This window comes from Balaenoptera borealis (genome assembly GCF_965194805.1).
Source record: "Balaenoptera borealis genome assembly, chromosome: 20".
Lineage (NCBI taxonomy): Eukaryota > Metazoa > Chordata > Mammalia > Artiodactyla > Balaenopteridae > Balaenoptera > Balaenoptera borealis.
The window spans coordinates 19053869-19289830 of NC_138879.1; the positions used below are offsets into that span (position 1 = coordinate 19053869).

The 235962-nt window shown below is 48.2% G+C and overlaps 8 protein-coding genes, 3 long non-coding RNA genes and 1 pseudogene across 42 annotated transcripts; 7 read left to right on the plus strand and 5 right to left on the minus strand.

The window, feature by feature from the left end:
- Nucleotides 1-5257: 5257 nt before the first annotated feature.
- Nucleotides 5258-12242, minus strand: LOC309618958 (large ribosomal subunit protein uL22 pseudogene; annotated as a pseudogene). 2 transcript variants are annotated; one of them, XR_014249843.1, is made up of 3 exons: nucleotides 12105-12236; nucleotides 8416-8635; nucleotides 5258-6206 (listed from the first exon to the last, which is right to left on the minus strand). The product of XR_014249843.1 is annotated as a large ribosomal subunit protein uL22 pseudogene (transcript). The 2 variants fall into 2 exon arrangements; XR_014249844.1 differs by lacking the exon at nucleotides 5258-6206 and adding an exon at nucleotides 6233-7164 and having other exon boundaries at nucleotides 12105-12242.
- A 378-nt stretch (nucleotides 12243-12620) lies between these two features.
- Nucleotides 12621-25096, plus strand: MSL1 (MSL complex subunit 1). Of its 3 annotated transcripts, none has more exons than XM_082373491.1 (9): nucleotides 12621-13710; nucleotides 16230-16453; nucleotides 17506-17888; nucleotides 19790-19837; nucleotides 20290-20354; nucleotides 21001-21068; nucleotides 21471-21595; nucleotides 21737-21809; nucleotides 22530-25096. In XM_082373491.1, exons 1-9 carry the CDS (start codon nucleotides 12943-12945, stop codon nucleotides 22618-22620), a joined length of 1845 nt encoding a protein of 614 aa, XP_082229617.1. In that variant the 5' UTR covers nucleotides 12621-12942; the 3' UTR covers nucleotides 22621-25096. The 3 variants fall into 3 exon arrangements, with proteins under 3 accessions (XP_082229617.1, XP_082229618.1, XP_082229619.1); XM_082373493.1 differs by lacking the exon at nucleotides 12621-13710 and adding an exon at nucleotides 14495-14964; XM_082373492.1 differs by lacking the exon at nucleotides 19790-19837.
- A 2860-nt stretch (nucleotides 25097-27956) lies between these two features.
- Nucleotides 27957-48134, plus strand: CASC3 (CASC3 exon junction complex subunit). Of its 2 annotated transcripts, XM_082373466.1 has the most exons (14): nucleotides 27982-28256; nucleotides 28622-28649; nucleotides 28998-29035; nucleotides 40365-40523; nucleotides 40613-40764; nucleotides 41322-41498; nucleotides 41666-42351; nucleotides 43696-43760; nucleotides 44059-44173; nucleotides 44415-44513; nucleotides 44767-44981; nucleotides 45592-45714; nucleotides 45894-45957; nucleotides 46430-48134. In XM_082373466.1, exons 1-13 carry the CDS (start codon nucleotides 28026-28028, stop codon nucleotides 45915-45917), a joined length of 2112 nt encoding a protein of 703 aa, XP_082229592.1. In that variant the 5' UTR covers nucleotides 27982-28025; the 3' UTR covers nucleotides 45918-45957; nucleotides 46430-48134. The 2 variants fall into 2 exon arrangements, with proteins under 2 accessions (XP_082229593.1, XP_082229592.1); XM_082373467.1 differs by lacking the exon at nucleotides 44415-44513 and having other exon boundaries at nucleotides 27957-28256.
- A 1108-nt stretch (nucleotides 48135-49242) lies between these two features.
- Nucleotides 49243-65015, plus strand: RAPGEFL1 (Rap guanine nucleotide exchange factor like 1). Of its 9 annotated transcripts, XM_082373474.1 has the most exons (16): nucleotides 49243-51020; nucleotides 51903-52226; nucleotides 55008-55086; nucleotides 56013-56148; nucleotides 56373-56470; nucleotides 58552-58664; nucleotides 58914-59081; nucleotides 59823-59920; nucleotides 60018-60140; nucleotides 60679-60857; nucleotides 60936-61026; nucleotides 61606-61656; nucleotides 62001-62088; nucleotides 62282-62346; nucleotides 62706-62784; nucleotides 63037-65015. In XM_082373474.1, exons 1-16 carry the CDS (start codon nucleotides 50942-50944, stop codon nucleotides 63159-63161), a joined length of 1896 nt encoding a protein of 631 aa, XP_082229600.1. In that variant the 5' UTR covers nucleotides 49243-50941; the 3' UTR covers nucleotides 63162-65015. The 9 variants fall into 9 exon arrangements, with proteins under 9 accessions (XP_082229600.1, XP_082229601.1, XP_082229602.1 ...); XM_082373475.1 differs by lacking the exon at nucleotides 49243-51020 and having other exon boundaries at nucleotides 51294-52226; nucleotides 62706-62818; nucleotides 64693-65015; XM_082373476.1 differs by lacking the exon at nucleotides 49243-51020 and having other exon boundaries at nucleotides 51294-52226; nucleotides 62706-62818; nucleotides 64755-64809.
- An 11447-nt stretch (nucleotides 65016-76462) lies between these two features.
- Nucleotides 76463-115733, plus strand: WIPF2 (WAS/WASL interacting protein family member 2). 6 transcript variants are annotated; one of them, XM_082371777.1, is made up of 9 exons: nucleotides 76463-76641; nucleotides 94056-94169; nucleotides 99577-99708; nucleotides 103598-103730; nucleotides 104444-104560; nucleotides 104916-105572; nucleotides 113486-113695; nucleotides 115058-115159; nucleotides 115402-115733. In XM_082371777.1, exons 3-9 carry the CDS (start codon nucleotides 99646-99648, stop codon nucleotides 115440-115442), a joined length of 1323 nt encoding a protein of 440 aa, XP_082227903.1. In that variant the 5' UTR covers nucleotides 76463-76641; nucleotides 94056-94169; nucleotides 99577-99645; the 3' UTR covers nucleotides 115443-115733. The 6 variants fall into 6 exon arrangements, with proteins under 6 accessions (XP_082227903.1, XP_082227906.1, XP_082227902.1 ...); XM_082371780.1 differs by having other exon boundaries at nucleotides 94056-94164; XM_082371779.1 differs by lacking the exon at nucleotides 76463-76641 and adding an exon at nucleotides 76872-78511.
- On the minus strand, nucleotides 83665-86930 carry LOC309618287. Its single transcript, XR_014238399.1, has 2 exons — nucleotides 84035-86930; nucleotides 83665-84000 (listed from the first exon to the last, which is right to left on the minus strand). It is a non-coding gene; the product is annotated as an uncharacterized lncRNA (long non-coding RNA).
- Nucleotides 115734-115939: 206 nt separating the features above from the next.
- Nucleotides 115940-133876, plus strand: CDC6 (cell division cycle 6). Of its 6 annotated transcripts, XM_082371766.1 has the most exons (13): nucleotides 115940-116632; nucleotides 122516-122580; nucleotides 123864-124054; nucleotides 124905-125186; nucleotides 125311-125510; nucleotides 125756-125931; nucleotides 126343-126449; nucleotides 127220-127359; nucleotides 128207-128307; nucleotides 129477-129541; nucleotides 132096-132298; nucleotides 132736-132876; nucleotides 133186-133876. In XM_082371766.1, exons 3-13 carry the CDS (start codon nucleotides 123877-123879, stop codon nucleotides 133273-133275), a joined length of 1683 nt encoding a protein of 560 aa, XP_082227892.1. In that variant the 5' UTR covers nucleotides 115940-116632; nucleotides 122516-122580; nucleotides 123864-123876; the 3' UTR covers nucleotides 133276-133876. The 6 variants fall into 6 exon arrangements, with proteins under 6 accessions (XP_082227892.1, XP_082227893.1, XP_082227889.1 ...); XM_082371767.1 differs by lacking the exon at nucleotides 122516-122580; XM_082371763.1 differs by lacking the exons at nucleotides 115940-116632; nucleotides 122516-122580 and adding an exon at nucleotides 122930-123089.
- A 901-nt stretch (nucleotides 133877-134777) lies between these two features.
- LOC309618286 lies at nucleotides 134778-146582 on the minus strand. Of its 3 annotated transcripts, XR_014238397.1 has the most exons (4): nucleotides 139273-146582; nucleotides 138935-139091; nucleotides 136362-136497; nucleotides 134778-135813 (listed from the first exon to the last, which is right to left on the minus strand). It is a non-coding gene; the product is annotated as an uncharacterized lncRNA (long non-coding RNA). The 3 variants fall into 3 exon arrangements; XR_014238396.1 differs by having other exon boundaries at nucleotides 134778-136497; nucleotides 139426-146582; XR_014238398.1 differs by having other exon boundaries at nucleotides 134778-136497.
- RARA (retinoic acid receptor alpha) lies at nucleotides 138807-182336 on the plus strand. Of its 7 annotated transcripts, none has more exons than XM_082371770.1 (9): nucleotides 138807-138942; nucleotides 159161-159688; nucleotides 173537-173685; nucleotides 174969-175110; nucleotides 177128-177288; nucleotides 177524-177700; nucleotides 178958-179162; nucleotides 179984-180142; nucleotides 180789-182336. In XM_082371770.1, the coding sequence occupies exons 2-9, from the start codon at nucleotides 159511-159513 to the stop codon at nucleotides 181004-181006; spliced, it is 1389 nt and encodes a 462-aa protein (XP_082227896.1). In that variant the 5' UTR covers nucleotides 138807-138942; nucleotides 159161-159510; the 3' UTR covers nucleotides 181007-182336. The 7 variants fall into 7 exon arrangements, with proteins under 7 accessions (XP_082227896.1, XP_082227895.1, XP_082227897.1 ...); XM_082371769.1 differs by lacking the exon at nucleotides 138807-138942 and adding an exon at nucleotides 147045-147925; XM_082371771.1 differs by lacking the exon at nucleotides 138807-138942 and adding an exon at nucleotides 158895-158914.
- A 5670-nt stretch (nucleotides 182337-188006) lies between these two features.
- GJD3 (gap junction protein delta 3) lies at nucleotides 188007-189833 on the minus strand. The gene is made up of 2 exons (XM_082371782.1): nucleotides 189783-189833; nucleotides 188007-189112 (listed from the first exon to the last, which is right to left on the minus strand). Exon 2 carries the CDS (start codon nucleotides 188980-188982, stop codon nucleotides 188107-188109), a length of 876 nt encoding a protein of 291 aa, XP_082227908.1. The 5' UTR covers nucleotides 188983-189112; nucleotides 189783-189833; the 3' UTR covers nucleotides 188007-188106.
- Nucleotides 189834-191263: 1430 nt separating this feature from the next.
- On the plus strand, nucleotides 191264-198930 carry LOC309618288. Its single transcript, XR_014238400.1, has 2 exons — nucleotides 191264-191372; nucleotides 198697-198930. It is a non-coding gene; the product is annotated as an uncharacterized lncRNA (long non-coding RNA).
- A 978-nt stretch (nucleotides 198931-199908) lies between these two features.
- Nucleotides 199909-225667, minus strand: TOP2A (DNA topoisomerase II alpha). The gene is made up of 35 exons (XM_082371762.1): nucleotides 225508-225667; nucleotides 224468-224623; nucleotides 224161-224251; nucleotides 223611-223674; nucleotides 222292-222437; nucleotides 222001-222098; nucleotides 221531-221743; nucleotides 221012-221185; nucleotides 220721-220822; nucleotides 220474-220611; nucleotides 218967-219105; nucleotides 217794-217951; nucleotides 217367-217492; nucleotides 216613-216723; nucleotides 216362-216467; nucleotides 216161-216270; nucleotides 215816-215908; nucleotides 215293-215407; nucleotides 215081-215202; nucleotides 213710-213858; nucleotides 211731-211962; nucleotides 211404-211538; nucleotides 211079-211279; nucleotides 210705-210900; nucleotides 208541-208632; nucleotides 208273-208437; nucleotides 208065-208148; nucleotides 207122-207304; nucleotides 206710-206800; nucleotides 203413-203565; nucleotides 203046-203169; nucleotides 202882-202925; nucleotides 202337-202477; nucleotides 201698-201897; nucleotides 199909-201020 (listed from the first exon to the last, which is right to left on the minus strand). The coding sequence occupies exons 1-35, from the start codon at nucleotides 225526-225528 to the stop codon at nucleotides 200892-200894; spliced, it is 4602 nt and encodes a 1533-aa protein (XP_082227888.1). The 5' UTR covers nucleotides 225529-225667; the 3' UTR covers nucleotides 199909-200891.
- Nucleotides 225668-235962: the final 10295 nt, after the last annotated feature.

Consider the following 235962-nt stretch of genomic DNA (forward strand, 5'->3'; position numbering starts at 1 on the left):
TCCCTATCCCCGGTTGGCAGAGGGATTTTGCCCTTCCTGCCCACTAACCCCACAGACCACTGCTGCAGAAAGAATCCTTGGTTCCAGTCCCTGACCCCACAAATCCCTGAACACTCCCGGTTCTGATCCTGGACTGGGCACTCACTGCATCTCTGTGTGGCATCCTCCTTCCTAGAAAGAGGGGACCAGGCGGCCAGATTTGGGGAGCCCAGGCTGCGGGGAAACCAAGTCTTGGCTCTGGGCTGACATTAGCACATCAGTTGGAGGACTGGGGCTGGCATTCTGCGCTCTTGGCTTGGGGAGGCCCTTTGTTCACTTGGGGCCTAGGGCTCTGGGTAGTGTAAATGCCAAGGGGCTGCCTGGGAGGAGAATATGCCTGGGGAAACCATGTTCCTTTCCTGGGTGTTTCCTCCCCTGGTGGCTTGGGAGAGACAGAGGAGACAGAAGCAGGATAAAAAGCCAGGAGACAGGGGGAAGGGAGCCCAGTGCCCTTTCACTCCTTCCCCATCTTTCCTCCTTTTTCTCCAGCCGGTGGAGGACAGGGCCGAGTGTGTCTGTGCCGGCTCGAGGCTCACGCGGGCTGCTGGGGTCACATGGCCGGGGCATGTGCAGCCTGCTCCATTTCTACCACAACAACTCGCTCATAAACAGCCCGGCTGCTGCGGCGGTGGCGGCGCAGACATGTGCAAGCGAGGGGGTGGGGCACGTGGCCCTGCCCGAGCCAAGGGAAGGCGCTCGCTCAGCACGGCCTCTCCCCTCCCCATGCTGGCGCTGCCTCGCCACAGGAAATTCCTAGTGCTCCGTTGCCGCTGCAAAACATGTTTTGGGAAGTGACTTTCAATAAGGATGGAGTCGATGGACTATTTAAAAAGAGAACGTCTAATCAATCGGAGACCGACTTCTGCTCACCCTTGCCCTATCTTTCTGGGATCCCTGTAGGCGTTGGGGTGGAGGACTGAGCAGGAGTCACGTGTTCCCAATTCTCACCTGTTTCTTCCTCCTAAACTGTATGACATTGGAACGAACCAGCTCCCCATGGTGAGCACTGGGGTGAGGGGCTGTGGTTCCCTAAGACAGTGATTTTCAGGATCCACTGGTGGTCCCAGGATTAGTGGAGGGGTCAGCATCACCCAGGCACCTGTTAGAAATGCAAATTTTCAGGCTCCATCCCAGACCCATTGAATGAGAAACTCTGGCGGTAGAGCCCAGCAATCTGAGTTTCACCCAGCTCTGCAGGCGATTCTGATGCAGGAGAACCACTGCTCTGGGTCTCTGTTCCCTAGCAATCAGTCCTGTAGGAGAATCTAGCCCAGGATCTGAATAGGGTCCACCTTCTCCTTTTGTGCTTTTTCATCTCAAAGTTTAGCCAGAGAGCATAACCGGATTCAGTTTGACTCAGTGTAAAAAGCATTTATTGAGTGCCTACTGTGTGCAGGGATTCTGGGAATGAGAGCAAACGAGTAGTGAGAGGATAAGAGGATAAGTAGCTGAGCTGTGAAAGGGGAGGGTAAGGTTTGAGGGGAAGAATGAGGGGAAGAGAATGCTAAGACTGATTATTTATCCTTTCTCCATCTTCCCTACTTTTCTTCCTGTCCTGAGACTCCTACAGAACAATTGATTGTGGTTTAAATTGTTTTGAGTCTGGAGGTAGAAATTGGTCCCTTGTCTATTTTTCCTGGCCATGAGGACCCCAAGCTTGCTACAGCCATAGGTCCTTGACACCCCATGCAAAACCAAGACAGTATGAGTACCACGCATGCACACAAAAACACACACTCCTTGGGATCTTGGGGGATAGGGGTAGGGAGAGCAAAGAAAAGAAATGAGGTCCCAGAGGGTTGGAAGTACCCTGGGCAAAATGAGTTTAACAGATAACAAGCAGGAAGAGTCTTTCAATGGGGCGGGTGGGGACAACCCTGGCCTACTCTAGCTTCCTGAGACACAGAAACTGTGACCAGAGGAAGCAGAGGGTCTCTGAGGCAAGTCACAAAGGCCCCAGAAAATGAAATCTAAGCCTTGAAAGCAAGGCGACTGGAGAATGGGGGATGGACAGTAGATCAGAAGGGTTCCCTTACACAGGCAAACAGAGCAAGGGTGGGGCATGGGAGGGAAAGCCAGGGAGGGGGCCATGCTCAGCCCCTCTCCTCTCCCTTTCCCTCCTCCATCACATGCAGCCTCTTAGGAGCAAAGCTCCCATCGCTGTCTCAGGTGCGACCAGTTGACTCCTGGCCTCTCCATGCTTCATTTTTTGAGGAGTGCTTTCCTCTGTTTCTCACAGAGCCCTTTCTCTCACTTTTCTGCAAGGTTTCCTCTCTGTGCCTGAAAGGCTCTGCGCTCAAGGAGCAGAGAGCCCTGCAGGCTCAGCTGCAGTGACCTACATCGGCTCTCCTCTAGGCCCTGGCTGTGGGGGGCTGAGATTTCAAGATAGGAACTTGGGAATCTGGCACAGGTTACAGATGATGACTTCAGGGAGACAGTCTGCGAAATCTGCACCAAGGGACCGCGAGGCAGGGGATGCCACAGGACTGAGTTCTCACTTTGTCATTTGTGGACAATATCAGAAGACTCTCCAACCCCCGCAATGCAAAAACATTTCTGAGCAGTGACCCCTTGGAGAGGAGGCAGAGGCCTCTGACAGGCCTGGTCTCTATTCATTAGATTTGGGAGTAGTTTCTGCCCGTTCCCCATTCTTGCTGAACCCATCCCAGTCGGCTACAGCTGGGTGGAAAGATTTCCTTGGCCTTGATGTAGACCAACAAGTTCAGATTTCAGCTGATTTATTTCAGGAACATGGAGGGTGAGTAGAGGTAGTCAGATATGCAGAAATTCACTCCCAAGCTTTACTACAGAGAGACGTACTTCCTTAGACCCAAGGGTTCTGAGGAGGATCCAGAAGGAGCCCCAGGGCCAAATGACCATTTACAAAACCCTTACCTTCAGGACCCTGGCAGCTGAACCTCTCCTTCCAGCTACATGCCTTCTGGAACAGGGAAGGCAGGTTCTGTAATAGATTTTTTCCCCCTCTCTCACTATAAACCAGTGTTTAGGATGCCCACCGTCTCCATATTGTGGATGTTTTGCCCTGGCAAGGAAATCCTATTGTGGGGGTAGGAAATTAGGTGATGGTGACAGAGAATGATAGATGAGCCTTTTGCTTGGGGTGCGGGGTGGGGGGTGGAGAGAGAGAGGGAGGGAGAGAGAGACACGGAGAGAGCGCGCGAAAGCAGGCTATGCAGGATTGGGTGGCTCTCCTGTCCAAAGGGCTTCCCCTTGGCCAAGCCCCACCCCAAAGCCCAGGAAGTCCAGAGCTTGGCACCCAGCCAGGGTGAGAGCATTCCTCAGGACTCTGACGGGCTGTGGGGGATGGTGGTGGTGTTCCTACCACAAGGATGGGGGAGGGGAAGGAAACGCGCAGGGGAGGAAATGACCTCGGAGGGTAAGAGGTGGGGAACTAGTCCCAGTCCCACGAGAGAAGGGCTGAGGCTGGATGTCTTCCCAACGGCCATGCGAAGGGTCTGCAGCTTCAGAGCAAATGACCCCTAAGTCACCTCTCTGCTCAGGGTCACCACTGACGTCCCAAACTGTCCTCTGGAGGCTCTCTCTCTCCCCGCCCCCATCCCCCGCCCCCGTCCCCGTCCCCGTCCCCTTCCAACTCTGGGACTGTGGTTGAGCTCGGGAGCCCCCGAGTGGCGAGAATCTAGAACTGCAGCTGGGCTGGGGGAGGAGCCCATCGGGTCTCCCTCTGTCTCTCCACCAAGGCCCCTCCCTTTTCCTCCACTAGACCCAGGACTCTGGAAATAGCACCTGGTAATGGGAGCGCTGACAGATGCTGAGTTATAGGAGAGCAAGTGTCCCTAGTCCTTAACGGTCTAGCTTGATTGCTTTGGAGCTGTTTCCCTTGAAAATAGGTACCTTAGGACTCCTCCCATTCCCTTTGACACATCTCTCTTTAACATGCCCCTGGGTAGTGTGCTTCTTGGCTACAATGCAAGTCCCCTTGTTTGTGCCCCAAGATTTGTACTTCTTGGGCTATCTACTATTCATGACCTCTGTGACTTTGGAGGGGCAAATGGCACCCAACTATTCTGATTTTAAATTTACCCTTCCCTACCCTTCCTTCTCTGATCACTACCTGATGTACAACCCTTTCTCCTAGTCAGCCTCCAACTACGTAACTTCTGTCACCCCAGTTCCCTACCCAATCTCTCAACACCACATCTCATGTGGGGAAAAGGAGTGGGGCGGAAAATGGACAAAGCCCCGGTCAGAATTTTTCCCAAGGAAAACAGTTCCTCTGTTTAGCTTCACTTAACCTATTTTCTAGCTTTTCCTCTTTAGTCCCCTTGCTCTGCATCAAGCCTTCCCACTGGACTAATTTTTGCTGTCCTGCCCTCTCCCCCTTCCTCCACCATTGATCTCCCAGGGCTCTTCCCATCCAGGACAAATGTTCCCGACGTTGAGAGAGGAGTATTCTCCATTCTAGAAGTAATTTGTAGCTTGAGGAAACTGAGTCCAGAGAGGAAGAACTGTTTCCAGTGTCGTTGGGGAAGGGGAGGTGATGGAGGAGGCAAGAAGCAGAACGCTCACCCTAGGAGAGGCCACGTTCCCATTATCCCGCCCGTAATTAAAGAACTCAGGTGGTATTCGGGGATCTCAGAGAGCTCTGCCAGCATCATGAAGAACTCTAGGGGAAATGGAGTAGAGGCAACCAACTTTGCAGCTAGGGGTTAAAACTCTACCCAACTCCACCTCCAAAGCAGTTTTCTTTTTTTTCTAATTAATTAAATTAAATTAAATAATTTATTTATTTTTGGGTGTGTTGGGTCTTCATTGCTGCGCGGGGGCTTTCTCTAGTTGGGGTGAGCGGGGGTTACTCTTTGTTGCAGTGCACGGGCTTCTCACCGTGGTGGCTTCTCTTTTTGCAGAGCACGGGCTCTAGGCACACGGGCTTCAGTAGTTGTGGCACGCAGGCTCAGTGGTTGTGGCGCACAGGCTTAGTTGCTCTGCGGCATGTGGGATCTTCCTGGATCAAGGCTCGAACCCGTGTCCCCTGCATTGGCAGGTGGATTCTTAACCACTGAGCCACAAGGGAAGCCCCCAAAGCAGTTTTTTTAAATGATATCCTTCCTCTTGAATTTGCCTCATCTTTTTTTTTTTTTTTTTTTTTTGCAAAACAGCATGTTTATGAAAACTCATTTGATCCATTTTGTGATGACGCTTGAAATAGATTTACTAATTAAGACAACCAACACTCTGCTTTTACTTTTATTTGCATTTATTTTTTGCAGCATTTATTCCCGGGCCATAAGTTTTTGTTTTTTCAATTTCTTCTGGGATATCTTTTTCTTCTGGGCAACCTCCTCTTCTGGTTTAGGAGCAATCTGTTCTTCTTCAGTAAGGATCATCTCAATGTGGCAGGGAGAGCTCATGTATGGGTTGATCCGACCATGAGCTCTGTAAGTCCTGCGCCGCATCTTGGGGGCTTTGTTCACCTGGATATGCTCAATGACCAGGGAATCTACATCTAAGCCCTTAAGTTCAGCATTACTCTCTGCATTTTTGAGCATGTGCAGTAAAAATTCAGCACTCTTTTTGGGCCACCGACCCCGCGTCCAGCCCCACTGTTTGGCCTGGGCACACCTACCAACTCCACCATTGTAAGGACGGAATGGCACACATTGCTTCTTTAAAGTGACATCCTTCAGATACTTGGTGGCTTTTCGGATATGCATACCCTTAATGGCCTGGGCAGTTTCACGAGTGTTCTTAAAGTGAACACGAAGATTTGAACCTCTTGACTTGCATGATTTTGTGGGGTTTTCTGGGTCAAGTAAATAGCGAACCATTTTTAGAGGTCACCTCAGGCCGCTTACCGCAAAAGCTGCCTCATCTTTTAATTGTATTATCCTTAAAGTTATTAACCAGGGAGTTACGGTTTTGAAATCATTTTAAGCAGAGGCAGTCACGTTCCCCTATTGTACTCCAGTCCTCAGTCAACTTTCCTCTCCTCCCCAGGCTGCGGCTCCACATTCACCCTGAAGGGGGCACTTTTGTTCAGTCGTTAGTTGGTGCCAGCGAAAAAGGACCCCAAGAAGGAAATATAACAATTGGTCACGTGTTGGGGGTGGGGTCCTCGCAGAGGTTGCTGGGCCAGGGAAGGGAGGTCCACGTGGAGTGGGCGGAACTCGCTGAAAGTTTTGGCGGGGCTGGCAAAACGAGAAAAATAGCCGAATTTGAGTTGTGATTTTATTAAAAAAAAAAGAAAGAAAGGCAGCAGGGAGGGTGTGTCCTGCGGAGAGGCCCCCGCGGAGGGGAGAAGGGGAGCGGCACATGAGCATCCTGCTCGCGGAGGCCTGGAACGCAGAACAGGGTTTTTGCCAGAAAGCTCTGAGCCGGGGCAGGGCTTCAGAGCCGGAAACCTTTGTGGCTCCATGCTGGTTCCCCATCCCACATCCTCCCAAAAAAGGGAAAGGTGGCCTCTCCACCCGTGGTCTCATTTTGGTGCCATGTGGAGCTGGGTTAATGCCAGCCACGCAACCCGTCTTTATTTACCTTTCCAAGAGCCTCAGGAAGCCTCCCAGATGAGTACTCTGTCTCCGGGAAGAAGCCAAAACAAGTCTCTTTTTACTATACCTAGTTCGGCCCCACTCTTAATAGGAAAACACAGCTTCATACGGTCTTAAAGATGATCTATTTCAATTTTCTTTTTGGTCTGGGGAAACCAAGACCCAGACTGTTAAAAGGGCTTGCTACATGCTCTTTCCACACTATAGGCATTCCCTTCAAAGAATGTAGGTCATAGAAACAGAATTCTGTCATTCCAAAAAGTCTTAGAGGAATGGTGAAAGTGTTGGCTTCAACTACATCCATACACTTAGCCAGAGGGCAAATGGGAATGGTCATTATCCCATTAGGGATGAAATAGAGATTTGATTAGGGACTTGATTTATGGGTCCTATGGTTTTCCTAAGGCTCCTTCTCAGCCAGTAGGTCCACTTTCTCCCTCTTGTCCTTTACTCTTTGATATCTCACGTCCTTAGATATGTCCTAGTTCAGGGATTATCACAGTTTAGAACCTAATGGTTTGGAAGCAAGAATTCTCTTCCCTTTTTAGAGAGCTTCTCTTCCCAGGTTTCAGTTTTCTGGTGGTCTATCCACCTCATCCTGTGAATTGAGATCAAGAAGATCAGACCTCAAATCAAAAATTCCAGCCTTTTCGCTTTGGGGGAGAAAAGCATGTTTACTTAGCCTGGAGCAGTGAAATCCTAGACTTTGGATTTCAGAACTGTAAAGTTTTCAGGAAAAAAAATTGTGGGGGACTGATGTAAGCTTTTTATTTTGCCAAGTAAGGACATTAAAAAACTACCCACCACCGATTGCTGTGTACTATCACTATCATTTCACGAAAGTACATTTTAACATACACAAAATAGGAAGTATGTGATCTCTGAGTAAATGACAGTATTAAGCCACCCTGCATTAATTTACATGGGTGCATTTATTTGTAGACTTTTAAATGATGGCCATTCTTGGACTTCCCTGGTGGCGCAGTGGTTGAGAATCCGCCTGCCAATGCAGGGGACACGGGTTCGAGCCCTGGTTCGGGAAGATCCCACATACTGCGGAGCAACTAAGCCCGTGAGCTAAGCTACTGAGCCTGCGTGACACAACTACTGAAGCCCGCGCGCCTAGAGCCCGAGCTCTGCAACAAGAGAAGCCACCACAATGAGAAGCCTGCGCGCCGCAACGAAGAGTAGCCCCCGCTCTCAGCAACTAGAGAAAGCCCGCGTGCAGCAACGAAGACCCAGCAATGAAGACCCAATGCAGCCAAAAAAAAAAAAAGAAAAATGATGGCCATTCTGACTGGTGTGAGGTGGTACCTCATTGTAGTTTTGATTTGCATTTCTCTATTAAGCTAAGCTAAGTTTGTGTGTGTGTGTGTGTGTGTGTGTGTTGTTTTTTATTTATTTATTTATTTTTGGCCACGCCCAGAGGCATGAGGGATCTCAGTTCCCTGACCAGGGATTGAATCCTTCCCCCCTGCATTGGAAGCGCGGAGTCTTAACCATTGGACCGCCAGGGAAGTCCCACTAAGTATTTTTAAATAGTTGAAAATCTAAAATAATATTTCATGAAACATGAGAACATATGAAATTTAAACTTCAGTGTTCCTAAATAAAATTTTATAAAATGGTGGGAATGTGATCGCTGGTTGCAGCCTCACCCCAGAGCCTTTGCTTTCAAACAATGAGTCTGCCACCTGTCATTCCCTCTAAATCCCCGTACCACTGGTACCTTAGATTAACCACTCATCATCAGCCACCACTCATTCATTTACACATTGTCTTTTGTGCTACGGTGGCAGAGTTGAATAATGCAAGAGACTCCACGGCTGTCAAAGCCTAAAATACTTACTATGTGGCTCTTGAAGAATAGGTCCTGGTATAGACTCCAGAGCAGTGTTTTTCAAATTTGAGGTGCATCAGAATCATCTGGAGGGCTTGTTAAAACACAGACTGCTTGAGTCCCACTGCAGAGTTTCTGATTCATTAGGTCTAGAGCGGGGCCTGAGAATGTGCATTTCTAACAAGTTCCCAGCTGATGCTGGTGATGCCAGTCCAGGACCACACTTTGTCTAGTGAGGAAGAAAACATATGCAATTTGTTCATGGAATTGCCATCTGCCTGACCTTAGAAATCTTGACCACAAAGTCCTCCTTCTCCCTCACCCCCTCCTCACACTTTCTGTCGATCAAGAAATTCTGCAAATTACTAATAATGTGATAACTACACTCTCAAGCCTTAGATTAACCATTCATCATCTCTCACCTGGACTAACAGCCTGCAAGCTGGCCTCCTGCCTTCGGTGCAAAGATATACTGAAGTTAGCTTTCAAAAACACAAATCTGATCATTCCACACTTTGGTGGAAATCCTTCGATGTTTCACCTTGGCTGATAAATTAGTTGTCCCTCAGTATCCGAGGGGGATTGGTTCCAAGACCCTGCTCAGGATACCAAAGTCCTCAAATGCTCAAGTCCCTTACATAAAATGGCGTATATTTGCATATAGCTGACGCACATCCTCTAAATCATCTCTAGTTTACTTATAGTAACTAACACAATGTAAATGCTATGTAAATCATTGTCGGGCTTGCGGCAAATTCAAGTTTTCCTTCTTGGAACTTTCTAGAATTTTTTTTCCTGACTATTTTCTTTTTTTTTTAATGGTCAGCTTTTTAAATTAAATTAATTAATTTATTTATTTTTGGCTGCGTTGGGTCTTCGTTGCTGCACGCAGGCTTTCTCTAGTTGCGGCGAGCGGGGGCTACTCTTTGTTGCGGTGCGCAGTCTTCTCATTGCGGTGGCTTCTCTTGTGGCAGAGCATGGGCTCTAGGTGCACGGGCTTCAGTAGTTGTGGCACGCGGGCTCAGTAGTTGTGGCTCGTGGGCTTCGTTGCTCCGTGGCGTGTGGGATCTTCCCGGACCAGGGTTCGAACCTGTGTCCCCTGCATTGGCAGGCGGATTCTTAACCACTGCGCCACCAGGGAAGTCCCTTCCTGAATATTTTCAATTTGCAGTTGGTTGAATCTGCAGATGTGGAACCTGCGCATATGGAGGGTCGACTGTATCCATTTCTTAACTGGGCCTTCAGACCTTAACAATCTGGTCTCAACACACCTTGCTTGCTTTATCCCCTGTACTTCCCAGTATCCAAGCTAAAGTCCAGCCAACTTCTCCTATTTACTCCAACACATCCTTTTATCCCATGCCTAGGCAATGTTCTCACCTCTGTCTGAAATGTCCTCCTATGGCCTCAAACTTTAAGACCCACTTCAGTTGTCACTTCCTCAATTCCCTCCAGAGAGTATGTTCTATCTTCTCTGTGCTTCTAGACAACTTTATTTTCCCCTAGGTTTCACTAATTTTTACACTCTATTAATGTTATAAGACTGTCATTCTCAACCAAGCTAAAGGTCAAGGGTACATGCTTTCTCTTAATATAAACAGCTCATTTACTCATTCAGTGAATATTTATTAACTGCCTACTCTGTGCCAGGTATCGTTCTAGGGGCTAAGGATACAGCAGTGAACAAAACACAAAGCTCACATTCTAGTGTGAGAGGACAATAAACAAGGTCAATTACATCTTAGATGGTAATAAGTATATGAAAAATATAAAGCAGGAAAGGCAAGGGAGGGTATTTGGAAGAGGTTGTGCGTTTACACAGGGTAGCCAGAGAAGAAGGCATGATGAAAAGATGATATTTAGTAAAGAGCTGAAGGAAATGAGAGAGGAAGGTACGTGACTATCTGAAGAAAGAGTGACCCAGGTGGAGGGAACAGCAAGTGAAAGGACCTGAGCAGACACATGTTGGGTGTGTTTGAAGGACAGCAAAGAGGCAAGTGTGGCAGGAGGGGAGTGAGTAAGGGGGAGAGTAGTAGGAGCCAAAGTCAGAGAGCAGTCCCGGGGGCCAGATCCAACAAGCCACAATGACGATTTTGCTTTTACTCCAAGTAAGATGGGAAGTCATGAGAGGGTTCTGAGCAGAGAAAGAACATGTTCTGCCTCATATCTTATCAGAATCACTATGGCTGCTGTGTTGAGAACAGACTTAAGTGGGGGAAAGTAAAGCTTGAAACTGAGGGACTAATTACAAGGTTACTGCAATAAAAAAGTGAGATACGATTATGGCACAGATTATGACTCAAGGTGCAAGTTGTGGAGATGTTGCAAAGGTGTGTGATTTTGGATATATATATATTGAAGGGCAATGGGATTGAAGACTGATTGGATGTGGAGTGAGAGAGAAAGAGAGAAAGGCTGTAGAAGAAGCAGGATTTGGGTGAGGGAAATTCAGGAGTGTGATTTTAGAGGTACGTTTGAAATGCCTGTTACACATCCAAGTGGATATGTCTCCTAGGCAGCTGAATATATGATTTTGGAGTGAGGGGATGATCCCAGAAGATATAAATTTAGGAGTTGCCAGTGTAGAGATGGTATTGAAAGTCTCGACACTGAAAAAGATCACCACTATTCTATATGCCTCCTGCCACACACCTCCTTCGCTGGTATCCCTAACTCCAGTACTCCCCTTGCAGATCTGAGGCCATACAGTCTGGCAGAAGAGGGCTGGGGCTCCCTTGGCTTCTTAGCATATTCGCACCCATTTATTTAAAATTTCCAGTGCTCTGTGTTTTGGGGAGGTTTTCACATTAGGCCAAAGAATGTTAGTCATCTCCATCTCCACACAGACTGGAAAAAAAAAATCCCACCTCAACACAAAAGAAAAACAATCAATTAAAACTATTTAAAAGTTTTTCCAGGAGAAATTCTGTGAGGACTTGTTAGCTAAAGTTGCCTGTAAGTTAAGACAGACAGACACACAAAATGAACACTGAAGAGAGAGGACAAAGTGCTCAGCATAGGAGAATACCCTAACGTATTCCTATTCCCGGTAAAGGTAAAGGTCCCTTCCGAGACTTCCTTTGCCTCAATCCTTCATGAACCCCCAGAAGATGCTAGAAGCGACTTAAGAAGGCTGGGGAGATGGCCGTTGGGAAAGAACTGTCGGTAGTAGGCAATACTTCATTCCAGGGAGGTGGTGGCAACAACTCCCTAGGCAGCAGACATCATGGATTTTCCTCCCTCGGGGAACCAGAGGTCCCCTCCGTTTCTGGCCTGGATCCCTTAGAGACAAAGAACTGCATTCTCTCCCATACCAGTGTGGGGCTGCTGGGGAGTGCTGGGGGTGGAGGGTTAGGATTCTATGCCCAGGAAACACCCGTAGGCTCAAACAGGAGCCTGCATCCTGACTGGTCCAGGAGGCGTGCGGGGCCGCTGGGCCCCTCCGGCGAGGGCCAGGCCGGTTGCCAAGGTGCCCGGGGAAGGGGTAGTCCAGCGCAGGCAGGGTACGTGGACCGCTCGGTACACTTCCACGGAGGGCGCCTCAGCCTCCCGAAGACCCCTTCCTTCCTTTCAACTCCATTCTCTCACGCTCCTCTCTCCCGAGGAGCCTCCGCATTCGCCTTCTACCCGTCATGGCCCCAGCCCTTTCTTCACTCCTCCTGACCCTCCCCCGGCTCGCCCCTCCTCCGGCAGCCCACCTTCACCCCGCCGCTCCTCGGGCTTCTCGGTCCTCGCCCCTCATCCCCGGCCTCCCCTCGCCGGCCCCCCGCGCCCGGGGCCCCCGCGGCCCCTTGCCCGCCCTCCTAGAGGCGGCGGCGGCCCCTTTCACAATAGCGCGGCCCGCCTCCCTCCTCTCAGCTCCCGGTTCGCTCCCGCCCGCTTCCCTCCCGGCGCATGCGCCCTCCGGTCGGCGGCGGCTGCGGCTGTGGCGGCTCCGAGCGACTCCGTTTTTTTTAAAGGGAAACGCTGAGGCGCCGGGGGTGACTGTGGGGGAGGGGGACCCCGAGCCCGGAGACCCCCGGGGGAGGCGACAGACCCCCTCCCGGAGTAGGAGGGCTTTGGGCGGACCCATCCCTCCCACCCCCTCCTGAGGAGGAGGGGGGGGAAAATGGAGGCTCGGGGCGGCTGAGGAGAGCTCCGGGGCGGGGGGCCGGGGCGGGGAAGGGGGGGTGTGGGGTGGGGAGACGAGGCGGGCCCGGCCGGGCCAGGGGGGGCCGAAGCGAGCTCCGGGGATGAGCTCGGGGGCGGCTGGGTGCGAACTCCTGCCTCTGAGGCGAAGGCGGCGGCGGCGGCAGCAGAGGCGGCGGCGAGGCCCCCATGGGCCGGCGGCGGGCCTCAGCCGCGGCCTCCACTTCTCCGCACGCCGGCGGGATGGCGCCCGGGCCCCGGAGGAGCCGCGCTAGCCAAGGCCTGCTGCCGCGCTGCTGAGGCGAGCCCGCCAAACTCCCCTCCCCCTCCTCCGTCCTCGACCCCCCGCACCTCACCCCTTCCCCACCCCCTCCTCCGTTTCGGTCCCCGGCGCTGCTCCGGACCACTATGACCATGAGATCCGCAGTGTTCAAGGCGGCCGCGGCCCCTGCCGGCGGCAACCCTGAGCAGCGACTGGACTACGAGCGAGCTGCGGCGCTGGGCGGGCCCGAGGACGAGCCCGGGGCGGCCGAAGCCCACTTCCTCCCCCGGCACCGTAAGCTCAAGGAGCCGGGGCCTCCGCTGGCCTCCTCCCAGGGCGGGAGCCCTGCGCCCTCCCCGGCCGGCTGCGGCGGCAAGGGCCGGGGCTTGTTACTCCCGGCCGGGGCGGCCCCCGGGCAGCAGGAAGAGAGCTGGGGCGGCTCGGTGCCCTTGCCCTGTCCGCCCCCGGCCACCAAACAAGCTGGCATTGGGGGGGAGCCAGCGGCAGCCGGAGCCGGCTGCAGTCCCCGACCCAAGTATCAGGCGGTGCTGCCCATTCAGACGGGCTCTCTCGTGGCGGCGGCCAAAGAGCCTACGCCCTGGGCTGGGGACAAGGGTGGGGCGGCTCCCCCAGGTGCCACCGCCTCGGACCCGGCGGGACCCCCACCACTACCTCTGCCCGGGCCGCCACCCCTCGCGCCCACCGCCGCCGCCGGGACCCTGGCGGCCAGCGAGGGCCGATGGAAGAGTACGAGGAAGAGCCCTCTCGGGGGTGGCGGCGGCTCGGGAGCCTCCAGTCAGGCCGCCTGCCTCAAACAGATCCTTCTGCTGCAATTGGACCTCATCGAACAGCAGCAGCAGCAGCTGCAGGCCAAGGAGAAGGAGATCGAGGAGCTGAAGTCAGAGAGAGACACGGTACGGGAGGGGTTAATCTGCGTTCGGGACGAGGAGCGAGTTGTGCGCATGCTCGGGGGAAGGGGGCTGTAGGAGGTTAAGGTATCCCTGGGTTAGGGGTAAGGAGGTTGGCCACCGGCGAAGGAGTCTTCTCAGTTGCCGGGTCCTTGGGAGCCAGGCCCACAGACACGTTGGGTTGGAGGGAGGGGTTAAAGGGCAACCTCCCGGGGGAGGGGGAGGGGAGGTTTCAGGTGCCAAAGGGTTAATTTAAAATGACAGCCCCAGACGTGTGGGAAAGACGTTTAGAGTGGGAAAAGACCTGATTTGTGAGGGGTTGAAAAATGAAAAGGTGGGATACATATGTGGTGGCTTTTTGGAAGGGGTTAACTTAAAGAGCTTTGCGTTAGAAATGCATTCTGGAGGAGAGGGCCATAGCAGCTGTTGCTCTAAGCACTGCTGTAGCATCTTTAGACAGAGTAGTAGGTCTTTTAATGGGCAGAGGGGTCGAGGTGATTCACAGTGGAACCCTATTACAGCTTTTTAAAATGAGATTAAGAGAATCATCACCTTTGATTTCAGACAGTTTTTAATATGAATCTGAGTTATAAAACATGACCTGCTAACCAGCTCCCTTGTATAAGCATGGTGTTTAGAGGCTGGAAGGTTTTTAAGGCATCAGGGGAAATTAAGCTTATTAAATGTATTAAGTAGACCAAAATTTTTTCCCCTGTATTAGAATCTTAAGGTAGTAGGGAAGTCATTTATTATTTCTTTGTACTTCTGAGGAGCACGACTATATAGGGTTGTTTTTACGGCAGCAGTAGCTAAGGGCACCTTATGTGTTAAAACGTATTCCTCCAGATATCAGGAAGGCTGTGGTGGTGGGATATTACTGTGCTAGCATACCTTACAGCTGCCTAAAAATAAACATGGTTTCTACAATTGTTGTGTTCAGGCTGCAGCAGTCTCTCTCTCTCTTCCTCTCTCTCTCTCTCTCCCCCTCTCCCTCTCTCTCTCCCCCTCTCCCTCTCCCTCTCCCTCTCTGGCGTTGTGTGCGCCAAGGGCTGAGCAGGAGAGCAGAGGGCTGTTCATTTTGTTTGCTTTCCAAATGAATCTCTCCAGGCAGCGACTGTTTTATTGGAGAATGCATTCTGCAAGGTGGAATGGGAGCTGGGGCCGGTCTCATTAAATTATCTCATGGTGTTGATTTGTGGAAGTTACTCAACATGGAGGTGGCACTGCTCAGCTACTGTACTGCAGTCTAGGGGTGTGATGGTACTGTAATTACAACACATCGTGTCCTTATTTGGGGGCGGGGGGAGGCGGGAAGAGAACGACCAGTGAAGGAGAAGAAGTCAAGGAAATGTCACCCACAAACCGTGTTTAAGTAATGTTAAGGCTGTGAATCAAAACAGAAGGAGATGAAATGAGAATGTGGCTGACAGGGGGGCTCTCTGCTGATTGTGGAGGTTTCTGTTCAGTTCCTGAGGTAATGGCCCCTTTGCAGACTTTCCTAGGCAGGAAAAGCGGGGTGAGTTAAGGATAGAGTGTCAGTCTGAACTTGGCATTCATTGCCTCTGTTGTGTATTGCAGTCTTAGTGATGCTTAAGCTTGTTTCTCTTATTCCAGTTGTTGTTTGGCCTCTCATGAAATCTATGCAGCTAAGTGGATGTAATGAAGTCAACATTAATATCACTGTCTAACCCAAATAAAATTGTTATTATAGAGTATAAGTAGCACATTTGGCATCTTTTCTCAGAACATTTTAAAGTGAACTTTTCAATGATAATAGACTTACATTTTCTGTTTGATTATGTGTTCCTCCCTTTAACTAGAATTAAAAGACTTTGTTTTCAATATTCAGACAAATAGGTATAATTTTTTTGTTATCTCAAATGCAAAGCAATATGTATATTTGATGATTGATGGGATTTATGGGTACTGGTTCTTTTATAATTCTTCCAAATTGAGTGTTCATTGTTTAGGTGGCACCTCCCCACCCCCACCCCACCCGCCTTCAAATAACACTGCAATCCCTAGTGGCACTGTGATTGTGTGAGCTTTTAATTCCTTCTCAATGTACTGTGTGGACTTTGTCCTTGTGTATAGTGTTTTGGAGTGGAAGTAGAGAGGATAGTGTTTGGAGAAACTTAGGGCCTCCTAAAAGAACATTAAGGTTAATTCTGGAAACTCCCAAACTGACTTGGAGCCACATGGTTAGCAGTAGCAGAGACCATGCCATTTAAAAGGCATGTTGTGGCCCCTCCCAGTGAAGAGGATTTTCTTTCAGAAGAATGAACTACAAATTCCCCCATGCCCCTCCCCAACTAGGTTAGCCCCTAAAATTAAGCAGTGTACCTTGTCTTCTCTATTGTGTTTAAGAAAATCTATTCAGATTAATGTCTGCCTGTTAAAAATAAGTTGAATTGCTATGGTTCATGGAAAGAGGCAGAAGACCATACTGATTCACAAATGGGGCTAAGCACCTGTGTTTAATTTTTTTGTTTTTTAAGTCTGCATTTTGCCACTGTCTCTTTTAGCTCCTTGCTCGGATTGAACGTATGGAAAGGCGGATGCAGCTGGTAAAGAAGGATAACGAGAAGGAAAGGCACAAGCTGTTTCAGGGCTATGAAACTGAAGAGAGAGAGGAAACGGAGCTATCTGAGAAAATTAAACTGGAGTGCCAGCCGGAGCTTTCCGAGACATCCCAGACTCTGCCTCCCAAGCCTTTCTCCTGTGGGCGGAGTGGAAAGGGACACAAAAGGTGTGCTGATAACTTTGTTACACTGTCTGGACATGAGGTTACTTGTTTCCGGTGACTGAGAGTAAGGGATTAGGACTTATGAATTTGTTTTAATAGAACTATGTCTTGAATCATGAGGTCTTCTGTGCTGAGAAACTGTCTTGAAACATTCTTGCGCAGACTATGTAAGTCTGTTAGGAACATTTTGGTCACAGTAGTAACTACAGAATGCAGAGTACATCATAAAGAGAGTGGGCAACAAATGTGACAGCTGAGTTTCTTAAAGAAAACTATAGCCCTTCACTTCAAGTTAGGAAGTGTTAAATTCCTTCATTGCATCAGGCACTGGTAGACATTAAAATGTAAGCTCTAAGTGTCCTTGGACTCAAAGAGATTAGTCTAGCTATAAGGATGGCATAAGTTTTGAAAACTCAGAATTCAACTGCAATAAAATATGCAGATAGACAACAGTGATACAAACTATTCAGAGATTAAAGATTATTGTGCGTTAGAATAGTGAAACTTTAAGGAGGAGATGGATCTTGAAAAAGAAGTGTAGAATTTAGATTGGTAAAAAGGAGAGGAGTTGGCATTCTACAAGTGTGTGTGTGTGTGTGTGTGTGTAGACTGGTGGGAGAAAGAGAGTCAGAAGATAGCAAAAAAAAAAGAAATAGAGATTGTAATTAACATGGTATAGGATTGGGGGGGTAGGAGTAAGAGACTGGTCTCTGGTTGACAGGAATGAAACAGGCCACAAAGTAGAGGCCTCTAATGTTAGCTAAAGGATCTTGAATAAAATAGGAACCTTTTTAGATTTAGTAGGCAGTAGGATACTAGTAGAGGTTTTAAGCATGGAAGCTCACTTGTTCAACAAACATTTACTAAGGGCCTATTATATATACTGTTAAGTGTGAGGCTGTTCCTGCTCATGACAGCCAAATGAACCCAGATATTTAGATACTTGAATACTGATTATTTTGAAGCAAGCTAGTTCTCTTGCCCCAAAATGTAATCAAATCAGATTTTATTCAAGAGTCAATAAATTCTATAATGTTTTCTTCCCTATCTAATAGGAAATCCCCATTTGGAAGTACAGAAAGAAAGATTCCTGTTAAAAAGCTGGCTCCTGAATTTTCAAAAGTCAAAACAAAAACTCCTAAGCACTCTCCTGTTAAAGAGGAACCCTGTGGTTCCTTATCTGAAACTGTTTGTAAACGTGAATTGAGGAGCCAAGAAACTCCAGAAAAGCCCCGGTCTTCAGTGGACACCCCGCCAAGACTCTCGACTCCCCAGAAGGGACCCAGCACCCATCCCAAGGAGAAAGCCTTCTCAAGTGAGATAGAAGATTTGCCGTACCTTTCCACCACAGAAATGTATTTGTGTCGTTGGCACCAGCCTCCCCCATCACCGTTACCATTACGGGAATCCTCTCCAAAGAAGGAGGAGACTGTAGCAAGTAAGGCATAGAGAACACTTGCTCTTATACCCTAGTGGTGGCGGTCAAGCTAACAAGTGTGAAAATGCCTTTGGCATTTTTAAAAAAGTGCAATCAATAAAGCAGAGTTCTGTCAAGAATGAGTAAGTTAACAGCCAGAGACAGACACTGTGCAGGCATTGCAAATAGATGGAATTACAGCAAAATGTGCTCAATGTATTTGCCTGCTTACAACACTGGGAGATGTGTTTGCCAGTAAGTTGCTCATCACAAGAGCACCAGACTTGGGGGTGTAATCTCCGGCAACTTGCATGCCCTCTGAAAGAAGGGTTTTCTGTGCTGTGAAGTGCATAGAACTTATACTTTGCCATGCACGACTGTTCCTGCAATTGATATTGTGTGAAACCTGGGAGGGTGGTCTTTGGGTGTTCTCAGGGGCCAATGGTAATTTTTGGGTTGGGGAGCCAGCTTGGGGTGGGGAATTTCACCTGGGCCTCCGCTCTTTAACTATATAAACATTTATCTGTATCTCTATGTCCCGGTCTGGGGGGCAGGAGGAATCTGCCAAAGACCAACAGTCTTACTTTATCTTACGATACTTCACAAAGGTTCTAAATGTGAAGAGTTTACTTGGATTGCAGTAGCCCATTGGTTGTTCATATATTTAAATAAAATGGTCTACAAACTATTTTTCAAACAATAAGGACTATCTTGGGATATCTGAGCTGCTTGGGATGGGTGTGGGGTATGGGACCTTGGTCTTCATTCCCTTTTTTTTCTTCATGGCTTCCACACAGAGATGCTCCCCTATCTCCTACATCAACCAGTAACTGGAATGTGCCTTCAATCGTGTAATGTTAGTCTGTGACAGTCACAGCAGGTGCTCCGGGGTGATGGTGGGGAAGCCTTGGATAGAGTCACAGCCCTGAGTTTCTAACGCTGTGTCTTGCCCTAGTAGGGATGGGGATGGGAATCCATTCCAGTAAGACAAGAGCATTCTCCAGGCTTTGTTTGGCTGTTCTGGTGACAAAATTAAGTGGGGAAGATAGATTACTCTTCTTAATTATCTAAAATTCATTAGTCCTTACACTTGAGTACATGAGATAGACCAGGACCCTGATCTAGGTTCAGGTTTTTTGTTGGTTCAGTCAGTTGAACAGGTTCATCCTTAATGGTTAACCTTCTTGCTGCCATGGCAATGCTGTGTAACAAGAGAAACCGTGAAGCAATTTCCCATCCGGGATTGGGAAATGGCTTAGTCCGGAGCTGTTCTGTGTGACTGGCTGTTTTTGAAAACCCTTTCTGCCCTAGTACAGAAAATTCCGAACACCTCTAATATTGTGGGCCTAGCAGTACAGAAAGAGTCTGATGGGGGGAATCCCAGTCCTTTGAGGACCCTGAGTTGTGAATAAACGTGTGAATCCTTATTCTTGACGCCCCTATCTCAAGAGGAAGTCTCAATGGCTTGTTTTAAGGAAGCCAAAGTCTTTGTGCATGTTGTTCAGGCTGGACCAGCAAGGTAGTTTGTTTGGAGGGAGGAGGGAGCTGTTTAAGAAGACTACATATGTAAGTTTTGAGAACACTGATCTTTTATTTGAAAACTAGGGTCAACTTTTACTCACCTGCCATGTTCTGAGTTTAAGGTTTGATATCCTTGGCCATCAACTGTTGCAGGGAAACCACCCTAAATAATGAAGAAAAGAAGTCGTCTCAGTGTAAAAAAAAAAGTGGTGGGCTTATTTTCTTTTCTTTTGTCTGTTGTTCCCTCTTCCCCTCCCCCAGAGAGAAATTCTCAAAAGAACAACTCAAAAAACCAAAATGGCTTCCTAGTGAGAACTTCAGTGATGATCCTTTCCTCCATTTTGGGTATGGGCTTTTTTTCTTTTTACACTGAGGTGATTCTTCTTTCCTGCATTATTTAGGGTGTCTGATGCCATCAAGTGTTGCAGGAGAAACTTCAGTCTTGGCTGGTGAGTAGAATAGGAATTGTGCTGGCTGGGCCTGGGGTGGGGGTTGGTGGGATGGTGGATGGTTGGGAGCTGCATTCCCCATCAGTTGGATGGGGGAGAGTGAGATTCCTTGGTGTATGATTACACTATAGACTTCAAAATGACTACCAATTTCAGTTGTTTTTCAGGAACTGCAATAGCATCCATTATGTGAATTGTCAGGTATTGGTTTAGGGTTTTTTGTGATCCTGTGTTTGGCAGACTGCAATGGCATTTTAGGTTCTTTTAATACCATAGCAAGGACACTGAATATGGCTTCAGGTGAGGCCATAGAATGGATTCCTATCACTTGGTAACTTTGTCTTATCTGGGAGAGATCTCTTGTCCTAGTGAATAGTAGGTTGTGTGACCTTGGATTTAAGGGTGGTTCCACCCCTCCTCCCTTTCTTTTTCTTTTTCTTTTTTCTTTCCAGTTCCTTCTTGGAGGGACCACTCAGTAGAGCCTCTAAGGGACCCAAATCCTTCAGACCTTTTGGAGGTAGGTACCTAAGACCTGTCAGTAGAAGGGAGTGAGAGACAGATAGAAATGGGGCTGTTACTTGAATATGTCATCGTAACTGTATGGATGGGTTAAATAGAACTTTGAAGCAAGAAGGTAACTTGAGAGATTATCTAGTCCAACTCCTTTGTTGTATAGATGAGAAAACTGAGGTCCAGAGTGGCTAAGTGATTTATTAAAAAATAAATAACTAGGGAATGTTCAAAACAAAGCTAGATTTCATGCTAAGTAGAAAAGTTAGCGTGTACCACTCAGCAACAGAATTATATATTCCAACCTCATTTGACTGTTAAAAGTTTGATACTTACTTTAAACTCAGACTCTTATAAAGTATAGAGGTAGGGAGGGTTTGTGGCAGTCTCAAGGGTTGTTTCAGTTTGATGTGACTTTCACCTTGGAAAATTATAGCAATGATTTTGGAATATGGAGATTCTACAGGGTAGGGGTGGGGAAAGGAGTATGTGTTTTGTTGATTTTGTTACCAGGAGGTTCCTATGATATCCATAGAACTCACAGACTCAGGTGGGACCTGAAGGTGAAAGATTTTACATTCCTGGAAGCTGGAAATGAGTATACACGTGTCACACGGTGATAAGTAGCTTATCAGCTGCTATTCTTTACACAGAACCTGGATGACAGTGTGTTTTCGAAGCGGCATGCAAAACTGGAGCTGGATGAGAAGAGAAGGAAAAGGTGAGGCTAGAGATGTCCATTCTGGGGACAACTGAGCCCTTATAGGACCCTGACCTCTCTTATCTATGCTGAGGGGAGCTCTGGAGCTCTTAATACTTTTAAATTACTGGCTTCCCAATTGGTTGAGTATCAGAGTTTGAAGTGGTGGTTGTTACACACGTTTGGCCTCTTTTTCTTCTGGGGAACACCAACGCATGATCTAGACTGCCAGACCTACACAGCTCTTCCCTAACCAAGCAAGCAGTTCTCTTTACCCCCCTACCCCGCCCCACCCCCCATCCCCCATCTAGAAGACTCAGCAAAGATCTCCCTAGCATCTGGATTGTGTGAGTTGCCTTTATAGAGCTGGTTTTCAGTAATGTTGGGTTTGTTTGTTTTGTTTGTCTGGTTTGTTTTTCCCAGATGGGATATTCAGAGGATCAGGGAACAAAGAATTTTACAGCGACTGCAGCTCAGAATGTATAAAAAGAAAGGAATTCAGGAATCTGAGCCTGAGGTTACCTCATTTTTCCCTGAGCCAGATGATGGTAAGTTTTGTTTATCTAAAAGAGTACAAGGCTCCAGGATACAACTTGCTCTGAATGAATGCAGTATTTTGGAACAGGTATAGTTGCTAGACATTTTCCATCTGTGTCACTAACAAGGTTCCATTTGGCTTTCTTCCGTAGTTGAAAGTTTGATGATTACCCCCTTCTTGCCTGTTGTAGCATTTGGACGACCATTACCAAAACTAACTCCACAGTAAGTATAAAGTTTTTTTCCCCTCATCTCTCAGGTAGTCTGCGCTTCACCTCCCTTCCAGACTTCATGAAAGCCTAGATATAAGGTGGGATAGCTGGCTTAGGGATAGCCATGGCTCTTTGACAGAAGTGAGGCTGCCTGGGCCACTAGTTTTTGCAGTGATAAGATTCCCAAGCCAGGAATTAGGAGGATTGCTTTTTGAATTAGAAATAGATTATTCAATCACTTTTTTTTTTTTTTTAATTAATTAATTAATTTATTTTATTTTTTTTGGCTGTGTTGGGTCTTCGTTTCCGTGCGAGGGCTTTCTCTAGTTGTGGCAAGTGGGGGCAGCTCTTCATCGCGGTGCGCGGGCCTCTCACTATCGTGGCCTCTCTTGTTGCGGAGCACAGGCTCCAGACGCGCAGGCTCAGTAGTTGTGGCTCACGGGCCTAGTAGCTCCGCGGCATGTGGGATCTTCCCAGACCAGGGCTCGAACCCGTGTCCCCTGCATTAGCAGGCAGATTCTCAACCACTGTGCCACCAGGGAAGCCCATATTCAATCACTTTAATAGCACACCGTTGCTCTGGCTTTGAGGCAGGAAAGACACTCTAAACTTGGGACTTGGGAGTCATGGCTAGGAGTGGTAAAGGGCATAGTGTCTTTTTTTGAGTTAGTCTCATGTCCATACTGAGTTTCTTCTAGTCTTGCAGGTTGATTTCCGTATCCTTTTTTGCCAGGAATTTTGAGCTGCCCTGGTTGGATGAGCGTAGCCGATGCAGGTTGGAGATCCAGAAGAAGCAAACACCTCATCGGACATGTAGGAAATAGCTGTGCTGGCAAGAACCTTCTGTCTTCAGATAGTTGTAGCATGCCATTCCCAGAGAGTGGCAGAGACCTGTATATGTGACCGATGTCCTCATGTATGTTATCATTCGTTGGTAATGCCCTTCCATACTCCCCTGATCTTGGTTTTGTTTTCATCACTCTGATTTCACAAATACTCTTTCACTGGGCTAATTGTGAATTATGGAGGGTGATTGGGATTTCTTTTCCCTTTTTGGGGAAATGAACTCTCAAGCTAAATCTATAGGATGGCAGATTTGGAAGCTTCAGGGGTCTGCTTCTCTACATTTGCCTATGTTAAAAGGGTAAAAGGGCTCTCTTCATTAGACTTTTGGAAGATGAAGCAACCCCTGCCTTTAGAGCTGTGCCTGCATGGCACTCGTCTTGCCCTGGTATACCCTTCCTTATAGTGTGAGTATAATGGTTTTTACCCCAAAACAAAACAAAACAAAAAACCTCACCATGAGCTTAAGGACCAGATGAGGAATAACAAGTGACGTGATGAAGCAAGTCATCTTCACAGGGTAGAAAAGAGATTGGAGAGTTGGTAGATAAATATCTGAAAAGACAGTTCTCTTAAAACTATCCTGTGATATAGCCATGTGGGAAGGGATGTTTGGCTGTGATTATTTTCTTAGTTAATGGGTAACTGAATTTCTTCTCCCACCCCTCAAAGAATAAAATCTTCTGAAAAGAGACTGAGGATGGTAAGTTTGGGACCAGTTATGGCTCTAAACAAAAGCCGTTGGTGTCTGGGGATGGCATGCCAGATCCTGTATAGATGTCTTTGTGTCACATCACTTCTCCAGTATTCCTTAGTTGGGTTTTATCCTTTTAGCTGAGCTCTTGGTGGTGGGATAGAGATTTAGGGAGGGTGGGGGTGTGTGTGGAAATATGTGCTTCCTTTGGCTGGCAAATGTCTACATCTTGAAACAAACAGATGTACCTAATGAGCTTCTCCGTTCATTTTGTAAAAATAGATTTGTATGTGTACCATCTTAGTTCCCCCCTCCCCCCCACCCCCCACCCCACCCCCATTTTGTTAAAAGAATTTCAGGACAGCACTCCAGGCCACTTTGGTCTCAGTGTAAGATCCCTGTAACTATCTGGAAGGAAAATAGAGCCAAGACCTCTGGTCTTAAATATATAGGAATTGCCTTTCTTTAGTCTTCAGGACTATTGTATGAAAACAAGTAGGGGTCTAATCTCCTAGAAGGTAGGGGCTTTTATCCTTGAAGAGAATATGTCCCCAGATTATTAGCACTTTTAGAGGAGAAGCCAAGGTATGTAGGGTGTGTGGCCGGCCCATCAGTGGAGCATGAGAGAATGGGATACCACTGTGGGAAGGGAAGAAAAAAGTTCCTCAGGGGCCTCCCACTGCTAAAGCTTTTTGTGAGATGTTGATCTGTGCTCCCCGAGTTTGACTTTTAAAGGAATTACTCCGGCAGCACATGTAGTATTCTTGGATGATCTTGCTGCTCTTATTTCTCCTTTGTGTGTGTGTGTGTGTGTGTGTGTGACTATGGGTTTTCATTTGTAACTCCATCTGCTTAGGAGAGTGGGCTCTCCACAAGGGAACCTGCTGTGAACTTCATTGCAGCAAGAATGTAGAGAGAAATAGGACTTATTCCACTAGGGGCTCTCATCTCACACCTTAAGGAGAGGAAGGAGATTTCTAGAAAAACTGGGCCAGATTTTCTTCGTTCTCCATCATTTTAATATGGCAAGCTGTTTGGCTTTCCTACTCTGACCTATGTTATGTTCCTTTATAATGTGCCCAAGAAGAAAAAGACCAGTCAGTATCTCTTTTATTCCTTGATTCCTCTCAGTTTCTTCTTGATTTTCAGCATTTGTCAGATTCCTAATTTGGATATGCATTAGCAAATTTAGCCTTTATGTTTGTGCCTATCCAGCAGACTCCCCAGATTTTGAACTTGAGTTAGACTAAGAGGAATCCATGGGTGCTATCTGGCCAGACTTAAGTGGATTCTATTTCCTTGGTTCTCCCTCTACCTAGGACCTCTTATTTTATTGTCCCCTCTTCTAGATCAGTTCTCCTTTGATTTGGATATGTTGAAGTTTTGTTGAGAAGGAGGTTGGAGAGTAGATTAGCAAAGTTCCAAGAGCAAAATTACAGTGTGTTGAAGTGTGGGGGGAAAATTAGTCTTATTTTTTCCCTACATGGGATACAACACTGTGAAATTCAATCTTCAACTGAAGGACCTGCAATTCTCCTAAAACACAGTTCTTTGTTTCTTTCCTTAACAAAGTTTAAGCTAGTGTTAATAAATTAAAAAGAGAAATTGCTTGTCTGTCCACTTCAGCTTTGTTTTATGCCCATTTCATATTGTTGTCTGTGTTGTAATTCATACTTTTGATACCATTTCTGATGTGTAAAATTGGTTGTCTTGTAAATATCTTATAAAGAGTTCAATTGTAAATAAACTATTGTGGCTGTTAATTTTGAACTTCTGCTTCAATTTATTAGATTTATTGGGAAGCATTAAACAATTCTGCTTGTATATTTTAAAAGACTAGGAAAAGAAATCCATTTTCACAAAATAGAAAAACACCATTTTCCCTTTTATATGAGATATCAACTTCCATTTGTGTATGAACACAATGTATGTTTCATCCCTCTTTGTCCTGTGTTCTTCCTTACACATAATTGGCAACTTTAAAAACAAGAAATGATAGGATACCTGGTGCCTGGTGTCTAAATTAGTAAAACCTCAGTTGGAAAGACCTTAGAGGTCTTCTAGTCTGACTCCAATACATGATTTCCCTTTGACAACATTCCAGACAAATGAAGTCCAGCTTCTCCTTTTTTTTTTTTTTAATTTTATTTATTTATTTATTTATTTATTTATGGCTGTGTTGGGTCTTCGTTTCTGTGTGAGGGCTTTCTCTAGTTGCGGCAAGTGGGGGCCACTCTTCATCGTGGTGCGCGGGCCTCTCACTATCGTGGCCTCTCCCGTTGCGGAGCACAGGCTCCAGACGCGCAGGCTCAGTACTTGTGGCTCACGGGTCTAGTTGCTTCGCGGCATGTGGGATCTTCCCAGAACAGGGCTCGAACCCATGTCCCCTGCATTGGCGGGCAGATTCTCAACCACTGCGCCACTAGGGAAGCCCCAGCTTCTCCTTTAACACTTTGTTTTCTCCTATACATTTTTTTCTAAATGTTAGAAAATTCTTCCTCGTTGACAAAATCTAACTTCTTGTAACTCGAGCCCACTGGTTCTTACTTTGCCTTCCAGGGTTATGAAAAAATATCAATTCCTCCTTTCCTCATAGTCCCTCAAATAGTTAAAGTTTGCTGTGGCAATCCCAATCTTCATGGTTAACATTCAGAGATTTTACAATTGTTCCTCAAAAGAAAGGATCTTGAATGTTTCAGTTCTCTGGATGAGAGAACAATTTGCTCATGTCCATTTAAAAATTGAATCCAGGGCTTCCCTGGTGGCGCAGCGGTTGAGAATCTGCCTGCCAATGCAGGGGACACGGGTTCGAGCCCTGGTCTGGGAAGATCCCACATGCCGCGGAGCAAGTGGGCCCGTGAGCCACAACCACTGAGCCTGCGCGTCTGGAGCTTGTGCTCCGCAACAAAGAGAGGCCGCGACAGTGAGAGGGCCCACGCACCGTGATGAGGAGTGGCCCCCGCTTGCCGCAACTGGAGAAAGCCCTTGCACAGAAACGAAGACCCAACACAGACAAAAATATATATATAAATAAAAAAAAAAAAAAATTGAATCCAGGGGCTTCCCTGGTGGTGCAGTGGTTAAGAATCTGCCTGCCAACGCAGGGGACACGGGTTCGAGCCCTGGTCCGGGAAGATCCCACATGCCACGGAGCAACTAAGCCCGTGCGCCACAAATACTGAGCCTGCGCCCTAGAGCCGGCGAGCCACAACTACTGAGCCCGCGCACCTAGAGCCCGTGCTCCACAACAAGAAAAGCCACCGCAATGAAAAGCCCGCAAACCGCAATGAAGAGTAGACCCCGCTCGCCGCAACTAGAGAAAGCCCACGCACAGCAACAAAGACCCAACGCAGCCAAAAATAAATAAATAAATTTATTTAAAAAAAAAAAAAATTGAATCCAGATCAAACAACTGAAAGGCAAAGTGGCAGACTATCACTTTCCTTATTTAGACACTAAACTTGGCAGCTTTACTATATCAATTTACTTTGAGATAGGATCCTCTGGGTCTTTTTTTTTTTCTTTCTGTTAACTTATTAAATCACACATCCTCCATTTTGAACTCGGGCAGTTGGTTTCTGGAGCTGTATTTACAAGTTGTCACATTTGACCACTTGTTTAACCAGTTGAGATCTGTTTGGATCCTGATTATATCTCTGAAGGCATTCAGAATACCTTCTAGTTTCATATTGTCTATAAATTTGATAAACATCAGTATCAAACATAGCATTTGTAAAAGCATTACACAGGACAGAATCCTGTGCTATGATAGTGACCTTTCTCTGGTGTGTATTATTAAAATGTGTACTCCCGTAGGTGCACTAATAGCTTACGCTTCTTATATGTTTTTATTATGGTACAAAACAAACATACCGATTTTTTTCATTGCTGAAAAATGTGTTGCCAAAATCTCAGCATTCCCTCATTTACCCGTCTGGCATGCCCTTAACAAGAAGGAAATCATGTCAGGTTATTGAACCAAATGCCCGTTCCTATGATTATCTTTTTTTAAATCGGTTCTAAATCTTGGTAAGATTACCATCATACCAGCCTGCACTTTGGGAGAGGTGATGGCTGGGGTGGGAAGACACGTGAAGGGGGAAGAGGAAATGAGAATACAGGGAAAACACTGTAGTGCTGCAACACTAAATCCTCGGGCTTCACTACGAACAACTGGTTCCTCCTCCGCCCTTTAGCTTAAAATGGGCTGGTGTTAACAAATCTGATGCAGCACAACGGCTTCAGAGGTTTCCCTTGATTCGTGATTTTACCAAGCAAACGAATTCAGTCAAACGATCTGCTTCAAACATAGGTAGAAACGAAAAAGAAAATCATGAAACAACTCCAATGCCGCAGTGAAGCTGTGACAGGTCAAAGATATCCACTCGGAAAGCCCAAGATGGCCGAGCGTGGAGCCGAAGGAGGCTGCCCGAATGCAACTCCCCTCGCCCGGTGCCCTACCGGGGGAAGTCAGGGGCCGCGCCACGCCCCCTACGCCACCGCTTTACGCAATCCCGCTCGCCCGCAAACTTGCCGCAGCGCGCCAGCCCCGCCCCCAGCGCCTCCCCCTGAAGAGCAGGGCAACCAGCGCCGCAAGTGAAGCATGCTGGGACCAGGTCTCGAGCCTCCCGGCAGCCCCTGCGACGGGCGGGGTACGTCAGGAGGCGGCCGGCGGCGGCCGTTCTCCGTAAGATGGCGGATCGGCGGCGGCAGCGCGCTTCGCAGGACACCGAGGACGAAGAATCTGGTGCTTCCGGCTCAGACAGCGGCGGTTCCCCGGCGCGGGGCGGCGGGAGCTGCAGCGGTAGCGCTGGAGGCGGCGGCAGTGGCTCTGTGCTTTCCCAGCGCGGAGGCCGAGCCGGGGCCCTTCATCTGCGGCGGGTGGAGAGCGGGGGCGCCAAGAGCGCTGAGGAGTCGGAGTGTGTGAGTGCGCGCGGGCGGGGCGGGCCGGGGGGCGGGCGGGGTGTAGGTGAAGATGGGAGGCTGGGAGTTAACGGTAGATGCTGAGGCGTAACTTGTTCGAGGAGAGAGCTATCCCAGTGCGGTTTGCCTCCGGAGCCCCAAGCGAGGAGGAGCGGTTTGTGGGGGGAGGGCAGAGCTGCTGCGGATGGGAAGTGGATGTTTATTCAGAAACTGGGACTGGAGGTGAATAGACGGGACCTCCCTCGGATGCTACTTGTTAAAGATGTACCTTTCCTCGTCTCCCTTTCCAACCATTTTGTGTTCAGTTTTCAGCTCTCACCCTCTGGAAGTCACAGAACTAACCCATGTCTTTTCCTTTCCTTCAGGAGAGTGAAGATGGCATCGAGGGCGATGGTGAGTAGCATCCTGACAGAGTTGTTTGCCCATAAACTCAGGTCAGCCGTTTCCAGCAATTGACATCCTCTCAGACTGTTAAGGATTTGGGGGAGGGTGCCACAAAGTGGCTCTTTGTAGCATAGAGCTTAAAAGCATACGTTTTAGCAGTATGATCCTGGGAAAGTCGAAGTCACTCTTTGAACCTGTTTTCAATCTGTATATGGGGACTGTAATTTTATCTTCCTCATAGGTTGAAGTCAGAATTAAATGAGAGCTTTAGCTTGATCCGCAACAGGCAGTCAGGAGATGTAATTATAATAATTTGTGTTGAATTTTTTTTCTTTACATGTTTCTGTTTTCTTTCAGCTGTTCTCTCGGATTATGAAAGTGCAGAAGACTCAGAAGTGAGTGTGATAGTTTCTTTTTCCTATGGTGTAGGTTGGAAAATGTATTTTAAAAACTGTACACACCTGTGGTTCAAAAGTACCATCACCTACTTGTTACTCCTCTTGTGCATTCTTCATTTGTGCTTCTGAAAAACTATTATAAAGGGTCTTGTTCAGTTATAGGGAGGGAAGCTTGGTGTAAGCCTCTTCAGGCCACATGTGTTACACTGTTAATAGCTGGCTTTTCACCCTGTCTAAAGGAAATAAGGTTCTAAATAAGAGAATGAGAACATTCTGAAGCCCTTTACAGGTTGTTTGACACTCCATTTCATGATGCCTAGGTAGTGAAGCCAGCCAGTTGGATATTTTTTCTGAGTATATCTGAAGACCTTAAAAGGGTAGGATTCTGAGTGGTTTGTGTCAGAAACATTTCTCAGTTTATGGATAAGGTTTTCTGTCTTTAGCAGAAAGTTTCCCTAAGCCAAACGTTTGTGAACTTCCTTGTTTTGATTGAATAAACTACTAGAGACGCTATCAGAATGGCTATTTGTTTCCTGGAGTTGTTGAACAGAGCCCTGAGATATAAGGAGGAATTGGATTGTGGATCAAAGGTTCATTCTATAAATTTTATAGAACTGTTGCTACATATTAGACTTTCCATTAAGCCCTGGAGATGCAACAGTGAACACTGTAACAAAGTTCCTATCTTTAGGAATCTTACAACTTAGTAAGGAAGTCAGACAAACATTGAGGCAATAATAGGACTTGGTGACAACTGCTCGGGGATAGGGTTAAGTAGGGTGTTAATGGCCCGGTACTGAGTCCGTCTTAGGCAGTCAGAGGAGAGCGAATTGGAGTTAGCCAGGCAAACCATGTGCTAGGCAGAGGGAACAACCGCTACAAAAGCCCAGAGACAGGAGAGAAGGTTAAATATTTGGAAACTTGAAAGTAGTTTGGTGTGGCTGGAACATTGTTGGGACAGGATGGATACAAGAAATAAGGGCATATTAGTGAGTAGGGGCCAGATCATGCGGGGATTACTTGTTCCTTCTCTTTATTAAGTGCCTGCTCAGTGCCAGGAGCTGTACTAGGCACTGGAATAAAAGACAGGCATGGTTCTGCCCTCATGGAATTTAGCAGTACATTCCAGGTCAGAGGGGGAAAATATAGACAGTTAACTAAGTAATTACAATAATGTTTGGTAAATACCATGGTATTGGAAAGATAAGGTGCTTTGGGAGCACATAGCAGGGGCAACTAACTGGGTTTAGGGTGTTTGGAAATGTTTACAGGAGCGAATGTTCAAATAGAGACCTGAAGGGTGAATAGGAGTTAGCCAGGTAGAATTTTCTAAGCAGAGGGAACAGTGTGGAAAGAAGGTCTAGAAGGGATGGACTGCATGGTGAGTTGGAGGATATGAAGAGTTTAGTACAACTGGTGGTAAGGATGAATCTCAGTCCAAATTTTAAAGTACTTTATAAGCCAGGCTGAAAACTATTTGGATTTTATTCTAAGGAAGTAAAAAAGTGTACCAGGGTTTTAAACAAGAGTGTGATACAGGTTATGAATAAGACTTAAATTTTAAAGCAGTGTTTGTCAGATCCAGGGAACACCTACATGAAAAAATCCTACTGAAACAATCTTGCAGAGGGAGTGAAGATTCAGACATTTGTATGTTAACAAGATCCCAGGTTGAGTCACAGTAATATTTTAGAATTATTATTTTTATAACCATCATTTTGTGTGCAGTGGGGAGAGTTGATCTGAAGGGAGCAAGATTAGAGACAGAAAAGCTAGTTAAGAAAGCTACTGTGGAAGTCTAGGAAAGTAGTAAGTGTGGCATGGAGTGGAGTGGTGGCAGTGAAAATAGAAGTGGACAGCACTGACAGTTATTTAGGCTATGGAATTGACAGAATGTGGTGATTGATGAGATGATTTATTTTCTTTGAAGTCAATGGTAAAGTTATCTGCAAAGAGTAAGAAGGAGATAAGAGGTTTTGGAGTGAGGAATGTTTGCTGTAGTCACTAGAGAACAGAAACATCAGAAAGACTGCCAGGCAGTATGGAGTGTTCAGTGAGGTTTGGTGATTGTGACTTTATAGGAGTGTACCATTCTGTGTATAAATGAGTTTGGATGTTACTCTAACAGCAAAGAAAGAAAGGCTGTTGGAGGCTTAAGTGTGGAGGATGAATTGTGGATGAGGCAAGACTGGAGACAGAGCTGTTAAAAAGGTTATTAGGATAGTCCAAGGAGCGTGATGGTGCCCTAAAGAAAGGACATGGCAGTGGCACTGGCAAGACATAGATTTGAGAGATATTTCGGTGATACTAATAGAACTTCTTGATTGATTGAATGTGGAGCCTGAATTAAGGAGGAGTCAAAGGGATGCCCAGGTTGATGAATGGTGTTATTCACTAAGAAACGGACCACAGGGGGAGGAGATTTTAGGAAGGACAGTGTTTGGGTTAAGTTTTGGATGTTTTGAGATTGAGGAACATGTGGGACTTTGATGTGGCAATATCTAGTATATATTGTCTGAAATTTAAGAGAGAGGTGTAGTTCTGTTCTGTCAGATAGGGTAGTCACCAGCCAAATGTGGCTATTTAAATTAATTAAACTTAAAGTTTCAGCTCCTCAGTTGCAGTAACTACATTTTAAGTACTCAGTAGCCACATGTGCATAGATAAAAACATTTCCATCATCCCAGAAAGATCTGTTGGACAGCACTTGTCTAGATTAGAGAAGTAGACTTGACATCTTGCCTTTCATTGTAATCTGTTACTTGCTTGAATTTCTTGTTGATCACTAACTGTATATACCTAGATGCCACACTTTAGTCTTGCCTATTTCTTAAATTTTGATCTATCTCTTAGTCTACAGTTTAGTTTTTCATCCCTTTGTTTTCTTTACAGTGTATCCATTGAAAAGATTTTGATGGTCACTCATTCATAGTACAATTTAGCATGCTCTCTCTGTCCTTTGTATTTCTTGCAAATTGTCTTTCCATGATATCCTTGGAAAAATACCAGTGTGACCCAAAGCTTTTATCTTGCACGGAACTGACTAATGAACACCTGATTTTCTTTCCCTTATAAGGCACTTGCTATTTTTGTCTAGGTATTCCCAGTATATTTTCTTTAGGGTCCAGTAAATTTATTAGAATTTGTCCTGGAGTTGGTCATTCTGGATCAGTGTTCATAGGTATGAGATGTGCTCTACAGTATGTCATGGAACTTCTATCCCAATATTCTTTTCCTGTCTTCAGTGTTTGACCCTTTCTCTGTAATCCTTTATGTCTGTTTCTTCATTTTCTGTTGATTTTTAAATATTTTCTTCCTTTTCACTTTTAATTTCTCATAAGGCATTATTGTTGTGTTTATCCACGCTTGTTTGTGTTCCTTCTAGTTTTAGACTTTGTATTTGAAATGAATTTTTTTTTTTAATTTCTGATATCTTCCTTTGAATGAATGAGTTCTTTCATGTCATTTTTGGATTTTTCTAATTCTGACTGATGTTCTTTCATGCCTTATATAATATTAATGTCTTTTTTTTTTTTACTCATTTTGAAATAGAAGTTACAATTTTGATATGATATGCATGTCTTTTTGGCATGCTTTCATTGTAGGAATGCTATTCTACTTATTTTTTTTTCTCATAGCAAGTTTATGTGGGATTTGATCTCTGTATTTTTCCTTTGTTGATTTTAAAAATTAGTTTTCCTGATCTTTTCGAAGGAAGTGCGGCTCAGAGTAACTTTTTCTAACTTCATAGAGCTCCCTCTTCAGTTGTTTTTCTGTAGTGTTAAAAAAAAATATATGGTGGCTTGCCTTCTGAGATTTCCTGCTTTTGTTCCCTTCTCTAATGTGTTTTGGACCTTCTCTTTCCTTCATTCCTTTTATCCCTCTTCTGCTGAATTTGATTCTCTTCTCAACAGTTTTATCTTCAGTGTGTTACTCTCCTAGAGGGGGCCCTGGCAGCCAGATTGGTTTTAAGATTTCAAAAGGGTTACACTGCTCTAACCCTTTCAGACCTTCTTACTGCAGGACCCTTAAACTCACATTCTATTGGAGACAGTAAAACCCCTTCTGGTTTCAACTGTTATTCTCAGTTTTGCTTTCTTTTGACTACCTATTGACTAGTTCAGGGTTCTCCTGTTTTCAGGTCCATTTAGTGCTCTCTGCTTTTTCCAACACTGATACCAATCTGATGCAGGTCTTGTGGCTGTTGATGCTTTGCTCTTATGTGCTTATATTTTGGGTCCTGGGGGATAGCTTGCAGCCTAGTTTTGTTGTAAATGTTATCCAGAGGGTTTTGATCTTGCTCCCATTTCATGTGGAGATTTGAAGAGATCAAAAACTATGCTGCTGCCATTTTCCCAGAATCCTCCAAGAAAATTTTTTAAAGAAATTAGCCTATGAAGGGGAGGCTAGAGAGCTGGTAGCTGGAAAGAAGGCTCTAACGTCAAGAGAGGGTTTGGTGTTATTTTTTAAGTTGGAGAACAAAGTATGGCTAAAGGTTGAAGAAATCAGTAGAAAGGGAGAGAACAGGGAGGGGATAGGTAATGCGTGTATTGGTGTCCTTGACTGAGTACATGAGAAGAAATAGGAAACAGGCAAGAAAAACGTCTTCCATTGTAATTATAGAGAAGTGGGAAGGAAAGGTATATGGGGAGGAAGCTGGTGTGCCCTTCGTTTTGTTTTCCTTGTGAAATAGAAGGAAAAACGTAAAGAATGGTTGTTGGTGGAAGGGCAGTGTAGGAATTGTGAGACTAAAGGAAGTTTGAGTAGTTGAGGTTGGAGGTGGCACTGATGGGTGAAGTTGTATGATTTTTTTTTTTTTTTAAACTCCCTTTAGTGATGATCAGAAGTCTGGTTGTAAGCTTAGAAAAAGCAGACAGTTAGTTGATCCAGTCTTGGGCACATGGGAGTAGGGGACTTGAGGGAATTACTAGTAGTGATTGAAATGAAGGGGTCACAGAGTTGAGAGGAAAGTGAATGTGGGAAAGGACTGATCTGTAGGGAAAAGGTAGAAATGTCAAGGGAGTGGATGTCTTAAGAAATTGGAGACTAGAGGGGAGTTTGGGTAAAAAAAAAAAAAAAAAGAAATTGGAGACTAGAGAGTAAAGGAGTAACTGAGAAAGAACAGGAATAACAGGGTTTTTTGTTTTTGTTTTTGTTTTTTAACAGCTTTATTGAGATATAATTTATGTGCCATTCAACTTACTCCTTTAAAGTGTACAGTTCTATAGTTTTTAGTATATACAGGTATGTGTGACCATTACCACAGTCAGTTTCAGAACATTTTCATCACTTCAAAAGGAAATTCTGGGGACTTCCCTGGTGGTGCAGTGGTTAAGAATCCGTCTACCAATGCAGGGGACATGGGTTCGATCCCTGGTCCGGGAAGATCCCACGTGCCACGGAGCAGCTAAGCCCGTGTGCCACAACTGCTGAGCCTGCGCGCCTCAACTACTGAAGCCCATGCACCTAGAGCCTGTGCTGACCAAGAGAAGCCACCACAATGAGAAGCCCATGCACCGCAATGAAGAGTAGCCCCTGCTCGCCGCAAACAGAGAAAGCCCACGTGAAGCAACAAAGACCCAACACAGCCAAAAAATAAATAAACAAAATTTAAAAAAAAAAAAAAAAGGTCCACATCAAAAAAATCTTAAAAAAAAAAAAAAAAAGAAATTCTGTACCCTTTAGCTGTCACTTGCCCCCCACAGTTCCTCCATCCTCATTCGCTCCAGCCCTAAGCAACCACAAATCTACTTTCTGTGTCTAGAGATTTCCCTATTCTGGCCTTCTATATGAATGGAATCATATATTATATGGCAACATAATATAATATGACTGGCTTCTTTCACTTAGCATAATGTTTCCAAGGTTTTCATCCAAGTTGTAGCATGTATCAGTACTTCATTCCTTTTTTTTTTTTTTTTTTTTTTTTTGGCTGCTAGTTGCGTCATGCGGGGTCTCCGTTGAGGCATGTGGGATTTTTCTTTGCGGTGTGTGGGCTTCTCTCTAGTTGTGGTGTGCGGATTTTCTCTCTAGTTGTGGCATGTGGGCTCCGTAGTTGTGGCACGCAGGTGCTCTTGTTGAGGTGCATGAGCTCAGTAGTTGTGGCGTGCCGGCTTAGTTGCCCTGTGGTATGTGGGATCTTAGTTCCCTGACCAGGGATCAAACCCATGTCCCCTGCATTGGAAGTCAGATTCTTTACCACTGGACCACCAGGGAAGTCCCCTGTACTTCATTCCTTTTTATGACTGAATAATACTACATTGTATGGATATACGACATTTTGTTTATCCATTCATCCATTGATGGACCCTTGAGTTTCTGTTTTTTTATTATGAATAATGCTGCTGTAAACATTAGTGTACAAGTTTTTGTGTGGTTGTATGTTTTCATTTCTCTTGGTTATGTACCTAGGAATGGAGTTGCTGAGTCATGTGGTAACTGTTTAATTGTTTGAGGAATTGTCAAACTGTTTTCCAAAGCAGCTGCACCATTTTACATTCTCAGCAGCAATGTATGGGAATTCCAGTTTCTCCACATTCTCAATAGCACTTATTACTGTCTTGATTTTTTGATTCCAGCCATCCTAGTAGGTATGAAATGGTATCTCATTTTGATTTGTATTTCCCTGATGAGTAATGATGTTGAGCATTATTTCTTGTGTTTATTGGCTATTCGTGTATCTTCCTAGAAGAAGTGGCTATTCAGATACCTTGTCCTTTTTTTAATTGGGTTTTTTTTTTATCATTGAGTTGTAAGAGTTCTTTATATATTCTAGGTGTAAGTTTCTTCTCAGATATATGATTTACAAATACTTTTTCCCATTCTGTGTGTTGTCTTTCCACTTTCTTGATGGTGTAAGGTTTCAGTGTTGATGAAGTCCAATATATCTGTTTTTTCTCTTGTTGCTGTGTGTTTGGTGTCATATCAAAGAAGCTTTTGCTGAATCCATGCCAAATGCAAAGTCATGTTTTCTTCTAAGAATTTTATAGTTTTGGCTCTTATATTTTAGGTCTTTGATCCATTTTGAGTTAATTTTTTATAAGGGGTGAGGTGAGGGTGAGGAGTCTAACTTCATTCTTTTCCATGTGGCTTTTTTTTTTTTTAATAAATTTATTTATTTATATATATATTTTTGGCTGCGTTGGGTGTTTGTTGTTGCCCGCGGGCTTTCTCTAGTTGCGGCGAGCGGGGGCTACTCTTCATTGCGGTGCAGTGCTTCTCATTGTGGTGGCTTCTCTTGTTGCGGAGCACGGGCTCTAGGCGCACGGGCTTCAGTAGTTGTGGCTCGTGGGCTCAGTGGTTGTGGCTCGCGGGCTCTAGAGTGCAGGCTCAGTAGTTGTGGCGCACGGGCTTAGTTGCTCCAGGGCATGTGGGATCTTCCCAGACCAGGGCTCGAACCCGTGCCCGCTGCATTGGCAGGCAGATGCTTAACCACTGCGCCACCAAGGAAGTCCCCCATGTGGCAGTTTTGATCAAAGTCTGGGGTGTTTAAATTTAAGATTTTTAAAAGATCAGGTTTACTTAAAAAAAAAAAAATGTATATAGCAGTTCCAGGTAAGACTGGTCTGAAGTGTGTACATGGAAGTGGATGACTAAAATGGAGGTGAAAACTGTGAGCTCCTTGCCATAGTCTTCAAATTAACGACAAGGTGGACCCAGGCAGAGGCATAGAGGTACAGGTTTCCCCCTTGGTCTGATAGAGCGTCCCTGTGAAACCTTTCGTAAGCTGAAATGGCTTAAAGCAAAGAAGCAATTACCTTAGGACACATCTTGCCAAGGGATGCAGAAAATAAATAGACATAAAGCGTGGATGCTCACAGACACAGTTCAAAGCTGTGGCAGCTTGATGCTGAGAGGCCAAGTGTAGTTCCCAGGGCAGGAGCTTGGTGGTGCCACTCTTTCTGCTTGGGGTGTGGAGCTGCCAATATGACAGCTCACTGCAAAACAAAACACTGAGTACAATTTTCACTTTTGCCTTTTTTCTTAAAACAAAAATTCTCTTGAAGCTTCTTTCAGTTTGTGAAAACAAGTGCTACTGTAGGTCTTTCATAAAAGTGAAGTGATGTAATCTGAACTTTCGAGAAGCAGGGTATAGCTAGGTGATAGGAGCCTCAGAGAAGCAGCAGTTTAAAATGAGGTGGAGTTGGGATTAGCAGATACAAACTGGTATATATAGAATGGATTAACAAGATCTTACTGTATAGCACAGGGAACTATATTCAGTATCCTGTGATAAACCATAATGGAAAAGAATAGGAAAAAGAATGTTTATATATGTATAACTGAGTCCCTTCGCTGTACAGCAGTAATTAGCACATTATAATTCAACTATTCTTCAATAAGTAATAAAAACAATAAAAATTAAAAATTTTTTAAAATGAGGCAGAGGAGTTAGATCTGGAAGAGACATTGAGAATGAGGAAGATACCAGCTCGACCTCTTCCTCTGAAATATGTGGGGAATGGAAAAATGAGCTAAAACGTTTGCATGAGAATTCTGCCAGGGAAGCAGTTGCTTCAGTGGAGAGCTAGGCTTTAGGGTTTGGAAGGGTGTTCACTGAATGGGAGAGTCAGCACTAGGGGAAAGGGTTTTGATGTCAGCCCATAGCTGAAGAAGCTTGACTCTAGGGTAGCACCTTGGCTTCCGTTATACCAGACTTTGATGCTAATTTGGAGTCTCCTCAGCACTGTGCTATTTGTATCTTTCTGTCCTGCCCTGGAAACAAAATTAGTTTCTCATTTGGAATAAAAGAGTTGCCTCATTTGACATTCCACCACAGACTAAGAGGGGATAGAGCATAAAACAAAGTTCTCTCATTAATCATGCTGATACTATTTTAAGGTGTTTGAATTCAGTCATTGTTGGGGTGGGGGGGAGTAGTGAATTAAGGTCACACACACCAAGCAAGACTTTTTTTTTTAAAGATGAAATCTTTATTATTATTATTATTTTTTGAATATTTATTTATTTGCTGCGCCAGGTCTTAGTTGTGGCATGTGGCATCTAGTTCCCTGACCAGGACTCGAACCTGGGTCCCCTGCATTGGGAATGTGGAGTCTTAGCCACTGGACCACCAGGGAGGTCCCCCAAGCAAGATTCTTGCAATTTCTGCTACAGAACCTGAAGGGAACATAGGACCAAGGAAAGAACTGAATGATTACCACCCACCTATTCCCAACTCAAGAGGAGAGAAAACTTCTTGTGATTGAGGGGAAATGGGAAGAATCAAGGGTACTTGGTTGTTAAAAAGCTGTAGGTAAAGGCGTCGTTCTCATAGCGTGGGTGTGGTCAAGCAGTCTCCCTGAACTCTGTGGTTTCATAGCAGTGTCACCTTTCTGGGACTCCTAACCCAAAACACTTAGAGGCCGAAATACCCTGATGCTGAGCAGGGAATAAAGGGGAAAGGGAATTAATTGACTTGTCTGGGCCAGTCAGGCAATCGCAGCCCTATCTGAAAAAAGGTCAGAGACTTAGAGCTTGAGAGCTTCTTGTTTCGTCAGGAATCTCAGTGAGTATCTTTGATCAGATTCCTGAGGCCATCCTGGACCTGGAGTCAGGAGAGGGTCTGGTACAGACTGAGTGTCAGACCCAGTAGGAGAATAAGAGACCAGTGTACACGAATCTACCAGGGGGGCAGAGGTATATTGGTACCCTTACATGTTAACCCAGCAGTGGGGACTAAACCACCTTCCCTTGAATCCATTTCTTTGTGTCCTCATAGGTCTCTAAACCTACCTCCCCTGACCTATAGCCCTGCCTCCTTAGGTCCAAATCTTGGAAGGACAAGGATATGAGAGTAACTTTAGTCTAAAGCCAGCCCCTGTAGCAGGAGCCTTAGCTGCTCCCTTTCCCTACCTAGAACTAGCTACACCTCTATTGCCTAACCCTTTCTAGTGGCCCCTATTTAAAGGATGGCCTAAGGGACCCTTCTTTGTATGGACAGACCTAACACTTCCTATGTCACAAGCAGGATTATCCGGTTGTTTTTTGTTTGTTTGTTTGTTTGTTTTAATTGAAGTATAATTGATTGGATTATCCAATCTTGCTGTGCTAAGAGAGGGAAGAAAGTGGAGAGGAGAGAGAGCATTTGGGCTTTAATTTTTTTCATTTCTCAGGTGCAGTGATTGTACAAGTTCTTCTAAAGTTTTCCAAGTCAAAATTTTATAATTTTATCATTCTGGACAGAGTTGTTGGCTAAGGGGCTCTCATGCTACAGAAAATTTAGTATTTATATCATAGACATAAAAAATGTAAGCCACTGTTTCCCAACTTGAGAGTAATAGTGCCTTGGGAAATCATGGAGTTATTATAAAGGGCTGCAAATTCACTAGCTGTGTTCTCATTATCTGTACACCAAATCAACATCTCCCACCTTTATGTACTACTATTATTGAATATATATATGAGTTAATAAAATATTAATGTATTTAAAAGTATTATTGAATGTATAGCAGTTGTTTGTCATTACATGTTTTCTCAATTTGTGGATACTATACTGAGCTATTGTCTCATGGGGACCCATGAAAATTTTAGATCCTAAAAAGGGGTTCACATAATCTAAAAGGTTGGGAATCTCTGTTCTAAGCCATTTTGAGATGAGAGAATTAACAACTTGAGTTAGAGTGTAGTTATTAGGCACTGCATGTTTAAGAGACAGTTCATTGAGAGGGAGAGAAATTATCAACAAAGATAAAGCTCCTTCTGTGTGCTAGACACTTAGAGCCTCCCATCCATATCCCCTGGGCTTCTTCCCCAGAGGCTGCCACTGTTTTTGGTTTTTGTTGTTTTTTTCTCCCAGTTTTATTAAGGTATAATTGACATATAGCACTGTGTAAGTTTAAGGTGTACAGCATAATGATTTGACATACATCATGAAATGATTATCACAATAAGCTTAGTGAATGAAAGAGGCTGCTGCTGTTAACAGTTCCTTGCATTTCTTCCTGGAAAACTTACAGGAATCTATATAAACATATATATATATTTTGGCCACACTGCACCGCTTGTGGGATCTCAGTTCCCTGACCAGGGATTGAACCCAGGCCCTTGGCAGTGAAGGCATGAGCATGGAGTCCTAACCACTGGACCGCCGGGGAATTCCCTGTATATATATTTTTTTAATGTGCTTTTAATTTGTTTAACAATGTTTCTGTTCTCTAGAAATTTTAGTAAGAATATTGATGTGTTTGCTTTTAATTCTTACATTACAGTAAAATTTGTTAGAAAATGTTTTCCTAAAGAACGGAAAATTTTAAAAAAAAATAGAAAATTTTAAAATACACCATTCAGATCTTATCTCCACAGCTGACAGGGAAACTTTTTTCAGGGTGATGAAGGGGAGTACAGTGAAGAGGAAAACTCCAAAGTGGAGCTGAAATCAGAAGCCAATGATGCTGCTAATTCTTCAGCAAAAGACGAGAAGGGAGAAGAAAAGCCTGACACCAAAGGCACTGTGACTGGAGAGAGGCAAAGTGGGGATGGACAGGTTAGTACCCACCAAAGGCCTCCATTTGGGTTCTGGAATAGGAGCTCTTAACCTTGGAGTGAGTAAGGAGTCCTTTATCTGTCCGATAGGAGAGCACAGAGCCTGTGGAGAACAAAGTTGGTAAAAAAGGCCCTAAGCATTTGGATGATGATGAAGATCGGAAGAACCCAGCATACATACCCCGGAAAGGGCTCTTTTTTGAGCATGATCTTCGAGGGCAGACTCAGGAGGAGGAAGTCAGGTAACAGCCACTTGCTACTGCTCTGTAGGATGTTAGTATGTATTTAGTGCTTACTACTGAAATATATGCCAGGCACTTTGCTAAGTGTTTTACTTGTATTATCTCATTTACTATTCACAACATTTTAAGGTAAGTACTGTGATTATCCCTCTTGTACAAATGAGGAAAGTAAGGCTTAGAATATTTAGTAACTCTTGGTGGAAGAGCTGGGATCCAGACCCACACTTCCACTGCCTTCTTTAATCTGAGGCTCAGAACCTCTGGGATTTGAAATACTTGCATAGGTGGCCTTATAGGAGAGAGATGTTTCCAGAGTGCTGAGTAGTTTGAAGTGAAGTCTCTCCTCATTTCTATTCCTGTTACATTTGAGCCCAGCAGGCCCTGAGGTGCTGTGATTCACTCTTGCCTTTGGAAGGCCTGTTTTGTATAGCCTGTCGGGGAAGATGGAGAGAATACCTGAGTTCCTACTGTTTCCCTGCCCAACCCTGTTTATTTCATGAACATCTTTACTTGGCAGAATCTGCCAACCTAAGACACTTTTCCCTGGTTTCAACCAGACCCAAGGGACGTCAGCGAAAGCTGTGGAAGGATGAGGGTCGCTGGGAGCATGACAAGTTTCGGGAAGATGAACAGGCTCCAAAGTCCCGACAGGAGCTCATTGCTCTTTATGGCTATGACATCCGCTCAGCTCACAATCCTGATGACATCAAACCCCGAAGAATCCGGAAACCTAGGTGAGGAAATTTTGGAGCCTACACTGTTGATATTTACAGGAGAAAAACTCTGCTTTTTAAAATGCTATTCTGGCCCGTAATTGGGTGAGGAATATGGGAAGTCTCCCTGACCCTCAGTTTATGTCTCTAGTGGTCCCTTTTGTTATTTCTCTGTTCCGTTTGTTCAGGTTTGGGAGTCCTCCACAAAGAGATCCAAACTGGATTGGTGAGCGGCCAAATAAGTCCCATCGCCACCAGGGTCCTGGGGGCACCTTACCACCAAGGACATTTATCAACAGGAATGCTGCAGGTACTGGCCGCATGTCTGCTGCCAGGAATTACTCTCGATCTGGAGGCTTCAAGGAAGGTTGTGCTGGTTTTAGGCCTGTGGAAGCTGGTGGGCAGCATGCTGGCCGGTCTGGTGAGACTGTTAAACATGAGACTAGTTACCGGTCACGGCGCCTGGAGCAGACTCCAGTAAGGGATCCATCTCCAGAAGCAGATGCTCAAGTGCTTGGCAGTCCTGAGAAGGAGGAGGCGGCCTCAGAGATACCAAATCCTGCTCCTGACACTGCACCACCAGCTCCTGACAGGCCTATTGAGAAGAAATCCTATTCCCGGGCAAGAAGAACCAGGGTCAAAGCTGGAGATGCAGTCAAGGTTGCAGAGGAGGTGCCCCCTCCACCTGAAGGGCTGACCCCAGCACCTCCAGTCCCAGAAACTACGCCTCCTCCGCCTGCTAAGACTGGGAACTGGGAGGCTCCAGTGGATTCTACCACGGGTGGACTTGAACAAGATGTGGCACAACTAAATATAACAGAACAGAATTGGAGCCCAGGGCAGCCTTCATTCCTGCAATCACGTGAGCTTCGGGGTAGGTACCTTAGGGATAGTGACTCGCTTTTTCCCCTTTATATCATTGGACTTAGGGGCATGGGACTTATGTCTCTCAGGGATGTGGTGTCTGACAGTATCTTCATTAACTGCAAGGAACAGATGGATTCATAGGTATATTCATCCAAAAACCTCAGAGCAGTTTTATTTATTGCACAAGACTACCCCACTACTTTGCTTACTATTAACTGATCAGTCATCAATACTGAGCTCCTGAGTACAGAATCCGTTACCAGTCGCTGTAGAAAAAGTGGAAGAAGGCAGTGTTCTTATTATTTGAGCTAATGGTTAAATGTTTCAAGGCAGAAACTGCATTTGAATTTGGATGAGTATCTCCTAATCTTCTTGAAAGGAAAGCCTCTCTAATTTCCTCAGTCTTCTAGAGCCAGGCTGCCCAGTAGAACTTTCTGTACTGATGGTGCTTTTGAATACTTGTGATATGGCCAGAGTGACTGAGAAGCTGAAGTTTTAATTTTAATTAATTGAAATTTAAATAACTACATGTGGCTAGTGGATATCCTGTTGGACAGCATAGTGCTAGTGACTAGGACCTGTCTACCACCCCTCTCCCCCATCCTTTTTTTCTTCCTCCAGTCAGATAGATCAGAGGATCTTTTCCTTAGTTTCTGAAATCTAATTCGAGCTCAAAGATTGGAAATCCTCATTTGGACTGGCAATTTCTGCATTCTTATCTGGTGTGTGTAATTTTTGAACACCGAAAACCAGGGTAGCCTAAACTGGACCTGGGGTTGATCTTTGGTTAGAGGAGTACACTCTCCTACCAATGCCTTATTACCATTGGAAGACAGTCTCTAGAACATTCCCTTTTGTCCTGAGTCATCTTCAGCCAGAGGGGAATCTCTTCCCATACTTCTAGCCCAGACCTCTGTGGCCAGGAATAATCAGGTAGATTTAGAACATCCTCCCCTCTCTAGTTGTTGCTCAGAGACTTCAGGGCTGAGATTTTTCAATATGTTTGATAATGTAATATGCTAATTATAACCTCCCAGGGATTCTGTGCAGGGAAATACTTGATTGGAAGATTTTGAACTTGGCATTTTCTGAATTGCATTGCTGAAGTTTTTTTTTTTTTTTTCATGTTCAAAGGTTTTATTGCTATATTAAGGTGGCAGGCGGTGGGGGCAAATTTCCAAATGCTGGAGTTGACAGGAAGCAGAGATAGTTTAAAAGGAATTTTGTTAGTTTAAAGGAAGAAAGCCATTCCCCATGTTGGGATTCTTCAGGCTGTCACTTTCTTGATGGTATCTTGAGTCCCATTCACATCTGTCTGCTCTGCAGCAGTGACTTTTTTGGTGTATTACAGGTATGCCCAACCACATACACATGGGAGCAGGACCTCCACCTCAGTTTAACCGGATGGAAGAAATGGTACAGAAGGGGGAAAGGGGCACATGTTGGGGGTTGCATGTCACAGCTTGTTCACTGTTTAAACTAAGTCAGTTTTCGCATGTTTCCCTTTTAATTTGGGTCTCCCGAAATGTAGGGTACAGGGTTTGGGTTTAGATCTTGATGCTTTTCATTGGTTTTTCAATTCTTTTTGCAAATACTTTTTTTAACACCGCCATGTACCAGGTAAGTGTTTTGCAGTACCTAAAGGAGGGTGGGACATGATACGAGAGTCAGCCTTTTGGAAGTCTTCTTGCTCAGACCTCTTTCTTTATTTCAGGGTGTCCAGGGTGGGCGAGCCAAACGCTATTCATCTCAACGGCAAAGACCTGTGCCGGAGCCCCCTGCCCCTCCTGTGCACATCAGTATCATGGAGGGACATTACTATGATCCATGTGAGTTTATTTTTATTGTTGGAGTATCTTTCTTGGCAGGGTGAAGTGAACTAAGAGACCAGCCTCCTGCCTCCTGAATTTCCCTTCTGACCTCTCCTTGTGGTTAACAAACATTCTCTGGTTGCTGTTTTCTTCACATGGAAATGAGAACATCTTTTCAAAGGGCTTGGGGGACAAGGAGACTTGTCCATGTGATGTGAAGAGTGAGGGTTTATGAGAGTCCCAATGTGATATCTTACAGTGCAGTTCCAGGGACCAATCTATACCCATGGTGACAGCCCTGCCCCACTGCCTCCTCAGGGCATGATTGTGCAGCCAGAAATGCACCTTCCCCACCCAGGTAAGCTTTGTGCCTCTGCTTGTATGCTTCCAGTACGTGAGGATATGTGTTGGGGGCTTCACAAACCCCATCCTCCTGAGCTCTGTGCTGCTTGCTAATGAAGCTGGCCACTTTGGCTGCTTGGGCAACAAACTCCTCTTGGGTCCATCCTGAGGACTTCCACCCTGAGCAGTTTGTGGTGAGCAGTCCAGCCAGGCCATCCCATGGAAATGGTGTTACCTTTTATTTCAGTTTTTGTTTTCTTCTTGTCCAGGTTTACATCCCCACCAGACACCGGCGCCTCTGCCCAATCCAGGCCTCTATCCCCCACCAGTGTCCATGTCTCCAGGACAGCCACCGCCTCAGCAGTTGCTTGCTCCTACCTACTTTTCTGCTCCAGGCGTCATGAACTTTGGTAATCCCAGTTACCCTTATGCGCCAGGGGCACTGCCTCCCCCACCACCGCCTCATCTATATCCTAACACGCAGGTGAGATGGCTAATGAGATTTTCCTAAGTACACATCCTTTAAATCAGACAGGAATATAGTATGAGGAGAATGCTCAAAGAATTGGAGACAACATTTCAATGCCACTGATTTGCATGTGGTGTCAGGACGCCTCTTGGTGGTCAGGAGCTAGAAATGCAGCTTATGTGATGCCCATCATCTGTTTATTCTCTTCCATTTCTTTAATGATGTTTTTCATTCAAGTGTTTTAGTATGTCTTAGGTTGGCATGTCTGCTATTTATTCAACTGCATAATGAAGCTGTATTCTACTTACCAGCCCTACCCCTCCCTGTACTGTTTAACTCCCAGAAGGTTGACACCATGTGGTATCTGGAGTGTCACCACTGAGCTCAGTCTCTTCCATTTGTCAGCTAATGGTAGGAATTAGAGAAAGCTGGGTAGTACTTTGAAGAAGTAAGAACCATATTAGGACATATTAAGGCAGAAATGAATAATTATTTTAAAGGGGGGCAGCTTAGAGATTTATAAATTCCCCGATACTCTTATTTTTGTGCCTGAATAATGTTTCCTGTTTATCATAGTTTGGATGAATTAATTCCTTTTTCTTCTCCTTGTTTATTGGGGTCCCAGGCCCCATCGCAGGTATATGGAGGGGTGACCTACTATAACCCCGCCCAGCAGCAGGTGCAGCCAAAGCCCTCCCCACCCCGGAGGACTCCCCAGCCAGTCACCATCAAGCCCCCACCACCTGAGGTATGAGAGCTCCTAGGGAAGGAGCTCTAAACAAGGGATGTTTAGGGCACATCCGACCTCAGTGGGCTTTCCTTTTCTTCAGATTTCCCTCCTTTTCTGGGTGTGTTTCTATGGAAAATGGTCTTTTTTTTTTTTTTTAAATAATAATGACCTGATAACAAATTCCAACTTTATTTCAGGTTGTAAGCAGGGGTTCCAGTTAATATGAATTTCTGAATATTTTAAATCTAACATCGTATAAAAGTAAGTGTACAACTTAATATGACTCAGAACATTCTTAAAACTAATGCTAATGCTTACTTGCTTAACAGTCACCTAATTAATGCTCTAAGTTGTAATCATGGGATATCTCAGGGGGAGGCTTAGAGGAGTCCCAAAATTTGCCAGTTTCTTTGTTTTATGAATGCACTGAGCAGGGTTGAGTAGAAACCACTGTTAATTTGGTAGCATTTTATTTGGGAAGCTGGAAGGAAAAAATGCAGGAGGGCATTCCTTATTAAGGAAAGGGGAAATCTAAATTTGAGGTGTTACAGCAGAGCCAATTCTAAAGGTCGTGGAGGAGAAAGACCATGGGGGTTTTGTTGTTTTGTTTTGTTTTAGGGATATTACTTTAATATACATTATTTAGAAATGTGGTTTTCTGAAAATAGCTTGTAAATGCCCAAAAGGTCCACTAACACTTTGGTGGTTCTTCCCTTTTTCTCACCCCTGTCAGGACAGCAGAGGTGAGAACCCAGGATAGAAAACAACCGGCTGTCTACTACCAGGAGGGCTTCGAAGATAGAGGGTGGCTCCTACCAGCAAGCAGCTGAATGGGGGGACCCCTGCCTTCCTCAGAGGATAGGCTCTGTTGGAGAAAGGGAGAAACAAGTGGACTTCCTCCCGTTTTCAGTCTTTCTTTGAGTTGGCTGTGCTCAGAGGAGCAGAGATCCAGACAGCCGAGGCTTCTGAGTCTACATCTAGGAGCCCACATCTTTTGCTCTTCTTCACTTTCTCCTGGGAAATTCAAGCATCTGCTGCTCCCAGGGAAGCTCCATCCTGTTTTGTTTTCTAAGATGTTCGTTTTTAAAGCCTGGTTTGCTATTCTTAAATTAATATTCCTTTAAACCCCGCCCCCGCCCCTTTTCTCTCTCTCTGCCTTTAAATGAAACAAGTTCATTCTCTGGTTTGCTAGCTTCTCTGGGTTCCCTTTTGGCTCTTCCCTGCATCCCAGATAATTGAGACCTTACCAGCCAGTCTTCCCCCACCAAGTCTACAAAGAGCTGACCTTTCATTTTTGGTTGGCCTTTGTTATTGTATACTTGGACTCTCTTAACTCTTCTAACCCTATGGAAACATAGCTGTCTGCACAGAGTGTCCCGTTGTGAAGATCTCAAAGTGTGTGGTAGGAGTCCTTCTTCTTGACTTCAGTTTTTAGAATTCTGGGCCTCCATCAGTCTCTGTACTCTGGTAGACTTCAGTTCTCTACTAAGGGCAAAGTCTCAACAGTGGGGAGAGATGGCAAAACTAGATGCTTTAGTGAGAAAGGGAGGGTGGAGTGAGACTCTTTGCACCTTAGGGGTATGTCTTCACACAGTCCTCAAGGCTCAGTCTTTGAGGTAAGTGGAATTAGAGGGCTCTGCTTTTCTTTACATCCTTTCTACCACACCCCTTCCAGTTGCTATGGACCAATGCATCTCTCTAGAGGCAGATATTACCCAGCCAGCGGTCTTCCCTGTCCTTTGCAATTGCTCTTCTCCATGTCTTTCCTGCTACAAGTGTTTTAGATGTTACTACCTTGTTTTTCCTAAGTTTTACTCCTGTCCTTGCAGACAGAGGATACCACACCTGGGCCTAAAGCCTAAGGAAACCAGTCACTTCAGGGCAAGGGCTCCTCCCTCCTTTCCTTCTTATCTGTGGCCCTGAACCACTCCCCTGCTGCCTCTTTGGAAGAGATTCCTGTTACTGCAGCACTTGTGACTGCCAGGGGTAACTTGGCCATTGTCCCTGTCCTTCTACAGAACCTGAGGGAGAAGGTGGCAGCTGTGTCTCTCCCCAAGTAATGTCACCAATTCTGTTCCTTCTCTTCAACAGCTGGCTTAACCACTCTGAGTCACAGGGGTGGGAGGGGAAAGAGGCACTCAAGCTGTAACCCCCAAGGAGGAAACAACTAAGAGATTCTTCCAGGGGTGGCTGATGGTTGTGCCTTTTGTAGGCTGTTCCCTTTGCCTTAAACCTGAAGATGTCTCCTCAAGCCAGTGGGCCACATGCCCAGATTCCCAGACCTTAAGACACTGTGACAGTTGTCTCTGTTGGTCCACTGTGTTTTGTTGCAAGAGTTTCTATATGTGTATTGTTCTTGTTTGTTACTGTTTTAAAGGGTGCACATATGTGATTGGCATTGTGACTTGGAGAAAATAAAATTTAGACATGTAAACTTGGCTCATTTGCCAGTGTTTTGCATGAGTCTTGATTTGGGAGGGAGGGAGGGAAGGGGACCCCCTGATTCCCTAGAGTCACAGTCCCAGCTTGAGCCAACTCAGAATTGTGAAATGGAAGCCCAGAGAGGTGAGGACCCCCTATGAGGCCACAAATGACTGTACTCCCCATTAATTTTCTTAACCCCATTGCCACATAGACACCAGGATATGCAGTCTCTTAGATTGGAAGTGCAAGGGACAGAAAAACTAGTGAGATGTTGCTTACCCACATGAACAGCTAGTAACCCTCATGCCTGCCTTTGTGCTTGGCAAGTAAGTTTCCCAGGGTGACGCCCCACATGTCAATACAGCTGTACCAGGTCTTGGATGAGGGGAAGGTGCAAATAGCTAGCTGTCCTCTTGAAAAGGAAAATTTGCACTGGCACTGAAGTATCAAGGACCACAGTCTAAGAGAGAGGCTCCTATCAGTCTTAGTACAAGTAAAGAAGAGGGGCAATTGAAAGACCAGCTCTGGCTCGTGGTCCCAGTTACCTAGGCCACTTGGTAGCTAGCTTTGAGTTGACTATTTCCTCCTCCAGATCCTCCAGATCCTCGGTGGTGTGGAAGTTTACTACAAAGGCTATCCCTGGTGTGGGGAAGCAGTTGAATTCAGTGTGGAGCTGGCAGCATCTGTCCTTGGGTCCCACAAGTCTTTGTACACTGGGGGCCTGGGCATCATGGTGCACCTTAAAATGACAGTTGGGACTCCCTCCTTTGGTGCTGCTGCCACAGCCAGAGAACCATTGACTCTTCTGACCCTCAGCCCTAATTCCTCTTTGATTAAAGTCAGTTTACTTACCTTCTCCCCTGCAGAGTGATGGGTAACTATGGGCCTGATCTCTTGGGGTCATCCAAAGAATGCCAGCCAGCCTTGGGGGTGCATTGCTGGCAGGAGGAATGAGCATGATATTTCCCCCTCACCCCTGCCTCTGGATTCTCCAGTCCTGCAGTTAGATCCCATTGCTCTCTCTGTTGCCCTGGTAACCAGCTCAGCAAGAAGAAACTCAAGCTCAGCAAAGCCCCCAGGTTCTCTGCCCTCCCAGCCTGCCTCTCAGTGGGCAGAAAGAAGGCGAGTGTTAAGGGGCAAATGGATCAGCCTTAGGTAGCCCTGCCCTATCCCCTTCCGGAAGTCCATGGGCTGGGCTCTCACAGTTTTTTGCTTCCATTTCCTCACAGGTGTTAATCATACCACCCTCTCTCCCTCTATTTCTTCATGGAGTGTAGATGCCCTGCCAACAATCCTCCCCACAAGGTCGGCGCACAGGCTTTGTGGGAGACTCAGAAGAGCCAAGGACTTAGAATCCCCAAGTTGTCTCCCAGCATCTGCAGCCCACTTAGGTTGGGTTGTCCCTCTAGAGCAGTGATTTTCAACCCTGGCTATATGAATCACTTGGGGATCTTTTAAAAAATACCGTAAACGTTGGCCCTACCTCAGAGATCTGATTTAATTGATTTGAGGTGTGGCCTAGGGAACAATATTTTTGAAAAGTTCCCTGGATTACAGTGTGCAATTGGGGTGAGAACCACTGCTGTTCTAGGAGGACCATAACTCGATGCTGGTTTTCCTCTCTGATTCAAGGTCTTGAACTTAGTCTATGCCTGACATCCTTGAGTAGTTGGAGGGTGCTGAGGTCTTGTTTCCCCACATTCCAGTTTCCAGAAGTCTCTTTGACCCTTTTATTTGCAGCCCCTACACCCTCCACACTGCCCAATTCTTCCCCCTTCCTAGCCGACAATCCCAAATCCTGCCCAGAGAGGACGTTACCAAGGCAACCAGTTTAATCTGGTAACTGTGGCATGTGCTGGGAGTGGAGCCCTCCCCTCTCCTTACTTGGTTCATAAAATGCCTGGGGAGCTCCAAGCCACTCCAGCCAGTTTCTCCTCTTAACCCCAGGGATATTAGGGTATCCAATAAAGTGGGTCCAGGAAACTGATACTTTGATCTTTATTCTAGCTTCTTAGCCAAAATTGTGCTCTCTCCTTTTTTATTACTGTTCCTTATTGCAAATCCACAAACAGATGGGTATGCAAAGCTTTATTTCTGTAAACACATGCTCTTGTACACATAGGACCAGATAAGCACACACAGTAACACATGTGTAATACACACCCTATTCAGTTCTACCACCACTCCCAGCCTTTAGCATTCCTGTCCCTGCCTGGTCTGTGCACAGTAAACAGAGGTGGGGCACTGTCCAAGGAGCCTCGACCCATCTGTTGCCTGGTGCCACTCTCCCACCTTGTTACCTTAACCTTGATGTGCTTATACTGTGCGTGTCTCTATACACCCCTCCTCCTGGGACAGTGTACCCTTAGGGACAGAATGCTCTGGGCATAGGATCAGGAATAAGGATTATTTGGAGTGCAAATTTGGTACCACTTTCCCCACTCCATGGTTATGTCACCTCTGGAGGGGATCTCTATGCCTGATGGTGTTGGTTGGCAGTTCTAGAGCTTGTCACCCATCTCCAGGGCTCTGCTTCCTCCTGCTGCCAGTAGGCTCAGGTGCCCTTGTGCCCCTGGTCTCCTCCTCCACCTGCCTACCGTCTCTTCTCTTCATCCTAATTAGACCTGCCACAACCTGCTGCTCCCTGCCTGGCTCCTACCTGCCTGCCAGTACCTGCCTCTCACAGGCCAGGCCCTCGCCACCTATGGTGCCCTACCAGAAAGGGCAGATGGGTACCGCCCCCAGTTCCAATGCCAATCCACCCGAGGCCTTCCCATCCCTTCTTACAGAAGCAAGATAAAGACCACATATTCCAGTGAGTATGGCAACAGAGCACACAGTCGAGATCGAGAGTGATGGACACCCAATCAGCAATTTTCGTAGGCCTCACCTGAATACAGGTAGGTGAGTCAAGGTTCATCCTGGTTCTTTGCAATGATACCAGGAGTCCTCGTAAGCCTCGAGCCAGGAAGCCCCTCTCCATTGGTAAATTACTCCCTCACCCTTGTCCTTAATGTCTGCGTCTGCTCTGAACCCAATGCCGGTCAGCCCTTACTGTTTCCCTCGCGGTCAGCCCCAAGTTGAAGCCTGGCGCGGCCCAGGGGGCGGGTCCATTTAGGGTAGGGGAGGGGACTGGGCGGGGACTGGAGGAGGGGGCGCGGTCTCAGTTCTGCCACCTTCCTCCCGGCCGGGAGCGCAGCCGCCGCCGCCGCCGCCGCCGCCGCCGCCGCCGCCGCGTCCTCTCAGCCTTGCGCTCCGCCCGCTGCCTCTGCCGCCGCAGCCCGGCCCAGGAGCGCAGAGCCTTGGGCACCGGCCCCACAGCCTAACCACCCTTCGGGCCGCGTGCGCTGCAGCCGGCATGGGGGGCCACTAAGAGCGGGCACTCCTTCCCTCTGGTACCTCCCCCGGTCCCTGGCCACTGGACTCCGGCCAGCGAACCTCGGGCACCTCTGGCCCCCAGTCCGGCGCCTGGCACGGCCCTCTGCTCTGACCCTCCGGCTCTGAGCACCGTGTCCCCACCCCCCCCGCCCGTGCCTGGGACACCTGGGTCCCCCGGCGGCCCCGAGCAGAGGGGCGGGGGGGGGGCATGAAGCCGCTGGAGAAATTTCTGAAGAAGCAGACGTCGCAGCTGGCGGGACGAACGGTGGCGGGAGGTCCCGGCGGGGGTCCGGGGAGCTGCGGCGGGCCTGGAGGGGGTGGGGGACCTGGCGGGGGCGGCGGTCTAGCCGGGGGACCGCGGCCGCTGCAGCGGCGTCAGAGCGTGTCTCGCCTGCTGCTCCCAGCTTTCCTCCGGGAGCCCCTCGCCGAGCCGGGTCTGGAGCCGCCCCCAGAGGAGGACGGAGGAGAGCCGGCGGGGGTCGCGGAGGATCTCGGCAGCGGGGGGCCCTGTTGGCTGCAGCTGGAGGAGGTGCCGGGGCCCGGGCCTCTCGGGGGAGGGGGGCCCCTGCGCTCCCCTTCCTCATACTCCTCAGACGAGCTGTCCCCGGGCGAGCCTCTGACTTCCCCACCCTGGGCCCCCCTGGGCGCCCCCGAGCGGCCGGAGCATCTTCTGAACCGGGTTCTGGAGCGGCTGGCCGGAGGGGCCACCAGGGACAGCGCCGCCTCAGGTAAGGGGCGGCTGGCTCATCTATCCCGGAGTAGGGGGTTGCCACCTGGTTCCTCTTCCTTTGCCCTTGGACGGTGGGTGGGGGTTGCCCTATGCCGAGCCTCGGCGTGGGGGGGGGGTGTTGAGTGGTCAGCTGGGGGCCTATGGGAGGAACAGACCTTTCTGCAGCAGAGAAGTGGCAGTGCCACCTTCCTTCCTGTAGCGGCCTCACCCACGGCTGCAGAAGAAGCTGAACCCCTTTCTCTCCTTAAGCCACCCTTCCTCTCACCTGGACATTTCATCTAGACCCTCATGGGTCCCTGATGCTGACTACCTCCTTCTGTGGCCCAAAATTAGGGCCTGACACACTAAGATGGAAGCTGCCCAGACCAGTCAGTGCAGCCCCCTAGAGATGGCCAAGCCCCAAAAGACCTTCCGGGAGTCCCCGATTCCGTTTAGAAGCCCCAGAGCAGAGGGCTGGCCCACTCAGTGGGGCAGTGCCAGACAGGCATACAGCCCAAGCTGCCTTTTGGGCTCTGGCAAAGGGATGCATTGTCCTTAGCAGCTTGGGGGGAGGGAGGTATTCTAGTTGGGGGCTGACTCAGAAGATATTTGTTGGGGGAGAGGCAGCTAGGCAGACATCAGGGCCCTGCAGCATCCCGGGGGGTCTGAAGCTCTCCGACTCCCACCCTTCCGGTGGCAGGCCTCAGCACATGGCCTCTTTAAAAAATAACCACACCCTGAGAAGCTTATTCCCTGAATGATGATGCTATTTTGCCACTCCCCACCAGCACCCCTACTAAGGGGATTTTGAGGAAACTGAGGCCTCAGATTGCTGGTTAGTGGCTGAGGTAGAAGACCGGAGGGTCTTTAGGGCTAGCTCTGGGCATTTCACTAAGCCCAGCAGGGTCTGAGGATTGGGAGCCCTGGTTGAGGGCCTAAAGATGGGGTTTCATGCTTTGCTCCCAGACCTTTGCAGGGAGTCCTAACCCAGATGTGTGGAATGGGGCTCCACTCCCCTAGATTTTTCTCAGCACCCAGGTACTCTCCTTGGCTCAGGTTGTAGTTGCCCTGGGGAGCTGACACCTTTTGGATTTAATTAGAAAAATATCAGACACACACAGCTCTCTTAACCATAACTTCCCGCCTACACCACACACCCTATGTCTCTATGACACATTCCCTGGGGAGGCTGTACATTGGACCAGAGCCTGCCTTGGAAGAGACAGACGCCAAACTGTAGCCCCCATAACAGCATCTCCCCCACTCTGCCCCCACGTTCCTCTTCCTTTGCTCTGTTTAGCTCTCCTGTGAGATAAAGTGTAGAGGAAAGATTTTGGGCATCCCTATTCCTCGTCCCCATCCCTGGAGCTGAGGGTCAGGGCTGGGGGGCTCAGACTCACTTTAAAAACTGGGCAGAGAGGAAAAGGGAAAAACTGTCTTTCCCCTTCCGCAGGGGCCTGGTGCCACAGACGCTGCTCAGTCTCCCCTGGGGAAGGACTCTTGAACTGATTGTCACCATATTATCTGGACTGGCAGGCTGGATCCCCAGAGTAACTGCTTTGGGGAACCCCAAACCAGTCCCAGAGTGAATGAGAATCAGCTTAACCTGCCACTCTGATATTCTCCAATATAACCAATGTTCTTAAGCCATCTCGGTTCCCTCCCAGGGCGTGTGGGAGGAGGGGACTTAGAGAAGGTACCCGAAACTAGCCAAAGGCTCTCAAAAGTCTAAGCAGCCCCACCTGCCCACTGTACTCTGACGCTCTGCTCGCCTCAGGCATGGTGAGAAAAGAACACAGACTCAGGAGTCTGGGTTCTTACTCCAGCTCCAGGCAAGTCCCTCCCAGCTCTGGGCCTCAGTTTCTCATTTGTGAAATGAAGTAGTTGAAGTAGAGGATCTTGTGTTGATTCTCCTGCTCCACCTTCATGGCTGGAATTGGAGGCCAGGGGATGGTGACCCGGGGGCCATCAGAAGCCTTGGTTTTGCCCTGGGGCAGTACCTGGGGACCTGGCCCTAACCTGTCCTGGTGAGGACACCTGGGTCCCTCCCTGAACCCTGCCTGTCTGTGTGTGCCAGGCTGCCCTGCCCCACCCCAGGGCTGGCTGCAAGTCAGGGCGACCTTGTACCTGGCTGACTGGCTGAGCCAGGCCCAGATGGGGGTGTGGAGGGGGAAAGGGTGGTGTGAGGAACCACTCCCCTCCACCCTTCCATCATTAACTCTTCCATCCCTGGGCATCCGGAGGACACAGGCTTTCTATTTCAAGGCTTTGGGATCAAAGAGATGGCAGTCGCTCCCTCTCCCTTTGAATGGGGCTGGTTCTCACCTGCCTAGTTGGAACTCAAATCTGTTAGGTAGGGAGTGAGGAGGGGCGGAGGGACACACACACACGCACACACACACGCTGACCCTAACCTCTGTGCTTAAAAGTTCTCTTTGTCTAGAGACACTTCTGGGGGCTACCTCTTCCTCTTTTTTTCAGGCAGATCTCAAGCTTGGTGTATTAACTGACCAGCTTCCCACACACACTGGAGAGAAGTGGGCGTGGCCATGCAAGCGCGCCCCCTCCTTCTCTCCAGCCGCCTTGGCAGCTGCCAACCCCACCCCCGCAGCGGCTGCCCAGAACCTTCACATGTGTGTGTGTGCGCGCGTGTGTGTGCGGAGCGTGACTGGGCAGGTGGCTGGGGCTCCAGCCTGGCTAAAGAGAATTTGCCCTCAGAGGCAAGAGAGGGGGTGGTGAGTGTCAAACTGGGCCCTGGAGGTGCCCTCCCGACATCAGTGGTGGCAATTGCTCTCTACAGATATCCTGCTGGATGACATCGTCCTCACCCATTCTCTCTTCCTTCCCACGGAGAAGTTTCTGCAGGAGCTACACCAGTAATATCCTTTTGTGGAGCTTGCAAAAGGGGTCAGGAGGGAGCCACCCCGCCTCACCCCACATGTGATGTGAGGGTCTAAGCTCTTCCCTAGGAAACACACCTGGGTTTCAATTCCAGGTTTTTCACTCACCAGCTGTGTGACCTTGGGCAGCTCACCTAACCTCCTGGGGCCTCAGTTTCCTCTTCTGTAAAATGGGGGTAAATAGCACCTGCCCTGCCTCTCTATGGGGCTGCTGTGGAGACCATTCTGACAGCAGATGTGGGAGTGCTCTGGAGACTGCAGAGCCCTGTATGGATGCAAGGTGTTATTACTCTACTAAGAGTGCCTCTCTCCCCACTGAATTATTGCTCCAAACATCTGGTTGCCCAGTGAGTTATTACAGGGTCTGATGTAAACATCAGGTCATGGCCGTGCTTTTAGTAGGGTCTACTAGAGACAAGCCACTGGCTGGGCTATTCATAGGGCCTCTCACCAAGTTATTCTAGGACCTAATTGTCAATGTCAGGCCAGTGAGTAGAATATCATAGGCTCTCTTAGAAACACCAGGCCTTACACTGAAGTATGGTCAGGCTTGTGGTTAGCACTATTGGCCTTTATCAGCCTGCTGTAAGCTCCAGGCTGTGGGCTGATCAGGGGTTGGGTGGGTCCAGGCAGAGTAGCTTCTAGTGAATTTTCTCAGGTGAAATTCAAACAGGCAGGAGCAGGAGCTGGATGTGGTCAAGTGGGTGCCATCCCTACCTACTCTGGCAAAAACCTGAGCTGGGGCATGAGGTGGTCTTGGTTCCAAGGGCCCTTGGAGCCCCTTTCTCCATGGCCCCAAACCTAGAGAATTTTTAGGGGTAGCCTAGCCTCCCATTGCCTCCCACACCCCTTCCCAGTGTCCTCAGGTCTGCCTGCCCAGGGCTTTTTCTTAACTTAGGGGTCAGCTTTGTTTGGGCAGGAGGCATGGAGGGCCCCGAGGGGCTTGGCCGGAAGCAGGCCTGTCTAGCCATGCTCCTTCATTTCTTGGACACCTACCAGGGGCTGCTGCAGGAGGAAGAGGGGGCTGGCCGCATCATCAAGGTGGGCCTGGGATGAGAAGGTGGGTGAGCAGACTGTGTGCTCTGGAAGGGGGCCCCTTTGAAGGAACCATACTTCTCAAGCTGGGTACCTGGAAGGAAATGATGCCAGTGAGCCTTAGCATGTACGGTTCTTCTGTGCTTGAAGGCATGGAGACCCTGCCCCGCCCTTGCAGAGAGTGATGCTTGAGACCCCTGCCCTCACCTTCTCTCTCCTCATCTCTGCAGGATCTGTACCTGCTGATTATGAAGGATGAGTCCCTTTACCAGGACCTCCGAGAGGACACACTGAGGCTGCACCAGCTTGTGGAAACAGTGGAGCTAAAGTGAGGGGAATAGGCTGGGGGAGGGGACAGGAAAGAAGTCCCCCTTGTTCCTCTATTACAGGGCTGGGTGCCTCTAGTCTTTGGGCTCAAGATGCTTTTATTTCATTCCCTTTCTCTTACTGGAGAGTAGCACAAAGCACTGTCTCCAGTCATTTTTGGGGTCCATTCTCCCATCCATTTATTTGTCAATCCAATGGTGTACTGATAAATATTGAACAGCCAGCACGTCAGGAAAAAGAGCCCTGGTTTATAGCTTTTGCTGATTCCCATGGTGTAAATTCTCTCACTGTGGTTGATTCCAAGCTACCAGTATGACATCACTGAATGTGAAGTTGGGAAGAGATGTGCAGTAGCAGGCCATTAGGTACTATCTTCACCATATAAATCCAACAGACGTAACTAACCTGAAGAGCATAGATAAGAGTAAAAGGTAGTGAAACAATTAGGAAACTACTTTTTTGGTAATAATTTGGCTTTAAGTTTATAAAACATATATATATGTGTATATATATATATATATATATATACACATATATATGTTTATATATAATTATATATTTTATATATATGTAAGTTTACATATATATGTATAATTAATTTTTGAATGGCTATGTTTAAAACCAGTTGGCAAAACTCCCCAAAATTTAACAATCTGCTCTCATGAACCAATGTGAGCTGGCTTCAGGACACTACTGCATCCATCCCTCCATCTTTTCAGCCCTTTCAGTTTCTCTCTGCTCCATCCCACCATCGTAACCCTCATTTAGGCGTCATTTTCTCTCACCTGGATTATCACCACAGCCTCCCATCCAGGGCTTCAGTTTATGGCTTTGTGTCTTTCTTATGCTGACCCCAGAGAGATCTTTCAAACTTGACAACATTGTGCTTCTGTTCCAAAAATATCCACGGCCCACCATTGCCTGTAAGATGAAGTTGCAACATCCTAGACCCTCTTTCTGCCTTCTGGTCATCCTTCCCATCTCATCTCCCACATCCCCCTTCACCCGTGACACTCCCTATACACCCCACCATTCCATGAACACCTTTGTGTTCCCAGCTTCCTGCTGTCACTTATGTGGTTCACCCCAGCGTGCCCTCCTCCCACCCCCTTCTCTTCCTGTTGTCCTTCAAGGTCCAGGTCAAATGCCATCCTCTCAGTGAAGGCATCTTTTAGCAGTAGCTGTCCCTCCCCTATACCAACATAACTCTTCTCGTACCTTTATTATATCACCTAACACCTCCTGCCTCGTGTTAGATGTAGCTGTATGCCCGTCTGTCTCCCTCCCAGACTGTGAAGTTCTTTTTTTTTTTTAATTTATTTTATTTTCGGCTGCGTTGGGTCTTTGTTGCTGCGCGCAGGCTTTCTCTAGTTGCAGCGAGCGGGGGCTGCTCTTCCTTGCGGTGCGTGGGCCTCTCATTGCAGTGGCTTCTCTCGTTGCGGAGCATAGGCTCTAGGCGTGTGGGCTTCCGTAGTTGTGGCACACGGGCTCAGTAGTTGTGGCTCGTAGGCTCTAGAGCGCAGCCTCAGTAGTTGTGGAGCACAGGCTTAGTTGCTCTGTGGCATGTGAGATCTTCCCGGACCAGGGCTTGAACCGTGTCCCCTGCACTGGCAGGCGGATTCTTAACCACTGCACCACTGGGGAAGTCCCCCAGACTGTGAAGTTCTTGTTGGCAAAATTCAGCAAACAGCTGATGACCTACACCTACCATGTGCCAGGCAGTGTGCTAGACCTGTAGGATGAAAATAAAATTCAGTCAGCTCTCAATCTTGTAAAAGAGATTAAGACATGAACATAAACAAATATTAGCCCAATGTCCTACAGCTATTAAGACGAAATGGTGACCTCTCCTGGTGGGTGGGATGGATAGAGAAGGATTCATGGAAGAGGTGGCATTTGATTTGGGTCATTCAGACAGTTGTCCCATGCTGGCCGTTGTCCTCTCTTCTTACCCCCTTCACCACTCTCTGAACCTGATGCCGGGGCATCCCTGACCAGTTCTGATATCCCTGATTGATGTTGCCTGCCTTGCATGCAGTATGCCTGGCAGGGCTTCCTGATGCCCAGCTGTGTCCACACCAGGATCCCGGACGAGAGCCAGCTGCCCAGCAAGCAGGTGAAGCCACTCTTCCGCCACTTCCGTCGGATAGACTCCTGTCTGCAGACCCGCGTGGCCTTCCGGGGTTCCGATGAGAGTGAGTGTGGACCGTAGGAGGGGTAGGGCTTCCTTAGTGGCTCCGGGGGCCCTGAGGGGTCTCCGGGTCTCGGGCACCCTCTGTGGAGTCTCCTTGTGTCATAGCACCAGTCCTTTTCACAGCATCTTTTTCAGAGGCCAACCAATTTCCGGTTGGGGTGGGGTGGGCAACAGAGGTGCCCAGGAGGGAACTGTGCTGATGCTGCCGTTCTGCCCACGGGTGACAAGCCACCTCCCGGTCTCTATCCAGTCTTCTGCCGGGTCTACATGCCTGACCACTCCTACGTGACCATACGCAGCCGCCTCTCAGCATCTGTGCAGGACATTCTGGGCTCTGTGACGGAGAAATTGCAGTATTCAGAGGAGCCTGCGGGGCGTGAGGATTCCCTCATCCTGGTAGCTGTGGCCTCCTCAGGAGGTGAGGGTCAGAAAGAGCTGGGCTGGTGGCAGGGCGGGGGGGGAGCACAAGAAAAGAAACTCACAAGCCCAGTGCCTTGGGGCAGGAGTAAAGGCTGAATTCTAGGCCCTGGCTGCTACTCCAAGTGTGGTCCTGGGACCCAGACACATGAGCATCACCTGGGAGCTTGCTAAAAATGCAGTATCTCAGGCCCCACTCCAGACCTGCAGAATCAGAATGTGCGTTTTAACAAGATCCCCGGGTGATTCCTATGCACGTTAAAGTTGGGGAAGCAGTGGTCCAGGCCACTTGGATGCTGCTCTGGGTGCCTGCCTCTTACTCACATTGGGATCTTGTCCTTTAACTTCCATGAGCATCTAAGGATGCTACGTCTTTGAGGCCAAAGACACAGGGTGGGCCTCCAATCCCGGTAGGAAGGCAAAAACCCTGCAATGTAGTCATAGCCTTATTTTCCTCTAATTCAGAAAAAAAAATTCCTGCTTTCCCAGTGTCACAGGGATGATAGACTAAGAGAAGAGCTATAAAGAAGGTTGGGAGCCAAAGGAGGTTATAAATGCAAGAGAACTCATTTTTTGAAAAATGTCAGATAAATATGGCATAAACTGGTGATGATATGAGTCCTGTTAGTCTAGAACATGTCTGTGCGGGATGAGGAGTTTCTGGAGGGGACGGCGGTGGTGGCTGGGGTGTGTGAGGGCTCAGGGGCCGGGGGCTGAGGCAGGGCAGCTCGTTCTCCTGCAGAGAAGGTCCTTCTCCAGCCGACCGAAGACTGTGTCTTCACCACGCTGGGCATCAACAGCCACCTGTTTGCCTGTACCCGAGACAGCTATGAGGCCCTGGTAAGAACTCCTTCACAAGCCTTGGCTGAGAGGGAAGGCTGAGAGGGACCGGGAGCAGAAATTGAGAAGCCCAGCCCATGTCCCTGCCTGCCACCAGGTGCCCCTCCCCGAGGAGATCCAGGTCTCCCCTGGAGACACAGAGATCCACCGAGGGGAGCCTGAGGACGTCGCCAACAACCTTACTGCCTTCCACTGGGAGCTGTTCCGCTGTGTGCACGAGGTGGGGATTGAGGCTGCAGCTGGGCTGGGGGTCTGGAGGGAGGCAGCGTCTGGGCTGAAAGTTCTGGTGAGGACACGCCCTTGCAGCAGCCCTGGGGCAGTGTGCCGCCAGAACCTCTCTAAGCCTTTGTTCCCTTTATCTTAAAAAAAAAAAAGCAAAGAGAGAGGAAACACCCCGTCCTACCCGCCCCCCTCCCGGGGTGGTTCAGGATCCGTGTGCTGCTGACACAGAACCCGACCCACGGTTAGAATTTGTAAAATATTCACTATTAAAGAAAATAAGGCAAGAACAATAATGTCGATCAGATGGTTCAAGCGCCTGGCACCGGGTAAGTGTTCAGTAGATGGTAGAGCATTATTAATGTTGGTTGTCTTTTCTCCCCCCTCTCTGTTGCATCCTGTCCTGTCCCGGTTTTTTTCTATTTTCCACCCCTCCCGCCCCCGCCCTCCTGCCTTACCCTGCTCACCGCCTCGCACTGCCCTCTTCCCACCCGCACTCCCCACGCCCTGGCGGCCCCTCCTTGCCACCGCGGGTGCAGCTGGAGTTCGTGGACTACGTGTTCCACGGGGAGCGCGGCCGCCGGGAAACGGCCAACCTGGAGCTGCTGCTGCAGCGCTGCAGCGAGGTCACGCACTGGGTGGCCACCGAGGTGCTGCTCTGCGAGGCCCCCGGCAAGCGCGCGCAGCTGCTCAAGAAGTTCATCAAGATCGCGGCCATGTGAGTGCGGCGGCCGCGGAGGGGGGAGGCCACGGCCGCCCGCCCCCCCCCCGCTGACCCCGCCTCCCGCCCCCGCAGCTGCAAGCAGAACCAGGACCTGCTGTCCTTCTTCGCCGTGGTCATGGGGCTGGACAACGCCGCGGTCAGCCGCCTGAGGCTCACCTGGGAGGTGATGAGACCTCTTCCCTTTCCTCTCCTCCCACCTGTGCTGGCCCACCTCGGGGGTCTTGGCCTCCACCCTCAGCCTTGACATTCCGGGCTCACCCCAAAGCGGCCTCCCGGGACCGCTGCTCGCCTCTAGGGAGCTTTTGTGCCGATCGGAAGGAGGCGCCCTCTTCTGGCAGATACAGCCCCGGAGCACACAGCAGGGCTGAGGGACCCGGTCCCAGGGCAGATTAGCAGAGGCGGATACCCCGGGGGGTGGGGGTGGGGGTGGGGGGGAGAGGGAGCAGTCCCGGCCAGGTCGCGGCCGTGGCTCTTGGATTTCAGACAGCACCCAGTGAGGCCTTGTACGTGGCACGTGCATCTGCAGAGGCCTCCATTTCCCCAGAATAACTCATTCCTCTGGGCTGCTTCAAGCTCCCCAGACCTAGCCCAAGGCTGGTTTTACTTTACCGCCGGCCAGCTTCCCAGCCTCCTGGGAGACACTCGGGCCCTTTCCCCCACTAACACCTGGGGATTAGTCAGGAGATCCCATGAAACCCAAGGAGCTCCAGACTCTGACATCTCTTCTTCCTTCAAACTGCAGAAGCTGCCAGGGAAATTCAAGAACTTGTTCCGCAAATTTGAGAACCTGACAGTGAGTGGGTTTGGCTCTTTTATCTGCCCCTGGACTGGCACCCCAGAGAATTTCTGTGCCCATAAACCTTCTACCTCAAGCTTCCCTTTCAAGGTTTTTTAGTGCCTGGGTCCCCCCACACCTACCCGCCCTTGCCCACCACGCTGGGAGGGAAGATGGGAGGATTGCTGCTCTGTTATCCCTGGAGGAGAGGGGAGAGCAGTTGAGCCCCAAACAAGACACCCAAACACGCCCCTATCTGATTGGAGATATTTCTAGGGTAGGGGCTGAGGGAGGGAGTGGGGGATGACTTTGGGGTACACTGGGCCTGTCTGTCCCTTCATCCCTCTTCTGTGGAATGCTAGGACCCCTGCAGGAACCACAAAAGCTACCGAGAAGTGATCTCCAAGATGAAACCCCCTGTGATTCCTTTCGTGCCTCTGATCCTCAAAGGTGAGAGTCACTTCCAAGCTATGTTCTTCTCTCCTCACTCTCCATGCCCCATTCTGACCCTCCATCCCCTCTGAACTCAGCTCTGTGTGTGCCCAACTAGAGAGGAGCGCCCCCAGATTGAGTGCGGTCGGGGGGAGGGGAGGGGCCCTTTGGACCTCCTCTCTTACCCATTTGCTTCTCTCCCCATCCCTAGACCTGACTTTCCTGCACGAGGGGAGTAAGACCCTTGTAGATGGTTTGGTGAACATTGAGAAGCTGGTGAGTGGCACTGCCAACCTCAGTCCCATGAGTGGGGGAGGGCTGGCATCCTCGCCCTCTCCTGGCATCCCCCCTAAAGGCGACAGCCTTCCTCATGGCTCCCAGCTTGCCTGAAAGACTCCTGACTGTCTCCCTGGGGGTGTCACTGTGACAACCTGCCCACGGGTGGCGAAACTGACAGGCAGCTCGGGGTGGGGGGGCAACTCTGCCTCCCCCTCACCTGGCACCCTATTGTACCCCTTCTTTGGTCCTTTAGAGACCCTCCAGAGCTGGGGACTGGAGGGAGTTAAACCAAGAGAGTTGGAGATTGGAGGAGGGAGAGCATTAGAAGGGGGAGCATCTTTCTGTGCCCTTTTCAGGACTCATTCCTTGTCATCTCCCAGCATTCAGTGGCCGAAAAAGTGAGGACCGTCCGCAAATACCGGAGCCGGCCCCTTTGTGAGTAACCCACGGCGTTTTGAGAGCGTTGCAGGTGGAGCTTTGACTGAGCCGGGAGGGTTCCTGGGAGAAGTCCCCACTTGAATGTTTATTTCCTTAAATGTGTCATTTCTCCATTCTCTCCTTGGCCTGCCCGGGGGCCCTCCTGCCCAACATCTGTCCCAATCCACACCCTTCTCCTCTGGCTGGTATGTGTGTAGGGGAAGAAGGGTGGCCAGCACCCTGACCGCCTCCCTGTCCTCACACCCCCAGGCCTTGATATGGAGGCCTCCCCACATCACCTGCAGACCAAGGCCTACGTGCGCCAGTTCCAGGTCATCGACAACCAGAACCTCCTTTTCGAGCTCTCCTACAAGCTGGAGGCCAATAGTCAGTGAGAACGGAGGCTCTGGCTGGCCCTTCACCAGGGACCTCGGGCACCTGGCACTCAAGCACTTTGCACGACGTCCCAACCCACATCTGACCTCTTTCCCCGGGAGCAGGAAAGAGTTGGGTGGACTTAGCCCTGGACTCATAAGCCTGTTCATCCTGCTGAAGTCCTCTCCGCCTTGCTCCTTCAAGCCCAAACCACACTCTGCTGGTGCCTGCCCTCCCAGGGAAAGGGGGGGGAGAGCTCCTTCCCCAGCCCCTCCCATAGAGGTCTATTCCGGAGATGGAGCGCCCAGCCTCCTCTTCCCAAGCAGACAGGAAAGCTGCCCCCCTTCCCATCTCGCAGAGCGGAGTTACGGGAGGGATTGGTGTCCTTCCTCTCCACCACCTGCCAGGCTTCTCCATGGCCAGGGCTGGGACCCCTAGATGGACCCCCGAATATTATATTTACCTTGTGTCTGTGCGGGTGTACGCGTGCGGGTGTGTGCGCCCCCTTTGAAGGAGCAGGAGAGCATCTGGTAGTTGAGGGAGGGTGTTGTGTGTGCCGGGGAGGGGGTCCTTCTGTTTGGTGCTACCCTTGTCTACTCTGCCCCTGGGACGGTGTGGGGTGCTTTCCCCGCCCCACCGCTCCCTGCCCAGCTCCTCTGCTGCCCTGCATGTCCAGGCCTTTGGGTAAAGCTGCTCGGGAGGGCAAGGCGCAGCAGCAGACGGGAGGGTTACCCGTCAGCCCTTAGGATTTCCCCACCTCAGGCCTCCCAAAGGTCCCTGGGTGGGCTCCCATGAGAGGGTAGAAGATGCTCAGGGAAACACCGGCCTAAGCTGCCTATTGGACCCTCCGTCTGCATTGCATGGGGGTGAGGTGTGGCAGTGTCAGGGTTGGGGTGCCTGCTGTCCATACTCCTGCTGTTGGGGTGTCTCACTGCTGAGCAGGGAGTTGTCACCTCCCTTCTGGCTCTCCTGTGGGATACCAACACACGGTCTCATCCTCCTCCCTGTCTTGACTCCCCCTTGGTCCTTCCCATCCGAGCTGGGGTGGGGTGGACCCCTGTACCTGGGGCAGGCAGCCCCCCAGCGTGGGGAAGGAAACGACAGAGACTGGAAAGGCAAAACTGGGCTCTGGCGATGCCTTTATTACCTCTCTGTCTCCCCTCCGTCTCCCATCACGGGCCTCCAGGGCTGAGGGGTGCAGGGCTCCCGGCAGCTACGGTGTGAGGTTTCCTGGTGCAGCCTCACCCTCCTTTCTGGCACCACCTCTTTCCCTTCCGAAGAGGCAGCAGCCAAAGCAGCCAAAGCAGCTGCCGTTCCTATTCTGAGAGTGTATATATTTTTTACCAAAAGCTCGGGAATTGTAAATTTATTTTTTAAAACTCAAAGAGGGAAAGAGCCTTGTATCATATGTAAACAGTGTATCATAGCTTATGTTGTACAGTCCCTTTTATACAGCGGTCTGTCTTGCTCCTGCCCCAAAAAAATGTCTGTAGACTCCCCACCCCCAGCACATTCACAGGTGCTGTGTCCCACCCCCTCCTTCCCTTACAGACAAGGACCTCTGTCTATCTACTCCTCCCTGTTCCTGCTGATGTGCCCTCCTCTCCCTGCAGCCGTGCTTCCTCCCGACCCCTCTCAGCAGCCTTGTCACTCCAGCTCTCACCATCCTCCCCAAACCCTGGGGCCCACTGGTCCAGTCTCGGCTGCTGCCCGCCCCTAGCCTTGACGCCTGCCCTGCTGCCGCCCAGGGACCTCCCGGACGCCTTCCTGTGCCCCACAGCTTTACCAGAGTGAAACGTGTGTACTGTACAGGCTCGGTTGTCATTGCAGAAACCTCCCGGTGGAGTAAAAGCTGATAAAAGTCTATGAATCAACCCACCTGCTGTTCTCCATTCTGTTTCTTTGAGCCTGGGGAAGGAAAGGCCGAGGGAGGAGAGAGGGAACCACCTCTCGGGGCTCTGGGCCACCTCAACCAGGCTGTTCTGGCGTGACTTTGAAAATGTGGGTGAGAGGAAAAGGTGCTAACCTTGGGAGAAATGCCACCTAGTGCCTGGGACTTGCAAGAGTGAATGTTTTCGTTCTTCCACGTTCCAGGTGCCATGGATATGTGATCTTGTTTAATTCTAACACTGTGAGGTGGAAGCTGGAAGCTGGGCAGTCCCAGCATAATGTCCAAGTTACAGGGCGAGCGAGGGGGCAGAACGGAGCCCCTAACCCAGATCTGTCTGCTAGAGACAGCATGCACGTTTTCTAGCCCAGGGGTCTCCAACCCCCAGGCGGTGGACCGGTAGTGGTCCGCGGCCTGTTAGGAACTGGGCCACACAGCAAGACATGAGTGGCAGGCGAGCGAGCAAAGCTTCATCTGCCGCTCCCCGTCACTTGCATTACCACCTGAACCATACCGCCCCCCTTCCGTGGAAAAATTGTCTTCCACGAAACCGGTCCCGGGTGCCAAATAGGTTGGGGACCGCTGCTCTAGGCACTACCCAGACAGCATGCACTCTGCACACAACCAGTACCTACCAGTTATGCTAAGATGTGGAGAATCTAGAGCCTCGTGTTAGGCTCTAATGAGAGCCTGAGCTCCAGGAGACATCATATACTCAAAGAGCTACATGTGAGCCCTTGACCTTCCCTCATCCTGCATCAGTTATTCCCTCAGTCTTCTGCATCTCAGAAAATGGTCCTCTCATCCACCCAAGTTTTCCAGGCAAGAATCTAAGACTCACCCTCGATGCCTTTCCCCCTCATCCCTCACTCATCTCATCGGCCCGGCCCGGCGGCTACAATTCCAGAACACAACCTGATCAGTCCACTTCTCTACGATTTCTCTATTACCACCCAGTCCAGACACTTTCATGTCTTCCCTGGACGACTGCACTAGCCTCCTACCTGGTCTCTCGGCTTCCTCTGTCCAACCTGCTCTTAACCTCACCAGTTGGGTCTCCACACTGCAGCCAGGGTGCTCTTTTACAAACCTAAATCAGATCATGTATGGCTCAACTTAAAGGGCAGCGATACCAGGTGTCAGTGAGGATGCGGAGTAACCGGCACTTTTATACATTGCTGGCAGGAGTCTAAATTGGTACAACCAGTTTGGAAAACTGTTTGGTCGTATCTACTAAAACTAAATGTACACCGTACCTGTGACCTAGCATTTCCATTCCTAGGTGTATACCCAAGAGAAATTAGTGCTTATGTCACCAAAAGACATGTACAATGGTGATCATAGCAGTTTTATTCATGATAAAGAAGTTGGAAAAAACCCAAGTATCCTTCAACAGGTGAATGGACAAATCAATTGTAGTATATTCTTATAATGGAATATTACATAGCAATGAAAAGGAACAAATGACTACTACCTGTGTAAATGAATCTCATAGACATAATATTGAGTAAACAAAGCCAGACATATAGACTACACACTGTATAAGTCTGTTTAGAGAAGTTAAAAAACAGGCAAAATTATGGGGATTGGAGTGAAAATAATGGTTACTCATGGGGTGGGAGAGAGTATTGAAGGGGTGTGAAGAAGCCCTCTGTGGTGATAATAATGTTCTGTATCAGGGACTTCCCTGTGGTCCAGTGGTTAAGAATCCACCTTCCAATGCAGGGGATGAGGGTTCGATCCCTGGTCAGGGAACTAAGATCCCACCTATGCTGTGGAGCAACTAAGCCCTCGTGCCACAACTAGAGAGCCCGCATGCCACAACTAAGACCCGACGCAGCCAAATAAATTAATTAACTAATTTTAAAAAATATGCCCTGGGGAATTCCCTAGTCTAAAAAAAAGTTCTGTATCTTTTTTTTTTTATTGAAGTATAGTTGATTTACAATGTTGTGTTTAGTTCCAGGTGTACAGCAAAGTGATTCAGTTATATATATATATACACATACATATATACATATGTATATGTACATATACATATGTATATATGTATGTGTATATATATATATTCTTTTCCATTACAGATATTGAATATAGTTCCTTGTGCTATACCGTAGGTCCTTGTTGTTTATCTATTTTATATATAGTAGTGTATATCTGTTAATCCCAAACTCCTACTTTATTCCTCCCCCACTTTCCCCCTTGGTAGCCATAAGTTTGTTTTCTATGTCTGTGAGTCTATTTTTGTTTTGTAAATAAGTTGCTTTGTATCATTTTTTTAGATTCCACATATAAGTGATATCATATGATATTTGTCTTTCTCTGTCTAACTTACTTCACTTAGTATGATAATCTCAGGTCCATCCATGTTGCTGCAAATGGCAATATTTCATTCTTTTTTTATGGCTGAGTAATATTCCATTGTATATATGTACCACATCTTCTTTATCCATTCATCCGTTGATGGACATTTAGGTTGCTTCTATGTCTTTGCTATTGCAAATAGTGCTGCTATGAACATAATGTTCTGTATCTTGACCTGGATGTGGTTACATGTGTGTGTGTGTGTGTGTCCATTGAGATTTATATATTTCACTGTAATGCTACAGTTCAACTAAAACAATTCTGATTATTATAACGCTCCTGTGTTTTTGATAACACTTAGATGAAAAATCAAAATTCTCTCTCTCTGACCTCACCTCCTCTCCCTTCTCTCACTCATCCCACTCCAGCCACGCTGACTGCCTTACTGTTCCCAAAACACATAACACTCATTCTTGTCTCAGGGATTTTACCTTTGCGCTTCCCTGAGCCTTTCCTGACTACTCTGATCCCACCCCCGCACACCCCCCGACTCTCTCTCCCCTAATCCTCCTGTGTTTTCTTCAGGGCTCTCATCACTACCTGACATCATCTACTCTTCTTTGTGTATTTGCTCCTCCAGCCCCCAGAATGTTAGCTCCATGAGTCTCTCTTGTTCACTCTTCAGAACCTAGAACAGTACTTGGCACCAAGAAGACCCTCGATACATATTTGCTGAATGAGTAAATTAGGTTGTTTGAAATAGGAGCCGTAAGAGGGGGACAAGACACAGGATGATAAATGCTCTAGGAGTTAAACCAAGGAGATTCATTACTCGTCTGGGGATAGGGGGGTGGGGGACAATAAGAGAAAACTCCTTGGGGGACTTCCCTGGCGGTCCAGTGGTTAAGACTCTGTGCTTCCAGGGACTTCCCTGGTGGCGCAGTGGTTAAGAATCCGCCAGCCAATTCAGGGGACACGGGTTCGAGCCCTGGTCCGGGAAGATCCCACATGCCGCAGAGCAACTAAGCCCGTGCGCCACAGCTACTGAGCCTGCGCTCTAGAGCCCGTGAGCCACAATTACTGAAGCCTGCGTGCCTAGAGCTCGTGCTCCACAACAAGAGAAGCCACCGCGATGAGAAGCCCGCGCACCGCAATGAAGAGTAGCCCCCGCTCACTGCAACTAGAGAAAGCTCGCGCACAGCAACAAAGACCCAATGCAACCAAAATAAAAAAAAGACTCCGTGCTTCCAATGCAGGGGGTGCGGGTTCAATCCCTGGTCTGGGCACTAAGATCCCACATGCTGTGGGGTGTGGCCAAAAAGTACACACACACACACACACACACACACACACACAGAGAGAGAAAACTTCTTGGAAGAGATGACCCAGTCCTTGAATCAGGCAAAGGGTTTGATGGGCAAAGTGTGGACGTGGGAGCATTGCTCAGCACTGAGAGCTGCCCCTCAGGACACGAGGTGGTCAGAGAGCCCTGTGGGCTGTATGGGGAGAGGATGAGCTTACTTAATAATGTTTCACCTCCTAGGCTGGCTTAGCAGTGAAAAAAAGGTGGAAATAATTTGGTGTGTAATAAATAAAATGTAATAAGATGCTCTCTGGATCTGGTGTACAGTGAAGAATTTAAGCAGTGCCCTTTGAATCCACTAGGTGTCGCCACCAAGATTACTTCTTACCACACTTGGGAATAGGGAGGAGGCCTGGGACGGGGAGAGCGGGGTAGAATCTTGAAACTCTCAGAGGGTCTATCTCCAGGCATGAGAAATTTGACCAGAATAACTCATATCTTTCATTCTCTGCCTTTCTACTGGCTCTTTCCCATTAACCGTTTAAACCCCTCTCAACTCTCCATTTTTACAAACTTTTTTTTTTGTGTGTGTAATCTCAGTTCCCTGACCAGGGATTGGATTTAGGCCACGGCAGTGAAAGTCCAGAATCCTAACCACTAGGCCACCAGGGAACTCCCTATAAACGCTTTCCTTCACCCGACATACCCGCTCTAGCTTCTGTACCCCCTCACTTCCAGTTCTAGGCCAAACTTCCTGAAAGGGTTGTCTCTACCTCCTCATGTCCCATTCATTGCTTTTTTACTTTGCCTTGTTTCCCCAACTTTTCATCATGAAAGATTTCAAACACAGAAAAGTTGAAAGATTAGTACAATGAATACTTAGATCTTTTTAGACTCTATAATTAACATTTTGCTAAATTTGCTTTTGTTCTCTCTGTCCACACACACACACACACACACACACACACACACTTTTTCTTTTGCCAAGCTACTTGAAAGTAAGTTGCAAACGTTAATATCATTTCATTCCTAAAAGCCTCAGCAGAAATCTCCTAAGAATAAGGACGTTCCCTTACATGTCTACCACAACATTATCACACCTAAGAAAATCAACAGTTGTCCCATGATATCAGCTAATATTCAGTCTATATTTAATTTTCCCAGGTTGTCTCAAAAATGTCTTTAAGAAAACTTAAAAAAAATCCGGATCTAATCAAGGTCCATGTGTTGCATTCGGCTGTTATTATCTCTTTAGCCTCTTAATCGAGAACAGCTTCTTTTCTTTTCAATGGCATTGACTTTTCAAAGTCTAGGACAGATGTCTTGTAAATTCTTGACTTGTCTGATTGTTTCCCCATGCTCTTGTTTACTTGCATCTCCGTCCCCTCTATAGAGTATAAGCTATTAGTTCTGTCTAGAGAGGAGTGTCCAATACAAATATAATGTGAGCCATATCTGTAATTAAAATTTTTCTAGTAGTCACATTAAAGAAGTAAGAAGAAACAAGTTAATTTAATACTTTATTTAACTCAATATATCCAAAATAATATCATTTCAACATGTAATCAATATAAAAATATTGAGACATTTTACATTCTTTTTTTTGTATTAAGTCATTGAAATCTGGTATGCATGTTATACCCACAGCATATGTCAATTCAGACTAATCACTTTTTTAAAATTTATTTTTTGGGCTTCCCTGGTGGCGCAGTGGTTGAGAGTCTGCCTGCCAATGCAGGGGACACGGGTTCGAGCCCTGGTCTGGGAAGATCCCACATGCCACGGAGCAACTAGGCCCGTGAGCCACAACTACTGAGCCTGCGCATCTGGAGCCTGTGCTCCGCAACAAGAGAGGCCGCGATAGTGAGAGGCCCGCCCACCGCGATGAAGAGTGGCGCCCGCTTGCCGCAACTAAAGAAAGCCCTCGCACAGAAACGACGACCCAACACAGCCAAAAATAAATAAAATAAACTAATTTTAAAAAAGAAAAAAATTATTAAAAAAGAAATTTTATTTTTTATTGACATATAGTTGATTTACAATGTTGTGTTAATTTCTGCTGTGCAGCAAAGTAACTCAGTTATACACATATATACGTTCTTTTTAAAATAAATTTATATATTTATTTATTTTCTTTTTTGGTTGCATTGGGTCTTCGTTGCTGCGCGGGCTCTCTCCAGTTTCGGCGAGCGGGGGCTACTCTTCGTTGCGGTGCGCGGGCTTCTCATTGAGGTGGCTTCTCTTGTTGCAGAGCACGGGCTCTAGGCGCGTGGGCTTCAGTAGTTGTGGCTCTCAGGCTCAGTAGTTGTGGCGCATGGGCTTACTTGCTCCGCAGCATGTGGGATCTTCCTGGACCAGGGCTCGAACCCGTGTTTGCCTAACTAGATGAATTTGAGCTTTTTCCAGGTCTTGTGGGAAAAGAAAACACCCCAGGACCTCCTCAACAGGGGAGTTTAACAGGACATTCTCCTTCATAAAGATGGGACCCCAAAGGACTACATACTCATGGTTAGGGTGAACCAGAAATAAACCTGTCCCCTCCTCCCTTGGATGTAGGGTTAATGGAGATAGATTCTAGGCTCAGATGATAATAGATTTTTCACACAGAATGTTCAGTAAGACAGTGAAAGTCATGTGGATAATTCTTGGTTGTGCAGAATGGTCCCTTCCATTGCCAAAATCTAGCATCCCTAACTCCTGCCTACCAAATGCCAGTAGCACGAACTTATCATTGTGATAAACAAAAAAACCACCACAGGGAATTCCCTGGCGGTCCGATGGTTAGGACTCCATGCTCTCACTGCTGAGGGCCCAGGTTCAATCCCTGGTCAGGGAACTAAGATCCCACAAGCCTTGCAGTGGGGCCAAAAAAAAAAAAAAAAGCCACCATGAATTTCCAACATGCCCCCATGGAGAACCACTGCCCCATGCTACACTGTCAAGTTGCCAGGGGCCAATTTGTGAAGGACTTTATTATCTCTCGTGAAAAGTTAGATTTTATCTCTAGGGCAAGAGGGAAACCAAGTTAGGCAAGTGTCCTCAGAGCAAAAGCCTGCTTCAGTGTTCCACTCATCTCTCTTTATGTCCCCTGCCTTCACTTACTTTGTTTGCCCTGAAAATTCCTCAATTTTCCATCAAAGCATTTAAGAGTTAAAAAAAAAAAATAGGGACTTGCCTGGTGGTCCAGTGGCTAAGACGCCGTGCTCCCAATGCAGGGGGCCCAGCTTCAATCCCTGGTCAGGGAACTAGATCCCACATGCCCCAACTAAGAGTTTGCATGCCACAACTAAACATCCCACATGCTGCCGCAAAGATCCTGCGTGCTGCAACTAAAAAAAAGATCCTGCATACTGCAAGGTAGATCCCACACGTGGCAACGAGGATCCCACAACGAAAACCCGGTGTAGCCAAATAAATAAATAAATATTAAAAAAAATTTTTATCTAGGATTTTTAGTTGTTAGGGAGAAGGTCGCCAAGGTACTTAGTCTGTCATATGGTCAGAATAGGAAAATAGAAATATACAATATTTTTGCACATATTTAATACAATCCGCCTTTTCTAAGAATACAACTACTCTGTTGTTCTGTGTTGTTCAGAACTTTAACAAGAACTGTTCACCATTTGGGAAAATCGAATCACAAATGACAACATTGCCCAACATAATACCCTTAGGTCAGTCTGCATTTGTCCCTGTCACATTCTTAGTGATTCTAGGTATGAGTGCTAGTGAAACCGCGCACCTCAGACTGGGACTTGAACCCCCGTGCCAGGACTCGAACCCAGCCTAAACCCAGATTGGGACTTGAACCCACGTGGCTAGGACTCGAACCCGGCCAAAACCCACAGTCTTCCAACTGAGATCACACACCTAGTTTCAGGACTTAATGAAACTCAGGTTCTTGATGTCTCATGGCAGAAAGAATTCGGTGAGAGACAAAGTGATAGGTAGGAAGGATTTATTTAGAGAGAAGCACACTCCATAGACAAGAGTGTGGGCCATCTCAGAAGGCGAGAAAGGTCCCAGGGTATGGGGTTGTCAGTTTTTATAGGGATGGGTAATTTCATAGGCTAATGAGTGGGAGGAATATTTCAGGTATCTCAGGAAGGGGCGGGGATTTCCAGGAACTGGGCCACTGCCCACTTCTTGATCCTTGTGGTCGGTCTTGAAACTGTCATTGCACCTGTGGGTGTGTCATTTAGCTTGCTGATGTGTTACAGTGAGCGTATACTGAGGCTCAAGGCCTAATGGAAGTCGACTTGTCTGCCATCTTGGACCCACTTGGCTCTAATCAGTTTATGTCATGTCCTTGGGCTATGTCATTCCTTCAAAGGTTGTGCCCTGTCCCCTTCCCTCCTGTTTCACAAGCATCTGAATACTTCACTATACATCTTCCAGCGTAGTGATACCTGAGCATTGACATATTGAAATGCCTTCCTCTTATTTGTCTTTTTTATAGTGAGAGCATTACATTGATATATTTTCTGAAATCATGTTTTTTAAAAAAAATTCAGAAAGGTTAAATTAGGTTAATTTCACTTGGGGATAGTAAAGTTGAGTTATAGTTGTTATAATAAAGGGATGCTGGGGTCTGGTAGGGTGCAGGGTCATTTGGTATGCACAGGCTCTGCAGATAGTTCTGCTACTTTGTAGGTACGTGTCTTTTTTTTTTTTTAAACTACGCTATTATATTTATTTTATTTTATTTTATTATTTTTATTTTGGTTGCCCTGGGTCTTTGTTGCGGCACGTGGGCTTCTCTAGTTGTGGTGCACGGGCTCAGTAGTTGTGGTGCATGGGCTTAGTTGCCCCGCGGCATGTGGGATCTTAGTTCCCTGACCAGGGATCAAACCTGTGTTCCCTGCATTGGAAGATGGATTCTTAACCGCTGGACCACCAGGGAAGTCCCTGTATGTATGTGCCTTTGGACAAGATGGTTAACTTTCCTGTGTCTCAGTTTCTTTATCTGTAAAATGGAGGTAACAATACCTACCTCAGAAAGTTATCGTGAGGATAAATGAGTTATGACATGTGAAGTTATGACAGTGCCTGGCACATGGCAAGTATTTTTAAAATTAATTAATTTATTTATTATTCATTTTTGGCTGCGTTGAGTCTTTGCTGCTGTGTGTGGGCTTTCTCTAGTTGTGGCGAGCGGAGGTTACTCTTCGATGCGGTGCATGGGCTTCTCATTGCAGTGGCTTCTCTTGCTGTGGAGCACGGGCTCTAGGTGCGCGGGCCTCTGTAGTTGTGGCACTTGGGCTCAGTGGTTGTGGTGCACTGGCTTAGTTGCTCCGCAGCCTGTGGGATCTTCCCAGACCAGGGCTCGAACCTGTGACCCCTGCATTGGCAGGCGGATTCTTAACCACTGAGCCACCAGGGAAGTCCCTGCATGTATGTGCCTTTGGACAAGATGGTTAACTTTCCTGTGTCTCGTTTCTTCATCTGTAAAATGGAGGTAACAATACCTACCTCAGAAAGTTATCGTGAGGATAAGTGAGTTATGATATGTGAAGTTATGACAGTGCCTGGCACATGGCAAGTATTGATAAATGTCAGATGTTATGATTAATTCTTCGATCAAATTTCTTGCCTCTCCCATAAGTTCCTGCTCTAACTACATCAAAATGCTTTCAGTTTTTGGAATGGGGCATGATTCCTCTTGTTTTGTTCGTATTCTCCCTCTGCCCTGGAATGCTTTTCCTTACCCTCTGTGCCTGGCCAATTCCTATTTACCCATCAGGTCTCACTTAGATACTACTTTCTTTATGAAGCCTACACCTATTTCTCCCAGTCTAGGTGAGGTGTTCCTGTATTGCACCCTAGTGGTTGCTCTTATCATGGAGTAATGTGATAAAAAATGGAGGGCTTACATTAGCTATGGTGGGCAAGGAATGCCCTCTGAGGAGGGGACATTTGAGCTAAAGCCTGAAAAATGAGGAAGAGGCAGAGCGCAACCAATACAAAGGCCTTGAGGAACCACTTGGTGCATTGCAGCACTAGAAAGCGGGTCTGGGGACTTCCCTGTTGGTGCAATGGATAAGAATCCACCTGCCAATGCAGGGGACACGGGTTTGAGCCCTGGTCCGGGAAAATCCCGCATGTCGCGGAGCAACTGGGCCTGTGAGCCACAACTACTGAACCTGCGTGCCACAACTACTGAAGCCCTCGCGCCTAGAGCTCGTGCTCCCCAACAAGAGAAGCCCCCGCTCGCCGCAACTAGAGAAAGCCCATGTGCAGCAACAAAGATCCAACACAGCCAAAAATAAATAAATTAATTAATTAAAAAGAAAAAAGATGTGGGTCTGCACAGTGTATAGTGAGCGAGGAGGGGACAGAATGGTGATGAGGTTGAAGAGCTGGGAGTTTAAATCTACCGTGTCCCTGGTCCAATCACCCCACCTTCAGGCATATAGGACTACATACCTGAAAATCTTTATCTCTGCACCTACTGATCCCTATGCCTGGAATATGTTCCCCGCCTTCTCTGATTAGCAATAAAATTCTACTGCTCCTTCAAGGCTGAGTTCAAACCGTTTACGAAATCTTCTCCCATTCTTTAGCAGAAAATAATCACTCCCTTGTCTGAGGTCCCACAGCCCAGATGTCCCCATGGCACTAATCACATGCTGACTTGTATCTCAGCCAGATGTTTACATGCCAGTCTGCCCACCACCCAGTGAGTTCCGAGGGCAGAGGCTCTGTCTTCGTCACCTCTGTAGCCATCTTCTGATGCCTAGCCCAGTGCCTGGCCCACAGCAGGTACTCAGTGAATGTTGTGACATTTACTTGACTAGTGGGTGGTGCAGAACAGAAGGAAAACAAAAATAATAATGACGTATGGTTTATCACGTGCTTTCCTATTCATTACCTCATTTGAGCCTTCCAACAACCCTATGAAACAGTTGGGACAGGCACTATTATGTAGACCCATTTTACAGATAGGGTAGCAGAGGCCCAAGGGCACGCAGTAAATAGTGAGAACTAAGTCCCAATTCTGTCCCCTTACTTCGGATTCAGCGTAAATAAGGATGATAGAGAGACCCAAAGGACATTGTGAAGATATAAGACAGTGGGGTTGACTGCAACGGAAAAGCATTTTTGTGGGTGGACTAGGGAGGGATCCTTAGTCAGCTGGGACTGAGTTAACAGCAGCCCCACCAGGGAGGGCACAGGATTCCTTTCCCTGACCCAAGCAGCTGGAAGTCCGCAGCACCAACCCCCAGCTCTGGAAACTGAGGAAGCCCAGGCCCGGCAAAGAGGAGACGGATGTTCACAGGTGTTCGAGTCAGGCAGCTAAGATGACGTTAAGGATAACTTGTTAACAAGGCCTGCCTCTGTTGCCGTGACAACCGGAGCTTGACTACTGAGCCCTTGCAAGGTTGACAGGGTCGGGTTCTTCGTTAACTCGAAATTAGGAAAGGACATTTATGGTGTGTGTGTGTGTGTGTGTGTCCGCGCGCGCGCGCCAAAAAGATGAAAAAGATATTCAAAAAGATGTTCAGCTTAGTGATTCTCCACCTCCGCAACATGTTAGAATCACTTTCGCAATTTTAAAAGTTCCGATGCCTACCCACACACAAGACCAATTAAATCAGAATCTCTGGGGATGGAACTCAGGTATCACTATTTATTCAAGTCTTCCCAGGTGATTCTAATCGCAGCCAAAGTTGCGATCCCTGCTTTTAGCCGCTAAACCAAATTCCTGTGACCTTCTCCAGATGGCGGCCACCCGCCCACTTCCGCCTTTACGTGCGCTGGCAGGGGGAGGGCTTTCCAGGGGCGCATGCGTGTAGCAACTCTTCGCGCTCTGCTCCCTCCTCCTTTTTCCCCCTCCTCCATTTTGTTCGCGGACGCTGGGGACGGTGGGAGCAGATCTATTTCCGGGTTGGCAAAAGGGGCGGCGGCGGCGAGAAAGGGAGCTTGCTGGTGGGGGGGCGAGCAGGACGGGACGGAGCCGGAGCGGAGGTGGCGGAGGATTCGCTCCCGGAGCCGCTGTGCCTAGGTCGGGAAGAGGCCGGGGAGGGTGGGTCCGTCGCTGAAATGACCTGAGGACCTGAATGGGAGGGAGAGCCGGGGGAGGGGCGATTGGGGCGGAGCTTGAGGAGAGAGGGGGACTTTGGAGGAGGGGCCTGTGGGAGAGAGGGGTCCTGGGGGCGGGACCTGAGGGGAGGGGGAGTGGGGGCTGGGTCTGAATAACCTGGAGAAGAGGGGCCATGGGGAATCTAAGTAGGGAGGAGTGGTCGGGAATTGGTGTGGGCCGAGCGCTGACTGTGAAATGGGGAGGAAGGTTATTGAGAGACGGGAAATAAGGGATCCTGAAGGGTTGGGTGAGTAAGACGGCAACTCAGGGTGAGGAACGAGGTAACCGTGCGCAAAAAGGGAGATGGGGAGGGAGGACCTGTTGGGAACAGGTAATTAACAGGATGCTCCGGGTGAGGAGGCCGCCGTGACATTTTGGGAGTTGATGAGTGAAAACCAATGGTTGAAGGGATAACTGAGGAAATTGCTTACACTAGAGGGAATCTGGAGAACATTGGTTGAGAAGGAATCAGATTTGAGTCAAAGGCTGGATTGAGAAACGTTGGGGTTCGCATGGGAGCGACCTGCAGTTGAGGGTTCAGGTTGGAGTGATGTGAAGTCTTAGTTCTGGGCACCTCCAGGATCCACCTCCCTTTTCATGGTGTTATTTTTGCCCTGTGTTTGTTTCTGAATGACTTATGGCATGTTTTGGGTGACTTTTTTCTCCTTTTACAAACCAGAACAGAATCTCAGGGAACAAGGACTCTTAAGGATTTACTGAGTAACTTTGAGGCAAATCATTAAAGTGTCTCATTTTTTTCACTTGGAAATGTAGGTTTGATCCCTCTCTGCTTCTAAAAGATTGTGTTAACCAAGTAGGATCTTTAAAGTGGTTGCAAAGAAGTGATCCCCGAAAACTGGATTGAGCTACTGATATTTAGAAGACATGTCTTTCCCAGTTTCTTCCTCTCAGCCTTGCACCTTTTGTGTGTGTGTGTGTGTGTGTGTGTGTGTGTGTGCGCGCGCCAGGGAGGAGTTGGTTTTGATTTGAAACATGCCCAATTTTTAAACTTTTCTCAGTGTCAACTTTTAGTAGCCAAAAATTTCATATTGTTGTGTTACATTGTATTGGCTGCCATCAAGACCGAGATGGGGAAGTTAGAATTGGGAATAAATAAGGTTGGTTGATGGAGAATGTGGAAGAATGCAGTATTTTATTTTCTATTTTATTGTCTTTGAGAATTCACTGAAAAATAGTGTTGTAGACAGTTGAGCCTTTTCCTTTGGCCCAGTCACTTTGGCCCTTTTTGCCAGTTGTTGGGGAACCAGTGTGCTCGTGGACAATTTTAGCTTCTTTATTCTTAATCCTTTAACATCTTGACTGTTCTAGCTTTTTCTTTGGGCATAATACTCTATAAACACTTTGCCCTTAGGTGAATTTGTTTAGCTTGGCAGTGTTCCTGAAGGTCTTGGCATTTCTGAAGTCTGTTGTGGATTTGCTTAAGAAGGGGCAGATTCTAACTCACACTTGATATCAGAGTAGTGTTTACCTTAGTTGGTACTGATTAGTTAGGTGATGTCAGCACAAAGGTGAAATGCAGAGGAAAGTGGAAGGTGTTGAGAGCTGTGCAGTTTTCTGGTTTTACTGATGGCTTTTAAGAAGGGAAGGGACGAGTCCTATTTCTTTCGAAGAGAAAATTGTCAGATGTTCTTTCTTGACTTCTTGGGCTCTTTGATTGGGAGAGTAACCTGGTGGACTTGAACCTGTGTTCCTGTTGTTCTGAAGTAATTCTGAAAACCGGGGGCTGCTGGTTCAGCCTGTTTCAGCAACCCAACCCCAGGAAGAACTGCAGGTATGAAGTGTATACAGGTGGTCCCTGACTTACCGTGGTTCGATTAAAGATTTTTCAACTTCACAATGGTGTGTGAGTGATATGCATTCAGTGGAAGCTGTACTACGAATTTTTGATTTTGATCGTTCCCTGATTTGGCACCGTACTCTCTTGTGATGCTGAGCAGAGGCAGACAGCCTCAGCTCCCAGTCAGCCGCACCAGCTGATACACTTACAACCATTCTGTGCCCATACAACCATTCTGTCTTTCACTTTCAGTACAGTATTCAGTAAATGACGTGCGATATTCAACACTTTATTATAAAATAGGCTTTGTGTTAGATGATTTTGCCCAACTGTAGGCTATTGTAAGTGTTCTGAGGACATTTAAGGTAGGCTAGGCTAAGCTATGATGTTCCGTAGGTCAGGTGTATTAAATGTCTTTTCGACTTAACAGTATTTTCAATTTACAATAGGTTTATCAGGATGTAACCCATCTGTACACTGATTTGGGGGTAAAAACTTGCTTAATATTTTGCCGTCATTTCAACCTACAGTGTGTCTTTTTGGTTTGTTTTTAAGGTATTGAAATAAGTTGTGGAGGCTCAGAGCTCTGGGCAGACTTTGGGTATAGCCTGCTTCTTTCACATAATGGTTTTCCATTTTTCCTATCCTGTCATGTGTTTCCATTGCTCTACTGGAGCCAGTCCCAAGTGGAAAACGGCAAATTGCACATATTTTTCCTCCTTTTCAGTCTCTGGTGGACATCTTGTCTGTGTCACAGTTTGATACCACCAAATTGAAAGGATTTTTGACTGCTTCAAATGGGGAGGGTGGACAGAAGCTGAGCTGGGTTTGCTGGGCCAGAGAATGGACTCTGTCAAAGCAAAGAATAGTTGCAGAAACACAAACCAGGACCTTGAAGCTGTGACTAACATTTTGGCAACATGCTTCCCTTTGCCAAATAACTTCTTTTCTTCTTGAGTGTGATTGTTGATCTCCTTCTCAAAGTAGGCTCTTGTTGCTGCTGTTCTTTACACAGCTCCCGAGCAGAAGTTGGCAGAGTTCCGGTTGACTGTCTCTTGAGGGATGTGGCCTGGATTAGAGTGGATGGGGTGTTTCATGTCAAAGTGAGGTTCATTGGCAGATCCTGAGAGCTGCTCTGCAAGGAAATGGAGGCGGTACTCTTTACTGAATGTTCTTACACGCCTTTATGTTTCTCCTAAATTCAAATCTGTTACTTATTCATCTGGTGATTAAATGCAGAATCATTGCCTTTGCCTAGCTTTGAAAGTCCAAGGCACTGAGGAAGAGAGAAAGAGTGTTTCCAACTTTTTTTTCTCCTCACTCTCAGTCCCAAGCCTTTTAGCCTGGGGAGCCACGGGCTAAACTCACGAGCACTTCTTGCTATTATTATCGAGGGGTATTTTAAAATGCTGAATAGAACTTTATGGAGAAAAACAATGTTAGTAGGGAACGAAGGTGATACATTTGCTAATGTCTGTGTCAGTCTTAGATCTCTTAATATTTTGACTTACCATGCCTGTGGAGGCAAATAGGTTATCAAATAGGGGAGCCAGGAATTGGCTTCTAACTTGCCATTTAGGCTTGGCAAAGTTATAACAATTTAGTATGGCTGTACTAAATACTTAATGCTACTTAGTAAATACCCTTTTCAGTGTGTTCTACTTAGTGAATACCCCCTTTTTTAAAAAAATATTTATTTATTTATTTGGTTGTTCCGGGTCTTAGTTGCTGCATGTGGGCTCCTTAGTTGTGGCGTGCGAACTGTTAGTTGCTCCACGGCATGTGGGATCTAGTTCCCTGGCCAGGGATCGAACCCGGGCCCCCTGCATTGGGAGCGCGGAATCTTAGCCACGGCGCCACCAGGGAAGTCCCTACCCTTTTGTTTTTCAGGGGATAATTATTTGAAGATAACTGTGTCTCCATTAGGTCTTGGAATGGATTATGAAGATCATTTCTTGCAGTGTGTGACAGTGGCCCTTGTAACATTGGAGATAACCCCAAAACAAATCCTCTTCTTGGTGGCCCTGGATTCACCTTTCTCTTGCCATCGTTAGTCCAGAGTATTCTGTTCCTGATATGCAGGTTCAGATCCAAAGGTTTTGACTCTGGTCCAGGGCTTTGATTGTGGTAACAAATATGATTATTGGAGTTGTGTTCAGCCTAGTCTCAGTTCTTTCTTTCCTGAAGAGTGTCTTGAAGTTTGGCACATCTGTATATCCAAGGAACGTGTGTAGATGTCCTCCCCATTTTAATAATTGGTTTTCAAGAAATTTTTAGTTTCTTAAACTTCATGGATTCATATTAAGCTCCATTTAGATTGAGGCCCCTGAGTGAAAGTAATTTGTTTTTAGTTGGTATTTATGATAATTCTTCAGTACAAATTCATCAGCCGGCTTTCTGTGCTTATAGAAATGCTGAATCCAATAATCCCTTTTTTTCCTCCCAATAATCCCTCTGACTGTGAAACATTCTGCATAAGTCCAGATTGGAACAATTGGTTGTTTAAAAAAGAAAAAAAGACATTTTCTAAAGTGGTGCAGTCTACTATGGGACAAGTTGTCTGAGATTTGTGGATAGTGAGTTTTCCTTCTTTCCACTTCTACCTTCCCTGTGCTCAGATGTAGGCAGGGTGTTTGTCATCAAAGATCCAGTTATGAGATTAATTTAAACTCTTGCTATCACTGTCTTATAAGGACAGGGCTGTCTTTAACAAATATTGTTGTTGTTTTTTTAAAATATTTAATTAATTTATTTATTTGGCTGTGCCAGGTCTTCATTGCAGCACACTGGATCTTCGTTGCTGCGTGCGGTCTCTTTAGTTGTGGCATTCGAACTGTTGGTTGTGGCATGCATGTTGGATCTAGTTCCCTGACCAGGGATTGAACCTGGGTCCCCTGCATTGGGAGCATGGAGTCTTAGCCACTGGACCACCAGGGAAGTCCTGACAAATATTATTCTTTTAAATAGATAATACACTCACGTGGCCCAAAATTTGAAAGATAAAAAAAATGGTATACAGTGAATAGTCTGCCCTCCACCCTTGTCTACTTTTCATTGCAGTTCGTCTTCCCAGAGCCAGCTAATATTATCAGTTTCTTGAGATCCTTTCCAGAGATACTGTGTACATGTAAAGCAAATACATACATTTCTTGCATTTTTTTAAACAAGTGTAGCACACTGCTAATTCTATCTGCAGTTTTTAAGAAACTTATTTTGACCATCATTCCGCATGAGCAGTAAAGAGAGTTGGCACCTGCCCTATACTGGTAGATATTTAATGTTTCTAGTCTTTTAGATATATAATGTTTCCAGTCTTTTGCTGTTACAAACTATGCTCCAGTGAATAACTATATATATTTGGCCCTTTGCATGTGTGACTATGTCTGTAGGGTAAATTATAAGTAGAATTGCTGAAACTGCTTGTTTTGGGCCCTGTCATTCACTTATGTGACAATTTTTGAGCTCCTGCTGTGTGCCAGGCACTGTGGTAGGTGCTGGAGATACAGCAGTGAACAAAACTGACTCAGACCTTGCACTCATGCGGTTATGGTCTAGTGGGGAAAACATCCATTAAACAAATAATTAATTACTCTCGCTATAAGTGCTGTGGAGAGAGCTAATGTGAAGCCTAACCCTGGTTCATTGGGAAGGCGGGCAGTCAGGTAAGGTCCCTGAGGAATTGACTTCTAAGGCTGAAACCTAAAGGATGAGGGGAGGAAATGGCATAGATGAAGGTCCTGAGGAGGGAAAGAACTTGGCTATTTTGAAGAATTGAAGGAAGTTCCAGTGTGTCTGGAGCTTAGGGAGTGAGAAGCAGAGAGATAGGAGGCAAGGCTTCAGAGTGTGAGCTCTCCAAAGATACAGATAAATGGCATAGTGAATTTTGAGCTCAACCTTTACAATAGACATTTTTTCCTGCCACTTCTTTCCACATGTAGTAGTTTACCAGTGTTGATGCTGAAACTATCAGTATCATAAAGGAGTATGATGCCTGTAGAGTGGAACATGTTTTCTAAAAACTTTCCTGGGTAAAGCCTATTCTTTTATCTTGATTTCTTTTAGGTCCTGCAAATTAAACTTGCGTGGCTGGATTAGGACTTAAAATTTTGGGCTCTCGAGAACTGGTTTGGAGATTGTTGGGGAGCAGTTCTTATATGGGGGATGATGGGATTGTTAGTTTGCCAGACCTGCTTATTTAGGAAACAGAAAACCTCTTCACTTCTGGGGACTATTGACTGTTTTTTTTGTAAGCCTCATGGGGCTAGAGAGAGAACACAGATGTTCTTATTGTGAACTACTGAATATAATTTGTCATACCCATCATCTAGGACATATATCTTAACATGATGCCTACGACTTATTGGACATGCAAATGAATCAGTAGCTCAAGGGCCATTATAACTCTGAATATATGAAAACATTTTTATCTGCGGTATATATATTTTTTTAATTAATTAATTAATTAACTTATGGCTGTGTTGGGTCTTCGTTTCTGTGCGAGGGCTTTCTCTAGTTGTGGCAAGCGGGGGCCACTCTTCATCATGGTGTGCGGGCCTCTCACTATCGCGGCCTCTCTTGTTGCAGAGCACAGGTTCCAGACGCGCAGGCTCAGTAATTGTGGCTCACGGGCTTAGCTGCTCCGCGGCATGTGGGATCTTCCCAGACCAGGGCTCGAACCCATGTCCCCTGCATTGGCAGGCAAATTCTCAACCACTGCGCCACCAGGGAAGCCCTATCTGCTGTATATTTTATATTGACGTTTGTTCAGGAATCACAGTACTCTTCCCCAAAGCCCAGATGGTCCTGTTTGATTTAGTACCTTTCTTGTGTAATTGGATCAGCTTGCCCTATTTTCATAGCTCAAAGTAGACTCTTGGTTTAGCAGACCGTCACTAGTGATCAAGGAATGAAAATGTGCAAATTTTTCTAGCATTTCAGCAAGGAGCATATGTGTATCTGATGGCTTAAGGGTGTTAGAGTGAGAGAAGAGACTCTTCAATGAAAGTCATAGCTTTGTTATTATCTGTGGTGAGTTGGGACTTAATATATTATCTTTGAAATGAGGCATGACACTTCTCTCCATGTGGAGTCTGGATCAACATTTTATGGAGCATCTTCTTAAATTTTCTTTCAGGTCTTTTTTAAAAAAATTAATTTATTTTTGGCTGCGTTGGGTCTTCGTTGCTGCATGCAGGCTTTCTCTAGTTGTGGTGAGTTGGGGCTACTCTGTCGTGTGCAGGCTTCTCATTATGGTGGCTTCTCTTGTTGCGGAGCACAGCCTCTAGGCACGCGGGCTTCAGTAGTTGCGGTACGTGGGCTCAGTAGTTGTGGCTCACGAGCTCTAGAGCACAGGCTCAGTAGTTGTGGTGCACGGGCTTCGTTGCTCCACGGCATGTGGGATCTTCCCGGACCAGGGCTCAAACCCGTGTCGCCTGCATTGGCAGGCGGATTCTTAACCACTGCGCCACCAGGGAAGCCCAGACCTTTTCTTTTTTTTTTTTTTTTTTTTTTCCAGACCTTTTCTTAATGGAGACTGTCATCACTGATTTTCCTTACTTCTGACTGTTCTCTGTATAAGCTTTCTACTTTTATATTTGGGGTGTGCAAATGAAGGAAGGCACGTAGAAGCCGAGGGCTAGTACTGTGAGATGGCCAACCTAGAGTGAGAAGAGCTGCTTTTTGTCATCAGTGACTAGGTTTCAGCCTACCTGGTAACAGTCTTTTAATCTCATTAACAGTGTCTTAGAACTTCTAAAGATATTTTGACAACAGATGGTTATTTTTGCTTTTCAATTAGTTGCATTAAATTGAGGAGAAGACCTTTTAAAAAGGGGGGTAAGTTAATTGATTTTAAGATTTATCCCTCTATTTTTGTGCTTACCTTTGCAGTTAAATTTTGGTCACGATTTCTCATAGTGGCCTGGAAGTTCCTCCCATATTTGACCTGTGGTGGAGTGAGCTCTGGGGTGGTGAACACTGGTTGCACCCAGGCTGTGCCAGAGATTCAGGTTGCATTAGGCAGCCTGCTTCCATTACAGTTGAGTGAGACACGGGTTATTTTGGTTTGTTTGGGATTTTCTACTCTCTTTAACTGCATTGGTAGCAGATCCAGTACTGACCTCATTTTTTTGAAATTTTGGTCAGTCTGAAGAAGCTTGGTTTTGCTTATACGGTGTTAGATTTTTTTAATTTTTAGTAATTAAATTAAAAAAATCAATACAGTAAGAATACATCGTTTAAAGAGTCAAATAGTACTATAAGTCTTACAATTTAAAAAGCTGCTCCATTTCTCCTTATTTGTCCTCAATCACTTTGAATACTTCTGGTATTTTTTCCTGATGTATATTACCTTCATGTTTCTACATAGTATACTCACACTATTATGTCTTGGTTTTTCCATTCTTAGATATCTATTTAATTTCTACTGTGGACACTGAATTTTGCATTCTTATGCTGCTTTTAACGCTCAACCCTTCCTGCTATCTGCCTAATAGAGATATATCACAATCTTGATTAAATCAATAATTTGTATGTTTTTGTGTTATATATCAGGATTCAAATAGAAAAACCAACCATTCTTGATATTTCACAGATTACCAAATCATTGGAAGGCCAGGGGAGCATAGGTCAGGGAAAGCCACTTGCAGGGATTGTAAGAAACTGCAACCATTAATAATCTTGGCTGCCTTAAACACCAAAGCAGGCAATTTACAGAATATTGAAAACTGCCGCAAACCACATGTCTGTCATCTGTTGGAGGCCACACACCTGCTCATTGCTCCTGGAAGGTCAGTAATAGCATCTACGTGCCTTCCATCTTCCAGATCTTGAGTGAATGAGTTGTGTCGGTGGAATTTAAACCACAGCCCCATTGACAGGGGATTCTAGGAAAAGTAGTTCCCAGACCTCCAGCCTCCCTCCTCTCCCATGAGTCCAGAAGGGAGTAGAGGTGAGTGTTATTAAAAGAAGAAAAAAAAAAAAAATCCAGTATATTGACTGTGTACTATGATTATATTTCCTTCTTTATACTTTTTTCCCCTAAGTACAATAATTGCCTTTTTTCTTTTTTTCTTTTTTTTTTTTGCTTGATTTTCTGAGTGTCAATCATTAATTCATCCCTAAACTCGGATGAAAGTTTCTCTTTTCAGTACACTCGAACACATTAGTGGAGTCTCTTCCAGAGGCTTTATGAAAAAAGGTCTTTAGGAGGGGGTGCATTTTTTGAGGTCTTGCATGTCTGAATCATCTCTTTTCTACCCTCACGCTGGTTGGTAGTATGATTAGATATAAAATATTATGTTGGGGATCATATTTCTTTGGAAATTTTAAGCCTTTGTGGTTTTCTAACTTTCAAAAATCATATTGTGAAGTTTGATGCTATTCCAATTCTAGATTCTTTGTGTGGGATCTGTTTTTCCTCTGAGAGATTTTAGGGTCTTGTCGTTACCTGCACCCCTGGAAGACTCTGCAGTGGAAGCGCAGAGTCTTAATCACTGGGCTACCAGGGAAGTCCCATTTAGGGTCTTGTCTTTATCCCTGGTATTCTGAAATGCAATGATGTGCCTTGGGATGGTTATTAGAATTCATCATGCTTGGGAATTCCCTAGTGGTCCAGTGGTTAGGACTCCACGCTTCCACTGCTGGGGGCCCAGGTTTGATCCCTGGCCAGGGAACTAAGATCCCACAAGCCCGGTGGTGCGGCCAAAAAAAAAAAAAATCATCATGGTTGACCTTCAGTGGGCGTTTTCAGTCTGCAACTTATTTCCATCTGTCTTGGGAAGTTTTCTTGTATTAACATCTTTTATAATATATTCTCTCTCTGATAACTACTATTTCTCTCTTCTCTCTTTCTGGGAACCCCTTTCTGGGAATCCAGATGGTGAAACTCCTAGAATGGCCCCCTAATTTCTTTTCCCTTGTGAATTTCTGTTTTTCTCCCTTGTGAATTTCTTTTTTTCTCATTCAATTTTCAGATAGCCTTAGCTTTTTCTTCCAACTCTTCTATTGTATTTTTAATATTTGCTATCAATTTAAAAAAAATAAATTTATTTATTTATTGGCTGCATTGGGTCTTTGTTGCTGCATGCGGGCTTTCTCTAGTTGGGGTGGCGAGCGGGGGCTACTCTTGGTTGTGGTGTGCGGGCTTCTCATTGTGGTGGCTTCTCTTGTTGTGAAGCACGGGCTCTAGGCGCACGGGCTTCAGTAGTTGTAGCACATGGACTCAGTAGTTGTGGCTCGCAGGCTCAGTAGTTGTGGCACGTGGGCTTAGTTGGTCCACAACATGTGGGATCTTCCTGGACCAGGGCTCAAACCCGTATCCCCTGCATTGGCAGGTGGATTCTTAACCACTGCACCACCAGGGAGTCCTTGCTATCAGTTTTTTTAATTTCCAGGAAATTTTTTTGGAATTTTTTTTTTTAAGTATTTATTTATTTATTTATGGCTGTGTTGGGTCTTCGTTTCTGTGCGAGGGCTTTCGCTAGTTGAGGCGGGGGCCACTCTTCATCGCGGTGCGCTGGCCTCTCACTGTTGCGGCCTCTCTTGTTGCGGAGCACAGGCTCCAGACGCGCAGGCTCAGTAATTGTGGCTCACGGGCCCAGCTGCTCCGCGGCACGTGGGATCTTCCCAGACCAGGGCTCGAGCCCGTGTCCCCTGCATTGGCAGGCAGACTCTCAACCACTGCGCCACCAGGGAAGCCCTGGAATTTTATGTATAAATATTTTTGCATGTTGTCAGGAATTGTGTTTTGTTTGCCTTGATTCCTGTCTTTCATGTTAGAGGTTTTCTTGAAATGTCTGATAATTCTTGGCTATGTCTGTTCATTTTTAAGGATGAGGCACTAAAAAGCTGAGTGTGGAGCCCTGGCTCATCAAGTGGTGGGCACCATTTTAGGGTGAATTGGCACTGGTCACTTTCCTCAGAGAAGGCTGCTCCAGTCTTCTGCCTAGAGAGTATAAGCCCAGCAGCAGGTGTTTTGGAGCCAAGTGGGAGAAGAGAGCTGGGGATGGGGGAAGAGGTCTCATTGTTGAGTACAAGTTAGACTTTCACTTGATCCCTCTGTTTTCATTATGGCTCTGCTGCCCTTAGCTATGACTGGTCCCTTGGTTCAAGAGGCCCTCTGGTTGAACTTCTCTCATCTTCTGCCAGGCATCATGGGGGAGGGGACAGAGAGGATGGAAGAATCTTATTTCTTATACAGATTTTCAGCCAATTCTGTTTTAGCCCCTCCTACACTCCTTTATCCAGAGGTATTAGGTGCCTCCAATTTCTGAGCCTTTTCTGAGATTCTGTGGTAGGAACCTGCTTGCTTCTTACTGCTGCAAGCATTTAGCTTTTTCCTTTCTGTGAAGTTATTTATCACTAGTGCATCTGCTTTCCAGCTTCCAAAATTTTGTTGACGTCTCTCTTTATGTTGTTGTCTCCTTCCCCGTTTTTTTTTCTTTTTTGAAGTTTATGCCTTAAAAAATCCCTTTGCTGTAATTTTGATGGTGTTTATGTGTGATAAATGCACGGACATATTCATGTTTAACCAACGTATTCATCACCTTTTCTTTACTGAAACCCATTCAGATAGCAGTTGATTGCTAATGCTCCTTTAGAACACTGTTTTCCAGACTTCCCTAACACCAAGAATACTTAAGGTGCTCATTGAAAATACAGATTCTCAGATCTCTCTCCTGCGAAATTTCTGATTTTAGTAGGTCTGGATTAGGGCCCAGCAATCTTTTTTGTGTTTGATTTTTAAACAAATGCCCTAGGATGTGTCTTATCTTCAGACAAGTTTGGAAGCTGTGTTTTAGAAGGATCTTCTAAACCATTTATTGCTATCCTAAGTTGCTTTTGTATTCCGACTGTGTTTTAGTCTGTCGAGCTTTGGTCTGGATTTCTGAATTAGAATGTGTCCTTCATCTGATTAACTCCTCTCTTCTGTAGTTAAATGCTGGCTAATGGTAATAACTTTGGCCTTGTATGACTCCATTTTTTTAGCCAACATTTGTAAACCCACTGGTTCCTGGGATGTGTGGGTGGGGAGGAAATATTAGTTATGAACATTGAGCTACTCTGCATTATTTCACTGTCCAAATCCAGGATTCTGTTTTTTGTTTTTGAAATGGAAAATTGACTCAGGCTTTAAAAACAAATCTGCTAATTATCTGCCTTAGATTTATGCAGCATCATTTTTGGAGATGTTAAAGCACTGTGATTTGAAGTTTGTTTTTAACTTTGACAATATGAGAGGGCACATTCTCTTCTTTTTGTGTTGTAGATCCCTAGGCCTTGGAAGGAAAAACAGTTGTATCTTTTACTGTTGGTATGTAAAACACCTGGAAATGAGGTGTTTGCCGCTGCTCCTTGGTTGCTGTGAGTCGCTTGGAGATCAGGAGCTAAATAGTACCTGTCTTAGCTATGTTGTAGAGGCCAAGTGTAGTACCCTAGTACTCAGGTGTTGGAAGTCTTGCTGTTATTAGCTAAAATGCAGCCTGAGGAAGCCATGTCGGCTCTGACATAGATTTACATTCTAAGATGAACAGCTCTATCAAAACAGCTCTAGTAGAATTTTACAGGTTTCATTGAAACAGATTTGCTGAATGAAGTCACAAAAACAGTGCTAAATCTAAAGTGTTATTGTCTTGGGAGTTCCCTGCTGGCTTAGTGGTTAGGACTCGGTGCTTTCACTGCCATGGCCCGGGTTCAATCCCTGCTCGGGGAACTGAGATCTCGCAAGCCGCACGGCCAAAAAATAAAAATAAAGTGTTATTGTCTCATTGACTGTGAATCACTGGCTATGTTTTGAAGCACTACAGCACTCTGAACTATTACTGATTTACTGCAGTTGACTATTTTCTATAGATGTTCCCCCACCTTCCCAATACTTCAGTGCTTTCAGGATAGTAGGATTTTCTCTTTGCTTTGAGGGGTGTGGTAGGGGCTGGGGATGTTTGGTGAGGTCATTCCCTGATCTCTGTGTGGGACGATTTTCAGGTATTATGTTTACAGTTGCTCTTGCATTAGTTATCTCTAGCCGTCTTTTTAATGAAGCCATTTTTCACAGATGCGGTTATTTTATTGCACACAAGAGTAGACTTCTCATTGATTTGTGATCATTTTAGATGAGAGGACTTGGCTGCTGGGTTGCCCTGTAACTGGGAATCATAACCTGTGGTACCTAATATTTACCACATCAAGTTGTCTATGAATATGTAGGCTTCTGAGTTTATGTTTTTCGGGCTTTTGAAAAATAATCTGAGACAAGAGGAAAGAGTCATATTAGGGGGAAAAGCTGCATTTTGGGATGTATACTTATGCTTTTATTAGGAAAATTATATTTGAAAGGATTTCATCATATAGTTACATATCTTTCTTTTGCCTTTATCCTTTTCTAGGGTTGTGTTCTGCTTGTAACAGTGAAAAATCATTGAGGTAAAGAGTAAAACATCCAGGTTTAGTTGTAGAAGTCTAGGATTTTCAGTTTAAATTATCATGGTGTACGTGTGATTTTTTAAAAAATTAGTTTACTTACTATTTATTTTTGGCTGCGTTGGGTCTTTATTGCTGTGTGTGGGCTTTCTCTAGTTGCGGCGAGTGGAGGCCACTCTTCGTTGCGGTGCGCGGGCTTCTTATTGCGGTGGCTTCTCATTGTGGAGCATGGGCTCTAGGCGTGCAAGCTTCAATAGTTGTGGCACAAGGGCTCAGTAGTTGTGACACGCGGGCTCTAGAGCGCAGGCTCAGTAGTTGTGGCTCACAGGTCCAGTTGCTCCGCAACATGTGGGATCTTCCCGGACCAGGGCTCGAACCCGTGTCCCCTGCATTGGCAGGCGGATTCTTAACCACTGTGCCACCAGGGCAGTCCCTTTGTGATTTTTTTAAAAATTACTTGTTGGATCAATCAGATTTGCTGCAGAGTTGAATTTCCATGATGGAATATGCGTGCAGTTGGAAAAGTGTTTTTTTTCCCTTCATGGAGTAACCTTGGAATTTTAATTAATTCCATTTCTACATATGATAGAAATCTGTTTCACCAGAGGTTTGACTGAATTGAATTTCAAGGGGGAGGGAGCACCTTTTCCATTGAGAAACGAGGGCTGTAGATTATTTTCAGACTATATAAAGCTTTTTGCGGCGGGGGGGAGGGTGGTAAAATATGAATAACAAGAATGTTACTCTAGTCTGTTTCCTTGTATTTTAGAGAAACCAAAAATGCTTTAGTGGAAACTCTCTGCTGTATTCTGTCCTAGAACACATGGAGGCGTGTTCATAGTTCTATGTTGACATCAGTTCCTCCGTAATTATAGGAACCTGTTTGGCTCCTGCTGTTCGTTCGTCTCCTGCAGTGGCATGTGAATACTCTTAGGCAGTAGCTCCTGGCTGTTCTCCCATGTGGGGTTCTGTGGCTTAGGAACTGGATGCCATTGTGCCACTGTGGCAATGAGCTCCTGCTTCCCCATACTGTACTGCTTTTCAGGAGCAAGGCTGAAGGGCAGGTGGACAGGTGGGCAGACTGCCATCAGGGGACTTTTAACCCTGGAAGGCTTCCAGTTAGTACCTAGGTCCCTAGCTGTACTCAAGCCAACGAGAGATGAGGCGCAGTCTGTGGGATTAGTGAACGAGATAACTGATGGAACTTGTTTACTTTGGGTGTGAAGCTGTTGGTTTGTTTAGACTTCTTTAGTATAATAAGCATATTGGATGGAGAAGGATACTACTTTTGGATTTGGAGGATGGCCTACAGAGGCTCAGATTTCGTCTCCTCTCACTCTTCACCTCACCCTGTTCTTGTTGCTCTGGCTTTTTCACTAGTTCTCTAACACATCAAGCGCATTACTATCTCAGGGGGTTTTCCCTTTGATGTTTGTGAATTCTTTTTGGAATGCTCTTTCCCCAGATGTTTCTAGGGCGTGGCTGTTCATGGAGAGACTTCTTTGGAGAGTCAGCCCCCCAGCCCCCGCCCCTCTCCTCATCTAAAAGAACACTATACCCTACTCCTGCACTCTCCCTTTATGATTCTCTTTTTTTTCATTCTTTTTGTTAGTAATGGAAATGTTGAGATTATATTTGTTTCCTTGTTTATCTCTTCCTCTAGAATATAGGCCCCAAGATTGTAAAAAATTGTCTAGTTCAACCTCTAGAACAGGGTTTATCAACCTCAGCATTATTGACATTGTTGGACGGGAGAATTCTTTGTTGTGGGAGGTTGCCCTGTGCACTGTAGAGCCTTCAGCAGCATCCTTGTTTTCTATCTACTAGATGCCAGTAGCACCCACTAGTCATGACAGTCAAAAATGTCTCCAGACATTGCCAACTGTCTCCTGGGGGACAAAATCACCCCGCTTGGGAACCATTGTTATAGAACAATGCTTTGGCACCTAGTGGGTGCTCAATAAATGTTTATTGTATGATAGATGAATTAATGAATGAATAAATTCAGCAAGTTAAGCAAGTTAAGATTTTTTGGAACACTGAACTACACATGTGTATATAGCCTTGTGTTTCTTCCTTACCTCTTTTCTTGTCTTTTCCATTTCCGGCACATTGATCCATCCTTCACTGCTTTTTTCCCTCAACTCAGACTTGCTTGCTCTTTCAGACAATGCTACTTTAAAATTTGGTTCGGTTCAACAAGTGACAGTTGAGCCCCTACTCTGTGCTGTAAAATAATAGGAAAGAACTATAGAAGGATATGGTGCTGTCTGTGCTTAAGAGCTCATTGGGTAAAATGGACACAGATACATGAAATGTTCCTCTAAAGTTTCTTAGTTCAGGGTAATGTCTAAACTGGTACCAGGGCCATTATAGGGTTATTTGAGGAATAGTTGTTAAATGAAATGCTTATCAGAATGGGGTGATTGCTGTTGAATTTGGAATCCAGTTTTAACAAAAACCTACCCATTCAGGGAATTCCTTGGTGGTCCAGTGGACTCTCACTTCCAAGGGCCTGGCTTCGATCCCTGGTCGGGGAACTAAGATCCTGCATGCCGCACGGTGTGGCCAAAAAAAACCTACCCAATCATTTTCTACTTATTTTCATTGTTGCAGTTACCCTTGGTTTCTTGCTATTGAGTCTGTCAGTAACATGGTTGAGAAATATGCAAAGTGGGCTTGCTCATTTTGCACTTGTTTGATGGGAATGTTTCTAGGGTTGGTTATTTTATTGAATGGTCGTGAACAGCTGATTCATCAATGGTTCTTTTTTTTTTTAATATCCGTAAAACCTTTTTTAAAAAAAATTTATTTATTTACTTATTTATATTTATTTTGGCTGTGCCGGGTCTTAGTTGCAGCACATGGGATCTTCGTTGCGGCATGTGGACTTCTTTAGTTGCGGCATGCGGACTCCTAGTTGCGGCATGCATATGGGATCTAGTTCCCCGACCAGGGATTGAACCCAGGCCCCCTGCATTGGGAGCTTGGAGTCTTACGCACTGGACCACCAGGGAAGTCCCATCAGTGAGTTTTTAACGTCCTTGCTTGGAAAATCTTGCCACCTCTATCCACCTGGTATGAAAATACACCAAACAAAAACCCCATTGTCTGTTATGTGACTTTTCTTTGTCCTAGAGCAACTGATTTTTCTCTTTCTGCTGAATATTTATGTTCCATCTGTCATACTGTTAGAGAGGTGTTTTGTTTTGTTTTTTTTGAACTATGGGATCAGAAGAATTCCATTGGGGGAACATTTGGAACCTTTTCCTCTTGAAGACACAACTGTCTTCTCTTTAGATTATCTGGAGACAAAGTAGACAGAGCTAAATGGTCTTTCAGTGAGAATCTTGAAATGTCTCTTTTAGCTGTCTCTCTGTTTCTTTATATTACGAAGTGGTTTAGTAGGATATTAAAGAATTGAACATGTATTTAACAAAGGAGAGATAATTTTCTTGTTGAAATCCCAAATTCCTATCCATATGACTGAGTCTTGTAAGGTAGAACTAAGGCCCTTGAGACTTTGCTGAGGGAGACAGCCTACGTAAAAATGTTCAAGGTCAGGTGTTTTTTTTTGTTTTTTTTTTTCCCCTGTGGGATTTTGTTGGGTACTTTGGTACAAAAACTGTAATTTACTCTGTAATCAAAGCTGAGATCAAAGGAGAGTGCTGTTACCTAAGGTCGCTCAGCATGAAAGTGGATGTCATTAAGATTTAGATTTAAAATAAAAATTTTTTTCTTTGTAAAATAACTTGGTATTGAAACCTGAGTTTTATAACAGCAGAATACCATTTGAGTAAAGCCCTCAAATTGTAGTGATGACTGGAATACCTCTTAGATCTTTTAAAATATATGATAAAAAGCAACAACTAAATTGGATTCTTCATTTATCAAATGTAAAAGGAAGTAGTTTCTGTCTTTGTCCTCAGGAGGTTTCCTGCTCCTAAAGTGTATGAATATTTGAAAATTGAATAGAAAAATAGGTTTTGTCTTTTGAGAAATAGAAGAAAGCACTTTTTAAAAGTGCATTGCTTGAGTTTTATGGAGACTTATCTCTGAATTCTGTGATAAATTTGACATTAAGAAGACTTGAAATAATGCTCTCTGATCTTTATTTCAGAGAAACTGACTCCTGAGGATGTGAAAAGCTATCATGGTTTTTAAGTGGAAAGGCTTAAGAAGGGAATGAGAATTTTTCTGAAAATCAGGGACTCTGAAGAACACAGATGGTAAGGTTTGTAGTTCTAATTTAATAGATGAGAAAGGAAAGACTTAATTCTGTGATGAACCCTCTTTTTTCCTTTTTTTAGTTTAATCTCAGGTTTAACTTCAGGAATGTTAGATTCTTTAATTAAAAAATAAATTTATGTTATTTATTTTTATATTTATTTTTATTTTTGGCTGTGTTGGGTCTTCGTTGCTGCGCATGGGCTTCTTGTAGTTGCGGCGATCGGGGGCTACTCTTCGTTGCGGTGCGCGGGCTTCTCGTTGTGGTGGCTTCTCTTGTTGCAGAGCATGGGCTCTAGGTGCGTGGGCTTCAGTAGTTGTGGCACGTGGGCTCAGTAGTTGTGGCTCGCGGGCTCAGTAGTTGTGGCTCGCGGGCTCTAGAGCGCAGGCTCAGTAGTTGTGGCGCACAGGCTTAGTTGCTCTGTGACATGTGGGATCTTCCCGGACCAGGGCTGGAACCCGTGTCCCCTGCATTGACAGGTGGATTCTTAACTACTGCGCCACCAAGGAAACCCGCTTCATTTGTTCTTAACTGAAAGCAGTTCTCAAAGCAGACCCTCTGCATTGGGTTAGTGCTTGTAGTGTCGATCCTGAATTGGTTTGAATAAAGCTTCCTTAGGGAATCTTCAGGGCAAGGAAAGTTGTGTTCATTTAAATTTATATAAATTGGTTTGCTCTTGGAAAATATAGAGATCTGTTTGTATTCCATCACTAAGATAGGAATTTGGAGTGGGTTAAGTTTTCATTTAGGATAAATAGTAGAAAATTGCTAAACCCAACCAACTTGCAGTGGAGAGTTTTTTCATTGGTGAAATAGAAAGGGATCAGGAGACCTGAGTTTGAGTCCTAACTCTGCAGTTTACTCCTGAGTGATCTGGGGGGTCGCGCTTAGCTCAGTCAGTCTGCCTCTCTCCCTAGTGTGCATACACGTAACCCCACTCCTCGAGCTTCAGGGTCCTCACCTGTAAAATGGGAGTGATAATACTCTACTGTAGTGTATCATTGTTTGCTCAGTGTCCTTGGTAGGAGGGTGTCATGCCTGCAGTCTTTGTGGAGACAGAAGAAAAGTTGAGAGCCACTGCTTGTAGTCAACCATGGTGCTGGTAGTGATTTTTTTTTTTTTTTTTTGGCCGCGCTACATGGCTTGCAGGATCTCAGTTCCCTGATCAGGGATTGAACCCGGGCCACAGCAGTGAAAGCCCAGAATATCCTAATCACTAGGACACCAGGGAACTCCCAAAAGTGATTTTTTTTTTTTGATGGGTCTACTTTGAAATTGGAGTTTGAATTGAGCCTATTTTAAGAAGGCATCTTTAACTGCGTAATGTATTAGTGGTCTTCTGCAGTGGGTGACTTTAAAAAAAGATTTGCCTTGCTAGAGAACTACTGCTTTGCCTAATAAATGGCTCTCACTGTCAGACTTAAGTTTGTCCCTTTAGGTCATTTCTTACTCCATAGCATGTAGATTGGATCAACTGTGGATCTGGAAAGAACTAGGGACTTGTCTGAATCTCTTTTCCGGGTCATTCTAGGAGACCATTTCAACTGTGGCAATGGCCAAAGTAGGTAGAACTGGAAGCCCAGAAAAGGTGGGGACTGAGGTGACTGGAATTAGTTGAAAATGTTTGTTTCTGAATAAATTACTATTTTCCTTATTCTTGGGCTGCTAGCTTTAAGACTGCTATGGGGACTTGAGTAGAATGGTCATAGTGAACCCAGAGAATTTTTTATTTTTATTTTTAAAATAAATTTATTTATTTATTTTTGGCTGCATTGGGTCCCCGCCACTGCGTGTGGGCCCTCACCAGTTGCAGCGAGCGGGGGCTACTCCTTGCTGCGGCGGCCTCTCTTGTTGCAGAGCGTGGGATCTAGGCGCACGGGCCTCAGCAGTTGCAGCACGCGGGCCCAGCAGTTGTGGCAGATGGGCTCCAGAGCGCAGGCTCAGTAGTTGTGGCACACAAGCCTAGCTGCTCCGCAGCATGTGGGATCTTACCAGACGAGGGCTCGAACCCATGTCCCCTGCATTGGCAGGCAGACTCCCAACCACTGCGCCACCAGGGAAGTCCCCCAGAGAATTTAATAGAAGAAAGTTTTTTTCTTCTTCTCCACGTGTTTCTTTCACTTTAACATCCCCCACGCCTCGAGATAGATGTTCTGCTTATGAGGATTTACTATTTTGATCAGTTTTTCAAGCCTAGTATGTTAGATTCCTGGCAAAGAAAGACTAGACTTAATTTTGAAACCAGAAATGAGAAGGTATTTCCCTTAGAGGGGCGTCAGCTGCTCGTTCCTTGAAGTGAGATCAGATATCATTCCCTGTGGGAACCACCTAGCCAGAGTGCTGTCCAGTGCTTTGTGACTGGAGGAAAAAGCTCTGTTGGGCAGCCAGCCTAGAGTGGCATTCCACTGGAAGGAGGTGGGATTTTGAAGATGTTCACGGTCATGTTTTTGATCAAATTTACTACCTACAAAGGTTCTTGGTTTTGTAGAACCTTTGGAATATTTGCCCTTTTATCATTCTCAGGGCATTGAGAGAAGTGTTTAAGTGGTTACTTCTTTATTCACAGAGAGATTTTGATCACCCATGTAAAGAGTTTAGAACCAAACCTCTGCAGTTATTTGGCTTTGACTTTTGAGGGTTCAAGAAGTGGGATTTCCTTGGGGTGACTTTTGGGGGGTATTGTTCTTGAGTTTTAGTTTTATCTTTGCCCCCTACTTCAATGTCTTACGAAGACTAAAGTTCCCTGGCTTTAGTCTCATTTGTGAAATGAGGATCACTTACAGACTGTAATAAGGAGACAACTGTATACTTTTTGAAGTCCCGGTTTTTACATTTTTAAAATATAAAAACCAAGGGAATGAGAACACAAGCCACAGAGTAAGAGAAAATATTTACAAAAGATACATCTGATAAAGGACTGTTATCTAAAGTGTACAAACAACTCTTAAAACTCAACAATAAGAAAACAAACGGGCTTCCCTGGTGGCGCAGTGGTTAAGAATCCGCCTGCCAATGCAGGGGACACGGGTTCAAGCCCTGGTCCCGGAAGATCCCACATGCCGCGGAACAGCTGGGCCCGTGAGCCACAATTACTGAGCCTGCGCATCTGGAGCCTGTGCTCCGCAACAAGAGAGGCCGCGATACTGAGAGGCCTGCGCACTGCGATGAAGAGTGGCCCCCACTTGCCACAGCTGGAGAAAGCCCTCGCACAGAAACGAAGACTCAAACACAGCCATAAATAAAAATAAATAAATTAAAAAAAAAAAAAGAAAAGAAAACAAACAACCCGATTAAAAAGTGGGCAAAAGACCTGAACATGAACCTCGCCAAAGAAGATATATAGGGGTTTCCTTGGTGGTCCAGTGGTTAAGACTCTGCACTCCCAATGCAGAGGGCTCGGGTTCGATCCCTGTTCGGGGAATTAAGATCCCACATGCTGCAACTAAGCCTGCATGCCTCAGTGCAGCCAAAATAAATAAATTAATTAATTAATTTCAGGGCTTCCCTGGTGGCGCAGTGGTTGAGAATCCGCCTGCCAATGCAGGGGACACGGGTTCGATCCCTGGTCCGGGAAGATCCCACGTGCCGCGGAGCAACTAAGCTCGTGTGCCACAACTACTGAGCCTGTGCTCTAGAGCCCGTGAGCCACAACTACTGAGCCCGCATGCCGCAACTACTGAAGCCCGCGCGCCTAGAGCCCGTGCTCCGCAGTGAGAGAAACCACTGCAATGAGGAAGCCCGCGCACCGCAACGAAGAGTAGCCCCGCTCGCCGCAACTAGAGAAAGCCCGCGCGCAGCAACGAAGACCCAACACAGCCAAAAATAAATAAATAAATAAAATTAATTAATTAATTTCAAAAAAAGAAGATAGGGCTTCCCTGGTGGCGCAGTGGTTGAGAATCTGCCTGCCAATGCAGGGGACGCGGGTTCGAGCCCTGGTCTGGGAAGATCCCACATGCCGCGGAGCAACTGGGCCCGTGAGCCACAACTACTGAGCCTGTGCGTCTGGAGCCTGTGCTCTGCAATAAGAGAGGCCCACGCACTGCAATGAAGAGTGGCCCCCCCAAAAAAAAAAAAAAAAAAAAAAGAGTGGCCCCCGCTCGCCGCAACTAGAGAAAGCCCTCGCACAGAAACGAAGACCCAACACAGCCAAAAATAAATAAATAAATAAATAAAGATAAATAAATTAAAAAAAAAATCCTGGAAAAAAAAGGAGATATACAGATGGCAAGTTAGCATATGAAAATATTCCAACATCATATGTCATTTAGGAATTGCAAATTAAAACAACCGGATACTACTACACACCTATTAGAATGACCAAAATCCAAAATGCTGGCAGGGGTGTGGAGCAATAGGAACTCTCATTCATTGCTGGTGAGAATGCGAATTGGTACAGCCATTGCGGAAGGTATTTTGGTAGTTTATTACAGAACATACTCTTACCATATGATCCATCAGTCATGCTCCTTGATGTTTACCCAAATGAGTCAAAAACTTATGTCCTCACAAAAACCTGCACAAGGATGTTTATATCAGCGTTATTCGTAATTGCTAAAACTTGGAAGCATCCCAGATGTCCTTCAGGAGGTGAATGGATAAACAAACTGTGGTACATCCAGACAGTGGAATGTTATTCAGTGCTAAAAAGAAATGAGCTATCAAGCCATGAAAAGACATGGAGGAAACTTAAATGCATATTACCAAGTGAAAGAAGCCAATCAGAAAAGGGTACTGTATGATTCCAACTATACAACATTCTGGAAAAGGCAAAACTATGGAGACATTAAAAAGCTCAGTGGTTGCCAGGGGTTCAGGGGTGGGGGGCAGGGAGGGATGAATAGATACAGCATAAGAGATTTTTAGGACAGTGAAACGATTCTATATGATACAACATTGGTGGAGAGTTGTCATTCTACATTTGTCCAAACCCATGGAACGTACAACACCAAGAGTGAACCCTAATGTAAACTATGGATTTCGGGTGATAACGAGGTGTCAGTGTAAGTTCATCAATTGTGACAAATGTATCACTGCAGGGTGTAGATAGTGGGGGACTCTGTGTGTGTGGGGGGGCACAGGGGCTTTAGGGGAACTCTGTACTTTCTGCTCAGTTTTGCTGTGCACCTAAAACTGCTCTAAGAAATAAAGTTTATTAATTTAAAAGGTTGCCAAAACAAAACAAAAGAATAATGTGTGACAGAGACCATATGTGGTTTACAAAGCCTAAAGTATTTTTTTATCTGGCATTTTACAGAAGAGATTTACCGAGCCCTGGACTATATCACAGTGCGACTAGGAGATGAGTGCCTAGTTTCTCTCTGGTGTCATGCTCAGTCCTCTGGTTCTCCTGGTACTCAGTGTCTCTCATGGCAAAGTTGTTCTCATGAATTTATTTCTGTTTCACTTGCAGGTATATGAGTGACCTAAAGCTGCAGATTAAAAAGGAAAGAGAGCAGTGCCAACTGCAAACAGGGCAAGGATGCCAATTCCTCCTCCCCCTCCACCACCCCCCGGTCCTCCTCCACCTCCCACTTCTAATCAGGTAGGTAGTCCATCCACCTGGCTATCTCAAGACCTGAATGGATACTTAGGGCTTCCTGGTATAAGACATAGTGTACTCAAAGACATGTGGCGTAGGAAGATGGAGAATAAATAAGTAAAGTCTGTCTTCCTCAATTCGTTCTGATTCCTGAGAAGTCCTCTTAGGACCATAATGGCTTGTCTTGGTTTTTTTATCCTGGTTCAGCCTAAATGGAGATTTGGGCAGGTGGCATCAGAGTAGGAACTAGTGTGTCTTCCCTAAAACTATTGTAATATAAAGGTCAATGTGTCCTTTCCCTGCATCTTTGAGAAAAGGGATGGCAATTCCTAGTTGTTGTTTCTTGCTGCCATTTATTTCCTTCTCTTCTACTCCAAATCAGTTCACTTTAAAGTCAAGTCCATGAGGTCTAAATGCCCCCGCGCCCCATATCAAGAAAGAAAGGAGTTAATGGAATTAGGAAGAAGACTAAAGGTTCAGTAATGGGAAGAAAAAAAAGCAATGTGGCTTCTGAACCAAGGAGACAGCCACTTTTACTATATCTGAGTTGTGATACCTGGAGTCACATGAGAAAGAAGGAAGGAACCTGGGTGCTTCATCTCTGTGTGTGTGTGTGTGTGTGTGTGTGTGTGTGTGTGTGTGTGTGTGTGTGTGTGTGTGTGTGTGTGTGTGTGTGTTGGGTGTGTTGGGTGTTTAACAGATGAGAAATTGTGCCCTAAAAGAGGAAAGGTGACTTAACCTAGCTAATTTGTTTCAGAACTAGGACTAGAGTTCAGGTCTGCCAACTTCTGGTTTTTTTCCTGTAATTTTTGGGGTGTGGTGGGAGCTGAGGCTGGAGGTGTAGGTGGGGGGTTTGGAGTTTTCTCTTGGTCATGATGGGGAGATGCTGAAGTCTCTTCAGCAGCAGGAGGAAGCTGCTTGGGTTTATATTAGGAAAGTTACTCTTCACAGTGTGGATGGTAGGTTGGGAGTTGAGACTACAGACAGGGAGGTTGAGACTGGAGACAGAAGCCTGTGGCAGTTGAAAATGAGAGTCTGGACTAAAGCAGTGAGGATGGAGAGTGGAGACGAGACAATGACAAAGTAAAATCTTAAGAGTCTGATGACAGATGGAAGAGTGAAGAAGAGGAAGGAGATTTGAATGACTCTAGTTGGGGGATTGATTGAATGCTGGTGCTATTTACAAGAGAAACAGGTTTGTGGAGGAGGATATGAGCTCAATTTTGGACATGCTTAGTAATATTTTTCTCTTTACAAAAGTAATATGTTCAAGAAATTTATGAACTGTGGTTAAGCAAAAAGGAGCAGTTACCCGTAATCCAACCATTCATAACGGTTTTGTGTCTAGCCTTCCCCTCCCTCCTTCCTCTTTTTGTATCTGTCTACCTTTTTTAAAATAATTAATTTATTAATTTATTTATTAATTTATTTATTTTTGGCTGCATTTTGTTGCTGCACACGGGCTTTCTCTAGTTGCAGTGAGCGGGGGCTACTCTTCATTGAGGTGCGCATGCTTCTCATTTTGGTGGCTTCTCTTGTTGTGGAGCATGGGCTCTAGGCACGTGGGCTTCAGTAGTTGTGGCGCATGAGCTCAGTAGTTGTGGCTCGCGGGCTCTAGAATGCAGACTCAGTAGTGTGGCGCATGGGCTTAGTTGCTCCGCGGCATGTGGGATCTTCCCAGACCAGGACTCAAACCCGTGACCCTTGCATTGGCAGGCGGATTCCTGACCACTGCGCCACCAGGGAAGCCCGTCTACCTTTTTTTTTAAAAAAAGGCTGTGCTTTATATACATACTGATTTCTGATCGGCTCTTCTTCCTCATTAATACATCATGAATGGCTTGTCATATCATTAAATGTTTAGTGATATCATTAAAAAATTTTTTACTGTACTAAAAATCCAGAAAAAATTAGAGAACACCAATAAACATAGAAAATGTTAATCTATAATTAACCTTTGTTAACATTCTGTATGTTTATTGTAGGAAAACTAGAAAATACAGATAAACATAAATAATTATTACCCCAAGTTAACTTTTGCTAGTATCAGTGTATATCCTTCTAGAAATTTTCTGTATGTGTGTACCTTTTTTTTCTTCACAATATAAGCTAGCTACTACTTATTGAACTCTTACTATACACCAGGCACTGTGCTAAGCTCTTAAAAAGTGTTATCATTTAATTCTCAAAACTACCCTATGAGATAGGTCCTGTTATTATTCCTGTAGAAAACTGGAATCATGCTATATGTATTGTTCTATAATATTTTTTGCTTGATTGTGTCAGATATTTATTTCCGTGAAAAGATGCTTACTTCTACATCTTTAAGAGCTTAACTGGCATCCCACTGTATGATTATACCATTGTTCTTTTCGGTTGAACTTTTAGATTACTTCAGCTTTATGCTGTTATAAACTGTTTTTTGCTATTATTATTGTCTTTGTGCACGTCTCCAATTATTTTCTTAAAGTTAATTTCTGGAAGTAGAATTCTTGTGCTAGACTTTTAAAAGGTGTTTGATACATAAATTACTTTCTAGAAAAATCATACCAATTTATCCTACCACAGGTAATAGGAAAGAGTACCTGTTTTCCTGGATCCTTATGATCACCGTAGGGCAGTTTTTTATTCTATACATTGTTTTGAACATCTTCAGTGTGCCAGGCACTGTACAGGCAGTGGTCCCTGCCTTCACAAAGCTAGCAGTTTCTGTAATTTTAACCTTTACCAGTATCATAGGTAGATAATGATAGTTTTACACTACATTTTTTTTTATTATAGTTGATTTTTTTTCATATTTGTAGGCTCTTTTGACTTCGTTTATGCAGTGTTGTTCATATCTTTTGCTTATTATCCTGCTGATTTCTAAGTCATCTTTATATGTTAATGCTCTATAGATTTAGGCCACTACCTTTGTTTCTATCATACGTTACATTTGTCACCGACAGTTTTTTTTCCAGTGTGTCATCTGCATATTTACTTATATTCCTTAGTAAATAATTTGTAATAAGCAAATCTGTCGATCTTTTCCTGTATTTTGGTTGTCTTGATTAGAAAGTCCTTCCCGTTACCTATTTTTTTCCATATAGTACTTCTGTGGTTTTATTTTTTTACACTTAAATTTTATAATTCAGCTAGAATTTATTTGAGAGTAAAGTGCTAAGGTAAGTATTTAACTTTATTATTTTTTTCTAAAAATTAACCACTTGTCAGACTTCCCTGGCAGTCCAGTGGTTAAGACTCCACGCTTCCACTGCAGGGGGTGTGTGTTCGATCCCTGGTTGGGGAACTAAGATCCTACATGCCGCCTGGCATGGCCAAAAAAATTAACCACTTGTTATTAACACCTTGTATTTAATAATCTATCCTTTCTGCACTGAAGAAATATACTTTTATTATTTCTATGTAGACCTGGGCCTGCTTTATGGACTTTCTGTTCTGTTCCATTTATCTAGCTGTCTGTCCCTATGCTCCTGTTGTTGTTGGTCATAGGAATATTTCAGGATTTAAACAAGATAATGAAAGTAATGTGCTTATTATTAGCACAATGCCTGGGATATAGTGGGGGCTCAATAAACGTTTGCCTTGGTGGTGATGATACAAATAAAGTGTCCGACGCACAAGCCTAGCACGTAGGTGCTCAGTAAGTATTGGTGCAGGCCTCCTGTCAGAAGCTTCTGAACAGGAGGAAGACCTGTACCCTTCACAGAAGGTACAGCATGAGAGAAAGGTCTAAGGAGGAGGATAATGGACATTGATACTGTCGTTTGGCACATGTGTCTTATTAGGTTAGACAGGCATCTCGTGGAATCCAGTTTGGCTTAAGGCATTTATCCCGAGCTTGTGATGAAGGGGATATGGAGGGTGAACTTATGTTTCCCTCTTCCTTCAGGCCAACACTGAGCTGCCCAAGCTGAGTAGAGATGAGCAGCGGGGTCGAGGTGCTCTCTTACAGGACATCTGCAAAGGGACCAAGCTGAAGAAGGTGACCAACATGAATGATCGGAGTGCTCCCGTCCTCGAGAGTGAGTCTAAGCTTCATCTCCTGATGAACCACTGGGATCCCAGGATTGACTCGGAGACTAGGCTTGGCTGTCATTTTTATTGTTGGGTCGTGAGTGGGAGAGTTTTGTCTTGGGATATTCTTTGGCTGTCTTCTCATCTGTTCATTTGGATACCTTAGAAATTTCTTTTTGACCTTTGAGAAGCATTCTCGGGGTCTTAAGCCTCCCATCTCCTACTATAACTAGTGCTTGTTAGGGCATATCCTTGGCTCTTCTCTGAGAAGACCACCACAGTCCTAAAAACCTGTAAGCTGAAGCCAACGATGATTTTATAATTGCTACAAGTGTTCATTCTGAAAGGCCTCTGGGGATTTTCTCACACCTGGGTCCCTGAGCTATTAAGCCCCCTCACCATCTGGGACTTGGAGAGGAAAGCCTAGAGAACTCTGTTGAACAGGTCTTCATCCTGGTTACCGCTCTGCCCCAAATAAAGGAAGATTGGCTCCTCGTTCCTTTTGTTTTCTCTCTTCCATCACAGCACAGAGTTTCATCCCCACACCTACATGAAGCTGTGGAGCAGAGAAGCCCAGCTTTCTATTTCAGTGGAAAGGCAAAAGCAATATCGGTTTGTTTGCAAATTAAAGCCCAGGTAGAGGAGGGGTTTCTCCTCAGGATTGACTTGGTCACCAGCCTCAGAGCATATGAAATGAAAATCCTAATGGTGTGCTTTCCAGAACCCAAAGGAAGCAGTGGTGGTTATGGCTCTGGAGCAGCTGCCCTGCAGCCCAAGGGAGGTCTCTTCCAAGGAGGAGTGCCAAAGCTCCGCCCTGTGGGAGCCAAGGACGGTTCAGGTATGTGATAAGTACTTTCTTAGGATATTTCCCAAGCGCATTCATTTCTGACTGGTCCCAGGTGGGCCGTCTGGGGTTGAGGAGTGTGGGAGAGATGGGAAGAAGGAGGGGTGGGAGCAGGGGAGGAGTTATAAAGTAGAATAAAGCAAAAGCTGAGGGTAAATAAGAATGCATTCAGCTTGCATCAGTAGTATTTGTTAATGGGCCCTGAGCCTGAAACCAGGTTAAAACCCAGAATCGTACAGCTATTTGCCCTGCTGCCATGCAGGTTGCACTAAGGAGGCGGGGTGACGTGGAGATACTCAGCAACATAGGTCCAGCTCTGTTGACCCAGTGTTGTCTGGTGTATTTGTAGAGAACGTAGCTGGTAAGCCAGCCCTACAAGTCCCTGGTTCTCGAGCTGCTGCCCCAAGGCCTCCAGGGTGTACAACCAGCGGGCGCCCTCAGGATGATACAGACAGCAGCCGAGCCTCACTCCCAGACCTGCCCCGGACGCAGAGACCCTCGTTACCGGACCTCTCTCGGCCTAATACTGCCAGCAGTGCGGGCATGAAGCACAGCTCCTCCGCCCCTCCTCCGCCTCCCCCGGGGCGGCGTGCCAACGCGCCCCCTACACCTCTGCCTGTGCACAGCAGCAAAGCCACAGCCTACAACAGAGAGAAGCCCCTGCCACCCACACCTGGACAGAGGCTTCACCTTGGTCGAGAGGGACCTCCTGCTCCACCCCCAGTCAAGCCGCCTCCTTCCCCTGTGAATGTCAGAACAGGACCAAGTGGCCAGTCTCTAGCTCCTCCGCCGCCGCCTTACCGCCAGCCGCCTGGGGTCCCCAATGGGCCCTCCAGTCCCACTAACGAGTCAGCCCCTGAGCTGCCACAGAGACACAATTCTTTGCATAGGAAGACACCAGGGCCTGTCAGAGGCGTAGCGCCTCCTCCACCCACCTCAGCCTCCCCTTCTTTACAGAGTAATAGGCCACCTCCCCCAGCCCGAGACCCTCCCAGTCGGGGAGCAGGTAAGTGCCTGGAAGCACCTTATTTTTCCTACTGTACTGAGATGGAGTTCATCCTTCCTCTTCACCCTTTTCCCCAAAGCTCTCCTTCAGTGATTGAAGTGAGTACTCATTCAACAGGTTCGTTGAGTGCCTTTTTACGTGTCAGACTCTGTTGTTAGGAAAACAGCAGTAAATAAAAAAGACAAAAAATCCTGTTCTCCTGGACAGTTAACAAATAAATTAGTAAAAAAAAAAAAAATATATATATATATATATATATATATAAATACATAGTATATAGATGCTTTAGAGAAATACAAAGCAGAGAAAGGGAATGGGATATACTGGAGTGGGGATGAGGTAATATTTTAAATTACAGGGGTGAGGGTAGGGGTGGGGTCAGGGAAGGCCTTACTGATAAAGTGACAGTTCGGCAAATACCTGAAGAAAGTGAGGGAATACGCTACGCAGGCATTGAGGGCAGCAAATGCAGAGACCCTGAGACTGGGGACAGCAAGGAGACCATTGTGGCAAGACCAGGATGCGTGAGGGGAAGAGCGGCAGGACGTGAAGGTCAGAAAGCCAGATGCCGCGGGAGAACATTGGAGGACTTTGTGAAGACTTTGGGTTTTACTCTGTGTGAGATGGGGAGCCACTGGCGGGGGGCGGGGGGCGGGGGGCGGGGGGTTGGAACACAGAAGTAGCTTTGATTTACCTTTTGAAAAGGCAACTGGCTCTGTTGTTGAGAACCCACTGCAGGAGAACAAAGGGGCCAAAGGAGACCATGTAGGGGGCTAGTGCAATAATCTGAGTAGATGGATAGGATCACAGCAGGTTTGGGGGAAGGTGGGTGTTCAGTTTTGGATGTCAAGTTTGAGGTGCCTGTTAGACATCCAAGAGGAAATAACCAATTGTCGATTGACTCTCAGACTCTGAAGTTCAGGAGAGTGGTCTGGGCTAGAGAGAGAAATTTGAAGGATATTGAGAACCACATGCTGGGGTGAGATCACCTGGGGAGTGAGTATAGAGAAGAGGAGAGGTCCCCGGCCTGAGGCCTTGCTACATGACAGGTGAGAGTGATAAGAGTACTAAGCAGAGGAAACTGAGAAAGGGCCTCTAGTGAGGAAGAAAGGAGGAATGCCAAGAGAGTAATGGAGAAAGTCCAGGATAGAGTGAGTGAGCAGCTGTGGCCTGTGCTGCAGGTGGGTCAGGGAAGTTGAAGACTGAGAATGACATTGGTCTCAGCAATGTGGGAGTCATTTTGGGGACCCCAAACTACCCTTCTAAGTAGTTTCAGTGGAGTGCTGGAGGAAGCATGAGGGTGAAAGTCTAATTGGGGTGGGTTCAAGCATGCAGGAATAGGAGAGGACTTGATGAAGGTAGCAGTAGAGAAACTCAAGGGAGTTTGCTGTAAAGGGGAGTGGGGGGTACAGGTATGTGGAATGATTGCTGGAGGAGGATGAGAGATTGAGGGTTGGTTCCCCCCGCCCCACCCCACCCAAGACGGGAGATATTTCAGCATCTGTTTGTACGCTGATGGAATGATCCAGTAGAGAGGAGGAAATTGCCTGGATAGTGTCCTTGGGGAGGCAAGAAGGAATGGAACCTGATCCACAGGTCAAGGGTTGGCCTTAGATAAGAACACAGTTCTTTGTGGTAACAGGAGTGAAGGCAGAGCAGATAGGCAAAGAAGCAAGTAGGTAGGTGGGTGTAGTGGTAGGAGCATGTGGGAAGTTTCTTCTAAATTTTTTTTTTAAATAAATAAATAAATAAATAAATTTATTTATTTATTTATGGCTGTGTTGGGTTTTCGTTGCTGCGCGCGGGCTTTCTCTAGTTGCATGGAGCGGGGTCTACTCTTCCTTGCGGTGCGTGGGCTTCTCATTGCGGTGGCTTCTCTTGTTGAGGAGCACGGGCTCTAGGCACGTGGGCTTCAGTAGTTGTGGCACACAGGCTCAGTAGTTGTGGCTCGCGGGCTCTAGAGCGCAGGCTCAGTAGTTGTGGCGCATGGGCTTAGTTGCTCCGCAGCATGTGGAATCTTCCCGGCCCAGGGCTCGAACTCGTGTCCCCTGCATTGGCAGGCAGATTCTTAACCACTGTGCCACTAGGGAAGCCCTTTTTTTTTTTTTTTTGCTTCTATATTCTGGGTGAAATTGAAAGCAAGGACATATGCTGTGAATGAGGGTAAGGAAATAGAGGGAGATTTGAGGAGAGAGGAAAGAGGGCACAAAATGGCCATCTGGGCATGCAGGAGAATGAGTGGAGGAGAGAAGTGTGTTAGGATGACCAGCATCACGGAAGGCCCGCTCGAGCTTAGGGGCCACACATTTCAAGTGAGATTCATCAGCTCCGTGTGTGTTCAGCTGTGCCTCTGCAGGTACGGAGTTGGAGCAGAGTTGTATTTAACCAGCTTAGCGTGTTTTAGGCATGTGCGGCTGTAATGGAGAGCAGGGCAAGGGAGTTAAGGGTGTGTGTAAGGGAGTGCTTGTAACAAGGAACCATGGTCCTGAACTGGGTAAGGAGGGGATTAAGGCACCTTCAGAAAGGTGGGAGAGGTTGTGTCATCTTACAAAATAGCCTGACTGAAAGCGGAGAGTGAACGAAACCGTGCTGGGGCCTTCTCAGACCCAGGAATTTTGGCTCCTGTATTCTCTTGTTTCATTGTGCTTTGAGCCGCAGCCTCCACAGATGGCTTTTGAGCTTTGATTTTAAACAGTCCCTGCAGGTATAGATGAGATCATCGATTAAGCAGGTATGTCATCAGGAAGCATGTATTAAAGGCCCATTAACTGGTACCGCTGCTTCATTAGGTACAGAGACTTGTATTCTAGGAGCTGGCAGTAGCATCAGGCGGTCACACAGGAACCTGGTACGTGGCCGACCCTGTATCTCCCTGGCTTTACCCATAAGGATATAGTCCTAACGTGACCTTTGACTCTACAAAGTTTAGGTTAAAAAAAAAAATTATTTTTTTTAACTTAGGGATTTTTTTTAAATGACCCTTTATCTGAGCAGAGCCCATATCTTTCTGAAGCCAACCAGGAATAGAAGCGGAGAAAAATGTAATTTCTGTGGGTTGAACTGAGTTGTTTTAAATGTCTGCAGACTTCTTGCTTCCCACTTCTCAGTTCTTTTTTTGTGATTTCTTTAGAAAAATGTGAAGTTATGAGGCTTGTTCTTCTGTCTACTAGCCATCACCAACTTCGAGGCCTGACATAGGCCTCAGCCTGCTTTCTGTATCAGTAACCAGAGCAGCAGTTCTTAAGAGTGACACTCTGAAAAAAAATTGAGATATTTTAGTCAGAGATCTTTCGAGTATTGGCTCCACTTGTTTTGTGACATTGGGCAGATCACTCTGATTCTCTGAGTTTGTTTTCTCATCCGTAAAATGGTGTTCACAGGACTTTTCAGAGGTGGTTATAAATAAAGGAATGTGTAAAAGTGCTTTGTAAACTGTGGTGTGCTGATGAATTTAGTGGTTTTATGCAAAGGACTTCTAGGCAGTTTTCATGGACTTATCTCTATGAATAAATCATATGGTGTGATAACATGGGATAATTTACTTTTGTTTCTTTATGAATTATTTACATTTGAATGAGTATGTAGTCTTTTGCCTTCCCTGGGGTGCTCAGAGACCAAAAAGTCCCTTATTATTGGTCCATAGGGTTTGTTTTCTGAATTTTTCCTTTGCAGAGTAAAACACTATTTTTAAAAAAAATATATATTTATTTATTTATTTTATTTTGGCTGTGCCGGGTCTTAGTTGCGGCATGAGGGATCTAGTTCCCTGACCAGGGATAGAATCTGAGCCCCCTGCATTGGGAGCATGGAGTCTTAACCACTGGACCACCAGGGAAGTCCCTGTTTAAAACACTATTTTTTTAAGGGAATTTTTTTCTTTTTAAAAGAATCGAGGATGGAGTGGGAGGTTGGGTTTAGCAGATGTAAGTGATTATATATAGAATGAATAAACAACAAGGTCCTACTGTATAGCACAGTGAACTATATTCAATATTCTATGATAAACCATAATGGAAAACAATATAAAAAAAGAATATGTATAACTGAATCACTTTGCTGTACAGCAGAAAGTAACACAACATTGTAAATCAACTATACTTCAGTTAAAAAAAAGATAACATCATGCTTTCTTTCATACGGGTTTATCTTGGATTACAAAAGTCAGTCTTCCTACCCCAAGGTTTCTTTTGCACACTGCTTGTTTCTTGGGGTCCTTGGGTTCTGGCTCTGTCACTTGAAAGTCTTAAAACTGGATATGACAAAGAGCTCAGAAACTTCTTAGAGATGACAGAATCTGGTCAGGATGACCGGCCCTGAGGGAGGGTGCTGAGGGAGCCAAGCAGGTAGCTCTTGGTCCTGCTCCGTTTTGCCCATCCAGGTTGGCCCTCATCACTGCCTCCTGCTCAGAGTCTAGCTGGTGTCCTTTTGAGCTTGACCGACCCTCTACCTTACTCCCCCTGGCCCCGCCCTTGCAGTAGATGCAGACTCTCAGGGCCCTGAGAAATCTGAGTCTTAGGGAAGTATTTTGAGGATGACCTGAAAGAGCTTCGGTTTGGGCAGATTTGGAATGAAAACAGGGTTTGGAGATCTGCTGGGAGGAGTTAAGGAGATTTCTCTTTAATTATGGCCTCTAATGGCCCCGTCCATACTTACACAGACCTTGGAGAGTGAGGGAGAGTTGACATTCTGAGTGTGTTTTATGGGAAGCTAAAACTAACATTTACTGGGCCTACAGTGCCGGACTTCTTGTCTATAAGCATCATCCCAGGGACTTCCCTGGTGGTCCAGCGGTTAAGACTCCGCGCTCCCAGTGCAGGGGGCTCAGATTCTATCCCTGGTCAGGGAACTAGATCCCGCATGCCGCAACTATAAGATCCCACACGCCACAACGAAGATCCCTCGTGCCGCAACTAAAGACCCGGCGCAGCCAAATAAATATTTTAAAAAAACAAAAACAAAAACAAAACCATCCCATTACTGTTTCATTCTTAACTACGGTTACTCTATAGAAATTCTGACAGTAATTCAGGGGGAATGATATATACTCTTATCACTAAGACAGTGTTGTCTGTTAAGCCGAGTAGTCTCCATGTACTGTTTGGTAACATGGCCCAGGTACCAAAAGACACATTTCCATCTCACTGGGTTATACATTTGTTCGGGAGATATTTAATACTTGAGGTTGTTGTGAAAAGCATTGTGTAGCAGTTTTCTTACTATGGAAGAGCAGACGTATGCTGGGTCTATTAGATCTGTGACCTTAGACAAATAGCCTGAGTCCCAGTTTCCTCATTTGTGAACTGGGGATAATGCCTCATACTTGTGCAGGGGTGGCTACAAGAATTTTTAAAGATTTAATGCATATAAAGTGCCCAGGACAGTGCCTGGAACATGATGGATATCAAATAAATGGTAGCTGCTATTATTGTTAGTGCAAAGCATAGAAATAATCTAACTTAAACACATTCGAACCTATTCCAGTGATGTCCAACATGCTTTTTATTTATTTATTTATTTATTGGCTGCATTGGGTCTTCGTTGCTGCGCGCGGGCTTTCTCTTAGTTACGGCGAGCAGCGGCTACTCTTCGTTGTGGTGCTCGGGCTTCTCACTGCAGTGGCTTCTCTTGTTGTGGAGCACAGGCTCTAGGCGTGCGGACTTCAGTAGTTGTGGCACGTGAGCTCAGTAGTTGTGGCTCGCGGGCTCTAGAGCACAGGCTCAGTAGTTGTGGCACACGGGCTTAGTTGCTCCGCAGCATGTGGGATCTTCCTGGACGAGGGATTGAACCTGTGTCTCCTGCATTGGCAGGTGGATTCTTAACCACTGAGCCACCAGGGACGTCCCCCAACGTGCTTTTTTTTTTTTTTTTAATTTATTTATTTTTGGCGGCATTGGGTCTTCGTTGCTGCATGCGGGCTTTCTCTAGTTGCAGCGAGCGAGGGCTACTCTTCGTTGCGGTGCACGGGCTTCTCATCGCAGTGGCTTCCCTTGTTGTGGAGCACAGGCTCTAGGCGTGCAGACTTCAGTAGTTTTGGCACGTGAGCTCAGTAGTTGTGGCTCGCAGGCTCTAGAGCGCAGGCTCATAGCTGTGGCACCCGGGCTTAGTTGCTCTGCGGCATGTGGGATCTCTCCCCGGACCAGGGCTCGAACCTGTGTCCCCTGCATTGGCAGGCAGATTCTTAACCACTGAGCCACCAGGGAAGTCCCCCCAACATGCTTTTTATTTGTTTGTTTGTTTTTATTTTTGACTGTGTTGTGTCGTCATTGCTGTGCGCGGGCCTTCTCTAGTTGCAGCGAGCAGGGGCTACTGTCAGTTGTGGTGCGTGGGCTTCTCATTGCGGTGCCTCCTCTTGTTGCAGAGCGTGGGCTCTAGGCACACAGGCTTCAGTAGTTGTGGCACGTGGGCTCAGTAGTTGTGGCTCACGGGCTCTAGAGCTCAGGCTCAGTAGTTGTGGCGCAGGGGCTTAGTTGCTCCGCAGCATGTGGGATCTTCCCGGACCAGGGCTCGAACCCGTGTCCCCTGCATTGGCAGGCAGATTCTTAACCAGTGCGCCACCAGAGAAGCCCCCCCAACATGCTTTTGACATTACCTTATGCTTGGTGGCATTTTGTCTTTTTTTTTTTTTTTTTGCAAATTTTGTCTTTTAAGAGTTAATTTGATTTTCGAAAATGGCCAAAAATCAGAGTCAGATGTAGGTATGAATTTTTTTATTGGTGGTGCAACCTCAGAAATGACAAGTGACCATCATATGACAATATTTATGGATCTGTCTGACAACCTGGATTTGGAGGCAATTCCAAAAGAGGTGTTCCCAATTTTTTTTGAGCAATGAGCCTATCATTGGAAATATGTAACTTCTGCAGATGAAATTATTATACATAATTTGAAAATCACTCATTTTAGTCTGTACTACTAAGTGTTAGAATAAGTGACATAGCCTGTAAATGCTGTGGGAGAGCAAAGGAGGGAATCAGATTAGAGTGGATTGCTTTGGAAAAGCCTTGAGAAGATGGGACTTGAGTTGAACCTTAAAGAAAAGTAGGATTTGATAGTAAGGGATGAGGGGTGGTATTTCTCAGTATTGTGGGGGAGTCACAAGAGCAAAGCATATGTAATTTGGTTTATTTAGCACGTATTGATTGAAGACCTACCATGTGCTGAGCTTGGGAACTCAGATGAATGGACACTGCTCTGACTTTAAGAAATATACAGTACACTCGGGAAGAAGCACGTGTAATACAACATAGTAGTGGTAGAGAGAGAGAGAGTCGACAGAGGCAGTACAGAAGAGTGGTACCTAATCCAGTGTAGGAATCAAGGAAGAAAAGAAGGTGCGATCAGGCTGACTGATGTGGTGGGTTACTGTGTAAGAGAGGAAAATGATTGGGTGAGACCCAGTCAGTGTGGAAGCTAAGGATTTGAAACTTTACGATATGGGAAATGCAAAGCCCTTGGAAAAGTTTGAGCTGGTATTTTGGGGAGATTAGTGAGTTGGTGGTATGCAGAATGGATTGAAAGGCTAAGAGATTAGAAGCAAGGAAAACATTTGAGAGGCTTTTAGCAGTAGAACAAGATAAAAACGAGAAAGCCCTGACTTAGAATTGTGGAGGAAGGCATGCAAAAGCAGAGAAAAAAATCATCAAGGATAAGTGGAATTCTTGACTGACTTGTCATGGGAAATGAAAAAGGGTCATAAATTTATTCTGAACTTTGGTATCGAGAAGAATGGTGATGTTGTTAAAGAAATAGGGATGAGGGGAGGGTGAATATGATATTTAACATGCTGCCCAGTGGTTCACAGGGTCTGGTTCTTTGGGAAAGCACCGAGCACTCTTTTGGCCCATGTCTCTCAAATCCCTCTGCCCATCACCGTCTCTACATCCAAACCTAACTGCTTTGAACTTTAATTGCAGCTCCTCCCCCCCCGCCACCCATGATCCGAAATGGTGCCAGGGATGCCCCCCCGCCCCCCCCACCGTACCGAATGCACGGGTCAGAGCCCCTGAGCCGAGGAAGGCCCCCACCTCCGCCCTCAAGGACGCCAGCTGGGCCCCCGCCGCCGCCTCCACCACCCCTGAGGAATGGCCACAGAGATTCTATTACCACTGTCCGATCTTTCTTGGGTGAGTAGCTAGCTGTTTTAGTCTCATAGTTCCTGTGGTGACTTCACTAATTCCAGTGGCCGCTGCAGAGTGGGAGTGGTCGCTTGGTGTCCTCTGTTCACTGCAGTTCCTCTCCTGACCTTCCCTCAGACTTCTGGGTCCCATCCATGGACATCCCTTTCCTTAGGCAAATTCTAGGCACGATTCTTTTGGAATAGATGGAAGTAAAATCAGCAGGTGTTGTGCTAACGCTAAAGCCAATCTCTTGTTCCCCAAGGCTCATTATTTGTGGTTAGCTTTTAGGTCAGAGGCTGTACCCTCTTCAGTATTATTGAGACAGGAATTACGTATCCTCCTAGGAAGAAGAGCTCCTTTCTGGACCTTTGAAAACAAAACAACACTGTGTACACAACTTTTATCTAGTAATCCAAAGCCACTGACTAGTTGTGTTACTTTGAAGAAGTCACTTCATTTTTTTGGACCTCACTTCCCTTATCTGTGAAACAAGGAGACTGACTAGCTCAAGAGTGTATCGGATTAACTTTTCCAAGGTTATAAATGAATCTTAGACCCCACCTAAGAGATTCTAATTCATTAGGTCTGGGATGGAGCACCAAGTAAAGATTGTCCAGCAGGTATTGTTAGACCCTCTGTTGAGGAAGTCTGGAAGGATCTGCACAGTCCCTTTTAGCCTGAACGCTGTAGATTCTTTAATGGTTGACTCTTCTCTGGCCCTGCTCTAGTCTGTTCCTGTTAAGTGGACCAGTATTTTTGCTTGGAGGATATGCCCTTTGGAATGTGATCGAGCCACACCCATAGAACATTTGAGCCTTCTTGTAGAGGGGTCATGGAAAGTGGGAGCGGGAGCCACGACATGGCCATCCCGACTGTGTTGCAGAGCTCAATGAGGGGAGCCCGGGCCAAAAGGGAATTTTCTGGTCAGATTGTTCACTAGCTGGTGGCATATAGTCCCATTTTAGATTAATTTCTACCAATTTGTGGATTCAGTTCAGTTGGTTTCCCATGGTGATAGTCTCTAACATGACTATGTTACCGAAACACAGAACTATATTTCCTTCTCCTGCCATGCAAACAGCTGGGCTCCTTTCCTGGTATGTGCCTGGTTTGGGGTGGAAACATTTAAAGAACCAGTTCAAAGACTCATTCCTTAACGTAAAGAGCCTTTGAACACACTCTGTGCATACAAGGCACAGAGAGTAATGCTGTTGCTGCCCTCACGAACCTTGCTTTAGTGGGCAAGGCAGGCCCTCATGGTACATCAGGAAGCCTGGGAGACTAGTATGGGGAGGGTCAGAAGTGGCAGAGGTGTGTGTGGGAGCACGAGGAAGGGTGATATGAATTAATATTCTGTTCCTTTTGCAGATGATTTTGAGTCAAAGTATTCTTTCCATCCAGTAGAAGACTTTCCTGCTCCAGAAGAATATAAACACTTTCAGAGAATATATCCCAGCAAAACAAACCGAGGTGAGAGAAGAGAATCATGGAAGGTCTTCCATAATTGCATAGGCTGTAGAATTGGTGTGTGCTTTTCTTAGCTTAAAATTTGCTTCTCCTTGTCTGCATTTTCTTAAAAAGACAACGAAGCCTTGTCCCAAATTTTAAAGGTTAGCTTGAAGAGCCTGTCTGTCTCTCATTTTAGGAATGTTTGGGTTATTCAGGGTCTGGTGGGTGACCTTGCGTATGTGGCTTTTATTTATTTTTTTCAGCTGCCCGTGGAGCCCCACCTCTGCCACCCATTCTCAGGTGAAGCCTGGCTTGGTCCTGTTCCTCAGGAAAAGGATGGACCCTCTCCTCTTCTCAGATGGTCCCTTCCATTCTCCCTGAAACCTGCATGACAGCTCCTAACGTGTTTCTCCAGTGCAGCCAACCTCGAGACTCCAGGCGTCCTCCCAGCCACCTCCATCTATGCATCTCGTCTCTGGACTTGGTGACCGGACTCTTTATATTGACAGTAGGGTCTCAAACCCTGCATCCATCCCTCCTCTTGCAAGCCCTGCTGGCCAGATGAGGAAAAAGATTCCATGTCTCCTGCTTTCCTCTGGGGAAAGGTGCCTTGTTGTGATGAATGAACTCATTGTCAGGGCAGGGTGGAGAATGGTACTCCTACCTTCTCCTACCCACTGTGGGGGGAGCTTGGTGGGTATATTATATTTCATCATTTTAGGAGGCTGGCATGGCCAGGACTTCTGGGGGTGGGCATTTTTAGTGAAATGGGAAAGGAGTTTGCAGAGAAGTGATCTGTTTTAAAGGTCAGGTTTAGAGCATGGGCAAGGAAGTGGGTCTGCTTTATTTTTAGGGGTATTTTGGTTTTGCCCTCACCCCACTCCACGCTCATACCCAGAAGTAGGTTGGATATAAATACTAAATACTAATCAGTTGAACTAAACATCTGATAAAAAGAGAGGGTGAAGTAAACTGGGGGTCCTTTTAGAGCTAGTCAGTTCCTCTGCGGCACAGGGACCAGGAGCCATGTGAGCCCTCTGGGGCTCCCTGCTCCATTTCTTCAGGTGCTGAGGCTGAGGGATGTTTTTCCTCCTCTCACCACCTATCCCCTCAAGAGAAAAGTCCCTTTCATTCATTCATTATGGATTCAGAAACCCCCAAAACCTCTAGTGAGATATAGGAAGATAGGACCTTGGCCTTGGCCTTAACCTTGACCTTGAGGCTGCCTCAGTCTTCTCTGCTTGGCCCTGAAGGCCATTGGCCCTGTCAGTCCTGTTCAGAAACTTCAGCCCCTGATGGGTGCTCCAGGATGATGAAGAAGGGAAGGGTGAAGCACCTTGCGGAAGGGATCAGCTCTGCGGGCTGTGAATGACTTTAACTAAGGCCCGCTCGTTGTGAAGTTCATAGACCATCTGAGTGAGCAGGCTCTTCCTGTTCCCTTCTGCACCGCTCAACCCCAAGACTGCAGGGGTTAACACAGCAGAGTGGAGAAGGGTGAGTAAGCTTATGGGGGTAGTCAAAGATTCCTCTGCCAAAAGCACAAGGACTTTGGTGCGGTGTGCCTCAGTCCAGTTGATCTTCCCTGGCAGCCAGCAGTATGTTGTTTCGTCTTCCAGGTCCTAGTTAAAGAGCACAGAGAAAATGGAGGTTCCCAATCTAGGTAGGAACTGAGCTTGGATCATGGTACAGGGACTTCCCCTTCTCCAACAGCACGATGGAGCTCCTGGGCTCCACATCCAGCTGGTTTGGTTTGCTAAAGCTATTGTCAAGTGCAGAGGCTGCTCAAAGCTTGAAGTGAGAGCAAAGGAGCTTTCATCAGATACATCACAGGCTTAAACTGCCCTAGGGACCTTTCCTATCTGTTGGATCACAGACGAAGGATCTGTACATGGTGCCCAGTGAAACCCAAGTCTTCCCAGTGCTAGATGAGAGAGCTCTCAACTTGGGTTATTTATCTGGGGTCTGCGATCCTTTGCCATCCCCTGGACCATATTGACTGTTGGGGCAAACCATGATTAAGTCTGTGACCACGCTTTTTCTAATCATTCTTTATTTATCATTCTTATTTTCAAATCTGTTAGCAGTTACCTCCCAGCAGTATCCCCCCAGCATCCTGAAGCCAGTGGAGCTTAGAGAGAGGATGCTAGTGGAGGGAAAAGGAGAAAGTACAAGACTTGATACCGCAACAGAGTTCCAGGGTAGATGCTGACCCCAGTTACTGAACTTGGACTGTGAAGTCTTCCCATTTATTTTTGAAATGGGAGTTGATGCCTTTTGTACGATGTTATCAAAGCGTATCTCTTTTCCCCTCACTACTCAAACATAGAGCATCGAAATGAGCATCACACATAAAAGCCAAACCCCAGCTTTTCAGTGGGGCTACTGTCTTCCTCCTGTATGACCTGATGCCCCTCATGTTCCCCAGCATTTGGACTGTGTCACGTGGGTATTGAATGTACTTTCATTTTCTTGGCCTCATGGAAAGAGGCCTGGGACTAGATCTAGTCCGATGGATTTTCTTCTTCAGAGCATGTTGATGACACAGTACCTATTTAAATGTCTTTGCCTTATACCTTATTTGGTCCCTGTGTTAATAACAGATTTATTATCATGTATATTTACTATTGATGAATGGGAATGTGAGCCTCATAGTTATTGATCTATTTTGTATGCTGTAAAAAGCTTGTAATACAGGTTTGAGGTGGGCTGGCTACAAGAGCACTAAAACTTCTCACCTTTTAAACTGCTCTTTTTATCTGCTTGTGGGAATGTCATCTCTTCAGTGGAAGATTGGGTGGTCTCACGTTGAGGCTGTTGCCCAGTCCCATTAACCCCCTTATCCCTTCCCAGAAGGAAGAGACATTGCCCAACTAGGCATCAGGAAGCTGTGTTAAAAGCCCTTGTGTGGGTTTGGTTTTATGATGTTTTTCTCGGGTGGGAAAAACTTCATAGTTGTTTCTTACTGCCCTTTCTGGGAAGCAGGCCAGTGGTCTGCAGGTTTTTAAATGAGCTAGATGCCCCTCTCCCCCTCTCCTCTGGTCCCCAAACCTGGATCGTAGCGCTGTGGTGCTCCAGGTGTGGTTTGCTCTTTCGGGGGGGGTTTCCTCCAGCTGCAGAGGCCCAGCGTTTTCCCAGCTGGGCCCGCAGAGTGAGAGCACCTAGGGCTATCCCACCCAACGGACATGAGGCTTCTGTCTCCAGAGTTCATCCCAGCCCTCCGAACTGGCAAAGGCAAGGAGACTAGCCACTGGCCATTGCCCTGGGGGCATCCCCTCACCCCATAGCTTCTCCTCTTGAAACCTAAATTTACCTCCAGGGAGAGGTGAGATAAAATTGTAAATAGACTTGCTACAGAGCAACTCAGGGTTGGGGTGTGTTTTAATTCTCCTGATCACTTGAAATAATCTGTAGGCTGAGTGCTTATGGGAGTGGGGGTGAAGTGTGACTCCAGGGTCCTTCCCTTCTGCAAAGCTCTGGGGGTGGAGTAGAGGGCATCTGAGGCCCTTTGATGGCACTACACTGAGCTGTCTGTTCTTCTGGAAACCCAACCTACAATCAACTGCAAATCAGATTCCTCACATTCCAGCTGTAGTCTTTCTTTCCCTGTTGGATCTCAGTCCCTGGCTGTACGTGGTCAAGGTGGCTTTCTGTGAGCCACCCTAATTTAGGGAATGGGAGGCATTACAACTCTGCCTTCAAGACTCGTCTCTTAAAAGCAAAATGAAGCAAAACTACAACCACCTTCAAAACACATACAAAAAAAAAAAAAAAGGATAATTTTAACCGAAGGAAGGGTTTGGTTCCATTCAACTCCACATTCATTGTGCCTTTACTTGTGTTAGATTTCTGTGCTTTCTTCCTCTCTCCCTCTTTGAAGCAATTAAAATCTTCCTTGATAACTGCTGTTTCCTTCTTTCTACTCTTGTCTGACAACTTAGTGGGTTCCCTCTCTAATTGTCTTAGATCTCATTCCACTGGTGGCAGAGGGGCCGAGCCTTCTTTTCTCACGTCTAACCCTTGTCCTTTTCCACGGCGACCAGCATGGGAGCCATCGTCAACACTGAATAAAAGACGAGAGTGACGTGTGTGAAGAGTGTATGTATGTATGTGTGCGTCCATCTTTGTCTGCATGTGGATTGGTTTCTTTTCTTCTAAAAAATAATTTATTGTATGATTTATTTTGGAGTTGTTTCTGATTACAGTACTCCCTCTCCCAATTAGCATTGATTTCTTTACCCCCTTCTACAATGTATAATCCGGTCTCAGGTTGGATTCTTTGGTACATTTCTTTCTTCTGGATGCCGTGCAGTTTAATTAAACCTTGCTTAAAAACAAAAGCAAAAAACCTGAAAACTGTGTAGTCTTGTCTGGAATACCACCACAAGTGGTGGCATAGAGGGGAGAAAATCTGTTGCCTCCGGTTAGGGTAGTGGTTTGATTCCAGATCCTCTGAGAAAGTAGAAATACTAACTTGGGCAGAAGCATCTGCAGCTTCCTGAGAGTTTTCTCTCCTCCCCTCCTGCTGTGTTTTGAAAATCACAGTTCCAGTTAGCCAGGCTGACTGAGTGATTCTGATAGAGTTGGTCATTATTTATATTTGCCACCTAACTCCCCTTTGCCCATGATTCCAGGGAACTCAGGAGACCCCCTGGCCTTGTGTCCTTTCCTTATATCCCTAATGCTTCTTTCCACCTGTGTGTGTGTGGTAGATTCTCACACTGTAGTGTGAAGAAAAGGTGAGGGCAGAACACACAGACTGTGTCTGTTTTTATGTGGGTGTTGCCTTTTTTTCTTCACTGCTTAAGTTGAAATCTTAGCTGGCTTTCTTGAACTTTGACTATAGGTGTCAGAATTGAACCAGACATTCTCTGCTTACTGTGGTCAGCTGACATACTCACCACTAAGATTTAATGAGCTTAACCTACACTTTCATCACTAGCAAAGGTCTTGAAATTATTTCCCATACTGGTTCATAATAAGTGTGTGTATGAGTCACTCTCACGGTTTGATATAAAAACCTATGAGGGTGCGGGAGCGAGGGGAAAAAAGGGCCTCCTTTCATTTTCATCCATATTTGCCAGGTTGGCTGAATTCCTGATTCTTTGACCCATCATTGTTATTAATATGATTAATAAACTACCTATTTATTGATTTAATTGTTCCTCCTGTGACTTTGAATAGCCCTCAAATAGAGCTTGCCTAAATGACCCTCAACTTCCTAACCCTGTAAGCTTTCTCTGTCCTATTGGGATGGTATTGCTCGTCTGTGTATGTGTGCACATGCCCAGACACACATAAGGATGCCGGACAGGTTCTTCCTGTGTCATTTGGTTCCTTCCCCCATGACACTGTGTATGGATTAGCAAGTGATAAGGACACTAGTTTGCCCACTTTAATTATTACCAAGACATAGCCGCTTATGGTGAATGTGCCTCTTAAGTGTTTTCTGGCCCAGCCCAGCCACTAACTGCAACTTACTGCAAGGAAGCTACCTGTCTCTGACTTCCTATTACTCTGCAGACAGAGGTAAGAGAACTAAAATGTCAACCTCAGGATCCTAACCACCCCAGAGGATAACTATGGGGAAATGCTTCGTCTTTGACATCACTGGAGCCCAGTCTGGATTGTTTTTACACATAATTGAATTCATTCTCCACTCCTAGGTTTAGGGGTGTGAGATCTAAAGGACTGTATGCTGTCTGACCACAAAAAATGTTCAAGCAAAAGATGGATATCCACTTGGCAGGAATGTCCTTTCCATTCATTCAGCAAGCGTTGATTGCATATTTTACTCTGTGCCAGACACTGACAATATGAAGACGAATAGGACATGGTCTTTGCCTCCAAGGAGCTCAGAGTCTAGCAGAAGACTTCAGGACAGCCACCAAGGGAAACCTATGCGGGGCATTAAAGGCTTTATGGTAATTAGCCAGGGCGGAAGGATGGTGACTGGCATTCCAGACATAGGAAACAGCAAGGCCAAGGCACAGAAGCGAGAAACAGTATGATGGTATGCTCATGTTACTGGAGTAGTGAAAAGAGAAAACTTCAATTAGGTAACCTTTTAGAGAACTTTCAATCTGGACATCCCGTGATTCTCTGCCTGCTTCCACAATAGTCACTTATTCTTGTAGGCTTTTCTTGGACCGGCGCTATATTTCCTGGTGAATGCTTTCATAGGCTCCAATATGCACGTTAAGTACTCATGGCTTCCTCTGCCCCCTCTGTCCCACTGTAACTGAGGTAGTTGTTCACCACCATCCCTTAAAAGCTGGCTGGGCACTTGTTACCATTTCTGGTTATGAAGGACAAGTTTTAGGTGCCCAGGTTATAAAAATAAATATAAACAGTGAAAGTTGCTTCTTTCTAGGTTCTATTCCCCTGTTAAGAGATCAGACATACCAGCTGGTAAAAAAGTCTCCATTCTGTGGTAACACTTTCTCCATTCATGGCAGCCTACGCTCTTCACTCTTGTAGTTTTCAGCTCCTAGAAAGCCATCTCTCCCTCCAAAACCTGCATCTGTCTATTCCCCCTCGGTATGTTTAAGTGGTCAGGAGTTTGATCTCCTGTCAGACTCCCTGAGTTTGAATTCCAGTTCTTCCACTTACTAGTTGTGTGACCTTGGGCAGATTTACTCAACCTCTCTATTTCAGTCTTCTCATTTGTGAAATGGAAATAATTCCAACTTCATGGGGGTGCCTGTGAGAATTAATAAGGTGATATAGTTAAAATACCAGAGCTCAGTGTCTGGCACACACACAAGCACTCAGTACTGGCTTTTATCTCCTATATGAATGAACTACAATTAAGTTGATTGTAATATTGTTTTCCTATTTCTCGGCTTGCTCTATTTCATTTGATATTGAAGGATGACAGATAAATGCTTACCATCACCTAGAACTGGGTTTGGGTTTTTAGTGGAACCTGGGTTATTAGCATTGGAAGCTGGCCTGTAAATTACTGCTCTAATTTATATTTTTCATTAAAAGCTCAGATTGCCACTCCTTCTGTAGTGGTCTTCTCTGGCCCTGAAACCCTTGTATTTAGCCATAAAAAAATATATTTTAAAATTAAGGGGCCATAATTCTCTCCACTCCCCACATTTGTGGATTAATGGGATTAATGATAGGAAGGTACACAGAATACCGTATTCTTATCTTTAACAAAATAAAAGCAAAGGCCTGGCCCTTTTTCTCACCCTTGAAACACAAATCAGGGAGATACTGTGAGGAAGTGCAGTGTATTTATGTTATGTATGTAGAACTTTACAAAGAAACATTGCTTTTGGTGTCAGGAAATGGTCCTAGGCCCTTCGAGGCCACCAAAATTCTGTGACCTCTAACTAACCCTCGGCACATTTGCTTTGTGTCTTGCAGTGTTGAGCATTAGATATGTAAAGCGCCTAGCATCATACCTCGCACCCAGAACCGCCCAAATAATGGTAGGTATTATGTAGTAACTCTCTGAAAATCTAGCCCATTAGGGTAAGGAAAAAATGGGTACGTGCAGCAGTGAGAAGGGGTACTGAAGGTAGGGCGTGGGAATACAGTCGCTAGCTGCAAAGACTACAGCTCCCGCCGGGCCTCACTCAGTCGGCCCCGGCGCAAGCGCGCGTCTTTCCGCCGAGGCCCCGGATGTAGACTGCCCCCACGGCTCGGTGGGCGCGGCCTCACAGTGGCGCTGAGGCCTGAGGCTCTCTTATTGGTTGTGCGCCTTCCCGCTTGATTGGTTGTGAAGGAGGGGGCTGGGGCCAAGGCGCGCGGCGCTCCGGCGACACCCAATCAGAAACGTGGCCGGGCTTTGGCGGGAGGCGGGAAAGCTGCTGCTGTGCAGATTTGGCGCGAGTGCGTCTGGGCTTTCCGGCTGACGGTGTGGGGGTTTGTCCAGGATCCTGTCGTGCACAGTCCCTTTAGTTTTGTGCGGGAGAAGTGAGAAGGCGCCGGCACTGAGGTGACGCAGCACTGTGAGGTGGAAAGGAGAGGAGGCCCAGGTCCTGGGGGGCGGCGGAGTTGGGTGAGGGGCTAGGGCGAGGACCGCGGGTTCTGTAAGAGGAGGAGAGCTCAGGTCGCGGGAGGGTGAGAAGGTCGGGGTAGGGAAGGGAGACGTGCGCTCTCGGAGTGCTCTGGCAGTTGTGCTGAGTGCGGCAGGAGGGAGACGTTCCCCGAACATCTGGGGCTATGTGGGGCCGAGAGTTGGGTAGAGCGGGGATTGAGTGCGGGGTGAGGGCTTGGGGAAGCCTGTAAATGTGGGAGGCTGCTGGGCTAAGCTGGTGTTAACGATGTACCCCGTGCCTGGAGCCAGGGGAGTAGAAGTACTATGGACGCCAATTAAGATCAACTTGCTATTGCACGTCTCGAGTGGTTAAAAATTTGGGCTCTGGAGCCAGAATGCCTGGTCTTATATCCTGCTTTGCTGTGACGTTGGGCCTCTCTGCCTCTGTTTTTTCATCAGTAAGATAAGGATAATAGTACCTACCTCTAAGGTGGTTGTAAAACTTAAAGGAGTTAATACCTAAAATGTCTATGACAGCCTTTTACTCGTAGTAGGTGGTGTTCGCTATTGTTGCATAGATTCGGATATGAAGCAGAATTAAATGCTAAAATATTGTTATAACATAATCTACTTCTGAAATGAATTTTGATCTTCGGTATAAGTTACATGTTAGTTGTTTTTTCTTCACTTTTACATATTGACTGGCTGTCCTGTTCTCTTTTTTGTACACAGCTGTGTTGCCATCATGCCTCAAACCCGCTCCCAGTCACAGGCTACAATCAGTTTTCCAAAAAAGAAACAGCCTCGGACATTGGACAAAGCTAAAAACTCCAGTGACACCAAACTAGAACTGACAAATGTCCAGGCCATACCCCGTTCTCCTTGTGCAAAAATTCTGCCTCTTAGCCCCAGAAAACGTCTGGGTAAGCTATCCATTATTTGAGTACAACTTTTTGACTGGTAGCTCTCGACCTCTCTTTCTCAATAATAAGATGCCTTTGAAACAGCTTTCTGAGTTCAGTTAAGACCACTCTGTTCCCTTTGGTTATTTTCAGAATGGTTGCTAAGTGCTTACTGAACTTCAGAATTAAGCTACTTATTGAGATTACTTTCCGAACTACTTAATAGGTCTGATCTTCAGTTCCTTAATACTGAATTTGGTTCTGTCAGTGTTTTAAACGACCTTGCAGTTAGTTATATAGTATTTTGAGACTTGCCTCGATAGTTGTGAAATTAAGAAAAACAGGTGACAATTCTTGTTTTAGAACAGTGGTTGGTAATCCTTTCTTTTTCTTTCCTTTTTTTTTAAAATTATTTTTTGTTTGGTTTTGTTTTTTCCTTTCTTGTTTTAGATCATCTGTTTTTAATGAGGGGTGATTTGGTAGGATCTGGAGACATTTTTAGTTGTCATAACTGAGGGGGTGATACTGACAATAAAGGCTGGGAATGCTGCTCAATATTCTACAGTGCACAGGACAGTCCCCCACAATGAAAAATTATTTGGTCCAAGATATCAATGGTGCCAAGGTTGGGAACCCCTGTTTTAGAGCAATCCTAGAATTTCATCCCATTAAAACCTCTATCAAATAGTAAGACTCAGTGGTGCCATCTGGTGGCCACTAGTTGCTTCTGGATGAGAGGCATTTTATTTTGGTGGTTCTGACCATGATAGAAATTCATCCCCCTTTTCTGTGGGGGGGGATGCAGAGATCTTTCCAAGTCCTTTTACTATCCACTGCTATGAATGACCACATTTTGATTTTAATGTTTCAGGTGACGACAACCTGTGTAACACTCCCCGTTTACCTCCCTGTTCTCCACCAAAGCAAAGCAAGAAAGAAAATGGTCCCCCTCGCTCACGTACATCTAAGGGGCGCAGATTGGTATTTGACAATCAGCTGACAACTGAGTCTCCTAGCAAAAGAGAACAAGCCAGAGTTCACCAAAACAAAATACGTTCCTCAGGTCCAAAAGGTCAAGACATCGCAACAAATTCTGAGCAGAGACGTCCACTGGAGAAAGAATCTGCATGTTTGAGACTTCTCAAGCAAGAAGGTTGGTTCTTACATGGCAGCTGATAGTGCAGCCTCGTAAACAAGGCTGGTGATTCCAAGTGAAACCTGGTGGGTCTTCTCAGTCACCTCTGTTGTGTCTAATTGTCCTTTCATGTCTGGCACAGGCACTTGCTACCAGCAAGCAAAGCAGCTTCTGACGACAGCTGTCCCAGATCAGCTGCCTGCCAGGGAAAAGGAGATGGATGTCATCAGGAATTTCCTGAGGGAGCACATCTGTGGGAAGAAAGCTGGAAGTCTTTATCTTTCTGGTGCTCCTGGAACTGGAAAAACTGCCTGCTTAAGCCGAATTCTGCAAGACCTCAAGGTACATTGAGAGTCTGAATGCTCTTGCCAAAATGATACTTGGTTATCAAGGGTTAAGAAAAAGTAGAAGTGCTTAGGGGACTGCAGTTTTCCCCAAAATAAGACATTTTTAATTACACTGTCTAAATCTTTCCAAATGAAAGTGGACCTTATTCTCTTGTATGCTGTTAACTCTTCAAAGACACTTCAGGTTCCATCAAACCTTTATCTGAGGCCAAAATAACTCGCATGTTTGCATTTTTCTAGAAGGAACTGAAAGGCTTTAAAACTATCATGCTGAATTGCATGTCCTTGAGGAGTGCCCAGGCTGTATTCCCAGCCATTGCTCAGGAGATTTGTCAGGAAGAAGTATCCAGGCCAGCTGGGAAGGACATAATGAGGAAACTGGAAAACCATATGACTGCGGAGAAGGGCCCCATGATGTAAGCATTGCTCTGCTGCATGTTGCTCTGTGAAAATCTGCAGGATCCATTGCCCACAAACTCACATTCTCATCTCTTGAATTTAGCAGTTTGCTCATAAAAAGAACATTTCCTATATTTTCTCTCTGAGGGGTAGTTACATAAGCTTAAAAGGAAAGAAGAAAAGAAAAAACAAAAACCTTCTAATTTTAAATTGGGGGGAAATGTTTTTAAACTAATTACTTGAAAAACCTGTATGTTATTTTCTGGTGATGATGGGGGTATCATCATAACAGTGACTGGAGGTGGGACAGATTATGATCTTCAAACTGGTCTTAGCTGTAGGAATGTGACCTAGCGTCAGCCCAGATCAAACAGATTGGAGAGTTAAGAAGGTGAACATGGGTACTAATTGTTTCTCTTTTTTTGTAGTGTGTTGGTGTTGGACGAGATGGACCAGCTGGACAGCAGAGGGCAGGATGTATTGTACACGCTGTTTGAATGGCCATGGCTAAGCACTTCTCGGTTGGTGCTGATTGGTTAGTGCTCTGTTGTTGATGTTACGTGGTGGTTCTAAAGACCTTTTTTTAAATCTCTTCAGTTTATTCATCACATATTTTGTTTTGTTTTGTTTTTTGGCTGTGCCATGCAGCTTGCGGGATCTTAGTTCCCCGACCAGGGATTGAACCCGGGCCCCAGCAGTGAAAATGCCAAGTCCTAACCACTGGACCACCAGGGAATTCCCTTACCAACTATTATTTGATCTTACACCAGCTTTCTGCTTTCTTACCAAAATAAGAAAGTTACTATAAAATAATAAGAACCTTAATCTAAGTCAAATCAACTTTGTTAACTCTGGATAGAAATGACATAATGCTGCATTTCAGAGACAATTGATTTTGGGAGTATCTGATCCTGCTTATAATTGAACAATTCTAATCCTAACTCGAAAAGAGCATTCTTCGATGATTATGTACATCTTATCTAATGGATATTCAGGGTGGAGGGTGGGGGAAAGTGGGAAACAACAGTTGGAATGCCGGATTATAACTGGAAATTTTATTCAGTTTTTTGGTGGGTGTTTTTTTGTTTTTTTAATATTTATTTATTTGGCTGCGCTGGGTCTTAGTTGTGGCGTGCGGGATCTAGTTCCCTGACCAGGGATTGAACCCGGGCCCCCTGCATTGGGAGCGTGGAGTCTTAACCACTGGACCACCAGGGAAGTCCCTTATTCAGCTTTCAGAGGGTTTAGTTTTCCTTTTATGATGATTTGACCAATGATGCTTAGTGTTATTTATCTCCTTCTCAGGTATTGCTAATACCCTGGATCTCACAGACAGAATTCTGCCGAGGCTTCAAGCTAGAGAAAAATGTAAGCCACGGCTGTTGAACTTCCCACCTTATACCAAAAATCAGATAGCCACTATCCTGCAGGATCGACTTAATCAGGTGAGTGCCAAGCATTGTACCAAGCTGAGTGTTCCTTGTATCACCTGTGAAGATGGTTCAAAAATATTTTGCTTTGATTGCATTACTAAACAGGGAGTTCCTATAGCCCATTCATTTTTATATGAATTTCTACTCTTGGCTCCATTTTAGATGCCTTAGTGTTGGAATAAAAAGAGTTAGAGGAGTCATCCAAATGCTTCTCTAATGGCCTTTTAAAATAGGACCTGTGGGGACCTCCCTGGTGGCGCAGTGGTTAAGAATCCGCCTGCCAATGCAGGGAACACGGGTTCGAGCCCTGGTCTGGGAAGATCCCACATGCTGCGGAGCAGCTAAGCCCGTGCGCCACAACTACTGAGCCTGCGCTCTAGAGCCTGCGAGCCACAACTACTGAGCCCACGTGCTGCAACTACTGAAGCCTGAGCGCCTAGATCCTGTGCTCCACAACAAGAGAATCCACCGCAGTGAGAAGCCCGCCTACCACAACGAAGAGTAGCCCCTGCTCACCGCAACTAGAGAAAGCCTGCGAGCAGCAATGAGGACCCAACACAGCCAAAAATAAATAAATAAATTTATAAAATAGGACCTATGAAAACACTTTCTCTATTGAAAATGGCCAAATAGATTTTAGTTTAGTTTAGTTTTGCTAATTTAAGTTTCAACTGCTTTTTTTTCCCTTTGTGAACCTCTACCACATTCCTACAAAATGCTTAAATGTATGAAATCTCCATTTACTTCTAAGCAGAAAAGGCATCTTAGACCCTGAAGGTTGGTCAATCAAGTCTAGGACCTAAATTGCAGAGGGGAAGTCTTATAGTTCAAACTGTCATCTTCTATGTGTTGTTCAAAGGCATCTAAAGATCAGGTCCTGGACAATGCTGCCATTCAGTTCTGTGCCCGCAAAGTCTCTGCTGTTTCGGGAGATGTTCGCAAAGCGCTAGATGTTTGCAGGTGAGTTATGGCACTGTTGGCTGCTTTTATTAAAAAAAAAGAAATGCTGTTAATTGTCTCATGTAACTCAAGTGAATGTGGCTTAAGAGGCTCCATTCTGCCACATTTTACACTCAGAAAGGAGGACTTGTTTCTCAGTGGGGAGCTCTGCATTTCCACCCTGTTAATGTCTGAAACATTATCAGTCCATTACCTACAGAGGGAGAAACAAATGAGATGTTGCTGGCACTCCCTGTGGTGATTATAGATTGGTTAATTACATTTGTATTAAAAAAGACTCCAGTTTACTTTTCCATTAGCTGGTCTCAAGCAGGTTTATTTATGGACCTGAACCATCTTTGCCTTTAGACTCTTTTTCCCTTCCTTTGCTTTTGTGAGCACCCCTTCCTCCAGTTGGTAGTCCCCCACAGTTGTACTCCAGACCTCTCTCTCCCTTCCCATCCCCCGGCCCCTCCTGCTGGGGAAAGCCTCTGTGCTGACTGATGAAATTTCTTCCTTCCCAGTAGGGACACTTGGTCCATTAAAATGATACTTGCTGCGTTGGCCCGCTGGTCCAACTTCCCCCTACTGCCATGCAGAAGATCCAAGTCTGGCTTATGGCTTCCTGTGGGCAAAGTACTTTGGAGAGAGCAGTGGGAGAGTAAGCTCTTCCTGTTGCTAGATGGTGTGATCCTGGATTTGAGTTTCCCCTAGTCAGCAAACTACTTGGGTAGAGACTGCAACTATGAGCAAGAGTCAAGTAGGCCAGTGTGGTCTTAGCCTACACATATCCTGTGTATAGATAACTGAGGACTCTCCTCTTAGGTCTGGTGTGTATGGGTGGTACTGGCTCTCTTTAGTCAATCACCCACACTACGTATCCTCTCTCCTGTCCATGACGGGTTTTCCTCCTCCAAAATGTTATCATTGGCTCAGTGTACGATGACTTACTCGGCCTCTGTAATAGGAAACCATGTAGTGTTGAAGTTTCTCAGATTCCCTGGTCCATGAATTATTTCAAGGCAATTAAGTCTCCTGGAGCTGAGACATAACCCAATTTTGTCTGGGGGCTTTAAAATTATAAAACATGTTGCTTTTTGTTAATGTGCCTGTTTTTGAGCTTGGTGGTTTGGTGTGGTGTTTGGTTTGGCTCAGCCTAAATTAATTTTAGAAATATTTTTTTTTTACAGGAGAGCTATTGAAATTGTAGAGTCGGATGTCAAAAGCCAGACTATCCTCAAACCACTGTCTGAATGTGAGTAGTTTATCTCCTTTCTGTCTTCCTTTATAATTGGAAGCTTAACTTCTCTGAGGAAAGAGATAGAGAGCTGAAATGAGCATAGTTAAATCCACACTCACCCATTTGTGTATGGGTGTCGTGTTTTTCATCAATTTCATCCACTTTATTTCCATCTTGCCTGCCAGTGCTATAATCCATGCGTTACTGGAAATGAGTTCTCCAGGGTGTTACATGAATGGTTGGGACAGAGTCAGTTTTCTTTCCAAGCTCTAGGAATGAAAACTAGACAGTAAGGTTGGATCAGCTTCTCTCTGGGTACTTATGTTGAGTGCACTTTAGGTCTCAACATAGGTGGAAGCAAAGCTTGGGAAGTAAGAGAGTCAGACGGGAAAGAATTGAGTTCAACTTGAGATATCGCAAACCTTTAAACAAGTCTAGGAGGGTGGAGGTACAAAGATAGTATTGCTACATTAAACTGCAGGCTTTTACAAAAATGACAAAATTAATTTTCCTTTCCCTCAGCCTTGTTCTCTTAGCTATGGCAGATGTAAAACGGCCATGGACTACATATCTTGTGTTTAATATCCACTCTTAATCTTTAGAAACAGGACAGTCTGATTTGATTGTTTCTTCCTTCACTCCTGCACTGGTTGAGTGTTATTAAAATTGTTTCTAGCACCATAGTTCCACAGAAGACTCTTTTTTTCATCAACTTGTTGAAAGAAAATTACTAAAAATATTTCAGAATTAGCCAAACTTAGTGCTTAGACTCATAGCAGGTCATATTTGCCAATGCATAGACTAGATACTGGTTTCTCTTCAACTTTTCACATTATTCCCTTTTTTCCCTTACCAATAACATTTAGGCTTGCCAGTGGACCCTGTGAGCACCACCCGCACACATACAGCTAAAAGGGGTTGTGAATTCCTGTCATAAATTATTAATCTAATTCCTGTCTTTTGACCTCTGGTAGGTGTGGTTAGATTTTAATGGCTCTAGAAAGCTATAGGGAGACTGACTTGAAATAGATATAAGAAGACACTCTCCAACAAATAGCACTAACTGGGCTTCTTTGACACAGTGTGGGTACCCCAGTGTTGAAGATACTCAGACACAAGCTGGATAGGTGACCACTTTTTGGGATTGTTTTGAAGAGACTCAGCTGTTGGGTAGGGAGCGAGACTAGACCTCTAAATTCCTCTCAGCTTTAAGATTCTGCTTGTTTGATCGCTGATCTCCAGTTTCTCCATGACGATTAGTCCTGGGTAGCATCCCATTTGTGGTCATGAAATAGAAGCAAACTCTTGTGAGACAACTGACTTAGTCTCAGGAAGTAACTTTAGGCAAAGGTTGTTACAGAGCAAATCCCTCCTCTGTCTTGCAATTCCTGCGTCCAAACAATGAGGCCACAATCCTCCGAAGCTTGTTGGCAGTTTCCCAACCTCCAGACTCTGAGATGGTGCTATCTGCTAAGATATCCAGTGACATTTTCTCAAGTGTTGCTCTCCTGGAGATCAGCTTGGGCAAATGAACCCAACCTCAAAGGTCATTTGGGGAGGCTATCTAGAGGACTTAGGTAGGATTGTCCACGTTTAGCCACTCTTTTTTTTTTTTTGATGTGGACCATTTTTAAAGTCTTTATTGAATTTGTCACAATATTGCTTCTGTTTTATGTTTTGGTTTTTTGGCCATGAGGCATGTGGGATCTTAGTTCCCCAACCATGGATCGAACACGCAGCCCCTGCACTGGAAGGTGAAGTCTTAACCACTGGACCGCCAGGGAAGTCCCCTAGCCACTCATTCGATTTGAAATATTAGGTAATTTTTTGAGCCTTTAAAAATGACCAGGGACTTCCCTCGTGGCGCAGTGGTTAAGCATCTGCCTGCCAATGCAGGGAACACAGGTTCGAGCCCTGGTCCGGGAAAGATCCCACATGCCGCGGAGCAACTAAGCCCGTGCACCACAACTACTGAGCCTGTGCTCTAGAGCCTGCGACCCACAACTATGGAAACCTGTGTGCCTAGAGCCCGTGCTCTGCAACAAGAGAAGCCACCGCAATGAGAGACGCCCGCACCACAATGAAGAGTAGACCCCGCTCGCCGCAACGAGAAAAATCCTGGACGCAGCAACAAAGACCCAACGCAGCCAAAAATAAATAAATGAATTAAAAAAAAAAAAAAAGACCAGGCCCAGCCATCTTTGTTTCAAGGTTCTATCCTTCTTTGCCTTTGAGATATTAGGAACCTTCCAAGGCTGAGTACATTGGTTCTCTGTCTGGTCCTTATTCTTTCATGAGGTGGATTTCGTCTCTCTGACATTAAATTGCACTCTACAGGATAAAATAGCTCACCGTTCTGCCCAGAAAAAGGATAACTCTACTTTCCAAGTCATGTCACACTTTGGCATCTTTCTAAGGATCACATTTTGTCTCATCCTCTGGCTTCTAGTTACAGAATTGGAACTTCTGCTTTGCTCTTGAATTTCCTTCTGCTAAAACTTAATATCATCTGTCTCAATACCCACAATATTTAAAAAATCTAATTAAGCTTGATTTATTTACTTTATAGGTAAATCACCCTCTGAGTCACTGGTTCCCAAGCGGGTTGGTGTTATTCACATATCACAAGTCATTTCGGAAGTTGATGGAAACAGAATGACTTTGAGCCGAGAAGGAGCACAAGATTCCTTCCCTCTTCAGCAGAAGATCTTGGTCTGCTCTTTGCTGCTCTTGACCAGGCAGTTGAAAATCAAAGAGGTCACTCTGGGGAAGGTTAGTTGGGAATCTCAGCAGATGGAGCTGAGGTGGAGATGAGAATCTGCTTTGCAGAGCAGATATTTTCCAAAAGGCCTATCACGCTCCAGCTGATGTGAATTAAAAATGGATTTTAACAGTAAGAATAAGTACTGGTATCATGTAAAAGGCAGCTGACTATTTCCCTTGGGTTGTGGTTGAGACCTTACCATTAATCTTCTCCCCTTTATTTCTGCCTCTCCCTATGAAATATATAAAGCCCCTTTCTTGCATTACAGTATAGGTTTTTGGCAGTATCTCCAAAATGCCTTTTCAAGGATTTCATTGAAAAGGGAGAGAATTAGGGTATTCAGATAACTATTTTGCAAACCCAGATTCACAGTCTTTTAAAAGATTACAGGGTTACAAGAGATATGACTTTTAAGCAACATTTGTTCTCCTTTGTTTCCTCTCAGTTATATGAAGCCTATAGTAACGTCTGCCGCAAACAGCAGGTGGCAGCTGTGGACCAGTCAGAGTGTTGGTCACTTTCAGGGCTCTTGGAGGCCAGAGGCATTTTTGGATTAAAGAAAAACAAGGAAATGCGCTTAGCAAAGGTACAATGAACTGCTTCTTTGTGACACTGCTTTTAATTGTCCTGCTTTGGCGAGCTTATCTTTTGCTCAAGTAAAGATTTAAAAATGACCACAATTAGATAAACAATTTTTTTTGTTAGGTAGGGTTTAAGGTGTGTGAATATAGGGCTGTAGTATGAATGAGATTTTTTTTTTTTTTCGGGCTATTGCAAAAGCAGTGTTTAACTTGCTTGCCTCTTGTGAGAAAAGTTTAACACGGTAGAAGTTTGTGTAATGAAAACTGCTTTTGTTAGTTCTCCACCATGAAAAGTCCTTTTCTCTTCTTTGCAGGTGTCTCTGAAGATTGAAGAAAAGGAAATAGAGCATGCTCTGAAAGACAAAGCTTTAGTTGGAAATATCTTAGCTACTGGATTGCCTTAAATTCTTTTCTTTTATACTAATATTCTGCCTAAAATTATCTGGCTGGCATTTAGAGAGGGATGGAATCTTCATTTTATTACTTTATACACTTAGGTCTGAAAGCAAACATGACCTTTTTTACTTAAAACTGATAAAATTTAAGCTATAAATTCATGAATATTAGCACAGAATTATATATCTTTGGGTCTTATTATGTTTATGCATTAAAGACTACCAAGTAGACCCTTTTTAATTATTCACTGCCTCTACCTCTAGTGTGCCTCTAACCAACATGCTTGCAAGTATACAGACTTAGGCTGTGGAAAGTTTATATATTTATCTCTGTTTCCTCAAACATTGGTGTATTTTAAAGAATTTTTGGACTAGAGGAAGAAGAATGAAAAAGGGGATGATCCAGGAAAATAAGCAAGTCCACGTGGAGATCTGGAGGACACTTTGATCAAAGAATGTTTTTCTTTTTGGAGTATACTGTGTTCATGTTGCAGATACGTCCACATTGTGACATTTTAAAGGCTCATTGAGTGTCTTGGGCACTCCCAAGCTTGTGGAGGTGGTAAGGAGAATGTGACTACAGATTGTGAATATATTTATTTTCAAGTTGCATTCTTCGTCTTCTTAAGCAATCACATTTCAGGAGAGCTCAAACTTTCGGAAGGCAATGTGAAAATTGTGAAAATCCTCCCCAAACTGTCCCACTGTCCTAGCTGCCCTCAGATGAAGCCACTTGTTTCAAGATGCCTTCATTTGGGGTTGGATTTTCATTGACACCTCATTTTCCCAGTCTTCTTAGATAAATGTATCCATATGGTTACTCAAGTCTCCCCTTTTTTCTGGGTTTGGTTTCCAGTGGCATTAAATGGCAATTTGTGACAGGGACACCAGAGGGCACCATTATAACACTGACTGCCTTGAAAGTGCAGGCATAGGGCTGGGGTAGTTTTGAGAGAAGGGGAAAAGAGAAACTTACGTTTGCTTCATTTGGGAGGTTGCTGTACATTTATAACTCGAGCAAATGCTTGGAATGCAAACCATGAGCGCTGTGAATGGTCTGAGAGCCAGTGACCAAGTCTGCTGCTCCCTGAGCTCTTCTGCCTCCTCCCGCCTTCCCGATATGGCTTGGGTTTGAGAACTTGATATGTGTACAAATGATCTGTTGGCCACTGTTTCGTTCATGCTGCCCACTGTATCCTTGCAATGCGATCTGGGCTACAGCAGGTGGTATGGGATAGAAGGGCACACAGAGCCCTCTGAAATGAACACTACCCACCGGTGTGTGTAGCAGCGCATAGTCTATAAGACAGGAGTCTGACTGTCTCACCGTCACACTCCTTTACTAGAGCATTCATTCCCTCTGAGAGCAATTTGTGAGGGGAGGACACAGTTCTATACCTAGAAGCTTGTAAAGTATCTGGGGCTATAAGGGTTAACCAGCATAATTGCAGAGATTGTCCGAAGGCTGATGGAAAGCAGAGACTGAATGGGATTGAGAACAGATGCGAGGCTTGATTTAAATTACATTTTATTGGATGCTGCAGCCTTAAGAGACGTGACTGCTTTACAGTTTGTTTCCACACTGTGGGCAGCTGCTGTCTGTTCTGTGTCCACAGTAGGATCCTGCCCAAAAAGGAGCAGCCTCCCCACCTCGTTGTGTTGGAGGCTTGGCGCCTTCCTCTTAACTGCAGGGCTGGAGTCAGGAACGTGGTTTGCCTCGCAGTGGGGCGGCTATGCATCCTCCATGGCTCTGAGCCAAGATCGCCTTTGCAGATTCAAAGGGGCCAAATTTCTTTCCCCTCTACCTCCTTTCTCTTCCTTTCCCCTGGTATTTGGAAATCAGGTTTTCTGTGTACTGGTTTGTTAGTTTCCTTTCCTTCCATTCTCCCCACACTGTCAATTTCTAGGTCATTGATGCTCTTAAGACTTCAGCAATCGGAACAGGGTTGGTTCTGTCAATGACGCGTGAAGCTGCCTTAGAGTCCCTGCTTGGCTTCCGCTGCCCTTGTGGGAGCAACACCTGATGCATGTTTGTCAGCGAGGTCTTCAGTGTGATTCAGACAGCTGGAGCGGACTGAGAGGGGGAAGAAAGTCCTTTTTCTCACTGAAGCTGACAGCTCTGGTGGGATTTTTAAGGGGCTGGGCTGAGCCCGTGGTTACTTGTTTTTTGCCAGGAGCATAGGCTGTTTCGCAGGGAGTAGTGGCAGAGATGCTGAGCTACATTCTTCCTCTTGAAGGCGGTGGGCTGTGTGTCTGTATCCTGGTTGGTTTATTTTTCTTCACAGCAGCAGGTGAAGCTTCCATAGAGTGTTGGTGGGTATTGCCATGGAACGCACGCAGACACAATAAAGTTGGTGTGAGTTTCAACCCCAGAGCTGCAACTGACATTTCTGGCTCAGTGAAGACCTGCCTGTGGCTGGATGACTGGCAAGAGAGTGTGAGGTCCAAGCCATCCAGAGATTCGGAACGCCGGCAGAGCTCTCTCTTCCTTCCCCTTCGTTGCTCCCTGCCTTTATTCAGTGTCCTTTTAAGATGCAGCAATAAGACCTGGGAAGGAGGAAAGAGATACGACTTGGGGCTTTTAAAAAATACCTGTGGAGAGGTTACCTTGACTACTGAGGGAGACCAAAAGAGAGAGCCGAGATGGAGATTTTATTTACATTTGTATCTGTCCCCAGCACTTCGTACAGTGCCTGAGACCTGGGAGGTATTCAATAAACTTGTTGAGGGAACAGATACATGACCAAGTAAGATGCTGCCTCGCCCTCCATCTCGGGGACAGTTCTAATCTGGAGGCAGACATTGCTCGAGCTTTTGCACCGAGGTGGAGCAGGCTGTTGTGAAAGGGGTGCTCCATCCTACAACGTGTGTCAGCACAGCATTTATCGGCCTCACAGATGCGTTCCAGTGGCTCCCTCTGATGTGGTACTTTGCTTGAGGCAACTTCCATGTTGCTCCCAGGAAGCCTTGGCTTTGGGGAGAGAGTCCACGTACAGGCTGGGAAGAGGGGGTGCCTGTCTGGAGGCTCCCTAATGTCCCTAGAGATGGGCCAGAAGCTGTGCCTCTAGTTGGCAAGGGATGAGGGAGGAACCCACCTCTGATGTCCCACTTTTTAACTTCTGGGGAAAGATGTGACCTCCGGTTCCTCCCAAAAAGATCAGGTGCCCTCGAAGACATTTCTGTCTTAAGCTACGAACAGCAGCAGGTCTCCGTCTCCCAGAAGAGGTGGTTCTGTAGGAGAAGAAGGCTTGCCCTCTGGCCTCCGCTTGATTTCAACCCCAGCCCAAGGCGCTGGCAGGAGAAGCTAATTGGGTGCAAGGGGCCTGGGTGAAGGCTGTCTGAAGACTGGCGAAAGGAGAGAGCTGGCTCTTTTTTTAAAAAGCTCTAATTGAGTTCTGAATCAGCCTGGCTCCCTTTGATCCCTCCTCTGTTTCCCACACTGCCTGAAAGAGCTAGATCAGCACTTTGTAACAAGGGTGCGCCTGCTCCCCACACCCACCCACCCCCCGCGCTCTCTGCTGCCGCCATCCACTGCTTGTCTCCTTCAGTTAAGATAATGAAGATGCTGAGAGATAAAATGTGTATTTAATAAGGGTGGGGGGAGGGAGGCGGGAAGGGGCAGTCGGGGCCTTCCCTAGTTTGGGGCCCCGCCAAGACTCAAGCTGAAGGCGCTGAAGGCGAAGCCAGAGTAGGACTTGGCCCCAGGGTGTAGGGGTTTCCGGGCCCCGATCCCGCTGACTTCACTGCCTGCTGCTTGCCCTAAATTCCCCCACCTCCACCCTCTCAGCCCCACACTCCTTTCTTTCCTCCCTGCTCGCTCCCAGTGGCAAAAAGGGAGTCTTGCTTCAACCTTATTTTCAGCTGGTAGCTTGGCCTTTGGTGCGGTGCCCCCCCCACCCCAGAGTCAGCTGCAAGGTCGGGCTAGGGCAGCCCCTCCAGCCTGGGCCTGTTGAAGCTGTGGGTTCACAGTACGGGGCGGTGGGGGGGGGGGTGAAAAAAGCTGGAGTTAATGAAGACCAGCTGTAGCCTGGGTTCTGCCCACAGTTAGCTGCAGGCCAGCCTTTGGTGGTGGTTGGAGGGATGGAGGTGTGTGACCTCCATCCCTGGGTACGAGGATATCCTGTGGCAGCTGAGGCTTGCGCTGCTCTGTGAGCGTGGCTTTATCCTTAGGTTGTAAGAGAGTAGTCTGTTTCCCTCTTCCTCTACTCCTCCCCTCCCCAAATGACACTCAGCCCTTATTGAGCTTTATAACTGTAGTGGTGGCCCAGCTGAGATTTGAATATCTCCAGGCTCTTCTGTAAACACTCATTAACTGCCTGGGAAGAACCGAGAGCCCTGTTTAACAGCTGGGAGAGAACTGAGGCAGATTAGGGTGAAAGGCTTGACCTGAGCTCACCCCATGGACTCCACCCCGGGGCCCTCCAAACTTCCCGTCCAGCTCCTTTCCCCAGTTCCTGCCAGACAGATGAAGAGGTGGAGGCAGAGCTGCCGCCCTCTCCCCTTCTAGGAAGAGGCCATGCCCTCTCCCTTCCCTTGACTCTGTCCCTGACTTCCCCTGGCCCTTCACCCCGTGACATTTTCCCTGCCCTGCTGCTGGGGACATGTGCAACTCTCCTTGCAAAACGTTCTCCCCCCAGCCCTCTGCAGCCTTCCCATCCACCTTTCCCTGGCCCACCTGGCCCACCTGGCCCACCAACCGTGAGTTCTCCCTTTGGAGAAGGTGGGCTACCCTAAACGGGGTCTGTAACCTTGAAGTTGATCTAATTGTGCATAAGAGGCCCTCTGCCCCCCCATATTTATCCTAAGTCGTACCTGGGAAAATATTCTTTCTTTTACGTATTCATTCTAGTAAAGTCTCAGGATCCTATTAAGGGCTGGGTAGGGGCCCGAGTTGACCCCTAGGTTCTGCATCCCCTTCGTTCACTGACAATTGCCATTTCTGCTACTGGTTGTAACCCAAAGTCCCCCAGCCCCACCTGCTTATACTCTCACCTGGCTCCGTGTATCTGCACACACTCCCAGATCTAAGGATATAAAACTGCCAGTTTCCAACTGCTGTCCAAGTCATACTGCTCTTTTTACTTGCTGGAAATCAGGACTTTTTTTTCCCCCTTGACGTGGCCTTCTAGGCAGTTAGGAATAGTGGGGGAGAGATGGGGAGACTGTGCTCTGTCTAGGAGGGGGAGGGTCGAAGTGAACTCCCGTCCAAAATGAACGCCCCCTTCCCCAAATTCTCAATAGCCAAGCTACTTGGGAGTGATTAGGAAAGCGATCTTAACCCCAGCTTCAGTCCCAAAGCCCAAATTCATCTGGTCAGGGCAGGCAGAAGAAATGTCTTCTCCTGTCCCATAATATCCTCAGCTAAAATCAGCCATGTGCTGTGTATTTGACACTGGGGACTCTTGCTGTCCCAGCCCATGACTCAGACCTCGTCTTTCTCCAGTGAGTTCTTTCTGCCCCATCAGTTCAGCTCTGCATCCGCTGACCCAGTCAGGGACGGTGGGAGAGGGTGGGGAGAGCCTCCTGGTTGGAGAGTGGGCTTTAGGACCCAACGGGAACCCGCGCCTCTTGCAGCAGCCTAACCCAGAAGCAGGGGGGAATCCTGAATCGAGCTGAGAGGGCTTCCCCAGTTCTCCTGGGAACCCCATCGCCCCCCGCCGGCACGCACCTGAGCAGGTAGGACCACGCACACCCCTTCCCAATTCTCCGTCGGCCGCCTTCCGCCTGGCTTCTCCGCTTCTGATCTGGTCTTTTCCCTCTCGGCAGTTCAGGCTTTCCCCATGCCTCCTCCCCCACGGCTCGCTGTAGTGCAGGGAGGTGGGAGCCTGGGAACAGAAGGGTGTCTGGAAGCTCAGAGCCCCTGCGCCCTCCGGCGCCCTTGCTGCACGCCCCTCGAGGCATTCCCGTTCTCTAGCTAAGAATGGCAAGTGAGGGAAGGTCTGCCCAGGCCCCAGCCCCTGCACCCTCCTTTGCAGTATTGCCTAATTCCCCCTTCCCCCACCTCACCTCGAGGGGAGAATTGGCAGAGCTGGGGTAACAGAGAGCCGGACAGGGAGCCGGACGGGGACCCGAGACTCCCTGGGAGATTTCTCTCTTGCTTCCTCTCTGCCCACCCCCAGCCCTAAGAGCTCAGGACTTTGCCCCCCACTCCCTACTCACCTTGTAGAACCAGTGCCTCCTTCCAGGCTCATTGCACATTTGAGTGGCCAAAGGCTTTGCTGGAGGGTAGTGGAGGTTGTGAACAATTCTGTGTGTGTGTGTGTGTGTGTGTGTGTGTGTGTGTGTGTGACCTTTTTCTCTGGGGAAACTTCTTTCAGGTTAAAGAGCTGTCTTTCCCATCTCTGCCAACACCTCAACCCCTATGAAAAGCACCCCCCCCCCCGCACCGTGTGTGTGTGTGTGTGTGTGTGTGTGTGTGTGTGTGTGTGTGTGTGTACCATATGGTTGTAAGATCTATAATCTTAGGATGGAGGTGGCTGGGTGCGTTGAGACATCCCAGAGCGTGGCCCAGGCCAGAACAAACTCAGCCCAGATGGCTGGGGAAGGGGGTGTGGACCAGATCAGGGAGGCCGCCCAGCCATGCCAGCTCCCTGGGCTCCTTGGCTTTCAGAGCTCAGGCTCCTGGTGTTACCCCAAAGCTTCTGCCCTCCTGCAGGCTCTCTGGGAGAGGGTTGGATGATACCTACTGTTTACAGTGACTTGTTTGTCCCTCTCATTGGGGGCTGACAGGCCTTGTTCTCTGAAGATCTAGGGCATCTCATTCTGGCTTGGTGGGTTTGCAGGAGGGGTGTATGGCTTGTCGGGGTAACCGTGTTTGTAAGTGTGGGTGTTGCCTCTGGGCGTAGCAGACTGGGGTGGGGAGCAATGGAAGAGACGGGTCACATTTTGAGGGAACCCCTCTAGCTCTCTGTGCGGTAGGTGAGTGGCACATCCCTATCTGGTAACTCTGTCTGGTGTGGGGTGTGTTCTGTATCCCTCCATGACTCCCCAGATGCCCGAAGGGTTGGTTTTAGAGGAAAACTTGGATAATGGCGTGACTTCATTCTGCTCTTGACCCAGGAAGGGAAGTAAATTCTGAGTGTGAGCAGTGGACTGAGAATCAGGCCTGAATGAGAGACGCAGCTCGCTCTTTTAACCATGTGCGTTTATACAGCTCTCTAAGCCTCTGGTTTCTCCATTTATAAAAATGGCTATTAGTAACAAGACCCGCTTGCCTAATAGAGATACGGCCATAAAGACCTCATAAAGCAGTGTATCCTACAGCCCAGTGCAAATGGTAGTAATGGCGGGGGCGGGGGGGGGGTGGTTTCTAGGATGGGATTCTCTTTCTAATCTAGGTCATCTCTCCGCCTTCAGTTCCCTTTCCCCATCCTTGCCCATCTGGGGGATGGAGGAACCAGACAGGCTTTTGCCCCAGGGGCTGCAGAATTCCCCTAACGTAGGTTGTAGCCGGCCACCAGCTCTCGTCCTCTGGGGCTCCACACCTTCTCCCCTGAGCCCCGTCTCCACCTTCCTCCTGTCATCCCTGCTCAGCGTCCTTGTCCCTGTCTCTCCCCTGCCCAGTGGCCTCCTTGTCCGGCTCACTGGGCAGGAGCCCTAATCGGATTCGACAGCTGAGATATGTGTGGCGGCTGAGAGCAGGCAGGAGGGAAGCCAGTGGGAGGATGGGATGAGGGCTGCCCCTGGCACTGCCCAGGCCTCCTAGGCACCACCTTGGGCCTGCTGACTCCTGGCTTGGCTTGGCCCCAGGGAAGGGGTGCCAGGGGAAGCTCAGGAACGAACAGGCTGGGGTCTGGAGACAAGGGAAGTGGAGAACACACCTAGGACCCCAGGACCTCTTTGATATTTAGTGCCCTTAACCTCAGCATTTCGCACTCTGACCAGGAGGAGAGGAGAGTAGGTGAGAGACCGGCTGGCCCGGCCCCCTCCCCATCCCCAGGGCTCTGCTTTCTTCTCTCTTCTTGTTCAGAAATGTGTTCGCCTGCCCCATCCAGCCCCTCTGGCCAGTTCCTCCTGAAGGGTCACATCTGGGAGCTGCTGGGGCACCATGTGTCTGCCTCACTCTGGGCTGTTTCCTCCACTCCAAGGTATTTCTCTCATTCACTCTCTGGGCCGGGCGCCAGGACTCCTGGGTTTCCCGCCTGCCTCATGGTGCAGGGCTGCTCTGCAGGCCTCCAGAGAATCGCTAAGCTGGTTTCCTTCCTCCTGCGTGGGGAGGGCCTTCTCCCAGGGCTGGGAGGTGTCAGAAATCCCAGGTGGGTTAGGGGTGGGGGCACTGGAGCCCCTGGTGCCCCAGCACCCCGGCTCCTCCCTCCTAACCTCTGACTCAGCTTCAGGGCAGCATCTACCCAGCCTGGCAGGCATGGCCTCTTCTTGCCTCCAGGCTTCCATCTTTACGTGTGGGAGCCAAGATCGAGCCTCTTGAGCTTTTTTCCCATGGTATCTGGGGGGGGGGGGGCTACCGAAACCCCTCTGTCTGCACCCACATGTTTGGGGGAGCAGGGGATTAGCGTAATTGAGGCTGGGGCACTATTTTGTCTTCCTTCCAGCTGGGCCAGGATGAAGAAAACCAGCACAAACTTCCCCACACCAATTCCCTCTGCCCTCAAAAGACCAGTCAGTGGAGCCAGGCCCTGCCCTCTCGGTGCCCACAATGTGGTTGGCACTGATTTGTCAGAAATTGGGAAGGTTTCCCTCTAGACCGCTGGCCTCCTCCCTCCTCCTCCCGCGGGGTAAGGACAGCTCTCTGATTGTAGGCACTTCTGGGCAGGCCTCCCCCTAGAGAAGGGGTGTGGGATGCCCCCGAGATGGCCAAGTTGGCACTAGCCCCAGGCTGGAGGGCTGGACCTGATTTGGGGCTGGGAGTTTGTGGGGGAGAGCAGGACATGGGCCTCCCTGCCCCCTCATTTCCTGCTCTTTGGGCAGCTGTGGGCGAGAAAGGCTGCAGGGACTATTTTTAGTTGGTCTGTCCCCTGGCAGGAGGGACGTGCAGAAAAGCACGGGGCAGGCAGAGGGGCTGGCCAAGGTGAGGGTAAGCAGGCGGGTGGAGTGAGGCAGGGCCAGAGGGGCAGCCGACGGAGCAAGGATGCGTGGCGGGCAGGGGTAGGACCTTGAGAGGGGGAGAGGGTCCTGACCTGGTAGATGGGCTGGACTGGGCCAGGGAGTCCTGGGGACTCCTTAGGGCTCTCTCTGTCCAAATAGACTCCGAACCAGAAGGGGCTTTAGAGGCGCCTGGACCATCCCTCCCCCTTACAGAGGGCGAGACTGAGGGCATGTGACTTGCCCTAGGACCTTCAACCGGTCGGTCGTTGGCTGCATTGGAATCCCAGCCCAGGCCCCTCGCACTGTTTGTTTTTCTCTTGTCATGGTCTCTCCCCTCCTGCAGCAAGGGCTGGGTTCCTGGTTGGTTTCCCTCTCTGCTTGTTTACACAGGGTCTCCGGTAAACCCCAGCTGGGTGTGTTCATAAGTCTCCACCATGCGGAGAGAGTCTGTGTCCAGGCTGGAAGGAGGTCAGGGCTGGGGTTTGTTTAGGTGGCCTGTGGCCACTGATGTGAATCAAGGTGCTGGGCAGGTTCCAAAAGTCTCACAGGCTGGCGAGCCGGGAGCTTGGAGACCCCTTTGAGAAGGGGCATCTCGGTCTAACTCCGTTTTAGAGACCCAGAGAGGGCTGGGGGTTGTGCCTACAGTCCTAGGATGAGTTAGGGACAGACCAGCTTTCTAGGATGCAGCTTTCCAGACTCTCCAGAGTCTTTTGTGAGCGCCCATCCTGCCGTGCCTAGGTCAAGGTGGTTGTTTGCCAATCGCCCTCAACAAAGGAAGGGAGTAGGAGCGGGGAGATTGCTATTGGCTTCTAATCGCAGTCAGAAGTGAGCCCTTCTGAGGCCTTGAGGCAGAGGCAGCTGGTTGGAGGTGTAGGGGAAGAGAGTTCAGTGCAGAAACATGGTTCCTCAGAATTCAGCCTCATCCCCAGGGCCACCACGTTGCACAGCTGCAGGGGGCGCCATTCCATAGACCAGGGTATGAATGGCACCCTCTCTCTCGAGTTGTTCAGAGCCCTGCCTGTGTAGCCAAAGATGGTGCTCCTGTCCCCCACCTTCTTTCTTTGAATCAGCTTCAGATCCTGCTGGAAGGAGGTGTCCCAGACAGGCTTGAATCCAACTTCCACTCCCCACCCTCCCTCCTGCCACTCCATGGCTCCTATTCCCTGCCACCCACCTCCTCCTCAGCAAGCCGGTCTCAGTGGGCCACAGATTGGGCGCAGGGGCCCCTCCCCCCTCTTTGCTCAGTTTCTATGTCTCTGGGGGGCTTATTTATCATCCCCCCCCCCAATCAAGCCGGCTGCAGTGTATGAGAAATCAATAGTGCAAATGGATTGAGGTTGTTCAGCCGGTCGGCTCCTCTTGGGCCCCATCAACTCTCCCAGGACTTGGGGAGTTAGTCTACTTCTGGCTCAACATACGCAGAGATACACACATCTAGTGGTTGTAGCCTGGGCACCGAGCACGGGAATTATTCTTTCTGTCCATCGCTGTCTTCTCTCTCATTCTCTCTCTCTCCCTCTCTCTCATATACTGGGCTGGTCTTAGCATGACAAATACCCTTGAACATTTATTGTTTTCTAGCTTGGGTGGAGTCCACTGCCAGCCAGAGGTGGGAGGGGAGCAGGTGGGTGAGGCAGGCTGTGCCCAGGGAGGAGGACGAGCTGGGGAAGGGATTGGGTGGCAGCCCACCCCATCAGCCTCTGGTAACTCGATCCCTGCACCCCACCCTCCCGATTCCCCTCCTGCTGAACAACTTCAGCAGCTGCTGGCAGAAGCAGGGCTGGCAGAAGTGTGTATGAGTGCATGTGTGTATTTGGGGGGGGCGGGTGGTGGTGAGAGGGGCTGTGGCGGCAGGAGGTGTTGCCAAGACATGTTAAAGGAGACTCACAGCCTGGGTACAACTTGGGTGGCAGGCGGAGGCGGGGCTGGGAGAGTGGGTGGTGAGTGATGGGCAAGGGGCAGGCTTCAGGGGAGAGGCAGGGCAGCCCAGGGGGTCTCACAAAACTTGTCTGCACTGGAGCAGGGCCTGGCGTGGTGGGGGTGAGCAGTGGGGAGGGGGCAGGGGCGGGTAAAGCCATGGCTTGCCCCAGGATGCTTGTAATGCATATAACCATGGAGGACACAGTCTGCCCCTGTCCCCAATCCCTGGGCTGTGCCTTCTGGGTATCACAGTCTCGGTGACTAAGTCACTTCTGTCCTGGGGCTGGCAAGGTGCCAGGCTCAGCTCTTCTCGGTAGGTGAGTCACTGCCCTGGCATCTCCCCCGGATGCAGCTGAGTCACTGGCCATGCCTGCTGGGCAGGTGGGCATCGCGCTTGGGGGTGGGGTTGGGGGCTATGTGTGTAGCCCCCAGCATCTTCTCTGATCTCTCTCTGGCATGTCCTGGCCCCACCCACAACTCTGCAGAGCCAGGCAAGGCTGGTGTTTCTTCCATATGCTCTGCTGAGAGGGTAAAGGAAGAGGGAGCAGGGTACTGCGCGGAAATGTATTTCGTTCAGAGTAAATGGGAGGGCGTGTGAGGAGGGGATTGTGGGTTTGAATCTTAGGTCTGCCATTGACAAGCTGTATGACCTTGAGCAAGGCAGTTCCCTGGTGGAGCCTCAATGTCCTCATCTGTACAATGGAAGCAGGAGCCCTGCCCTAGATGACCCTCCAGGACTGTAAGAATCAGATGTGCGGAGCCATGAGGGGGCTTTGGGAATGAGCTGGGTGGCTGGGGAGGGGGACAGGAGTCTGTTGGGGTCGGTTCGGGTTCCAGCAGACAACTCCACCCCACCTGCATCCAGATGGTCAAAGTTTCCCATCCTCTGTTCCCATTACCAATGATGCTATTCTTCAGGAGTTCCCCACAGGCCATGAAAGGGAGGCCTTGTTTTGGGGGAAGTGTGGGCTCTCCCGGGGTGTTTCACAGCTGTTTTGTATCTCCTTTGTCTGTGTGGAGGGCTGTCACCGGCCCTGCACCTATCAGGGCTCTCAGATTTCCTCTAGTGGGAAGAGGGATCCCTGTCTCAGGAAGCCGGCTGCTCAGGCGCCACCCCCAGCCCATCTCCTTCTGCCTGCAGCAGGGGAAGGGTAGGCCCCAAGAAGGAGTGTCTTTTTTAAGGAGTGAGGAGCACCTGGGACTGTGGCTTTTCTCCCTCTGCCAGTCTCCTGCTGCCTCCTTCTCCCTCCTGCATGAGGGTCCCTGGAGGGTGGGGGCTGGGGACACTGGAGTGGGCCCAGCACAGCTGCAGTTCAGCTGGGCAGGGAGGGAGTGCCCTAAAGGCGTGCAGTGTGCTTGTATACTTGGGTGCCGATCTTCTGTGCGTGAGTGACTGCCCCCTGTGGGGAGCAGGTTTGTGGGTGCATGAATTTCTTCCCTCATCTGCCTGTGGATCTACTGCTCTGTCCAGGAGTGTGCCGCACCCTCTGCTTCATGACCTTGTGCACGCACAGATGCCTGTCTTGTATGTGCTTGTTCTGTGTGCATACATGTGCATACATATGTGCATACAGGTGTGCTCTGAATGTGCACGTGCGTGTGCATATATGCGTGTCCTGGGTGTGCATTTGCACACCTGCATCTCCGTGTACGCCAGTGTATCTGACCCTCTGTGCTGGCAGGTGTACATGAAGGCCACCCTTCGTGGGAGGCAGTATACCTGTGTTTGTGCACACTTGTATTTCTGTGTCTGTGATCCTTCCCCTCTAGCCTCCGCGGGAAGGAAGACTGGTAGAATGTAGGCCAGGAGGAGCCTGCGCGGGCTTGGGGGTTGGCTGGCACTAAGTCCCCTCCCAGGCTGGTCCCTCATCTGGGCGGCGCCCCCTGCTGCTGGCTGGACTCAAGCTAGAATGCCTTTGTGGGGGGGGAGCTGGGGGGGAAGGGGTTAAGCGTCGGCGTCCACATCTGGGAGCCATTGGCGCATTCCTGCCCGCTGAGCGCATGTTTGCGGATGGATCTGGACGGGACAGGGTGGGAGGGGCTGGGCGGGCGGTTCGCACCGGCGGACGGAAATCCAGACGGGAGCGGGAGACGGCCAGGCCCAGCAGGCGGGAAGGGGCCTGGGGAAGCGTTGCCCGGACGCTCTTCCCCGGTGCCGCCGGACCTCAGGGCACAGCGTCCCGCCGACCCTGCTTATCCTACCTCACCCAGGCTGGGGCCCCAAAGCTGGAGAGAGACAATCAGATACCTCGGTCCTAGACCCGGCTGTGCAACCGGTGCCAGGGTGATCGGGGACTAAACCCGTGTCCACTCCCAGCCTGCGGTTCCTCGTCTATAAAGCGGGGGCCGTCGGGCCGGTGGGTTTGAGAGCTCTGCCAGCCGGGTCAGGCTGAGTCTTCTCACTGGGGTGGAGGCCTGGGAGTGTGGCACTTCCCCTTCCAGTGGGAAGTCCTGTGGGGGCACTTGTGGCTACTTCTCTGACCGGGGACGGGGAGGGGGGTGTTCCCTATTGATTCCTCTTTCTCTCCCCCAGTGGACTGCTAGAGGTGGGGAGATGGTCCTCCCAAACGGAGCAGCAGGCTGGGAGGGGGCTTGTGGCTGTGTTGGGGATTGGGGTCTCTGCAGAGGGAGAGTGATTCAGATCCTGCCCCGCTGGAACAAGAATGCGAGCTTTCCTGGCTCCTCCAGCCTGGGCCAGGAGAAAGAAGCTTGGGTCTGAGAGTCCCGTAGCATGTAAGGGTGCTCCTGGGCGCCCCCTACTCGGCTCTTGGAAGATCACAAGAGCCGCTGTCCTTTCTGGGGGAGGGTTCTGGGGTTTGCTGAAGGGTTGTGTTGGGCCAGAGTTCCTCCGACCCACTTGAGCTGGAAACGTGTTTGGGGGAGACGAGGAGAGCAGGTGTACTTGAGGGCGGTCTACCTGCTTTTGCACTCCTTTTTGCCAGTGAGAAAATTAGGATTTAGAGAGAGGAAGCGACTTGCTCAAGGTCACACAGCTCTCATTTTCAAGGGGTTCCTGGAGGAGGATTATAATTATGGGAGTCAGGGGCTTGACAGATAGGTCCGGAGTCACTGTATTCGCTTCCATATTACGTCGCAGCCCCTCTAACCCCGGTTTAGGTGTGAGGGGTGTGTGCGTATGATCCTTGCCCCTGTGAGTGTGGGTGTGTCGTTGGAGGGAAGGGAGTGTGATACCGCACACTGCAGTCCTTTCTCTACCGAGCCCTCCTTCCATTCTTTGCGCAGAACTCCCCCTTCTCGCTCTGAATCTCTCCTTTTGGGGCAGAGGGAGGGATTCTCCCAGATTCCCACGGTCCAGCCTTCTGCTAGGCGCGGCTCCTTTAAGACTCGCCCTTTCCCGGGTCTGTTAAGGCGAAGGGGGGGGGGGCGGTGATCCTGTGGGCCCGCCCCTGGTTGGTGATTGGTCGGAGGGCCGCCGGGGGCGGGCCCGAGGGTGAGGTCCTCCCCGCTGCTCGGTACCCTCCGCCCCCCGGTCTGGGGCTCCGGGTAAAGTTTCAGCCTCCGCACGTGACTCGCCATGGCCGCTGCTTTCGCCCCGCGCCCCTGAGCCGCGGCCCCCCAAACCGCTCCTCTCCCTGGACCCCGGCAACCCCTGACGCCGAGCGGCTCCAAGGCTCAGGGTCAGGGCAGACGCCGTGCTCGCGGGCGACCCGGACGGATTGCTTCCCTCCGCTGCGAGGTAACCTCTCCCCCGGGGAATTTGGAGAGCCTCCGGCTCCCGCAGGCATCGCGGCCCCTTGGCCTGCTCCTGAGAGGACCCGTGGGCGGGGACCCGGTGCCGGGCGGGTTCCGACGGGAACCTGGGGTTTCCTGGGCTTCCCAACCCCGCGCCACCGTGCTCAGGGTGGGGGAGCCCCGTCTGTCCGTCTGTCTGCGCCCGTGTCTTCGCGCGAAGCCGTGAGGCGTCTGGGGCCGTCTGCCGCGCGTGTCTCCGGCGACCGAGCTGTGGCAGAACCGCCGCTGGGAACTCCTGCTCTCTCTCACTTTTCTCTTCACAAACAAGCAAAACAAAAAGACTTTCAAACCTGTTTGGGGAGAGATCGGATGCCCAACGGACTAGCCCCCTCCTTCTTTCCCTCCTGTTATCTGAGCCGCCCTGTGGTTTGGGGAGAATCAGCCCGGGGGCCCACCCCCACCAGAGGCAGCCGGTTGGGGGGCGGGGCCCATTCAGCTGGTGTCCCCCGTGGAGCGCGGGGAGCCGTCAGAATTGGGGACGGGAGCCAGTGCAGCCAGGGAGGGATGTCTCTGGGTCGGGTGGCACCATGGGGTTATGGAAGCTTTTGGGGGTGTAGGGGGGAAGGAATAGATTGGTCGTCTTTGCTCTGCTGAGGGTGTCTGGGACCTGGTGCCACCCAGAAGGCGGGGAAGCTGCTAGCCAGATGTGTATGTGGGAGGGGGCGCTGGAAAATCTGCTTGGCAATGCCCCTTCTCCTCTCTGGGCATTGCCCTATTGTCAGGCTCCGTGAGAAGGAGGCCAGGCCTCCAGTGTGCTAGGCTGGGGATGGGGACTAACTCAGGTGGAAATCAGATAAGAAGAGCCCCCCAGTCTTGGAGACGCTTTTCCACCGTTCATCCTACCTTGGATAGGTTGCCCACGTGCTGGCATGGAGGGGTACCCTTGGCCCCCACTAGTGCCAGCTCCCTCTTCTGTAACCAGATTGCCTTCTACCTGCGAGATGAGTGCACGTGTGTGTGTGTGTGTGTGTTTTCAGAGGAACACTCCCCCACTCCCCCACCCGATGCTGCTTACCCCCAACCCTCACTTCCGCTCCTAACTGCCATTCCTCCTCCAGTTTCCTGGTTAGGAGATTCAGGGATGTCTCTTATCCCCTTCCCTGGCTGCAGTGGTCATAGGGCAGGGTTCTGGGGAAGTGGTTCAGTAAGGTTGCCAGGTCTTGCTAGGAAACGGGCTCAAGCCCCAAACTCTCTTCCAGGGCTTGTGCTTGATGGGGAGGCTGGGCTGGGGAAGCCCCAGGTTGCAGTGGGGGGTGGTTTGGAGCCTTGGGGCTTCCCCTGTGAGGGGTGGAGATGAGTCTGGGGGAGGGAATAAGAGAAAGAGTATTTGGACCTGGAGGAAGAAGAGGGGTAGTTGTGGAGTCAGGGAGTTTGTGGCTATGAAAGGTGTTGGTGCAGTGGGAGGGGCTAGGACATCAGTTCTGCCTGGGAGTCTGGACCATGTCATTCCTGAGACAGAGCGGTCACTAGGGTCAGACTGGAGTTGACCCTTGGGAGCTGAGGATCTTGGATTTGGAGGGTGTGAATGAGTGTGCATGAGGCGGTCACCTCAGGACTTTCCCCGCCAGACTGATGAGGGCAGTGCAGATGCAGTGGCAGTTCTGAGAAGACCCTGGGCTTGGAACCGCTTAATCCTGGCCACCTCCTCTTATAGCCCCCAAATCCCCATCCTTCAGGTTGACCCTAAATGCCCCTGCTACCACTCTGGGAAATCTCTCTGGTCCCCCTCCTACTCCCAGCCATGTGGCAGCCTGGCAGGAAGCTAGCTTCGGGCAGCCCCATCCTGATCACCCCCATGCCGCCCTGCTGGGCATAGTCACCCACATGTACCATGACGTGGTTCCTGCCACCCTGTCTATTGTGGGGGGAAAGGGCATTGTCTGAGTGGCCCTTAAGGTCTGTTTTGGGGGTACTGACCCAGACCCCAGTTAATTAGCTCCCCTTCCCCTAAATCATTTGGTCTTGGAAGCTGGCTCTGCCCTCTGGGAACCCCTCCCCCCCCAACCCCTGCGCCACTCCTTGCTAAGACTTGAGGGTCTTAGATGGGTTGTCCTCAGAACTATGTGACAGGGTGGGGCCTGCCCCCAGATAAAACCTCAGTGCCAGGACCCAGACTAGGCTGTACGCGTGGGTGTGTTTGGGACTCTGTGGGGTCCATTTAGGAGCTCTGTCTGGGTTTGGGGGTGATGGGCATCTGGGGAGGGTAATCCTATCCCTGTGATGAGTAAATGGGGTAATCTCCACTCGCCCAGCACCCCACACCCTTTCTAGTGGTGGTGGTGGTTTGGGGAGTGTGGGAAGCTGGCAGGGCTCCTGGCAAGATGGCCAGGGTTGTCTTGACTTACTGGGTTTTGGGAAAGGAGTGTGGCAACTGATACCCCAGTTCCCAGGGCTTTGGCTCCATGTCCTCTCTGACGCCTGCTGTCTTTCCTCCCTCTGTTCCCCTCTCCACCCTCTGGCTGCTGTACGGAGCCCACAGGGTTTGTGGGGGGATGTGGGGTGGGAGCGAAGGCCTGGCTCTCCGTGTGTGTCCAGGGAGTGTTCTGGGGATGGGCAGGATTGGCTGAGGAAGTCTGGGTGTCCCTGCAGAGTGGGCGGCACTCGGGGACCAGGCCCAGAGTGGGAGAATGTGTCAGTGTCGGTGTGTCTGTCCTGTCTGGCTTGGGCGTGGGCGTCTCTTGCTTCGTCTGGATCTTGCCTCCCGCTCCAGTCCCCGCCCCCCCCCCTCAGCTGGGACCGCCTGCTTGCTCTCTCTCTCTGCAACTGGAGCCTCCCTTGCCTGTTCCTGGAATTTGGAGAGGAGGAGGAGGAAGAGGCAGGCAGACAGACCTCCCACACTCTAGCCCGCCCGGCCTGGCATCGTGGGGAAATGAAATAGGTGCGGTGGAACTAAGGTTTCCCTGCCTTCCCCAGACCCTCCAGTACACATCACAGAGTCCAGGGGGCCAGGTCTTACAGAAGGGGCCTGGGCTGCCCCCCCCCACCAGGCAGCAGTGCCTCCTTCTTTTACCCGGCACCCTGCTGGCCAGGGCCCCTGCCTGGACCTCAGGCACCACTGTCAGCCTGGGGAGCGGGTGGGGGATTAGACTGCTGCCAGCCTGGCCAGCACCTGTTGCCAAGCCCCAGCCCTGTAACTGGAGCTGGCCAGGGAGGGGGGCTGCAAAATGACAGGTGGAATTTCTGCAACTAGGCAACCCCCCCCCCCCACTGGATATGCCTTTCCCTTCCGGCCCTGGAACAAGGAAAGCCTACCCACCCCCCCACAAGTGTCAACATGATCTCGTGGGTGATGTCCCTATCCTGCCTGTGGGGGTTAGGGCCCGGGAGATGGGCAAGGGGATGAGTTTATTGCTATTTGCCCGATGACCGCCAGCCGCATTGCTGGCTGCAGGGCTGGGCTGCCCTTGTGTTTTCTGAGCTCTGCCGCTCTGGCTGGGCTGGGGGGTATGGGGGTGTGTGGATGGGGGTGGTTCTCTGTTAATGTTTTAATTGCATAAAAACTGGGAGCTCAGCTCCGGGCCAGTGGGGAGTCTGGGTCTGGCTAGCCGCCCGGTTTGGGCTAAATATAGTCTGGGACATCTGCAGAGAAGGGGAGGGGGGTGGCGGGAGGTTCCATTCCCCCCGCCTCCGGCCAAGGTGCCCTCGTCTGGGCGAGCACCTTGGAGCAGGGAGGGGGATTCCTCAGCACGAAAGGCAGGGGAGAGGCGGTGGGGGCTGGGCACGGTTGGGACCTCGCCTGCCTGGAGGCCAGGAGACGCCTGAACTGAACTCGGAGGCTCAGGAACCGGGCTGGAGTGGGGCGCGCCGGGGCGGATCCAATGGCCCTGCTCCCTTCCTCCCAGAGCTGCCTGAGGTCAGGCAGTCTCTGTGTGTCACTGCGCCCGGTGGTGTGTCACCGTGACCCACTCACTCTATGTGTGCCTGTGTGTACACACCTACCTTGGAGTAGCTCCCTCCCGGCTCCTCCCCTGGAGAGCCTCTGTCCCCTGGGTCCTACCGCAGGTCCCCAGCCCTCCTTCCTTGTGTCCCTCGCCCCACAGTGAAACCTTCAGGCCAGGAATCGAGACTTGAGAAGGGGAAGCTGCGGTGGGGAGTTCTCTGATCTCCAGTCACGGCAGGAAGTGGAAGGGAGGGGGACCCAGCGGGGAGAACCGTGAGTGGCAGGCGGGAAGGGAGGGCCCGTCAGCCCTGCGACCAACCGCGCACACTGCAGTGGGGTCGGGGGTGTGTGTGTGGCCACCTTCCCAGCTGACCCCTTCCCTCCAGTTCCAAGTGGGGGAAACTTAGGGGACAGCTGATTCCCCAGGGGCTGCTAACAATCTTCCTCGCCCCCCCCACTGAAAAAAACTGTCTTCCTGTCACGTGGCTGTCACTTCCTGTCCCTCTGTGGTTCCCGGGATGTTTGTTGTTGGTTGCCATGGAGATGGCCGCCTTGGGCACTACCCTGGTTCTTGTGGGGAGGGAGCTGCCCCTCCCCCTAGGCCCACAGTTTGAGGGGGGGGTTGGGGGGGTCCTGCCCAGGGGGCTGTTTCAAGCTGAGTGTGTGTGGTCTCCGATGCCCCAGATCCCCCAGGGCCCCCCAGACTTGTGTCTGTGGGAAGGAGTCACAGCCACCTACTCAGACTGAGCGTCGGGGAGACTGTGACCACGTCTGGCTGTGCTTGGCTGTGGCTGACTGTGAATCTGACTGATTGTGCAGACCCTGTCCCCTCCAGCCTGGGTCCCGCTGTCCCAGAAAGATGCCCGTTCTTGGAACCTCCGCTCCCTGTCCCCTTTCCCTTTGGAGCCTTCTCCTGTCCTGTGTTCTCATGGAAACTACCTTCCCCAGGGAGTTTCTGTGGTTTCTTGGGGTCCAGGCTGGAGTAGGGAGGGGCTCTGGGCAGGATCCCCAGTTGTGTGTGTTTTGGGGCTGGGGAGGTGGTGGTCCGCAGGGCCTCCTCTCCCCTCCACACACAGCCTGCACCCGCTTCGTCCTGACCCCGCAGGCCCTGTGCTTTAAGGGGCTGGTCCTGGGACTTTGTGACCATCCGCCCCACCCCCTGGTGGGCTTCCCTGTTCAGCTGGGGGTGGAGAGGGGAAGAGATTCCCCCTAGTTCTAGCCCCACCTGAGTAGGTGGGTGTGGAGCGTGGGGAGTAGGAAGTTCCTGGGGGTCGCTGGATGGGGGGTGTGGGGCGGGGCACGGTCTGACTCAGGCCCGGTCTGGGGTCAGAGCCAAAAGGATATCCTGAGGCGGGAGGGGGGCGGGGGCGGGGGCGGGCGTTCCCGGCTTCCCTGCAGCCCGGGGTCCCTAGGGAAGGACGCTGGGAGGGGGCTGGTAGCACTGGGTCGTGCCGACAGTCTGTCCGCCCGGGGCAGAGCTGAGGGGTTGGGGTAGGCGGGTTGCAGCCGCGCACCCGCGCACATACCTGCTGCTCTGTGCGCTCGGCAGCCCCCGCCCCTTGTGAGAGTTATGCTTCCTGCACTGCGGAGAGGGGAGACAGTGGTGAGGGGGCAGCTGCCAAGGTGGGGGTGGGGAAAGCCCCGTGCCAGGCTGGCTGTGAGGACGGTGGTTTCCAGGCTGGGGGGCTGTCCCCTTTTGTCTGTGCCCCTTCGGTCCCCGACCCGGACAGAACTGCCTTTGTGTGGTCCACACACTCCTGTGGTCTGGCTGTGGCCTCGGCAGCCTCATCTCTTCCTCTTCCTGTTTTCTTCCTTCCCCGTGGGCCCTTCCCTCTCCTTGAGGCCTGGGCTGCCCCCTGCCCTTTCACCTGCTCTCTGCTCCAAGAGAAGACTGGGTGGGAGGCTTCAGCTCTGGTTCTGGGTGGGCCCCTCAGCCGCCCTGGGCTTCGGAGGCCCTGGGCACATCTCCCAGGGGGCTCTGGGGTGCAGTCCCTGGGGTGCGGAGTCGGGACACTGCCCTGACCAGCAGACATCCCCCCCACCCACCCCAGTTCCTCCTCCCAGCACCTGGCCTGTCCTGGGCTTGGGTTGTCCAGTTGCCCTTTCTGCCTGGTATTCAGTCACTGCGGGGATGATGGCCCGTGGAGGTCAGGCAGCCCTGTGTAGCTGGGGCAGAAGCTTGGGCGGGTACAAGTTGGGGAAACATCAGATCCACTTTTCTGGGACTAGGTGCTGTGTCTTGAGGCAGTGGGCAGTGGCAGCATCCAGAGGCCAGACGCTGGACTTCAGCACTCCCCTGACTCTCTCCGTAGATGTGCTCAGGCCCTGCGTGTGCTCGGGGCAGGTTTTCCAACAAGTCCCAGCTCCAGCGAGGCAGGCCTGGGCTTCTGAGGACTGGTGGGGAAGAGGTGCCCTCCACCTGTCCCAGCCTCACCCCGCTGATCCTTCTCAGGCCCTCCTGGGGTGGTCTCTTTCAAAATGAGGCTGGCCCTGCTGGCTTCCTGCAGCCCAGAGCCTGGAGAGCAAAAGGTAAACAGAGGACCAGAGTGGCCGGGAGGAGAGAGGGGCCTCTGGAAAAAGGGGGAAAAGGGAGTAATGTTCATCATTCTGCTGATCTGAGGAGTATGGGGGAGGGGAGAGGTCTTGGCTTTGTGTGTGTGTGAGTGTGTGTGCGTTTTCCTGGAAAGTTTATAAATAGTTCCAGCCCACTGTTCTGGTTTGAAATCTGCCCTGTCGCGCCCTGCCCTGCTCTGCCAGCTCCTGACAGGGGAGGGGGTCCAGAGGGGCTGGGTCTTTGCTTCCGTCAGGGCTGGAGTCCGTGTCCCCCACCCCCAAGTTGAGCTTGAGCTTTGGGTGTCATTTGCATATGATTCACTGACTGTCTAGAATGCTTAGGAAAGCCCCTGTCCCCCCTTCTTTTACGCTCCCCAATCCTTATCCCCTCCTCTCAGCCCGTCCAGGACTGCCTGGCTTCTATTCCTTGGGAGCCATGGTAGTGGGGTAGCCTGGGAAGCAGAGAGGAGGGAGTGGATGAAGAAGGGGGGCAGGGCCAGCTGAGTTTGGGGACCCCTGGCTCCTCTCCCCTGAGGGCAGGGGGGGAAATCGTCTATTCCTTTTCCCCTCCTCCCCTCCCCACGTCCAAAGGTTTCCCTTTTTTGGTTTGTGAAACGAAAGAAGGGAATTTGGGAAAGGGTTGTGGTCAGGCCTCCACCCACACCCCGAATATTCCTCTCCCCACATTCCTGTCCTCAGTCTGGGGGGAAGCAGACCCTGAAAAATGGGTAATTCTCCCGCCCAGCCCTGTCAGCAGCTGCTAGCCCTGGCTGGGGAAGGGACAGCAGACATACTGCCCAGGGAGGCCCCGAGGTGGTGCTGGCAGGCGCAGGGGAGGGAGGGGACCCGTTGCCCAGCACCTCCTGTGTGCCTGCCGGGTGGGCGCTGTGCTAGGTGCTTTCCGGGACTTTTATCTCTTAAATCACACAGCCCGTTGTTGAGGTAGGCAGTTCACAGACGAGTAAACAGATGCTTAGAGAGGTTAAGTGACTTGCCTAAGGTCACCCAGAGTGGCAGAGCTGAGATTTGACCCTTCAGACTTATGGTTCTTTCTACTGTCTTCACAGCTCGACCAACATTTGCCTTTTTCTCCAGATGTGTGACTCTGGGGACATAAAGAACGGGTAGCTGGGGACACCTGACACTGGGGGAGGGATCCTGGCACCTTTTGAGGGTGAGGGAGGCCCCAGCGGGCAGGGGTGCCTGGCTGGTGGCAGGTGCTCCGGCCCTCCCCCCCACCCCCCCTTTCTGCTGTGCCGAGGCTGGGCTCCGGGTATGGGAGGTGTGGGCCTGTGGTTTTTCTCTCCCTCAAGGGAGGGTGCCCATGGGCAGTGGAGGTGGCGGGCATAGGGTGGAGGTTGGATGTGGGTAATTTGTTTTCCCTTTCTTTGGTGCTGGTTTCGATTCTCTCACAGTGTCTTCTCCACCCCTGGGTGCAGGGGGCCAGGGCCCAGGCATCTCCCCAAGGGTCATGGTTCCAGAGGGACCTTCTGAGGCCGGGCCTGTGCTCTTTGGCCCCGCCCCCATCATCCCTGCCCTTGCCCATCCCTGTTCCCTGGCCAGCCTGGCCCTTGGCCCATTTCTGTAACCTTTGCCCCCTCCCTTGGCTCAAGGCCTTCCCCAGGGAGCTAACTGCATTGAAGTTTGCAGGCTGAGCTCCTTTAGTGAGGCTCCGATGGGGGTGGGGAACGCCTTCCAGCCTCTCCCTGGGGTGTGTATCTGTGGTTGAGGTTTGAAGTATGGTCCAGTTTCAAACTCCTCAGGGGCAGAATTGAGGCATTAAGGCGGCTGTCGTTAATCTCTCCTCTGGGGTCAAGGGTTGGCTCCAGAGGGTCCAGACCGAATCTGCTGCCGCACCCCCCGCCCCAAAAGCTGGGTCAGGAGGCCTGGAGTCTGGAGTGAATGGCTTCCTGGGCCTCACCTCAGAGAGGCTGGCCCCCATTTGGACCTGAATCCACCGGTGTGCTTCTCTGTGTCTGTGGACCCTGCTGTGTACTGGGGGGCCGGGCCGCAGGGAGGCAGGTGCATAGGTTCGCCTGGCTGGGTGAGGGCCAGGGTAAGTGCAGTTTGGGAAACTCTGAGGCTGTGGTTGTGCGTCTGTGGGGAGCTGTGTCCCGGGCCGGGCACGCAGGCCTGGAGCCGGCTTCGCTGTGTGTGGAGCCCAGGTGTGGAGGGATCGCATCTCCGGGTTCCCTCTCCTCACGTGTCACGTGTGTGCCCGCATGCACCCGGGCTGGGCGTGCAAGCACGCGTGCTCTTGGCCTCCGGACGCTTTCCCTGGAGCTGCGCGTGTGAGTTTCTGGAAGTGGGTGTGCACGTATGTGAGGGTCTGACTGTCAACGCTGGTGAGGCTCAGCCAACCCCTTCCTCCCTTGCTGGCTCGAGTTCCCCTTGTGTGGCGCCCCTCAGGGTTGTGGGGGGCCAGGGCGGCAGCTGGCCGACGGGTGGGGTCCCTGCTTCTCTGACGTCAGCCTCGCAGCCCGGGAGGGAATTGGCAGGGGCCTGGGGAAGGAAGGGGGAACCTCATTCAGGAGTAAGGAGAGAGGCCCTATGGTCGTCATAATTAGTAACAGTCAAAATCATGCTCGTTAACAATAGGGGAGCTGCCCCTTTCCTTGCAAGTACCTGTCCCCCTCCCCCTCCCTCAGCCCCGCACAGTCACAGGCTGGCTGGCCGGCCCGGCTGGGCCCAGAAGTCCTGGCCTCGTCCATAGTGGCCTTGGCAGAACTCCCCCATCCCAGGCATGGTCCTCAGCCAAATGCTGGCCATGTGTGTGTCCCCTGGACTCCAGGTCTGAGCCTGGAGCCTGGAGCTTGGAGCCTGGCACGGCCTGAGCTTGGGGAGGAAGGGCTTGGAAAGGGAGGTAGTCCTTATTTGGGATCTCTGTGGCCCTGTTTTCTTTTCTTTTCTTTCTCCTTCCTCCCCGCCTTTCTTTCTTCTTAACAGCTTTATGGAGATATAATTCATATACCATAAAATTCACCCATTAGAGTGTACAATTCACTGGTTTTAATATATTCACAGAGTTGTGCAACTGTCACCACAATCACTTTTAGAAAATTTTCATCACTCCAGAAAGAGCCCCCATACCATTCAGCAGTCACTTCCCATTTCCCTCGAACCCATGCCCCAGCCCCTGGTAACCACAATCTACTTTCTGCCTTTATAGATTTGCCTATTATGGACATTTCATATAAATGGAATCATACAGTAGGTGGTCTTTTACAACTAGCATAATGTTTTCAGGGTTTATCCATGTTGTCGTGTATATCGGTACTTTGTTCCTTTTTATGGCAGAATAACATTCCATTGTATGGATGTGCAACTTTGTATTTATCCATTCAGCAGTTGATGGACATTTGGATCGGTTCTACTTTTTGGCTATTAGGGGTGCTGGTATGAACATCCACACCCACGTACAAGTTTTTGTGTGGACTTATGTTTTAACTCCTCTTGGGTAGATACCTAGAGGTGGAATTGCTGGGTCGTATAACTCTTGTGTTTAACCTCTTAAGGAACTGCCACACTGTTTTCCAAAGCAGCTGCACCATTTTACATTCCCACCAGCAACGTCTGAGGGTTTCGATTTCTCCGCATCCTCACGTACTTGTTGTTATCAGTGTTTTTGATTATAGCCATCTTAGTGGATGCAAAGTGGTATCTCATTGTGGTTTTGCTTGGCCATGTTTCTGTCTCTTTTTTTTTTGTCTCTCATATATGTCATATGTGTGTGTATACACACACACTCATATATAAATACATGCATATTTATTGATACTCTTTATATATATCCTCCTGGACCTCTTGTGGATGCTTCTCTTTCTCCGTCTCATTCTCTGCTCTTGTTGCTGCCTGTCTGTCTCACTGTGTCGTGGAATTTCTGGGTTCATCTCTGTCTCTTGCTACCTGTGGTGTTATCTCTGCGTGTCCTTGGGTCCCAGCTGTTCAGACAGGGTATGGATTTGTGGATGCACTGGTGGAGGGGCATCTGGCCTTTCATCTTCTGCCCACCTCCGACGCTCTCCAGGGAGGTTGCTTCTGCAGACAGAGTATGTGGGTGAACTCTGAGATCAGTCTCCCTTGCCCCTCCATTGCCTGGGAGTAGGGGGCTTCCACCCTGGGCAGTCCCTGCCCATCATGCTCTTAGGCAATGGAGGTGATACCCAGGAGTCCTCGGTTCCCATTTCCCTATTTGTATGTATGTAAACAGGCCTCCTCTCCGGCCCGTGGGACAGACCCATCTGGGGTGCTTGGGCTTGGATTTGGGGGGGAAGTGGTGTAAGCGGGGGCCCCCTGGCTTAGGAGTCATTTTTCTGAGAAGTGCCACCGCTTTAGGGAAGCGGCTTTTCCTCCCCCTCCCTCCTCCCCTCAAGCACACGTTCTCTGCATCTTGACCTCAGGTAACCTGCTTTGGGGGAAGGAGGGCCAGCTGCCTTCCTCTGCCGCAGGAATCTTCCAGGGTGGCATGGTACCGGGGACCCTTTCCTCTCAGGATTGTGGGTGAGAGGCCCTCCTCGGCTCTGGGCTCTGTCCCCGTCTCCCCCGCCTGGCTCTGCTGTCCTGCCACCCCCAGCAGTGTCTGGGCCCTACTCCCAGGCCGTCTCTGCCAGCCAGGCATGGTGCCAGCTGTCTGCTCAGCCGGGTGCCACGGGAAAATCTCCGGCCGCCCAGGTTGGGGAGCTCCGCGGGGGATGCCCGTGCGCCTGCTCCTCGGTGCCCACTCACCTGCCTTTTTTCTCTCTGCAGCATCACAGGACATGGCCTCCCCAGCCACCTAGCCGGGGCCCACCTAGGAGAGGCATCCTTTCAGCGTCCTGAAGGCCAGCTCTGGACCTTCCTGGGAAAGTGCCAGCTCACAGAACTGCTTGACCAAAGGACCGGCTCTTGGGACGTCCCCCAGCCCACCTGGCCCCCAACTGGAGTCGGGGCTCCAGGAGGCCGAGATCAGCCTGCTAGCCTTGGACCGCAGCTCCAGGACAGAAGGGGGGTGGGCTGACCACCCAAACCCCCTCTGCGCCCAGGCCCCATGACCCGAGGAGAGGCGGCCTGAAGCCCGCCAGAGCGCCCGCCTGCTCTTCTGACTGTGGCTGCTTGGCATGGCCAGTAACAGCAGCTCCTGCCCGACACCTGGGGGCGGGCACCTCAATGGATACCCGGTGCCCCCCTACGCCTTCTTCTTCCCCCCCATGCTGGGGGGACTCTCCCCACCAGGCGCTCTGACCACTCTCCAGCACCAGCTTCCAGTTAGCGGCTATAGCACGCCATCCCCAGCCAGTAAGTGGAGTGGTGGGCATGGTGGGAGGGGCGGTGGAGGGCGGCAGGCCGAGGCAGGGCCTCTTCGGCAGTGGTGAGGGCTCCTCCAGACAAGGGGGATCGTCGTCTGGGGGGCTTGTAGGCTGATGGCTGGGACTGTGTTTGGTGTTGGGGGGGGGGGACAGAGGGAGAGCTGAACAGTGCTGTCCTCCGGCGCCTCTCACACCCCCCCCCCCCAGTGCTGTGCCGTGGAGGGCCTTATAAATAGCTCCAAGGACTGGACACGGAGGCTGGAGGCGGGTAAACAAACCTCTCGACATTTGGTGGAAATGGCAGCTCTACTGAGAGCAGCGCCCCACCTCCGCCCCGCCCCATCCAGTGCCTCTGGGGGAAGGGGCTTGACAGCGTAGACTCCCCTCCCCTCGCCTTGGCCAGGCTAGGTGGTGCTTCCCTTTGTGGGGAGGGTGAGAGGGAGGGGCCCACAGGCAGCCTGGCGGGTCGGGGCAGTGTCCCAGGAGGGGGCGCTCAGCCTGGACTCCGGCTGCGGACGCCAGCCTGCTCTTGGCAGGGCCTGTGTTTTCTCTCCGCCTCCGCCTTCTGCCACAGGGGTCGCCTGTTGGCTGGGTGGGGGTCTCGGTAACCTTCCCTGGCTGGCCGAGCCAGGTAGTGGGAGGTGGCGGCAGCTATGGCCAGCTGGCAGAGTCCAGGCCTCGGGCCTGCCAGGCCGCTTACAGTAACTCTGGCCCCCAGGGCCCAGCTGGGCGCCGGGCCAGGGCTTGGCGGGGGGAGGGAGCCGGGGCCTGGCCTGGGGCAGGAGGGGGTGGAAGCAGCAGAAGGGGGCCGTGGACGGCGGGCTGGCTGGTCAGCTGCTGACCTGGGAAACGTGTCCCACCTCTCCTGGCGGGCAGGTACTGAACACCCTGCCCCGGGCACCCACCGCCTCTCCCGTGGCCACTGGCAAGCTGTCTGGCACCGCTGCCCTGTGCGCCCGGCTGGGCTGGGTCAGTGCCCCCTTCCCAGCGTGGGGGCAGTGCCCTCTCCCCGGAGCCAGGGAGTCTCTTTGTCCCTGGGGCAGGCCCTGGCTGGGCGCCTCACTGCCCGCACTGGCCGGCTGCCCACTGCCACCGCTGCTTCCTGGCTCACCTCCTGTGGCTGCACGGTGGCCCCCTCCCTCCAGGGCCCCACCGGCCACTGGGCGCAGGGGCTCTAAGTCTGTGCTCCTTTAGGTCCCTACCCTTTGTGCCCTGGGGCAGGGGGCAGGCGGATGCTGCCTCCTCAAACCTCCACCTTCTGTTTCCTCCCTTGGCGCGTGCGCAGCCGGCAGCACTTTGACCTGGGAGTCGGAGTCGGGAGCCCGATTCTGGCCTGGTCTTCAGTCTATGCTAGGTGATGGGGGAGGCCAGTGTCTGGGTTCAGGGTTGCGGGGGAAGGGGCGGGTGTGTCTGTGTGGGGTAGTGCCTGCGTCCATGGGGACTGGGGTTCATATCCCAGCTCCAGTGACTGGAGTGTCTGCTTCCTGCCAGGGTGGGGTTTTCAGGGAGGGAGACATCGAGGGTGCTCAGCCTGGTGCCGGTGGACAGCTTGCTCTTCCCCAGGTGATGGGAACAGAGCCCCAGACACTCTGTCCACCTGGGGCCTGGCTCACGGAGGGTTGGATGGGGCTGGGCCTGACCCCCGACCTTGCCCTGTCTTGTGCCGGACAAGCAAATGTTTTGCCCTTCTTTGAATGTTGCAAGCTTCTTCCTCTTTCTTAGAGGTGGGTGGGGAGGGTTTCCGGGTACCCCACTTCCCACCCTGGTAACCTTCTTCCCCCAGGGTGGGGTGCCCACATTTCGGGTTAGGCAATGCCCCTTCCTGCCCCCTCCCTTTGTGAGCCTGTGGGTTGCCCTGTCCCTTCCTAGTAAACAACAACAACTTCTCTTCCTACCCAGGCCCCCAGCCTCTGAGCTTCTCCCTGACCTTCCCCTTCTCTGGGACCAGAGGTGTGGCCAGGAACCTGAGGGAGCCCGGCATCTCCCTCCTTCTTGGGCAGGGCTGAGGGGCCTGGAGACCCTGGCTCTCAGCTCTGGGTAGCGAAGCATGACAGATCAAAGTTCAGGCATGGAGGCGGCCTCGCCTTCCCCGCTCTCCCCACCTGGGGGCTGGTGCTGGGGGTCAGGCAGTTCCTAGGAGGGGTGGACATCTGTGGCCCCCATTCCTGTAAGGAGCGATTATATGCTCTGGTCCTCTGCCACCCTTTCTGTAGGCAACCTGGCACATGAGGCTCCCTCCTCCCACTTCCCACCAGCAAAGGTGTTTGGATAGTCCTCCCTCCACCTCCCATTCCTCTCCCCAAGTCAGGAGGAGGCTGGACCTTGGGTGTACCCTTCAAAGACCCGGTGGCCTGTGGAAGGACAGAACTGTTCTCCAGGTCACTGGGGACGGGTGGGTATCTGTCCTGCTGTCATCTCCCAGGGAGCCGGAGTGGGAAGCTCCAGAGATGGGACAGGATCCCCCCTCTAAACCAGCCCCTGGGGCGTGGTCTCTGAGGACCGGTATTTACTGTGGAGGGTTGGGATTCAGTGTGCCTTGTGGGGAGGGTCAGGGTTGGGTGTGTTTTAGGGGTGGGGAGGTCAAGGTTGGGTGTGTGTTGGGGAGGTGGTGAGAGGGTCAGAGTGTGTATGAGGAGAATCAGACCCAGAGCCGGGGAGGGGTGTCGGTTTGTGTGCTGGAGGGGGCGGTGACTTAGGGCACGGAGGGTGTAAGGGGGAGGCGTCTGTGATTGTGTTGTGTGTTTGGGGAGGGAAGGGTCTCTATTTCTTATCGCTAGTCTAGGCTGGAGAGGAAACGAACTTGCCTTTTTTGTTGCTCCCCCTGGGAATTCCACGGGGTCGGGGGCGGGGAGGTGGAGTAGGCTGTGTAGCGAGTTCTGGCTTTGCCACTTACTAGATGTGATAACCTCTCTGGGCATGTGTCCTCGTCTGTAACCCAGGGATCTGACCAGAACCTCCCTCAGAGGGCTGAGATTAGGCAAGATCATCGCCGTAATGCACTCTGCTCCTCACCTTGCACGTGATCATCGCTGTCTCCTTGCCGTGGTACCCCGTGTTAGGACAGTGGAAAGGGACCGTGGCCCTATCTGGGTGGGGGCTGGAGAGAACGGGAGGCTAACATCTGTGGAGCACCTACTGTGTGCCTGGGACTTTATCTCTGTTTTACAAATCTTAATCCCAACAATCCTGGGAGAGGGACATTATCTCCATTTACACATGAGGAAACAGCACCGGTGGTTAAGTGGCTGAGCTAAGTGACCTTACAGCTGGGCTGTTTTCTACCATCCAGATAGGCAGCTGCGGGAGGGTACTGTGGGGAGCCCTCCTGGGTGTGAGGAGCCTTGGGTGGGGAGATCAGGGCCATGGTGAAACCCCCTCTCCCGTGGCTGAAGCCCCGCTTCTGCCTCAGGACCTTCCGCTTTCACCCAGTAGGGGGCGTAGGGGAAGGCCTCCCCCCCTAGCCACGCCCCCTTTTCTGTTTTTGATCCTGAAGGCTGGAGGGAAAGACTGATAAGAGGCCTGGGCCAGATCTCCATCCTGTCCTGGAAGCTGCGGATACAATCTGTTCACACCCATCCCCGCCCCCAGATCAGCCCACTGCAGCCCCGGGAGTTTGCAGAGCTCAGCGGGCACCCTGCCTCCATCTCCATCCAGACAGACACTGTAGGAACAGAGTGTAAAAGCTACCGTTCTTATTCTTATTTTGTTTCCATTTGTGGAGTGGGGGCAGGGAGGTTGGAAGCTATCTGTAGAGGAGCTGGGGATGGGAGCCCCGAAAGACCGGGTCCAGACTTTTCCTTTCCATCCACACATTTGCTGTGTGTGCTTAGAAACTGGGGAGCGGCCTTGGGGTCTGGAGGAGCCTGGCGAGACTGGAGGGGGTGAGCCCTTCTCCTTTCCCTCTCCTCTGCCACTCCCCTTTTCAGTCTGTATCCTCCCTCCCCCCCCCCCGCTCCTGCCCACTCTTTCCCTGGACAATAGGAGGGACAGACAGCCCAGGGAGAGGGGGGACTGCTAGCAGTGCCCTCCCTAGGGTCCAAAATGCAGAGTCAGCCAAAAGACTGTTGGACGGGGTTTTGAATGAAAATGCGGCCCCCTCACCTTTTATCTCCAAGCATTGATAGTGCACAGGCCCCCTCAGGGCAGGATCCCAGCATGGGCAGGGGGAGGGGACTCAGGGAAGGAAGCCTGTCCTCTTAGGCTGGCCAAGACCTGAGACACTGTGTCCGCCCGTGCCAAGGGCCCTGTGCCCATGGGGATGTGCCAGTGCAGGCCCTGACTACCCTTTGAGGGGTAGTGTCTGTGGAAAGAGGAAGTGTTTTCCTTCTCCAAATCACTTTGGGGCGGTGCCTACAACGCCTTCCTTCTCCTCTCCGTTTTCAATGGTGGGGCACAGCCCATGGAGCTGGACCTCCCAGGGTAGACTGGAGGCCCTCTGCCCCGACTCGATCAGAAATAGAGGCCCTCCCCTCCCCATTTTGACTTCTGAGTTGCTGGGAACCTCAGCCCACGGACCAAGGCCCCCCTTGGCAGAAGTCTTAAAGGACAGATCTTCCTGCGCAGCCTTGGGCAGATCACTCACCCTCTCTCGAGTCTGAGTCTGTTTCCTCCTCTTTAAAACAAGATTCCTAATCCGTTGCTTGCTGGGCAAGTTGCTATGAGGCCACGGTGACCTGCTTGCTGGTGAGGGCCTGGGAGAGCTTCAAGTACCCTGCAAAAGCAGTGATGACGAGGGGTGGGTGGAGCCGGGCATTGTCTTGGGGGATGGCCACCCTGTACTGGGACCCGATGTCCGTCTGGCCCCGGGCCTCATGATTTCCTGTTTGTTATCCCCTCCAGATGGGGTTGGGGAGTGGAGGGAGCCCTGCCTGGCACAAGCGGGGGCCACTTCAGTTCCGCCCATACCTGCTGAGGGCCTGCTAAGCACACAGTCCTGGAGGAGTTGTGGGGGACACGGCAGAGGAGGACGGGGCCCCAGGCCTGCCACTCGGTCCTCCCCACCTCCCCCGCTGCCCCCCCAACCAGGCGGCCAGAACCTTCCTTTTTCCCTCTTCTCCCATTGCCCCAGGACACTGTATTCTGCTCTGACCTGCCCCATGACCTTGCTGTTACCCAGAACAGGCATCTCACCCCGACTTCTCCACTTCTCCAGCTCCACAAATCCTATCCATCTTTCAAGGAACATCTCGAATACCGCCTCTTCCCAGAAACCTTCACAGATGTTCCCGCTTCCTTGCTCACTCGCTCCCTCCTTTGAAGGCCCGCAGGTCCTTATTTTTTCTCTTAACAACACTCATCTCTCTACCATGAAGTGACTCCTCTCCATCTGGTACCTGCAGTGAGCTGTATCATTTGGGAGATCTTCTCCTGATCACCAGGTCTTTGATGGCAGGGACAGTCCCAGATCCCTTAGTACCTTGAAGCTGTGAACACAAGGCCTAGCACATAACTGGTGCCCAGGATCTACGTCGTTTGGGAGGAGATACCAAGCGCCGTGGAAGCAGCCTGCCCTCCTCCCCAGCAATCTCATCCACAGCCAAGGCTTGCACCCGTGCCCTAGGCCCCAGTGTTCCGTCTGCAGCCCAGCAGCCCAGACCTCACTTAGGTGAGACCTCACTTTGGAGCCCAACACCCACCTGTCCACCCGCCCAGTAGACGTTTCTACTTCGCACTCTTGGAAACTTTGCTGTAGCACAAGCCACACACCAGAGTCCTCTTTGCTACCTCCTTTCCCACAGTCCCCCCTACCAGCCCCCCAGCCACATTGATTACTTTCCTCTGTCACCACTGCCAGTTTCCTGGGCTGTGCTACTATTGTGTGCTGCCTGGACTGTTCTAACTGGTCCCTCTTGCCCTCCTACCATCCATTCTTCATACAGCTTCACACGGTTAAATCTGATTTATAACACTGTAAATCAGATCTTGCCTCTCCTCTGCTTGGAACCTTTTTGTGGTTTCTCCCTGCATTTGAGATAAAATCCAGCAAGCTCACCTGGTCTGGCCTCAGCCCATCTCTCCAGCCTGGTCCTCTGCTCCTTTTTCTTTTGAATATTATGTTATGTCCTCTGTTAGTTCCCTGAATGAACTCACCAACTTCTGTAACCCCAGGACCCTTGCACAGGCTCTTTTACTGGGATTCCACTCCTTCCTACTCTTTACCTAACTTCTAAACTTCTACTCTTTCTTTAGGTCTCTGCTTTGACCCTCCAACCCTAAATTAGGTGCCTACATTAATTCTCCTTCAAAGCATAATTTATGTGCTTACTTGTGTCATAATACCAATTATCTCAGTTTGCAATTATTTATAATATGCAGTAATAAACATAAATATATATATTTGTGATTATTTGCTAAATGGCTGTTGCACCATAAGGTCTGCAAAGGCAGGCTCCCCAGGGTATCCACCTGGGAGGTGCTCAGAAAATAGTTTTCCTTGAATCGGCCTGGCATGGTGGGAATATGGGCTTTGATGGCAGAAAGTTCAAATACTCACTCTACTCTTTAATAGCAGTGTGATCTTGGACAACCCACCTAACCTTGCTGAGACCTTAGTTTCTTTATTTGTAAAATAGGAATAATACCACTTATCTCTTAAGAGTTGCTGTGAGGATTAAATGACCACATATGTTAGGAACCTGGCTTTTAGAAGACTATCCTCGGGAAGCACGTAAATTCCTGTCAAATGAGGGAGCTCTGCTGCAGGGTCAGAGGGAGCAATAAGATACTCTCTTCTCCTGGGGCATTCCCCCCGCCCCCCCCCCCCCCCCCCCGCCTTCCTGGACCTACCCAACCCAGGTCTTTCTTCCAGTGAAACCGGCATCCCGAGGGCTTCCGGGAGGAAGTGGTCAGCTGAAAGGCACCAGCCCCTCCTTTTCTCTCTCCAGGGCTAGACGGTGCGGTGGGGGGCCCATGCCGGTTCCGCCTCTGGGAGACACCCTGGGCGGGGCTTTGCTCGACTGAAGCACGCCGGCGTTGCGGGGAGAGCCCCCTCTGCACGCGTTTGTGCCAAAGCACCCGAGCTGCCGCATCGGGTTCCGGCGGGCGGGCGGCCCGAGTCACACATGATGTCACAGACAATGACACAAGCCGGGTGTCTCATTCCCACGCGGTGCCCGAGCTGCACAATGTCACACCCGGGACACCCGGCACGGCGCTAACACTTGGCCACACGCACCCCAGACCTTCGCCTCCTGCCGCCACTCTCCGCGTCTCCGGGGGAGCGGCCCGACCGGGCAGGGGGCTGGCGAGCGGGTGATGTCACGGGCAGCGGTGGGTGGGTCACCCGGAGGTGAGGCGCCGCCAGGCGAGTTCAGAGAGAGTTCAGCCGCATTGCATTAGGCAAATGAGGCCCGGGCTGGGTGGGGGTGTGTGTTAGGGGAGGACAGCGGGACCACCCCCCTCCTCCCGCCCACCACCTCCCTCGCCTTGGCATCGCGGGGCCGGGGACTGACCAAACCACGGGGGAGGCTGGGAGCCGGAACTGGGACGGGGGAGACGCCCGCCCCTCTTCCGTCCTGGCGCAGCCCCCTCCTCTCCCGCTACCCAGGCTTCGTCAGTACTCCGTGCACTCCTCCTCTCGAGCCTTTTACCCCTTCCGTCCCCTCTTCTCTCCTCCCCCTGCCCGGGCTCCCCCCCACTTGCCTTCCATGGCCCGCCTCTCCCTCTCAGTTCCCGGCTTGGCGCCCGCTGCAGCCGGACCCGCCGGGAAAGGGTTAAAGCAGGGGCGGTGCCTGGACGGGACGGGGCGGAGGAAAGGGGGTGGGACTGCAGGGGAGGGGGCGCGTAGGCCGGGGTTGGGGGCCCGCGGCGCGCACCGCCAGAGACCGAGCGCAGGGCGGCCGCCCCGTGCCTGGTGGAGGCGGAGGCGGAGCCGCGCGGTCCCCACCCCACCCGGAATCCTCGCCCGGGAGAAGCCCGGGAGCCCCGGCTGGGAGGAGGAAGTGCTCGGTGACCCCCCCGCCCCGCGCCGATCTCGCCCCCGGCCGGCGCACTCGGGGAGCCGCGGGACGCTGCCTCGGACACCATGAGACTCGCGACGGGAGCCCCCTCGAGGTGAAGACGCCGAGTTCCCGGGCCTCGGCTGGGCGTTCCCGGGGTCAGCCGAAGAACCCCCCCCCCCGCCCCGCCACCCCCCCACCAGTACACACAACTTCCCTGCTTTTCACCTGGGACTCGCAGAGCGGCCGGCCGACTTGGACGCGAGACTAAGGGCAGAGGGCGGCCCCCTGCCCGGGTCGCCAGTCGGGGCGGGGGGGACGTGCCCCTCGCCCCCAGCAGCTCTCCGATGGCGCCGCCGGCTGAGTGAGGGAGGCAGCGCGCAGGACTTATCCGCCCGGACCTCTTGTCTTCGCGGGGAAGATGTACGAGAGTGTGGACGTGGGGGGGCTCACCCCCACCCCCAATCCCTTCCTGGTGGTGGATTTTTATAACCAGAACCGGGCCTGTTTGCTCCCAGAGAAGGGGCTCCCTGCCCCCGGTCCCTACTCCACCCCGCTCCGGACTCCGCTTTGGAATGGCTCAAACCACTGTAGGTACCGGCCTATCCCTCCTATTGTGGGAGTTGGGGGGTGAGGGTGGGCTGTAGGGCTTCCGCTCCACCAGGAGATGCAGGCCTGGGGGCGTAGTGAGGGTCTTGTCTCTACCCTCCACTTGTCTCTCTTGCTGAAAGTCGGGTGCCCTTGTTGGACAATTGGACTCCCCCGAGTAACCCTGGGCGCTATTTCTGTTGTATTTGGACTGAGGAACTTTGGGGGTTCCTCCTTTCAGGAAACGTTTGTTCATCTCTCCTTCCACTTCTTGCAGGGGAAGTGAAGCCCCTTGTCCCCAGTTTATATTCTTCTTGCTTGCAATCCGATAGCTTCACAGCTGAGTGGTCCTTTCTCCCACCCTGAAGGGTGGGGTAAAGGTCCTATCTGTGGGCTTGTCTGCTTCTAGGAGGAGGGGCCTCCTCCCCAGATCCCACCCCTGCCAAAGCCTCGGGGAGAGCCTGTCCTGGGCGACAGCTGCTGCCCCCAGCTCTTGGGTGTCAGGGGAGCGCTCCATGTTTTTGGTGTTGGCAGTGGGGTGTGGCAGGAAGGGGCAACTCCATCAGATACCCGTCGACCATCCTAACTGACCCTTACACCTTGGGGAAGGGCACCTGTCCATCTGAGGGCTGTCCTGGCCCTAGACACTTGGCTGGTACAAGCTTCTGTGCCAGGAATGGAGGGGAGACGCTACTCTGGTGGGAAGAATCCCCCTCCCCATAATCCTAATACGGTTTGTTCTCTGGAGGATGAGTTTGATTTTTCTGTGGGTCTGGGGCTACTCTGGAAATGAGGGCTGCATCCCCTCCCAACTCAGCCGTGTCCTTTTGTTACCGTGTTTTCACCTGCGGATGGGGCAGGCACTGGGCTGTCCCTTCCTAAGAGGGCCGCTGATGAGAACCCCGGAGTCCTGGCACCTCCTCCTCGCTGTCCTCTGGCTGGGTTCAGGCTTCCCTGGAAGGGAGGGGCTCTGTACCCTGGCGGGAGCTGTGAGTGCCTGGGGTGCACACCTGGGCATGTTTATACCCAGCTGTGAGGTAGTGTACCTGGTGGGGGAGAGCGGTGCTTAGGGGGTTATTGTTACTTGGCTCCGGTTCCGTCCTCTCCCCTGCTCTGGGCTCACCTCTTCCCTGGGGGGCTTCTCCCACCCTCCCGGACTGGCTGCCTCTCTCCTGCCTGCCAGGGAGGAGGGGTAGAGTGGGTCTCTGGGGGCCTGGCAGATTGCAGTAGGTTGAAGGGCAACCCCCAATGCCTTTGCTCTAGGAAGAGAGACCTGAGGTGCAGACACCCATCTCTGCCCCTTTCAGAGCCACCTCACCCCCAGCCTTTATTGTCCTGCCCCCTGACCTTTGCCTCTGGGGCAGATTGCCTGGGAGGCCGCAGGCTGCAGACCGTGGGAGGGAGGGAGGGGTGCGCGTGGGCGGACTTTAGGAAAAAAGGGACAGGCGAGAGGTTGACACACACTGGGACCCTTCTTGCCATCCTCCCAGAACTGGAGGAAGGTGTCCCCTCCTAAGTGGGGTACTTGGGGCATGGCTGCCATACTCCCTCCACAGCCTTGGCCGCCTTTGCCAGAGGACTGGGGAGGAGATGGGATCTGAGGACTTGGGCTCCAGCCCTTGGGGGCAGCTCAGCTCTTTCTGGCCCCAAACTGGCCAGGCGAGGTAGGGGGAAGCCTGGAGTCCAGCGGGCGATGGGGGAAGTGGAGGCCTGTTCCCCCGCACCGTGTGTGGGGCAGGGTGGAGCCAGAGGCCTGTTCCCTTGGTGGGAGTGTCGGGTCCGTGGCAGTGGGCTCAGCCCCCAACGCCTAGTGGGCCGGGAAAGTGGCTGGAAGGGTTGTGGTGGGGTACAGGAAGGGCCTGGAGGCTGGGGGTGGTGACTTGAGTGTGTCTAGATTACACGGGGTCATGACCGAACCCCTGGGTGTGTGTAGGTCCTCTGGTGACAGGAGCCCTCCTGCCCCATCACACCGAATTCTCCACTCCCTCCTGCCACCTCCACCAAAGGTGGGAAGAGACTGCGCGTGGGCTGGGGGAGAAGACCTTCCCGATCCTGCAGGGCCCCGGGGACCTTGCCTCCCTCCCCCAGAACCCCCGTTTTGGGGCGCCAGAGGACAAGGGGTACACAGGATGTGGCTCTCCATCTGTCCCCCACCAATCTCGCGGCTCACGCCTCCGCCCGCTCCCAGACGTCCAAGAATGTGAAGCACGTGGATGCCCGTAGTGGGGGGAGGGGGAGAGATGCTTATCGGCGGCCGCTGGGTAGGGGCCTTCTTCCGCCGCCGCCGCCGCCGCCGCCGTGCTACACCCAGAGTCACCCCCACCCTCCTCTGGGGTGGAGGAAGGGCGGGACCCAGCGCCGTGCGCCCCCTCCCCGCCCCTCCCCGGGGGCTGCCAGCGGAGCTGCGGAGGAGCGGGCGCCAGCAGGATTGGGAGGGGAGCCGCTGGCCGGGGGCCCGGCTGATTTCCTGCTGATCTCCTCCAGGAAACCGGCCCCTTGTGCGGGCCTTCGAGCGGCTCTGGGGCGCGGGGACTCCGGAGCGTTCTGCCCACTAGGAGCCGAGCGGGGGCGGGGGAGGGGCAGCCTGGCAGCGCGGGCGGGAGGGGACGCCTGGCTCCCTGGGCCGGTGCCATCCCTTCGCTGGGCGCTGGAACTTTTGAGCTGAGAAGGTGTGGTGCTTCTCCCGCCTCGTCCTTCTGCAGGAAGAGGAGAGATTTGTGGGCTGGGGCCTCTGGGGAGGGAGGTGAGCGGGAAGGGGCCAGGCCGTGGCCAGTCCTTCCCCCGCTGGGTGTGCAGAGTTAAGGCTGCGTCCTGACTCTTGCAGAGGCTGGGAGCGTCCTAGAGTGCCCCTGCTCCCCTTGGCTGCTGGCTGGTGGCCCGGGAGGTGGGGACTGGGCCGGGGCTCTGGGTTCAAAGGGCACAGTGGGAAACCTCAGAGCTGTTACCTGGGTGACGGGTGGGGATGTGCTGGGCGTGCGGCGTGCAGACCAGTGTGATAGCCTCAGAGGCAGCCAGCTGCTGTGGGGTGGGCCGCAGGGAGGCCTCACTGAGCCCAAACTGTACCCTCACCTTCGGTCATCTCCCCCGTCCTGCCAAAAAGCGCAATTTGAAAAGCACATTCTTCCAGTTTCATAAACAGCCTCTGGACTTTGCCTCAGCTCCAAATTTCTACAGACCTTTGCCCCTCCAGTCAGTCCTGCTCTTAAGCTGCCTGTCCCTCATCTGGATGTCCCCTGTGTCTCCCCACGGCCCCCTCCCCTCTCTCAACCCCACTGCGTATCCCAAAGCTCCCTCTGTCCTTTCTCCCCCTCCCCTCTGGTCCATTTTAGAGGTCGGGCCTTGGGGGAGGTGGGCCCAGGGCAAAGACTGGATGGGGAGGGAGGGAGGGAGGGGGAGGGAGGTCAGAGCCTCCTTCCTCTCTGGTCTGAACGCTGACTGGGATTCTAGGCCATGGTCCCTCCCCACACCCCCTTGTCCTTGACACCCCCCCACCCCCCACCAGTCTGGATTGTCTATTGTGACTCTTTTTACGTCTTGGAAAAAGTTAGCACAACAAAAGGCTCCTTTGTCGCTCACCCCTCTGCCTCCTGGCCTCACCCAGGCCCCCCAACCCCACCCCCACCCCCCAGCAGCTGTTCTCAGGCCTCTCGCCTGTCTGATTTGCTTGTCTGGCCTCTGGGAGAGTGAGGTGGGGAAAACCAGGCCAGGACAGTTCGATTTGGGGTGAGGAGCAGAGGGTGGGGGAGGTCAGCGAAGAGTCTGGATCGGTGGGGGTGTGGTGTCGGCAGCCACTGATCCTTTGCTGCAGGCTGCTCTCTGGGCAGGGACAGGGACATGGGGCCACAGCAGTGCTGGTCAGCCGGGCTGACCAGGGAAGTGGTGCCCAGGCCCAGCTAAGAGCCAGGAAAGCCCTGCCAAGGTTGTTGGCCTGGTTCCCTGTTATCAACCGCCTGGCAGTCCCTAGTTGTGTTTGCAGGTAAAGGGGGAGGGTAGTAGCATGCAGCTAGCCAGCCCCCCACCCCTCCCCGCCCCCATCCAGGTGCTTCTTTTGTCTGTGCCTGGGCTTCGGGGCCACATGAGCCATGAGGTGCTATGAGGTGCTTGGGCAGGAACTCTGGGCCCCTTTGAATTCCAGAACCTCGTGTGCTGGAGTTTGGGGTGAGACTAGACAGGATTCTGGGGTGTGGGAGGAGGCAGGGATCTATCTACTCAGGGAGGCATCCTTGCCCCTCCTTGGCCCTGGGCAAGTGGACCTGGCAAAGCCTCAGGAGGGTGCTGGGTGGCCCCTTGGGAATCTGGGGTTGACTGGGTCACAGTTCTCATCCAGTCCAGTACACCCCCAGCTACCCTGGCTTCGGGCACAGACAGCCCCCACGCAACTCAGCCCTGTTCTGCCCAGGGTGATGGGCATGGGGCCAGGCACTGGGAAGGATTTGTAGAGGGGGGCTGCCCTTGCTGGCTAGGTCACCCTCCTGGCTGCCGTCTTAGAGCTGAATAACAGGAGGGGAGGGGAATAGTAACTGGGACGTAGGACATAGTATCGTATGGAGGCCAGACAGACAGAGCATTGATGGGAACAGACCCCCTTTGTCATGCTTTTCCCCCCAGACAGGGGGCACCCAGAGCAATGGGCTTCCGGGGCCCATAGGGACTCTTCTCCCTGTCTCCAGGGGGTCCTCCTGCTTATCTCAGGGAGTCCCCGCCTGCTGTGCCCCAACATTTGTGACTCTGCACACCCTGCCTTGGGTCCCTGGCCAGGGGATTGTTTGGGTGGAGGAGGGGCTGTGGCTGCTGGCAGAGGGGGTGGAGGGGGGAGCGGAAGCAGAGGGGGTGGGGGAGTGGCCGGCTTTGAATATCCTGTTGACCCCAGTTTCCTCTGTCCCCAGCTTGTGTCCTCTTCCCTCCCTCCTCATCAGGCCTTAACTCCTTCCTAACTTGGGGGAGCTGGGGCTGGGCTGCCCAGGGCCCAGGGCTGTGGAACCAGGCTGACACCTACGCCCAACCACCAAGTATAGCCACGTCCGTGTACAAATCTGATGGTTTATTATCTGATCTTTCTGGGTTTGAAGGTGGGGTCCTGTGGAAGTAGGCAGGACTGATGGGGTGCTGGAGCTTCATCGGCCGCCTCATTTCCCCAGTTGGGCTGGGAAGTCCCAGGTTTCCTGAGACTGTGTCCCTGCCCCAGAGTTTGACTCCTGGCAGCAGTGGGGTGGCTGGGAGAGGCTCCTGGGAGAGATCAGGAGGCAGGGTGGGCACCATATTAAGGATGGTGACCTGGGTCTCTAACCGCCCTTCTCCTCTTGTCTCTCTAGCCATTGAGACCCAGAGCAGCAGTTCCGAAGAGATAGTGCCCAGCCCCCCCTCGCCACCCCCTCTCCCCCGCATCTACAAGCCTTGCTTTGTCTGTCAAGACAAATCCTCAGGCTACCACTATGGGGTCAGCGCTTGTGAGGGCTGCAAGGTGAGTTGAGGGGGTCATTGGGAAGGACCTCCCTGATTAGGTAAATGGGATGTTCCCACTGCCGAGTGCTGGGACTGTGCCGGTGGTGGTGGTGGTGGTGGTGGTGGGTGTCCCTGAAGCTGCTGATCTTACTTCTGTGCGGGAGGTGGCAGCAGCCTTGGAGGGGAGGAAGCCTTCAGCAGAACCTCCTTCCCCGCAGATGAGCAGGGGTCCCCCAAACCAGAGGTCCCCCTCCTGCCTCAGCTCTTTTCCCCATCATCTCCATCCTCCCGCTGGCAGGGTTGCCATGGTGAGCTGGCTGCCCACCGGCTCTTGGCTGGGGACCCAGGAGGCCTGCCCTCTGTGGCCCTGCCTGAACCTCGCCACAGCAGCCTGGCAGGAGGCCGTTAGGAGCAGGCGCCTTGCCTTGGCCTCTCCTTCAGGTGCCCAGGCTGTGGGCTTCCCAGAGTCTGGCTGGATTTCCACGTGCCCGTGTTTGGCTCCAGGGTGCAGATGTGGCTGCCACCTTCCCAGAAGCTGTGGGCATGGCCTCTCCTCCTCCTCTCCCCAGGGCTTGAGCCTCTGTACCCGTTTCTTCCCCACAGATTGGGGCTCAGAAGCTGCACAGCTTTGAGGCTTGGGGCCCTGGGCTGCCCCTCAGTGTGGGGCAGAGATCAAGGGCAAAGCACCAGGCCTTGGACTCTGTGTCTGCCTGTCCTGTCTGGTTGTTCTTGGTCTGCCTTAGCCTGTCTGTCAGTCTCTCTGTTAGCCCGTGTGGGCAGCCCCTGAGCAGCCTGGTCTACCTGTGATCAGTCTGTGCTGATCACACGTGTGAACGTGTGTTTTGCTGCCTTGCTCCTGAGCGCACTCTCCACCTGTCTGGCCAGCCTGTGTGTGTGTCTGTGTGGCCCCTCCTGCTTGCCTTCTCTTCCTGTGCTCTGAGCCCAGGCCTGTGGGTTCCAGAGCTCTGCCTGTCTCTCATCTAGCCCCATCTGCCCCTTTTCTTGAGTCACCAGCAGCCCGAGGTCCTTTTCCCCAGGAGAGAGGAAGCTGGGTCTATGCGTGTGGGTTGGGGGAAGCCCTCTGCCCGCCTGCAGTGTTGAGGCGGCAGGTACTGGGATTCTTCTCCGGGTATCCTTGCAGGCGGACCCTTCTCTCTGCCTTATCTGGTCTACTCAGGTAGTTGATGGCCAAAGCCTTGGGGCAGCAGCCGCCTGGCCCTCTGCCCCCACGGCTGAGGCCACAGGCCAGCGCTGTTCCTACTGTGGGTGTGGCCGACCTGACTCCCTGCCCTCCATACCCAGGGCTTCTTCCGCCGCAGCATCCAGAAGAACATGGTGTACACGTGTCATCGGGACAAGAACTGCATCATCAATAAGGTGACCCGGAACCGCTGCCAGTACTGCCGGCTGCAGAAGTGCTTCGAAGTGGGCATGTCCAAGGAGTGTGAGTGCCATGGGCGGGGCGGGGCCATGCATTGGGCAGGGCACGAGTGCCCGGCCCCTAAAGCTGGGTGATCAGGGGCATGTGGATGTGTGTGTGGATGTGAACGGGCGTGCTCGTGACGTGGTGTACAGGCTTGTGGTTGAGGACGGTTCACCTATAGCTGCAGGGACCTGTCTGTCTGTCTCACTAGTTGTGTGTCCATGTGCGGACAGCCCTTCCTGTTCGAGTGAGGCGGGCTGTGTGTGCTCGCCCACGTGTATGCACGTGTCTGCTCCCGCTGGCTTGCTTCCAGGTCCTGGCTGGCTTTGGGGTGGGGCTCAGAGGTATCCCTGAGACCCTCCGATTGTGCATCTTAGGACAGGGGTGCTGCTGGGTATTTGTGTGTGTGTGGGTGGGGGGGAGGTGCTGCAGGCATAGGGATCTTAGAGCCTTTGTCTGGTGGAACCTGGGACCGGGAGTTGGAAGAGAGAATTGGGACTTCTCCGATTCCAGAGGAACAGGGGCTTCCAGTTTGGGCTCAGCTGAGGCCCGATGGAGGGAGAGAGGGAGGGCTGGACAGGGAGACCCTCTTGTGTTGAAATCATGGGTGTTGCCGTGGTGACCGGTGATTGATGATGTCAGAGATAAATGACGCTGACAGACGCCTCCTTGTCTGCGTGGCCGTTGCCATGGTGCCTGAGCCGTGGGGGATGGAGTGGGGGAGGGGGCTGCAGGACCCTCTAGCCCTTTGTGGGCAGGGCAGTGGAAGAAGGAAGCTGGGAGGGGACGAGGGGGGGACACGAGCAGCCCCAGACAGGAGCAGAGGGATCCTGCAGCACCCGGCCACCTCCTGCCTCATGAGGAAGGGGCTGCATTGTCCGGAGCCCAGGAAGTGGCTGCTGTGCGCTGCAGAGCCGGTGACAACTTGGGACCCACAGGCCTGGGACCCTTCCCTGCAGGGCCCAGAACCTCCTCCTCCCTCTGCTTCTGCCACTTTCCGCTCCCAGAGCTTTTCATCACAGAAGGACCAGGGTGGGGACCCCCTCTCCCTTCCACCACCAACTCCCCCTTTCCCTCCCTCCTCCTCTCTGGCTGCTCTGTGCCCCGGAGCTGAGCAGCTGCCATTTCAATAGAATTAAAGCTTCCGAATGATAAACGTCTTGTCACAGCTGCAATTTTCTCTTCCCAAATTATCCCCCCACTCTCTCTCTCCCTCTCCCTTCTCTCCCTTGCACTTTATTGAATTTGCAGAATCGACATGAGTGATCTCCAAATTATGCCTGCCCCACCACCCCGCTGCCCCTCCCTGGGCCCCCCACCCTCTCTTCCTCCAGCGTCAGCAGCCGCCACCACTGGTCCTGTGAGTGATTGTGTGTCTGGGATAATCGGCTGGTAACGACCCCATCGCTTCTTTAAAGCCGAGTGGTGTGTGCGGCTCAGCGCCCCCGGTGATTTGTCAGCTCCCCCGGCTAATGGGCCGAGAGATTCTCCCACCCGGGCCCCCCACTCTCAGGCTGGGGAGCCCTACTCTTCGCCTGGCCGCCCAAAGAGCTCTCCGAGCCCGTCCCCGGGACCCCAGGGAGACGGCTGCCGGAGGGCTGGGGGATGGTGGAGGCAGGAGCCGGTCCTCCCTGGAGGCAGGGGGAGCGGGAGGCAGCGAGGCCGAGCACAGACGTGGGACACTCTGCACACGTGCCTTCAGCCCTGGACCCCCCGCGCGTGCGCACCCGGAGTGTGAGCTGGAGTAGATGCGTGGGAGAGCGGGCGTGCGTGCGGTGGTCACGGGGCCCTGGGGCAGGCCTCGGTGTGTGGGCCGGGTGGGCACGGCGGGGGGCGGGGGGGGCACCGTGTGTTGTCATCCCGCCTGCCTGTGCGCTCGCGTGTGTACGCATTCATGTGCGCGCCCCCGCTGGATGGCCTCCTTCGCAGCTGGCTGCTCTCGGTCTGGTGGGAGGAGCTCGGGCTGGGGATGGACGGGCTTGGGGACGGACCGCCGGCCGCACTTGCCCTCTAACCGCGCAGCCTGGGCCCTCCACAGCCGTGAGGAACGACCGAAACAAGAAGAAGAAGGAGGCGCCCAAGCCCGAGTGCTCCGAGAGCTACACGCTGACGCCGGAGGTGGGGGAGCTCATCGAGAAGGTGCGCAAAGCGCATCAGGAGACCTTCCCCGCCCTCTGCCAGCTGGGCAAATACACTACGGTACGGCCCCCCGGGGGCACCCCTTCTTCTGCCAGGCCTGCCCCTCCGCACCCCTGCCTGGGCCACCGCCGTGTCTCCCCCCCCCCGCCCCCCGCCTCCCCTTCCTCCCCGCCGCCTCCTGTTGAGGAGCTCTCAGGAAGTGAAGGCAGTAGAGGGCAGGTCTGCGGGGGCTGGTGGAGCCAGACTGAGAAGGGTGCCACGAGGGGAAGGCCCTCACTCTCCCCCGTCCTCCCAGAACAACAGCTCAGAACAGCGTGTCTCTCTGGACATTGACCTCTGGGACAAGTTCAGTGAACTCTCCACCAAGTGCATCATTAAGACTGTGGAGTTCGCCAAGCAGCTTCCCGGCTTCACCACCCTCACCATTGCGGACCAGATCACCCTTCTCAAGGCTGCCTGCCTGGACATCCTGGTGAGGGTCTGCACCCTGCCCACCTGGGCACTACCCCCGTGTCCTTGGAGGATGTCCTGCCACTCCAATAACCACCTCCCTAAACATCCATCTGGAATCGACCTGCCCAAATGCCCACCCACCCAAATAGCCACCCTTCCTCTCCCCCACGTGTCCACCTGCCCACTTAGCCACTCAGCCCCCGGATGTGCACTGGGTCACCCATATAGCTATACACGCATCCATCCACCCTCAGCCCATCTTTCCATCGGACCTTCCTTCCAACCACCCATCTTCCCATCTATTCAGTCTAATAAAGATTCACCTGGGACCCTGTGTGGCCAGGCCTTGAACTGGGTGTCAGGAACAGAGGTGAACACACCACTGTCCCCTCTCGAAAATCTTCTATTGGTGGAGGCAACAGATATGTAAACAGAGCTTGCAAAACTGTGATAAGCGCTGGCTGGAGATGGGGGAGGGCTGTCCCCTCCCTGAAGGACAGAGAGCCACACTGCTGGACCCTAGGGAGGGCGCCCCAGAGGAGGTAGCATCTAGGGGTTTGTAGAAGGGGCGTGTGAAAGGCCTGCTGGGGTGGGACCTGCTGGATTCGGGGGACTGCAGGGCATCTGGAGGCAGGATGGGGGCGAATGGGATTGTCAAATCCAGGGCTGGAGGGAGAACTGTCCTCCCTGTCTTCCCTGATGGGCTCAGCCCACCTGTTCCTTCTGGACCACCTCCAAGGTGGTCGAGATGTGGAATGTTGTGGTGGGATGTGAGCAGGCTGCTCTTCCTTATAGGGGTGGGGTGGGAGGTGGGATGCAAGAGGCAGGATCAGGGTTTGAGAGAGCTGAAGACAATATACATTTATGGAGCTCTTGTTGCGTACCCAGTCCTGGGAACTGTAGACATAAATCCACTGTGGTCTTTGCCTTCTTGGAAATTCTAGTTTCCCTCTTAATTCTCTGCATGGAGGCAGGATGAGCTCGATCAGCTGTCTTAATACGGAAGCCACTGGTCATGTGTGGCTATTTAAATTTAAATTAATTAAAATTAAATTCAGCTTTTCAGTTGCACTTGCCACATTTCAAGTGCCCAGCGGCCACACTGTGGCCGGTGGCTACTGTATTACATGGTGCAGGCGTAGAGTGTGTCCAGCATTGCAGAAGGTTCTATGGGACAGCACTGGTCTGGCTGCCCGCCAGGTGGTCCTCGGGGGTTGCTGGTGCTAGAAGTGCTGGGGGATGTGAGTTCCTGAACTCGAGAACCCTCTGCATCCAGATCCTGCGGATCTGCACGCGGTACACGCCCGAGCAGGACACAATGACCTTCTCGGATGGGCTGACCCTGAACCGGACCCAGATGCACAATGCCGGCTTCGGCCCCCTCACGGACCTGGTCTTCGCCTTCGCCAACCAGCTGCTGCCCTTGGAGATGGATGATGCCGAGACAGGGCTGCTCAGTGCCATCTGCCTCATCTGTGGAGGTGGGCAGGGGGCCTGGGTCTGGGGGCCAGGCCCAGGGTGGTGGTACGACCCCCAGAGCCTCTCCCGGGGAGAAGCTCAGGGATCATCAGATCAGAAAGGGACCTGTCAGACCCTTGTCAGACCCCTGTTAGAGGGGGAAACCGAGTCTCAGAGGAGCAGGGTCCGGTCTGCAGCCACACGGCAAGGGAGTCGTGATGGAGACCTGGATTCTGGTTCCCTGTTTCCAGGCAGTGCTCCTTGTAGGGGGCTTAGGAGTGAGGACTTGAAGGTCAGACCACCCAGGTTCAAATCCTGGCCAATGTGTGACCTTTAACAGGTTGCTGAACTTCTCTGAGCCTCTATTTCTGTAAAATGGGGGCAGTAATGGGTCTTCCCCTCATAAAGTTGATGGGAGGATTAGGAGGTAATAAATAAGGCACAGTGTGCCCAGAATAAGACCCAGTAAATGTTGGCTGCTGTTATTATTTTATTATTATGAGTTCTACCTTATCAGGCTGGTGTCCAGAATAATGGGCAGGAGCGGGAGACCAGTCTCTGATGGCACTGCCATCAGAGTGCTGTTCAGGGATCCCACCTCCATGAACTGGGCTCTCAGGGCGACCTTTGGGCAACCCCTGTCCCCAGCCCCTCTTTGCTCACATTTGAGAGCCTCGTAGGGCCTTTATGTGTGGGGACCGCCCCCGCCCCTTCCCCGCCCCCCAGCAGAGAAGCTCAGTCCGTGGTCTGGGCAGGCATGCCCCCTGGTGGTCAAGGCTGGAAGTGCAGCTGTGTTCCTCGCTGGGCTAGGGCAGCGACTCAGCGGGCATCTCTGCTTCCTCAGACCGGCAGGACCTGGAGCAGCCAGACAGGGTGGACATGCTGCAGGAGCCGCTGCTTGAGGCACTGAAGGTCTATGTGCGGAAACGGAGGCCCAGCCGCCCACACATGTTCCCCAAGATGCTGATGAAGATCACAGACCTGCGAAGCATCAGTGCTAAGGGTGAGGCTCCCACACCTGGAGATGCCCCATGTGTCTGCTGGGGCTGGGCCCCAACACCTGGCCCAGGACCCACCGTCCATGTCCAGGGTCAGGCCTCCTGCATCTGAGCTGACACCCCACGTCTTTGTGCCCATGTGATGCCCCACTCACCAGACCCCACCTTGCCTAGGTGACCCCTGCCTGTGAGCCCCAAGGTGGCAGTGTCATCTTTGCGTGGGGGTTAAGGGCATGGCTCTGGAACCAGACTGTGTGGGTGTGTGTCCTTGAGCAGGTCAGAGAACAGCTCTGAGCCTCAGTTTCCCATCTGAGGAGTGGGGATAATGATGGTGTTTACAGAGTTGTTTTGAGATGTCAGTAGGAGAGTCCACAGCACACGGCGCATAGGAAGGGCCCAGTGTCAAGCCCAGGTGGTCTGACCCCAGAGCCCGAGTTTGGAACCACTTTGCCCTGCTGCCCCTCAGCCGTGGGGGCTTAGGAGGGCTGCCTTATGTCAAAGAGCTAAGCCCCGACTTCAGTGCACGGTGGAAGCTGATGTTGGTAGTATTGATCCTCCCACCCCCTCTACCCTCCCTCCTGGAGCCACACTTGCTTGTGGGGCTGGAGGAGCAGGGTGGGCATGCTGACCTCTGTCCCTCCTTTCCTGCAGGGGCTGAGCGGGTGATCACGCTGAAGATGGAGATCCCGGGCTCCATGCCACCTCTCATCCAGGAAATGCTGGAGAACTCAGAGGGCCTGGACACCCTGAGCGGACAAGCGGGGGGCGGGGGGCGGGATGGGGGCGGCCTGGCCCCCCCGCCCGGCAGCTGCAGCCCCAGCCTCAGCCCCAGCTCAAACAGAAGCAGCCCGGCCACCCACTCCCCGTGACTGCCCGTGCCCCGTGGACACAGCCCTCGCCCCGTGCCCTGGCTTTTCTCTGCCTTTCTACCAACCATGCGACCCCCGCCAGCCCTGCCCCCCACCCGTCCTCCCTTCCCTGGGGGACCGGAGGGAAGCGGCGGCGACTCTTCGGACAGAGGCCCGGGCCTGCGATGGACTGCCCGCTCCTGCAGATGTCAGGGCTGACATCGGGGGCAAGGACTGAGTGAGGACCCCTGGTCCCGGGCCTCTGGATGGGGCCCAGGGGCCTCGTGTTCATCAAGACACCCCTCTGCCCACCTCTCCACATCTTCATCACCAGCAAATGCCAGGACCTGGCTCCCCCATCCTCAGAACTCGCAAGCCATTGCCCCCCCGTTGGGGAACCCCCCTGCCTCGGTTGGTGACAGAGGGGGTGGGCCGGGGTGGGGGATTCCCCCTGTACATACCCTGCCGTACCAACCCCCAGGTATTAATTCTTGCTGGTTTTGTTTTTATTTTAATTTTTTTTTTTTTTGGTTTTGATTTTTTTAATAAGAATTTTCATTTTAAGCACATTTATACTGAAGGAATCTGTGCGGTGTATTGGGGGGAGCTGGATTCAGAGCTGGAGGGGGGTGGGTCCTGGGGGAGGGGAGTGGCTCAGAAGGGGCTCCCCCTCTCTAAGTCCCTGTGCCCCCTAAGCCCTCCTCCCCAGCCTTTTCCTCATCAGTTTTCTCTTTAAAACTGTGAAGTACTAACTTTCCGAGGCCTGCCCTCCCCTCTCCCTCTGCCTAACCACTGGGCGTGGACAGTTTCCCTGGCAACCCCTGGAAGGAGGGGGCTCCCCCAAGAGATGGGGCAGGGGCAAAGCAAGGGGGCCTCAGAACATAAAGGCGTGTGTTTCTCAGCCTCGTGTCCTTGGCAGGGCTGCCTCCCCACCAGAGCCCACATCATCGAAGCCCCTCCAGCCCCACCCCGCGCCCCGTGAAGGCGCTGGCCAGGGGGTCCGAGCTGCCCCTGCCCCCCAGCCTCACAGCCACCAGCACCGCCCGCAGGGCCCCCAGACACACACACAAACACACACAGTGGACAGACAGGCCGGCAGACACTTGTGGCCTGAGTTCCTCCATTTCCCTGGCCTACCCCACCCCCGTGCCCCCTCCTTGCCCCGCAGGACGGGCCTACAGGGGGCCCCCTCCCGTCACCCCTGCACCCCCGGGTTGGGGGAGCTGGCTCTGCCCTGCCCTCCTTTCCCCGGGGTTGGGGTCTCATCCCCCCAGAGCCCGCTGGTGCACCTGTTACTGTTGGACTTTCCACTGAGATCTACTGGATAAAGAATAAAGTTATATTTATTCTACACATGCCTCAGAGCCTCGCTGCCTCGCTGCCTTCTCTCGGTGTCTGGGCAGGGGCTGGGGGTCAGCTGTGGGCACTGGGGGGGGGGCCAAGCCGCCTTTGGAGCCTGCCTTGCTGTGCTGGGATCTTCGGAGACCCTATGGAAGGAGATGGGCCTGCCCTTAGAAAGCCCTTGGTCTAGGGGCTTTCACAGCCCGTTAAGGACCCCAGTGTGGAGTGGGGGAGGGGAGAAAGGGAAAGACTGCCTGCGCCTTCAGGGAGTCCCCAGTCCGAGGGAGAAAGCCACCTCGGCCCTCAGAGAGTCCCTAGCCCTTGGGAAGCCAGAGGTTGAGTCTGGGCGGGGGGGGTCACTTAGTGGCAGAAGAGTTCTATTTTTGGAGTGACCACAGATGACCTTCACAGCAGGAGTGGCAGTTGGCATGGGGACCTGGGTCAGGGGCTCGTTGCAACCTAAGAAGAGCTCAGGATTGGGATGGAAACTTGGGAGGCCAGCCCTCTTGTCCCTCTGCCTCCAGGAAGAATTGTCCTGCCCTCCCCTCTCCACCCCTAAGCTCACTTCTGTGGGCAGGAGGCACAGAGGACAGACAGGTGACAGGGTACCTGGATGCTCCTGGTTGAGAGGATGGAGTGTGACGGGCCTTGAGGGTCCTCAGAAGCCAGTTTTCCCCCCCTCCTCCCCCACTACACATCAAGGCCCAGAGAGGGCAGTGCCCTTGCCCGTGGTCACACAGCAAGTTAGTGGCAGATCGGGGAACAGTACTAAGGGCTCCTACCTCTCAGCCAGGTCTCTTTCCTGTATCCCTGAAGCCCTTGAAGAAGCATCAAGCACTGAGATCTTGGGGGGCGGGGGGGCGTCTGGGAAGGTGGCAGTGGAGGCTGCGTTTGGGGAGGGTTAGCAGGGCGCCTGGGTGAGAAGAGATTCCTGGGCGGGAAGAGTTCCTTCCACGGGGGTCCACCTGCCATTTCTACTTTAGCCATCAGGTGGAGCCAGATCCTCACTTATGTCACAGTCTGGCCCAGGCTGGAGTGGGTGCTGAGGACAGAGGCTCTCTTCCTCTAGCAAATATTTTCTAACAAACACTTTCTAACAGGTTTCTTTATGAACCTGACATAATTTAACATAACATACCAAACACATGCTTTAAAAAGTCACCATGGGGCTTCCCTGGTGGCGCAGTGGTTGAGAATCTGCCTGCCAATGCAGGGGACATGGGTTCGAGCCCTGGTCTGGGAAGATCCCACGTGCCGTGGAGCAGCTGGACCCGTGAGCCACAACTACTGAGCCTGCGCGTCTGGAGCCTGTGCTCCGTAACAAGAGAGGCCGCGACAGTGAGAGGCCCACGCACCGCGATGAAGAGTGGCCCCCACTCACCGCAACTAGAGAAAGCCCTCACACAGAAATGCAGACCCAACACAGCCAAAAATAATAAATAAATAAATAAATAAAAATTAAAAATTAAAAAAAAAAAGTCACCATGCTGTCACACTATATTGTAAAGGAGAAATTCAGGGAAAGTACTGTGAATTTCCATGTGTCAATGCTTGGGCCCAATCACTGGGCAGATAGGACACAGTCCTATGCTTGCTTCTATTTTTAATGAACATTTGGATTTAAAAGAAGTAAGAGGGTCAGAAGCTATTCTGTACAAGGAGCCCAGGAAAATTAAAGAGTATGGGTGGATAAAAACCAATAACGAGGGCTTCCCTGGTGGCGCAGTGGTTGAGAATCTGCCTGCCAATGCAGGGGACACGGGTTCGAGCCCTGGTCTGGGAGGATCCCACATGCCGCGGAGCAACTAGGCCCGTGAGCCACAGCTACTGAGCCTGCGCTCTAGAGCCTGTGCTCCGCAACAAGAGAGGCTGCGATAGTGAGAGGCCCACGCAACGCGATGAAGAGTGGCCCCCGCTTGCCGCAACTAGAGAAAGGCCTCGCACAGAAACGAAGATCCAACACAGCCAAAAAATAAAATAAAATAAAATTAATTAATTAAAAAAAAAACCAATAACGAATAATAAAACCATGCAAAAAAAAAATCTCAAACTAAACCCTTAATGTTTTATATGTAAAACAGGGTCAGGTTTTGGGTTCAGGTAATTATAAAGAGGTTGTTCACTATGTAAATGTCAGTGGGACATTCTAAAGGAGTGTGTGACAATTCTTTATTGTGGGGGGACATTGGCATTCCTAGCCCCTACCCACCAAATGCCAAGAGGGTGCCCCTCATTGTGACGACTAAAGCAGTGACGCCCACACTTACAAAGCGCCCCCCTTGGGATAGTAACTTTGCTGCTGGGGCTTGAGGTTGCTCTGGATGGTTCATAGTTCACTGTAGAGCAGAGTTTCTTATCTACGGCACAAGTGACATTTTGGGCTATGATTTATTTGTTGAGAGGGGCCGTCCTGCACACTGTAGGATGTTCAGCAGAATCCCTGGCTTCTATCCACTAGTTGCACCTTCCCTCAAGCTGTGACAACCAAATATATCTGCAGACGTTGCCCAATGTCCCCTGGGGGGCAAAATCGCCCCCAGTTGAGAACCACTGCTGGAGTCTGGTCATCGAGGGCTGATATGTGCTTTGCCTATGGGAGCACAGGGCAGAGGCATTTAACCAGACCTGGAGCAGGACTCTTAAGGCTTCCTGGAACAGGTGCTCCCTCCCAGCTAAATCTCTAAGGGGAAGAGTTAGCCAGGTGGAATGCAGAGGTAATAAAAAGCTTCTGGTGATCAGAAACTATCCCCAGCTCTGTGTTTTAACAATTTCGGGTTTCGGTTGAAAAGGCAGAACAGGTGAAGCTGTAGAGGCTGGGACGGACTGGTCAAGGCCAATTCAGGAGCTGGACTTGATCCTGAGGGCAATGGCAGTGAAGGATTTGAAGCCAGTGAGTGAGGTGTTCAGACTAGAATTGCAGGGGGCGGGCGCAGAGGCTGAGGAAGGGAGTACCCCAGGCCATCGGTGACTGGCTGACCCTGCGCAGCCTCTGAAGGGGTGGAGGAGAGTGGCCAAGGGGAGGAAATGCTTAGGTGGTAAAACAGGAGGACCAGGTGATTGATGGTATGTGGAAGGTGGGCAGAGGACGGGCTCTGGCAACAACAGACGGAGGTGGCCGGGGTGGATGGGGACCCCAGCCACTGAGAGGAGAGCTAAGGAAGTTGGGGCACCGTTTGAGTTACTGGTGACCCCCTCCACGGCCCTCACTCCACTCCTGCCACACCAGCCTCCTTGTTGGCCTCCAAGACCTCCAGCTTATTCCTGCCTCAGGACCTTTGTTCTTGCCATTCCCTCCAATGGGAATGCTCTTCCCGGAGAAGCTTCATGGCTGGCAACTTGCTATGTTCTGCTCCCCGTCACTCCTTGGGGGTGTCACTCTCTCTCCCCTTACTCTTTACACTGGCTGCTGGTACAGTCTATATTTATCGTCTGCCTTCTCCACCAGAATGTAAGCTTCACAGGGGCAAGTTTTGTTCACCACTGGAGCCCAACACCTTGAATCTGCTAATACAGCAGCCACTCGCCACAGGTGGAGGCCGAGTCTTAGATACGTGGCTGGTCCAAATTGCGATGTGCTCCAAGCGCAGAACACACACCAGACTTCAAAGACTTAGTACAAGATGAAGAATATAAAACATCTCCTCGATACTTTTTTTATATTGATGGTGTGTTGAAAAAATACTTAAAGAAAATATATTACTAAAATGAATTTCACCTGTTTCCTTTCACTTTGTAATGTGGCTAATGGAAAACTTGGAATTATATAGGTGGCTCACATCCTCTTTCTATGAAACAGTGCTGATCTTGCACACTGCCTGGTGTACACTATGTGCTCAAGAAGTATTTGTTGAATGAATATATATGGAAAACAGCTGGACATTCACATCTGAGTTTGTGTGGAAGGGTCCAGGCGGGAGACACAGAACTCACTGTAGGTGGAGGGACGGTGGCACGCACCGTGAGCATGGATAAGTGCTTGGGCCTGGGGAACACCTCCAGTTCCTCATCCAGAGCAAGTTTACTGAGCACCTACTATGGGCCTGCGAGGCGGAGAGAGCTATGCATCCAGCAGAAGTGCTGCCTTGGGGCCTCCAGCTCTGGTTTGGGGGTTGGGCTGTCTGTACAGGAAGGCCTCTATTTTCTTCCCAGGTGAGACCAAAAGGCAGGTAGGCACTAATTAGCTAGGGGGAGGGGGCGCTGCAGAGAGGGAAGCCGCTCCAGGCAAAGGAACAGCATGTTGAAACACTTAGAAGCAAGATTGGGTACCGTGCTTGGTAGGAACGGAAAATTTGGTACGGTTTGGGGCATGGCAACCCTGGAGAAGCTAACGGGAGGGGGCCTGATGAAGCAGGGCCAGACGTGCAGGGCTTCAAAAGCCTCGTTCCGGTGCTGGACTTACCCTGAGGACGGGGGAGCCCCAAGGACGTAAGTCGGGGGGCTATTTAGAAAGACTCCTCCAGCTGCTGTGTGGAGCCATGGCAGGAAAGCTGAGGAAGAGGCGTGAAGGAAAGGAGGACAGAGAGGAAGGACCAGGGACATAGAAGACTGGGGCGCTGGCAGCCTGCTCAGCAGGGTCTGGTGAAGCCCCAGAGGTGTGGTTAGATGGTGGCCCCTGGATTCTTCAGTTTGGTGCTGGCTGCTTATGGAGAGCATCCCCACTGGGGCGGTGAAGGAGGAAGAAGATGGGGGCAGAGGAGAGATAGGAGGGGAACAGGAGGCAGACACGTAGACAGATCCTTGTATTTCCCCGGGGGCGGGGGCGGGGTGGGGAGGGAGGAGGGGAAGAGGGCTGCAGGAAAATGCAGGGCCAGGAGCGCGTTCTGGGAGAGGTTTCTTCTGAGGATGTTTATGGACTGGGGTAACAGCAGCAGGGTGAAGAGGGGGAAGCTAGAAAAGAGTCCTGCCCTCTGACCCCACTGCCCACCCCCACTCCATCTCCATGAAAGGAGGGCCCAGCCACCTTGCCCAGGCCACAAGGTCGAGAGTGTAGATGGTGCCCAGACTGAGGCCTCCCCTCCCCCTCCCTTCCGGTGTGGGCTCCATCAGGAGGGCAGATCATCCTGTGATGCCCCTGCAGGTAGGGGGGGAGCCACCGTGGCTGCTGCTGGCACTGGATCCTGGCCACTTGCACAGTGCGTGTCAGAGATCACACACATAGCTCACACAGGGCACACAGATGCACGCGCATACGCAGATCGCACACGGGGTGGGCCCACACACGCACAGAGAGCCTGCAGAGGTTGGTCATGTGCTTATGCACACGCGTGCACAACCAGAGCTCACCCAGGATATATGTGTGCATGCACACACACACACAAAGAGCTCACACAGGTTTTACGTGTGCTTGGGCGCCCACAGCTCACACCGTATGTGTGTGTACATGTGTGTGCACATACACAGAGGGCCCACACAGAGGCCACGCCTCAGTCTGAACAAGGAGAGGCCCCCCAGGGATGCTGGTATCACTGTTGTTTTTGTCCCCAGTAAAACAACCCGGGCTCCACCGGACCCTCCACTTTGCACTAGCTCTGTCCTCCTCTTGTCCACTTTCTCTCAGCCCTCCGCCTCCTTCCTTTTTGCCTGGATGACGGCACCAAGGACCGGCCTTAGTTCATTAGATGCCCCCAGCTTGGCCGGGAGCTGCAGATGCTGCCCGGCGGGCCATGCCCCCTGTGTGTCATCTGCTGGGCAGGGGACCCTGCGAACAGTTGCTGCAGAGCCGCTTCTTGCTCCGGGGTGGTGGGGTCTGGCCTCTGACCTCACCCCCGCCCCAGGCAGTTCTAGATGGCCAGGTCCTGGCGGACGGTGGCCAGCGATGCCTTGCTGCGGCCGCTGCCGCCCTCGCTGTCGCAGGCCGGCGCCCGGTGAGCGTAGGAGGGCGGGGCGTAGGGGTCGGGCCCCGGGCGCCTGGCGGGCAGGGCGGGCGGCGGCGGCGGCGGCGGCGGGAGCAGCTGCTGCGCCTCCTCGTGCGCGCGGTTGCAGCGGTTGTCGCGCTCGGCCGCCTGGCGACAGTGGCCGGCGCGCGTGCGGCCCTTCCAGAGCAGGTGGCCCAGCTCGGCCACGCTGAGCAGCGCCGAGAGCAGCCCCACGGCGAAGTAGAAGATCACGAAGACGGTCTTCTCGGTGGGCCGGCTCACGAAGCAGTCCACCGTGTGTGGGCACGGGGCACCGGCGCACACGAAGTGCGGGGCCACGCGGAAGCCGTAGAGCAGCGCCTGGCCCGCCAGGAAGGCCAGCTCGGCCAGCAGGCGCAGCGCCACGCTCAGCAGGTAGCAGCGGCGCGCGCCGCGGCCCTCCGGGCGCCCCGGGGGCCCCAGCGACCCCGCCCCGCCGGCCGCGCCGCCCGGCTCCTTGCTGGCCCGGTGCACAGAGTAGATGACGAAGAGCACCGGGGGCGCCGACAGCAGCAGGATGTGGAAGAGCCAGAAGCGGTAGTGGGAGACGGGGAAGGCGCGGTCGTAGCAGGTCTGGCGACAGCCCGGCTGCAGCGTGTTGCACACGAACTCCTCCTGCTCGTCCTCGAACACGGCGCCGCCCACCGTGGCCAGCACCAGGATGCGGAAGATCAGCATGACCACCAGCCACAGGCGGCCCACGAGCGGCGACTGCAGCTGCACGGCGTCCAGCAGCGAGCCGAGGAACGCCCACTCCCCCATGGCGCTGGGGATGGACGCGGGGCGGGCAGTCAGAGGCTGAAGGAACGGGATCCCCAGCCCTCCGTGCCCGTCGGGGTGGAGTCAGTTGGACCTCCTCTAACTTCGAGGTGAGCCAGGGGGTCAGCCAGGCCTGGGTTTAACAGGGACTTTGTGGGAACAAAGGGCTTAGCAAGGGGCGCGGGGGCGGGAGGGGTTAGGTGATTCTCCACTACAGGCTCTGGGGAGGAGCTCCACCCTGGTGCTCTCGTCAGACACCCACGGGCCTGCTGGGTTGGACCCTGTGCTCCTCCAGAGTCCAGGTTGGTGGGAAAGAACCTTGGAGACCAGCCCCGCCCCACCCCTCTCCACCCCCCACCCCCCGCGGCCTCTGACTGCATTTGTAGAAGCGGAAACCCAGCAGCGCCCTCATGTGCTCAAGGATGCTTTCTGTGGGCAAGAGTGGTGCCCCAAACCCAGCTCTCCGTCGGACCCAATTTGGTACCCCTGGGAGAAGTGGAGCCAGCAGACCCAGAAGGACCCACCTCCTTCTTTCTCTGCCCATTTTCCTGCCCTTTTTACTGCAGTGAACTGCTCTCAGAATTGGGGAGCGGGCACAAAGGTAACCCCACTTCCATAACTCTACCCAATGTCCTAGGTGTCCCCTGCCATCTGAGCCCAGTGTGGCAGGAATGCCGGCCCACCTTCTCCCATCTCCTCCCTGGTGTCCCTCTGTTTCCAGCCTCCCATATCTCCCGAGAACCTCCCCAACTCCCCCCACCCCTCACAGGTCCCACAGGCCCCTGATGCCCCCAGACTCTCACCCGTATGTAACCACTCGCCCTGTAGCTGACGCTGGGATGTTAAAGCCGAGTAAAGGACCTTGGGAGATGGCTGGGACCTGTTCCTCCTGGTCCCTCTTTCATTTTCCCTTTCGGATTTTGCCGGGATGGATGACAAGACAGGATGGCTGAGAGGGGCTAGCTCTCCCCCTTCTCTTAAAGGGACAGGGTGACCCTGTTGGCTGGCTCCACCCCTGAGAACAGACCCAGGGCCACACCCCTTGCTGGGCTCTGCCAGCCTCCCTTTCCATCCCCTCACCCGCCCCCACCCCTCGGCTGTGTCCCCATCTGGAAATGAGGGAAGGGGTTAACCAGAGCTGCCTCTCTCTTTTTTAAAAAATAAATTTACTTATTTTTGGCAGCGTTGGGTCTTCGTTGCTGCGCGCGGGCTTTCTCTAGTTGCAGCGAGCGGGGGCTACTCTTGGTTGTGGTGCGCGGGCTTCTCATTGTGGTGGCGTCTCTTGTTGCCGAGCACGGGCTCTAGGTGCGCGGGCTTCAGTAGTTGTGGCACGCGGGCTTCAGTAGTTGTGGCTCACGGGCTCTAGAGCGCAGGCTCAGTAGTTGTGGCGCATGGGTTTAGTTGTTCCGCGGCATGCGGGATCTTCCTGGACCAGGGCTCGAACCTGTGTCCCCTGCATCGGCAGGCGGATTCTTAACCACTGTGCTACCAGGGAAGCCCCAGAGCTCCCTCTTTTATTGAAGGAAGCCTATCACCAATAAATTCCCCCAAACTGGAAGGCCTAGGTCCACTATCAAGTGACTGTCCCCTCTGAAGGCCGTCTTCAGGGCTGGAGCGAGGTTTGCCGCCGGTGTTGGAGGCACTGGTATTTTAAGAGGCAGCAGACACCTGGTAACTCTCCTTCTAGCTCTGCCACTGCTAACTTTGGAGCAGTCACTCAGCTCTTCTGGGCCAGAGTCTCCTGGCTTGTCAGCTGGGGAGCCTGGGCCGGCTGACCTCCAAGTTCCCTTCTGGCTCTGCGTCTTAATGCTAAGGTCCCAGCCATGTTACAGAGAACAAAAAAGCCCGAGCCTGGAAGAAATTCCCTTTTGGAAAAACCTTTAAGTATCAAGAGTGTCTGGCTTTGGGACTTAAATAAAAGCTTTTGCTTCCTTCCTGCTTTTCTGTAGTTTCCAGATTTACTGTAATGAGCGTGTCATTTCATAATGCGAAAAATAAATAGAAAGCAAGGCTTCTTTTCCCCCATAAGGCTCTGAACTGAGTCACCTACTGCTCTAGGTGGCAGGAGAAGCTGTCCCATAGGGGAGGAGAGTTAGGATGACCAGTGGTGACCTGAGCGGCCAGGGAGGGGACACTCCCAGGTTGAGTGCTTGTTTGTTCCCTCTGCCTTTTCAGGAGTCTGCCCAACCCACACCATTCCCCTCGTCCACCTGTGCAGATGCTCCGGGCCAGGCCCTGCGCCCCACTCATCGCGCGAGTTAGCTCGCTTAGCCCTCCTGGTGAGCCGGCAGCAGGGCAGCTGAGACTCCGAGCGCTAAGCCACTTGGTACACTCACGCGGCAAGAAAGAGCAGCTCCTGGCCGCACGCCCAGCCTCACTGGTTCGGAGCCCATGTTCGTAAGCACATCGTGGAACTGTCCCCTCTCCAGCCTGGCTGGGCTTCCCAGGTGGTGTCCCAGGGCCTAACAGTCCTCAGGGCTTTGTGTGGGGCTGGTGGGGGCCATGCCAGGACTCCTCTTCGGTGACACTTTCTCTCCTCTCCAGCCATGGGGGCCTGTATAGTTTTTCATGGGCCAATGGGGACACCTGGCCTGATTTCAGGAAGGGGCGGGAAAGGTATCCTTCACCCACGCTGGCTCAGGGGCCCAGCCCAGCCTGGAAAAACCCTAGGTTAATGCTTGGGAGTGCTGGAGTTCCCTTGGGACTGGGCCTGGGTGGGGAGACACTGGCCTGGACCAAGTCCAAAGGAAAGCACATGCTGGGGCCCATTCCAAAAACAGGATGTGGCGTGAGGGCACTGCTGACCTCCCCATTCCCAGCCTCCACCTGCTTCTGGCTAAAGCTGCTCCCTGCCCCCTGCCCCCTGTCCCCCGGCCATGGGGGCTCAGGGACATACCTCATCTCCCCTGGAATGATCCCTGCCCTGGACGCATGGCCACTGCCGGCTCAGGCGACCAGCCCAGCCTGGAAAAATCCTCATCAGACCAGACCCATCTGCCCTTGGAGAGTGGAAAGTGGCAGAGCTGGTGGGCTGGGCTGGGGGGTGGGGGACATGGAACCCATGGTCACCCTGTGCTGTCCCCAGTCCCTGATACCACAGGGCCAGACACAGGAGACTCTACAATCTCCGGAGCCCAGCCTTCTTCCCAGATAGCGCCGTCCAGCCTGGGAGGAGGTGTCGCTGATGCTGCCCAGAGCTGGCGGCACGTGGCCCTGTTCTTGGCCAAATGTGAGGTCGGGGGCTGGGCTCAGAGGCCTGTCCGGCCCTGGTCCACGTTCAGTCTCCGTGCCCGACAGCTCACCCCGACCCGTCAGGCTGTGGAGCCACTTCCCATGCACGTCCATCACACATGAACACACACGTGCAGGCACACACGTCGGCACCTGGTAAATTAATACTCGTGACATCATCAACACACGGCTGTATTTTCTCTCCCCTGTGTCCCTCTAACATTTAAAAAAGTCTTTTCATAAATGCTGCCTTTTAGTGAGGCTTTTCCTTGCTGCCCTAACTGGAATTTAACCCCTGACCTCCTATCCCCTTTCTCAGCTTTATTTCCTTTGCACTGACCACTTCATAACATACTTTATATTTTTCTTATTTATCCTGTGTAGCATCCGTCTCCTCCGTTAGCGTGTAAGCTCCATGAGGGCAGGGATTTTTGGTGCTTTATACACTGTCCTGCTCCCAACACCTAGAACAGTTCCTGGCACTTAGTAGAAGATCAGTAAATATGTGTGGGGCGACAGAATGAATGAAATGGGGTGAGAGGATTGCGGAAGGTGCAGAGCTCTTCTGCCCCAAGAAGATGAGGACGCTGCTGGTCTGTTGGACACTCTGGTCTCTTCCAGGGCTTTGATCACTTAAATGGCCAAGGGTCTTTGGAAATCTTGCTGTGCATTGGACCAGTAAAAGTAATTGCAGATCTGAAGGCAGCTTGGAGTTGGCTTGTTTTTACTGATTCCTTTTTGTTGTTCAGAGCAACTTGACTGCCTGCTCTCGAGATGTCATTATCAGGAGTTATATCTGCCCAGCCTTACATGGATCAGCTGGTGGGCTGCAGAGCTTGTGAACTTTTTCTATCTGGGGGCTGTAAAGACAGAAACGTAAAGACTACAAGGCTCTTCAGAAGATGCTTTAATGGAAATCATCATCTCCTCTTTAGTCATTCCAAGAGCATCCACTTTGATGTGGGTGAGAAATATCGCGAAGGTGATTCTGTGTTCAACTCTAGCCACAGCTCAGCAGCTTGGCAAACTGTCTCCTCATTTTCCACAGGTAAATTGTCACTAACGAGAGTGCCTATCAGTAGGTCAGGTGGAGGCGGCATGGAGGCTTTCTGGTGGTACCCAGAAGCGAACTTGTGCCCACCAATTTTTAGCATTTTAATTCCTTACAGCTGAAGGGGTCAGCAAAACTCAACAATTCTCCTCATTTATTATTTTTAAATTAAATATTCTTGACATTGTTGCAACACATATTCTACTTGTAGGAAGCACGTTGTTTCATAAAACTGTTCTACAGTGCTGTCATTTATTGCCGTGTGACCATGTGTGCACACATTACTCCTAAGTATAAGGCAGTGTAGTGACACCAGTGTTCCCTAGGTGTGAGTGTGTCTACTGTCACTAGTTCATTCATAAACATGGCCGGGAATAAGAAATACACACTGCAAGAATCAGCTTATCGCAAGGGAGTTCAGTGCCTTCAATGCAAATAGTAGGCCAGTGAGGAGCTGCTCTTGGTTAGTTTTATCTGTTCCAGCAGACACAGCATATTCAGGATTGATCTCTTCTCTTTGTGATGCACATGACTGCATCCTATTACTATCTTTAGGGCCAGACTGGAAAAGTCAGTCTTTCTAATGAAAGAGAATCAAGTGAATGATTCCTAAGTAAAGAAAGGAGGATCTTCATGCGATCGTTTTTTTTTTTTTTTTTGCTTTTATTTTAAAAAAGTTTTAATTGATGTATAGTTGATTTACAATATTGTGTAAGTTTCTGGTGTACAGCAAAGTGATTCAGATATATATATACATATTTCTTTCGAAAGATTCTCTTCCATTATGGGTTATTACAAGATATTGAATATAGTTCCTTGTGTTTACAGTAAATCCTTGTTGTTTATCTAGTTTATATATGGTAGTGTGTATCTGTTAATCCTATACTCCTAATTAATCCCTCCCCCCTCCCCTTTGGTAACCCCTTCCCTTTGTTTTTTCTATGTCTGTGAGTCTGTTTCTGTTTTGTAAATAAGTTCATTTGTACTATTTTTTAGATTATACGTATAAGTGATATCATATAATATTTGTCTTTCTCCGTCTGACTTACTTCACTTAGTATGATAATCTCTAGGTCCATCCATGCTGCTGCAAATGGCATTATTTCATTCTTTTTTTATGGCTAAGTAGTATTCCATTGTGTATATATACCACATCTTCTTTATCCATTCATCTGTCGAAGGACACTTAGGTTGTTTCCATGTCTTGGCTATTGTAAAGAGTCCTGCAATGAACATTGTGGTGCTTGTATCTTTTCTGGATATATGCCCAGGAGTGGGATTGCTGGATCATATGGTAACTCCATTTTTAGTTTTTTAAGATACCTCCATACTGCTTTCCATAGTGGCTGCACCAATTTACATTCCCACCAACAGTGTAGGAGGATTTCCTTTTCTCCACACCCTCTCCAGCATTTATTATTTGTAGACTTTTTTTTTTTAAGGTTCTTTTCCTATGTAGGTCATTACAGAGCATTGAGTAGAGTTCCCTGTGCTGCACAGCAGGTTATTATTAGTTATCTATTTTATATAGTAGTGTGTATATGCCAGTCCCAATCTCCCAGTTTATCCCTCCCCCACCTCCTCCTTATCCCCTGGTAACCATAAGTTTGTTTTCTACATCTGAGACTCTACTTCTGTTTTGTAAATAAGTTCGTTTGTTCCCCTTTTTTAGATTACACATATAAGTGATATCATATGATATTTGTCTTTCTGTATCTGACTTTACTCAGTATGACAATCTCTAGGTCCATCCATGTTGCTGCAAATGGCATTATTTTGTTCTTTTTTATTGCTGAGTAATATTCCATTGTATATACGTGCCACATCTTCTTTATCCACTCTTCTGTTGATGGACATTTAGGTTGCTTCCATGACCTGGCCATTGTAAATAGCACTGCTATGAACATTAGGGTGCATGTATATATTTGAATTATGGTTTTCTCCGGGTATATGCCCAGGAGTGGGATTGCTGGATCATATGGTAGTTCTGTTTTTAGTTTTTTAAGGAACCTCCATAATGTTCTCCATAGTGGCTGCACCAATTTATATTCCCACCAACAGTGTAGGAGGGCTCCCTTTTCTCCACACTCTCTCCAGCAATTATTATTTGTAGACTTTTTTTTTTTTTTTAAGCAGTTGTTAACATTTAATGAATCTTCTACCAGGTGGCTTCAAGCTACTAGGACACATGCCCCACCCACACCCTTAATCTTCTCAGCTCTTCTGCTGAAGAATTTGACCTTCACGATGCAGGCTGCTTTGGGAGCTTTCCCTTCCTCAGAACTTTGCATTGATAGTAGCCTGATCGCACCACATCAATGATAGGAGCAGCTTGTCTTGTTCTTGACAACATTTACCTGTGTCTGCTCACCGACCAAGGTTCCACAGTTTATCACGGTTGAGAGCTGGGCAGAAGCTCTGGTCCCTCTTTAAGTGGTAATGCCAGATAACAACTTTCCCAAAGTATCCTGGGTGATATTTGTGGAAGTTGATCCTGTGGTGATGCATGCCACCAGCATTATCCCGGCCTCCTGGGTGCTCCTGGTGTTTGCTGTTGCAGCTGTGGCTGTATCTCGTGTGGCCCTAAGTTTCCAGGTCTCCCTCAGTCTGGATGGCTGTAGACTTTTTGATGATGGCCATTCTGACCGGTGTGATACCTCATTGTAGTTTTTTTTTTGTTTGTTTTTTTAAAAATAAATTTTGTTTATTTATTTTTGGCTGTGTTGGGTCTCGTTGCTGCACACGGGCTTTCTCTAGTTGCGGTGAGCGGGGGCTACTCTTCATTGCGGTGTGCGGGCTTCTCATTGCGGTGGCTTCTCTTGTTGCAGAGCACAGGCTCTAGGAGCGCGGGCTTCAGCAGTTGTGGCACGTGGGCTCGGTAGTTGTGGCTCATGGGCTCTAGAGCGCAGGCTCAGTAGTTGTGGTGCACGGGCTTAGTTGCTCCGCGGCATGGGGGATCTTCCCGGACCAGGGACTGAACCTGTGTCCCCTGCATTGACAGGTGGATTCTTAACCACTGTGCCACCAGGGAAGTCCCTCATTGTAGTTTTGATCTGGATTTCTTTACAGGTCCATGTGATCTTCTCTGCAGCATTCAGAACCAAGGCTGCCGCATCCACTATCCTAGGTCATCCTGGGTTCTTTAGGTACCAAAATGGACTTTGTATAGTCAGGGTTCTCCAGAAAACAGAACCAACAGGAGATATATATATAATTTGTTACAGGAATTAGCTCACAGTTATGGAGGCTGGGAAGTCCCACGATCTGCCACCTGCAAACTGGAGAATTGGGAAAGCTGGGGGTGTAATTCAGTTTGAGGCTGAAGGCCTGAGAACCAGGAGCACTGATGTCCAAGGGCAGGAGAAGATAGACGCCTCAGCTTAGAGCGAATTCACCCTCCCTTCACCTTTTTATTCTATTCAGGTCCTCAATGGATTGGATGATCCCACCCGCATTGGTGGGAATCATCTTAACTCAGTCTACTGATTTACATGCTAATCTTTTCCAGAGACACCCTCACAGACACACTCAGTAGTAATATTTTACCAGCTATCTGGGCATGACTTAACCCAGTCAAGTTGACACGTACAATTAACCATCACAGAGTTTTTCAATACAGCCTGCAGACAGCCTGCTCAGATTTGCAAGGATGCAGCCCATGAGTGAAAAACACCTGAGGGCAACTCCTGGAGTGGTACCAGTTCAGCATCATGTTAGAACTGGAACCCATATATTACTTTTATAACCAGAAAAAAAATTAAAAGTTATTTTCATTTTGAAAGAAAACATGTAACATCACTATTTTTGTAAACTATAGGAAGATACAAAGAAGAAAACAAAAATCACCCAAATCTCATTATCCAGAGAAAAGCAACTGACATTTTGCTGCAACTTGCAATAAGGCCTTTCAATGCATATTGCATTCTCGAACTTTAGTGTGCATCAGGATTAGCTGGAGTGCTTGTTAAAACAAGTGCTTTTAAGTCAGTAGTTCTGGGGTGGGCCCGATAATAAGAATTTCTAACCGCCTCTCTGGTCTTGCTGCCACAGTCAGTCCAGGGGCCACACGCAGAGAAGCACTGGTCCAGAGTTTACACCTCTGCTGTTCCAAGCAGGGTCTCCAACCAGTAATACTGACATCACTTGGGAACTTGTTAGTAATACAATTTCAGGCCCCACCCCAGACCTACTGAATCAGAATCTGCGGTTTAACAAGATCCCTAAGGGATTTGAAACACAGGTTTGAGAAGCACTGGTTTATATTTGAGCCTCATACTGTCTGAAAGATAGCTTTTCCTCCCTACTTTATTGTGATCTAATTTACACACAGTAAAATGCACCATTTTATAATTGAGTTTTGACAAATTATATAAGAGTTTGGTATCTTTCCCCCCCTCTTCCTAACAGAATGAGAACTTTCCTGTGCTACTAAATATTTTGGGAAAACATGCTTTTAATTGACTCTATAATACATGGTAAGTAAGGACATGCCAGTTTAATTAGTTCTTCTATTGTGGGACATCTATGCTGTTCCCGGTTTTTCACCAATGTAAATAATGCTTCAATGAACTCTTTTTGTACACAAATGTTTCATTTTTCAGACAATAATTTTCCAAAAGTGTTATTACTGAGGCAGGCAAGAACAAACATCCATTACTGTAGGAAAAAAAGTTAATGAATTAAAAAATTTGCTATGTGGGAATTTCCTGGTGGTCCAGTGGTTAGGACTCTGCGCTCTCACTGCCGAGGGCCTGGGTTCAATCCCTGGTCGGAGAACTAAGATTCCGTAAGCAGCGAGGCACAGCCAAAAAACAAATGCAGATTTGCTATGTGTTTGGGTTTCAGGAAAAATGGCCAGAAATCACTTTAAAAAATTCCACTGCAGGAGGAAGAGAGGGATGCAATGTATCCTAAACAAAAAGGCTTAGAAAACTTATTGTATCACTTATCGACTAATTTTTGAATCCCTTATTTTCTCAATAGCCATTCTTTTTAATTTATAGTTGATGTAATACGTATTTATCTAAGCAATGTTGCATATGTGTAAGGAATAACTACATTCTATAAAGGGTTTAAATGTGTATAACCACGAAGTTTATTAGCACTAAAATTTTTATCTCCTAGAATGTCAGTGGCTTAAGGAATGAAGAGTCAAGGACTGAATTCACTTGGAGTCTTTTCAGTTAGCAAGTGCATTACTGATCAGGAGAGAACTTCTAGTTTCGAGAGGGAAACATTTCTGATTTTTTTCCTTTCCAAAGAAGGTTTATATGCTTTTGTCCCACCATTTATTTTGTAAACAAATGCATACATACCAGACAGGGATTTCACCTTTGATTTGTAACCTGCTTTCTTCACTCAGCAATGTCCTAAATACCTTTTCATGTCAATAAATAATATGCATGATCATTCTTTTTTTTTTTTTTTTTTTTTAGCTGCGTGGCATGTGGGATCTTAGTTCCCCGGCCAGGGATCGAACCTGTACCCCCCGCAGTGGAAGCGCAGAGTCAACCACTGGACCGCCAGGGAAGTCCCTGCATGATCATTCTTAATGAGCACCTGGTATTCCTCACTGTACCATAATTTGTTTAAACTAATTGTTTTGCTAGATGTCTCTTGTTGGACATTTAGTTTACTTTCAATTTTATTATTACAGAAACTTTAATAGGCATCTTTGTGTGTGGCTTTTTTTTGCGATAATTACAGATTTACATGTAGTTGTGAGAAATAATACAGAGATCCCTTGTACACTTTGCCTACTTTCCCCCAATGGTAGCATTTTGTAAAATTATGTTGTAACCAGGATACTGATATCTTTCGTTACTTGAACTTGCACTTGTGTGTATTTACATAGCTTTTTGCACATGTCCAATTCTCCTGAACTAAATTTCTTAAAGTGAGAATTGCTGGGACAAAGAGTTTGACCTTTTCGTCCAGGTTCTAGTGAAAGGGCTCATTTTCCATATCTTTGTCAATACCACCCTTGGGGATATGTTTAGGATATCCCTCTGTAACTCAAGACTACTTTTCTTCTAGTACTTCTTTAGTTTTGTTTTTGATATTCAGTCTATTTGAGGGACTTCCCTGGCAGAGTGGTTAAGACTCCAATGCTCCCAATGCAGGGGGCACGGGTTCGATCCCTGGTTGGGGAACTAAGATCCCACGTGCCACATGGTGTCACCAAAAAAAAAAAAGTCTATTTGAACTTAACTTTCTGGTAAGATGGGAGGAAGGGGTTAGATTTTTCTAAATTTTTTCCCCCTAAATGATTAGCCAGTTGCCCCAATATAACTTATTGATATCATCAAGCAGTTGACTAGTTTATCAAAATATTGTTAAAGTAGGGAATCATTAAAAAAAAAAAAAGTTTATATTTAAAGTTATTTATTGACGTAGGGCCAATGCCTTTTGAGTGTGGAAGAGATGAATTTAGCACCCACGTTTAAAAATCTCAGGAATAAACCTGGATGGCCCCAGTTAGGTCATGGTGCCTCTCTCTCAGAACTATCACTATGGCCAGGAGCAGGCACATCAGAAAATGATCAGAATCGTTCTCAAAACTATTTACAGTGAATAGTGAAGAAGGATATATTTTAGACTAAGGGAAAGAGTGTAGTGCAGGGGGAAAAATGGGCTACAATCACGGGTTGCAATGTCTACAACATTTTATTAAAGCATAAAATTGTTGGAATTAAGCTAAATAGAAAAACATAGTAAATATTTACAAAAACATTGATAACACCACTCAACTCACACACATATAACGAATGCAGGAAGGTCTTAAAAAGCTTACAAGTTGAAAATTATGGAGATTTCCTCAAATTGGATGTAACAGCTCACTGCTGAACTGAGTATGGCATCAATATAATATATAAGCTCTTTGAGAGAATGCTGTCCCCGACTCTTCTGCAATCTAGTGCCTCCTAGAAATTTGTTCCTTGGGAGATTCAGACACACAGGCAGCCAGAGCGGACAAGTCAAGAGTTGAGATAATCTCAACTTAGGGTCTAATTTTCTTCATCTGATTGACTGTGTTGAGGTTATATAGACACAGCCACGGTGTTTTTCTTCAGCTTATTCAAAAAGATATGAAGAATATGAACAATTTTTCACTGCTTAAAAATTCAGCACATAAAAGGCTGAGCGAGGAGTATTTGGTACTGGAACTACATAAAGTTCTATCTGATGGAAAATTATCTATGAAACTAAGATAAAACAGAGAAATTAATCATGCTGTATCTCATATTTACAGAAAGTAGGCAGAGTAGAAACTTTTATGTCAAAGTGCTCCAATTTTAGCTTAATGAGTGGTCAAACTACATTATGCTGAAGTGACCATGCAACTGTCTCTAGAGGCCAGAAGAACCTAAAATCAGATTTAAAAGGCAAAAGAAAACAGACTCAATACATATACAAAGCAGAGAAAAAAACAATCCCACGAGATGGTCACTACTTAGACAGTATTATATAAAGATAAGGGACACTTGGGCTCTACTTCACTTTGATGGTTCTGAATTAAAACTACCTTCCCCAAACTAAATTCAGAGGGGAGGAAACTGAGAGATTCACGTAACTTTAAAACCAGTCTTGGGCTCAATAAGACAATTACTTAAAATAATCACCTCACATTTTAAAACAGATCATCTTCATCTGATTCTTCGAGGTACTTTATAGGTTTTTTTGTCCGTCCAGATTTTGCCCGAGAAGCCACAGCTGAGTCCAAGTCCAGATGGAAGTCATCGCTGTCCTCCTTGGGTTTCTAAAAGAGAAGAGCCCAGGTAGTTTGTACAGTGTCAACCTGACAGCAGAATTTCGATGCAAAAAATATATCAACAGACTACAACTCAAGGAGTTTTCCACCTTCTAATGAGTAGTAAGAAATTGGGGCTTCCCTGGTGGCACAGGATATCCGCCTGCCAATGCAGGGAACACAGGTTCGAGCCCTGGTCCAGGAAGATCCCACATGCCATGGAGCAACAAAGCCCGTGCGCCACAACTACTGAGCCTAAGCTCTAGAGCCCACAAGCCATGACTACTGATCCCGCATGCCACAACTACTGAAGCCTGCGTGCCTAGAGCCCATGCTCCAAAAGAGAACTGCAATGAGAAGCCCGCGTACTACAACGAAGAGTAGACCCTGCTCGCGGCAACTAGAGAAAGCCCACGCGCAGCAATGAAGACCCAACGCAGCCAAAAATAAATAAATAAATTTAAAAAAAAAAAAAAAAGAAAGGAAAGAAATAGACCGAAGGCAACTCTCTCATTGACTAATTAGTGGCATATTTAACTTTTTTACAACTAAACTACATAGAGTAAAAGGCTAATGGACTATGGGATTTAAATTGATTTCCTTAAAAATGTGCCAAATTATTAGGAGCAAAGCTTGGTTATGTGCTTCAAAATACCTACAGCAAAAGGACTGACTAGGATAAATACCTTGCTTGTGACTGCTTTAGAAATCATTTTCTCAAAATTAGAGTCGGAATCATCAGAAGTGGACGGCTTCCTCTTGCGGCGACTCTTGGTTTGGGGGGGATTAGGCTTTTTAGAGACATCAGAATCCAAGTCTGGATCCTTTTTGGTTCCTTTTGGTGCAGCCCTTTTTTTGGCCCCTGTAGTAGAGGTGGAAGACTGACCTGCAAGTGAACACAGGCATTTGTCAGGGCCACTCTTAGCTGAATTCTTCCCACAGTGAACCTTCTTTAGCAACCTGTTGACTGCTTATATTTAACATAGGAAAAGACAACTTAACAGAGATGAAATGCATTAGAGAATCAAAGTATTCTTAAGCATGTGATTTTTTTGTAGGTATATGCTTCATGTTAAACATTTGCAACTGTTTCTAACTCCCATCCCTGTCATAGAAATAAGCTAACACCTGGCATTTTGAGAAACATGCTATTTTTAAACCTTTTGACTAGCAATTTTGATTATGAAGATCTAAAGATTTGTTTTCATTTGGTAAAGGCTTAATTTCAATATCTATAGTAAATTTGGGGAATAAAAAATTGAAGCTGACTTGTGGCAGCCAGTAGTTTATCCCAATATTAACCCATCTCAAAGACCGAGGCTCACTTTTTGCTGCCGTCTTCTTCACTGTCACATTCTTTTTAGGAACGGGGTTTATGGTTTTAGTTACAGCTGGGAAATCAGCAGCAGGAGAGCTTGGAGGTGGTGGTACATTACCCTTGGCATCATCAGCGTTAAGGTCCGTTACTTCAAATGGAAAGGAAAATAGTACATATAAGCAATACATGAAAATCTGTTTACTGCTTTTGTCCCTGCTCTGAATTCCTATTTAAACACCAAGTCTGTGACTTTTCTGGAATATTTCAAACACACTTTTATAACTCTGTTCTAATTTCTGGGTTCTTCATGAGCAAACAGTATTTTTTTGTATCTCTAGCACCTAGCATAGTACCTGGCAAGCAAATGATTACTTTCAGTATATTAAATGTAGAACCTATTTATGTGCAAAACTAAACCTAATGAACAATATCAATGTAATGCTAACAAGAACCCACATTTATTTTCAAAGACAGGACTTGGATAATGTAGGCCGGGTGGACCTGAGTGCTCCAGTAAAGCAGACATCTCACTATTTTTACTTAAATACATACCTGATGTGGCACTTTTCTGTGGCTTCAGTTCTTTGTTAGTATGTCTAGAATAATAATAATAAAAAAATCCTGACGACCAAGTCTAAATGTGTCAAACAACAAAGAATATATCATCAACTATTAAAAACCATCATGATAAGATCCCTATGAGAGAGGATACTTACTTTGGGGACGTTTTGGTCCCAGGTGGACTAGCATCTGATGGGACAAAATCTTCATCTTGAGTGTTTTCATCAAAATCTGAGAAATCTTCATCTGAATCCAAATCCATTGTGAATTTGGTTTTTGCTGGTAGAAAAATATACATATACAAAGAATCAAAGAGGATAATAGGAGAAATATTTAATCCACAGATTAATATAACATTTCCTGAAGATATAAGCTTCAGTTTCATCTTCTAAAAGATGTTTTAGTTTCTCAAAAATGTAATTACTACTCTAAGATATAACAATTTCTGGGATTATGTGCCTTGAAATAGATCGCCCATTCAAATCTTTCAGAATATGCAGCATGTTCTTCACTCTTCCTTACTTGCTGCTCTCCGTGGCTCTTTTTCTCGGGGAGGGACATCAAAATTACTTTCGTTACTGCTCATATCTGATTCCGAATCAGACCAGGGGTTTCTCTTTTTGGCTTTCTTGACTGGTTTAAATGGCAATGTAGTTTGTTTCTTTGTCTTGGTACCTGGCAGGGAGATAGGAATTAACCATGTTTACATATTCTTTGACTCACTTTTCTCCATCTATCATCCATCCATCCTTCAAATATTTATTGAACTCTGTGCTAGTACTGGGAATAGAATGGTGAACAGAAAAGGACATAGTCCCTCTTTCTGTGGAGCTTATAGTTTGGTCATCTAATCCCATATATAATCATAATCCCACATGGCATATATGTTTACACAGGGCATGTAGTATGTATGCATATGTATATATATAAGAGGCTTTTCTAAGAAAGAGATGCTTGAGTTAACTAGTTGAAGGGAGGCGGATGACAAATCATTCCAGTTTAGGAAATAACATGTACAAAGCCCTGTGAGAAAACATGGTGCACTTAGGAAACTGAAAGAAATCCATTATGGCTGGAAAACAGAAGTCAGAGGGAGAGTGGCTGGTCTTTTTTAAAAAATCTTTGGCTGCACCCCGCGCCATGTGGGACCTTAGTTCCCCGACCGACCAGGGACCGAACCTGTGCCCCCTGCATTGGAAGGCGGAGTCTAACTGCGGACCACTGGGGAAGTCCCAAGAGAGTGGCTGGTCTTGTTAAGGATTTTGTTCTAAACAGGGAACCAATATGACCAGATATGCATTTTAAAGAGTTCTCTCAGACTGTAGTGTGAAGATGGGAAAGGCACAAGAACAGATGCAAGATCAACAGAAGATTACTGCTGAAGTCAAGGCAAGGGAGACAACTCAAAGGGAAAAGAATGGCTAGGCCCAAACCTTGAGGAACATTTAATGGCTGCGTTAAGGAGGTTTGAAGTCACTAAGTCTTGTTAATTCTTTTCCTCCAATGTCTCTCATACCCATCCTTTGCAATTTATTTCCCTCATCTAGGCCCAAAGATAAGGACAGACTCCTTATTGATCTGACTTAGTCCTTTCTTCATATTCTTTCTTCATACACCTACTTATTTCATATTTCCTAGTTGAATCTAATCTTATCCACCCACCTCCAACAACCTGGTTTTCTAACTCTCCATAATCTGGTTTAACTATTTTCTACTATTTTCCACTCTGTTAAGGGGCCTTCTCATTGTCCCATGCATATTATATGTCCATTTGCCTTCTCCCAGTCTAGAATACCTAAATCTTACCCAATCTTTAAGACTCTAACCCAAGTTTTACCTCTTTCACAAAGCCTCTACAATCTACATGTACCCACACTGATCTCACCTTTCTCTAAATCCCTACAATGGCTAGTATGGACTGCTTTACCTTTCTTTCCTGATAAACCTCTTGAGGGTAAGTGCCATGCTTCCCCACTTCTTGTGTCCTCACAAGATTTGAGATAGTGATGGGAAACGTGAATGCTCAAAATACTTATCTGATTCATTGGTTTTATATGCTAATTGTCGCTAGGTAGGTTTAAAGTTAAATATGTGCTGTATTATAAGGCCAATATATAATTTTCCACAACACAGCACACACAACATACTTTTATTACTTCTTTTTAATACTAAGATGTTTCCATTTGTTTTATTCATCTTTGTATTCCCCACAGAACTGAACGTTATCTATCAAAAGTAGATACTCAAGGATAGACATATACATCAATCAATGGAATAGAGTTAAGAATCCATAAATAAACCTTATTATTTATGGTCAATAGATTTTTGGCAAGGGTGAAGACAATTCAACAGGGAAGAAGGTTTTTCAATATATGGTGCTAGGTCAACTGGATATCCACATGCAAAAGAATGAAGTTTGACCCCTTCCTTATGCCATATACAACTTAATTCAAAATTACCTAAATGTAAGAGCTAAAACTAAAAACTCTTAGAAGAAAATAAGGGGTAAATCTTTTCTTTTTTTCTTTTTCGCCATGCCGTGCGGCTTGTGGGATCTTAGTTCCCCAACTAGGGATTGAACCCGGGCCCATAGCAATGAAAGCATGGAGTCCTAACCACTAGACTGCCAGGGAATACCCTAGGGGTAAATCTTAATGACCTTGGATTTGGCAAAAGATTAGATATGACACCAAAAACATGAGCAACAAAAGAAAAAAAAAAGATAAATTAGACTTCATCAAAATTAAAAACTTGTGCTTCAAAGGACACCATCAAGAAAATGAAAAGATAATACACAGGCTGGCAGAAAATATTTGAGAATCATATATCTGATAAAGGTCTGGCATCTGGAATATAAAGAACTCTTACAACTAACTCAACAATAAAAAGATAAATAACCCAATTAAAAAATGGGCAAAGGATCTGAATAGACATTTCGCCAAAGAAATATAAAAGCCCCAAAGTGGAAACAATCCAAATATCTAGCAGCTGATGAACAAATAAATATAATGTGGTATATTCATACAATGAAAAACTATTTGGCAACAAAATAGAATGAAGTATTGATACGTGTTACTACATGGATGATCCTTGAAAACATTATGCTAAGTGAAGAAGCCAGCCACAAAAGAACATATTATATGATTCCATTCATATGAAATGTCCAGAATAGGCAAATCTAGACACAGAAAGTAAATTGGTGGTTGCCTAGAGGGAGGGGGAGTTGGGAGAAAATGGGGGGTGACCACTAATTGGGTACAGTGTTTCTTTCCAGGACAAGAAACTGTTCTAAAACTGAGTATACTAAAACCACTGAATGGTACACATTAAGTGAATGAATTTGGTATGTGAATATCTCAATGAAGAAGTTAAAAAAAAGTAGATATTCAGTAAAGGCATAATCAAATGGTTAACAGAATTGTTACTTCTATTTAATTTACTGAGTGAGTGTTAAGTATATCCCAGGCATGGTGTTGAACTCTAGGGATAAAACAACATGACTAAGATATGGTGACTGTCCTCAAGAAGCTTTACATATGAATATATTACATATATGAAAACCTCATAACTGGCTAGAAAGTGAAATCTAATAAACTGAACATTTTCTTTAGATCCCAACAAAGTATTTCATTACAAAATGATCTCTTCTAAAATGAATCAAATCCCAAGGGCAATGTTAGGGAAGTTCAAGTATACTTCAGACATAGCCCTTCTTCATGTACCTCAGTAAGAACTTCTGAATGTCTATATGGAACGTACCAGGTAACAAACATAATTTAGTCTCAACTCTGTATGATTTTCCTTAAAATGTTTTAATACCTGGTTCTCTTTTCTGTTTCTTTTCTAATCTCTGTTTTAGGCCTTCTATTTCCATCCCATCCTCTTGAGGGCTTCCTTCAGTATTTTCATTCTAAAGGATAGCAGGACAAAAATGGTTAAGTTCTGCCCATTTATTATTTGGAATAATATAAGGTCAAATATACAAATATATATCTGGTCAAAGAGTGATTTTTTTTTCTTTGTATTTTGGCTAAAAGCTCTGAATAAAGAAAGGTATGGGTATGACTTTTTCAAGATACTTAAACATTAAAAAAAATCAGGCTCATAAGAAAGGAAAGTTATGATTAGTTGATAAATTCTTGACTACGGGATTAGAAGTTTTATGATTAGTTCAATTTTAAGGGGAAAAATATTTAAAGTGTTTTATGTATAATGCTTTCAAGAGTATTACCTTAATTTTTTTTTTAATTTTCTTTTCTGCCTCTGCTTTCATCTCTATGGTCACTTGGGGGATGACTCTTTTTCCACATGGAGAAGGCAAAACTTCTGCCCTTTGTGTTTTTTTCCCCTTTGCTTTCCCACCTTTCCCAGGAAGTCCTATTTGTTCATCTTGTTTCTCCTTTGCTTCAACAGCCTACAAAAGGTTGATATAAGAAAGCAAGTTTATAAGCTAACAAAGACATTACAGCATCGATGCCACTTTATAGGGACAGAATAAAAGGCAACGGTTAAACTGATTTCAATTTGTTACATCTTAACATAAATTTGTGATAAGCTGTTCTATCAGGTATACCACCAACATTAAGGCACACTTTGTAAACTCAATTAAGAAATAAGAAAGGATGTGATTCCAGTAATGTACATTTATCCAATCAACTGATTACAAGTTGGACATCCAAACTGAAGTACAATAATATAAATCTGCATGTTAGGCCTTTTATCTTAATTTATGAAATACTTTTTCTTATGTTAAGATAATACTGGAGAACAAACCACATTAGCAATTTTGGTAACAGAGGATCTCCTGAAACTACTGATCAGCTAGCCCTGAAGGAAACTGTTTTTGTCCTTTCAGGTTTACTTGAGGGACTGGGCTGGTTTTCTTCCGCGTTTGAATTCTCTTTATCTTCTCAGTCCCAATAGGTCAAAAATCAACTCCTGCTCTTTCCCGTCTTTGTCCAAAAACTTCTAGGTAGTATGTTTCTTGGCACCATTTACTTTATTCTAACTAGTTTCTAACAATCTGTTATTTTATGTGTTATCTTGGAATGTATCTCCATGCCTCCTATATTCTTTCTATTGCCAATTGTGAAATTTCTTGACAAAGAGGTATATTGCTAGAATACATTATTTCATTAATAAAAATTCTAACACAGGCATTATAAACTACACACCTCCAGCTCTTCAATAAAAGCAGCCAAGTCTTCTTTCCACAAATCTGATGGACTCTTTCTCTTTAATGTTTCTAGCTCTTGCTCCTTCATAAGATAGTCAGAAAATTAAGTTAATTTATGTGCATAAACAGCGTTTTCCCAAAGCACACAATTTACTTTCACCATTAGAATACAACCAAGCAACATGTACTATCTATCAACAACTCACTTTTTCATTTCTTAGTTTGCACAGTTCATCTTTCTTTTCCTTGGTTAGATACCAAAGAGGCATATCAAGAAGGTAGTTGAAGGTTGGTCCAGAATCTGTTACAGAGTCACTCTTTGCAGTTTCCTTTTCATTGTCACTCTCTTCATTTTCTTCTTCATCTGGAACCTAAAGGAGAAATTAAAATGTAGCTTTAATAGGAAATGTGAAACATAGACATTAGACTATACATAGTCTTCAATAATACAGAAAATGCTAACCAAGAAATTACCTTTTGCTGGGCTTCTTTCCAAGCCTTCACAGGATCCGAATCATAACCTCTTTGAATCAGAACTTTAATTAATTCTTTCTTAGGCTTGTTTTCTGTTTAAACAAATGTGAACAGAGATAGTAGTTTTGAGCAATTTTTTAGGAAAGGGATAAGGTTTTACCATATTAAGTGAAAAGATTAAAACTGGAGATTAAACTGTCTTCTTGCATAAATTTGTACATCCTGGTGGATAGTCAAGTCGGCTCCCTAAACCACTGACAAATGTAAATTACCACAAGGGGGCAGTCAAATCATATATGAGGTAGTGACTTAATCATAACTCAGAATAACAGAAGACAATCAAAACCTTTATTTCTGATAAATATTGACCTCAATTATATTCCCTGGTCTTTTATTTATTTATTTTTAAAATTTATTTATTTATTATTTATTTTTGGCTGTGTTGGGTCTTCACTGCTGCGCACGGGCTTTCTCTAGTTGCGGCGAGTGGGGGCTACTCTTCGTTGCGGTGTGCGGGCTTCTCATTGCGGTGGCTTCTCTTGTTGCGGAGCACGGGCTCTAGGCACATGGGCTTCAGTAGTTGTGGCACGCAGGCTCAGTAGTTGTGGCTTGCGAGCTCTAGAGCGCAGGCTCAGTAGTTGTGGCGCATGGGCTTAGTTGCTCCGCGGCATGTGGGATCTTCCCGGACCAGGGCTTGAAACCATGTCCCCTGCATTGGCAGGAGGATTCGTAACCACTGCGCCACCAGGGAAGTCTCCTCCCTGGTCTTTTAATTTCAACACCCGAGTGGGCAAGTTTTTAGTGCCACCCATTCAGACATTGATTTCTCTTGATTATAGTCCCCTATAATGCATTTGTTCCCTTTTTTCTATAGCACCCCTCTCCCAATGTTTACTGCAGTCAATTTATTAGACTTTGAGGGACACTGAGAGTTACTAGCTATAATAGAGTGAGGTTTCGAGTACCACTTTTCATCAATTAACTTGATATAGGTCACACTTTTAGGCCCTTTATATTTACTCCTCAAGAAGACTGGATAGTCTCTAGTATTTCCTAAATTCCAGTCAACTAAATACAATCTTTACTTTTTATTTTTCTTTGGGTTATATCCAATATTACTTATTTTAGCTTTGTCTTAAGCAATAATATCTGTGAAATTAGGGGATTGATATGCCATTGTTATTATATTTTAAAATATCCATGAAAATGAACATGTAACTAAGTAAGTTAAACATTTTCATGTACCATTAGAAAATGATCCTGTGATCACTGGTAACTTGTGTTGTCATGTTTTGGGACTTGCTACTACAAACCATAGTTACCTGGCTTTTCTAGTTTACTCTGGCCAGAGCTGGGCCATTTCTTTTAACCTTCCAGCTTTAGTCAAAACTGTTTTCTTGGCGGCTTCCCTGGTGGCGCAGTGATTGAGAGTCTGCCTGCCAATGCAGGGGACGTGGGTTCGAGCCCTGGTCTGGGAAGATCCCACATGCCGCGGAGCAACTGGGCCCGTGAGGCACAGCTACTGAGCCTGCGCGTCTGGAGCCTGTGCTCCGCAACAAGAGAGGCCGCGATAGTGAGTGGCCCGCGCACCGCGATGAAGAGTGGCCCCCGCTTGCCGGAACTAGACAAAGGCCTCGCACAGAAACGAAGACCCAACACAGCCAAAAATAAATAAATTAATAAAAAAATAAAAAATAAACAAAAGAAAAAAAAAAAAAACTGTTTTCTTCCTGGTTACTTAAACTCTGATTTAGTTGCTTCTAGAATGTCTTAAAAAAATTCCCTTAGACATGACTTTCAGTCTTGAGTATACCATTTACTTATAAGTCATTTAAAATCCTCCTTCCTTTTTTTGTTTTTCTATCAGACTTATCTCTGCTCTTTATCAGTCAGTTTACACAGGGACCTCTTCTAGCTCTCTGTTCTCTTCCTGTCTAGATGTTAACTAAATCTTGATTTCTCACGATGCTCAATCTAGGAAAAGCTATCTCTTTTAAACTATAAATGCTTATTTAGGTATTTGAAAGAAGTACTTGTACGTGTAACCAGTGGAAATAAACGGATTTTGCCCGCCCTCCCCATCATCCCTCTCACCAAAAATGTTTAAAGGAAGTGAGGCACGATAGTGATTTTAGTACAGGAAGTTATTGTTCCAAAAACATACCAATGATTATTTTGCCATCTATTTTCTCTAAGATAAAGCGAGCCTGATTATTCAGTTTAGCAGATTCAGCGCCAAGCATTCCTAGAAGCCATTCTTTTCTTAATCCATAATATTTAAGCCTGAGTTCAAAGAAGTCTCTTAGAATATCCAACACTGTGTCGTATTTCTTTAAACAGCCTACGTGGTCAAAAAGCACCTAGAAAAGAAAAACAAGATTAGAGTCAACAACAGATAAATTGGCTAAACATTAATGGTTTTAGAGAAATGACTTTATTCTTTGAAACTGTAAAAGTAGCCTAAGATATCCTTTTAAAATTGATAATAGTCTTTAATATAAATGGAAACATACATATTTCTCATGAAACAAGACATACCATAGAGTTGCATGTGAGACTAGTTTGGAGTTTGAAGACTTTGTGTAGTCCAACTCTCTCTGCCTCTGCCAGTTTTTCTTCAGTCATCTTCACAACAAACTTCACAGTGGTGTCTGTGTGGTATTCCCTATAATCTGTTATCAGAGGGGGTGTCTTCTCAGTGCCATTCAACATGGGTTCTAGAACCTGTTCTTTATATGTCTGAAGAAAGAAATAATCCTTTTGTAAGTTTCTCAGACATAGGCTCCTGAATATTCAACAAACATCAGTATAAAAAATGTTTCCCCGATCACAAAAATCAAAAAAGAAAACCATAATTACTTACCTGGGTCCATGTTCTGATGGGAAGCTCTGAGATTTCAATGGTTGTAGAATTAAGAATAGCCACTTCACCACTAATCACATATTGATTTGGAGCCAGCTCGTCAATAGTACCCTTGAAGTTCTTGTAACTTGGAAGCTAAATTGGTATTTTAAAACAGAATATTTTCTAAATGTGATACTAAAACAAATCCCAACGGCATTAAACAATAAATCTAACTAACATTAAGCATGAAATAAATTTTCTATTTGTGTCCTCTTTAACCATATCATCTGCTGAATTGAAACCAGAGGAAAACTAATAAGGTTCCTAGTACCACAGAATAGTTACCATTGGCAAAGGTTCTTCTCCATCCATCAAAAGTCTGATGTTATTCACAACTTCACGAACATCAAAGTTGGGGATTTTGCAGGACCAGCCAGTACCAATCCCTTCAGCGCCATTTATCAGCACCATGGGTATAATAGGAATGTACCATTCAGGCTCAACACGTTGGTTGTCATCATATAAAAACTTTAACGTGTGATCATCTTTTGGTGGAAATAACAACCGAGCCAAAGGGCTAAAGAAAACAAAGAATGTTATTTTAGAAAAATATTGGCTATGACACAACTTTCATGGAAAGAACATATGTTATCTCAGATATATACATGAAAATTACTTTGGCTTTACTTGCTGACTAATATTCATTTACCAATATTATTTATTGAGTACTTTCTACATGCCAGGCACTGCAGATATACAGTCTCAGTCTTCAAGGAGCTCAGTACAGGGAGCTATTCTAGTACAGGCATTTTGTCAGGCGGTACGGTAAATGCTAAATAGAAAAATAAAGTAGCCAAGATTGACTGAGGGGATGCTAAGGAACGGTAAGCACTTTCTGATAGGATAACATTTGAGCAGAGAAGAAACTGAGAGAAAGAGTACTGCAAGCAGAGGGACCAGTAAGTCAGAGGCCCTGAAGGCATGTTTGACTATAGGCAAAGGGGCCAGGTGTGTTTGAAGCAGAGATAGTAGGAGATGGAATCAAAAGACATGGGGAGTGGGAGCACATATCATATAGGGTCTGGTTTGCTAAAACAGGGCTTTAGTTTTTCTCTGAATGAAGAAGTTGGAAGGTTCTGAACCAGAGTAACCTATTTTAAAAAATCAATTGGCTGCCAAAAGAAAGAAGAATGGTAGACTATAATAGTCTGTATGAATATAACGAATGGGGTGGCTTAATATTTTTCCAATGTGGAGCCCACAGGGATGCAAGTGTGGAGAAAAGGAGTCAAAGGTAACTCCAAATTTTGAGCCTGAGAATTAGAAGGATGGCTTTCCATTTACTGAGACAGGGACTAAGGATATGGTTTTGAACTTACGTTTGAGATACTTATTAGACATCCAAGTAGTAAATGTTGAGAGGGGACATGAAATTTAGAGGGTAGGGCTGGAGCTATGAGACTGGATGTACGAGGTACCATCCATGGATGGGAAGGCAGTATAGTTAGTGGAAAGAGGTCTGATGAAGGAGCCCTAGGGCAGGCCAGTATTTGGAGGTTGGGAAGATGAGAAGGACCCAGTGAAGACTAATAGGGAGGAGAACCAACAGTCTGGTGTCTTGGAGGACAAAAGACTTTCAAGGATGGAGTGATTACCGTACCCTATGCTGTTGAAAAGCTGAATAAGATGACAGGTGAAAATTGACCACTCATAATGTACTTTCCATAGACTTGTAAAGGAAGTAAAATTTCAACTTGTGGTATTTAAGAAGAATCAAGTTCTTCTTTACTCCGGCACAAGCTCTACAGGGTTTCCCAACCTCGGCACTACTGCCATCTTTGTTCTTTGCCGTGGGGGTGCTGCCCTGTGCATTACAGAATGTTTAGCAATATCCCTGGCCTCTGCTCACTAGATGCCAGTGGCATGGTTCCCTAGTCATGACAATCAAAAATGTCTCCAGACATTGCCACATGTCCCCTGAAGGGTAAAATCTACCCTGATTGAGAACCATAGCTCTATATGGAGAAAGAGAAGAAAATAAAAGAAATGGGAGCAAAAACATTTATAGTTTGGCAAGGAAACAATACTTCTAAGGGATACAAAGGCTAAGCTATCAAACTGAAATAGAATTTTGACTTTCTACTCATTGCAAAGAGTAGCACAGTTAAACTTTAAAGAGCTAGTTTTAAACAATTAATAATCCAAGCATCTGCATCAAAAATCTATTTTCCGATTAACTGGATTTTTCTATTTTTGGTCAACTAAATCTCACAATACTTCAAAATTGGAAATGGCAATTCACAAAAAATCGGAAGCATACCCACCTGAGCATTGTGAAGATGTATCGAGGACTAGCAGAATCCTTGCCACCATGCAGCCTGGTACCAAACTGACCAATGGGCTGCAAGAGGTTCAGATTATTGCTACCCACAAAGTTCTGAGCCAAATTGATAATGGTCATCATTAGTGACATCTGTGGGTGGGGGGAAAAAGATTCATTAATCTAATCTGTAGTCTCTCAATAATAACATGTTTGTTATTATGAGTGTGTTTCACTATAATCCTGTAAGGTTTTATGAAGTGTAGATATTTATTGGCTTTTCCCAGATAAATACATGGCAGAAGTAGTACCTTAAACCTAAGAATTCTGGCTCCAAGTTCAGGGATCTTGCCTTCCAGTTATTTCTATCAAGTCCTACTCAACCTTGAAGGTATACCTCCTCTATTCACCCTCAGCAGAATGAAATATTTCCTCCTTTGTGTTAAACACTTTGCTCATTTCTATTCTAGCATGTATCACTCTATTCCATAGGGGTGTGTGTGTGTGTGTGTGTGTGTGTGTGTGTGTGTGTGTGTGTGTGAGATATAGTCCTCTGGTTAAACTGTGATTATACCTTAAAGGTAGAGAACATGTATGATTTATCTTTGTATACTTGGTACATGGTAAGCATTCAACAAATGTTTATTATGTGAACACTTATTGAGTACCTGCTATATTTTGATTGAAGCAATAAGCAAGACAATCATTACCTTTAAAGTTCTAGAAACTTATAGACAATCTAATTCTTTAAAACTGTTTTACATAATAAATGCAAAAAAAAGCAATTTCAATTACAAAATAAAAAATGAATAGGTGTATGTTTGTATTGATATAAAGTCAAACAATTTAGACATATATGAAAAATTGGAAAGGTGCCCTTTCCAATTCCCAGTGATAACCAAAGTTAGCAATTTGGAGTATACCCTTCCTTTAAGTATTATTCTGCCTCTTTTTTCTTTTCCCTCACCTGACAATAGAACATGGACATTCTTCAATGTTAGTACATATAGATTTACTTAAGTTATATCACTGATTCCATGCATAGATGTGTCATAATTTATAATAATTTTCCAATTGATGGACACTTTCCATGTCTAAATTTTGGCATAACAAAGTTATAGCAAACATCACTAAATCTCTTTGAACATAGATCCTTGCATATCTTTTGATCTATTATAGTATCCTTTCAGGAACATTATTTTTATAAACAGATTTGTTAGGTCAAAAAATAAGCAATTTTATAGTTTGATATCTTTCACCACATTGTTCTCTACTATGGATGTATAGCTTATACTTTCATCAGCTGTTTGGAGAATGACTTTGCAGGTATTTCTGCTATAATGCTTTCTGGAAACATTACAGATTATGTGTTTACCTCACCATGATGATAAGAGGACATCTCAGCTACTGACCCAGCTAACTGGGCAACCTTCACCTCTCGCTTGTCATTCCGTTTGAAACATGTAAACAAAACCTTTCTCTGACCTGGTTTCAAACCTTTAAAATGAAAGAAGTGCAAATATTAATATCCTCAAATTAACCATTTCTGGGCATTGATTTCCATCTTATGATAAAAATAGAACTCACCATCCACCATAGATGGGATAGACCTCTCATTATCAGAATTTGAGAACAGGATAAGTTCCTTGTTTATGAAGTCATTGTATGTCAGATATGTGGTAGTTTGCCCATATAAGTAATCCTGAGGAACCAAAGAGAGTATTACATGATCTAGTTTAAAATAAAAAATATCACTGGTCTTAACAATGCTTAATACAAAAATGAAACAAAGACACATGTTAGCGTTATCACTTCTATTATAATTGTTAAGTCCCTCAAAAGCAAAGAATTATGAAGTATTTTATATGTTTTAAAGACAAAACAAATTTAATTGCTGCACAATCAGGAAAAAAGTGCATTGACTCTGTAGTTTCTTTCAGGTCCAATACATTTATGCAGCAGTCTAAATAAGAATAAGGATATTTATAAATAGTTATCTGTTAACTTTTTTACTGAGGTACTTATTATTCAGTAACTTTAATTTGCTATAATGTCAATTCTAAAGGTAATAAATAGTACATTTTGTGGGATATATTCAAAATTTTTTTACCTCAGGAAGGCCAAGTAACTTTCGTTGCCTTCTATCTTCCATGAAATGAGTTAACCATTCCTTTCGATCATCTATCTGTTTTTTGCTAAAGGCCTACAAATTAGAAGATGAAAAAGATGTCACTGGCACTAATAGGTTCCAAAATATTTCTTCTATAAAAAATTAACAAATAAACAACAAAACTCAGTTTCGAAAATATCTGGCTCCTTTCTTTGGGATATGCTTACTAAAAACAATCTATTTTATAAAACATTTTATTATATGAAAATTTAAATGTTTCAATTGACTAGTTGAAGCATTGATTTCTAAAACTAGAAGGTATGTATGAAATACACTCAAACTCACCAGGCTGATTGCAGCATCATCTTCAGGACCTGAATATTTGAATTGGATACGATGTCTTTTCATATCTGCAAAGTACTCTTTAGCTTCTTTTGATGTGCTGGTGCCCAAACCTACAAAACCAAGAACACCAAGTTACTCCATATAATATTGTACAATGGTATATAACAAAATGAGAAGTTCTATGTGAGTTTCATTACAAACCTTTGTAATACTTGACTTTCCATTTTTTATGATTTGGCATAGAACTCTTCCATTCCTCAAACTCAGGAAGGCTATAGAATGCCATTTCTTGCTTGTTTTTAGACACCTGAGGTAAAAAAACGCATTGCTGTGGCTTTCCACACTTCTGGGTCCCCTGCATACCATCATACATCACTGGGGTTATATGTGTATCCAGGGTTGAGGAGTAGGGCCTTAAAATATCCATTATGGTATCTTAGAAATTAGTATACCTTTACAATGGGAGTGATAAATTCTTCCAGAAAACGATGTCGCAGAAGAGAGGGCCAGTTATGATGGATAAAATTAATCAGCAAGCCTTTGATATGGGAACCGTCTTGGTCCTAGAAATATTTGGAAAGCCAAAACGCAAAAGAATTGTTTAGAAACTAAAAAAATTATGATTAACTTACTGGTAATTTCTCAAAATTTTTTCTATGGGGATTAAAAAAAGGCTATTCAAATTCAAACTCACTTAACCTATATATGTAATATACATAAAATACATACATAATATATCTTATTAGATGTGGATTAAAAATAATGAACAAAGCTCCAAGTTAAGTAATTTCCTTTCATGGCAGAAAAGCAATGCAACAATAAGATGTGTTTAATTTAGGTTAACAATCTAAAATATTTGCTATTGGGCTTCCCTGGTGGTACAGTGGTTAAGAATCCGCCTGTCAGTGCAGGGGACACGGGTTTGAGCCCTGGTCCCGGAAGATCCCACATGCCGCAGAGCAACTAAGCCCATGCGCCACAACTACTGAGCCCGTGTGCCACAACTACTGAAGCCCACGTACCTAGAGCCCGTGCTCCACAACAAGAGAAGCCACCGCAATGAGAAGCCTGCGCACTGCAACGAAGAGTAGCCCCTGCTTGCTGCAACTAGAGAAAGCCAGCACGCAGCAACGAAGACCCAACACAGCCAAAAATAAATAAATAAGTAAAATTTAGAAATTTAAAATATTTGGTAACAAATCTGACCTGATCTGTCATAATCATTATCTTCCCATAACGCAGAGTCTTCAATGAATCTTCATCTTCATAGTTTTTCTTGTACTGAAGACCCACAATCTTGATTATATTGTTAATTTCAGCATTTTCCATTATCTGAAATGGATGTATAGCCAAAAAAGTACTATTTTGTTTATAAACTTTAAAAGAACAAAGAATTACAACAGTATATGTTGCTTGGGTTTTCTTGAACTCCAGTATTTTGAGTATATTAGCCTATACTTCAGTAAGTCAGAAAGATCTGTTAAGATATGCTACAGTGTACCCAATTTCCTAAAATAACAAAAAAAATCCAAGATATATTTCAAAATGCCCAATAAAGGAATGAAATACAAGCATGAAGTCCTGCATTATAAAACTAGATTTAGATTCTGAAGATAGTTTTTATGTATTCTACCTGTTTATGAGAAGCTTCTCGAACATTAAGCAGTTTTCCTCTAAGAGGGAAAACCCCGTACTTGTCTCTCCCAACCACACCAAGGCCTGAAACAGCCAAAGTTTTAGCTGAGTCTCCCTCTGTCAGGATAAGTGTACACTCAGTAGAGTTTCGGCCTCCTAAAATAAACAAATTAATATTAGCATTTAGTTCAACCTCAAATATACTAACTCAGACATGTGATAAAACACAAATAATTTACAATTCATAACAAGTTGGCTGACGAGTCAAATGGAGCTAAGTAATTAGATACATAGTTTAGCTAAAGTTTGTAAGTTAATAAAGTCTTAGTTTCTTAGACTAATTTCTCATGACAATTATATTGTTGCTAAACATTCATTTAATTATATTACATTTAATATATTTGTTAGTGATGAGGTTTAAGACATGCTACCCTAAAATATGGCACCTTGGCATACTGAATATCTTAAGCTGAGGGAGTTTTGAGAAAATGGTAGAAGCAGAAAGATCTCTCTGACCTCCCTGTTAAACTTTGCCCCTGAAGCATGTCGTAAGACCCTCATGAGGAGATGCCCTCTTTATACCCGGAGGAAAGGAATATTCTAATCCAAGATTGACGGTCACCAAGAAGAATCTGGATGAAAAGGCCTTGCTAAGTTTCCCCAAGTTTACTATACTTAGCTCATAATCATTGTGCTATCATGTCTTTCTACAACTTTCCATTCTTCATCAAAGCTAGCATAAAACCACTTAGGTTTAACCATTTCTTTGGGTCTGCATTTCCTTACAATGTTCTGGTGTCACAAAAAACCATATTAAATAAATTCACATGCTTTTTTCCTGTTAATCTGTCTTTGTCAGTTTAATTTTCAGAGATAGCCAGGGACCTAAGAAGGTTGAGAAGACTTTTTTCTCCTCTACATTAGGTAATAGATTACTGTAGAAACATTCTTGTTTTATACCCCAAAATAATCATCTCAACACTATTTTTAACAGCTAAAAATTGAAATGACCCAAGTGTTCAATAACAGGGAACTGGTTGATTTTTAACAAAGTACAAATATTCCATTGAATATTAAGTGTCAAGGGGAAAATATCCACAGTATGCTGTTAATGAATAAAACAAATAACAACTACAAGATTTAAAGTTTGGAAACATTATTAAATGTGTACCTGCATCATTGGCATCATCAAGTTTGGGAATTCCTTTGATTCTGTTATGTTTTACAGCTGAACACTTCTTGTTTAACTGGATTTGGGCCTTAAATTTCACCCAATTTAGTATGCTTTCTACAATACCACAGCCAGTTGCCTGAAAATGAGAGGATTCATGTTAAGGAAGAAGAGTTCTGTCAGAAATCTAGAGTACAAATGAGCTCACACAAAAATAAAAAGAATTCAAAGATGAAAAGAGGTAGAAAAGTAATGTCTGGATAGAGGGTGGCACATCTTCCTGTCTCAGGTTACCACTACTGAGGGAGCTGGTTCCTTTGGGTTCATTCATTCAATAAATATTTACTGACTACATACTTATATTGTGCCAGGCACTGAGCTGCATGTGGAGATCTATTGGTTAAAACAAATTAGACATGGTCCTTGTCCTCAAGGAGTTTAGTTTACAACAAGGAAGACAGAAATAAAATGAGAAATTACAAGTGTGACAGGTGTTACAGATAAGTGAAAAGCATGTTACATATAGTAATGTATGTCCAGTGTTATATGGGAACAAACTTAGGGAAAGAAGTAGAAAGTAAAGGCTTTCCTGAGGAAATGACATTTAAGACCTAAAGTAGTTGGGGACTTCCCTTTGGTCCAGTGGGTAAGACTCTGCGCTCCCAATGCAGGGGCCTTGGGTTCGATCCCTGGTCAGGGAACTAGATCCTGCATACATGCTGCATCTAGAGTCTGCATGCCGCACCTAAGAAGTCTGCATGCTGCAACTAAAGATTCGCATGCTGCAACTAAAGATCCTGCATACCGCAGTGAAGATCCCACGTGCCACAACTAAGACCCGGCACAGCCAAAATAAATAAATAAATATTTAAAAAAAAAAAAAAAAAAAGAGACTTAAAATAGCCAAGTGTAAAGCATTTCAGGCAGAGTAATCCTCTGCCTGAAATGTGAAAAAGCTCTAAGGAGGGGAAGAGTACTCTGCTTTTGAGTAATTTAAAGCCAGTAGAAGTGAAGCTTAGATAACGTAGGAAAAGTGGTACTGAGATGAGGCTGGAAATGGCAGGGTCTTGCAGGCCAAATTAAGGAATTTGGATTTAGATTTATGCAACCCAGTGGTTAGTTGGGGCCTTTGACTAAAACAGGAAATAGTTTTGTTTTCTGGGGGTGGGGGAGTTCCTTGTATGGCGATCAGTTAGTACGGAGAGAACTAATTCAGTTTTGGATGTGTCCACTGAGAGCAACTTTAGGCATTCAATGCTTGGTAAGTAGTTAGATGGGTTAAATTCAGAAGTGATCTAAACTGGTGACATGTAATGGGTAAATATAGATGGTATATAGATGGTAATTAAGGGCTTGGTAAGACCTGGTAAGAGGTAAGAGTTGTTTTTTTATTTCCTTTTCAGAGTGAGAAGACATGTGGGAGGAAGCTTTATTTCTGCAGGGCTGAGAAGGGCAATGGAAAATAAAGGAAGGTGCTTCTATTTTTTATTTCCCCCTAAGTACTCACAGCTTTGATGAATTTTTCACTCAGTTGGCATGTTGATCCAAAGCTCTTGACTTGTAAAGTCATGTTCTCTTTTGTCTGGGAGTCGAAGGTTGGGTTTTCAATTAAGGCATTCACAAAAATCCACATGTGATTTTTTACCTGCAGTAAAAGTTGATAATAAATCACTAAAAACTTAGTCATGTTTTATTTATAGCCTTTCTCTTCTTTCTTGACTTTCGAAAAAGAACACTGTGTTAAAGTATCATACCTGATGTGCTTTTACTGCAACACCACCCTTGTTCTTTTTCTTCACAACATCAACAAGTTTAGTCACAATCTGATCAGCTACATAATCAACATGTCTGCCACCCTAATGAGGAAAAATACCAAACTGTAAATTCATTGCCCTCAAAATTATAATAATAAAACATTAAAAGAAATCTAATTTAGCTTCCTTTATGCCAAGGTAGCCAAATATTCAAGTTCATTTTATATATTTAAATCAATAATACTTATATGTAAAAGTAAATCATGATTAATAATTCAAAAATAAAATTACCTTGGAAGTGGCAATGCTGTTGACAAAGCTGATTTGCTGAAAGCCCTTTTCACTCATTGTTAAGCACACTTCCCACCTGGGGTTTACTTGTTCGTGGATAATTTTCAGTGGATTGCCAGTTTCATCTACCTTATCCTTCAGATACATATCTACATAGCTACGGAATCCTTTTATCTAAACAGGAATTAAAAATAATAATATTAAAAATTTATTTAAAGTAAATTAAAAAGTAGATTGTAAAGATTTTTCAAAACTAATGAAATGGTGTTCACTGATGGGCATAAGAGGATGGTCATTAAAAGACACAGAAGGATTTATTTAGGAGATTCTTTGAGAAAGACTTTAGTGAACTTAAAATGAGCTAACTGATTTTAAAAAACGTAGCATAATGTTTTCTTTACAGGAACATATTTGAGAAGTGGTTAAGAAAAATATATGGGATGGAAAAATAAAAATCAGCATTGCCTTTGACAATGATCACAATAGTCCCTCATTGCCCACACCCAGGAAAGTACTTACTGGAAGCTTATTTCCATTGAGAAAGACCTTGACATCTTTAGTGGATCCAGCAATATCATATGCTCTTCTAACCATCAGTGCAACAATATCTTTGTCTAGGCTTTGCATTTTAAACTTAGACAAATCAGGGTGGAAGGTAATACATGTATAATCTTCTCCACTAAAGGGCTTGAGTTCCATCTCACCAGCTCTCCCCATGTTATCCATCCATGTCTATGGAAATAAAGAATAGAGGAGAGAGGAAAAAATTCAAGTAATCTCACAAACTAGAACTAAATAACACAAATTTACAAGTCCTAAAAAAAAACCCCAAACAAACAAACACCAAAAAACCCTCCAACCCCCCCAATATATGTTTATGAATAATTTCCCATGATGTAATAGCTTATAAATTATGTTAAACCATTAATACCACTATAAATTGCTATAGTACAATTTATCATCAAGGCACAAGATACCTATTTACTTGCCTGTTTGAACATTTTCTTGTATTCTCTACTGGCTGTTTCCACAGTAAATTTGGTACTGAATATATTACACAATTTGGCTCCATAGCCATTTCGACCACCTGGGCAAATAAATGCAAAATACTATTTAATTGTTCTTATCTCATTAACAGCTTTATTTCTTAATCACTGGCAATGTTATTCAATTACAGAGATTTATTTCCATGCTTTTAACCTTTATGCCACAGACAGTCATTTAAAAGATGTATTTTTTTTCAGCAACAAATATGTTTTTTATTTTCCTCAATACTCTACCTGTTACTTTCTTTTCTTCATCATCATAGTTACTAGAAGTTAGGAGTTGTCCAAAGATGAGAGCTGGGACATACATCTTCTCAACTTTGTGTTCAACAACAGGAATACCTTTTCCATTATTCCATATACTAATTAAATTATTCTCCCTAAGAAAAGAAGAGTGAAAAATTTTTTTATAAAACAGATGTTAAACTAGTGCTTAATATTTTTTAATATTTAAATATTATCATCTCTAAAATACATGAGTTCACAAGTCTCAATTTCTTTATGACTCTTTTTCATATATACCTTTTGAACTTCAGCATGCTTAGTTCCTACCACTCCTGAAATAGGAGCCAAGAGAAAAAAAAAAAAATCAATCCTTTTCCAACACCTGGGCAGACACTGATAATATTGAAAAAATAGGAAATTTAAAAATGTTAGGATAAACAAAGGGAAATGATTTATGCCCAATGGAAAGAAAAGGACAAAATTTGGAAACAATATTATTATATCACTTTTAAGGGGATCATCTGTACTGTCCCAGCACCCTTAGCTTTCCCACCCAACAAAGTACATTGCAAAACAAATATGAAAGGGCATTATTAATTGTAAACTTCCCTGCTCACCAATAAAATGCTAAAAACTTATTTGGACTTACTTATCTCCTAGTTATTTTGATTCTCAGAAGATAATATATTTTAGTTATAACCGGAAACACACTATGGTTCTTATTACAAATAGTACTGAGTATTATCTACAAAAAAGACTAATTAAATCTAGCTTAACATTTTTTAAAAGACTATGATATCAAGTCCTTAGGAGCATTTGAGTACATCATTAACACATTTCCCAAAAAGAGCCTAAAGTATAGTTTATGTTATAACTCATCAGGCTAACAACAAGGGGAAGCAACACCCTGACTACCCACAAAGGGGGACATGTATGAGCAGAAATGTTAGATCAAATTATTCTCTATCACCACCTGCTGGTTTACTATTTGAATAGCATCATGAGAAAAAGTTACAGCTATAGACTCCAGAATACTTAGAGCAGTTAGTGGAGATACTTACTAAAATATTTAGGGATGAAGTATCATAATGTCTGTAATTTATTTTGAAATGATTCAGAAAAAATATAGATGGAGCAAATATGGCAAAGTGTTGATAACTGTTGGATCTAGATTGTAGGTATCATAGATTGTTCATTTTAGCCTTCTACCTTTCTGCACTTTTGCAAACTCCCATTTAAAAAAAAGCCAACTTTACTATAAATCAAAGTAAATGCAACTAACAGTAACAATGAGCTATAAAAAACAAAAGACTAAGCAAGAGACTTACGGGTCAATTGTGACTCTAATACAAGACATTTTTGGGTCCCTTTGTTTGTTGTCTGCAGCATTGACTGAAAGAAGATAAAATACACATTGGTCAAAAATTAAAGTATTTTAAAAAACACCCTTTAACTCTAAGACATAAAAAGAAAAAAATCTCAAGCAGCACAGGAATAACATTAATGAGGTATTCATTTAGCAATTTTTAAAAAAAGGAAAAAATCTCAAGCAGCACAGGAATAACATTAATGAGGTATTCATTTAGCAATTTTTATTTATAGGCCTGTTTCTAGGAAAGAAGTCAGCTTCCTAGATTCCAGTAGACTGCCTCACCTTTGCCAACTGTTGTTTGAAAGGATAGGATTTCTGGCTACAGAGGGTTTGCTAGGAATGATACTTCTTAGGAAGGATCTGACCAGTGGATCTTTGTATTAAAGAATATACTCACCTGCATATAGCTGATTGACTTTGTTATACAGCAGAAACTAACACAACATTGTAAAGCAATTATATTCCAATAAAGATGTTTAAAAAAAAAAAAAAAAGAATACACTCACCTAGAATCTCATCAAAGATTTTGTACAAACCAGGAACAAAAGTGACTTCCCTACAGTTAATGCCAATATCTTCATCGTAAACCCACATTTGCTGGAAATAAGGCAAAGAAATATGGTTACTTTGACCATATACTTATTCTATTTTATCATCATGATGACTGTAAAGTCTTCTGGATTAGTAGGACAATATACATGATAGATTAGGCCAGTTCCAGTGACACTCCAAGTACATGAAGTACAGAAAATTAACCTGGAAAAGTACACATTTTAACTACTTAGTAACTGCATTTAATTAGCTTGGTTTTACCTGGGTCACTGATTCCACAGAGCCAATGTAGGTGTCTGGGCGGAGCAGAATATGTTCCAGTTGTGTCTTCTTTTGATAGATTCTTTCAATAGACAGTCTTTTCTTAGCATCTTCATTTTTCTTTGTTTTGTTGACTTGCATATTGTCATTTACAGGCTGGCAATTTTTTAAAAATTGAAGAGAAGGTATTTTGAGTCACAGGTTTATCAGAAACCATAAACAAAACACCTGTCATAGTGATCTGCTTACACACACTATAACAAATCACAACCTTTTAGTAGGTATCAGTGGAGTTGACATCGTTTTGTACAAACATGGCAGTTTAAGTTAACTGCAGCCAGGTTCCCAGGTGTCCGTTTAAATTGACATATTATTTTGCCAAGTGTATCTGACATGGAAATATTTTTACGTGTTAGACGCCATCAATAGCATACACCCCCTTCTTTCACCTACTCCACACATATTTACTGAGTGCCTACTAGGTCCCAGGCAAATAATAGATTCTAATTCAGCAGCAGCAGCAGCAGCAGCAGCAGCAGCAGTTTGGGAGGCTATGGATCCCATCCTTTGGGCACCTAACGTTTTGAACACAGGAGGGACGTATTTTGAGCACCTCGGGGCTGCCGGCTGCACAGTGGGAACCCTGTGCCTTGCTCTGCACCTTCCAAGGTCAGGGGCGTTCAATCCCATTTTCAGCCCCAGGTAGAAGAGGAGAGCATCTGTCTGTGCCGCTTAAAGCCCCACGCGGACCATGATCCCACCGATCTACTCCAGGACTAAGTGAATTCCTAGACACAGTGAAACACAACGGCACACCTTAGAAGCCAGGTTAGCCGATAATACTTCACTATTAGCACGAGAAAGGGGTTTCAGCCTCTTCGCGATCACGCCGAGCCCAGGGGACCCGGATCGACGCGGAACACCGGCGCCCAGTCAGCCTCTGCCGGACCACAGCCCAGGCGCCTCCCCCTCTCACAGGCAGCCGAAGGGATGCCGGGCCGCGTTGAGGCCCCGCGACGCGACCTTTCCGCGAGCAGTACCTGCAGTGGCGACACCTCCATGGTGACGGTCGTGAAGGTGCTCGAGAACCCTGCAAGCGACTAAGCCGGCGCGACCTTTGAGACAATCACGGAGCAAGCCGCTTCTCCACAGACGTTCGTCGGTTAGGAAAGCACTTCCACTCCGGTTTGAACGTTCCGCTAGCCCGCCCAAATCAGATAAGCCAATCCCTGAGGTGCTCTCACTGGCACCGATCCGAAAAACCAATCAGAGCTGGTCTTTTATATTCACCAATGAATGACTGAGCTGGCCGGGGGCCCGTTCGAATGAACCAATTAGGCAAGGGAAGCGGGACTAGAGGGCATTCAAAAGGCACCACTCGGAATCGTAGCGGAGAGACGGACAGGGAATCTAGCCAATGGCGGGGGCTGGCTTTTCTCCGTGTGTAACTCTGAGGAGAGGCGCTGTGGAAGTGGGAGGGGTTTTTCTGAGCTACGAGCTGGGGTAAAAAGAGAAAAGGAGAGGGTATGTATACCTCAGGAGCTGCTAACGTCTTTCAGACCACTGAAGTCTAAAACCCATCCTCCATCCTGAGGTTTTGTTTTTTTTTTTTTAGCGAGAAGAACGGGAGTCCTAGCTCCGTTTCCTGAGGAAACTGAGCGGCGGCTTTCTGGACAGACACCCCGTGATTTGTTTCAGTTCAGCGAACAGGCCCTGGCGTCTGCTTCATACTCCGTCCCCCCACCCCCCAAATTTATTTATTTATTTATTTAATAAATTTATTTATTTATTTATTTGGCTGCGTTGGGTCTTAATTGCTACGCATGGGTTTTCTCTAGTTGCAGCGAGCGGTGGCTACTCTTATTGTGGAGCACAGGCTTTAGGCACATGGGCTTCAGTAGTTGTGGCACGCGGGCTCAGTAGTTGTGGCTTGCGGTCTCTAGAGCGCAGGATCAGTAGTTGCAGCACATGGGCTTAGTTGCTCCGCAGTATGTGGGATCTTCCCGGACCAGGGCTCGAACCCGTGTCCCCTGCATTGGCAGGCAGATTCTTAACCACTGCACCACTAGGGAAGTCCCCCAAATTTATTTTTAAAGAAACAAAAGCGGTATAGTTGGTGGGGTTTTGTATAATAGAAGGGCATAGAGAGGCCACACAGAAGAGAGAGCAGCATTCCAGGCCCCGGGGAAGAGGGGCGTGGGGCTGCGACTGGGCAATCAAAGGGAATAATTTATAGTCAACACCTCAGGAGTTGAAGATGGTTTAGGGGCCATTCTAAGACCATAACTTTTCCCTCAGACGGCCAGCAGGATGCCCTCGTACTTGTTACTTTTGCTCTCCTCTGTTTTATATTCCCTGAGCCCTGCAGTCCAGATTTGACAAGGAAATGCCAAAGACCGAAGTGTTAACTCTGACGTCTAAATGTTTGAATGGGTTTCTTCTGTCCTCCTCAATCCACAAGGTTAAAATGACCAAAAAAAAAAAAAAAAGTCGTTGCCCTTACAAGATGCTAGAAAAAATAACTGCACAATTTGAGTGATTACGAATCCCATCAGGACCACCTCCTTCCAATCATTATTACCCGCCCCCCACCCGAGTTTCAATCCCGACTCAGCAATTTGCCAGTCATGTGGTCTTGATGGAGGCAGGCTTCTTGGTGTTTTCTTCTCCTCCTCTCAAAAAAGAGGAGAAAAATAACTGTTACCTCAGAGTGATGTGAGAATTACAGGACATAAACATAAGGTGTTTAGAAATAGTAAACTAACAGTATCAGAATCAGGAAGCAGGGATTTTCCTTAGGTTGGCATGACAATTTGTGGATTTAAGCCTTCTTTTTTTTCCTTCGAAAAGAAATCAGGTCAACCAATTGTTAAATCACCGCGGAGTATCCAATGCCCACTCTGCTGGCAAAGCCCCAGGGAGGGCCAGTGAGGAGGGGGTGTGTTGTGACAGGAAGTCAAGGATGGAAGTGGCCCATGGACTAGGGTAATTGGAAAAGCCAAAGGAGTGGAGCTTTGGCATTGCTCTGGTCCCTGTCCTCTTGGTCTCCTGGCCTCCAGTAGTTTCTGAGTGTTTTCAGCTCTACCCTGCTCAACACCTGCTCTGTACTGATACAGAAAGGCAGCCTCCATGCACAGGACCACCAGGGTCTCAGAGCGGTTGTAGGGAAGCCCATCCACATCTAGTAGCTTCTGCCCATCTGGAAGGCTGAGCAGGTCCTGGGCTCCGGGGCCAGCCTGTCATTCTCTGCAGCTTCCCCGAGACAGAGGGTGACCCTGACAGAGACCAGCCATGCCTTCTACCTCTTGGAACACAGAGGCCCCAGGTAGTAAGGGTAGGTGGGCATTCCTCCCCCAAGGATGGCAATCCAGCCTCTGCCTCTTGGCCTCCACCTTGTAGCTCATCCCAGCCTGCAATTCCCTGCAAGACCCATCTGGGGATGAGGCGAGGGGAATTTAATAAGCAGCTCCAGCCCTATTTTCTGGTACCCAGCTTTAAATCTCCCTGCAGTTTAGCCTGATCCTGACTGTATGGGTCTTTGTTCCAAAGGCCCTGAAGCAGAACTGGGGAGTCAAAAGGAATTTGGAGTCATACATGCCTGAGGCAGAAATCTCCCTGAGCCTCAGTTTCCCCATGTCATTATCCTTCATCAAAGGTGCAGAGGGCTAAATGAGATATGGAAGCACCTAAGACAACCTTCCAGTCCTCCAGCCCAGGATGGTCTTGTGGTGGGGTGGGGCAGTGGGGGTGGGCTTCTCTTCGGGACACAAGCTGTTTCTCTTTCAGCCCCTCCTCCTTTCCTGAGCCTATCACAGAGGGTCCTGCAGGACTTGAGGTGGGAGAGGGGGGAGAAGGGAGTCTGGGACAGGTGGCCTGGGAGGCACCGTCCACAAAGAGAGTTCTAGGTGCCTGCTAGCCTCTAGTCCTGGGAGGCAAGAAGGGATTGGGGGTCAGTTCCAAGGAGAGAGGAGGCTGCCATCACCCTCATCCTCCCCCGACCCCTCCTTCCCCCAATTCCGCAGGGGCCCAAACTAGATAATCTGGACCTTGCCCCCATCTTTACCCCCACCTGTAGGGGCGAAGTTGAGTTGCTGAGTCAGATTCCTGATTTGCTGGTTGTATGACCTTGGGCGAGTCACTCAGGCTCACTGTACCTCCATTTCTTCATCTAAAATGGGGATAATGAGAGTACCTCCTCATAGGGTGGGGTAACACATGCAAAGCCCTTAGTGCATTGCTTGGCAAATTAGTAAGTGCTCAAAACATGTTGGCAGTTATTACTTCTACTCCTTTTCAAGAACTTCCTCCCAAATCCTGGTCCGTTTTAACAAGTCCATTCTTCCAAAACCAATTCAAAGTTTCCCTCTTCCAAGGGGTCTCCAGAGAATCTTCTCAGGGCATCTTTCTTTACTGAGGCTCCCTCAAGACCTTTGGAGTACATTTGCATATGCGGATGAGTTCCTTTCATAAGTATTTCTTCTGGGTGTTGTGCGTTTCCTGTCTCTCCACTCAGTGGGGGAGGGGGTCTCCATCCTCCCACTGGGAACTCCCCTTGGAAGGGCAGTGTTTCTTTCATCTAGAATGAAGTTGATCTAGGTGTACTGATATGGAAATATCACTAAGACATATTGTTAAGTTTTAAAAAGTGAGGTAAAGAATAGTATGTAGGGCATAATCCCTTTTGGGTAAATGTTTATGTATGCATTGAAAAACATCTGGAAGGAATTGTAAATATATGGAGGCAAAGGAAAACTTTTCATATTTTCCCTTCTATCCAATGTGAAAAATTTTAAATTATAGACATATTATTTTTATAATGTGAAAAATTAGCTTAAATAAACAAAATTTCAAAGATTTCCCTCGGTAATCATGGGTCTGGGTAATTCTCTGTTTCATTACCTTTTGCCATGTGGCTTTCTAAGTGTTTGTTTTCATCCATGCCCTACACCCTTCTCACTGCTGTCCCTTTTCCCCACCTCAGTGAAGGCATGGCACACCTGACTATAAAAGTTTGTGTGAGAATGTGAGCTTTGTAGATAGAGAGGTTTTCAATATACAGGGGGAACTTGCAGTTGATTGAACCCAGTGGTGAAGACTCTGCAGAAAAACTCAATCTTTGGACCAAACTGAGGGACAGTGTGTGGTGGTGGGAAGTCCTAGCTCAGCTGTGTTGTCACTAGTTGCATGACCTTGGGCACATCTCCTCCTCTCTCTAGGTCTCGGTTTCCCCACCTGTAAACTGAAGCCTATGCCTTCCTCAGAGTCTTAGAGAGGTGACGGCGAGGATGGGGAGGTTGGTTAGAGGAGGTGAGGCCCAGGTTCTCCAACCCAGAGAAGCTCCATTTTCATCTTTTTTTTTTTTTTTTTAATTTTATTGAAGTATAGTTGATTTCCATTTTCATCTTCTATGTCCTGTGTAAGATTCTGTGCAAGATTTCGTTTGAAAATGATGATCCACTACTTACATTAAAAAAACAAACGAACAAAAACGAACAAACAAAAACCCTGGGCAAATGATTTTTAAGGGGGGGGGAGCCCTTCTTGTTTTAACACTGTGTGATTGCAAATATAACTTTTTGTGCATTGAGTTGGTTTAAATCAGGGTATGTCTGCATCTTTGTCTTCCCCTCCCCCGCCAGTGCCCAGCCTGGAGCTGCACCAGAGCTCAAGCCCACTGGGAGTCTGGGGAGGAGGAGAGTGGTCTCTGATTCTTTCCACTCCTATGTGACACCCCTCCCTGCCACCTCCTGACCTAGTGGCATGGCTGATCTGACCTTAGATCTCTGCCAAGACCCCAAGACTCCTGGGTTGCCCCTCCCTAGAACCAGTGGCTGCTGATGGCAGCTTTTGGAACTGGAGCTTAGAGTTGGCTCCTGCGCTTGCTGGAAGCTTCTGGGTCAGTAAAACCTGGGCAAACACAGTCTGGAACCCCTCCTTGCTCCATCACCCTCAGACTCTGCAGCTCCCCACATCCTTCCTCTATATGCCACAGAGTAGAAGCAGTAGAGGAAGCCGGTCAGGGAGGGCCTCCCATCAATTAACAGAGACCAGGGCTGTGCCTCTCTGCTCTCTCCGCTGCTCACACCAAGAAGGGAAGGCAGAGCTGGACTGAGTATCATGATGGTCAGGCTACCTGAATTCTCATCCCTAGTACGGTTTACCTGATCACTCTGGAGCATGGAAGGTCATCACCGAGGAATGCTGTGGCAGAATCCTCCACCTAGGAAGCGAAAAAAGTGCATCTCTGAGGTGTCTTCTGTCTGACATTAATCTGTCTGACATTAATCTGACAGCTGTCCCGCCTCCTGATACCTCCGTGGCCACCAGGGCCAAGTTTATGTCTACAGAGGCCCCTTCACAGATGATCTGAGAGACCAGGCAGGTTGGAAAGGGATGGAGTGGAGTTAGGAGCAAGTTATTCACCTAAAGAAAATAGAAAGCTATACCTTTTTGTCTGTGATTGAAGAAAATCATGGTGTTTCCCAAAGGCCTACAGCTAAATGCTGCTTCTGTATTTCTCTTCCGTCTTGATCATGAAAAGAAAGAAGCTACAGAGGCAGAAGGTGGGAATTTTACAAAGTACAGAGAAGGCTATCAGATGGAGCAGGCAGTTAGTCCTTTTCTTACTAGAGGAACCAGAAACTGCCATAGGAGAAAACCTCCATGGGCTTTTGAAATCAAGCTGTTTGAAGCCTTCTGAATGTCTAAGAAAGAAGTTTTGACCTGAGAGATAAACATTTAAGGCAAGTGTAAGGACATATTCTATTTGAGGATGGGAAAGATCCAGGGTAAGATCAGTCTTTGATAGGTTAGAAGGAACAATTCATAAGACAGATACTGAAGTAAGAAAGTACCATGTAAAGAAAAGCTGTCCTCTAACTGGAAACTTTTTCTTTACATGGTCCTGTCCAAGAATGGACATTCTTAGGAGAGAGGGACTTCTCCCACCACTGGAATGCTCAAGAAGAGTCTAGATGACCATTTTCCAGGTATTGTTGCTAGAGAGATCTCTGCAGAGTGAGGGTTGGATTCAAAGGGCTACGAGATCCCTTCTAACTTTAAGATGTTATGGTGATTTTACCTAGGAGTTTACATTTCTATAAATTGTGCTATAAATTATTTATCAGATTCAAGCCTAGTATTATTTAAACACTTACGTTTTACTCGTTTAACAGAGTGATTTTTCAAAAAGCCTAATCAAGTGGGGAAATGTAATATAGCCCCTGTCTGAAGTAGCCTCTGCTTGGAATGATGTCTGTGATGGTTAATTTTCTGTGTCAACTTGGCTAGGCTAGGGTATCCGGGTGTTTGGTCAAACTCTAGTCTAGATATTGCTGTGAAGGTATTTTGTAGATGTAATTAGCATCATCTACAATCAGTTGACCTTAAGTAAAAGGATTAACCCTTTATAATTCCAGTGGGCCTCATCTTATCAGTTGAAGGCCTTAAGAGCAGAAAACTGAGGTTTCCCAGAAAGAATTCTGCCTCAAGACTGTAACATAGAAATCCTGCAAGAGTCTCCAGCCTGCCGGTCTGCCCTACAGATTGCAGACTTGTTAACCCCCATAATCGGAGCCAGTTCCTTAGAATAAATCGGATATACGTAAATTTCTGAGTGCCGGTTATGTACTAGATACTATCATAAGCGCTTTACATAATTTCCCCCCGATCTTTACAACAACCTTTTAAACTGAGAAAACTGAGGCTTGGAGGGGTTAGGTGATTTCCTCAAGATTGTGAATTTCTACTTACCTTTCAAGACTTAGATCCGAAGTCTCCTCCCTTGGAGCTCTTCCTAACCACTCTGGCTCCTCTCTGTTTTCTTGGCATCCAGGGCATTTCTCTCTATTATGCAGCACTGACCGTGGTGTGTTTACCTGCAGGTCTCCCTGTTCAGACCGCAAGCCCTTCTGAAGGCAGGGATTGCCTGTGTCTTTGGAATCCTCAGCACCTTGTACGATGCCCATTATTCCCCCGGAGGGTCTCCGCTAACGGTACTATCAGTACTATCATTGTCCACCTGGGGGCAGCATACCAGCAGCAAAACCCCTGTTTCAGGCGCGCAGGACTCTGGAGGGCTGGCCTGGCAAAGTCAAACACTAAAGTGAAGGGAAATGCCTCTGCTTGCGCCCCCCACTGGAAGCTAGGGCCCACTGTACCAACAGTTTGCTCCATCCTCCGGGGATTCAGAGGAAAGCTCAGTATCTATTACTGATGTTGGCTGGGCTGCCGTAGGGGACACTGGGACTGTCCTGGAGCATCTGGGCCTTGGACTCAAAGACCCAGTGAGGGAGTTGCAGGAAACAAAACCCAGAAGAGGCAGAAGGGGTCAGCTGCAAGTGTCCCAGGAGAGACTTTTCCTGAGTAAGTCTGCATCCCCATGAGGTGAAAAGGGGAGGAGGAAGAATTCTCCACTAGGGCGAATGAATCCTACTCCTAACTGGAAAGTGGATAAAGAGTCAGCAGGCCCAGCAATCTCATTCACATGCCCTCCTCCTCCTACCGTTCTCTCAGATATTCTGTTCTTCCCAGATCACTTTTTTTTTTTTTTTGGCCTCACCGCTCAGTTTGCAGGATCTTAGTTCCCTGACCAGGGATCGAACCTGGGCACCTCTAAGGATGGGGTGAGGTGGGGGTGTGCATAGGTGTGGTGCTCCTATATCCACGTGCCTCACATGCACTCAGCAGAGAGGTGGGACTCAGGTTAGGTCTGTCCTCTGGAAGCAGAGCCAGGGCAGTCCCACGGGGTCTCTGTAGACACCCTTCTACCTCTTTTTCTTGGGGCTACCTGAATGCAGAAGGTGTGTGTTGGGGAGTAGTGATGGGGGTACTGGCAGTAGGGAGGAGGGCGTCCACTGATGCCACTTGGAAAGAGGCAGAGCAGATGAAAGAATGAGGCGAATGGCAGGGTATTGCAAAGGACAAATTTTGAGCAAACAAATGAGAGAAGAGAGGATGAAAGGAGCATCTGGAATCATTTATTCTGAGGGGAAAAAAAATACTTTCACAGGCTTCACTGACATATGAGAAGTGAGATGTCCAAGATCACACAATTCCCAGACTATTGATGTTCTACTACATACACTGCCTCCTCAAAGCCAATTAATCTCTAACAGTGGATGGTGAGATCTGAAAGGCAGATTTGAGAACATTGCTTCAGGGAGGAAGAGGAAATAAGAGAGAAAGAGGGGACAGCAGCCATGAAGGAGGGGTCCTCTGTCCTGTCCTCTCAGGGAGATCCATCTGAGCATAGATGACATTTCCAGATGGACCTGGGGCTCCAGGAGGCCCCTCCAAGCCTATGGGACAAACCTAGGGCATCCATGAAGCCTCCCTCTGCTTTCTGGCCCTGTACTGGGAAGGGGGGTAGGACACAGGATGAGATGAGCTCTTCAGTCCTGGGGAAAGACCCCCAAAGGGAGAGAGATAGGTTGGAGAGAGGGGAGGTGGGGTAGAGGGTCAGTGAACCAACAGTAGATATGCCTCAGCATCTATTATGTGCCAGTCTAAGACCACACAGGGATGCGTCGGACACAGTGTCTTACATGTGAGCAGCATTTGTTATGGGAAAGGTTGTAGGGAAGGATGGAGGTGAGGTGCTAAAGAAAAGGAGGGAGGGAGAAAGTAAAGAAACAGGGGGAAGAGGAGGAGAGAAAGGCCCAGTTGTCGATGTCCAGTAGCTCACGTTCTACTTACGGCAATAGGACAACTAGAAAAATGATGGCTAAAACTCAGCGATAAGTGAGCAGTCCCCAGAAAGAAGTTAAAAAGGGTGTTGAGGGAGTTGCAGGCGGGCTCGGGATAGAGGAGACTGGGAGCCAAGGTGAGTGGACCTGGCTGACTTGTCTGGCCTGGGGGAAACTCTTGCCCAGAGGGTCCCCACCGGTCCCTGACCTCCGTGGGAGCCCATGTGGGCTTGGCAGCCTTGGACAGCCAGGGCTGCCCTACGGTTCCCAGCCCACCAGTCCCAGCCCCTAGGTATCCAGGGTGGTCCTGGGAGTCTTCATGGCCAGGGTATCCCTGACGTCCTGGGGGTTCTGGAAACCACTGGCAGCCAGGGGGACCAGGAGGCCTAATTCCACCCTATACGTGGAAGGAGAGGCAGGACGGGTGGAGGTGAACCACAGAAGGGGAGTGTATGTATTTGGGGTGAGGGACTTTTGTAGGGGAAGGCAATGGGGCCAAGCCAGGAGCCCTGATGGGAGTAGAAAGTTATCAGAGGGTTAGAACTTTTGGTCCCAACCCTGACCTCGGAGGAGAGAAGGGCCAGAGATTGACTTCAATCACCAATGGCCAATGATTTAATCAATCATGCCCATGTAATGAAGCCTCCATAAAAACCCAGAAGGATGGGATTTGGAGAGCTCCTGCATCAGTGAACACTCAGAGTGCTAAGAGAGTGGCTGGGTAGGAGAAGCTCCACCCACCTTTCCCCATACCTTGCCCTATGTCTCTCTTCCATCTGGCTGTTCCTGAGTTATATCCTTTTATAATAAACCAGTAATCTAGTAAGTAAAATGTTTCTCTGAGTTCTGTGAGGTGCCCCAGCAAATTAATCGAACCCAAGGCGGGGGGGTCATTGGAACTTCTTATATATAGCTGGTCAGTCAGAAGCCCAGGTGACAACCTGAGCTTGCGATTGGCATCTGAAGGTGAGGGGGGGCGGTATTGTAGGACTGAGCCCTTAACCTGTGGGATCTGATGCCATCTCCAGGTAGACAGTGAGAATTGAGTTAAATTGTAGGACACCAAGCTAGTGTTGTAGAATGTCTTGATGGTGTTGGAAAACCCACACATCAGAATAGGTGTCAGAATTGCAGGGGGCATTAGGGTGGGACCCTGAGAGGGAGGAGTAGAATGGGGTGTGGTGCTGTGTACCTCTACCCGCATCCATCTGTCTCTCTGGCCATCTCATCTCTTTGGGCTCCAGGCCCTTCCCTCCCTCTCCTAATGCATACTTGCTTGTTTGTTTGCTGGTGGGGGGAGCCTGAGTAGAGGCTGAATGTCAGTGTGATTTGACAAAACATTGAGCTACTAATTTGCAACCTGTGTTCTAGGATATATGTCCTTTCACTTATATGGATAGCCTCATTTGATACTCCTGATAGCCCTACAGAGTGAAGTAGGGACTGGCATCCCCATTTTACAGATGAGGAAACTGAGGACCATCATGGTGAAGAGACAAGCCCACAGTGCACACAGTTCATCAGGGCACAGCTGGGATTTGAACCCCTAGCTCTGACTGCAAGAGCTCTCTGACCTATAGCTTGTGCACCCCAACCTGAGGGCAAAGCTCGTCTCCATTACGGGCTGTCTGGTTTTCCCCTGGCTTTGGGCCCAGCTTCTGCTGCTCTTTAGATCATCATGACTGGGTGGGGGTGAGGAACAGACTGCACAGATACTGAGGATTACTGGCTCTAAATATCAAGCCTCTGGGAACAGTGAGGGCTGAGGGGTGAAAGTGGGAGGAATACAGGCTTTAGGAGAGAAGAGGA

Bases quoted from the DNA above. Each gene is read 5' to 3' on its own strand.
- WIPF2 (XM_082371777.1), top strand. From the start codon at position 99,646: ATGCCAATTCCTCCTCCCCCTCCACCACCCCCCGGTCCTCCTCCACCT. The intron at 103,731-104,443 runs GTGAGTCTAAGC...TGTGCTTTCCAG, and splicing joins GAGTGCTCCCGTCCTCGAGA to AACCCAAAGGAAGCAGTGGT. The intron at 115,160-115,401 runs GTGAGAGAAGAG...TATTTTTTTCAG, and splicing joins TCCCAGCAAAACAAACCGAG to CTGCCCGTGGAGCCCCACCT.
- TOP2A (XM_082371762.1), bottom strand. From the start codon at position 225,528: ATGGAGGTGTCGCCACTGCAG. The intron at 215,408-215,815 runs GTAAAAAAATTT...TTGGTTCCTCAG, and splicing joins AGTTACTTGGCCTTCCTGAG to GATTACTTATATGGGCAAAC. The intron at 202,478-202,881 runs GTATGTATTTAA...TTCCATTTGAAG, and splicing joins ACAGAAAAGTGCCACATCAG to TAACGGACCTTAACGCTGAT.
- RAPGEFL1 (XM_082373468.1), top strand. From the start codon at position 51,707: ATGAAGCCGCTGGAGAAATTTCTGAAGAAGCAGACGTCGCAGCTGGCG. The intron at 62,089-62,281 runs GTGAGAGTCACT...CCCCATCCCTAG, and splicing joins CGTGCCTCTGATCCTCAAAG to ACCTGACTTTCCTGCACGAG. The intron at 62,347-62,705 runs GTGAGTGGCACT...TGCCCTTTTCAG, and splicing joins TGGTGAACATTGAGAAGCTG to GACTCATTCCTTGTCATCTC.
- RARA (XM_082371770.1), top strand. From the start codon at position 159,511: ATGGCCAGTAACAGCAGCTCCTGCCCGACACCTGGGGGCGGGCACCTC. The intron at 177,289-177,523 runs GTACGGCCCCCC...CCGTCCTCCCAG, and splicing joins AGCTGGGCAAATACACTACG to AACAACAGCTCAGAACAGCG. The intron at 180,143-180,788 runs GTGAGGCTCCCA...CCTTTCCTGCAG, and splicing joins GCGAAGCATCAGTGCTAAGG to GGGCTGAGCGGGTGATCACG.
- GJD3 (XM_082371782.1), bottom strand. From the start codon at position 188,982: ATGGGGGAGTGGGCGTTCCTCGGCTCGCTGCTGGACGCCGTGCAGCTG.
- CASC3 (XM_082373466.1), top strand. From the start codon at position 28,026: ATGGCGGATCGGCGGCGGCAGCGCGCTTCGCAGGACACCGAGGACGAA. The intron at 28,650-28,997 runs GTGAGTAGCATC...GTTTTCTTTCAG, and splicing joins AGATGGCATCGAGGGCGATG to CTGTTCTCTCGGATTATGAA. The intron at 40,524-40,612 runs GTTAGTACCCAC...TCTGTCCGATAG, and splicing joins GGCAAAGTGGGGATGGACAG to GAGAGCACAGAGCCTGTGGA.
- MSL1 (XM_082373491.1), top strand. From the start codon at position 12,943: ATGACCATGAGATCCGCAGTGTTCAAGGCGGCCGCGGCCCCTGCCGGC. The intron at 13,711-16,229 runs GTACGGGAGGGG...TGTCTCTTTTAG, and splicing joins TGAAGTCAGAGAGAGACACG to CTCCTTGCTCGGATTGAACG. The intron at 16,454-17,505 runs GTGTGCTGATAA...CCTATCTAATAG, and splicing joins AGTGGAAAGGGACACAAAAG to GAAATCCCCATTTGGAAGTA.
- CDC6 (XM_082371766.1), top strand. From the start codon at position 123,877: ATGCCTCAAACCCGCTCCCAGTCACAGGCTACAATCAGTTTTCCAAAA. The intron at 125,187-125,310 runs GTTGGTTCTTAC...TGTCTGGCACAG, and splicing joins GAGACTTCTCAAGCAAGAAG to GCACTTGCTACCAGCAAGCA. The intron at 128,308-129,476 runs GTGAGTTATGGC...TTTTTTTTACAG, and splicing joins AAAGCGCTAGATGTTTGCAG to GAGAGCTATTGAAATTGTAG.